This window comes from Theropithecus gelada, chromosome 2 (assembly GCF_003255815.1).
Source record: "Theropithecus gelada isolate Dixy chromosome 2, Tgel_1.0, whole genome shotgun sequence".
Lineage (NCBI taxonomy): Eukaryota > Metazoa > Chordata > Mammalia > Primates > Cercopithecidae > Theropithecus > Theropithecus gelada.
This window is the reverse complement of record NC_037669.1, coordinates 123110167-123398524: the sequence shown is the minus strand read 5'-3', so window position 1 is coordinate 123398524 and position 288358 is coordinate 123110167. Positions and strand designations below refer to the sequence as shown.

The 288358-nt window shown below is 36.3% G+C and overlaps 3 protein-coding genes across 7 annotated transcripts in view; 1 reads left to right on the top strand and 2 right to left on the bottom strand.

Annotated features, from left to right (window-relative positions):
* Positions 1–33189, bottom strand: part of WDR49 (WD repeat domain 49) — a 186375-nt gene extending 153186 nt beyond the window's left edge. The window contains exons 1-3 of the mRNA XM_025376536.1: positions 33040–33189; positions 32471–32708; positions 5972–6412 (exon numbers count right to left, since the gene is read on the bottom strand). Of these exons, the coding sequence (XP_025232321.1) occupies positions 5972–6412; positions 32471–32635 (606 nt within the window). The 5' untranslated portion in view covers positions 32636–32708; positions 33040–33189. The remainder of the gene's footprint in view (positions 1–5971; positions 6413–32470; positions 32709–33039) is intronic.
* Positions 33190–63318: 30129 nt separating this feature from the next.
* On the bottom strand, positions 63319–115214 carry PDCD10 (programmed cell death 10). Of its 4 annotated transcripts, none has more exons than XM_025377426.1 (9): positions 111029–111676; positions 105754–105826; positions 100183–100392; positions 85024–85077; positions 76655–76772; positions 75256–75382; positions 66725–66803; positions 66343–66425; positions 63319–63804 (listed from the first exon to the last, which is right to left on the bottom strand). In XM_025377426.1, the coding sequence occupies exons 3-9, from the start codon at positions 100276–100278 to the stop codon at positions 63723–63725; spliced, it is 639 nt and encodes a 212-aa protein (XP_025233211.1). In that variant the 5' UTR covers positions 100279–100392; positions 105754–105826; positions 111029–111676; the 3' UTR covers positions 63319–63722. The 4 variants fall into 4 exon arrangements, with proteins under 4 accessions (XP_025233211.1, XP_025233214.1, XP_025233212.1 ...); XM_025377425.1 differs by lacking the exon at positions 111029–111676 and adding an exon at positions 115089–115214 and having other exon boundaries at positions 63321–63804; XM_025377429.1 differs by lacking the exons at positions 105754–105826; positions 111029–111676 and adding an exon at positions 115089–115213.
* A 698-nt stretch (positions 115215–115912) lies between these two features.
* On the top strand, positions 115913–204388 carry SERPINI1 (serpin family I member 1). 2 transcript variants are annotated; one of them, XM_025377742.1, is made up of 9 exons: positions 115913–116092; positions 167614–167881; positions 168875–169105; positions 171098–171292; positions 173375–173579; positions 186312–186409; positions 201730–201816; positions 203221–203310; positions 204066–204388. In XM_025377742.1, exons 2-9 carry the CDS (start codon positions 167632–167634, stop codon positions 204140–204142), a joined length of 1233 nt encoding a protein of 410 aa, XP_025233527.1. In that variant the 5' UTR covers positions 115913–116092; positions 167614–167631; the 3' UTR covers positions 204143–204388. The 2 variants fall into 2 exon arrangements, with proteins under 2 accessions (XP_025233527.1, XP_025233528.1); XM_025377743.1 differs by having other exon boundaries at positions 115992–116405.
* Positions 204389–288358: the final 83970 nt, after the last annotated feature.

Sequence of the window (288358 nt, the reverse complement as noted above, 5' to 3'; positions counted from 1 at the left end):
TGGATTAAGAAAATGTGGCATATATACACCATGGAATACTATGCAGCCATAAAAAAGGATGAGTTTGTGTCCTTTGTAGGGACATGGATGCAGCTGGAATCCATCATTCTTAGCAAACTATCACAAGAACAGAAAACCAAACACCGCATGTTCTCACTCATAGGTGGGAACTGAACAATGAGATCACTTGGACTCAGGAAGGGGAACATCACACACCGGGGCCTATCATGGGGAGGGGGGGCGGGGGGAGGGATTGCATTGGGAGTTATACCTGATGTAAATGACGAGTTGATGGGTGCAGCACACCAACAAGGCACAAGTATACATATGTAACAAACCTGCACGTTATGCACATGTACCCTACAACTTACAGTATAATAATAATAAATAAATTTAAAAAAAAAAAAAAAAAAAAAAAAAGAAGTAAAGGAAAGTATGTGGCTGGGTGTGATGGCTCATGTCTGTAATCTCACCACTTTGAGAGGCCAACACAGGAGGATTGCTTGAGGCTAGGAGTTCAAGAACAGCCTGGGCAACATAGCGAGACTCCCATCTTTAAAAAAGAAAGAAAGAAAGAAGAAAGAAAGAAGGAAAGAAAGAGAGAGAGAGAGAGGGAAATAAACGAGAATGATGTCTCATCAAATAGAGAATTTTAAGAAACATGCATAAATTATTAAAATCACCATTCTGCCAATCTTTGCCCTTTAATTGGAGTGGTTAGTCCATTGATATAATTACTGAAAAGGTAAGATTTACATCTGCCATTTTTCTAACAGTATAGCCCCATAACACATGAAGCGAAAATTAAAATTATTGAAGACAGAGTAGGCATTTCAACAATAACAGTTGGAGATTTCAATACTCTACTTTCAATAACAGATAGAACAACTGAACTGAATTTCGGTAAGAAAATGAAGACTTGACAAACACTATAAACCAACTAGATCTCAGGTATGTCTAAAGAACACTCCATTCCAACCTCAGCAGGATGCATTTCTTCTCAAGTGCACATGGCACATTCTCCAGGGTAAACCATATATTAGGTGATAAAGCAAATCTCAATAAATTTAAAAGATTAGAAATTATATAAATTATATTCTCCAAACACAATGGAATGAAATTAGAAGTATCATTCAACCAAACAAAATTTGGGAAATTCACAGCTACATGGAAATAAAACAACACACTTCTAAGTAACCAATGGGTCAAAGAAGAAATCACAAAAGACATGAAAAAAAATACACTCAGATGAATGAAAACAAAAACACAACATACAAAAAACTTATGGAATAGAGTAAAAGCAATGTCTACAGTAAAATTTATATTTGCAAACATCAATCTAAAAAAAATCTGAAATCAATAACCTAACTTTCCATCTTAAGAAACCAGAAAAAGAAGAGCAACCTAAATCTAAAGCCAGCAGAAGGAAGAAAAAACTAAAATTAGTACAGAAATAAAGCAAATAGAGAATGAAAAAGCAATAGAGAAAAACAACGAAATCAAATTAGTTCTTTGAAAAGATAAACAAAATTGGCAAAACTTTAGCTAGACTAACCAAGAAAAAAAGAGATGATAGGCCAGGCGCGATGACTCACGCCTGTAATCTCAGCACTTTGGGAGGCCGAGACGGGTGGATCACGAGGTCAGGAGATCGAGACCATCCTGGCTAAGACGGTGAAACCCCATCTCTACTAAAAACACAAAAAATTAGCCAGGCATGGTGGCGGGTGCCTGTAGTCCCAGATGCTCAGGAGGTTGAGGCAGGAGAATGACGTGACTCTGGGAGGCAGAGCTTGCAGTGAGCCGAGATGGTGCCACTGCACTCCAGCCTGGGAGATAGCGTAAGACTCCGTCTCAAAAAACAAAAAAAAAAAAAAAAAAAAGAAAGAAAAAAAGAGATGATATAAATTATTAAAATCAGAAATAAAAGAGTGGACAGTACCATCGGCGTTGCAGAAATAAAAAAGTATTAGTAAGATAATAAAATTATTATATACCAAGAAATTAATTAACATTTATGAAATACATAAATTTCAGGAAACAAAAACTATGTAAACCAACTCAATAAGACAGAAAATATCAACAGAACTATGATGAATGAAAGATTAAATTAATAGTCAAAAAAGTGTCACAAAGAAAATCCTCAACTAGATGGCTTCACTGATAAATTCTATCAAACGTTTCAAGGAAAATAATACCAATACTTCTTAAACTCTTCCAAAAAATTACAGCGAAGGTAACACCTCCCAAATCATTTTATCAGGCCAGGATTACCCTAATACTGAAACCAGAGAAAGACATCACAAGAATAGAAAACTGCAGATCTGTACCTCTTAATATAAATGTAAAATGTATACTGAACTAAATACTAGCAAAGAGAATTTAGCAACATACAAAAAAGTTTACACATCATAGCAAAGTAATATTTATCCCAGGAAAACAAGGTTTGTTTAACATACAAAAATCAATCAGTGTAATACATCATATTAATAGAATAAAAGACAAAAGCTATATGGTAATCTCAGTAGATGCAAACAATGCATTTGACAAAATCCAACACATTTTCATGATAAAAACACTCAATAAACCAGGAATAGAAGAGAATTTCTTCAACCTCATAAACAGCATATACAACAACAACAACAACAAAAATCCTACAGCTGACATCACACATATTGGTGAAAAAATACATATATTCCCCATAAGATCAGAAACAAGACAAGGATGTTCACTCTCACCACTTCTATTTAATATGGTATGGAGTTTTTAGCCAGATAAATTAAGCAAGAAAATGAAATTTTAAAATATCAATTTTAAAAATTGATCAGGAGGAAGTTAAACTAGATCTCTATATCTATTTGGAGATAACATGATATTATATATAGGAAATTTTAGAAATGCTCAAAAACACTACAGAACTAACACATGCCTTCAGAAAGATGCAGAATATATTATCATTTTTGAAAAATCTATTGTATTTCTATACAATGAACAATCTAAAAATGAAATTACCAAAGGCAATGTTAAGAGAATGTAAAAACTGAGATGCAGGTTTTGCAAAGTATCCATCTGATAAATCTATCTACCCAGAATATATAAAAACTCTCAAAACTCAATAATAAGTTAACAACCTTAATAAAAAATTGGAAAAGATTTGGATAGACATTTTACAAAAGAAGATGTACAGGTAGCAAACCAGCATGTGAAAATATGCTTAACATCATTAGTCACTAGGTAAATATGAATTAAAGCCATAATAAGATCTAAATGCAGGCCTTTTAAAATGGCTAAAATTGAGAGAGAAAATAACTGATCATACCAAATGTTTGTGAGGCCGTATCCACAAAATGGAATGCTGCAGAGCAATAAAAACTAGTAGTATACCTCAAAACATGGATAATTCTCAAAATAGTTATGCCATGTTAAAAAAAAAAAAAAAGAAGAAAGAAAAAGAAAAAAAGGAGTACACACAGTATGGTGCCAATTATACAACACTCTAGAAAATCCAAATTAATCTATAGTGACCGAAAGCAGATCAGTGCTTGCTTAACAAAAAAGGGATGGGGGAAGTTACAAAACACTGCAAGGAAATTTCTGAGGGTGATTAATATGTTCATTGTCTTCTTCATACTGTTGATTTTTTCACAGGTCATGTATGTGTTAAAATCTATCAACTTGGGACACTTTCATATGTGCAGTGTATTTTGTATAATTATATTTCAATAAATCTGTTTCAAAAAGAATAAAAGCAACATTCTTTAAGATTCTATATTGAGTAAGCACAAAAGAAAGACTAAGATTTTAGTTCAGTGCTGAAAAGAAGATACAGTGCAACAGAAATATCATATAATAATAACAGCACACTGCACACAGATATAAAAAAATCATCTGGACTATATCTTTTAATTCATACAAGTTAAATATTAGCACTAGATACTTAGCAAAAAGGAATTGGATCTCATGTCAGCAGCCACTATGGAGGCAGCAAAGACTGAAGCCCAGGTCTAAAGTTGGCCTGCCTCAGTTTACAAGTCTTGGCAACCCTGATTACATCCTTTGTGACTGAGGGTAAATTATACAACTTCTCTTTGCTCAGTCTCTCATTTGTGAAGTGGGAATAATAACTACTCCATGGTGATTTTGAGAGGATGAATAGATAAGGGCATAGGAAGCCACTGAGGATGAGAATGATTTATGGTTCCAAACAATAGAGCATACATTTTCCCACTAAAAATAACTTGCCTTTTTGGAGAAATGCTGATTTTAGGTCTGGCATAGGAAATATACAAGATGATTCTAGAACATTTTGTCATACCAGGAAACAAAGAAGCTTTCAAGTGCTGTCAGGATTATAAAAAGACTCAGAAGCCAACCTGCATTGTTCCCACTCTCTAAAGAGGGTGCAATTTCTGGTATGGGAAAACAACTCAGTAGATTGAAACAAATCAAAAATGTTAAACCCATGATTTTTCAATTATACTGATAATAATAATAATAGTACTCATTGTTTATTTTTAGACAATATTAGAAAACCAGCTCATTATTTTGAAAACTGGCAAAAAACGTGAAAAATTAGGCATTTATTCTGCCTTTAATTTGTACCACATGATGACTAAACAATTAATGGGATTATTTCTTTTTTATAAGGTATTCTAGCTTAAAGGAAAAGGAAATTGTGAAATTAGAATATCATCTTCTGACTCCTAAAAAAATTCATGGATTTAGGAATAGTCAGCAATAACTGCTAACATCTCAAGAAGAGCAAGAACCAGGTATTTAATACCTACTGGCTGAAGAACACATAGCCATCTGTTCTAAACAAACTAACCACTCCAAAACTACACAAGGCTTTACACTTGACTACCAATTCACTAGAAAAATCACGGAATGGCTGGACATATTAAACAACACCATGTAGACACAATCTGTGAAATCCAGACTGTGGAAAATTCTAAAGGACAAACCTTGGTTTCTTTAACAAAAACATCAACAGCAACAGCCAAAATTTGCAAAAAAAAAAAAAAAAAAAAAAAAAGCGGGAAAAAAGAAAAGTATGTGTATCAAAAGAGACATATTAACCATTCACAATATTTGGACCTTATTCAGATCTTCGTTGAAACAAACTATTAATAAGACAATCAGGAAAATATGTACATGACTGGATATTTCATGATATTAAGAAAATATTGCTATGGATATTAAGTGTGATAGCGGTATTTTGGCTATGCTAAAATAGAGACATCTTTTAGAAATACAGAAATATTTACAGATGAAATAATATGATGTTTTGGATCTTAAGGGGGAGGTATAGATGAAACAAGATTAGCTGTGAATTGAAAATTATTGAGTGAATACTGAGTACATCAGGTTTCTAATACTACTCTCTCTGCTTGTGCATGCACTTGAAAATTTTCATAGTAAAATCTACCTTCTGCTTAATATAAAATATTAACGTGGATTCTTCAAGATCCAACCTTCCATGTCAAAATTATTTTACTCACAGTATGTTATCTTTCTGAGAAGTATAGGTATATGAAGATGTTTAGACCCAGTAGGCCCTATCTATTAGAATGAAGACACTGACTAGTACAGTGATCAGAATTAGATAAGCAGTTCTCCTTAATTGCACTGAATCCTGCCATGCACAGTAATAGCCTCTCAGTTCTACATATAGATCCATGATCCTGCTGTAAACTATACAGGAGTAAAGTTCTTATAAGCTAATAATGAAGCATGGCCTCATTGAAGACAGAGCCAGGAATCTGAGCCATCAGCCACAGTGTCATTACAAGGCACCCAAGAGAACAGCTTGGGAAATCATGTAGTTCTGTTGGCACTACCTGTTCTCCCTCCAGGTCAGGAGAAAGCTACCAAGAGTAATATAGCTTTCTGTTACTGCTAGCTAGGAGTCCCACCCCATAAGTTTTTCCTCTTTTACAAAAAGTAATTTTTTTTTATAAAGAGTCTGTACCTTGTTTACATTTTCCAGAGAAACCAGGCTTGTCACCCACAGGTGTTTGAGCTTGGTGGCATCTGAAGTGATGGGGAATGTTTCTTGCAGCTTTAAATTCTCTCCCCAGATTGCTAATAAACCTTCTTTACTAATCGTCAGATAATGACTTGAACTTTTTAAGAAAATTACTTTTTGAATGTTGTCCTTGTGTTTTACTGGGAGGAATTCCAGGTCCTTCCACTGGGGCACCACAGTTGCCTTTGCTCGTTCATCTTGCTTGTTAAGCTCTAGCAGTATAAAGGAAGTCAGCTTGTCCCAATTAATGAAGCCGTCTTGGGCCACATCCACTTTGTCAAAGAGCTCCCCGTATTCTTCCTTCGTGCCCCAACCAACAATCTCTGTCATCTTCTGTGTAAAGTCTTCTCTGGACATACAAATGATTTTCCTTGGCTCTGGGGACTAGAAACGGGAATCCAAAAACAATAATGAGACAACAGTGAAAGCATCGTATGCACAAGAGCACTGTGCTACCCACAAAGGTGAATTTAATCAGCAATTCTGCCAACATGAAAAGAAAAATGTCTTTTGCTTGATAACAGTAATATACTCAAGTGAACTTAAGCTGGGGACCAAGTAACTGACAGGACTAGAAGCTGACATTCTCAGTCACAAAAAGTCAATCATGAAAGTCCTTATATTGGGAAGAGTAAGGCAGGAGAAGATGTGATGATGGAAGCATGGAGTGATGTGAGGCTGTGAGCCAAAGAATTCAGGTTACCTCTATTTAAGCTAGAAAAGGCAAGGAAAGGTTTCTCCCCTAGAGTCTGCAGAAGAAAGGCAATCCTGACAACTTGATTTTATCCCTGTAAAATCCCTTTGAGGTTTCTGAACCCCAGAACTGTATATTAATATATTTGTGTGTTTTAAGTCATGGTTTTTGGTAATTAGTTACAGCAGCAACAGGAAATTAATACAGACATATCCCCTTTTGTTGCACTTCGCTTTATTGTACTTTGCTGATACTGTGATTTTTACAAATTGAAGGTTTGTGGCAACCTTGCAAGTCTATCAGTGCCATTTTTTTTCAATAGCATGCCTACTATCCCTGTGTCACATTTTGGTAATTCTTATAATATTTAAAATTTTATTAGTAGTAGTATTATATCTGTTACGGTGATCTGTGATCCGTAATCTTTGATGTTACTACTGTAACTGTTTTGCAGCAGCATGAAGCACGCCCATACAAGACAGCAAACTTAATTCGTAAGTGTTGTGTGTGTTCTGATTGCTGCACCAACCAGTCATTTCGCTTTCCCTTTCCCTTTCCTTGGGCCTTCCTATTTTTTCAGACACAAAAATACTGAAATTAAGCCAATTAATAACCCTATAAGAGCCTTGAAATGTTTAAGTAAAGTCAGAGTTTTACATCTCTCACTTTAAATCAAAAGCTAAAAATGATTAGGCTTAATGGGGAATGCATGCCAAAAGATGAGCGAGGTTGAAAACTAGGCCTCTTGCACGAAACAGCCAAGTTGTGAATGTAAAGGAAAAGTTCTTGAAGGAAAAGTGCTATTCCTTTGAACACGAGAATGATAAAAAAGTTAAACAGCCTTATTGCTGCTTTGAAGAAAGTTTTAGTGGTCTGGATAGAAGATCAAACCAGGCACAACATTCCTTTAAGCCAAAACCTAATACAGAGCAAGGCCCTAACTTTCCTTAATTCTATGAAGGCAGAGAGAGGTAAGGAAGTTGCAGATGAAAAGGTGAAAGCTAGCAGAGGTTGATTCATGAGGTTTGAAGGAAAGAAGTCATCTCCACAACATAAAAGTCAACATGAAGCAGAAACTGCTGATGTGGAAGCTGCAGCAAGTTATTCAGAATCTCTAGCTAAGGTAACTGATGAAGGTGGCTACACTAAACAATACATTTTCAATGTAAATGAAACAGCCTTATTCGGAAGAAGATGCCATTTAGGACTTTTCATAGCTAGAGCCATGCTTGGCTTCAAAGCTTCAAATGACAGAATGACTCTCTTGTTAGGGGTTGATGTAACTGGTGAGTTTAAGCTGAAACCAATGCTCATTTTTATTCCCCAAAACCTCTAAGGCCTTAAGATTTATGCTAAATCTGACTGGGCACAGTGACTCATGCCTATAATCCCAGAATTTTGGGAGACTGAAGGGGAGGATTGCTTGAGCCCAGGAGTTTGAGAAAAGACTGAGCAACATAGTGAGACTCCATCTCTACAAAAAATAAAAAAATGAGTTGGGCATGGTGACATGAGCCTATAGTCTTAGTTACTTGGGAGACTGAGGTAGGGGTATCACTCAAGCCTGGGAAGTAGAGGCTGCAGTGAGCCATGATTGCGCCACTGCACTCCAGCCTGGCCAACAGAGAAAGACCCTGTTTCTGTGCTCTATAAGTGAAACAACAAAGCGTGCATTATAGCACACTGTTTACAGCATGGTTTATTGAATATACATGGTTTACTGAATATACAGCACGGTTCACTGAAGCCCACTGCTAAGACATACTGCTTTGAAAAAATATTCCTTTTAAAAAGGTACTGCTCCACCATGTCCCTGGTGGCTCGAGAGCTCCAACAGAGATATACAAGGGGTTTAATATTGTTTTCATGCCTGCTAACACAATGTACATTCTGCAGCCCATAGATTAAGAAATAACTTCAACTTTCAATTCTGATGTTTTGTAGGGTATAGCTGCCATAGACAGTGATTCCTCTGGTGGATGTGAGCAAAATAAATTAAAAACCTTTTGGAAAGGATTCACTAGAAGGGCATCATTTTAGATGCCATTAAGAATATTCATAATTCATGAGAGGAGGTCAAAATGTCAAAATTAACAGGAGTTTGGAAAAAAGTTGATTCCAACTCTCATGGAAGGCTTTGAGGGGTTCAAAACTTAGATGAAGAAAGTTAACTGCGGATGTGGTAGAAATGACAAGAGAACTCCAATTAGAAGTGGAACCTGACGATGTGACTGAATTGCTGCAATCTCATGATCAGACTCGAATGGATGTGGAGTTGCTTCTTATAGATGAGCAAAGAAAGTTGTTTCTTGAGATGGAATCTATTCCTGGTGAAGATTCCATAAACATTGTTGAATGACAACAAAGATGTAGACTATTAAATAAACTTAGTTGATAAAGCAGTGACAAGTTTTGAGAGTATTGACTTCAATTTTGAAGGAAATTCTATTGTGAGTAAAACACTGTGAAATAGCATCTCATGCTACAGAGAAATCTTTCATGAGAGGAAGAATCCATCGATGTGGCAAATGTCACTGTTATCTTCCTTACAAAATTGCCATAGCCATCTCAGCCTTCAGTAACCACCACCCTGATCAGTCAGCAGACATCAACATTGAGGCCCTCCACTAACAAGAACATTACCTCTCGCCAAAGGCTCCGATGATTGTTAATTTTTTTAGCAATAAAGTATTTTTTAATTAAGATATGTACAGTTTTTTAGATATAGGCTATTGGACATTTAATACCCCACAGTATAGCTTAAATATATCTTTTATTGCTCTAGGAAACAAAGAAATGTGTGTGACTCACTGTATCCTGATACCCACTTTATTGCAGTGGTCTGGAACCAAATCTGCACTATCTCCAAGGCGTGCCTGTCAAGTGGTTGATGAAAATTGGGTGAATCCCTGAAGAATGCTTAGTGAAGCCAGCAAAATTACCCCATGGTGAAACTTTAATGAAAGGGCAATAAGTTAACTTCTATACACATGCCATTATAAAGAACAGTGAAGCCACGTGCAATTGATTCTTGCTGTTCGTAGCTATATTCTATAAAGTCTCTGAGAACACTAAATTAGTAGATTCTGAACCACTGCTCCTAGGGGAAACACAGGGTTAAGTTTCTGCAAGCCTCTGCACAACTGCTCACTACATAATTTTGTTTATGTGTGTTTCTGTTGAAAGACATGTTATTTAATATATTGTTAATTAATCACAATTAAATTCATAGCCAACAGCATCATAACTTGTGCCTGAATGAAGCTAACACATATATTTTCTCGGTGAGACGTATCTCAGCCTTCTCGTGCTTAGGAACACTAGCCAGCACTCCACCACCATACTTGGGGGCCATTTTAAAGTGTGAAATCCCCAACAATAAGCACAACATGTGAAAAACGTGGCACTAAAGAGGTGTTGAAAACAATGAGATCACTTGGACACAGGGTGAGGAACATCACATACTGGGGCCTGTCAGGGGGTGGGGGACTAGGGGAGGGATAGCATTAGGAGAAATACCTAATGTAAATGATGAGTTGATGGGTGCAGCAAACCAACATGGCACACGTATACCTACATATCAAACCTGCACAAGGTGTACATGTACCCTAGAACTTAAAGTATAATAAATAAAGAAAAAAAAGAAAAAAAATTGCCGTATGGTAAAAAAAAAAAAAAAAAAAGAGAGAGAGAGAGAGCGAGAGAGAGGTTAAAAAGGATGCTTGCTTACAACATGAGGGCTGAACAAGAAAGCAGACTGTTGCCTTGTTTGATCTCCGCTTGGAATGTACACATTGGGAGACTCATATTTTTTGCCACTCTGCACATGTCCGGGAAAGACCATTAAAGTGCCACGAGTATTGATTTGGGGATTAATCAATTTTAGGAAGTAGGCAAATTTTCAAGTATAAAATTCACAAATAATGAAGATTAACTGTATTTCAAACAAGTATGTAGCTTAACATTGATGGGCTGTTTAGTTCAGTGAGATTCATTATGAGAGAATAAACTTCTCCCACCATGTCAGAGCCAGAGTCAGGCCTGGAAGAAGCACGAGAGGCAGCATACTGTGGAGCAGGTCAAACCAATGTAGGTTTAAGCCTGGTTCCACCAGAGATTGTGAGAACTACTGGCAAGGTACTTCACTGCTAATTTCCCATCTGTAAAGTAGGTAAAGCAGTATCAGTTGTAAGAAAATTGTTATGAAGATTAGCTGAGATAATAGAGGTTAGTTTAATGGAGGTTAGTCTAGGCACTTAACTAATTAAAATAACTTTCTGAGAAATAATTGATATCAAGCCCTTTGAACCAGCCAGGAGTTAATTATTCGTATCTTTTTTCAGTTATTTTTAGTCCAAAATGTTTAGATAGCTGGACATTTTTGAGGGACCCAGATTTTAAGGGTAGAGAAAGAAACCTGGTCCTAAAAGTGCTCCATCTGTGTCAAAACTGCAAACTATTTCTGAAAACTAAGGCAATGTTGATTTTTATTTTAAACTATTACATAATGGCATCAATCAGTCTCTTAGATTGTCTCATCAATAAAACAACATTTAAAAGCAGAATATCAGTGTATTTTCTTCCTATAAGCTGGTAGTTTACTTTTTATTTCTGAGAATAAGAAACTACTCTGACAAATATCAAAACAATTTCTTCTTTACATTTAAGAATGTAGAATTAGAAACAAATTGTAAATGACAAATTTTCTTTCCCAAAGTAATATAAGCAATCAACTACATACTTTTCTGCACATTGATAATGCCAATATCCACTGGGGAAAGAGACAAGAAATATGGCTAGGTTATGAAATTTGGCTCAAAAAGTACAATTGTATGATATCCCTGGCAGTTCTGTTATCCATTGTTCACCCATTAGCTTGCTAAGTTTGAAAATGAAACCATGTTTTAGCCCTACCTTCAGTTAAAATCTAGTAGTTTATTTTTACTAAAAAATCCTAACTTTTTTGAAGAAGCATGATGCTTTGATTAATATGTTGTTTATTAATTCTATCATATGCCAACTTGAATAAATTAGTTAAATGTACAATTAAGGTAATTGATCTTTTATACAAGCTTAAAAGCACAAATGCATTAACTTTTACCACATAATTAATTCTTGTTTTATCAGTGACTCCCACCCTCTGGGACTAGAATTAATTCATTCATGTCTTCATACTATATATATCATACACTGTGGTTGGGAAATCGTGTGGTTGTGAAGAAGGTGGAGCTCTAAGTCTTAGCCCCAATTATGGCACCTCCAAGTAGGAATAATAATAATGAATTCCTAGTGCTGTTATGAAGATCTATTCATAATTTAATGTACATATAGCACATGGGATAATTTAATGTATGTATAGCACATTTATATTCAATAAATGTTAATGCCCTGCTAAAGGGTTTGGGGAATAGAAAAATTACAAATTGAGTCGTCATGTCAGCAATGATGGTTTTCTGAGAATTTAGTCAAACTCGTGTGTGTGTGTGTGTGTGTGTAAGGCTTTGGAGACGTTCATAATTACTAATATTAGTGATCTCTACCAGGGTGGCTAGTTACTAACTAGATAGTTCTTAAAGATTTGTTAGGGGCCCAGAGAATAGGTGCAGGAGACTGTACCAGCAGAATGGTCTGAAACTCTCTGCTTCTATGACTATTATCATCATAGCAGCAGATCTAATTTTTGTCTTAAAAAGAAACAACCATACACACTGTTTCAGTTGCTCTTCTTTAAAGGCACAAATATAAAACTGTCCTAAGTGAGCCTGGTGAAAGTAAAGTTTACCTGTTCCCAGGACCATGGCTCTTTCACATATACAAGAGCGACATTTCATCCATGTGAGCAATCCCAGCTTCTGTCTTGTCTTTAGCCACTCATAGTGCTGCTCTGTGAGCCAAATATCCCCATCCTGGACTTACTGGCGGAAAGTAATTCCACAGAAAGAAAGCAAAGATAACCTTTCAATCTAAAAAGGAACTTGCATAGAGCATCATTTAGTTGCTACAAACTCTTAGTTTGCATTGGATTCAATACTGAGTGGCGAAATAATTTACCATTGAGCTGTCTTTAGGGATATACATACACATGCATATACAGACATACATCTTCAAATTAGAGCTAATTTAGTTAAAGTCTGGGCTTTATGCCTGGATTTGACACATAACATTTGTATGCCCTTAAGCCAGTCATGACCTCTCTCAGGGTTTGCATGAAGTACCAAAAAGATAATCTGTATGAAGGCCATCTTCTTTACATTAGACAACTCTATTCAAGCATCAATTATTGCTGACGCATCTACAACAGGATGAATTCACAAGTATACACTTAATATAGATAGGGAAATATTAGGACTTCAGGAAATTTTACTTCATTATAAAACATAGAGCGTAAAATAATTCTCATTTCCTTCAATGAAAAGTTTAATTACTATGGCTTTAATAAAATCTTTATTATTCCAATAAACAATGTGCTCCCATTCAAATGTAGGCTTTCAAATAAAAACTACTTAATAGTGTTTTAAAGATATGTCCTTTGATTTTTATTAATCTATGTTATCTATATGGTCTTTTTGAGGTAATAATTAGTGCTCATGCCTCTGTTAGAACTCCTCTTCTAATAAAGGTGAAAAGTATATGAGCCATTAGAAAACATAATCTCATTCAGCTCTTCCTAGTACAATGTTTGTACATTTATTTTGCTATATCTATTTAACTACTAAGAAAATAACCAGTTATTAAATTGTCTACACTTGTTGTGGCAAGAGCCAGAAAGCTAATATACTCAGAATGTCCAGCTGATTATATCACCAGACACAACTTTAGACCTTTTGAAAATGTTCCTGTCTTCCTGAATTCTTTTCAAAGAATATTCTGAAAATCATTTCCTTTTGCCTAAAAAGCATGTTTTGCAGTTACAGTCAGTTCTAGTGAGCTGCCTGTCTATTTAGAAAAAGCATAAACTCTAAAATTTCCTTCAGCTCTGAGCTTTATAAGATTTGGATTTAACCATAATTTATATGAAAAGTGAGCTCTAACCATAAGTGCAAAACTTTAAAAAAAAAAACCTTGACACTCGACAGGCATTTTTGCCATTAAGAAGAGATCATGTGCCATTGGCAACTTGAGTGTGCCAACATACTTTTACAAATGTTTATTTTTTGCACAAAAGAGTCCACGTGTATTATAGAAAATGAAGATAATTTAAAAATTAAAATCATTTATAATGCCATCAGCCTTTCAGATTTATTTCTAGGCAGAAACAGAAATGACCACTTATTATTTACAAAATAGCATCATGATATACATACATATCTTTCTATGTTGCTTTTTCCACTTATATCATACCATAAAGCTATGCCTCTTACAATATACATTGGTCTTTATTACTATTTTTAATGACTGCACAATATTTTATAGTGAAGACATACAATTATTTATAATCCCATTATTAAAAATTTCAATCGTTCCCAATGCTTTACAATTTTATATAAACAACCCAGCAACATATATATATTCCTACATACACATCATTGCTAAGCTGTCCAATTATTTCCTAAGGGAAATTCTCTAGAAGCATAATTACTGAATCAAAGAATTTACATGTCCTGAAAGTTTTTTAAATATATTTTGCCAAATCCTCTTCTAAAAGGTTGAATACATTTACATTCCCATCAACAAAGTAGGAGGTTGCCTGTACTCAAGACCCTCATAAAGGTGTGGTATTATTCTTCTTAAGACTTATCGATTGGTTGCTAAAGTATAGTTCTATTAAATAAGCCTAAATATTACTTACTTTCTGGAGGAAAAATATATTTCTAAAGCGGACATTTTATCTTTCAAAATCTGCCAACCCTTAGAAATGTTGTTTATATTTTCGTCCCCTCTTTCCAATAGCATATTTCATAATGAAATGAGGAAAGAAATACTTTCTTTTCTCCTACTCTGCAAATAAGAACTTGGCCAAGACAAAAGTCCCAGTTCAACACTATTGAGAAAGCACAATCCAACTTGGTCTGGGTATTTTCTCTTCTGTCAACGGTTGTCAGTGGGTTAGCATTTCACTGACCCCAGGTTTACTGCCCTTAAGTCATTGGTGAGAATTTGTTTCCAGAAACTGAAAATAAATGTCAAATGATAAGTTGTAAGCCACTGGGAGAAATACATCCATCCATCCTTCCACCTATTGATCTATTCATTAATAAATGTATATTAAAGATGTATACCATATAAAGCAGCACAGCATAGGTATACTTATTTGTTCAGTTAACAAATGTTTATTAAGTGTCGGTTCCATGCCAAACATTATTGTAAGTACTCACCACTAAATTTTTAAAAATTTTTTTATTTCCATAGGTTTTTGGGAAAGAGGTGGTATTTAGTTACATGAGTAAGTTTTTTAGTGGTGATCTGTGAGATTTTGGTGCACCCATCACCCGAGCAAAATACACTGAACCCAATTTATAGTCTTATTCCTCAACCCCTTCCCACTCTTTTTCCCTGAGTCCCCCAAGTCCATTGTATCATTCTTATGCCTTTGCATCCTCATAGCTTAACTTCCACTTGTGAGTGAGAAATACGATGTTTGATTTTCTATTCCTGAGTTACTTCTCTTAGAATAATAGTCTCCAGTTAAATTCAGGTTGCTGCAAATATCATTAATTCATTCCTTTTTATGGTTCAGTAGTATTCTATTGTGTGTATGTGTGTGTATATATATATATGTATATCACACACACACACACATATATATGTATATCACAGTTTCTTTATCCACTTGTTGATTGCATATATATATATGTATATCACAGTTTCTTTATCCATTTGTTGATTGCATATATATATATATGTATATCACAGTGTCTTTATCCACTTGTTGATTGATGGGCGTTTGGGTGGCTTCCACATTTTCACAATTTCAAATTGTGCTGCTGTAAACATGCTTGGGCAATATCTTTTTGGTAAAACAACTTCTTTTCCTCTGGGTAGATACCCAGTAGTGAGATTGCTGGATCAAATGCTAGTTCTACTTTTAGTTCTTTAAAGAATCTCCACACTGTTTTTCATAGTGGTTGTACTAGTTTGCATTCCTATCAGCAATGTAGAAGTGTCCCCTCTTCACTACATCCATGCCAACATGTATTAGTTTTTGATTTTTTATTATGGTCATACTTGCAGGAGTAAGGTGGTATCACATTGTGGTTTTGATTTGCATTTCCCTGATCATTAGTAACGCTGAGCACTTTTTCATATGTTTGTTGGCCATTTGTATATCTTCTTTTGAGAATTGTCTATTCATGTCCTTAGCCCACTTTTTGATGGGATTGTTTCTTTTTTTCTTGCTAATTTGTTTGAGTTCATTGTAGATTCTAGACATTAGCCCTTTGTCAGGTGTATAGAGTGTGAAGATTTTCTCCCACCCTGTGAGTTGTCTGTTTACTCTGCTGACTGTTCCTTTTGTTGTGCAAAAGTTCTTTAGTTTAATTATGTCCCAACTATTTATCTTTGTTTTTATTGCATTTGCTTTTGGGTTCTTGGTCATGAAATTCTTGCCTAAACCAACATCTAGAATGGTTTTTCCAATGTTATGTTCTAGAATTTTTATAGTTTCAGGTATTAGATCCATCTTGAGTTGATTTTTGTATAAGATGAGACATGAGAATCCAGTTTCATTCTCCTACATGTGACTTGCCAATTACCCTAGCACCATTTGTTGAATAGGGTGTTCTTTCCCCACTTTATGTTTTTGTTTGCTTAGTTGAAAATCAGTTGGCTGTAAGTATTTGGCTTTATTTCTGGGTTCTCTATTCTGTTCTGTTGGTCTATGTGCCTATTTTTATACCAGTACCATGCTGTTTTGGTGACTATGGCCATAAAGTATAGTTTGAAATCAGGTAATATGATGCCTCCAGGTTTGTTCTTTTTGCTCAGTCTTACTTTGGCCATGTGGGCTCTTTTTTGGTTCCATATTAATTTTAGGATTGTTTTTCCTAGTTTTGTGAAGAATGATGGTGGCATTTTGATAGGAATTGCTTCAAATTTGCAGATTTCTTTTGGTAGTATGGTCATTTTCACAATGTTACTTCTACCCATCCATGAGCATGGGATGTGTTTCTATTTGTTTGTGTCATCTATGATTTATTTCACCAGAGTTTTGTAATTTTCCTTGTAGAAGTCTTTCACCTCACCTCCTTGGTTAGATATATTCCTAAGTATTTTTTTTTTTTTTTTTTTTTTTTTTTTTGCAGCTATTGTAAAAGGAGTTAAGCTCGTGATTTGATTCTCAGCTTGGTTGCTGTTGGTATATAGGAGAGCTACTGATGCGTGTACATTAATTTTGTATCTGGAAACTTTGCTGAATTATTTTATCAGTACCAGGAGCTTTTTGGAGTAGTCTTTAGTGTTTTCTGGGTACAGAGTCATATCATCAGCAAACAGCAACAGTTTGACTTACTCTTTACCAATTACTTTGAACAAGACGACAAGATCAATGCTCTTTGAATACACACACTTCAATGTAGAGACTAGGTGTGCTGGTTACTAATAACACATGTTTTTAGGTTACCAAAAGTAATAAGATTACAAGCATCACATTAACTATTGCTTTTCCTAATTTTAAATGGCATGTAGCCTTTAAGCATGCTGAAACATTCCATTAAAACATATTTTGTATGGACTAGATACCTTTCCATAATTTTGAAGTTGTCTGATTTTATTTCAGATCATTAGAATGCTGCAATGCTTTTTTTATCTACACGAAAAATTGCTCATAATAGGATCTCAAAATTTTATTTTCTTCATAAGCTGCTAGTTTTATCAACACTTCACCAAAATTAATATTTCTTTTGTCAGACATTTGGCATGATTTTTCTTTAATGTTCCATGACAGCTGAATGAGTATACGCTATCAATATGCAGCCTTTTCCCCTATAACTATAATTACATTTAAAATTAACATGCTGGTTTCTCATGCTTCATTCTGTTGTACTTGCCTCAATTTCCCTTGGTTACAAAGCATATTGGTTATGAATATGTATTAGGGTTTGCTGTCAAATTCTGTGAACGTCTCCTGGAGCAGAAGATTAGATATGTTATTGCAAAACAGATGCATCAGTTTATATCATCCCCTGCAATTTTTACCTACTAATGAACATTTATGAGAAAATGAACAACAGAACAGGGGAAATTAGTCTGCTAGTCAAGGTCCATAGCACTCTTTTTTTCTTGCTTCAATAGATTTTAGTAGAATTTAATTTTCATTTTTACTATACTATCAATTATTCAAGAGCCCATCAGTTTGAATAAAGTTAAAGTTTCGTAACTAACAAAGACACAAACCTTGACTGAATTTAAGGTTTGGAACCAAACTCTCACAAGTCAATAATTCAACATTTCGATTTCCTATCTAGCTGGTGAATTAGAAGTGAATCAAAGCTGAAGCAGGAAAAACTCAATAAATCTTTCTCTTTTAAATGAAGATGATCATCACCCCTGAGAAATATAATTGTTCTTAATAATTTTCTCTAAGTCTGTGAAATTATTCAATATCTGCTATGGATCTAAAGTGTAGTTTATCACTATCATCTTTTGCGCCTAGGGTAGAAACTTGGGGGAATAAGAGTGACCAGTGAAATGGTGCAGCCAACAGAGAGCTGAGCTACATTGATTTTCATTTGGAAATCTCACTGTAGCAATACAAAGATATATTTTTTTAAATTGCTATTCCTTTGTTGGAGACCATGATTATGGCAAAGAAGTTTATGCATCCATAGGATCATAGATTCATACCATGTTGGAGCTAGAAGAAAGTTTAGAGAATCTACACCAAACCCTTCCTTTAAAGGGAAGAAACCGATGTTCAGGCTTATTAAGAAAAGATTTCTCTGAGGTCACATAGTTCACTATTGGCAGAAACAGACCTAGAACCAAGAATTTCCAATTCTTAACCACTTTTATCACACTTCAAATACACTGGCTTCAACAAAATCTGATTTTCTTTAGGATAACACAGTCATGAACAAACCAGAAAAATATGAGGTTTGAATGTATACTCCCAAATAATCTCATACTATTTTGATAAAAGCTATCTATTTAGAAGCCTAAAGCTTTATAATGATATACTTACATTTCACATATAAACTTTGAATCGATAAGATAAGCATAAAAAGTCAGAAAGATTCTAATCCACGTTCTGAGGGGAATCTTTTCACCAAACTATCGGCTCTTTCTTACTGTCACATCCTTCTCAAACCAAAGATCACACTTCAACCAATCTCTGGTAATTATCTTCGTTCTTTGGTTCTGCCATCCTTTCACCCCAGATATCTGGCAAAACACAGCACTGGAAAAGTATCCTCTCTGTGCCTATACCCAGGCTGCTGAACACTAATGGATAGGGCAGAATGATGTCACCACAACAAAATAATGATCTCCAACCTCAAATGTCCCTCTATAATACTAGGAATGCTTCCACGTTTTCTTGCTGAACTCTCACTCTTATTCTCTACTTCTTTTAAACTCCTACTTTATCATTTCCCTTCTCTTCCTAATAAAGAAATTTGACTCCTAACCCACAAGGAAAAGGAGCGAAAGATAGAGAATGAAAAGGGGGAGAAAGAAATGGAGGAATCAATTAGGTCAAAATATCCTTAATGTTTTTACACCCAAATATATAATGACCTGTATCTGCAGCTATCTCCTTCTCCCCTGTGACAGCAGAACTTCTGTGTTCTGGATACATCCTTCTCCCACCACCTAGAGAATCTCTTCTATTGTTATTCTCTCTTGTTCTCTATTGACTCCTTTTCATCAGCATTTAAACATGATCAAGTCATTCGATTAACCATCTTCCCTTGACATTGCCATCTGCTTTTTGCTACTGTCTCATCCTTCTTTCACCCAACTTGAAATAATCATGTTCTCACATTGTCTCAATTTCTTCACCTCCAGCTTACTCAACCTATTGCAATCTAGCAGCTCCACTGAAGCTGCTCTTAACAAGAAGACCAAAAATCCTGTGGCTAAACATTTCAATACATTTTTTTTCTGGTTCTCATCTGATAAAAGTGAAAATGTACCAAGTTAATGTTTAGTGCCAAAATATCTTTGTTTGGGAAAATAACTTGAGGTTCCCATTTAGTTGGAAAATGAAACCTGAGTTAAGTACAAGACCCCAATCAAGAAAGAACAGGGATCAAGCTGCTGTAAAAAAAGAGGAAACTAATTTAGTGTTTGTTTTTCTTGATTTTTTTATTCGATTAGACAGAGGGAGAGAGAAGGAAACGGTGGCTGAAATGGGAGGTGGAAAGGATGGGAGACTCCAAGATGGCAGAGGGTTGCATAGTAATAAAGTGCCATTGAGAAAACCCCACAGGCAATATGGCTAAAATTATTTTAATAATGGGAGTATCTGTGTGTTTCTGACATATTTCCCACTCCAACCCACACACCTGCTTCCCAAAAACCTTCAGTTGCATCTACTTGACTTGTAAATGCTTTCTGAGTGGAAAGTCTTGAATAACTACATAAGGAGCTGAGTCTCAGGCATGTGTCAGTCTGATAGAGAAGAGAGATGGCAGCTGCAACGGAGGGCAGGCAGAGGTGATTTTACATTTGCAGAAATTTGGAAAGGGCTTTGGATTTCCAATATTATGGCATAAGGGTTCGAGCCAATGATTCCAGCTCTCTAAGTTTGGAAGACTCTCACCCATGAGTTATGTGTTTTTAATATGTATCTCTGCAGAATTTGCCTCTGTTGACTCTTCCCTACTTCTAAGAACATTTGCTTTCCTTGGTTTACATTACACTGTGTTTCTCAGCAACACTTCTGATCACTCCTTCTCAGTATCTCTTGTAAGTACCACTTTTTCTGTGGTACTTACAGAAAGATAAAACAAAGATAAGACAGGATGAGGTATTAGCTTTTGGCCCTATGACCTGTTCCCTTCTCCCATCATATACCCTAGCTGATTTATATGACACAATTTCTTAGGCTTCAAACATGGTCTAATTGCTGAGAATGCCCAAAGAAATATCTTTATCTAGACCTCTCTTCTGAGCACTAAATCTTTATATCCCATTTCCCTTCTGGATATATTAACTTGGAAGTCCTGTATAGATAATTCAAATCAACATGTCTAAATAACAATTCATTTTCCCTCAGAAATAATCTGTTTTTCCTCTTTTCTTTAGATTTAAATATTTTCAGAATTAAACACTGGGGGAAAACACAGCCTACAGGTCCATGAATATGACAGAGGTTGAATGAACCAAACTACATTTAACAAAACAGTATAATACAGCTGTTAAACAAATGAAAATACTCTCTATCAACTTATATGGAGATACATTGTTAATCAAATACAATTAAAATGCCACAGAGAATAAATGTATGCTATGTTTTATGTGAGAGAGAAGGTAAAAAAAAAATGCACATAGAGAAACATGTATTTAAAACAACAGAACCACAGAAAAAATTTTCAGAAGTTAATGAAAATTATTATCAATGCAGAATGAGAGGATGGGAAGAAAAGGATAGGAAAGATAATAACATTTTTCTAAATATGCATTTTTATACTGTTTTGTCTTGAGAACCATAAAAATGTTTCATATAGCCAACAAAATAAAATCAAAACAAAGAACTTTTAAATTCTAAAATTTACTATGTATATATACTCACCTAACCATGTAACAAGCTTATACAACCACACAATAAGATAAAATAATTTTAGTATCATCTATAAGCCCAGTTCTCTAACCCATGTGCCCTTAATGCAATATAATGCAAAAAAAGAAACCTGCAAATAAGTCTTGAATTTTACTTTCATCTTTAGAGTAGTATTGATGTAATAGTTCCAATACTATTTCATGTACATTATAGAATAAAGCATATGAATAAACATTTTAATGCTGCTAGAACAAAGGTTCAAAATGTGAGAGCATGGAAATACAAATGATACAAGTATGGAGTGACAGAGGGAGGGGAAGAACCCTGTGGTATTTGAATTGAATTGGAAGTATTAGTATACGTTCATTAGTTTTAAAAATATGTATAGATCAATAAATATAAAGATTGATTTAGATAGGTATACATATATCCTAGCTATGTCAACTGAAAGGACCTGGAAGCAATGACACCCCTAATAGCAATGAACACAGTACTACCCAGATCCTGTTACTCTAAATGCCATTCTCCAATAAATGGAACTGGGGATCCTTTGAGAAATAGCTGGTTCCAGGTCTTGGGCAGTGACATCATCTTGTGCCGGAAAGCAAAGCAGTAATAAGAGATTGAAGAAAATATGTCAAAAGGATATAAGAGATGGTTTGAAGGGGTCTCACACTAGCCAAATTTGGGGCATTTTGAGTATCATAAAATAATGACCATAATAGAAAACAGCACATTGAATAGAATAAACGAATCCATAAATCTGTGGTCAGACTCAAGGCAGAGAGAGAGAATGAGAGCGTGAAAGAGAAGAAGGACAGAAGACTTTCTCTTACAGAAAGAAAAATGCCACACTGAAAATGAGGAAGAATCAATAGCATTTAAAAATCACCATTTTTCAACCTTCGGTACAGTCATTGTTTCCAGCAAAGATAATCAATCAGTAGTGAAACCAATGGATGAAATATTGTTGAAGAATACTCACAATATACTATAAAAGTATCAGCCTACAAGTTCCTTTACAATGGATACCTCTGGTGGATCCACTTTAATCAAGGGATCCAACTTATAACATCACCAGTAATGGGAAAAAGTGACATAATGGGACTCTCCATGCCATACAAGAAGTGGAGATAACTACGCAATATTCTCTCCAAAAATGATGAAGGTGAATCTAACAGTAAAGAATCAATAAGAAAATCCAGATTATGGGATGTTCTAAACAACTGGCATGAATTCTTCAAAAATGTTTATGTCATGAAAGACAAGAAAAAGTAGGGGACTCCTCAAGATTAAAGGAAACTACAGAGATGTGTCAACTAAAGCAAATGTATAATTCTGGATTGGATCTGTGATTTTAAAAAGAACTATATAAAAGACATTACTGGGACAACAAGGGACATTTTAATATCAACTTTTGCATTATGTAATGTATAAAGTTGAATTTCCTGAGTATAAAAATGGCATTATGGTTATCCAGAAGAATGCCTTTGTTCCTAGGGAAGTTTACTTAAAATATAGCCCTCCACAAAGGAAGGCCTGGGTCCAAGCAGCTTTTAACTGCCACAGGGTAGACATTCAATGAATATCTGTTGTAAGAATGAATAAATGATAAATATATTGTAAACATTCTTTTCTATATTGAGAAAGAGATATTCATCTGTTTTACTGATAATAGCAAGTTTGGGGAGGGGGTCATAATAGTGAATGATGGCCAAGATCATAGAATAATAAGGCATAAAATAACTTTGGGAAATTATAAACAAGTTAAAATAGAATTAAATTGTTCACTAGAGAAAAGAAACAAAAACTGGCTACCAGACCATGTTGGACAATGTTCTGGCTCTGCAAATCACCCAATAGAAAAGGAGAAATCCCACTCCTACCACCTTTGTTTGTTTGTTTTGGATTTCTGTTCATCATCCGTAAAATAAAGACAGCATAGTCGTGGTTCTCTATGTTCTCTCTCTTAATGCTAAAAGTCAATGGAAGGAAGTTAATGCTCTGAGTAGAAGGACATAGTATCTATAAAAGGCACTACTTTTAAATTCAGTACTCTTCATTTCAGCATTGCTAGACATACATTTAGAAATAGTACCACGGAGTCTTTAGGTTATGAAGATATACCAGCATTTTAAGAATGTTTATGTTTGCATTGAATTATGGTATGGATAAGGTGCCCACAAACCCATTTGCTATAACTTACCCCACTACAATCACAGTTCTCTTTTTCTATAACCTCTACACCACACAAATGTGTACTTTTTTATTTTAGAACATGATTATGCACTATTAAGTGATTTTCTTGTTTTCACTCAACATCAAATCTTGGCAATCTTATGTAAGTCTCCCTTGTTCTTTTTAATAGCTGAGTAATAGGAGTATACCATAATTTATCTATTCATCCAATTGATGAATATTTGGATTGTAAATACTCTAGTTTATAAGTGATATTACAATCATACTTTTGCATGTATTTTCTTCTGTACTTCAGAATGTATTTGGGGTAGCTGGGAGGATTAGAATTGCTGATTAAAAAGTATACATGTGGTACATTTTATATTTGATATATAATGGCAAATTGCCTTCCAGAAAAGTTTTGTCAATTTACAATCTTAGTAAGAGTGCCTATTCCCCTGGTTCTTTGCCATCGGTGAATGTTATTGATCTTTTTAATATTTGCCAATCTGATGATTGTAAAAAGAATGTCTTCTTTCTTGATTAGAGTATCAAATCAAATTCTTAATGGGTTTGGGTACCTTTTCACATGATTAGCTGCTATTTGTATAGCACTGTTTCTTGAATATATAAAATATGATAATGTATGTAAATATATTCTACATAAAACAAAGCTACATGTGATATGTATATGTGTATATATTTGTAAAAATGCATTTAAAATATATCAGAAATTATTAAAAGTAGTTACCCAGGGGAGTATAATGACAGAGGGTGGGCCATGCTAAGGGGGAAATTTCATGTTTAACTTGGATTTTTTACCATGAGAATAATGTGTTACTTATATTTATTTTATTTTATTTTATTTATGTATTTAATTTAGTTATTTTTATTTTTATTTTTAGTTTTGAGATTGAGTCTCGCTCAGTCACCCAGGCTGGAGTGCAATGGCGCAATCTCTGCTCACTGCAACCTTCGCTTTCCAGGGTCAAGCGATTCTCCCGCCTCAGCCTCCCAAGTAATTGGGATTACAGACACCTGCCATCATACCTGGCTAGTTTTCATATTTTTGTAGAGATGAAGTTTTACCATGCTGGCCAAGGTGGTCTTGGCCTCTTAAAGTTCTGCGATTACAGACATGAGCCACCATGCCCAGCTTTATTTATTTTAATAATACAAGGATTGCTAAATAGGAATCATAAAAATAAATGAAATTTTATATGGCTAACTATACCCTCCTTTTTTGTTTGTTTACTTCTTCTCCTTCTACTTCTGGAAAATAACTCAGCTGCTTTATTTCTTGTATCAATCAACTCCAGCTATTTCTCCACAGCCTTGAAGAATTTTGTCAAGTCCAGTCTTAAACAGTCTGTTCTCTTCTCCAGATATCTCATCTCATGGTTTCTCTCCTCCAGAATCTATGTTGCGATTTTCTCACACTCAATTGTCTCTCATAGCCTGCCTGGGACTTCTATTTGACTTTAAACAAATAATGGCATTGCACTAATCAGAGCATCTAAGATGAAAGCAACCAAAGGAACATATAGGAAGTTATAAGAAGAGAAAACAGGGTCAAAGTAGGGTGCTAATCTTGCCTTCATGGTAAGAGAAGGCTTTCCTAAGGCAGTGGTATTTACAAGCATGTGAGTAGGAGTTAGCCAGGAAATTGTTGGGGATGGGAGAGAAATATTCCAGACTGAGGCACCAGCATCTGGTAGGCCCTAAAACAAACGTAAGTAAAATACGATCAGCATGACTGAAACGCTTTGGGTAATGGTCCAGGTCAGATAATTTTGTGGTGGACTTGTTGGAACCATAAATCCAGACTAAACACCTGTGTGTGTGTTGGGAGTTGAGAGGAGGGGAGTTGCACCAGAAGGAAGAAGGAAAGATTCCCCTGAAAGGAATAGATCTTCCCATTCTTTACAGTCCTACGAAGGGAACATGGAAAAACAGGTCTTAGACTAGAGTGAAGAAAATATTTTCTGCTACCTCTGGGACAAAGAATCAGTTTGTTCTCTGGGTTCTAAGACATGGGCAGTCTGATGTGTTTACAGGGGGCTTGAGGAGCTGAGAGCAGCTCCGTGGTCACAAATATATGTCCAGAAGTGAGGAAGCAGAACAAGTTAGTACGAAGTCATGAGAAAGGGTTGGAAGTAGCATTGTCCAGTGGAACTTTCTGCAATGATGAAAATGTTCTATATTCTTTGCAGTCCAGTATAGTAGCCACTAGCCACATGTGGCTACTGAGTACCTGAAATGGCTGGTGCTTGTGAGGAACTGAAATTTATTTTATGAAATTCTTATTTTATTTAAATAACCAAGTGTAGCACATATTGAAGAGTACACATCTGTAGCAAAACTAGTGTGATAATTTAGCCTTGGGTGTATTGAGAAGATTAGAGAAAGGTGTATGCATGCACACATGGAAAGTGAAGCAGTAGAGGAAAATAATGTCTTTGGTAATGCCTCGACAGAGATGTCGGTGCCTAGAGAACCAGGATTTCATAATAGTCACATCCATAGAATGTTGGTGAGACATGATGAAGGGAGAAAAGACCCCAAGGGACTTTTTCCTGCACAAGTATGAGGCAGAGCCTTGGGAAAAGGTCAGAAATCACTAAAGGACAGTTTAGAGACTTCCTATTTCTAGCAGTAGAGCTGGGGGTGTCTTGTGTCATCATTAATATGTTATACTTGGCAAAATATGATAAAAACGATGCCAAAATGCCACAAATAATGGTTCTTTCATTCTTTTATTCATTTTCCTTGTTTAACTCTCGGGAAAATTTCAAAAGTAGCAGTGCCCTTAGTTCACAGGTCTGGCTAAGCTGATGCACTACACATGAACAACAATAGACATCTTTGCTTTCTTTCTCCCTCCCTCCTGTGTAATAAGTTTTTCTTGGTTGTCCTCACTTCTTCAGTTTTGGCCAAAACTCAAGGTTAAAACACTTGTTTACTAAAAGCACTCTTCATTACACACTGATCCAGATTAATTTTTATAAGTGCCTGTTATAAAAGTACACAGAGAGGGTTGAAAAGGCAGGAAACTTAGAACTTGTCACAAAATTCAGCACAAAGGCAGCAGGATTCGGAAAGGCAAATTTTTTGTTTGTAGTGAGATACAACTTCACTTCCTTGGGTTTTGGTGATGACGCCATTTGCTATCATTTTTCGTGAATTTTAAGAAATCAGATAAAACCACCACAGAATTCCTCTGCCATTTTTAACTGTGCCAACTGCAGTGGTATTGGATTTGTCTTCATGCTATCACCTTAATGTTTTCTGCTGCCATTAAAAATAGGTATTTTGATTACACTAAAAGCGATGGGTGAGAAATGCTATGACCTGCTGTCTTTGTTGAACAGATGATGAATTGACTGAGGCAGCAAAATGCACTATTTACTATATACAGGTGAGACTAAGCTTCACCTGTTTACCTTCTCACAAGTCTCCATTGAGATGCCTTTAGAAAGAAAAAAAGTATTTTTTAAAAAAGGAATTGGTTATTATTTTCTTTTCATTCTTCCACCCTTTCTCTACATTGATTTCATTGTAGCTGTTGTTGAGTATTTGCTGATTATACATTAGCTCCAAGTTAGCAAAGCACAGGGCCTGTGCACTATTAATTTAACATGCATTTTGTTTAGGAAATCTTTATCCTATTGGATTCATGCTCCTTAGAGCAACGTGCCAAAGGAAGGTTACCTTGTGGCCAGTGGAAGTCATGCCATATATGGACTCCAAAGTTGACAATCTGCCTCTGAGTTCTGGCTCTGCCCATGGGGGAATTCAGTTGAATATTTTTAGTCCCTCATCTCCTTATTTGTAAATGGGAAGTAAAAATGTATGCCATGCCTATATTTCAGCCTGGTAAAGGAACAAATAACATGATGCCAACATAAGTGCTTTATAAAATCTTACTATACTTGAAAGGTATTAAATTTTTATTCATCATTTTTACCTACACTGATTTTCAGAAAGAATTTTAGTTCAGTTACAACAGAAGATACATAGGCAATAGGACTGACTATTAAAGATAAAAGAACAAGAATCATATAATAAAAATAGCAGATAATTGTCCCAGAAAACCTAAGTTAAGCATGGTTGTAACAGTTGAACACTAAATTTAGCTTTGAACTTCCTGACAGCTAAGACAGAACACAAAATACAGTTAGACACAAAAGTCTCCATAATTTACAAACTGAAGCATGCTGGTTCATTAGGAGAGAAGAAAGTTTTCCTTCCACAAAATTCTAAGAGGATCACGGGTGAGATCATTATGTGGGCACACAGCTGTCCCTATTTGCCATACAACTTGAAGTAACTTGAAGTTACATGTAGACATATGACTGAGTGCTAGCCAATGGGATGTGAGATGGACCGCAAAAATTCCCCAGTGCTCCCCACTGCTACCAGCTGATGCATGGCTTGTGTAGAAGGCAGAAGGTGGGAACAACCTGAGACCTGAATCCCTGCTTGCAATTGCTTGCCCATTAGAAATAGCTGCTTTTTACTTTATGTGAACAGGAAATAATACCTCTGTCATGTTGCAGATGTTATATATTTTACACAGTTTGCATACACTATAAAAAAGATTTTCTAATTCTCAACATTGTTGGATAGTATAATATCCAGCTTTACACCTTAACAGTTTTATCTAAGAAAAAATTTTAAATGAACTTTGTGAACCATCTCATTTTGTCAGAGACAAGAACATCTAAAGGTTCTGGGGAAAGGGAATGAAACAAAAATGGGTAATTTTATTTATGTGTTTGGGATGGTGGTGCCTGGGTGGAAAGGAAAGAAGCAAGAGATGAGGATAGTTTTGGAGTATGAGACACGTCTAGGAAGACCTGTTCATTTGGGTACCTTAGTAGTGAAGGTACAATGGACAATGTGAAGGCCTAGAGAAGGACGAGTCCTCCATAAATTTGGAGGAAGCTTGACAGTTCAGAAAGAAGGACAAGTAAAAGAAGATAAGAAAGGGCCCGATCTGACTTTCTATATTCCTATAGAGCCTCACTTTCCTGGCAGGACATCAACATTCTCAGCTTTGTCTTGAAGCAAACAAGCACAGTTCATAGACCCTGCTGTAGAATGCTTTCTAAAATTCCCAACATACTGTTCAGGTGTTTTGGGAATTTTATAAAGATAATCAAGGATGAGAATATCAAAATTCTTTAAATGTAATTGTATTACCCATTAAGCACAATTCTAGAACTTGCAGAATTGACTACTGAACTTCTCTGGTCTTTTGAGATTCAGTTTGAATAAGTGCATTGTGTTTAGATCTCATTCACCTCCAAAACACATTTGTTTTAAGAATTCTCACCGAATAGTCTCTGGGGCATTCTTTCTAGGATTTTTACTATGCCTTTCTTACACTAAACTATTTGGCCCTTCCTACTTTAAGGATAAATACCTCACATTTTACGTGTGGCTCAGGAGGTTTCACTTCTAGCTATAGTTAAAGCTAAAGATTTAGCAGGACTTGGCCAAATGATAGCACGGAGCTGACAGGGTAGGGCCAGCCCCCAGCTCTCAGCTTACAATCAGGCCAGAACACATATGCCAGGAGAAGATATAGACACAGTTGCTGATAAAGGCAGTTCAGGACCTAACCCAGAGAGCCCAGGAGCACAGGGCAAACAGGAACAATTAATCTAGGATCAAGGCCTAATGTTAAACCATTGTTAATATACAGAGATCAACAATGGAAAATGTAAAAAAAAGAAATACTCAGATACCTACATAGCCAGACTCTCTTTACTCTCAGTAAATATTAGGACCCATGGCTTTCCCAAAATTCCATTTTCCTTAGACCAAAATTTCTACTTCTCCCCACTCCTACAAAATCAGCAAACCACAACTACTCTTCCTCAAATAATAGTTGGCTTTTGTAGTTTCAAAGAAAATGTAAGATACGGTTGACATCAAAATCACATGAGCATCCAGAGACCATGTCATTTCTCTAAGTATTGTAAGTGCTACGGGAAAGTTTGAGTAACAACCATTTTACGATTCCATGAATAATGCAAGTTTCTCTCCCTTCAGGCTGATATATGTCTTTTTTGACACCATCACTTAAAGGAAAATGAAATCCACAAGTTACTTTTCTGTCCTTCTACCTGGGTAACTTATTTGTTCCAAAGAAAAGAATCAAGACATCAATTAGACTTTTTGCCTGCTAAGAAAATATGAAATGAGAGATAGAACAATTACGTTTTTTACTCTTCTATGTGAATTTATGTCTTTGCAACTCTTACTACTTCTTTCCACCACTAATAGGAATGAAGACACATAGCAGCAAGTGTCACTTGAAGTTTAATTTCCTTTAAGAAATGTATGAATTAGAATCAACGTACTGTCAGAGGTCATATGGTTTAACTTCTACTTACTAAATAAGTAGTATCTAATGTTAATTGAGCACTTAATCTCTGTGGCATGCACTTTTTAAAGTGCTTTCCATATAGTACCTCTTTTAATCCTCATGAAAACTCTGTTATCCTCATGTTAGAAATAAAAGAAACTGAGGCCCAGAGAGATTAAGTATTTGCACAGAGTCACATTGTAAGTGTCAAAGCTGGGATTTAAGCTCAGGAAATCTGACTCCCGGATCTGAAACACTGCATGATTCTGATCCATTTATACCATTGCACAATGAACATGAGCACTACTTGCTTTATTCCTAAATGTTACTATTACAATTCATATGGTACGTGATATTTTATTTGGAAAGATATGTAAAACATTTACTGCGTAATTCAAAGGCCCAGCTTCCTGTTTTTTCACTTAAGAATTGCCACTGCTATTTAAGGAGATGGACTTCACCTAATATCTAACAACTCTTCAACCCCAAACAAGCAGTCTGTGTAAGACAAAAAAAATGAAGATAAAGGGAATCTGGTGCCAGAATCTTGACATTTCTGAGAGCATGTCCTTAGTAATTGGACCACAAATAACTGCCTTTAGAGTTTGAAGTTGCAGGAATGCTGTTGAGGGCATTTTATCCTTTTACAAAAATCTATACCTGTGGCCTCTGGGCCTAAAACTCATGACAGATGGACTGAATACCATTAAAACTGTCTAGTGCATCGTTCTTATTTAGGTGTCCATGCTGTGTTTGGAAATCATGTTGGCTCAAAGGTCTAACTTTTAGTACTGGCTGCACATTTGCCATGGGATTATTCCATTCACTGGCTGTTGAGTCTGCTAAAATGGATGAACTTGAGTTGTTTTTTTTTTTTTGAAGGTACACCTGCAAAGCTCAATTTCTTTTTTTCAAAAAACTGTCTATGTTCATACAAGCTCTGAATTACCTTCTCTTCTCTCCTTGGGTCCATTAGTTTCTGCTTTTCCAACTGGTAATGAAAAAATAAGTGGTCTGGCCTTTGAAATGTTTAACATAAAATAAAATTAAATTAAAACTTGAGGTTGAATTTTCCAGTTTCACTTGGGTTCACTCAAGACTAATCTTTAGTTTGGAAAGAACACCCACCTCTAACCTTCTGTAGCAGTTTCACTAACACATCAACTTTATAATGTAGACTCTCCTAATAGGCCCTAACATTCAAATTCTTTATGTTCTTAGCACCAGAACAAAACTGCCACATTTCTGTTCACTACAGAGTCAAAGCTGTCATAATCTGCTGTTACATTTTACTGAATGTCCTCAAGCTGTCAAAATGTTTGCTATGTCTATCAAAATATGCCAAATTTACTTGGGGCACTGGGCATGAGCAGCAGCAGTGAAATCTTTCAGATAAATGAGGTTGGGTGAATAGCAAATATATGAAGGTTAAAATGAGAAAAGTGTAGGACAGAGCATGTCTTGCTACTAAATATGATAAGTTCTATTATAAAGAAATAATTGACACTATTGGGACATTAATTTATCAATACAGGTGGAACCCAACTTGTTATATTCTTTCGTGGATATCTAAAGATAAAAATGTGTGCCTATTACAGGCCAATATATTGTGAGCTTTTATTATGTTTTATTAATTCCCAGGTGGTATTCCAAAATATTTTCTATTTCAAATTAATATGGATACTCCTAGCAACCACAGACAATCTTAAGAAGCCCCTAGATCATATTTTAGCAAACATAATATAGTAGAAACGTTGGAGGCTCATGACTACCTAAATTCTACATCATGGAAGAGCACTTCTTTCTATCCATATTTGAAACTAAAAATCACTTTGATGTATGCTGTTCATTATGCGTAGCTGCAGAATTCAAAATTAATTGACTAACAGAGAAAGAAGAAAATTATTCATGTTAGTTAAATTCCTACGGTTTATTTTTTATGTAGAGTTAAAATGAAAAATTCTAATTTTGTTTTTATTGGCATTGTTCCAGGATTTACAAAATGAGTGGGAGACTCATCCCTCATAAGGGATCTTGAGACAACAAAGCGCCGAAATCAGCTTAGAAAAGGAGCTGTGCCACTTAGGGTGAGTGAGACAGGAGGAAATTTTTGCAAACTGTGTATGCGTATTTGCATTTGCTGAGTTCTATGTCCGTATTAAATGCAAGAACAATTATTCCTGGAGGTCACCTTAGAGATCTAGCTTTCCTCACTTACAACCGTAATTTTTTGTTTCCCCAAAATATGTTGAACTCTGAGAAAAAATTTTTTTCCAGGAGTAGATAGTTCTTTCTTGATAGTAATGAAATTCAGTGAAGCAATTTCAAACTAAAGAATATTATTTGGCCCAAAGAACTGGGATGCAAAGTTACCAAGCATGTTGTGTTAAATCTAGGTCTAACCAATTATGTTTAATTCTGTGCTATAACCATTAAGTATATTTTTTTAATGCTGAAAGAAAAATATCTCTGTGTTTCATTCTAGGCTCCTTCATGAACAACTCAAACTATCTGGTCAATAAGCTTCACACTTACCTCAAAGGCCTTCTGTATTTTTACAAAGTCACACACGCGGAGTTGGTTTTCAAGCAGGCCTGTGCCATAGTCTTCAAATGCAGTTACATCTTCTGTTCTCTCAGGGCTCTTTGGCCCAGGCTGTGACCCTGTGTTTAACTCAAGTGCAGCTTTCTGGCAACTCATAATGGCTTCACGTTTTCTCAGCTGCCTTCAACTATTTCTAGATGGTTGGATCTTTTTTCCCTTCAACAGGTGCCTTTGAAAAGAAACTCAACTTAGCAATAAAATTCCAAAATGAAAGTACAAACCTTTCAAGGCGTACGATTAGGAGACAAGCTGAGCTGGGAAATGAAAGCCCTCAACCCCCTCACTTATTTGATTCCAGAGTTTATTTTTTTTTCAAAATTTACAGTTGAATGGTTTTAAAATGGCATTTTTTACCCCTTCGTTATACTCTGTTTAACCTTGCTTGATTAAAAATGTGTAAAGCTTTCCCCACATTTATAGTAACTGACACAGAAAACAATTTCCAATCTTCATTTTAAATGCATTAGAAAATCACCTTCCCAAAAATCTCTTTGGCTAACCTTGCTGCCATTAACATGTTGTAGTTTTCAACTCCACTTTCTTGTCTGGCAGAGTTAGATGACAAAGCTGCGAAGTTTCCCTACCAATGAAGTACTCGCCTCTGAAGGCCACATTCCCAGCAATGTGGAGTTGTTTGTTTCATCTGTTCTGATCCCTTTGTATGTTTCCTGGCAACCAACACAAAGCCAACTAAAACTTTCCCTTTCACTTCCCCCTCTCCAGCTAATGACTGAACTGAAAGTTTGAATATATAATGTAAATGTTGAAATTTTTTTTAATAAAAGGACAGTTCATTTCACTCATTTTTTATTAATTTTTTGTATTTAATTTATTTGTATTATTTAAGGACTTTTAACATTATATAGGACATATTTTATGAAACAATATGATTAGTCAAAGAAAAAAGCATGACATCCGGGAATTTTATGTTTTATACACAGAAAATGTTTTATTCTTATATAATAGGAATCTGTTTCTTATATTCTTTTTGTTTTAGTTTCTATGTACATAAAATAGAGATAGTTCAAAAAAGCTCCCAACTTGTTGAAAATGTTATAAAAAACACAGCATAACATAATATGATAAATCTAATGATAAAATTGCTTGCAGTGTCATTACTGGTTCAGCTAATAATAATGAAAAGGAGGAGAAAAAGAAGAAACATTAACATTTTTTGAGTATTCACCATGTGCCAGGCACTAAAACTTTACGTTCATTGTCTTGTTTAAGCTTCACAACAATCTTACAAGGCAGATATGATCATTATCCCCATTTTACTGATAAAGAAGCAAAAAGCCGGGCACAGGGGCTCACGCCTGTAATCCCTGCACTTTGGGAGGCTGAGGCAGGTGGATGGCTTCAGTTCAGGAGTTTGAGACCAGCCTGGGCAACATGATGAGACACTGTGTCTTAGTAAAAATACAAAAATAATCAGCCCAGCATGGTGGTGCACACCTGTGATCCCAGCTACTCAGGAGGCTGAGGTAGGAGGATCCCTTGAACCTGGGAGGCAGAGGTTGCAGTAAGCTAAGATTGTGCCACTGCACTCCAGGCTGGGCAACAGAATAAGACCCTGTCTCAAAAAAGGAAAAAAAAAAGAAAAAAAGAAAAGCAAAGAAAATGCCAAAGCTCACACAATTAGTAACACATGGAAGAGAACAGAATGGCTCCCAAACTTCAAAGACTGCATGTATTAGTCTGTTCTCTCACTGCTAATGAAGACATACCTGAGACTGGCTAATTTTTAAAGGAAAGAAGTTTAATTGACTCATAGTTTCACTTGGCTGGGGAGGCCTCAAAATCATGACAGAAAGCAAATGAGGGCAAAGTCACATCTTACATGGCAGAAGGCAAGATAGCATGTGCAGGGTAACTCCCATTTATAAAACCATCAGATTCATGAGACTTACTGACTACCAGGAGAACAGTATGGGGAAACTGCCCCACGAGTCAATTATCTCCACCTGGCCACGCCCTTGACACATGGGGATTATTACAATTTAAGGTGAGATTTGGGTGGGGACACTGACAAACCGTATCACTGTACTTTAGATGGATGTGCCTGTCACACTTTATTTTTATTTCTGTAAATTAAAAAGTTGGCATTACATCTTCTCTAGGGTCTCTTCCAGCTCTAACATTCTCCGAGCTGGTATTCACTAGAGGCATCATACAGAACAGAGAGAAGAGCATCCTGTGGGAGTTCCTGTACCCATTATGGAAAAGTTCATTTATGCTTTCATTTATTCATCCATCTATCTATCATTATTCTTTCAAAAACCCATTTATTAATAGCCTAATAGGGAGGGCATGGTGGCTCACGCCTGTAATGCCACACTTCGGGAGGCTGAGATGGGCAGATCACTTGAGGTCAGTAGTTCAAGACCAGCCTGGCCAACATGGAGGAACCCCATCTCTACTAAAAATATAAAAATTAGCTGGATGTGGTCGGGTGCCTGTAATCCCAACTACTGGGGCGGCTGAGGCAGGAGAATCGCTTGAACTTGGGAGGTGGAGGTTGCAGTGAGCCGAGATCTCACCACTGCACTCCAGCCTGGGTGACAGAGATAGACACTGTCTCTCTCTCTCTCTCTCTCTCTCCCTCTCTTTCTCCATATATATGTGTGTGTGTGTGTGTGTGTGTATACACCTAATATATGTCAAGTTCTGAATTGTGACCTGTTGCCTGCCGTGAGGGCTTTATAGTCTCGTCAGAGCAATTATCCATCTAGCTCATCTTTAATGCCAATTCCAACTTCTTGCTCTTTATAGTGCTATGTTCAGAGGATTCTGAAGCCATAGTTAGGCTCGAAGGAAAAGAGTGGAATTAGATAGATAGATAGATAGATAGATAGATAGATAGATAGATAGATAGATAGATAGATAGATAGATAGATAGATATAGATATAGATATAGATATGTATCACACACACAGAACAGAGGGTATATTTACCAGATTTGCTTTTCTTAGATAAGCCCTTCTTATAAGTTAGGAAAACAGTTTTAACCCCAATATTATGAGTTCCCCTAAGTTATCTTACATGGGAACACAATTTGTCTACCTACCACCCTAGTTAGTAAGTTAATAATAGTTTAAATCTGTTGGATCAGCCCCATAAATGTTTGTAAAATGTTTTATAGTGATATTCTAGAGAGTTGGGCTTAGTTCAGTAACAGACACTAATGAGGGAAGGAAGAGGAAATACGAAAAACATTCTGTAAAGATGCACCATGAGAGGTAGGTATCCCACTGGCCGACAATGCAAAATTCTCTAATTATTCTAAGACAGACAAGCTGCCTGGCCTACTTAGCTGCCATAAAGTTGCAGCTCTAAATGTTTTCATTAGTCAAAACAGGAAAGTATAATGAGCAGCTAACAAATTACAGTAGAAGTTAATCAATTGACACAGTTTTCTTGCTATAAAATTATAGCATTAGAAATAATTCTTCATCATAAAGTCTTAAGAGGCTCTAACCTTCTCTGTAACTGTGTGGTTAATTTTCAGCTTAATTTCTGCAGCACTGTAAAATCCATAACTAGTCTCTTGACTGATGAAATTTACCCTCTTGCTTGCCATGCATCTATTATGATATTGTGAAAATCAAGATGGTGACAGTTTAATCACCTTTAGAAGGCCAAAAAGCAGATTGACACTTGCTCCCTTCTCCTATAGGGATCAGCCAACGCCTGCCAGCATAGTGGAACCCTAAGTACCAAGAGGGCAGAGTAAGCTAATACATCCACTGGTCTTCGACACTTTGGGACTGAATAATTCTCCCCACTAAATAGACACACCAATCTGTGTCTTTATCACAATTCACAGTCCACACCCAGATCCCTGCTCTCTCCTTCCCCCACAATTTATTGCCACCAACATAAATATAGACCTCCCTTTTATATTATTTAAGGACAATTTTTTACTATTATATTTTCTACAAAGTAGGATACATATTATGAAACAATATGATTAGCCAAAGAAAAGAGCATGAAATTCTGGAATTGTATGTTTTACACACAGAAAATGTTTTATTCTTATAGGATAGGAATCAATTCCTTATATTCTTTTTGTCTTAGTTTCTATGTATATAAAACAGAGATGGTCCAAAAAAGCTTCCAACTCATTGAAAATGTGAGAAAAACACAGTATACCATAATATAATAAATCTAATGATAAAACTGCTTGCAGTGTCATTACTGGTTCAGCTAATAATAATAAAAAGGGCAAGAAAAAGAAGAAAAATTAACTTTTTTTGAGTAGTCGCCATGTGCTAGGCACTAAAACTTTACATTCATTGTCTTGTTTAAGCTTCAAAACAACCCTACAAGGCAGTTATGATCATTATCCCCATTCTCCTTCCCCCCTACAATTTATCCCCACCAACATATAGATCTCCCTTTTCCTTTTCTTCTAACTCCTCTTTCTTTCTTTGCCCACCGTTCACACTGAAGCCTGTTCTTACTCATTAATCTTTGCCTAAATTCTCCCTCCACCTCCTCACTTCAATTGAAATCAGTTTTACTTTACCAACCTCATTTCCATCCAAGCCTTCTCAAGTCCTCACTGCTCCTTGTTCGAGCCCTCATCTCTCCAGGAAGAGAAAGAGAGGATGTTTCTCCCATCAGCTTCTTGCCTCTTGACCTCATGCCTTCTCAGGATAGCCCCAAACACCCGCTGGCTCTGTGTAAAGGGAACTTCCTCTCAAAGCCTCGGGAAAGCTCTGGCCCTGCCCTTGGCACCTTTTAAGCTCTCAATAGATATTAGTTTCTTTCCTTCTTTGTTCCTCATCCTCTCAGTTAGAATTAATTATTCCTTTCACTCTGCAACCACAGCATTTTTTTCAGACTTTAACCACAGCACTTTTTCTTCCTTCTTTGTAATGTAATTAGTTGTCTGTGTATCTCTCTCTCCCACTAGATTAACTCCTAAGAACAGGGATGATACCTCACTAATGCTGTAGCCTTACATTTCCCAACACAGCGTGTTGCATAAATTTCTTGACACTACAGTAATGTATGCTCATTTGTAAACAGGATGGGTAAAGGAGATATTCACCTATAACCTTGAGTTACCAAGCAAGGGTCCTGGGAATAGGTGGCATTGAATCAGAAAGAGCAGCAGAATTCTGGGGAAAAAGAAAATCATATGACTCAAAGTTCATTAAGAAAAAGAGAGAAAGAAAATTGTGACAGAAATAAAATTTGAGACAGTATCTTGAAGCCACTTAACAAAATTATCAAGTGCTTTTTGAAAAAAATCATTTTTTTTCCATACAATTTCTATGTAATGTGCAAATATGTTCTGAGGCTTTACTCTGTCCCAGGTACTGCTTCTAAACAGTGGAAAAGCAAAGATAAATGAGATAGGTCTCTGTGCCCATCATTGCTCAGAAACACATATCACAGTAAATGTTGGCTTTGAATTCATCCTATCTTTTGAGAAAGCAGTTTCCATTGTTAATCTTGAGCAACATAACGTTAGCCTTTTCTTTTTTTTGATATGCTGAACAATATTCAAAGTAACAACACTGTAATTTTTTTATTATTTTCTTTCTTTCCTTTTTTTTTTTTTTTTTTTTTTGAGACAGAGTTTTGCCTTGTCACCCAGGCTGGCATGCAGTGCTGTGATCACAGCTCACTTCACCGTCAACTTCACAGGCCCTTCCACCTCAGCCTCCCAAGTAGCTGGGACTACAGGAATGTGCCACCATGCCTGGCTAATTTTAAAACTTTTGTGCAGAAACAGGATCTTCCTATATTGCCCAGGCTAATCTCGAATTACTGGGCTTAAACCATCCCCCGCCTCAGCCTACCAAAGTGCTGGATTATAGGAATAAGCCACTGTACCCAGACAAAACTGGATTTTCATAACAGCATTTCTCAAACTTTTCAAGTATTTGAACACAGAATTATTAAAATAATGATATCCTAAAACAACTAAATATATAATTTTGTAGTAAATTACACATCATAAAGAAGCAAGCAGCGGTAGCCAAATTTAAAAATAGATGTGGAAGTAGCTTAGAAAATTTAGAAAATTTTTCACTTAAATGTTCTAACTTACTTGAAAAAAGTGCACTAAGACTTTATCAGTAGACACTTAGAATCCGCCAAATTTAATATTGAGATCAGTACTTAAAAGTATTCATGGCTGGGCACAGTGACTCACACCTGTAATCCTAGCACTTTGGGAGGCCGAGGCAGGAGGATCATTTGAGGTCAGGAGTTCAAGACCAGCCTGGCCATCATGGTGAAACCCCATCTCTACAAAAATACAAAAAACAGCTGTGTGTTGTGGCACATGCCTATAATCCCAGCTACTCAGGAGGCTGAGGCAGGAGAATTGATTGAACCCGGGAGGCGGAAGTTGCAGTGAGCCAAGATTGCACCACTGCACTCCAGTCTGGCAACAGAGTGAGACTGTCTCAAAAAAAAAAAAAAAAAAGTATTCAGAAGGTCAGTCTATTTATGCAAATTCTGATGAGTGTTTCCAACAACAAATCACTTTTGTCCCTCTTTGCTTTAACGTATCTTCCCTTTGAAATCCAGCATCCTTGTTTTCAGTCATATGTGGGTCTCTCAGACACCACTGGAGCTTTCATAAGGGAGCCACTTACTTGGCAATTGCTCTGAACTACCTAACTACATTTCTTTACATTGCCTCTCTGAGAGAACTGTCTGCTATTCTACTTGGGGCTTTAGAACAGTTTGTCAAAGTCAGATAAATATCGAACACTTGCAACCATGTTTAGAGCCACTAGAAAACAGTCATAAAATCATTGCATGAAAGAAGTCACTCATAATCCAATAAGCATTTACTGATTGTCTCCTTGAAGAAAGACAGAAAACAGGTGGGAAATGAACAATTATTGAGTTCCTAGTATATGCCAAACATTGTGTTAAGCACTTTTACAAATGTTATTTTATTTAATCCTTGTGATATCTCTGCAAGGTACCTAATGTTTCCTCTTTTTTTTTTTTGACAGATGAGGAAACTAAAACAAAAAATATCTCATCCAACTACTTACAACTTGCAAATTGTATAATGTAGCAATGGCCAATAGAATGACGCTATGCACTTTAAGAACATTACATACATTAGTTCCTTTAATTTTCCTAAAATCCGATGATATGGGTGCTATTATTGTCACCATTTTTAGATGAAGAAACTGAGGCTTAGGCAGGGCAAATGACGTGTTAGGATCATCCAGCAAGAAGTAGAAAAGCTGGGGTTCAAACCCCAAGTTTCTCCATAGTATAAAGCCCTGTGCAGGGTAGACTGCTAACCACCACAATAAATTCTAACCCAGTTCAGGAGCTAAAATGTGCAAAAAGTAAAGAAATAAGAAAGCTCATACTAGGAAATAAAGTCAAATGGGCTTAAAATGTGGAGTCAAAATACCAGGTTCAAGTCTTGTTTCTCTCATTTTCAGCCCTATCATCTCGGGCAGGTTGAGTCATTTCTCAAAATGAGATAGCAGAATTGTTTATCTCATAGAATAGTCTTAAGGTTAAAAAGAGAAAATACAGTGAAAACTCTATGTAAATTTTAAAACATTATGCACATGAATTAACATTAATATTATTACACAGTTGGAAGAAGGTATATTTCGTGCAACCTTGGAAAAATAAGGTAGGAGTTCACAGAGAGATGGGAATATTAGAATTGTAAAACAGAATGAAGCAAAATTATCTATATCATGACATTTCACATTAAAGCTGAGATTCTGTAATCATTTTCATTGTGTTTAGGAAGGTCTTATGTCTAAATCTATCCCAGAGAGCAATGCTATATCAATATTTCAATGTTAGTTATTAAATGCAATGATTGTGTGTGCACACACATTTGTATGAGTTAGTAGATGTGTGGTTTTATCATTTTGAAAAAATACTTCCTTCCTTATGATTAGTCAGAGTTAATGTCAACTATAGACATTGTCCCTAAGAGGGCTTGGTCTGTTCGGCACTGTCTGAATCTGTTTTTAACAACAACAGAAATGATATTCAAAGCAGTGTAACTACTGTCTACCATAATGCGACCCTCTTAGACTGTCTGAGTGCCCGAATCCCCAGAATCAGACGTTTTTTTCTTCCTAAAACATTAAACGCTCTATTCTAGAAAGAAAGTCGATTTTAATTTAGCCTCACTGAATGACTTAACCCCAAAGGAAGAGATATATACATATAAACACATGCGTGCACCCGGAGACGGGGACACAGAGGAGACAGAGAGAAGAAGAGAGATAGAGAGAAGGGGAGACATGTCACGGTATAAGACTGGAAGTTTCTTAGATAAGTTGCCTCATAAGGGGAAACTGTGGGCAGTTACAGTACTTTGGGTACACTGACCACTAACTGGGGTGGCAGAAGTATAACATAGCGATAAGAGTATCTCTGAAGGGAATAAAATACAATGAAACAGTAATTCTAAATTTAGAGTCAGGAGACCTGGATTTTGGTGCAGCCTCCACCATGTCCATATGACTCGAAAATTTACACTCATTGGGTGTCAGTTTCCACAGTCCTAAGTGACAATAATGATTCCTACATGCACAGTGCAAATAATTACTTTGAGACTCAAATGAAATCATGTATAGAAAAACATTTTCTAGCCAGAAATAGCTATGTAAATATTTATTTTTTGGTTGGATCATTCATTCATTTTTTATGTTTATGTGACTTAACGTGTGTAGAGCATTACCCTAGTGATACCCAATAGCTATCAGTTATGAGTCTTAATAATAAGGAGCACAAAGTCCAGAAAATGACATAAGCCATCTATGTGAATCAGATAGGTAAAAAAGGGTATAGATGAAATGGTACGGATGTTAAGGAAAACATTGCTTAATTATATATGGTTGAGGAGGCATGGTAGATTGAGTAAAAATGGCTTTGGAATTGGTGACATTTGAATGGGTGTTATGGCTTGAACTGTGTGCCCCAGAATTAATATGTTGAAGTCTCAACTGGAGCTACCCAAGTACCACAGAATGTGACCTTATTTGGAATAGGGTCATTGGAGATGTAATTAGTTAAGATTAGGTTATACCAGAGTAGTGTGGGCTCCAATCCAATATGACTAGTGTCCTTATAAAAATAGAAAATTGTCTATAAACACACACACATACGCAAACACACAGGGAAAGCCATGTGAAGACTGGAGTTTGCTGTCACAAGACAAGGAACTATCAGAAGCTGTAAGTCAAGCCTGGAATAGATCCTTTCCTAGTGCCTTCATAGGGAATATGGCCCTGCCAATGCCTTTATGTCAACTTCTTGTCTCTAGAAACAAGACAGTAAATTTCTGTAATTTAAGCCACTGAGTTAGTGGTATTTTGTTATGGAAGCCCTTGGAAACGAATACATTTGGTTATATGGGAACACAGCAAAGCAAGTTTATGGGTAGAAATGTATGTTGTTGAAGTTTGTTATTATTAGACTAATATAAGGTACAAATAAATAGAATCATTATATTATAATAATATACCTACAATATTAAGCACCCAGCACAGTGCTTGACACATAGTAGGCACCAAATAAATATTGAATGAATGTTTTAACCAACAAAAAGGAGATCACAGAAGGAGGAATGGACTGGCATCAAATATATGTTTTAATCTGTTTCATCCTCTTTTTTTTTTTTTTTTTTTCTGGGCAAAGCCTCTACTTACCACAAAAAAATCAGAAACATCCACATTTCTATGAAAAATGCTACCACTTCACCTTTGTTTACTTTAAGAAATTATGTCTAGGAAAACAAATAAAAGGGAAAAAGGGCAATAGAAAGGAATTTTACACTTGTAAAAATCAAAGTTCTGAAACAAAATGCACTTTGAAAGATTGAAAGCTATAGTCCCAAGAGAGAATACTGGCACAATAAATTTTTCTCACAAAACATAGTGTACCTCCTGAGCATGGTGCCTTTGACTGAAAGCTATGAAGACCAAAGGCCTCTATTTCTCCACAGCGGGAGCAGCAATCATCAAATTAATATCAGAAGTGCACTCCTAAATCAAGTTGTTGCAAGTGTACTCATAAAGAAGACATCTTACAAAAATGCAGATGGAGCTTTTGCAATCATTGCCTAGGCCAAATGCTGTCAGAGAAAATGGATCTCAATTTACTCAACACATTTTGGTTTTGCAATTTTCAAGATTAACTCTTGCCATTGTCTGAACAATATGAGGTTCTTAGGAGAACTTTAAAAACGTATTCTTGTATGTTCAGAGCAAATGGTACAAGTGATAATTGTTGTGTTCAAGTCCACTACACGGGGGGGTTGGGTGGTGATTAGCTCAGGAAACAGAGCTCATGTACCTATTGGGAAAATACAGTGGAGGAAATCATGGGGCTTACAACTTTACCAAGTGGGACATTAATTTAGGGAAATGAGTTAAGTTTTCAATTAGGAGGAAAATGATACAGATATATGACGATAAACAGCTGCATGACCTTGGGTAAGTTACTTAACTTCTCTGGTTTCAGAATCTTCACCTGTAAAATTAAAAGATTAAATTACATTTTCTTTAAAGTCTCTTCTGGTACTTAATTTAAGAAGGACGGGGAAGGGAAAGTACAAGAATACTGACAGCTCTACAGAAAAATAAAAGACACTATGTCCCAGGTAATATTATTGCATTTATACTGGAATCACTCAGAACATGACTGTGGACATTGTAAATACTTTTTTGATAATTATAAATGAAATCATCATATGGATAAATAAGTCTACCTGTCAGTCAAGCATCTGTACAACCTGTCACACACTTAGCCCTGCACTACCTGTTTCTCTTATTGGATTACCAGTGAGGATTTTGGAACTTGGTTATGGCAAGTGGGTTCTATCAAAAGAATGCAATTTATTTATTTGTTTATCCACACAGCTATTTATTTCCCCACTCGTTCATTGAGCAGCCACGATGGCCAAGCATGGTGATAGGCACTGATGATGACAGAGACAGGCTGGCCCTTCTCCCATGAAGTTTGTAATCTAGTAGGGTGAAATAAGCAAAAAGCAGAAGGTTACTACACATTTTTATTAAAAGAGTAATAAGGGGGTCCAAGGAAGAACATACGCAGGCTCCTAAACCAGATATGGAAGATCAGGTAAGAAAGATGTGTGTGATTAAAATAAGTCATATCTATGATGGCACCCAAATGATTAGATATTAGCTAGATAAAGAATAGGAAAAAGAGGGTTTAAGCAGAAGATACAGTGTGTGCTAAGGTCTGGAGGTGGCCAGGCCCTTGGTATCCCCTTGGATACCTGGGAATAAAAGTAGTTTACTCTGGATGGCTCTTATAGCATAGGTAAGGAAGGTTAGGGAGAAGGGGCACAAGTCTGACTGGAGAAGTAAGCCTAGATCATGGAGCCATAGGGAGGAGTTAGGTGTTCATGCTGAGGACACTGGAAAGCTATCGCAATTTTAGGCTGGGAATGTAATATAATGACATGTTCATTGATGAAAGATCATTGAATTGCCCAGTGGTTTTCATCTAGGTAGTTTCATAAATGATCTAGGCAGTTTTTGTTTATTGGTTTGGTTTTTAAATCCAATAACAGCCCCCTACAGAAGAATTACTTGAAATCCCTGGAGGTGGAATCTAGGCACCAATATATTTTAAAATTCCTTAAAATATTTTATTGTGCAGCCCAGGTTCAAATCACTGGATTGAAAGGGGACAAAACCAGCTAGGAGGCAACAGAGATAATCAAGTTGACAGGTGATGATGGCTTATTTACACCCTAGAAAAAGATCAGAAATACAAGAAAGAGTATTCAGTGAGTATAGAGGAGAAGAATCAAGAATGGATCAGCATAATTCTGAAATATCTTTTTGCAAAGTTTTGAATTCAGAAAATGTGTAAATATTTTAAACATTAAAAAATAAAAATAAGTCAACAAAAGTGGGGAACAAACTAAAATTGAATGCAAATAGAAACAAATGAACCTAACCAAGTGCATGACATAACCACAAGGGGTGGAGGGAAATCCAAAGGAACTTTAGAGCATGTGCAAAGAAATTTTGACCTCTAACAGATTTCTAGATTGTGGTGGCATGAGAGTAGCAATTTTGTGACTATTATAGAATTGTACAAATAAGTAAACATTGTTTTATTTTAGGAATCAGGGTTTCCATTATAGCAGAAGAGAGATACAAATATGGAAAGGAGAAAGGCAAGGAAGAACTCTGTGCTATTGGATGGGAATGAGTAATATCAGTATAAATTTACACACACACAAACACATTTATTTCCTAGCACTGACTGTTGAGACATCTCAGTTACAAAGTGACACCTGCAGTCCAAGTCTTCATTTCTAAATACGATTCTACTTGTAGAAATGAATGATTCTTGGGTTAGTGTAAGAAATCTGGAATGTTTTCTTGCCTAGGAAGTAATAAAGTGCTTTTAAAATAAGAAAATAAGAGAAACCAAAAAGGAGCTCCCACTGACCAAATCAGGATCATTAAAAAAATACATTTTTCAACTTTTAAATTTTTAAAAAATTTTTATGGGTACATAGTAGGTGCATATATTTATGGGGTACATGAGATATTTTGATACAGGCATGCAATGTAAAATAAGCACATCATGGAGAATGGGGTATCCATCCCCACAAGCATTTATCCTTTGAGTTACAAACAACCCAATTACCTTTCAGTTATTTAAAAATATACATTATCGTTGACTACAGTCACCCTATTATGATATCAAAAAGTAGATCTTATTAATTCTATTTTTATTTGTTTTTACCCACTAACCATCCCTACCTCCTTCCAAACCCCCTCTACACTACCCAGCCTCTGGTAACCATCCTTTTACTCTCTAGTTCACGAGTTCAATTGATTTGACTTTTAGATCCCACAAATAAGTGAAAACATGCAATGTTTGTCTTTCTGTGCCTGGCTTATTTCACTTAACATAATAATCTCCAGTTCCATTCATGTTGTTGCAAATGACTGGATCTCATTCTTTTTACGGCTGGCTGAGTAGTACTCCATTGTGTATAAATACCACATTTTGTTTATACATTCATCTGTTGATGGGCACTAAGGTTGTTTCCATATCTTAGCTTAGTAAACTGTGCTGTTACAAAATCTTAGCTTAGTAAACAGTGCTACAAGAAACATAAGAGTGCAGATATCTCTTCGATATACTGATTTTTTTTCCGGTGGGAGATGGGGGTATCTATCCAGCACTGGGATTACTGGATCATATGGAAGCTCAATTTTAGCTTTTAGAGGAATGTCCAAACTGTTCTCCATAGTGGTTGTGCCAATTTACGTTCCCACCAACAGTGTACAAGAGTTCCTTTTTCTCCACATCCTTGCCAGTCTTTGCTATTTCCTGTTGTTTGGGTAAAAGCCATTTGAATTAGAGTGAGACAATCATCTCATTATAGTCTTGATTTGCATTTCTCTGATGATCAGTGATGTTGAGTACCTTTTCAAATCCTTGTTTCCCATTTGTATGTCTTCTTTTGAGAAATGTCTATTTAAATCTCTTACCCATGTTTTGATCTGATTACTAGAATTTTTTCCTATACAGTTGTTTCAGCTCCTTATATATTCTACTGATTAATCCGTTGTCAGAGGGGTAGCTTGGAAATATTTTCTCCCATTTTGTGGGTTGTCTCTTCACTTAGTTTATTGCATCTTTTGCTCTGTGGAATCATTTTAACTTGATGTAGTCCCATTTGTCCATTTTTGCTTTGGTTGCCTGTGCTTCTGGGGTATTGCTCAAGAAGTCTTTGCCCAGACCAATGTCCTGGGGATTTTCCCCAATGTTTCCTTGTAGCAGTTTTGTAGGGAGGGAGGGAGAGAGGGAAGGAAGGAAGGAAGGCAGGGAGGGAGGGAGGAATGGGAGAGGGAGGGAGGTAGGGAGGGAGGGAAGGAGAGAGTGAGGGAGGGAGGGAGGGAGAGAGGGAAGGAAGAAAGGAAGGAAGGAAGGAAGGAAGGGAGGAAGGAAGGAAGGAAGGAAGGAAGGAAGGAAGGAAGGAAGGAAGGAAGGAAGGAAGGAAGGAAGGAAGGAAGGGGAGAGGGAAGGAGGGAGGGAGGGGAGAGGGAGGAAGGGAGGGAAGCAAGCGAAGAAGGAGGGGAAGAAGGAAGGGAGTAAAGAAATTTTGATAGAGATAGAAATTCATTATTTTACAACAAACTTTAATAATAATTGATTCAGGAAAGGATTATCTATAGATGAAAGTTTCTTAGGAAATAAAATATGTATACAATTTCAAAGCATCTTCTCCATAGATTACTTACAATTACAAAAAGAAAGGGGGTACTCTGGAGCAAGTTACGGAAGTTAACATCACCAATAATGGGACAGACATCATGTGTATGCTGGTAAGATCCACTAAGAGGAACCTACCATAACTTCTGCAATATCCTTGCCAAAATTCATAACTAAATATAATCATAAGTCAATAATCTGACAAACCCAAATTGATGGAATTCTATAAAATGACCAGCTGCTCTCTTAAAAAAAAGTCAATGTTACGAAAAGACAAAGAAAAATTGAAACTGAAGATAGATGGTAACTGAATGCATGTCATAATCCTAGATTGGCTCCTGAATTGGGGTTCCGGGAGGGTGGGGAGCGAACAGTATTGGAAGGATAGACAAAATTGAAATATGACACTATATTAGATAACAGTATTAAATCAATATCAGATTTTCTGAATTTGATTATTGCCCTAAGTTATGTAAAAATATATACCTGTTCTTAAGAGATATATGGTCAAATATTTAGGACAAGGTCATCATGTCTGCAACATTTAAAACGGGTTCAACAATGATGATAATATATATTATATAACAATGATACATACATACATATAGACATATTATTGTACAATTCTTGCAATTCTTCTGTAGCTTTAAATTTTTTTCAAGCTAAAAGAAAAGTGCGAATTTCAGGATTTAGGCTTGAGCTGTTGTAGCACCAACAGATGGCTAGTTGAGTATGAGGACAACCTTACCCAGGTAAGTCCCTGGTTCTGGGCTATGCCCAGGTGTCCATGACTAGTGTTCATTCTCCAGTGCTGTCTGTCTGCATCTCATTCATCTCAAGGTTCAAAAATTTCAAGAGAACTTTATTTCTTATAAAGTGTTGCAGCCTGTAGGGAAGTATAGATAGCCTCCAGCAGAGGCCAAAAACAGTCACTTTGGAGGAAAGGTGAGACAGGAATTTATGCTAAGCAGGTTAGCTAGGTATATATATTCAACAGGTTATAGGAGGAACTATGAATATTGACAAAGTGGGGGACATCTGCATGTGTATTAAGCAAACGTGCATGCATGCACCTTTGGCATAGAGACTTAACATTTAAACGTATTTAGGCCCAATATGTCAAAAGGTGAAGCTCAATATGTCAAAAGGTGAAGCAGCAGAGGCAAAGGCACTCAGTGTGCAGCCTCTGTAAACTGGCCAGAACAAGTCCATGGCCAGTAGTCTCTCATCGGCCGAAAGTTACTGAAATCAGTCTCTTGTCAAATCGAAGCTGTACTTATGGCTTGTGGAATAGGGGTGGGAGAGTATCAGTCAGCATCTGGCAGTCAGTGAGCTACAAATGTTTTAATATTGCTTATCTCAAGGCATGGCCTTAGGGGGCTTGTTTATAATTTGGTGTCATAGTGTCACAGAGTCCATTCCATCAGTATTATCATCTCTATTATAACATCTATTACTTGCTAATAGAAACTCCTTTTCCCGCAGAAGAACATGGTGCCCAACACCAGTTATTACCCAGTACTTTCCGAGATTCCCTAATAAGCAGAAATGACCATGTGACACAATTCTTAACAATGAAAGCATACATGGAAGACTGTTGGGGACCCTGGAAAGACTTTCACTTTATCTAGTAAGACAAGAGAATCCCTCTTCCCTTTACCCTGCCTGAAATGTGGACATGAATGAGCAACTGAGGAAAAGCCTATGAAAGTCTCCCAAAGTCTATATTTAAGACACTATCAATATCTGCAACTGCATTTTTCTAAATTTCTTTCTACGTTAAAAAAATTATTTAAACATTACTTAGTTTTGTTGCACATAACCTAATACATTCCTAACAAATACAGCAATTAGGAACATGATAGTAGTATTAGGCTTCTGAGAACCAGCTCAATGGGATGTCCAATCAAAAACTGGCTATGTGTGTCAGAGTGTGTTTTCTTAGGTGTTTTGTATTTTGGGAGGATGGAGGGAGGAGGGAGTAGAAGGGAGGACAATGTAAGATCAGTATTAAACATTTCAGTTTAAACATTTCGGTACATTTAGTAAGTAATTTTTTTTAGAATTGTCATCCAGGACATTTTCCTTCTCCCAATTTCTTCTTTTTATAAAGTGCAGATGAGCATTTTGCTCACTATTCACTGCAGTTATACCTGAAATCATTTGCCTATATTTCTCTGTTTTGTTTTGTTTTGTTTTATTGTATTTTGAACACACAAGAAGGCAAAGGAACAGGTAAGTAAGGAATTATGGAACAGCCAAGTTTGATTCTGTTTGGAACTGGGAGGTCATTCTGGAAACAAACCAGGACTGGGGATTGAATTATTTTATCTCAACAGCAGCCAGGTGAACTTTCATCTCCTTGTAACTTAAACAACTCTCCAGCTGTTTCTCTCTTCTATACTCTGCTCTTTCTCTATCAACAGACAACTTAACATTTGATCAATTCTCTCCTCATTCTTACTCATGCTTTCTGCTTTCTCCGAACATTGGCTCTTGTGTGCTTCCTTCTGCTATAAGCCTCTTCGTATCCTTTCAGCTTCCTTTCTCACTGCCAACCAGTACTTCTTAGAATTACCTGGTTTAGAATCTGGAGCAAGAATGTGAAGTGACCCAGCTCATCATGGTTGAGGAAAGCTATCTCCAAGGCCAGAAGTCAGCATTCTTTTTCATTTGGATAAGGATTCTGCTGCTGGTCTAGTTAATCACTGTACCTGGGAACGGTCACATAGGAATAGGCCAGATCTCTTTCTGCATAGGTGAGGCAGCTTCCTTCAGAAGGAGACTTTAGAGAAAACTAAGGTAACTAACTCATTTAGCACTTGTATCATCAAAAAACCAAAAAGCTGGCTGGGCGCAGTGGCTCATGCTTGTAATCCCAGCATTTTGGGAGCCTGAGGCGGGTGGATTGCTTGAGTTCAGGAGTTCAAGACCAGCCTGACCAACATGGTGAAACCCCGTTTCTACTAAAAATAAAAAAAAATTAGCCAGGTGTGGTGGCCTGGGCCTGTAATCCCAGCTACTCAGGAGGCTGAGGCAGGAGTCACTTGAACCCAGGAGGCAGAGGTTGCAGTGAGCTGAGATTATGCCACTGCACTCCAATCCAGCCTGGGGGACACAGTGAGACTCTGTCTTAAAAACAAAAGAAAGAGCTAAGAAATAGTGAGTATACTGGCATGCACAGAATAGCTTCCTATGCGCACTTGAAAAACCAGGTATGTAGGATAATTGTAGAATAAAATGAGATAATAAATAGGTGTATGAATAGCTGGTTTGATTTAGAAAGATGACTCCTATTTCCCTGCTGTTGTATCAAATGACTGGGTTTATTTTCTCTAAGACCTTAGTAACACACGCCTGAAAAAGCTTATCACTTTTGCTTGGAATATAAACACTGAACTGTCAAAATCATAAAAACTCTATAAAACAATTTTTGGAGAAGCCTAATAGAAAATAGAAATGTATAAATATGATAAAGAGGTCAAATACAAATGCTAATCAAGAAAGTAGGTGAAATAGACCAGTATTCAGCAATTTTCTCTCATAGTAATCTTAATTTCATTTGGAATTTAATCCACAAAATTTCTTCTTTTCCATATCCCATTTAGAATAATATCTGCTGATAATTTTCAGCTTTTTAGGCAATGTGCCTGGATGAAGAGACATCTTCTCTGAAGTACTGTTTGCCCTCTTATTTAGCATCTTTACAAAACAATAACAAATATCTCAATTATTTCATGCTGAGTTAACATTTCAGTACATTTATAAGGTAATGTTATTTAGAATAGTTGTTCAGGACATTTTCCTTCTTCTCCTAACTTCTTTTTATAAATCTTATAGCTGAAAGGCATGGTAAACAAATTCACTTTTGCATTCTTGTGTGGTTTCCTACCCCCACCCAGCCCGCCCTGCTCTGCGCCATGGGCCTCCTCTCCTTTCTTTAGTATTAATTTTAGCAAGAGGGACCATCTATCTTAGGTTTCCCTTAAGATGTCTGAAGGTTCATTAGTTTTTATAGCATTCTCTTCCCTGATTATTCTTTTGTTTCTCTATAATAAAAAACTCTGTTTTAACACCTTTAATCTCTTAACTTTATCTTTCCTACAGATTTTCTGTAAGTAATACATACTTGATATTATTGAAGCAAAAGAAGTCTAAAGGGTCATTCCTTCAATATTTATAAAGTACCTACTAAGTGTTAAGCACTGTGCTGGATGCTCGGCTAGATAATATACTGTCCTTCTTCTGGTCTCTGTATTCTTTTGTGTGTATGTTTTAGGAAGATGACATTCTTCAATATTGAAAGGTCAGTAATCTGACAATTTAGTAGTATTGGGGCTCAGAAAATGACACCCCAAACATGCTGAGTGCTTTGAACAAAGGAGATTAAAATGCTCCAGAAAGAACCAATGTTTTTCTCTGACCTTCTGCTCCTCCCACAACTTCTCTTCTGAAGTGCAGGGAGGGCCTTTCTCTGAAGTTCCCTTATCTGACTGAGTGAAGGAAGTTCTTCCAAAAGGAACAGAATGGTCTGGAATCCTTTTCCTAGGAAACTCATCAAGCAACCAGGAAAGATTAATCACCACAGAGGAGATTACTTCATCACTGCAGGCAGACAGGCTATCACCTATTCTTTCAGATGCAGCTCTAAAACAACTTTTATCTGAATAATAAGACAGCCTTTGCTCATCATTTGGTTCCTCCCCTTTCCCTCCTCTAACTTGTTGCTACCTCCCTCCCCAATGTATCAAGCTCCTATTCCTTTATGCTATTTATGTTTCAGCTATGTGGCCCTTCTCAGAGTCTCACATTTTATTCAGCTTGTGTGCATATTAATAAATCTGTATGCCTTTTCTCCAATTAATCTGTTCATTATCAGTTTATTTCAACAGCCTCAATTGACTTTTCAGGTAAACTTTTGTAGGCTATTTTCCCCTTAAAATGAACTATATTTCCTCTTTCTTTAGGCCTACTTGTTGGTAAGCTATAGAACAAGCTTGTCCAACTTGTGGCTCATGGACCACATGTAGCCCAAGATGGTTTTGAATGGGGCCCAACACAAATTTGTGAACTTTCTTAAAATATTATTTTTTTGCAATATATATATATATATTTAAAGCTCATCTGCTATTGTCATGGCCCAAGAAAATTCTTCTTCCAATGAGGCCCAGGGAAGCCAAAAGACTGGACTCTGCTGCTATAAAGTTTGGCTTTCATGGAGGTAGTGGGGGAGGTGGTCCCAAAATAGACCATTGATTTGCCAATTTTAAAAATTAAGGATTTTCATATTCAGAACCAAAATTACTGTAAAGACTGGCCTCACTGGTGATGTCACAATCCATTTCAAAAACAATAGAATATTTCCTGTGATTTAAATTCTAAATCAAAATTATTTATAATTTTGATTCTAGGTTGTTTTGCTGTTTCCTTTCCCTCTACGGCAAGTCTTGCCAACAGGACGAGACTCCCTTCTTGTCAACTATGACAATTGATTTTACATGCCAATTTGATTAGGCCACAGAGTGCCAAGATACTTAGTCAAACATTATTCTGGGTATTTCTGTGAAAGTGTTTTAAGGTGAGATTAACATTTAAATCAGCGGCATGGATAGACAGGATTGTTTCCATCATGTGGGTGGGCCTCATTCAGTCAGTTCAAGGCTTGATTAGAACAAAAGGGCTGACCTTCCCTTGACTAAGAGAAAATTCTTTTTACCTTCAAACTGAGACATTGCTTTTTTCTTGCCTTCAGACTTGAACTGAAACATTGGCTCTTCCTGGGTCTTGAGCCTACTGGCCTTTGAACTGGAGTTGCAACATTGGCTCTCCTGGTTCTCAGACCTTTGGACTCAGACTGCAACTAAACCATCAGCTTTCTTGGGTCTCCAGCTTGCCAGCTTACCTTGAAGCAGATCTTGGAACTTTATCAGCTTCTGTAATCACGAGCTAATTTCACACATATATTTATATCCTAGTCTCTGGAGAACCCTCATACACAGTTCTACTGCCTATTCTCTATCCCATCTTCTACTAGGAGAATGCAGAGAGGGAACCAAACACAAAATATAATGAGGATAGTCTCCTTGAAAGAAAGCAAATATTGAGTGGGCTAATATTTTGGGAAGAAAGTCTCATGTGTCCCAAAATTTTATGTGAGGAAATTAAAGCTCAGAAAGTTACGATTTATATAAGAGCACACAGCTAATAAGAATCTGATTAGCTATCCCACCCACAGACAGGTTTTAGGGAAATAAAATTTACAACATAATTTCCATTTATGTATAGCCCTCTGGAAAAGTAGAACATCCCAAAAAGAAGAACTTTCTATGTCTTTATATCTGAGTTGCTGTTTTATCTTCTGGGGTCTTTTCAGGAATATCTAATATATTAATATATGATCTTCATTTCTCACTGATTTCTTTTGCGTTATCCCTGCTATGTTGCAGTTCATTAATAAGCATTCACCATTTCTTTTGGCTGCCATCTCTCGTGTTCTTTCTCAATTCTTTGTGGAACTCATCTCCATTTGATTACGATACTTAGCTAACACTATCAACAATACACTTATTTCTGTTCTTTTCAAGAATACTATTCTTTTCAACCACCAGTGTCAGACTTTCCTTGCCCTGCTAGAATTCTGAATTCTATACTCCAAGCAGGTACTATCTTGAGGGGCGCTATGGACTGAATTGCATTCCCCCAAAATTCATATGTTGAAACCCTAACTCCATATGTGATGGTATTCGAAGATGGGACTTTTGGGAGATACTTAGGTTTAGATGAGATCTTAAGGGTGGGGCCTTCATAACAGGATTGATACCCTTATAAAAGATATCAGAGAGCTAGCTTTCTCTCCGTCCCTCTCTCTGCCATATGAGGGCACAGTGAGAAAGCTGTGTGGAAGTCAGAACCCTCACCAGAACTCAACCATACTGGCACCTTGATCTCAGAGAGAAGGAAAAAGGAAAAACTGAGAAGAGCCAATAACTTTCTGCTGAATCTGTCCTCCCAAGAGACAGCACAGGATAGTTTATCTCTAAGGGTCAGTCTTCTAATCCATAGATTTCAGGAATAATAAATTTCACAAACAAAATTACTTTAAAAACTGGAAAAGAATCTTATAGCTCCAAAGAACAATGGTAGCTATGAATGTTCCCCATATCCTACTAAATGAAATGATATATTAACAAAGAGAATAAATTAAACCTTAGATGACCTATGCATTCAGAAAATACTGCAGCCTTCAAGTCACCTCTAAGCAGAGAAGAAAAATTCCAACAGAGAGCTCCTACTGCTCCCCTGATGCTGTAAGCCTCTAAGTGTGAAGAGTAGGCAAGGGGAGTCTTAAGGGATTCTGTGAAAAGGAGTACAGGGGACAGAAGACTTAGACAAAGCAAAGGAAAACTTCTGCCTAGAAAGGGAAAGTGCAATATTAAAGTCTAAAATTCCGAACACAGGTAAGTACTTGATAGTTTACAACACTACTTACATATTAAGAAGCAAGACTGGAAGTGGAAGCTTTAGTGAAGCACTGCTTCCAGAGGATAATGAGGCAGTAAAAGGGAAGAATAAAATAAGAAGGAAAGATTAAATCTCTGATGGTATAAAAAGAGCAAGGTATGCTGACGTCCTTCTTTTCTCAACATCAACACAATTCACTTCTGCTGATGAAAATCTCCCTTTATCTAAAAGAAATTAAACAAAAACAAAAATACAAGCCAATGAAAACTGCACCAGCACATTCCAACTAAATATTCTCAAGCATATTTAAAAAACTGGACTGAATCAGAAGTACAAGCATTAAAAACACAGAACAGAATGCACAAAAATAACAAGAAATAAAATGAGTTGATTAAATGCAAGAAAGAAATAGAAAAATATATGTAACAAAAATACAAATTAAATTAAAAGGTGCTCAGAGAAGATATTTGGATACAAAAGTAATAGAGTCTTAAAGAAAAGTAGAAAAACAACTGTGAACTGTGATCACAAAAATGAGGTAGGCAAGGAGTAAAAGTGGCCAGAGATAAAGTGGTTGAAATGGATGACAGGCAAAGAGGGTCCAACATATATTTAATTGATGACCCAGAAAGACAAAAACAATGGGAAAAAACTAATATTTTAAACTATTAATTTAACAAAACTTTCCAGAAATAAAAGAAGACCTTGGGCCAGGTGCATTGGCTCATGCCTGTAATCTCAGTACCTGGGAGGCTGAGGTAGGCAGATTGCTTGAGCTCAGTTCAAGATCACCCTGGGAAACATGGCAAAACCCTGTCTCTACAACAAATTCAAAAATTAGCCAGGCAGGGGGGCATGCGCCTGTTGTCCCAGCTACTTGGAGGACTGAGGCAGGAGGACTGCTTGAGCCTGGGAGGTCAAGGCTGCAGTAGGCCATGTTTGTGCCACTGCACTGCAGCTTGGACAATAAAGACTCTGTCTCAAAAAAAAAAAAAAAAAAAAAAAGGAGGAGGAGCAAAAAGAAGAGAAAGAAGGAGGAGGAGAAGGAGGAAGAGAAAGGGAAGAAGAAAGGAGAAGAAGAAAAAAGAAAGAAGACAGAAGACAGAAGAAAGTAGGCCACCTCTATTTACACACACAAAATGTCCATCAAGTAGAGGGAAAAGTGACCTGCATTAATCCACAGTGATACATATCTTAACTACTAGACTCTGAAATTAAAGAAAAAGTCTGAATGGCTTCTAGGCAAAAGATGAAACAATTTACAAGCAAGAGAATTAGACTGACAGCAGACTTACCAAATAACATACAAAGCAGGAAACAGCAGAGCCATGTTTTCAAGAAACTTAAGGAAAGAAGATGTGAACCAAGGATATTATAAACAACCGCAGTATTCTTTAAGTATCAAGACCATAGGAAAATAATGTTGAACACAAAATAACTCAAAGAATACTATATAGATGTGCCTTTCCTGAGGAATCTGCTAAAAGATGAACTTCATCTAACTAATAAATGACTAAGAAAACTTTGGCAAAAGCACTGACAGTGAGCACTGCATATATTTAATTGAAAAGTTTAGACTGAAATAACGATGGGAACACGGGTAAAATAGTAATATATAACATTCGATGTTCTGATGAAGTAGAAAAATGCAATTTAAAATGTAAAGAAAAAGGAGAGAAAAAGAGAAAAGTATGAATGAGAACACTGACTATCACTTAGGTAACAGGTGAGAGTTAAAGGATATGTTCTAAAGACAACATATCTGATAGTAAAAGTTGAAGTAAAAAACAAAGACTATAAAAATATTAACGTAAAGACTATAAAATATTAATACATTTAAAAGACTATAAAATATTAATACCAAGCAACCACTGGAACAAAAATGTAAATCTTCCTGTAAAAAAGCAGAAACATACCAAATCTTGAAAGACACAGTAAGTATGGCGTAATACACATGAAAATTATTTAAAAAAAAAAAAAAATAGAATTAAGCCTAAACATGACAGACATATCAATAAATGTGAATGGGTTTAACTCAAGGTCAAAAGACACATTTCAAAAGTCATTAAATAAAACAAAGAAGGACACTTTTATAATTTTAAAATCCACATTTCACATTTAGGATGTAACACGTATCTAGACAACAATACAGCAACACCTACCTAAAACAGAAACTACAACAGATGCAAAAAGACAAACATACTACTAAAAGGAGACTTTAACACACAGTACAAGAAGACTGGTCAAGCAAACAAAAAACAAAGATACATAAGAACTAAGTAACAATCAACAAGGTAGATGTTTAAATATATACTGAATACTACATCCTAATAATAAGAGAATATACAATCTATACATACATTCACATGTATATTTAAAAGTTTTGAACATATATTAGGGCACAAAGAAAATATCAGCAGGTAGTAGAAGGTAAAATTATTACAAACAATACCAATGATCACAGTGCAATAAAAATACAAATTAAAAATGAAACCAAAAAGGCCCTTCTACTTGTAAATTAAAGATATTCTGTTAAACTTAGTGCTTGGACAAAATAGGAAATACAAACAAAAATTACAAAATTTCTGAAAAATAATGGTAATAAACATATCTATGAGATACATTCTAAGCAGTAATCAGAAAAAAAAAATCATAGCCCTAAATACCTGTATCAATAAGAGCTAAATTCTTAACTTGAAAGAACTAGAACAAAGTAAAATACAAAAAAGTCCAAAGAAGAAAATATTATTAGAACAGAAATTGAGATAGAAAATAGAAAAGCAGGATATCAAATTAATGAGTAAAGTCCTGAAAAAAAAAAATAAATAAATAAAACAAATGACTTGCTAGTTTAATTTTTTTTAAAAGGGAGAAATTGCAGATAGAAGAAAAAATAACAAGGGAGAAATAACTATTGATATAGGGAATTTTTTAAAAAGACATAAAAGATTACTTCAGTGGAAATACATTTGAAAACTAAGAGGAAATGGATAATTTCTTAAAAATATACAGTTTAGCAAACTGACCGCTTTAAGCCAAAAAATGTAAAGAAATCAATTTAAATATAAGAAATAAAGTTATCAAGAAACTAATTCCCAAAAAACACCAAACTCAGATGGTTTCACAGGAGAGTTAATCAATTTGACTACCAAAACATAAATCAAAAGTTTGCATGGCAAAGTAACACCATAAACACAGTCACACAATCACAAACTAGAAAAATAGTCCTTGAAGATGTTAACTTCATTTGTAATATGCAAATTAAAGCTATAATGAGATATTACTTTCCACTTAGCAGATTGGCAGAACTTCAAAAGCTTTACAGCATATCATTATTAGTGAAGTTGTGGGAAAACAGTCTCACGCATTGCTGGTAGAATCTGAAATGCCACACCCTTTATGGAAAGGCAATATCCGACAAAACTACACATGCATATATCCTTTGACTTAGTATTCAATGAATGTAGCCTGAAGAAATACCTTAAACAGAAATACACATGTAAGGCGATTCATTGTAGCATTATTTGTATTTTGGTAAAATATTAAAAACTACCTAAATGCCCATAGATAGCAGACTGATTAGAAAAAACTTTGGCATCTATATGTCACGGAATACTACAAAAGAGAAAGTGAGAGAGCGAGAGATCTCTGAATTTACATGGAGTGATTTATGGAAACAGTAAGTGAAAAATGGAATATGTATAAGAGCATGTATGTGAAACAGCTAATAAGCACACACAAAAAAGTTCAGTTATTAGGAAAATGCAAATTAAAACTACAGTGACACACCACTTCACACCTACAAGAATGTCTATAATTTTTAAAAGTCATTAACAAATAGTAAGGATGTGGAGAAACAGGAAACCCTAATCCATTGTTGATGTGGATGTAAAACGATACAGACATGTAGGAAACAGTTTGGTCGTTTCTTAAATAAATATAAATTTACCACACAACCCAGCAACTACAATCCTACATATCTACTCCTAAATGAAAAGCCACTTTCAGAGACTTGCACTTTTATGTTCATAGCAGCATTATGCATCACTGCAAAAAAAAAAAAAAAAAAAAAAAAAGGAAGCAGTCCAAAGGTCCATCAACATGTAAATGGATAAAATATGGTATATAATAAAATACCATTCAGCAATGACAGAAATGCCTATATATGCTATGACATGGATGAACCTCAAAAACAACATATTATGCAAATGAAGCCAGATTCAAAAGGTATTACTAGATGATTCTGTTTATACGAAATGTCCCGGTAAGAAAAATCTATAGGGACTGAAACTAGATAGAAGTTCCCTGGAGTTGGAAGAGGAAACAAGGATGAACTGTAACTGAGCATATTTTGTAGCAATGATGTCAATCTAGTAAGACCATGGTCAAGTTATACAACTCCGTAAATTTGTCAAGTATCACTAAATAGCACAGTCTTAAAATGAGTAAATTTTATGGCATTAAATTATACCTCAATATTTAAAGGGACATATATGTGAATTTTATGGTATGCAAATTATGCATCAACAAAACTGTTTTAACAAAGAATGTGTATGTAAGGTGACCTGCCATCCGTTTGCCTGACTGTCCCAGTTTTAGCACTAAAAGTTCTTTGTCCCAAGAAACCTCTCAGTACTAGGCAAACTAAGATGGCTGGTCTCCCTTTAGGTATGCTACCTTTTGTATAAGAAAGAATGGAAAGAAAATATACATTTTTTTGTTTTCCTCCATAAAAAAGAAGCCTCAAAAACCAAAACCAATGAAGCTGGATACTTACAACAGATGGGAATGGGTCAGAACAGATAGAAGAGAAAGTTACGCTTCTGGGTATATGTTTTGGTAAGGTTCTAACTTCTAGAAGCGTGTTATGGCTCCATAAAATTTATTATTATTATATTATTATTTTTGAGACGGAGTCTCGCTCTGTCGCCCAGGCTGGAGTGCAGTGGCCGGATCTCAGCTTACTGCAAGCTCCGCCTCCCGGGTTTACGCCATTCTCCCGCCTCAGCCTCCCGAATAGCTGGGACTACAGGCGCCCGCCACCTCGCCCGGGTAGTTTTTTATATATTTTTTTTAGTACAGACGGGGTTTCACCATGTTAGCCAGGATAGTCTCGATTTCCTGACCTCGTGATCTGCCCGTCTCGGCCTTCCAAAGTGCTGGGATTACAGGCTTGAGCCACTGTGCCCGGCCCATAAAATTTTTAAATAAAATTAGATCAACAAGAATGGGAGGAGTTTGGGAGAAAAATTTCAAACCTGAAGGCAAATGTGTTATCTTTCAAATAACGTAACTACAGTGAAGGAGAAAAAAAAAATACAACTAATTTATAAATGCACAATGTAGCCATTATCCTTAACCTTGAGCAGGATATAGGTAAAGAACTGAAAATAAATCTTGTTTTTACAGTGATATAGGCAAAAGCAATTCTAAAATTATTTCAGATATATTATAGAGTGAATAATTGATTTTTGGGGGAATCCAGGACTTCTGAGGAAGGAGTGACATAGAAATATGGAATAGTGACGGTGAGAAAGAATCCTGCGATAATGGATTGAAATTGGAGGCACTAGTATAAATTCATTTCGGAAATCAAACATAACATGTATATAAGCACATGTAAATGCTATCTGGACATGCACATCTGAGTGTTAATGTAGTCATGTCTTGATATCTATGGGGGATTGGCTCTAGGAACCCCGAGGATACCAAAATCTGAGGATGCTCGTGGCCCTTAAAATGGCATAGTATGTGCATATAACCTACACACATTCTCCCATATCCTTTAAATCACCTCTAGATTACTTATACCTGATACAAGGTAAATGTTATGTAAGAGCTGTTATAACATATTTTTAAAATTATCATTGTATTATCTTCTATTTTGTGGAATATTTTCGATTCCCATTTGGTTGAATCCAGGGATGTGGAATCCATATAGGCACAACTCATGGATACAGAGGGTCAACTGTACATACACGACTTTTCTAGTTCTGTCTGCTGAATAGCCTAGAAACAGACACCCAGTAGCAATGAGTACATCCAGCATCCAGATCTAGGTATCTAATATTCCCTAGGGTTCTATGGAGAAATTGCTGACTCTAAATCCTGGAATTTCTTTTATATAACCTATGAAGTCCTTTAAACAAACGACGGGATATCCCAAGGACATGGGAGCCAGCTCAATAGTTTCTCCTGGCCAAATCTGAGGCAACTTGAGCATCAAAGTTGTATGGTAAAACATACAAAGTAAGTATGGTAAAATTAATTTAAAAGCACTGGAAAAACATTAAAAAGCATGAGTTTATAACAATAACAGATGTAAAAATGAGACGGATATAGATGGATGAATGAATGAATGGATCAGGGGAGAAAGGAGGGCTCCTGCTTACAATAAAATATTAATTGCCAACTAGTACATGTGGAAAGAATGCTGAAGTTGGAGACTGAATATCAAGAATCATCAATGCATGCTAAACCCTGGATAAAAACAGCATGGAATTAAAGCATGGAATTAAAAGAGTCTCCCACAGGTTATTAATTGCAAGGTAAAACACAGTAACTATACATTGGAGAAACTGAACACTACCTTGATCAGGTGATCAAAATTAGCATCACCAATAAGATGGACATTGTGTGCCCCCAATATCATACCATGATGACACAGTACCATCAACAGAGTATTCTCACCAAGAATGCATAACTTAAATCTGATTCAATGCTATAAAAGACCAAGGTGGCCATGGAAATGATCCAGAGTAAAGGAAACTTAAGGGAGGATAAATGAACAAGCAAACAATAAAATGAAGAGCGTAAATTCTGAACAATAGTTGAGTCTGGGTAAAGGACATATGGATGTTCCTTGCACTATTTTTATGCTTGCCAATTTTCTGTAAATTTGAAATTATTTCCATATAAAACGTTTAAATCAATTAAGACAGCTCAATAATGAGATGTCAATCTGTTTTGCCTAATAAGGTTTTTAAAAGTCATTTTTAAAAAAATTTACTGTATCTTTTTTTTTAAAGTGTGGACAGTATTTCAAACATCAAAAACAGCAATAATCTCCATGATCCTTTAAAATGAGTACAGTTAGATCTATGAAAAAACAATCACATTGCTCTATTTTTTCTCATTTTCCTGCGGACCAGGGAGAGGTTTCTCAAAATGGTGTTTGGGAACTAATACCCTAAACAAGACTTATTTTCAGTAATAGAGGGAGTACAGTTCAGTGGAAAGAACATGGAATCTGGACACAAATTTAAACTCTGGCCCTAGCAGTTACCAGCTGTGTACCCTAAGCTCTGTTTCCTCAATTGTAAAACAGCTAAATCATAGGACTGTTAAGAGAATTATGTAAATGTAACTAGTGCTTGACACAGAGAAGGTGCTCAACAAATTTGTGTTTTCCTCCTCTTCCTTTCCTCTGAAGCCACTTTTCTGTTCTCTGGAAATGAATCTAACTGGGGCCACCCTGGCCTCCTTTTAACGCAAACTCAGCCCTGTTGGAAGGATCACGTAAGAAACTAAAGTACTCTAAGAATAAGCCTCCCTTGTGGAGGAATATTTCATGAAAGCAGAAGCCAGATGTAATGGACAGTGGAATGAAAATATGGAAAGCTTATAAAAACAGGTGATTTGAGGCATGTCTGAACTGGTTATTTTAAGGAGGGTAAAGACAGCAGAAGGAACGATGTTAGATGATGTTAGAAATGATGTTTAAAAAGTCTGCTGCAAATAAAACAGTGTCTTTTTTCTTCACATATACACAAGTCTATTCAGCAAATGATCACCCATCCACTTCAAAGAGTGAATGACAGTTTATGTCAGAAACAAATAAAGATCAACATTCTATTTGTTTTACTGGCTACATATCTTTGAAGAAAAAAAATCAAGTCAGTAAAATGTTCATTAATTAAGAGATTTCATCCAATTGCCTCTTTTTTTTTTTTTGCTCCTTTCAATATATTTTCCATTTACATTTAACAGGATATTTTACTTTTATGGTGCCAATGATAATAATTCTTTAAAAATCTGTTTTTGGCCAGGTGCGGTGGCTCAAGCCTGTAATCCCAGCACTTTGGGAGGCTGAGACGGGCGGATCACGAGGTCAGGCGATCAAGACCATCCTGGCTAACACGGTGAAACCCCGTCTCTACTTAAAAAAAAACCCAAAAAACTAGCCGGGCGTGGTGGCGGGCGCCTGTAGTCCCAGCTACTGGGGAGGCTGAGGCGGGAGAATGGCGTAAACCCGGGAGGCGGAGCTTGCAGTGAGCTGAGATCCGGCCACTGCACTCCAGCCTGGGCGACAGAGCGAGCCTCCATCTCAAAAAAAAAAAAAATCTGTTTTTTAAAATGGAGAAAAAATAAAATAACTGAGTTGCATAACAGCAAAAAAATATACTGCCCACAGAAACTTAGTTTAACATCTAAAATCTTTATAAAAGATAAGGAAATTCTGATTTTTCCCTTTATTTTATAATTGAAAAATGAAACCACTTAACATGAACACTTGATACATTATTTCCTTAAAACTTCTCTATGGTGAAATAAAACTGTACCTAGTTGAAGAGTGTATAGAATGTTAACATTCATGACAATTTCAATCCAACCATTGATATAGCTTCAAATTACTATTAATTGTGGCTATTTTTTGGGGGGAAAAATGTGCAAAGCTTATGAGGGCCCAGTATACGAAAGGCTTAATTTTTAAGAGTCAAATCTACATTTGTAACAAGAGTTCAAAAAGTGGCATTATAGTGCAGAAACACTAGAAAATGCCATCTCTTACACATAAGTCTTTTAAAACAGGTTGGAAATCATATAAAAATACTCAGTACCTTGTAAGTAATAATTAACAAAAATATTTCCATTGACTACTCTGTGTCCAAAGTGATTAAGGACAAAAATAGAAATTCTTGTTTCTTTATTATTTGATAAACTGCTGATAAGCTCCCGTTAGAAGTTTTTTAGACATTACACCAAGTTGTCTTGGTCTTCTGATCATATATATATATACACACACACATATATATATATATGTACACACACATATATATATGCATTTTTTTCAAGTAAAGAAATGTTTAACAGATGTAAACTATTTATTGAATATTTGCCACCAAATATTGTTAAATACATTATCTTGCAGCATATCGCTTTCAAGTTAAAATGTCAGAAACAAACACCAATATTTACAATTCTTTTAAGGAATGTTATATAATGACACATTAAGGCGTAAATTCTTTTGGCTTATAATTCTTAAAAGAATGATAATAGCAAAAGTGATGCAAAATCTTCAGTGTGAGATTATGATTAAGCTACATTTTACAAAAATATGGTGTAAGATGGCAATAATCCCATTCAACATCCTGGATTAGATCCCTTCAGGAGGGACTGATAATTTATACAGTCAAACTTTAAAATTTACAGATAAAGGCAGTTCAATACTGCCACTGAGAAGTACATCTCTTAACATATACAACTTTCAGGCCACAGTTTTGAAGGTCTGAAGTATTAAGTTGGTTTGATGAATTAGTCGGTTGGCACTTATGAACACATTTATTGCCCTGTTTAAAAAGAAAAGAATAAGCATTAATTTCATCCAAAAAATTCACCCTTTTAAGATTTATACTATTAACAGTAGCAATGAAATCAATTTAAGAAAAAAAAAAAAGACAAGTTAGTATTGAGTATTAAAACTTTTATTCCAATTTAGGATTTAATAGTCTTGCATCATTTTAAACTATCTAGTAATTACTGCCCCCTGGTGGTTCTGACTGGCAATAAAATGTTGGAGGACTGGTAATGATAGGTGGTGCCTCAACAACCCAGTTCATTTATAGGTGGAACAAGTTAACTGGCCAAAAGGAGGATTCAGATGTGGTCTCCAGCTGTGGTTTCATAGAAGTTAACAAGTAAAATCTAGCAAAGTATCATAATCTCAAAATCTGTAATTAATGGGCGTAATTAATTAATGGGCATAATACTCAAGAAAAAGTTAGTTACTTCTAATCTGATTCATCCCACTTATCTCCTTAAAAAAGAGGCAGAAATTCTAAACGACAAACTACTACAAACTACTTTTACTATAAACATATTTTTACAACAAAATAATCATCCAGTTTCAAAATCTGGGAGCTGACAACATATAAAAATATATTCTTTAAAATTGGCTTTGAGCTCCATCCCATTCTCCTAATGGCTCATCTTCATGTGGCTGGAACACAGAGCTGACGCCCTAGTCCCATTGTGTGGCCTTAATAGTTTCCTAGTATCATATCTAGCATGTACCTGCATCCTAGACATTTCTCAAAAGAGAATGTCCAGGGACTGGACCCGGTGGCTCACACCTGTAATCCCACCACTTTGGGAGGCCAAGGTGGGTGGATCATGAGGTATCTCAGAGTTTGAGACCAGCCTGGCAAACATGGTGAAACTCTGTCTCTACTAAAAATACAAAAATTAGCCGGGCAGAGTGGCATGTGTCTATAATCCCAGCTCGGGAGGCTGAGGCAGGAGAATTGCTTGAATCTGGGAGTCGGAAGTTGCAGTGAGGCCAGATCGTGCCACTGCACTCCAGTCTGGGCAACAGAGCAAGACTCTGTCTCAAAAAAAAAAAAAAAAAAAGAGAGAAGGGCCAGAAAGAAATGGATGCAAATTCATTTCTGCAAATCCATCCCCCTACTGAAAGATGGCCTAAAGATCAGGCTCTATCAATAATTTTCTGTTTTGAGGAAACAGGTATAAAACTCACAGCACATTACTGATACACAAATAACTGGAATTTTAAAAAGCTGCTGAATGGAGAGAAAGTAGTAGCAAGGAGACTGAATCCATATGCAGAGTGAATAATTTCAATTAATTAATGAAAATTAGGCTTTAAATTAATGTCTACCTTTCATTGTGCTTATTCCGTAACAGTAATTTAAAATCAGAAACAATAATCCCATCATGTAAATTATTATTTTAATGTGTTTTTGGTTATTTGAGCTTAGCATAAATCAAGAAAAAAACAAGTTTATTTTCAAAACACAAATGCCAGCTTATTAAACTAAGTCATCAAGGAGCATTTCCCTTAGACAACCTGTGTACGGAACACCACCACAAAACAAGTAATAAAATTTAGCTCAGTAATCTCTAATTTGTAATATAAATGTAAATACTTCAACCTGGGTGAACGGTTAAAAATGACTCTGAAAATTAACAGAATTCTATCTAATGTATTTTTATCATTTTAAATATTACTACAATAATACTGTAACGATGTGACATGAATATAGAGATCTTAAAACCTGTATAGTAGGATGGGATGATTGAGGTCTCTATTTAGATTACTTTTCTGACTTTAAGCACTGTTAAAAAAGAATCTTGTTGAAAAAATTCTCACATTTGACATGAAGTGCAAAAAACTACCTATATGGCCAGACTTTGCATCAGCTTATACATTATACGTATGCATGTATGTATGTTAAAATATATAAAATCTCTTGGTTTTCTATAGTGCATTACAACCAATTATATGTAAATTAAAAACTAATGTATAATTTACATTTTAGTATATTTCCTATTTTATAGAATGATGCTGTGAAAGCCTCTTTCCAGGACAGTGGGTCAAAACCCTTACAGCGCTTTAAAAACATCTGGGGCACTTTTACAAAACATCTAAACCCTGGCTCCACTCCCAGTAACTGAATCAGAATCTCTGCAGGTGGGGCCTAGGCTATGGGAATTTTTAAAAAACTGTCCTCAAGTGACTCTATTGCACAGAAAGGATTGACAACATTGCTTTAACTTTAGTGCAGTAGTTCTCAATAGACCTGTAATGTCAGTATTATCTGAAAATTTCTAAGAAATGCAAATACCTGCTCCATCCTAGACCTGCGAAATCAGAAATTCTAGAAGTGGGACTCTCGAGCAATCTGCAATTTGAGCTGTAACACGTCCTCCAGATGACTCTGATGCTACTAATGTTTGAGAACCACTGTTTCAGGAGTGTATAAAGTAGGCCAATGAACTAAAATTGCTTTTACATTTTTAAATGGTAAAAAAAAAAAAAAAAAAAAATCAAAAGAAGAATATATGACAGGATAAATTACAGTACTTACTTGCCATCTTTAAAATACGTTTTCAGAGTATCACTGAAACTTTTGGAGTACTTTACAAATTCTTTCTTTTGGTGTTCAAGTGCCTACAGCCACAAAATACAGTAAGAAAAAAAAGTACTAAATAAGAGAAATAATCACAACAGCCAAAGGCAAGGACAGGAGATTACACAGGATATGGGATGCACTTTATATGAATATTACTAATAAGCAATTGTGGAATATTTACTTTTAAATAAAAAGGCATATTTAAATCCAAGAATAAACTCAATGGTTAATGACACAAAACTATTTCCAACAATCAATCCTATTTTCAAGTCAATAAAACAACTAGGCATAAACCAACATCTAGGGTGTCAGCTAGCAAGGCTTCTACTAAACGTACCCTGCGGTTCTGGTATTGATATTTCTTGAAGACGTTATTCACTGTATCAAGAAGTTCTTTTATTGCACTAGCTATATCCCTGTTGGGAAAAGAATAAAGAGTATCAGCTGCATTTGAAAGAAATTTGTGAGAGAAAACATCAGCTACATTTGAAAGAAATTAAGTACACTCTTAATCTAATCACAGTACACTCTTAATTATGGTAAGTGCACTCACTTCATGAATAGCCAGCCTTTTTGGCTAGCTGGTTGGAGTTGGGGTTTTAGCCTGTACCCCTCTGTAATCCTGATTCTCTTGCACTGCTGACCAAAGGTTGCCAACCAAAACCAACTTTCTCAAATCAATCACATTTCATTAAGCATTCCTTACTCAAATTTAGAAAAGGATAAACATTACCTATGTCTGTCTTTCCCCATTTTAAATTTTTTCTCTGCTCTAATGTAGCTAAATTCAAGCTACCACGTTCTCCACTTTTGTTATTTGAACAATGAACAATTTTATGATATTCTGCATGACATATAACTCAATTCTGTATTTAACAACGCTGTATGCTAGATACCTATTAGTTTTGATGTTTAACATAAAATATTTCCTCCTCAGAAAATACTCCTCTCCCCTGAGGAAATACTCCTCCTCCTTTACTCTTTTATAGACACTTTTAGCTTCTATCTAGCAACCAAATATCCTCCTCTTTCAAACACTTGCTGTCAGCCACTATTCCCTTTGGAAAATATAATATTTAAATTACTGGGGGAGACATCACCACAATATTCTTCCACTTTAAGCTTTCTGGCAATCATCCTTTGACTATATATGCATCATCACCTCCCTCCCCTTTCAAAAGAAACAAAAGGAAGAAATCAATAATTCTCATTTGAGTGTTCTTCCTATCCACGCACCATTTTTTTCTGAATTTGTTTTATTTTTGCCTTTCTGTCTAGCCCCTTTTGATTTCCACATTTTAACCTCATAGCAATTTTTTTCTATCAAATTGAACTTTATGTAATTCTGCATTCTCAAACAGTCTCATTCTCTACGACAAACCTTTTTCAAAACCATTCTCTTAGCTGTTAGTCACAACAAAAACTTCAAATGCAATGCAACTGTGAAGAAATGAATAAGATAGAAATCTGCACCATCCTAAACATAACATTTTATTACTAATACTAATTATAAATGCCAGATTTCAGTTATTTCCTATCTAAAACATTTCAACATTCCTATTTCAAGGGGAAAAATTCCTCAGTGTCCAGGTTTCTGTGTGCATGTGGGTGTTTCCCAGCATGTTTTTCAGTAAATAAGCATGTAGAAATTTTAAGAATTAAAAGCATACAGAATTTTGATATTTAAAAAAAAGTATTTTAGAGTACTCCGAAGTAGTAATTACATTTTCATTAATTATTTCAATAATACTTTACTTATTACCTCTCTCAGGTCAAACACTGGTATTAGGCTGAAACACTGAAATATTACATATTCAAGTAGGACAATAAGTCTTACATAAATGCTATCTAATTTTTTTTTTTGCCTCTGGTTTAGTAATAGCAGTTTTTAATTAGATAACTATTCCTTTCATTTATGGCTTAAGCAAGTTGAATCTTTGTATACTGGTGTGATGGACATAAACCCACCATTGTTTAATAAAATGCTGTCATAGCACTATTCTGTGAGAAAAATTACAATTTCAATAAACAAAAAATGTCAAATCTCCAAATATGCAAGCTTCTCCAAATCCACGATGGAGTTACTTAAAATGGAATATAATGGAGCAAATTACATAGTGATCAGACAGAAGTTTATACAGTCTCACTTTGTAGTGTATTTCAATATTCCACTGAAGAGGAATAAAACATGTTTCCAGGGCTAGTCATCAAGATGAACATAAGTTTGATATGCAACGACAATGCCTGGATTCTACAAGTCAAAAGAGTGGGTCTGAAAAATGCTGCCTCATGCACCTAGGGAGACAGAAAGACGAGAGGAGAAGGGAGGGTTTTGCTGGACAAAAAAAGACAGACATGCTGATAAATACTGGAAATCTCTACTTTAAAAGGGGGTGTGAGGAGGCGCAACTCCTCAGGTGACTGCTGATGAGGCAGGTTTGAAAACTTGCAGCTAAGGTTTAATGCCTTATTGGAACACAGCTCTCTGTCAGCCAAGGCTGTTTATTCCTAAGCCTGGCCTTCTGTTTGGACATGAGGCAAGACTGTTAAATGCCTACCAAATTGTAGAAAAAATGTTCTCTAGAAACAATCTGCAGAATGTATGTCAAATATTATGTTATCCATATGTACACAGAAAACTGTTTTCATTTATGGCACCAAGGTGTGCACATAAGGAAGCTAAATTATCTTAGTAATTACCAGAGAGTTTGTTTCCTATAAGAGAAAATACTGTCACAAAAAAACCACTACAGACAATTAACCAGATAAAGAACTGAGAAAAAACTTGAGGGTAAAATAAATATCACATAACTAATGAATGCGGCTTGGTGCAGATGAATTCTGTGATAAGAGGCAGATAGTATGAGCAGGAGGAACTTAGCACCAACCTAATAGTTAGGGCAGCTGTGCAAAACATACACTGAAAGACAAAGCCTTCAGATGAAACGTAAACAGACATCTTATCAAAAAACTGCATGGAAAAGTAGTTTCTAATCATGCCATCCAAATGTGCATGATACGTGTTTATGCAAATCCGCTAATGAAAGGGAATCCCTGTGCTTTGAGTTGAGTTTGGTTTAGACTGGAAAACTCTGAAAAAATCTATTCTGGACCCTTCATGAAAATCCTAACTTAAAACAAATAAACCTTACTGAATTTTCACCTAAGAATACGCAAATGTAGATTACAAACAGTAAATAAATGCCTGGCTTTTTTATTTTGGTCTGTTAAATTACGAGTCTCCACTAGTTTTCCATTAGTTCAGATGTACTGGATTTCAAATTAATTTAACAAAACATTTGCATAGCTCAAATGTACTCAGGCACACACATTCACTGATCAAAAGGCCTTTTAAAATCCCAGCACTTTGGGAGGCCGAGATGGGCAGATCATGAGGTCAGGAGATCGAGACTATCCTGGCTAACACGGTGAAACCCCGTCTCTACTAAAAAATACAAAAAACTAGCCGGGCGAGGTGGCGGGCGCCTGTAGTCCCAGCTACTCAGGAGGCTGAGGCAGGAGAATGGCGTAAACCCGGGAGGCGGAGCTTGCAGTGAGCTGAGATCTGGCCACTGCACTCCAGCCTGGGCGACAGAGCAAGACTCCGTCTCAAAACAAACAAACAAAAAAAAAGGCCTTTTAAAATATTTGCTGGATCATTTTTCCTAATCAACTCCGTTGAGAAAAGGGAGGAAAATTCTCATTTCACAACGCTATTATAGCATGTACTGTTGAATGTATGCTAGGTTCTGTGCTAGGCACTTCATGTACATCATTTCTTTCAATTCTCACAAGTCATTACCCTTACTTTCAGAGGCACAAACTAAAATGACAGAAGTTAAGCAACTTATATCCAAGGTTACATAGCTAAATGTTGGAATGGAGATTCAAATCTAGGTCTGCTAATATATTCAAAACTGCCTGAATATTTATTAGGTGTCAGGAATCTTTTTTACTTGTACTTTGATACAATCTACAGCATCACCTATAGTACTTGGTGTAATATGTGTATGACATATGCTTACTGAAAAATGTTGCTAAAGTGAATAAAGGGGATAACTACCTTAGATACAAGAAAGTAAAATATTTGAGAAATGCCTGAAGGAGAAATAATTTTCTTTCTTTTTTTTTTTTTTTGAGACGGAGTCTCGCTCTGTGGCCCAGGCTGGAGTGCAGTGGCCAGATCTCAGCTCACTGCAAGCTCCGCCTCCCGGGTTTACGCCATTCTCCTGCCTCAGCCTCCCAAGTAGCTGGGACTACAGGCGCCTGCCAACTCACCCGGCTAGTTTTTTGTATTTTTTAGTAGAGACAGGGTTTCACCGTGTTAGCCAGGATGGTCTCGATCTCCTGACCTCGTGATCCACCCGTCTCGGCCTCCCAAAGTGCTGGGATTACAGGCTTGAGCCACCGCGCCCGGCCGGAGAAATATTTTTCTATTTTGGTGCAATTTTATCCACTAATTTGTCAATTAATAGTGGTAAGAACATATATGAAAATGTACCAATATATGACAGTATACAAATAATTATACCTTAGCCTATCTATGCTATTCATATGTGGTTGAATTTTAGTCTCAGAAATAACATACATATCAACAAACTTGCCAGGGTAAATTATCCCTCCTCAAATGGTTAGGAAGTAAATTTTCATTGCCACCATTACCCTTAATTCAATCATGCTAAATGAGTACACTCTAGACAACAGAACTGAAGTATTATTACTCCCTCATAAATGAAACAACATCCTAAAGAAAGTCTCTGTCAATGATTATGGACAAGACTCTTAAGCTCAATTTCCTTATGACTAAAATGTGCTGTTAATAATGTGGTTTTCAAACGGCAGCTCCCTAGAGTCACAGACAGTTTAGCAGAGATGTCTCAGGGACTCTGTAGGGGGAAAGAGGATGTCAAAGTGACAGGATGAGGGCTCTGGGCCTACATTTCTATCTCAGCTTCAACCACAACACCGTTATCTCTTTCATGTACTGGCATCCTATGTTAAAATATCCTTTATCACATTTCTTTCAAATGGCAGAAACTTTATTTTTCAATCTCCAAATTAGATCAACATTGTAAATCGATGATTGGGAAACAGCAGTGAACCTGGCGTTAGGTTGCCTGGGTTCAAATCCAGCTCTACCACTTAATAGGTAAGGTCTGTGGCCTTACCTAATTTTCTGTGCCTGCTTCAATTTCCTCACTTGTTACTGGGTTGTTGTGATAAGTAAATATATGTAAAGTGATTAAAATAGTGCTTAGCATATAATAAGTACTATATAAGTGATTGCTATTAAGATAACATTGATTATATAAATGTACTTTGATGATGTGAAGCAAAATCTGCTGCAAATATTATTTTAAATGTCAAATCTTCATAGAAATGTATCATGGCTCATCAACAAGTCCATGATTATCAAAGCAAATGAAAACTTACCAAATTATTTGAAAACTTTAGAAATAAATAGTCTAAACAATCAACTTTGGGATCATTGACTTTATCCTTTTACAGGCCAAACATATTTACTTTATACAGAGCGAGTACCCCTTAAATGAAATGCTTGAGACCAGAAGTCTTTAGACTTGGGGATGAGGCCCAAGTATAAACATGAAATTCATTATGTTTTATAAAGTGCATCCATATATGCATATATGTTGTGCATAAAATAAAGTTTTGATTGTGTTTTGCCTACAATCCATCCATCACATGAGGTCAGACGTGGAATTTTCCACTTATGGTGTCATGTCACGGTGCTCAGAAAGTTTCGGATTTTGGAGCATTTAGAATTTCTGATATTCAAATTAAGGATGCTCAACTTGTACCAGATTAAAAATAAAACTCCATAAACAGTGGATTACCTTCCCCCTTCACATATTAAAAGTAGAAAAGGAAGCTGGGGCTTTCCTATAGGAAAGGTAGAATACAAAAAAACACCATAGGCTGGGTGCGGTGGTTCATGCCTGTAATCCCAGCACTTTAGGAGGCCGAGGTGGGTGGCTCACAAAGTCAGGAGATTGAGACCATCCTGGCTAACACGGTGAAACCCCGTCTCTACTAAAAATACAAAATATTAGCCGAGCATGGTGGCGGGCACCTGTAGTCCCAGCTACTTGGGAGGCTGAAGTAGGAGAATGGTGTGAACCTAGCAGGTGGAGCTTGCAGTGAACCAAGATAGCGCCACTGCACTCCAGCCTGGGCGACAGAGCAAGACTCGGTCTCGAAAAAACAAAAACAAAAACAAAAACCCAACAAACAAATAAAAAAACCCTTAGGGTTTGTCCCTTGTGACACAGATTTTGGCTACTCAATTAAAAGCCTTTTTCACATTCCTGGTCCTTAATTATTGTCAAAGAGTAGGGTCATTCCTTGATAGCTGGGTGGCATACCTATCACACACCATTATTTTCTAGGGGACATATTCCTCTCTTTATGTGACTCAAAAGATAGTATCCAAACTAGCTAGGTATCCAAACAAGCTAAAATAGCATTTCTCAATGTGAACGACAAAGAATACTATTTTCAAAAGATGAATGTTTTCTTTTTCTTTCATAATTGAGATTTTATCTGTTGTGTTGAGGATCAGTACACAGACATTTCAACTTGTACACAATTCTGAACATACGTACTACAAAATCTAAAAAGCCACGTATCCTTATTATTCTTTAAAGTTATTCCAGTGACTTTCTAGCTTACAACTGAGGCAAAATTTCCTTCAGAGGCTATCAAGTACCAGTACCTTCAAATGTTGATAAGCTGTCACATACATCCCACCAATTCACAATTGAATAGCATATACACTATATACTTTAATCTTTCACAGCGCATTAACAAAATTATTAGAAAAACAGGACTACCATGACCAAAGATGTTACAGAGTGCACACAATTCTGAAAGGGAGAGCCCGGCTCAAGGAGTGGTTTGCCCAAGGAAATAATTCCACTAAAAAACAACAGGAAGAAGTAATTTAAGGTCAGGTGTTGTGGCTCACTCCTGTAATCCCAACACTTTAGGAGGCCAAGGCAGGAGGATCACTTGAGCTTTGAGGCTAGAGACCAGCTAGGGAAATGTAGGGAGACGTGGTATCTATTAAATATCAAAAAAAAAAAAAAAAAATAGCCTAGTGTGGTGGTGTACACTAGTAGTCCTAGCTACTCAGGAGGCTGAGGTGGAAGGATTGCTTGAGCCCAGGAGGTTGAGGGTGCAGTAGGTTATGATCACGCCACTGCAGTTCAGCCTGGGTGGCAGAGTGAATAATTAAAAATGTTCAAGACATTAAACGCAGCACTGCGACTCCACTTTGCCATTTAGTATGCTTTGTATTATGGGATATAAAAACTAACCACCCATTTATGGAATGTTAAGCTGACACCCATAACAATCAAGGCTTCCCATAATTCAATATCCAACATTATTTTCTCATTGTACCAAAAAATAACCACAAATTACATTATTTCACCTCTTAAAAAAAAAAGCATTTACACCGAAAAAATGGGATGAGGTGGAATTTACTCCTTAAATGTTTCTAGAGTTACTAAAAAACTTGCATTTACAACATAGTTGATAAAAATATTCCTCTGGATTATGTAAGAAGAGAGACGGGGAACCACTGATAAGACATGGTATGCGATATTAATCAGACTGGGCTTCTTTGTCTCCTGCTTCAGAGGCTGGACTCTCTTCAGTTTTAGTTTTTCTGTTTTCCGCAGGTAAATATTCTTGGTTAGCCACTTTGGCCTGTTTTCACTTTGCTATTCTTTTCTTTTGTTTGCGCTTTTTTACCTGAAGATTTATCCTATCCTGCTACCCTTTGGGGATTCATTTCCACTACTGAAAGAGCAGGTTTAGCTGACAACCATATCCATCTCCTTTTGGGCTTTTCCTTCACTGTCCTGTCAGCTGAGCTGATAGTCCTCTTGGGCATCCTGGAAGTGGGGAAGGCACATATCGGATGCATGTGGGCCAAGGCATGCTGAGGGCCTTCATGAAGCTGGGGTGCCTGGCTGCTGCCACTCCTCCCACTGCCCAATCTCCAAAAGATGAATGTTACTATTTATTCCAAATGAGTCACCTTAGGTTCTTCAAAGTTACCAAATATGTCAGAGCCTCTTCCAGAAAAAGACCTGTGCTAAATCTCTTCTTCCCAGTAATATCCACCTATGGTTTCACCAAAACCATGCATTGATAGTGACACTGCAAGTATTTCCAGCTTTGTTTTCTATTCACTGAGGCTGAAGAAAATTATCATACTCTCTAGTTTAAAGATACTTATGTAGGGATTATGTTTTCACTCAATCCCCTACCCTCTCACCCCTCACTGTACTCCAGAAGAGTGTCCCTGGTCTGAGAACTACTTCTCTAGGATGACCCTTCTGGCTGCTGCTCACCAGCCAGCCTCCTGGCCCCATGCATATTCTTGGTCTTATTTAACCTATATCCCCCAAAGGCAAGGATTTAGAGGCTACTTGGTCAGTCTTAGAAAATGCTACTCATGCCTAAGAGTACATTACTTACGTTAATGACTGCTGCCATTTCTGAAATAAAAACAATTTTGGTATCTCTTACTACCAACCTCTAGGATATATCCAGTTTCTCTATTCATTTATCTGACATTTATATTTTCCCATCATTTATGTAGTTCAAACTACATTCCAGTTTACGCACATTTCATTATTGTTTTAAAATTAAACACTCTAAAAAATGTTGTACTCTGAAACCAAATGCCATAAAGTTAATAAAATGCAGTATTTAACAATTCGAGATTTTATTTCAAATTAGCATTTCAAGTTAATGTCATACCAAAATTAAAAAATGTAGATGAATAGTTCCTTGGAAGTACTTTTAAGAAAAGAAACAAAACAAAAAATTGCTTACTTGATTGTCTGCAGAAACCTCACTCTGTCATTGATCTCATCTGGGATCTTACTGAGAATTTGTTTAAGTGCTCGTGCCTTTTCGTTTAGGTCTTGGAATTCTGGCTCTGGTCGCTCAATCATATACTCTGATAAAATAAATACATAATAAAAAACATCCTGCGACTCTGCCAAATTCACTTCTAAGAATTCCCAATGTTGGTCAAAGGCAGGTGGGGGAGGTGAAAGGCCAGATAAATAGGAAAGACAAGGTTGCAAAGTAGAATTCATTAACATTCGACTTAGTCCAGTAATAACAGCAGGGCTCCCTTCAAGTAAAGTATCAGAAAAAGAAAATATTTTCAATTTGGGATAAAAGGAAATCCCATGAAATCTTAAAAAAAAAAAAAAAGCAAACAAACAAACAAAAAAACAGATTGAAAAGGCAGGCTTTACATTTCCCAAGGAAACCTTAAATTAAATAATGAGTGTCATAACTAGCGCAAAGGTAATATCTACTTTCCAATTAGAAAGATTAAAAATTTTAAACCCCTATATTGAATATACATTGCTTCATTATATTAAAACCCCAAATAATCTAATAAAATCTTCTACATTTTCTTGAAATCTCACTTAAAAACAAAAACATTAGCACAAATCCAACACACGGGCTGGGATCACAGTACAGCAATTTTGGAAAGGAGGTTCAATCAGACTTTACCAGATTCATTGCAGACTTGGAAGCATTACAAATCTACCAATTCATCAATATATAATGGCCTAATGGGCTGCAAATGCTCAACTCTAAATAATGATAAGGGCTTTTTTATAATCATGGAATCAGTTAAAATACCTGCTTTTTGTTCTCCCTTAATAATTATGGGAAATCGTGTGTCCACGTTTTTCTAAATTAGTGGGAAAACTTCTACTAAAGTAAAACCAATGTCTAAATAATTTGAAGTAAAAAAATAAGAAAAGCATGGTTATATTGTTCCCTTAAATCTGTGCTTAAAAAAAGATGCTGTACTAAAGCTAAAAAAAACAAGCAAACAAAAACCTCATTACTTCCAAACTGTTGTTTGCTTAAAGTCAACACATTCCAAATAGCTTACCTTTTAGTAAAACTGAAACTCACCAAACATAAAGGGGGGAAAAATTAAAGAATGCGGTATAAACAAAGTTCAAGTAATTAAATCTCACAAATATAAAAAGCAAGAAAAACAATTTTTCTATTTTATCTAGATTAGCTTCTACTATTACCACCACCACCACCACCACCAGCATCATCATAAGTAAAGGCAGGCGGGGGGTCGGCGGGGGGGAACAGTAGGGAAGGAAGTTCCTTTAGTCAAATAATAATGATTTAGAGGAAGTGCTATTCAACAATTGTATAATTTAAGCAAGGTTCTTCTTTCTGATACCTTCTACATCATCAGCTGCCATACGAAGAAGGGATTCCGTGAAGTTAACTTCTACACTTTTTTTCTCTAAAATTTTCATAATGATGTCTTGTGTGAGACCTGGATTTTCCTTTTCAGCCTATAATAAAGAGAAAACTAGTTTTGAAATACAGATAAGGAACCAACATTTTAAAGCCAAAGTTTAACTGTTTAGAATCTTTTGGGAACGTCTTACACTGATAAGTTTTAAGGGCAGAAATCTTTGTAAAGCAGGTGTCATGATGGCATTCACTAAGGCTTTGTTAGAGCTTGTGCACTCGACTCTTTATTATGACTGAGGTTCCATTTTCCATTTGAATAGAAAGAACTTAGTATTTTCTATACATTCTTTACACTCTCTTGCAATTGAATTAATAAAGATATATGGATTAGATATGTTTTAGTAATCTATCAATTACTATTCTCATTACTTTAAATATCTTGAGAATTTTTTAAGCTTTTTTTTTTTTTTTGAGACGGAGTCTCGCTCTGTCGCCCAGGCTGGAGTGCAGTGGCCAGATCTCAGCTCACGGCAAGCTCCGCCTCCCGGGTTTACACCATTCTCCTGCCTCAGCCACCCGAGTAGCTGGGACTACAGGCGCCCGCCACCTCGCCCAGCTAGTTTTTTGTATTTTTTAGTAGAGATGGGGTTTCACCGTGTCAGCCAGGATGGTCTTGATCTCCTGACCTCGTGGTCCGCCCGTCTTGGCCTAATGCACTAATATTGCAATTCAAGGATCAAGCAATAACCCATCTGACTAGCATTTTGCATATTCTTTTCATTTATATTAAGAGAATGCCAGGAAAAACAAAAAAGGATTTACTTCAAAGGTTTTACTGAACCTATATAATAATATCTTAACTATTTTCCCACACAATGATTTTCATTTCCTAGTTTATTTTTGTAGCAAGAATATTTCCTTCACTGGTTTCTAGAACATCATCAAACTTTTACTACCTTTTGAGCTTGTTTCATTGAGTTTGCATTGGTTCTATGTTACTTAGACTTAGACTCCCCAGGACACTAAAATTTTGTAGCCATTTCAAGACTCTGCATAGAGTTCTCAGTTTACCAAAGCCAGAGTTAATTTTCAGATTTCAGTTTTTCCCAGTAAATTCTGTAATCACATTTGATGTTTGTTTCCTTTAGGAAGCCTGCCAATTTTAATCATTATGCTGATGAATTTCCTTTTTGCCCTAATATTAAACAACAAAATAGAAACACAATTTACGATTTTAATCAGATGACAATCTTTTTGTTTCCTTATGTGTCAAGCACACTTAACCTCTGCCTCTTCAATTCCACTGATTATCACTGCAGATACAGTTTTCTTCTCTTCCTACTGCTCTTTCCATTATAACATCTTGCTTCTCATTAGATCTCAAGTATCAAAAACTGAAGGGTCGTGGGATGAAATGAGAAAAGACAATACAAGCATTCATCTCAATCTCAATCCTGGGATCATTTTAAATGCTGTCAAATACTATTCAGGAAAATCATTTTGATTTTGATAAATGATTAATAACAATAAACTGTGTCTGACTGAACCCTGTTTCTTTTATAGCCTATGATGACTTTTCCTTCCACGTATATTTCAAAAAGAATCTATTTTTTAGCCAGGCATGGTGGGGTGTGGCTGTGGTCCCAGCTACTTGGGAGGTTTAGCCCACGAGTTCGTGGCTCCAGCGAGCTATGATCATGCCACTGCACTCCAGCCTGTGATACAAAAAAAGACCTGGTCTTAAAAAAAACCAAAAACCAAAAAACAAACAAACAAAAACAATGTTTTTTTTTAAAAAAGGAGTTTCCTTTACAAGATGTCCAAATATGGCTTAAGATGTGTTGTTATAGCATTAATGTGGTGAACTGCCACAAAATTACATCTAATGTAGCATTTGGTAACAATACTTTATCTTATCTAGCAATAAATCTACCTACATAATGAATTACCTTGGGGAGAGGAGGACCATTCTCTATGTGCTTGTAGAACGAAAAAAGAAAAGCATTATTTCTGATTAAGTTATAATGAAGTACTGAAAGGTTTAAATGCTGAAAGTCTGAGAATAAAGTTTTCAATACCAAGTTGCTTTGGAACCCCAAAATGCTAAAGCTAGATCATTACCAAAGTCTCGCAGAGGTCCCTAACTTTCTCAGTTTTCAGCAGCCTTAGCGCCAAAAGATATACCTCACAGTGCTGTTTATTAAATACTTAGCTCCAAATAACTTAATAAGTATAATGTCCTAACTACTTGGCCTTTAAAAAAAAAATACACATGAATTGAAAAAAAACTTTTTACTTCGTTCTTAAATAACTACCACCACTTATTATTGGGATGTGTGTGCCTACTGGGCACTTCACAATTTCTCAAACACTGGTCTTAGATCGGACCTTGCCACTCTCATTTCCTCTTGCAGATGTATTTTTTTTTTCTGGTACTTCTGTTAGATCACAGCACAGGCCAAAAAAACTCCAGCTTCTCAACGATCTAACACCAATGAAAGCAGGGTAGGACAATCCAATATGCTGAACTGCAAACTATCTCAAGCTAGGAGTCCATACAATGTCAAACAGATGTTGAATACCACCGCACCCCTTTAAAATTTTAAAATACTTCATGGCACCCCTCTGAATTTGCTATGGGCCACCAGGTACCTCAGTACATAGTTTGGAAGGAGTAGTCTTAATACCTCCTGGCTAAAAACCTGGTTAAGCTAATTCTTATTTTAAAAGCTTGAATTTACCAAATGCCTCTGATTGACAAAATGAGTAAATATGCTCTCATATCAGAGAGACAATCTATGCCTCTAGGTTTTCCCTCAGAATACAATATGAACCCTGTAGGGTGTCTAATCTTTGTAAAGAATCCAGCTGTAACAAAAAAATAAACCGTAGGGCAGTAACATACACTCTTTTGGATCAGTGATTCTCAACCTGGAAGATGGACAACCTATCGGAACCTCTCAGAGAGGATAAGGGGGAGAGGAAATCAAGTAGAATATAGCTGACCCTTGAAGAACTGGTTTTAACTGCTCAGGTCCACTTACATGCAGATACTTTTCAATAAATATACAGGAAAAATTTTTGGAGATCAGCAACAATTTGAAAAAACTTACAAACTGAGTAGCCTATAGTGAAAAAAATAATAAAAACATGTTATGAATGTATAAAATATAGGTATGTACTAGTCTGAGTGTTTACTATCATAAAATAGATACAAATTATTAAAAAGTTAAAACTCATATGCAAACCCAGACTATATGGTGTTATTTGCAGTTAAAAGAAATATAAATATACAGACAAAATATTAAATCATAACTGCACAAAATTAACTGTAGTACATATGTATATGTAGTAATTTAGAAGCTACTTCCTGTTGCTATTGCAGTGAGTTCAAGTATTAGTAAGTATATGATTAAAACGCTGTGTGACTCTAATCATCTCCATGTGAACAGTTGATCTCTTCAGCAAACTGCACATCCCAGTACAAAGTAATACTTCCCAGGCCTCACAAATTTTTTTCATCGTGTTTGCTGCAATACTCTAAACATGGAATAATACCATGGGACCCAACAAAGTGCCAGTAGTGATGCTGGAAGTGTGCTCAAGAAACAAAGTCACGACATAACAAGAAGGTGAAATGCGTAATACTGAATTGCTTGAATCCAGCCTAAGACTCACTGTAAGAAAAAAAAAAAAAAAAGGAAATTCATGAAACAAAGTCATTGCTGCAGCTTCATCAGCAGGTTCAAAAACCTTGCATGTTTTGTGAAATATCTTTTTGTCTCCTGTTGAAAATGCAGCTTTTATGTGGGTGCAGGATATCTATAAGAAAGGCATACCTATAGACCTTAATATGACTCAAGAAAAAGCAAACTCATTCTATGACAACTTAAAGCAAAAGTAAAGTCTAAAGCTGAAAAATTTAATGCCAGCCAAGGATAGTTTGATAATTTTAGAAAGAGGTTTTGCTTAAAAAATGTCAAGATAACAGGACACACAGATTCTGCTGACCAAGAGGCAGAAAGTAAGTGGCCACACACCAGTAAGAACATCTTTGAGGAAAAAAAATACCTGCCTGAAAAGGTTTTTAATACAGATCAAAGCACCCCATTCTGAAGGAAAAGACAGCCACAAAGAATATTTATTAGTAAAGCAGAGAAGTGAGCACCAGAATTTAAGGCAGGATGGGACAGGACAACGCTACTGTTCTGTGCAAATGAAGTTCAGTTTATGATCAGGACTGCCCTTATTTATAATGCTGCTAGACCCTCGAGCCTTGAAGGGAAAAGAAAAACACCAGCTTGCAGTCTTGTGGCCGTACAAGAAGACCTAGACAAAGAGAACTCTTGTTCTAGGCTGGTGCCATCAATGCTTTGTTCCTGAAGGTAGAAAGCATTTTGGCAGTAAGGGATGGTCTTTTAAAGTTCTTCTGATTGTGTATATATATCTATAGGGATACCTATATATCTCTAGATAGATTGATATCAGATATATATTAGAGCTATCATATAGCTATCAGAGATATCTACATATACTTACACATATATATGTATATGTATATGCATATATATATGAATATGTATATTTAATTAGAGACAAGGTCTTTCTATGTTGCCTAGGCTGGTCTTGAACTTCTGGCCTCTAACCTCACACTTTGGCCTACCAAAGTGCTAGGATTACAATGCACGGGCCTCGCGCCTAACCTTTCTTTTACTATTATTGTTGTTTAAAAAATTTCTTGGCCGGGCGCGGTGGCTCAAGCCTGTAATCCCAGCACTTTGGGAGGCCGAGACGGGCGGATCACGAGGTCAGGAGATCGAGACCATGCTGGCTAACACGGTGAAACCCCGTCTCTACTAAAAAATACAAAAAATTAGCCGGGCGAGGTGGCGGGCGCCTGTGGTCCCAGCTACTCGGGAGGCTGAGGCGGGAGAATGGCGTAAACCCAGGAGGCGGAGCTTGCAGTGAGCTGAGATCCGGCCACTGCACTCCAGCCTGGGCGACAGAGCGAGACTCCGTCTCAAAAAAAAAAAAAAAAAAAATTTCTTCTGATACTGGATGATGTCCCTTGCCTCGCGGAACCCCATGAGTTCAACACTGAAAGGTGTCAAAGTGGCCTACTTGTCCCAAAACACCACACCTCTAAATCAGCCTCTACATCAGGGGATCAAGAACCTTTAAGGCTCATTATACATGGAACCATAAGGCCTCTATGGAGAGGGCTGTCAACAATCCTTGGTAGAAAGAACACCATGAAAGTCTGGAAGAATTACACCATTGATGCTATTGCTGTTATAGAAAAACCCATCGAGCCTAAAACAATAAATTTCTGCTGGAGAAAACTGTGTCCACACGTTCTGCACGACTCCATAGGGCTTACAACAGGGACATGGAAATCATGAAAGAGATTGTAGATATGGTAAAAATGGTAGAGGATGAAGGGTTTCAAGATACGGATATCAGAGAAATTTAAGAACTAACAGACGATGAGGAAGAAGACAAAGAAGGAGTGCCAGAAAACGAATGGACATTAGACAATCCAGCAGAAAAGTTCTATTTATTCAAGGCTGCTTTATGACATGGACCATTCTATGATATGAGCACTGAAACCAAAGCAAATGTTGGAAGATTGGTACTGTACAGAAACATTTTTAGAGAAATGACATAGCATATAAGTTAGAAATTAAACATATTTCTGTAAAGTTACACTAAGCTTGCCTGCCTCTCTTGCCTCCCCATCCACCTTCTCTACTTCTGCCATCCCTGAACTAGCAAGACCAACCCCTTCTCTTCTTCCTCCTCCTCAGCCTATTCAATGCGAAAATGACAAGGATGCAGACTTTATGATGATCCACTTCGCTTATAAATAATAAACATATTTTCTCTTCCTTACGATTTTCTTAATAACATTTTCTTTTCTGTAGCTTAAGAATACAGTATGTAATATATAGGATACACAAAATATATGTTAACTGTTTTTGCTACCAGTAAGATGTTCTGGTCAACAGTAGGCTTTTAGTAGTTAAGATTTTTGGAAGTCAAAACTTATACTCAAATCTTCAACTCTGCAGAGGGTGGGCACCTCTAACCTCCACGTTGTTCAAAGGTTAACTGTATATATATTAAAATATTTAACAGTCTTATCTTGGGGAAAAAAACTATTTTAATCCTCTTTTTCCTCCAAATAACAAAAAGTATGATGAAAATTATTGTTGTTGTGGACCAAAAATTGGAAGTATGAATATAATAGATTTCATGACTGGTGAAGTTTCTTTCATCTTTTTCAAAAGTTGTAATTTAAAAAATACAAACATCTTTACATTTTTAACACATGTCCTCCTTCAATTTCACTTGAAATGTAATAAACTAAATGTGATAATTAAAAACACATCAGTGCTAAATTAGTTAATTTGTTTTCTTCCAAAATAAATAATCTATGCCACGGACAATAAACTTTATCCATGGATCAAACCACATCTATCATGGTCACATAATTGTACTTAAGTGTTAAATCATTAGCTTGTATGTTAGGATGTTACAAGAAAAACTCTCATGAAATTTATTATTTTATGAATGTCACTGAAGATACTATCTACTCCTTCAAACAGGGTCTTCTTCTCTCTATTCTTGGTATTAGAAAAGCTGAAATACTGACTTTTGTCTTAGCAACACTACTGTACAGATTACTTTTCCTTCTTCTTTTGGCCACAAAGATGCTTAAGATAGCATCATGCCCCCCTAATGATCAAATATGCCATTCCAAAGTCAAACTGAAACTCAAAGAAGAAAACAACAACAATTTAAAAAAAAGAAAATGATTATGGCGTTGCTTCATTTACCCAATGATTTGGCAGGATGCAATTTAATGAAGCTACTAAATATATATGTACTCACCTTGAATCACAGGGTATAGAATCAAAAAAGCTCTATTGTAACATAAGTAATATAGATTATTGTGGTAATATAAGATTCCTAGTGACATGAGCTGTGCTATCAGAAAAGAATGTTATCAATAAACTTGTGTGACATAAAATAAATCAAGCTGAATGGACTTATAGTTTCAATTCCAATTAAAATATAAACGTATTCCACATTTAAACATTAAAATACCTAAAACACAGGTTATTTAAGCTACTGATGGGAAGAAATACGAAAATAAAAATTAAAGTTTTGGGCACCATGATATATATTTGGGATGGAGGACCAGATGAAAGTTTTATGTTAAAGAATGCATTCAACATGTATAGTAAGTCTCTAGAGTCGGGCTTTACAACAGAAATGTAATTATCAGCAACAACGATGAGCTACCTATGTAATATTAAGCAGCCACATTTAAAAAAAAGTAAAAAGACACAAGTAAAATTATTTTAATAGTACATCCAAATATTATCATTTCAACAAGTATTATAAAATACTTATTACTAAGCTAGTTTACTTTCTTTTTCTTACATGAAGTCTTCAAAATCTGTGTGTATTTTAACTTGGAACATATCTTGACCTGACCTAGTCTTATTTTAAATGGTCAAAAGCAACATGTGGCTAGTGATAACCCACTGAACAGCTCAGGTCCAAAGACAAGGAAATAATTTATTTTGAGTGACTTAACTGTATATCCTCAAAGTATATTTAATTCACCATATTTGAAGGTACACATTTTTTAGACTCATGTTCTATAATTAAACAATAGAAAGAATACCTTTTCAAGTTAACACTTTTACAAATACTTTTAAATTTTTACTTTATTTTGAGACAGGGTCTTGCTGTGTTACCCAGGCTGGATCACAGTGGCACGATCATGGCTCACTGTAACCTCAAACTCCTGGGTTCTAGCAATCCTCCGGCCTCAGCCTCCTGAGTAGCAAGAACGACAGGCATGCGCCACTATGCCTGGCTAATATTTTTATTTTCTGTAGATAGATACAGGGTCTCGCTATACTGCCCAGGCTGGTCTTGCTCCAGGTCTCAAGTGATCCTCCCACCTCGACCTCTCAAAGTGTTGGGATGACAAGCATGAGTCACCACGCCCAGCCATGTAAGTTTTCAAAAGGTCAAATAATAGGAAAAAAAAAAAAAAAACCCTCAAAAAATATAATCTACAGCTGAGAAGAAAATGCTCTGAAAAAGTCAGTTTCAAAAGCACAAAGTGATGAAAAGATGCATGTTAACGAAATAACATTTGTTCTAGTTTATCTTTTGGAAGTGTTTTAAGCTTTATGGAATATAGTAAAACAGGCAAAAGATGGCTAAAAAGGCTTTCACTAAAAGAAAATAAACTGGCAACCATCACATGTACTTATATTTACAAAGAACATACACTTTAATAATCATAATAAATTATTTGCACTTCACCTTAATGAAAGCGGCTCTCAGTGTCTGGGCTGCAGACAGATTTACTCGTTCTAGCTGCAATAAAAATTTAAAATTATTAAGAATATCAACTGTCTTGGAAAAAGCACAATTCTGAGATTCCATTCTGTAGCAATCACATGAACACATTAAACATTTAATCAACATTCTTGTTAATAATTGCACATCACCATAATTATTCAATTAGGCTATCAAAATTTTTAATGAAAAAATACATGTCCTTAAGTTTTTATAAAAAACTAAAAGCAACCCATATGCTTTTAATTTTTATATCAAATATGTGAGGTTTATAATTTCAAAAGATTAACATCCTTACTAAACACATTAATTCAATTTTCAGCAAACCACAGGCACAGAATTTCATAATTTCATAAAAATAATTCCATTTGTAACCAGTTAACTGCCAGGCTCAAAAAACCTAGCTTCTGTTAAATTCTGATTTTTTCAATCCTTAAGGATTGAGTTAGTTAACTCAATAAAACTCAATTGTATATATTTTTTACTTGGGACAATATTAAATTGGAAACTAACCTATATAGATTTTTACAAAGTAGAGTATTTCTACACAAACCTTATAAACATGTATCACATTATGCAATAAAGTCTTCCCTTGAGGCAACAAAAGTGTAAGTTTTGCTTCAGAAATCTCCTGTATGGGATCTCGAACACGTTAAGTCAATTTATTTTCTAAACAAGACAGTTACAAATGCCAAGAACCTTATCTCCCTACAAATTATTCACCTTAAGCACAAAGCAAAAGCAACAGAATCTGACAAGGTAATTTATCCACCAAAAAACAATGAATCATTTAGCTTAACATTTAACATGACTACTAACAAATCTTGTAAAATCTAATATTGCCTCAGTGGATAAAAAAGAAGGCATAAAGAGCCCAGTAAACAAATGTAGAAAGAAATAACTATATAAGTAGTTTATAATTAACAAAGACATGTTTCCAAAAAATGAAAAAAGTTTCCTACTTCCAAGTAATTAATATAATTATATAGTGACTATTACTAAGATTAAAGTAACAATATAGCTCATTAGATCTCAAGTTCTTGTTATGCAAGAGAGGCAGGGACAGACAAAGAAATGAATGTTTCTGTTTTGATAGGAACCCATTTCCTTTGTTAGGTTTACACCACACTCTGACCTCTTTTAAAAAGGTCTGAGTCAGCTGTGTGCCTTCAAGTATCAGTGTTATTAGTTCATTCTGCATAGCGCTGAATGGTATGTGAAAGGATCCAGAGAAGTAAAAGTGCCCAGAAAAGTTCATCAAGAGATAACAGGATTACCTGAGATAGATATCAGCATCTCTAGATTTCTAGACTCATTTTACTTATGTGAACCTTACAAAAAAGTAAGTCACAGGAAGGCCAGACATATACTAAATCAAAAATGTGTGAGCTGAGAAGCACTTCAACAAAATTCTGCTGAAGTCACTTGGAGATACACTGCAGTCATGCATCACTTAATGATGGGGATGGATAGGTTTTGAGAAACATGTCATTAGGTGATTTCATCATTATGTGGACATCACAGATTGTACTGACATAAACCTATAGGGATAGCCTACCACACACCTAGGCTATATGATGTAGCCTACTGTGTCTAGGCTACAAATCTGATATTTACTAAACTGACTACTATAGGCAACTGTAATACAATGTATTTGTGTACGTAAAAATGAAAGAGGTAATGTATTGCGCTACAATGAACAATGGCTTTAACATCACTTGGTGAGAGTAATTTTTCTGCTCAATTATAATCTTATGGGACAACCACCATATATGCCATCCATCTACCACTGACTGAAATGTTGTTATGTGCCACGTGACTGCATATACCCATAGGCCTTACAATAAAGTCAAAAGGCTTTCTTACTCATATGGCATTGATATATCCACGGTGTCCAGGACAGTACCAGGCATATCTATTGTTTGAACTGAATTTAATCTCTCATCCATAAATTTATCTAACTGTTCTTAAATCTATTTATAATTTCAGCCTGTACTAGTTAGGTAGAAAGATATGTTATCTTCTTCTCCATTTTACAAAGGAAGAAACTCAGTTTGACTCTGAATCCTGTATACAAGCCACTAACGCTACCCTGACTCCCCCTGTACTCACTCTTCCAGACTGGAGTCCACCCTGTCATTGAATCTCTTCAACCTGTTTCTTTAAGGACCAACACATTCTTGAATTCCTACCATGTACTTGAGTTCCTACATGTACAACATGAAGCAGCTATATGAAAAGTGGAGTAACTGCTATCAGTTGAAGCAGAAAGAAGTCTTTATAAATATGGGATTTGAACTGATCTTTTAAAAGTGTGTTCTTGGCCTCTTAAAATCATCCTCCTGGTGAGTTCTCCCACTTAGAAGTTTCTTCAGGGTTGGTAACACATGGAATGTAATGACTTCATGTAAATTTAGAAAAGAAAAGAATTTCCATTTTGTTCAGTCACTTCAGAGTCCAGCACTTTCTGAGCTTTAGGGATAATGTCTTTGACTAGGATACCTTTAAAGAATAAACACAATAACCTTCTCAGTAACTGATAGTTCATACACTGTATTTTGGGTCCACTGAAGGAGGAATATATGACTGCACCTTGCATTAATGGATACTGGGACAGAGAGAGGCACTACTTGGCTCTCAGTTACACAGTATGTCCATGTAACCAGTAAATGAGAGAGAAAATAAGAGAATCAGAGTGAGAGAAAAGGTATGTAACACACTTCACCTCTCCTAAAAGAGAAGGAAAAGTGCCTCCTGAAGCACATTTGGAAACAATGCATAGGCTGGGTGAGCCTAACAGGAGGTCTTACCTCAACCCCCATTCTGCCTACTCTGTTTTGTGAGATCCTTCTGTAACTTATTGTTGATAGCCTTTAAGAACACTTACACTTACTATCAACCACAAACCAGGCAAATTTACTCTGGTCCACTTATAAAAATACTTTAAAAGCTTCCACAGAATTCTGATTCCATGCAGAGGACATTTGTTGTTTTGCTCTCTCCAAAAGTATCAGTTTTTTCCACACTTTTCTAGCACCAAGTTTCCTAAAACCATAATTAAAAAAAAAAAAAAAAAAAAAAAGAGAGTCATTTAGCCCTTCAGTTACTCAAGTCTTAAAATACTTTCTTTCACACTTTTGTGAAAGCTGTGTGTTTTGTTGCTGTTGTTTGTTTTAAAGGTCAAAATAATTAGGTTAACTGGTTCTGAATTGTGCACAAATCTACTTGCTTCCTCAAAATCAGGCAAGATTTGATTTTTCCATGTTCACACCCCTCTCCCTACCCACAGTGAACAAAGACTGTTGATCTTATTTCTTAAAAAGAACTAAACTGGGCCAACTTACAAGAATAAAAACTTCAAATACATCTCCTGTGATTCAGATAAAAATGAGGTGAGTCAGGTAAAAGTAAATAAGCATGCTAGAAAGAAGTAATGGAATCAAGAGGTCACTTATTAGTTTTTGAACTATCATAGAGAAAGAAAATGCAATCAGCTGTATTTTGTACATGTGAAGTTCAACACATGCTTCTAAAAGAATCAGTGGGCTGCCAAGCTGTCTGGCAAAAAAGGTAAGCAGAACCAACTATTGTAAAAATATTCCATTAAAACACTGCCTATAAATATACACAACTGTGAAATATATGTGAAAGATTCCTTAACAACAATAACTAACACTATATAACTAGTACTATTTTAAACACTAAGTCAACTTATTTATTTCACAGAGTTGTTGAGATGATGAAGTACACCACTGCTTATCCCCATTTTACAAATAAGGAAACAGATAAGATTAAATACTCTACTAAGAAAAAGAGCAGTAATTCAAACCCAAAATGCTAATTATGATCACTTCCAGACAGTAGGATTGTAGATAAAATCCCTACCTGCATTGTGAAGAATGTTTACAATGCTCAAAGTTTGAGGTCTGGTTTATTTTATCTTAACAGGGAAAAAAAAAAAAAAAAAAAGAGGGGAGGCAAAGCAAGATGGCCGAATCAAAGCCTCCACTGATGGTCCACTCTGCAGGAATACCAATTTTACCAACTACACACAAAAAAGCACTGCCAAAGAACCAAAAATCATAGTGAACAATCATAGCACCTGGTTTTAATTTCATATTGCTGACAGAGGCAATAAAGAGGGTGGGAAAGACTATCTTGAATCGCTGATGCCACCCCTCCCCCATCCCACAGTAGCAGCTGTGCGGCACAGACAAAGAATATGTGCACTTGGGTGGAGAGAGCACAGCAAATGGGAGACTTTGCATTAAACTCAGTGCTGACCAGTCATGGTGGAGAGCAAAAGTGTGCTGGGTTCAGCTAGCAGCCACCCACAAAAGGGAGCATTTGGATGTGACATGGTCAGAATGGTCAGAGGAGAATCGCCCATCCAAGAGGTTGGAAATTGAGTAAGCCCTGCCACCAAGGGTTAAAGGTCTCTAGAGTCTCAGGTAAACTTGAAAAGGCAGTCTAGGACACAAGGACTACAATTCCTGGGCACATCTTAGTGTTGTGCTTAGAGCCAGTGGACTAGGGCAGCACACAACCAAGTGACCCACCAGATAGGGCGACCAAGGGAGCGAATGTGTCACTCCTCCCCCAGTCCCAGGCAGCAGAGCTCATAGCAGTAAGTGACTCCTTCCTTCTCCTTCAGGATAGGAAGGCAACAAGTAAAGGCAACAGGAGCGTGTCTTTTATCTTGTATACCAGCTCAGTCACAATAGGATAAGGCAACAGGCAGAGTCCTGAGACCTCATTCCAGGCCCTACCTCCTGGACGACATTTCTAGACATACCCAGGGCCAAAAGGGAGCCCACTGGCCTGAAGGGAAGGATCCAATCCGGGCAGGATTCATTGTCTGCTGACTAAAGAGCACTCGGGCCCTGAATAACCAACAGCGATACCCAGGTAGTACGCTGTAGGCCTTGGTTGAGACTCAGACATACTGATTTCAGGTGAAACCCAGCAAATTCCTGGCTCACTGTGGTGACTATGATGAGAGACTCCTGCTTGAGAAAAGCAAAAGGAAACATAAAAGGGATGTTGTCTTATATCTTAGGTACCAGTTTGGATCTTGAGGTCCCCAAGTCCAGGACTAGGCTTTTGGACAACATTTCTAGACCTGTCCTGGCCCAGAGAGGAGCCCATTGCCCTGAAGAGAGAAGCTCAGGCTCGGCAGCAATCACCACAGGCTGACTGAAGAGCCCTTGGGTTTTAAGTGAACATCAACAGTGGCCTAGCAGAACTCCCCATGTGCCAGTGACCACAGAGAGAGGCTTCTCTGCCTGTAGAAAGGAGAGAGAAGAGTGGGAAGGACTTTGTCTTGTGCCTTCAGTGCCAGCTTAGCCACAGTAGGAAAGAACACCAGGTAGATTTCTAAGGTTTTTGACTCTTAATTCCTGGCCCCCAGACCGCATCTCCAGACCATCTGGGGCCTGGGGAACTCACCACACTGAATGGAAGGACATAAATCTGGCTGGCTTCACTACCTGCTGATTGTAGAGCCACAGGACCTTGAGTGAACACAGGCGTTAGCCAGGCTGCGGTTACAGCAGGCCTTGGGTCATACCCAGTGCTGTGTTAGCTTTAGGTCTGACCCAGTGCAATTCCAGAGGTGGTGGCAACACGGATGTAACCCCTCCCCCCAGCTTCAGGAAGTTCAGCAAAGAGAGACCGAAAGAAACTGCATTTGTTCAGGAGAAAGTAAGGAAAGAGAACAAGACCCTCTGCCTGGAAATCCAGAGAATTCTTCTGGATCTTAGTCAACCCCACCAAGGCGGTGGTATCTCTACGATACTGGAAGAACCACAGCATTATTGAGCTTGGGGCCCAAGTCCCTTCGAACGCTTAGAAAGTCTTCCCAAGAAAGATGGGCAAAAACAAGCCCAGACAGCAACGACTACAATAAATACCTAACTCTTCAATGACCAGACACCAACAAACATCCAGAAGCATCAAGACCATCCAGAAAAACATGACCTCACCAAACAGACTAAATAAGGCACCAGGGACCAATCATGGAGAAATACAGATATGTGACTTTTCAGACAGAGAATTCAAAATGACTGTGCTGAGGAAACACAATGAAATTCAAGATAACACAGAGAAAGAATTCAGAATACTATCAAATTTAACAAAGAGACTGAAATTATTTTGTAAAATCAAGCAGAAATTCTAGAACTGGAAAATGCAACTGACATACTGAAGAATGCATCAGCCTCTTAATAGCAGAATGTATCAAGTGAAAGAAACAATTAGTGAGCTTGAAGACAGGCTATTGAAAATGCACAGAGGAGACAAAAGTAAAAATAAGAAACACTCCTACAAGATCTAGAAAACAGTCTCAAAATGGTGAACTTAAGAGTTACTGGCATTAAAGAGAAGGTAGAAAAAGAGATAAGGGTAGAAAGTTTATTCAAAGTGATAATAACAGAGAACTTCCCAAACCTAGAGAAAGATATCAATATCTAAGTACAAGAAGGTTACAGAACACCAAGAAGATTTAACTTAAAGAACACTGTGTCAAGGGATTTAATAATCAAACCTCCAAAGGTCAAGGATAAAGGATCCGAAAAGCAGCAAGAGAAAATAAACAAATAACATACGATGGAGCTCCAATTTGTCTGGCGGAATACTTTTCAGTGGAAACCCTACAGGCCATGAGCGAGTAGTATGATATATTTAAAATGCTGAAGGAAAAAATTTTTATCCTAGAATACTCAACAAAAATATCCTTCAAACATGAAGAAGAAATAAAGACTTTCCCAAACAAATGAAAGCTGAAAGATTTCATCAACACCAGCCTGTCCTAGAAGAAATAACAAAGGGAGTTCTTCGATCTGAAAGAAAAGGACATTCATGAGCAATAAAAAATCTTCTGAAAGTACAAAACTCACTGGTAACAGTAAGCACACAAACACAGAATACTATAATACTGTAATTGTGGTATGCATACTACTCTTAAGTAGAAAGACTAGTGATGAACCAATCAAAAATAATAACTATAACAACTGTTCAAGACAAACAGTAAAATAAGACATAAAGAGAAACAAAAGTTAAAAAACGAGAGGGATGATGTATAGAGATTTTATTAGTTTTCTTTTTATTTTTGTGATCAGTGATAAGCTGACATCAGTTTGAAATAATAGGTAATAAGACAGTGTTTGCAAGCCTTATGATAACCTCAAAAAAAATACAATGTATACACCAAAAATAAAAAGCAAAAAATTAAAACATACCACCAGAGAAAACCACCTTCACTAAAAGAAAGACAGAAAGGAAGGAAAGAAGGAAGAGAAGACCACAAAACAACCAGAAAACAAATAACAAAATGGCAGGGGTAAGTCCTTACTTATCAATAATAGCATTGAATGTGAATGCACTAAACTAATCAAAAGAAAAAGATTGGTAAATGGATTAAAAAATAGGAACAACCTGGTTGCCTACGAGAAACACATTCCACATATAAAAACACCTGAACTAAAAATAAAGAGACGAAAAAAGATATTCCATGCAAATGGAAACAAAAAGAAGAGTAGGAGGAGCTGTATTTGTATCAGACAAAACAGATTTCAAGACAAATATAAGGAGACAAGGTCATTATATAATGATAAAGGAGTCAATTCAGTTAAGAGGATACGATAATTGTAAATATATATGCACCCAATGCTGGTGTACCCATAAATATAAGGCAAATATAATTAGAGCTAAATGGAGAGACTGAGCAAAATACAATAACAACTGGAGACGTCACCATGCAACTTTCAGCATTGGACAGATCTTTCAGACAGAAAATCAACAAAGAAACATCAGACTGAATCTGCACTATAGAACAAATGAACCTAATCAGAATATTCCATATAATAGCTGTAGAATACACATTCTTTTCCCCAGCATAAGGATCATTCTCAAGGACAGACCATATGTTAGGTCACAATACAAGTCTTAAAACATTCGACTAATATCAAACATCTTCTCTAAACGCAATCAAATAAAACTAGAAACCAATAACAAGAGAAAATTTTGAAACTATACAAACACAAGGAAATCAAACAATAGGCTTCTGAATTAACCGTGGATAAATAAAAAACTTAAGAAAGAAAACGAAAAATTTCTTGAAACAAATAACAGAAACACAACATACCGAAACCTATGGGATACAGTGAACGCAGTACTAAGAGGGAAGTTTATAGCTGTAAGTGCCTACATCGAAAAAGAACAAACACTTCAAATAACATGCATCTTAAACAACTAGAAAAGAGCAAACCAAACCCAAAATTAGTAGAGGAAAAGAAACAATAAAGATCAGAGATAAATGAAATTGAAACAAAGAAAATACAAAGTATCAATGAAACAAAAACTTGGTTTTTTGAAAAGATAATCAAAATTGACACAACTTTAAACCAACTAAGAAAAAAAGAAGACCCAAATAAATAAAATCAGAGATGAAAAGGCAGACATTACAACTGATACCACAGAAACTCAAAGGATCATCAGTGGCTACTATGAGCCACAGTATGGCAATAAATTGAAAAATTTAGAGGAAATGGATAAATTCCCAGACATATACCACCTATCAAGACTGAACCAGGAAGAAATCCATAACCTAAACAGGCCAATAACCAGAAACAAAATCAAAGCTGTAATAAAAACATCACCCAGAAAAGAAAAGCCCAGGATTCAATGGCTTCACTGCTGAATTCTGCCAAACACTTGAGGAACCAATACCAATCCTACTCAAACTATTCCAAAAAAACAGAGGAGGAGGGAATACTTCCAAACTCATTTTACAAAGCCAGTATTACCCTGATACCAAATCCAGGCAAAGACACATCGAAAAAGGAAAACTACAGGCCAATATCTCTGATAAATAAATCCTCAACAAAATACTAACAAACCAAATTCAACAATACATTAGAAAGATAATTAATCATAACCAAGGAGATTTATTCCAGGATGCAAGGATGGTTCAATATATGCAAATCAATCAGTGTGATACATCTTATCAATAGAATGAAGGATAAAAATCATATGATCATTTCAGCTGATGCTGAAAAAGCATATGATACAATTCAACATCCTTCATGATAAAAACTCTCAAAAAAGCCTTTCCTCTAAGATCTGGTAAACGACAAGGATGCCTACTGTCACCATTGTTATTCAACACAGTACTGGAAGTCCCAGCTAGAGCAGCTGTACAAGATAAAGAAATAAAGGGTATCCAAATTGGAAAGGGAAGAAGTCAAATTATCCTTGTTTGTAGATGATATGATCTTATATTTGGAGAAACCTAAAGACTCACCAGGAAATTATTAGAACTGATAAATTAAGTAAAGTTGCAGAATACAAAATCAACATATAAAAACCAGCAGCATTTCTATATGCCAACAGTGAACAATCTGAAAAAGAAATTTAAAAAAGTAATCCCATTTACATTAGCCACAAATAAAATTAAATACCAAGGAATTAACTTAACCAAGGAACTAAAAGACCTTTACAATGAAAACAATAAAACATTGATGAAGGCAATTGGATACAAAAGCTATGTTAATGGATTGGAAGAATCAATATTGTTAAAATGCCCATAGTACTCAAAGCAATCTACAGATTCAGTGTAATCCTTAGCAAAATACCAATGACATTCTTCACAGAAATAGAAAAAACAATCCTAAAATTTATATAGAACCACAAGAGACCCAGAATAGCCAAAAAGAATGAAACTGGAAGAGTCACATTACCTGACTTCAAATTATACTACAGAGCTATAGTAGCCAAAACACCATCTACTGGCAAAAAAAAAAAAACAGACCAATGGAACAGAATAGTGAACCCGGACACAAATGCACATGCCTACAATGAACTCAGTAACAACAAAGGTTCCAAGAACATACACTGGAGAAAAGAGTCTCTTTAATAAACGGTGCACAGAAAACTGGATATTCCTATGTAGAAGAACGAAAAGTAGATCCTCATCTCTTGCCATATATAAAAATCAAATCAAAATGGATTAAAGATTCAAAACTAAATCATCGAACTATGAAACAACTGCAAGAAAACATTCACAAAACTCTCCAGAACAACAGTGTTGGTAAAAATTTCTTACATAATACCCCACATGCACAGGCAACCAAAGGAAACATGGACAAACAGGACCACATCAAGTTAAAAAGCTCTGCAGAGCAAAGGAAACAATCAGCAAAGCGAAGAGACAACCCACAGAATGGGAGAAAATTGCAAACTGTCATTCTAACAAGGGATTAATAACCTCCATCTATAAAGAACTCAAACAACTGTAGAGGAAAAAAAAAATCTAATAACGCAATTTTAAAAATGGGTTAAAGATCTGAATAGACATTCCTCAAAAGAAGACATACAAATGACAAACATGCATATGAAAAGGTGCTCAAGATCACAGACCATCAGAGAAATGAAAAATCAAACCTATAATGAGATATCACCTCATCCCAATTAAAATGGCTTCTTTAACCAAAAGACAAGGAATAACAAATTGCTGGTAAGGATGTGGAGAAAGGAAAATCCTGTTATAGTGTTGGCTGGAATGTAAATTAGTATAACCACTATGGAGGACAGCTTGGAGATTCCTCAAAAAACTAAAAACAGAGGTACCATATGATCCTCTGGTACCAGCAATCCCAATGCTGGGGATTTTCCGTCTTTCCAAAAGAAGGAAAATCAGTATGTAGAAGAGATTTATACACTTCCATGTTTGCTGCAGCACTGTTCACAGCAGCAAAGATTTTGAAACAACCTAAGTGTCCATAGAGATAAAATGTGGTACACATACACAATGGAGAACTAACTATTCAGCCATAGAAAAGAATGAGATCCTGTCATCTGTAACAACATGGATGGAACCAAGGTCCTTTTGTCAAGTGAAATAAGCCAGGCACAGAAAGACAAACTTCACAGGTTCTCATTTACTTGTGGAAGCTAAAAAATAAAATAATTAAACTCATGGAGAGAGAGAGATGGATGGTTACCAGTGGCTGAAGAGGATAGTGGGGGTGGAGCGGAAGTGAGGATGGTTAATAGGCACTAAAAAATAGGAATAATGAATAAGATCTACTACTGACAGCACAACAGGGTTACAATAGTCAACACTAACTTAATTGTACATTGTAAAATAACTAAAAGAGTATAATTGGATGGCTTGTTATATAAAAAATAAATACTTGAGGGGATGGATAACCCATTTACCATCATGTGATTATTACGCATTGTATGCCTGTTTCAAAGTATCTCACGTACTCCATAAATACATACACCTACTATGTACCCACAAAAATGTTAAAAATTTTAAAAATAATAAAAATAAAATTTTATCTTCTAAAAAAAAGTAGGTAGGTAAGGTTGGAGAGGTATTCCCAGGTTTTACTTGATAACTAGGAAAAATTAAGAGTTCCATATCTGCCAAGAAATGGCAGAAATAGCTGATTCAGATGCTTCTGAATGGAAACATATTACTTACACAGAAGCATACTTTTGTGTAATTTATTAGTAAACAAACATATAAACCTTTGGTGACCTAAAGTTCATATTTAGTTGCAAAATTGTTTATTTTTTAAAACATAACATATATTGCTTGAGAAAACAATTCCTCTAAATGGTCTTAGGAAAAGAAAACACAAGCCTTATTTTTTCGTGGAATCAAAAACTGAACCACCATTCTCTCCTTCCCGATATATAAAGAATCACTACAAAACAACAGTTACATGAGAACCTGATATGACATGAAATGAGGTTTCCAGAAATCCATTATTCCATAATGCAATCAGGGGACCTATTTCACAGTATATTTACAACACATGCAATAAACTTGGACTCTGAACTCCGCAGCAGCTGATTAAACAAGAAGCCTACTTCTTTTCAGCTGTCCTGGCATAGCTTTATTAAGTCTAACAAACATCAAGCTTCCAGAATGCCATAAATAACTCTGGCTTACAAGCTGTAGTAACAGTACTAAAATTTCCCCAGGTGTAAACATGTCCTACTGGCTAGAAATCCTTTAAAAGATGACTTCTAGACTACCATTGTAGCTATCATGGACCTAAAGTTAAGGTGAGAAGGAGTAATCATTTTAACTCTTATAATACACTGTAGACAAGATTTAGTGAATCATTTAGCTTCAGAGTAAAACAGTCATCCTTACTATGGTACAATTTTGCAGATTAATTTGACAACTACTTTCACTTTTAAATCTGCACAGCACAGAAAAAGCCAAACTAAAATATAATTTCCCTATTAAATATATAGAGAAATTCATGGGTAAACTACAGTTAAACACTAATGTTTAACTGATTAGGTATCTTATTTATATGTTAACAAACTAAAACACCAAATAATAATGCCAGTATTTCATTCTTTTTTAACCAACACTTCATATTTGAAGGAACAATAAATATTTTACTCCACTCCCAATTCAAGCCCTAGTTTTCATCTCTATATCAAAGAGGAAACCCTAATAAGTACCATCCGTATTTCTAAAACCCTGTATTTCTGAACATGCTTTTGAATACGACATAAATAATTTTTTTAAAAGCTTGACACCATGATGTCAATGTTAGGTCAGTAAATTCAATTTGAGAATTATGCAGGAAAAATACCACTCAAATTGTTAGAACAAAAAGTTTTTCTAATTTATCTTCATTCACTAGAGGATTAAACTGAAGATATGCAACGTAAATTTCCCTCCATTCAAGCAAAGTCTCAAAATACCAGATAAATACAGAAAATTCTTCCACACAACTTTGCCCAATAACTTATCAACTCAGACACACAGACATGAAAACAGAGTATCTCTGAGTGGAACTGTGATAATGGTTCCTGGAATAACTGAGAAGGTCAAATTAAAGTGTTACCAAGATAGGTTACTCGCCAGCTTATAGGATCTGTCTCCTTATCAAATTTCTAGAGCAAGAATAATTTAAAAATTTACTTGCTTAAATATCTGTGTTTCCAAATAGATTCTTGAGAACATGCACGCAGCCTTTTTCACACCTCTAGACCCTAACAGAAGTATTCAGCAAACAAATGGCTGGCATTCAGTAAGTATTTACTAAACAGAACTAAAGCCACTTGCTTCTAACAATAGCTCCTTGAAATGAATGGGTAAGTATCATAACAAAAATGGTGAAATTAATTACTGGTGTTGGCTACAGCTGCCAAAGATGGAGATAACCACACCTAAAAAGTCTCCAATGCTACCATGGTGGCAGTATAACAGGAGGTTTTTCAAAAGATGCTTTTTTTTTTTTTTTTTTTTTTCTGAGATGGAGTTTAGCTTTTGTTGCCTAGGCTGGAGTGCAATGGCGCGATCTCGGCTCACAACAACCTCCACCGCCCAAGTTCGAGCGATTCGATTCTTCTGCCTCAGCCTCCCGAGTAGCTGGGATTACAGGCATGCACTACCACACCCGGCTAATTTTGTATTTTTGGTAGAGACGGGGTTTCTCCATGTTGAAGCTGGTCTCAAACTCCTGAGCTCAGGTGATCCACACGCCTCAGCCTCCCAAAGTGCTGGGATTACAGGCATGAGCCACTGTGCCAGGCCTAAAAGATGTTTCTTCCTTGATAACAACACTCCTAAATTTCTCAACCCCTTTGTGGCTAGGTTTGGCCATTAGACTTAAGTTCTTGACAAAAAAATTAAGTGGAAGTCTTGTGTAGGCTTTTCAAACGGCTACTTGAAGGAAGCAAACTCAGTTAAAAGCAGGGCCCCACTCTCTGCCCCACTTTTTCCCCTTCCAGGCAACAACTTAGGATGTGATGGGTGGCTCTTCAGCAGCTATCTTGTATGCTGAGGTGACCTTGATTGACAATGGAAGCCAAACACTAGGATGGTAGAGCAGAAGATAAGAACTTGAGTTTCTTATACTGAGTCATAATAATACTAGCCCTGGACCACTTGCTTTCAGAATCTTTTATGTGACAGAAATAAATTTTTACTCAAGTCACCATTTTGTCCATTTTTCTATGGTTGTCAAACCTAACATTACTTGAGAGACCGTGTTTAAAAATTTAAAATGTTGACTGAATTGGCAACTAAGTCTGTGGCTTTCATGGCAACGAATGTAAATGGATCACTCTCTACTGCCCCTAAGACTTAAGATTATAGAATACAACAACTGTAATCAAATCCAATAATGTGGAAAAAAATGGTTTTGAAATGCAGAATCTTACTATAATGAAAGTATTTTACAAAGAGAGATGAAAATTCATTGGAAATGGGTGAGAGCATATAGACTATAACAGTAACAATAAGCTTAATGGTACTAAAGGCAAATTAGATTAATAAAATAGCAAAAAATTATTAAAATTTTAAAAGGCTGAAGCCACTGAATTTGAAGTCTGGAAATATTGATTTCAGTTACAGGTAATTTTAGGAAAATAATTTCATATATCAAGGCCTTAGTTCCCCATTATAGAAAAGGAATTAAATAATCTCTAAGAAAATTTCAGTTCCAGAATTCTCTACATACCTTAGCATGTTAATATTAATTTAAAAGAAAACACCAAAATACATCGATATTAAGTCTAAGACAATTCTTCAAATTAAAAAGCAACTACATCTTTTCCAGATACAAAGCAATGATATCTTCCAAATACTGGTTTAAAAAGTTTTGTCACCACTGACAATATCTTATTCAGATCTTTGTGCCTGCTATTCTGGCTACCTAGAACGGACTTACCTCCAACTCTTCAACTAACTACATTTATCTCTTTTAGATATCTTTCAGATCTTAGGATATATGTTTCTTCTTGAGTGAGGCCTGTCCTGACCCCTAGAGTAGGTCCCATCTATTTTCTTTCTTAACATACTCTGCTTTTAAACTTCATAGTACTTCATCACCACTGTTCATTCATATAATTATTTGTGTTCTTTTATTAAATGTTTCTTTCCCATTATAGCATAATATCCAGAGGGAAGAGGCATTTCTGTTTGGCTTTGTTTTCACTACTTTTTTGCCCTGATACAATGCCTAACACACAGATAAGAGTTAATTCATGCTAGTATTTCTTATACAAAAGAACAAGCAAATGAATAAATAAAGCGGGCATTAAAGAATTGCAGAGTTCATGCAAGAAAATGTTTACCCAACTCACCTCATTAAACACAGGATACATGACTGCATAGAGGGGCATAGAAACCATGGATGTGGTCTCAGCTTCATTCTTCATCTCTTCCATTGTCATCCTCATTCAAAAGCCAACTACAGTTGAAAAAGCAGTGCTAAAATGCAGAGGAATCTTCATTCACTGCAATATTTCTTCTCTTTTTTGGTGATAAAAGAATTGGACACAAAACACACTGATCTGGTGAAAGGGAAGAAAGAACAGAGATTTACTATATTAAGGGGAAACAACAAATATCAACAATTTTCCTTTCCAAATTACGGAGTTCCTTCCTACCTTACGAAAAGCTATTTTTTAATACATTCTACTTGTGAAAGCAAACCTAGTTGGCAAGAAATTTATCTTTTCCTCCAAAGACTCAATAACTGCCCTTTCCTAGTGATTTAAGACACTGCTTAACTTGAACTCAAGAGAGTTCTCTATGAAGCGCCATGGAATAATTATGCATGTCATGCCACCATATACAATCTAAGAGACCATATCAATAAGATACATATTTATAACATTTATACACAATATAAAATTATAATTAGGAAATGCATGATGTGTAAGTGTGTGCAGAAAAACAAATTAAAGAATCAATAAAGAAGAAAGAACTAGGGTGTTTTAACATTTGTATTAAAACCTTTTTGCTATTTGTTTATTGATTCTGTCACCTGAAAATAACACAAATATAACAAGCATCAAATATTTCAGACAAACATAAAATTGAAAAAAATTTTACCAAATGTGATCCACTTGGTAAAATACCTACTACTTAACTGTGCCAGTGATACCTTTTGGTATTTAGAAGAACTATGGAAATTGCTGTCCAAATCTGGCACGAAAACTGAGAAAGAAGAAAAACCCGGAGAGGTTGGTAGTTTGGGATTAAAATCAAGAATTCAACAATAAAAGATATTTTGCCTTGAGATGTTAAGGAAATATGTTAGTTTTTAAAGAGAATACAACTATTTATTTCCTTTGCTATGGTTAAAAAAAAAAAAAAAACAGATCCTAATCGTAAAGTGAATGAGTGACAGCAGTGACACACCTATATTAAACAAAAAGCAATTTTTTTGTTTAATTTCTACTACTTGTAAAGCATTTTCACAGCACAAAACATTTTGCACATATATTTAGTCCTATAATAACCTGCTTTAAAAAAGACTGCAATTCTAATTTTACAAGTGTAAAAGCAGGCTCAAAGATAATAAATAACTTGCCCAAGATCACACAAGTAGAGACCCAAGACTTGATCCCAGGACTCTGAATATAGATCTGATACTGTCATATACCAAAACCAAATTTGAAGTGGAAATAAAGAACCCCACGTCATCTATTCAAGAAAAGTACCCAGAAGTTATAATTCACTAAACATATTTAGAGTATGTTTAGCACCACTAGGTATGAAATGTAGTTCCTAATCATTAAAAATTGATCTGTGCCAGAATGTGTAAGACCTAACGAGACTGAAAGATACAATCAAAGGCCTGCAGTGACGCTTCAAAAAGCTCCAATAACCTGTTCCATTTGAAAGCTGCTTAGTATTCTACCATATCACTACCAGTGAAACGGAACTCAACACCTACGGAAACTGTTTAGTCCCGTTTCTGACAGTTTTCTAAACATCAAAGTTTTCCTGTTTCTCACCTGAAACCTACTCCATGATTTCACAGAACAAAAAGAGCAAAAGGCGAATTCCTAAATTTCATTCTATGAAAGAGAATACCATTACCTGATTATATAACTCATTTAAGTAGATGGCTTTGGTCATAGCAAGACGAAGAGAATGGAGGAAGAATAACAACAAGGAAAATTAAGAGACTTAGTGTACCTATGTCAGAAATAAACAAGACCAAAATCATAAGCAAAAAGAAGTAGATAAATACCAATTGTGGCCCTACTGTTCCTATTTAACTACTTAATGTCACTTGGTAATCTGCTCCACTTCAAAATAAATTGGGAAAACTTCATAATAAAAAAAACCTGGAGAAAAGGAGGACGGCTAAAATGCAGTGATATCAGTCAAAATGAAAAGGACAGAATGAATGCAGAATATAGACAGCAGCAAAGGCATGGTATCATCAATGAAAAACGAAGAAATGGCAAAACAAAACCAAGAACAGACCTTGAGGAGCTCTCTCATTGTGTGACAGAAAAAAAAATTATTTATTTAATAAATATTTCATTGGTTACAGAGGTATGATATCAAATATAGAGCAGTGAACAAGACAAGACAGTCTCTGGCCCCATAAAACATGTTTTATAAAAGGCAAGTCAGAAAACATACAATTGTGATGCACACACAAGGGAGAAGTCAAGCTGCTATATCGCTATGAGAGAACTGGAGAAAACCAGCATCACAAAAAAAGTTTCAAGGAGAAGAAGGTAGCCAAAAGTTTTAAATGCTACTGAGTACGGAAAAAAGCATTTGATTTCTTGATGAGGTTAAAGAGATAACCTTCAAAGAGCAGAGTACTTATATACTGGGGTGAGAACTCCCTGCAGGGGCTAAGAGAGTGAGCTGGTAAGAAAGGAGTCTAAGCTTTCAAGAATCTCGGTATAAAGGAGGTGAAATACTTATAAGAAAAGTAAGCACAATGGAATTACTTTTGTGTTTTACTCTTTTGAACACATACGCATATAACTGCAGATGTAGAGGCTGCCAGAGGTAAAGGGATAAGGTAAGTGGCTAGAGTCACTTTCAGAATTACTGCTGACATCTCTACCTACCTATCCCCAATAAACCTACTCAAATACTTAATTTTTACCTTTTGTAAATACTGGCATTTAATTTTTTTTTTTTTTTTTTTGGAGACGGAGTCTCCCTTTGTCGCCCAGGCTGGAGTGCAGTGGCCGGATCTCAGCTCACTGCAAGCTCCTCCTCCCGAGTTTACGCCATTCTCCTGTCTCAGCCTCCCAAGTAGCTGGGACTACAGGTGCCCGCTACCTCGCCCAGCTAGTTTTTTGTATTTTTTAGTAGAGAAGGGGTTTCACCGTGTTAGCCAGGATGGTCTCGATCTCCTGATCTCGTGATCCGCCCGTCTAATATTTTTAAAACTCGTGTTTAATAATTAGTCTCTTCTCTAAAACTAACTTTACATTACTAGCAGTGCTTATTTGTCAACAAAAGGAACAGTATTTTGGCAACATCATGGGCTACATAAGTGGCTGGCCTACGGCATACATGCCATCTTTTAATACTGTTCTTATGAAAAATGCTCCAAAGTACCAATTTAAAACTCAACTTTTCAGAACACACATTAACAATGGGGGCTACTCACAGTTTCAGTAGCATTTACATGAGATTAAAAATCATCAATTCCAATACGACTTTTTAAATATTGAATTACTGTCAATTTCAACTTCAAGTTAAAATATGCCTTTGTCATTCCTTCCACATGCTTCTTCATTTGAAATAGTTCAAAGGACAACGTGCAATTACTCCACGCAACAAAGAGCCTGCTATGGAAACAGCAAAGGTCAGCTGAGCTGAGTGAGGTCTGAGGCCCCCTTTGACAAGGTGCCTTCCCTTTAGTATGAGTGTGAGCACGTCCCAGCAGCTGGGTAGCACATTAACAGAATTTCAGCCCTCTAAGGTATATTATTTTCTGAAGTAGGTGCTGTTTATGCACATACAGAAAACTGAAGATCACTGACTACAAATCCCACATCTGAAAACGCCTTAAAAAGTTATTTCATCCATTCCACTATCTACAGTAGAAACCAAAGTCCAAAAAGGGTGTAGTGACTTGCTCCTGGTCACAACTTCTAGCTCATAATTAAATAAATAATAAAAATTTAATGTTGGTATGATAGCATCATAGCAAGAACTTTATGACTGACATTTCAAATGTACTGCTTTGAGGGGAAATTTCAGTTCAAAGTAAGCTTTGTGTACTGTTAGCATCCACAGAATAAAAACCAAGAACCAGAAATGTTGATAAGAACTTAGACAAAAGGCATACTTTAAAACACATTTTTCTTCAAAAACACCCATTGTGATATCGGGATATCAACATAGAGTATAAGCAATCTTCTCATTTATAATTTCCCACTCATTTTCTTAAATATTCAAACTAGCACTGATAGTTTTCAACAGAAGATAATCAGCTTTAAATATCTTCCTGAGCTAAAGATAATTATCACTTGCTTAGAGTAAGAAGCCCAAAAACATAGGTATTCGCCATTCCACTGCCAAACTCTTAAATTTCTGGTGTTTCTGCCCTCCCTAACCAACTCGAGTCTGCTCATTTAAAGAGCTACACACGGGTGTATCTCAGGGCTCAGAATCAGTATTTCCTGAAACTGCCTTACTTTACTCCATCTGGGACTTGAGATAAGTCTAGAGCCAAAGCTATTTACTACCAAATGAAAGGAGTGGACCAACAGAAGCTCTTGGTACTGGTATAGGCACTTCTTGGTTAGAAAAACAGCTTTTTAAGTAATTCTACACTTAAAATGTTTGTAGGCAGGCAGGTCTTATTGTCTTGTTTTTCTCTCTAGTAAAATCCAGTACTCAGTCCTCTCAGTTGGCCCTAAATTCTTACAATTCCTGTAATTTCTCTCTCTAAAAAGGGAAAGATTGATTGACATGTATGCTGGATCTCCAACAAAATGTGCATGAACATTCAGTTAAGAGAAGTGTGTTCATTCTAGCAGTGAGCAGAATCCTGTGTTTATGTTCTCAAAGTGTGTTTCTTCTTCCCAATAGAGACATTACAGTCAGCAAAGCAGGCACATAACAGACACTTAATGTTTGCTGAGTGACCAAATTCATGAGTTAAGAGATGGACAATTTATAAATTGAATCAGTCTTGCTAATACTTTTCAAATAGCATGCCTAGCAAAATAAAAACAAACACAAAAATCAAATTAATTCTATTAACAAAGCTTGGACCCAGCCACATTATCACTGGACCCAAAATTCAGTGATAATAAGATTTCATTGTTGTTATCAGCTATACTTTCCAAAGTAATTTCATGGGAATTTTTTTAAGACAAATTTTTTTTAAGCATCAGATCATTAAAAATTATTTACAAATTCTAGTAAGGAAGTCCTCCCCAAGAGTTGGTTGACCCAGGGTTTCAAATAACTGACAATTCCTTGCTTTCTTTCAGTAACTTAACATACATACTCATCAGCTGGGCATGGTGACTCATGCCTGTAACCCTAGTACTTTGGGATGCCAAGGCGGGTGAATCACCTGAGGTCAGGAGTTCAAGACCAGCCTGGCCAATATGGTGAAACCCCATCTCCACTAAAAATACAGAAATTAGCTGGGCTTGTTGGTGGGCTTCTGTAGTCCCAGCTATTCGGGAGGCTGAGGCAAGGGAATTGCTTGAACCTGGGAGGCAGAGGTTGCAGTTAGTCGAGATTATGCCACTGCACTCCAGCCTAGGCAACAGAGCAAGATGCCGTCCCAAAACAAACAAACAAAAGTAACATACTCATCAAGCTCTTACAGAAAATGGAAATATACAAAGACTGTATAGATCACAGGCTGGCCATTTAACACAGTTGGGCGGGGTTAACATTTGCTGACACAGTTCACATACCTTTTTAGGATTTTCTCATGCCAAAACGCTGTTAGTCACTTCCAAACAAGAGACCAAGATTTAGAGGAGAAAGCTAGGAAAAAGGGAGGCAGAGGAATAGGGTAAGTCAGTGATCCTACTATAGAGTAAAATGAGCTTGATATCTTAAGGATATACCTACATTTCTCTTCTTGACCTGCAAATTACATCTTCTATAATTCAATGTCTTCCATTTCCAGTTTTCTTAATAAAGTTAAGTGGAACTTAACCTCCTTGAACATACACTACTGTCAGTTTAGTAATTATATAATTTTACACTTAGGGACATCTAGAAGCAATCTCTTGTTAATGATAAGTGTATATAGCACTTTACCACTGTATTGTTTATATATATGCTTTAAAAATATCAAATGGACAATTTATGCAGAAAGATACAAGGAAAAAGCATAAGCATTTAAAGACTCAAAGCATGGACTCAAATTCTGGTCCTGTCATTTATAAACTATCTTTGTCTCTGAACAATTCATTTCACCTCTCTATGCTTTAGTTTCTTCTTTAATATGTTTGACAGCTCTAGGGTACTTAGCAGCACAAGCTTGTGGATCTTCAACTTGGTGCTGCTGAGACTTCTAACTCAAAAAGTTAACTTTAAAAGTTAACTGCATCATGTCAAGTGTATGCACTTACATATTTTGTAGAATACTGTTTCTTTTTTTTGGGGGGGGGGGGACAGAGTTTCACTCTGTCGCCCAGGCTGTAGTGAAGTGGTGTACCTCCACCCACGTTCAAGCGATTCTCCTTCCTCAGCCTCCCGAGTAGTTGGGTAAATTATAGGCACCTGTCACCATGCCTGGCTATTTTGTATTTTTAGTAGAGACGTGGGTTTCACCATGTTGGTCAGTTTGGTTTCAAATTCCTGACCTCAGGTGATCCACCCACCTCAGTCTCCCAAAGTGCTGGGATTACAGGCATGAGCTACCGTGCCTGGCCAGAGTACTGTTTAATACAGAAATTTATAAAATGGGTAAGAAGTAACTTTTTCTACACATAGACAGTATACAGCAGGAGATAGTGCTCAGATTGGAAGAAAAAAACCTCAGTTTGAATTTTTGCTCAGCTGGATGCTATCATTTCAGTTTCATAAATCTTTATTTCTAAACTAGTGAGAATCAGAAATATTGAAGTACTCACTTCCCCAGGTTAAGAGTAATAAATGCATATTAGACACTTAATACAGTAGCTAACACACAATAACCATTCTATTCATATTGTTATTAATATTTTAGCCAAAATTATAGGGACCTGACATGGAATCGACTGCAACTAGGGTGAGGCAAACCAGATGCCTAGAACACAAAATTTTGCTCTGATTTGCACGACTTGGAGAGTTACTGCTTCTTCAAAGTTTGTACCCTAGGCACATTTCTTGCCTCACCCTAGTCCTCTCCCTGCATAACATACACAGTAAGACTCAAACACTAATATCACAATGTCATAAAGGCCACCTACATAGCATATTTTCAAAATCATTTTTCTCCCATTTGCCAAAATGGGTGCATAAATAAACTTAGTTTTGGCTTACATAAACTAATTTGGTCATCGGGGCATTTTAAAACTATTTGCCAAGTCAATGTTAAAATTACTTTTTCTAAATGTACATAGGTAAACTTAACAAAGGAAACCATGGTCCAGAAGCAGGTTGGGTAGCAGGCTGGGTTGCAGACTGAAATCAAGATTTGATCAAAGCCCTTGAGATAATTCATAAAAGGTGATAATCTATACAAGATAATCAAAAGTTGACAACAAAATCAAAGAGCTCATTACCTCTGAATTAGCTGATGGGAAATGGAAACAGTAACAAAATAGTAACAACTGGCTCCTTACAATACTTCAAAGCAACTTGTTCAGAAGGAAAAATATACATCTCTTTAGTTTTGACAATCCTCATTTTTTTTCCCTATGTCTAAATTTTTGGTAAATTCTGATCTGAGTAAAATTTAAATGAAAATACTTGTTGGGAGACAGGAAACAAATTTGTCGCCTTGAATATGTTTATCTTTTGCCCATAAAGTTCTCAATCTAGTGGTTCATGAATGATGATGCCTAGTTGAATAGTTGTTCGGTGTTTAATTGAGGTACATGTCTATTTTCCTTTCTGCTAATATTATTCCTTGTCTTAATTTCTCCAATATGATGTTAATTAAAGCTTTCCTTTAAAATCCCTTAGAAATCAAACTAAACTTAAATCCTCAGACTGTTCTTATGCCCTCTCTGCTTAAAGGTACAATTAAAGGAATCTGTACCACCCTGGGTCAGAGCTACTTGCTTTGTATCACTTATAATCTTAGATACCTAGAATTTAACTTAATGACTCCTAATGGCTTAAGATCTTCTGAAACATGCAACAGGTACTTTCATTACCTTTGCACCAAAAACATTGCTACAGGACACTCAAATGTTGATAAAAAGTATTAGCCCCAGACAATAAATAGCCTCTGCCTTATTTAACATTAGGTGCTAATGAGGCCAAGATTCTACCTTGATGATGCCATTTAACTTTACCTTTAGCTCCCAATTGATCTCAAATATAAATACTATTGCTTACAAGAAGAAATTAGGGTCAGAATAGTATCTGTTTTTACTGCATTTACAGTTCCTCCTGTAACCTTCACTTTGCAAAAGTGTGATTTATTTTTTAAGGAAGCATACCAAAAATAAGGTAGAACCTTGGAAATCTCTCAAATTTTGACAGTATTGCATAAATGCCAATTTTAATATGGATAAAGACAAAGAGAAAGATGTGCATTTCTCAAGTAAAAAAAAAAAAAAAAAAAAAAAACCAAAGGATTCCAAACGCTTTGGAATTAAATGGAAAAAAAAAAAAACAACAACAAAAAACCTTGCAACAATCTAAACTCGTATAGGGAGCAGTTGCTGTCTAGAGGCCAGGTCTGATTCATTTAACATTCCCAACAGGCTTTTGTTGTAGTAACCTTATATAAGTCTGAGGAGGCAGCCAGTGTGTAACATCTTAGGGTTTTGTCATTCCATAACTTCAATCTCAGTTGAATTCCAGTCTATCTTGAAGTAAGAGAGAATGACTGAATAAGACAGGGAGACCCATTTCAGTGCCAGGGACCAGATGGCAGTTAGACACACTATCATTTATTTTTCTATCAGCTGTAATCTAAAATTATAAAATGAACTGAGGCACATGGAAGTACTTACTATGTTAGAAAGACTAAATGTCCATACAATGGTCTTTCAACCCTTTCCCCTTGTATCTACTAAAGTATAAACTCCCTAAAGAGAAATTGTATCCATTTCTCTATTTCCTAGTATCCAACACACTATTCTGCATAGTCAGTCTAAGTCAGCAACAGTGTTAGTTGGAGATATGGTGATGAAAAGCTGAATAGCACATACCCTTGAGGGTATGGAGTTTTGCAGGGAAGACAGACAGTAAAGAAACACAGTGACATGTCACACTGCCACTTGGCTTTAACACTCCAGGGAGCATACCCGCTTCACACGATACTCCTACCCTATGCAAGTTCAACAGACATGGTGAACATTTGTTTGAAGAAAACAAACAAAAAATAACTTTATTAAAAATAACTACTGGAGTATATGGTAATTCCATTCCATATGCAAAAGTCCCAGAATGAGAGAGATAAGAAACATGGATCTGCCTCTCCCCCTACCAGACTGAGAGCCACAGTGAGCTCTCACGAAGAGCAGCTTGCCACACTGATTGTGACTCTTGTACTATAATATATGTATTTCTTTTTTCAATATGGTCTCTGAATAACAAGTCAAACACTTCACCTGGTACTCAAAAGAAATCTACTCCAATGCTAGAAAAAAACTGGCTGTGTTGAAGTTGTGTGCTACAACGTGTACTTCCTAATAGGTTTTTCAAAAGTTTGAATATTAAGTAATTTCTGCCTGCCACGCTGACCTTAGCATTTAAGACATAACTTCTCTGTAACTACAACTCTTAATGCTAATTTCTCTCCAACGCAGTTCAATCACTAACATCATTTTTACTTTAATGATGAAAAACATGGTCTCTTGAGTCAGCCAGCCTGGATTCAAATCCGAATTCCAAGCAATTTTTCCTGCAACCTTAAGCAAGTTCCTTAACCTCTCTGTACTTAACTTCCTCATTTAAAAATTGGAGGTAATAGTGCCTCTACCTCCAAGGGTTGTTGTAAGGATTATAAGAGATCCTGCAAAATGCTTAGCATGAGACCTGACAGTTACTTACTACTCAATAAAAGCTAGCTATTATACTAGGTTCCAGCTCATTCCAAAGAAGGTTTAAGGCAATTTCACAGGTAATATGCATTCAATAAGTAAATGAATCAAAAAGTCATTATTTAGACTAACCTCTGCTAAACTTATTCCCAAGGGACTGGCCTGACTATGTTAGTGACTACCACTTAACATGTTCCACTGCTGTTACCCAATAGTTCATAGCTTGTTAATAAAATTCTTTTCTTTTTCTTTTAACCCTATAGGCAACCTTGATTCTGTCAACTGTATAAGAATGAAACTGAATAGTGTAAAATCACCTCTGGGTGATTTTAAAAATGGTTATACATAGCCAAAAACGTAAGGGTGAGCTTGAAAAATAAGTGTAATGTAATACATTTAAGACACATTTAAATTTTGTAGCTTAAATGACAAAATTGAAATTTCCATCTTCATACAGACAAAAATGAACCACCAAACCACAATGTTTATCTTTCAGCACATAAATTATTTCTAATTGCTATAATAAATGTGCTTTAATTTTTGCATTGTGTTTGTGTGTGTGTGTCCCTAAAGCATAACCCTCTAACACCGCAGCTTACTAAAATATTTCAAATGCAATAACATAAATAACAATGACATTTAACTTCTAAACCACTTTTATAGTTTATATTATGGAAAAAAATTATTTATCGTGTAAGTGGCTTAAAATTCTTAGTAACCCCTACGATAATGACCTTAATTGTCCAACAACATATAAAAAGCAGTACTTCAGCTTCATCCTCCACATACTGGTTATGCTAGGTAAATATGAATATTTCATCCAAGATTCAAGTAACATCAACACTGACTTTCTAAAAAGTTTCGGATTTAGCAAAGACTTGTTTTTAATAATAAAATGGATAGTATTACTAAATTTTAAAGCCAAATATCAGCAATCTCTTTTTGACAATATCTTGTGGAAAAGTAAACTGGTAAATCCATGAAGGCATATAAGGCTACAATAACTCAGGACTATTGACCTTACTCTATGCCACACTGTGGTACAACAAATGACTGCGGAATTTGTTTTCAAGACCAAAACCTAACACGATTTATCACTAAAACTCAGTTTGCATGTTTTAAAAAATGATCTTTTTATGCTTAAGTCTCCAGGTTTAAAGCAAATAAGACTCACTTAAGTATTAGAAAAATTTTTAGGAATCCCAAAATATAAGTTCCTTTGAAACAAAAACTACTCAATTTTACAAAGCCACCTTGTCTAAATTAAGTGATATTAAAGGTATAATTCATAGGAAGATAGCAAAGTTAAAAAGCAAGAAACAAAACAAAAAAGCAAAGAAAAAGGAAGAATTATGGATTTTAGAATATGGAGACAGATCTGGATTCTAACCATGGTTCCAGTACCTACATTTTGGAAACTCTAGCAATTTAAACTTTTTTTAGTTTAATAAGTAAATTTACTTATTTTCTTGATGTCTACAGCTATAAAACAGCGTTAATAATACTACCTAGAGGAAATAAAGGTTTTTAGGGCAAAATGAGGTAACATTAGGGAAGAAGAGTCCATTAGAAGTTTCTTCCATGTCTGTATTTTGTCATAATGAACATCGCTTGCAAAAAGCAGGACAGTGATCTCTAAAATGCTGTGTTACACAGCAATTTTGCTGTAAATGAAAGTGATTCCTTTGTCATTTCCATCTAGAAAATCAAACCTGATTTCAGAGACCTCCAAAAAGAACAAACATTTTTCTACAATTTATATTAAAATTCTGTCAATGACTCCTTTTCATATAACCTAAATTGCCTAAGCATTATGGCTCATTTGAAAGTTCTTATATACTTCAATCCAGAAAGCATATCTGCTTTATTCATTTCTCTATTTCTGTCCCCAGAGAAGTGCCGGAAGCATTGTGCATGAATACACTCCTTCATTCATTCAGCAAATATTTACTGAACCCTTATATTGTGCCAGGTACTATGTAAGTAGTGGGGTAGGGTAACACATGACAAATGAGAGGGCCCTGCTCAGGAAGCTCATAGTCCAGTGAGGAGACAATATTTGTCAAATAAATACAGAAATAATTAAGTTTCTATTATCATAATGCCACAAAGGAGTACAGAGTATGGTGAATACATGGCGGGAACCTATTCTGGTTTTGGGAAGGAGGGCAAGGCTCCCCCGAGAAAGAATATTTAAATTGAGATATGAAAACTGACTATCAGGTAGCCACATTTAGGTAGGCCAAGGAGTGAGATGGAATATGCAATGGCCACCAAGTCAGGAAGGAGCTTATGTATGTAGTAACCAAAAGGCATGGTAAATGAGAAAGGCTGGGGATAAGGACCGAGAGTTGGATAGGAGAAGAGATAAATTTTTAGTGTTAAACAGAGTAAGAAAGTAATAGTATTTGAATATTTAAGTCACATTGTCTTTTTCTCATGTAAATCTAAGGGAACTAAGTCTTTACTCCACAATATTAAAGATCTGTAGTTAGAAGATCTCGATTTTTATCTTACTCCCACCAGTTACAAGTCACTTAACCAACCTGAGCTTCTTCATTCTCTTCGTAAATATTACCTTACCTACTGAGACTACAATAATAAACAGCCCCTATTCTTACAGACCTTACATCCTTAAGAGAAAGAGACAGATGTATAATATATGGAAGACATCCCAAGTCCTATAAGAAATTACGTCCAAAAGCTGATATAAGGCTCCTGCAAAGCCCAGCATGAGAAGAAATGAAGACACTGGTGAGCTGCAAACTACATGTGTACACATAACTCCGTGAACTCTTAACTATCCAACGTGCAGAGATCTAAAGTGACAACAATACTGCAGCATGTGATTGAAAGATGATTAAAAACAATACAAACATTAATCCACCATCCCAATAGAAGAAATATCAAAACTATAATTGGCGTCAGACATAGAGTAGTGGCAGAAATGAACCAAGAACAAAATCTAAAATACACTGAACAAATGCCTTATATTATTTCCAAAATTTCCTCATAGTTCAAAACCTTCTTCCATAATGACAGAGTTATGTGCCAAAGGTTAGAATTTATTTCATACCTCCTTCAACAAAAGGCAAATACTTACATTGTCATCTAGAAAATACATTAATATTCTTCCTTTACCATCACTGACTCATGTTCAGTTTATGGTCTATTTACACCACCGCACCCTTCTTAATTCAGCACAAAGTCAGTTATCCTCACATAATTTTCCATTTATTTAACTGGGTCTTCCTTGTCTGTGTACTACATTACTCATGGTACATTATTCCTGATTTTACTTCATTCTATAGTAGCATACTTTTTCTATTTTAAAAATCGTATTAATTTCCAGACCATCTTAATTTCAACCATCAGGTAAGAGAATACCTCTATTCCAAAAAAATATTTTTGCATTAAAAAGTTACTATATTGTTGATAATATAGTAACTGCAGAGTACATTCAAAATTCAGCATAGTCTGATGATCAACTTATACATAATACACTAAGCTATGATTTATTACATGTTAAGAGTAAGCCATGATTTATTACATGCTAACCTTTATGGATATAAAGTTATCACAAAGAAATTCTGGCATCAATGAACATACTCTTACAATTCTATTAAAAACCTATCCAATAATAATAGTCATGAGCTATAACTGGTCATAATAGACGGTAACATTTGCATAAGGGCACTATTTTCTGCAAGAGATAAAATGTAAGTGTACTGTTTTTTCATTCTTTAATGTAAAGTAAGAATGAATTGAAAGTCACAGATGATGCTAAGAAAAATAAAAATATGTAACAGCCTAATTCTATTATTTGCAGACACACACACAAATACAGCCTAAAGTCAAGAAAATGGGGGAGAAGTAAAATCTCAAACAAAAAAGACGATGTTACCTCCAAGAAATGCAAAGTACTTTCTTTTCTAGTAATGGGCACACTAAACTCTCCTAACATTATTTGAAAAAAGTTTAAAGTTTTGTGAAAGAATTCCAATCCAACTAGTATCAGTTTTACAACATGAGAGTAAAAACAGTCCTAAAGTAGAAAAAGAAAAGAATGTTCTTCTAAGGATGGATATTAACTGTTGTTCTCCCATCCTATTACCTACCCTTAAAAATGAACTGTGAGAGTAGAGTCTATCATTTAATACATCCCTAAAAAAGAGGGGGAAATCTGTAAAAGTTAAAACTGACCCTTTTTTTCCCAAAAAGTTCTTTCCTTTATTGAGGAATTTCACTCCAGTTCAAGAAACAACTTTTCACCTCACAATGGCTTCTTAGATGTACTACATAAAATACATTTACTTTGCAACTTCCTCCACTCTTTTCAAAAAGCACAACCAACGTCCCTACTCCAGAAGCTGGACTCGAACAGGACTAGATTCAGAAAGTCTGTCCCTACGTGTGTGACCTTGGGCACGTCATATAATCCCTCGGTTTCCTCATCAGCATCCCAAAATGAAAGCGCTCTGAAAGCAGTAAAGGAGTAAAAACATACTTAGGTATGACACCTACGAGGGTCAAGCCTTTCTGTTTAAGGCAAAATTACCTCCTTAGAGGGCCACATCATTAAACTGGAACTGAATCCGTAGACCTCAACATTTGTCTCTTCCTTCTTGCAGTGCTCCCCTTCCCTCAAAGGGCATAACCCGAGTCACCCCCGAGAGCAGACTGCCCAGCACCCTTTCCTTCCTCCTCCCTTTCTCTTATTTACAAAGCAGGGGGAAAAGAGCAGCCTCACCTCTCCGTGCGAAGTACACCTTCAAAGGACCCCACCCCAGGCACATCCGCCCTCTCCCCTCTCCCGGGGCACCAGGGGCCAACCTCGCCCTTCCCCTCCCGCCCCCACCTAGAGGAGACTTCCTGGAGGCGTTCGGGCCCAAGCCGGCAGGCGGCATTTACAAACCCGCTTTACGCCACTCGCGTAGGGTAACCTCGCTTACGCCCGTAGGGCCCCGCTCTCAGCCCCGTCCGCTCCGCCTGCCAGAATCAAGCCCGAGTGCCTCAGCCATGGCCCCTGCGTGACCCTAGACCTCTTCTGCTCGGTGCAGAGCTACGGGGACTGGGACAGAACAGCTACACCTTACCAGCAACTGAGGCACTGACTTCACTTCCCACCTTTGCAGCCCTCTTCAACTCCCGGATCAATTCACTCCGGCGACGCCGGAAGGACCCGAGAGGAACCAGGCGTTGTCCGGAATCCTGCCCAGCCGGAGTCGCGCAGAGGCCTATGGGGACTCGTAGTCCCGCTCGCCAACGTTGTCCGGAATTCCTGCACTCGGAAGACTACACTTCCCGGCAGGCCGTGCGGGAGATCCTGAGGCGATGGGTGGGGACACTTCTAGCCAATACTAGGAGAGTTCCCTGCCTTTGCGGGAGGAGGTGAGATGAAGAGAGATGGTGCACGGAAGGGAGAGGAAGGGCGGGGCAAGCCCTCACCTGCGCCAATCAGGGTGCCGGGTAGGCCCCGCAGGCGCCTCACCCATTGAGGGGGCGGGCTGACAGAGCAGAGGAAGGAAGGGGGTGAGGGGCCCGTGGTGGGGATCGTGGGGTTGTCGGGCTGAGTATGCCGTACGGGTGGAGAGGAAGCCTCTGGGAAATCACCCGGGTGAAGGGAGGGCTTGGTGTGGGGACTTGCACAGGGCGGAGGAGCAGCTAAGCCCCGGGCACATCGGGCAACCAGACCCACGGGTCGGGGAGGGATAGGCTGAGCCGGGGCTCCCAGCAGAGACGCCTGGGTGGGGCAGGAGACCGCTCCAGGTGTGAGCCACAGAGGAGGGGAGAGGGACCCCCAGGGGAGGGGAAGTGGCAGAGCAGCTGCAGAAGTGCGGGGAGCGGGAAGGTACACGGGCAGCTGCTTTCCGCTGCCTCCGGCCCGGGCAGCTGCAGAAACAGCAGGGGGAGGAGCAACAGCTGCCAAATTCGCCAACTAGAGGAGGGAGAGGCGGAGCTTGGGTCCCTGTAGAAGCCAGAGGCGCAGTCTGGACTGTAGTTTCCCGGGAGAGACGAAAGCAGGAACGAGAGCGGAGCGGAGCACAGTCCTCCGAGCACCAGCTCCAGCATCCCGTCAGGGGTTGCAGGTGTGTGGGAGGTAAGCGTGGGTCCTTCTTCGGGGCGTCTGCACTGCCCTGGAGAAAACGTGTTCCAATAGGAATTACATCAAGATACAGCTAAAAGAGTCCGCCTTGGGTTAGGAAACCGGTGTAAACCCTCTCGGGTGAAAGATTTACATTTTTGGACTATAAGGGCAAAAAAGCAAAAAGAAGCTTGACTCTGGGTATAAAGGGCGTGGTTAGTGTTTTTCGTTTGAGTTACACCAGTAAAACTGTTCTGGGGGGATCTCAAGATTGAGAAAAACCCTGCTAATTGAGGACGAGGTGGCTGTTATCTGGTGGATGTTATAGGTGCGTAGCAAAAAAGCAAAAATTTTGCTATTGATATAGAATGACTTCTGAACTATTTCACTAGGAAGATAACTTTGCGTTCTTCTTCAGTGTCTACCTTTATGTTGGTTTATCAGATTGTTCTGCTACCGACCTGTCATCCAGGGTGGTTATTCTGCAGTTTCATAGAATTGCAAGAAATCCGTATTAAAGAAGCAAATGCAGGCAGGAATAGTCAGGATAGGATGGGCTCTGACTTAATCTATCAAAAGTATAACTTTTGCCAGCAATAATGTAAAAATGAATTTTAATGAATGGATAGTTAGCTTTCTTTCCAGTGGCTCTGGAATATTGGAACAAAGACCTGGATTCAGCCTACAATGGGAACATATGGTGTACCTCACTGCTGCTCCTTATTCTCTCATTTGTGTCCGATAATATGTGTACATTTTAAAATCAAGAGTACATGGAAAGCTGTGTGGGAATCTTTTCTCTGGGTAGAAAGTATGTGCTGAAGGACTATCCTTAATATGTGTTATGATGGTGGGTTCAGATTTAAAACACATGTAGTGTCACAAAATAATAGTTTATTCTCGGTATTAAACCATATGTGTATTCAAAGCAACGTAATTGTAATACCTATGGATGGAAATATGTTGTAATGCTGGGTAAAGATGAAAGTCTCACCTACCTTTGTGTAATTATGACAAAATTACAGCCTTTTATTTTTAGAGAAGTAGTAAGAAGCTATTTTCCTAGTTCATTTTCATTTTGTTACAGAGGTTCCCAGATTACATGGCTTTTAATCATAGTAGCATATTGCAGCAAATTTTGCTCTGAAATGCTTTCATTGTGACAGTTGTATATTTCAGAGTCTGTCTCGATACTTTAATCTATGTTTTTTTAATAACCAGGGTCAATAAAATGGAGTAATTGCCTTGTTTTCTCCTATTGCTGTGCTCTCCTGAGTTCTCGGGATTTTAAATTTTATTTTTGTAATGCATCCCAGATTTCTCTTTGAAAAGAAATGGCTCAAATGAATTCTCTTCCCAGCTTAAAGTTCAGTCCTACTGCGTGCTACTACCGGTAAGTCTAAGTGACTTATCAGTGTATATACTCTTCCCTCCCACATTCTCACATACCATAGAAATATATAGACAGATAGCTCTTAGAAAAACAGCTGCTTTTTGATTATCCCTAAGCAGATCAGCTAAGTATCAAAAACAGCAAAGAGCTTAGAAGAAAGAAAAAGCAACAGTAGCTGCTAAACTTAACCACTGTAAGGATCAGATTTTATCTTTGCTACAGCACTGGAGAATCTATTAATTCACATAGCTGATATGGCCCTGTGAAAATGATGTTGGGGTTAAAAAAAAAAAGTGGGTATTAGGGTGACACCTGGAAAAGATTGTTTGCCCTTGTTATTTGTGATTAAGTGAATTGTCTTGAATCAGTCTTAGATCCTTTCTCAGACTCTACTACTAATTCGTTTTGTAAAACTGAATAATTGCTGTCTCTGGGTTATTTCCCCCATGTAATAATTATAATACTAGCAATGAAATTCTTTCCGAGCCTTTATTAAAATATCTGTTTGAAAGAGTTTTATTGGGAAACAGGTAATAAGCAAGCAAATGGTTAGAAGATAAATATCTAAACAGTTGAAATTAAGATGTACTTTGAATCTCAGCTTTTGATAGGTCTTCTGCTCTGAGGCATGGTAAAGGCTAGAATCTCATTAGGAATGAATGAGTTTGTAGTATTAAAGTACTGGTTTTTTTCACCTATTTCCAAGATTTGGATCCTTTTTACTGTGTCAGTAAAAGAGATTGGGTTTCAATATCATTTGAAAAAAGACCATATTTTTACATGAGAGAATATCATTGGCGGTATATGGCATTTATTTTTTACTTTGAACTCTTGATTCATGTTAGTTAATATTCACATTCAATCTCAGGTAATCTGAAGATTTTTCTTGATTGGTGTTGAAAACGTTCGTTTTATGGCAGTTTATAATTCTGTGTAAAATGCTACCTATGTTATAAGCATATTACTTATTCTGCTCTCTAATTTTACTATTGGTATATGGCTATCAGTGAATATATATGATGAGAAAGGAAGAGCAACAGAGTGCAGAATGTCTCTCTTGAATGGAAATTGCTCAGGGGATGATTGTTCTTTAGCCAAAAACCTTGGTTAATTTCCAATTACCATATCCTTTGGTCCTTTCTTTAGAATTCTGATTCTAAGCCTTTTGAGTAAAAATAAGTTAGTATGGATTTCTCTTTAACAGGAGGATTCACTGATGCATGCAGCACAAAAGAGCAAGACTTAAAGGTCCAAGATCAAATGGTTTTGGTAAAGAAGGAGACAGGGGAATAGATATAAAGAAAACACTTGAGAAACGCACCTTTAGCAAAAGAGAAAACAAATTTATATTTTTTGTTAAGTTCCCATAATCCATGATTCCATGGCCTTTTCTCCCCCAGTCATTCATTAATTTGTACAGGCCTGTATTCATACTGGAATACATTACTTTTCTAAGTAAAATTAAATATTCAAAATCTAATGAATACCAGTCTGATTCCAGTTAAAATGGCAGTTTTTACTGGAATACATTTTGGATGATTAACCTTCCTTTTTTATGCTTTTATAACCCAGGAATATTCAAAATCTAATTAATACCAGTCTGATTCCAGTCAATGGCCATTTTAACTGGAATCAAACTCTGGTATTCATTAGATTTTGAATATTCCTGGGTTATTAAAGCATAAAAATCCTCCCTGTATACACTCACTTCTAAGTGAAACATTATTTGGACAAAATATCAAGAAGTAAATACCTAAAATGATGTTTTGCCCCGTTAAAATAATAAAGGTACTTGAACCAGACACTAAGATGAGCAAGATACCATTTATTTAATTAAGCAAATTCCAAAGGTTAAACACTGCTTTTGGGATCAGAATTAACATACACAAATAAGGGAGAGTTTTTTTGTTGTTTCTTTTTTTTTTTTAAATCTTCTAAGAATTTAGTCTTTAAAATTTGGAAAGTGTGTTTTAAGTAACTACATTATTAACTCTTAGAGACCATGTACTTCTTTTCTATCTCCTTTTAGTCCTGAGCACCTTATGTCATATTCAGCGTAAAGAAACTGAGTAACCAATTACTGAATTAGAATCACTGGACATTGGACAATACTTCTATAATGCTCACATTAAGACAATTTGCCCTTTGATAGATAGAGTCAGCTGACCTCACAGAATGATTGCTTATACATTAGTCCTTCTGAGAATGTCTTTATGCTAGTTTGCCTTTGCGAAAGTGTTGATTGAGGACAATTGGATTCACACTGTGTGGGCTGCAAATACGTTACAAATTTAGGCGCCAGCATTTCTAAATTCATCTCAGAAATAGGATATATAGGCAAGGGTAAAGGAATCTCCAACTGGTGGCACTTAAGGTCTGAATTTCACAGACAGGAAAATCCAGGGCACACCACCATTTAACCTCAAGGCCCTGGAGTTATACCTTTGTTGAAGCTTATCTGTAGAAACCATATTTCATTCTATAAAAACTTAATTTGCTCTTCTGTTTTTCTAATTATTTCTTCCAAAAAAAGAAAGAAGTAGACTGATTTTGTTTAAGCATATGTAGAGTTGGTCATTAATTGTTTTTTGCATTTGACCTTCTCGAAACAAATTAATCTGATTGGTGTTAGAATTAAGAATCTAATGTAATTTTTCCTAAATTTTAAGACCTATACAATTCTCGTTAATTGTATATAGTTTTTTTAGTAGTAAAATTAATTATAGCAAATATTTAACTACCTTCTGTTTACTTTTACCTTCATGTTGATGGATATAAATTGGCTTGCTTAGAACTGATAATTAACCTGCCTTTCTTTTTCTTTTCTTTTTTTTTTTTGCCGCCTTCTTTTTTTTTTTTTTTTTTTTTTGAGACACGGTCTGACTCTGTCGCCCAGGCTGGAATGCAGTGTCCTGGTCTTAGTTCACTGTAACCTTGAACTCCTGGGCTCAAGCTCTCCTCACACCTCAGACTCTCCAGTAGCTAGAACTATAGGCAAGAACTACCATGCTCAGCTAATTTTAACTTTTTATAGAGATGAGGGTCTCACTGTGTTGCCCAGGTTGGTCTCAAACTCCTGACCTCAAACAATTCTCTTACCTTGGTCTCCCAAAGAATTGGGATTACAGGTGTGAACCACCATGCCCTGCTGATATTATTCTTAATGATTAGCACTGTGCCTTGTGTAGAGTAAACTTAGTTCATACCATCTTTCTCACCAGATACTTAGTATCTTTAGAGCTAACACCGAGTTTCATTGACCTTTGTATTCATTTTGAGAATTCTTTTACATAGTTCATACTTGGTAAGTAGTAACAATTTGGATAACTATTTGGCAATCTATAATGAAACATCATTTTGCAAACAAATACAACTAGTGAAATAAATTTTTCTTAGATATCTGTGTTAGTCCTAAATTCAGCCCTCTGCCAACCATGGTTGCTTATATTACAGCTAAATATAAATATTGCTATCTTTTGTTGGATTTCTAAATGAGTAGAACAAATTTTGTTATTAACTGCAACCTTGTGTGTGTGTGTGTTTGCACGCATGGGCGCATGCTTCAGACATCAATTTATTCATTAGATGCTGTTTGGGGTTTGTGTGGTCCTTTTCTCTCCTTGCCTCTAGAACTCTGCTGATTTAAAGATGTGCTTTTCCTTACATAAAGGTATTTTATGTAATACCTCCCCTCCACTACACATGATTTCCATTACTTTTTTTCTTAACAAATAGAGAAAAATAAATAGATGAATGTAGTATGAGGCCTCATCTTAACTAAAGTTTAACTGGTCATAAATGTTCTATTTTCAGTGAAAAGGTTGCATTGGGAGGCCTTAGTAAAGCTTATATTGTACCTGAATTATATAGGTATTTGTCATATCTGAGCCATCATTGGAAACGAATGAGTTTTGAGACGTGGCATTGTCAGTGCTCAGTGTCGGCCTTCTGTATATAGCTTGGTGGTGAAAACTTACAGGGTGCCTTCAGTTTCAGCCACTGCTTGGAGGCCCCCTTCTGATTCTGCCTAGGAAGGGAGACTTCGGAGCTCCTCGCAGCTCTTACTTAATGTGGGAAGGAAAACAGATGAAATGTTTTTCATTTAATAACCTTATTTTGTCAAACTATATTGTTTTTCCCAGGTGTATCTCACACCAGCGTTCCCAGTAAGAGTAGCTCAAATGTCACAGTGCTTTCTATAGCACAGCCAGGCAATTCAGTGAGTACCTATCAACTTGTAGTCCACTCCTAGCATCTTTGCTTTTCTTGAACAGACCCCAAAGAGGCCACCGAAACATTTCTGATATTTTACCCACATTGGATTGCTTCTGTCATTTTCTTGATAAACTAAATTTTGTTGCTTTGAGGTCATTTAACCAGATCTAACTTGAAGAGCTAATTTTATTGTTTTTATACCTGTTAGTAGTATGCTAGAGATACCATATTGTGATGTATAATTTTTGCCTTTACTTGAATTAAATCAGTTATTGGAGCATTTAATTGTTGTGTACTTCACGAAGCAATTTAGAATCATTGAAGCAATTAGTGTTTTTGAGATATATTCATCCTTCCAGTTAAGAAACCTGTACCTAGTCTCCTAAATTGCTTACAGATGTTAAATCCCTTATTCGATGTCTGTGGCAGGTTAAATAGTATCTTACATCTTATGTCCTTTGACATACAATACCAGATGAAAGTATATAATACCAATAATGTCATAGCTATATAAAAATAGAATAATTTTTGGCTTTGGTAAATTAGGAAACTTTTTTAAAAATTATGAGATTTTGAGCACAAGGTATATTAACTAAATCTAAGGCAACAAAGTTTTTGTATTTCAAAGTTTCTGAAATATTCTTTTAAAAATGCAAATAACTAGTTATCTAGATAAGAAGAAAAAGTCTTAAAATTTAAAAAATAAATAAGGAATAAAAATGAAAAATGCTAATAACTTTAAAGGTTTAAATAATAGCTATTTGTTAATATAATAGCAGATTTAATTAATAATTAGTAATATAAAATTGAACATTTTGAAAGGGAGAGAAAGAAATCTTATCCAGGATTATCTTAAAAGCAAATTTTTCCTCACATTGCGTGCCCCAAAAGTGATTGACAATTTAAAAAATAATTGTAAAGTACCGATCAACTAGAAATGCGTTTAGCTGCAAGTTTTATGCGCAATGAGATAAAACAATAGGGATTTATTTTTCCAGAACAAGAAGTCTGAAGAGAGTCGTTGTTTGCTTTTTGTTTACAGGCTCGATGTTGTCAGGGTTTTGTCTTTGTGATTTCTCTTGTGCTTGCTGTAAGACAGATGCCTCTGTTGATCCAGATATCACACTCTCTTTCAAAGAAGGAAGAATGAGGAACAGTTGTTCCTGTTGAGTCTTTCTCTTTTAATCAGGAAATAAAAGCTTTCCCAAAGATCCCCAGCAAATGTCCACTGTGCACTAACTGTCTCATGTCATATGGCTGTCCTAGCTTTAATGGAAGTTGAGATATCAAAGACTTTTGGCTTCTGTGGGAGATGGAGCAGGGGAACAAAGGTTTGAGAATGACTTTTGGGTAACTGTCAGTAATTTCAGCCATAGTCTGATGACTAAAACCATGTTTATTTTAAATTTTATTTCTTCTCATTCTTATCAATTTTGTGTGTGTGTATGTGCGTGTGTGTGTGTGTAGTAGTTTAGCAACTCTCACCTTCCCACACCAAGTGTTCACTTCAGTGATTTCCAAATTTTAAGTCCCTGAGCAAAGGCATTCCTCAGAAACTGATGGTCTCTCCAGTTAAAAGGACATCTAGCTACTATTGCATCTAATATTTTTCCTATACTTTGCATTACAAACACTTTTTGTAAAACTTGATAGTTCTATAATAAATCTGCTTTAAATCTAAAAGTATTCAGCAATCTCTCCATATAGACCGCATTAAAAGATATGGGTATAATGCAAATAAAAGAAAAATTGAGTATTAGGATTTCTTTTATGAAGATTTTCTTAGCTGCTTGAAAAAGCAAAATAAGTCATTATTCCCTAGAGGAGAGCCTACTCTAAAATTTTGTTACCCTAGAAAATGATGTTATTATCCATTTCAAAGATGTGAAAAATATGAACATCTATAGAGTGATTATTTCCTAAATTATGTCTCTTTCATACAGTGACACTTTGATACTCATGGTTTTGGTGAATTATGATTCCTTGAGGTAGGAAAGTGTAAGAAGAAAATTGAAATTGAGAAAATGTAAATAAGTACATTAATTTTTTTCTCTGCCTATAAAACTCTCATAATCTACTCTCATATTGACTATAGAACCTTGGCAAAATTGTAGTTGTCTTTACATTTCTGTATCAACATTTTTACTGCCTGATTTTTACATTTCTATCATGTTACCCTAGGTGAATGGCTTTATTGGGATAAAGCTTTCCAGATTACAGTCACATGTAAATTTCTAAACTTTTCTACAGACAATCTCTAGTGTTAGTTTGGATGCTATAGGGGGATAAAACAAATTACTGTTTGGCATAATCTTTTGTCAATATAGTTACTAAAAGAAGGCATTGGAAGACACATTTACATTACAACAAGGATATATGACTTAAGGATATGATATTACAACAGTTACTATGGTAGAAAGCCAGAAGGAGAAGAAATTGATCTGTGTGGTAATCAGGAAAGGCTTTGAGGAAGAATTAGGGCAGCTGGTATGTTGCTTAATTGCAGGGGATGGCAAGCTAGGGCCTGCAATCACAGTACCTTGTTTTACAAATAAAGTTTTATTGGAACACAGCCATGCCCATTCATTTACATCTTGTTAAGGCTACTTTCTTGGTACAACAGCAGAGTTGAGTCATTGCAATGAAGACGTGACCCACAAGACTAAAATATTTCCTATCTGGCCCTTTTAAAAAAGTTTGTCAACCACTGGTTAAGAATGTCAGCTCTACAGTCAGAAAAAACTGGGTTCAAATTTTTGTTCCATAGTCATTAGCTATATGATATTCAGTATGTTATTTAATCTCTCTAAACCTTAGTTTTGTGATATATAACTTTACTCAAAGGTTGTTTATGTTGATATAATGAGATTTTACATAGAGTGCATTGCACAGTACGTGGCATGTAGGAAATGCTCATTAAATGTTATTTTTTCAAATGTTAGGTTTTATTTTATTATAATTTATGTTGTAAGTTAACTATAACTTTTTTTACTCAAATAAGGATTTGAAGCTCTCATTTTAACTCCCCTTCAACCCCTAAAATAATGTTCAGGACACCAAGAAGGGTATCGTCTAATTGTGAGAAATTTAGAAGAGTTGCACAGAATATTGTACTAGGACAGTAAGATTAATGTAAGAGCCAAACAACCTAAGTGTATGGAAAAAGTAATGCTATACTTTAAAATATAGTTAATTAAGACTGAATAGCTTATTGAGTATTGAAGGATGCCAAACCAGTCAGTTTTTTATAAGTTAAGATACTTTCTCAGAATTTAGACGAAAGTAATATTTAAAGGTGAATATAATAAAGAGGAGCCATCACTACCAATCTTACAGAAATAAAAGTATTATTGGGGAACACTATGAACAATTATATGGCAAAAGATTAGATAACCTAGATGAAATGAACAAATTGCTAGAAAGACACAAACTACTGAGACCAACTTAAAAAATAGAAAATTCAAATACAGACTCAAAAATGCTCAACAAAATACTAGCAACCCAGTCTGGCAACAAAAGCATTAAATACCACGATCCAGTAGGATTTATTCTAAGAATAAAAGTTGGTTTAACATGAAAATCAATTAGCGTAATACACTATATTAATGAAATAAAAGACTTGTAATTATCTCAACTGAAGAAGAAAAATATTTGACAAAAAACAACACACTTTCATGATAAAAACATTTTACAAACTAGGAATAAAAGAATTTCTTCAATGGGGTAAGTACGTCTACAAAAAAACATAATTTTAAAAAAAGAAAAACATAGCTAACATATTTAATAGTGAAAGTCTGAATATTTTCCTTTAAGATCAGGAATAAGTCAAGGATGTCAGCTCTCACACTTATTCAACACTGTACTGGAGGTTCTAGCCAGGGCAATTAGGCAAGAAAAAGAAATAAAAAGCTCCCATATTGGAAAGGAAGAAATAAGTTTCTTTTCACATATGAAATAGTCTTGTATATAGAAAATCTTAAGAAATCCACATGAAAAACTATTAGAACTAATAAACAGTTCAGCAAGGTTGCAGGATACAAGATTGATATAAATAAATTAATTGTATTTTTATACACTAACTGCGAACATCCAAAATCAAAATTTTAAGATTCACTTAAAACAGCATAAAAAAGAAATAAAATACTAAGGAATAAGTTTAAGAAAAGTGCAAGAATTTTACAACAAAAACACCAAATGATGTACAAAACATCACTGAAAGAAATTAAAGAAGACCTAAATAAATTGAAAAGTATCTCATGTTCATGAGTTGAAAGACTTAATATTATTGAGATGGCAGTATTCTCCAAATATGCAGATTTAATTAATCAAAATGTCAGCCACCTTTTTTGCAGCAATTGACAAGTTGATCTTAGGACTCAACATGGAAATGCAAGGAACCCAGACATATATGTGGCAGTAGAACAGAATTCAGAGTCAAAAAATAATTCTTTACTTTCAGTCAATTGATTTTCAACAGAGTGCTGAGACAATTTAATGGGGAAGGATACTCCTGAACACATGATACCGAGACAATTGTATATCCACATGGAAAAAAATAAAATTGGACTCTACCTCAAACCATAGACAGAAATGTTACTTAAAATAGATTACAGGCCTAAATGTAAGAGCTGTAACTATAAAACTCTTAAAACATAGGAGTAAATTATTACCATAAATGACACAGTAGTTTCTTAGATATGGCACCAAAAGCACAAGAGACGTAATAAAAACAAATTGGACTTCCTCAAACTTAAAACTTTTGTGTTTCAAAGGACACAAGAATTGAAAACATAAGCCATATAATGGGAGAAAATATTTGCAAATCAGATATTTGAGAAGAACCTTATATGCAAAGCTCATAAATAACTTATAATTCAACAATAAAAAGACAACCCCAATTAAAAGTAGGCAAAGGATATGAGTAGACATTTCTTCCTCCAAAGAAGATATAAAAATCCAGTAAGCACATGAAAAAAAAATACAAAGCATTATTAGATACTAGGGAAATGCAAATCAGAACCACAGTGAAATACTACTTCACACAAACTAGGATGGCTACAGTCAAAGAGACAGACACCTGTAACACTACAAAGTAGTGGTAAGGACGTGGGGATATTTGAACCCTCATAAGGTTTTGGTGCGATTGTAAAATTATGCTGCCACTTTGGAAAACAGTTTGGCCATTCTTCAAAATATCAGCCACAGGGTTAGCCTATCACCCAGCAATTCCACTGTAAGTGTATGCCGAAAAGAGTTAAAAAAATATTTTATCTACACAAAAACATCTACAGGCGTTTATACCAGCATTATTCATAAAAGTGGAAACAACCCAGTGTTCATAGTTGATGAATGGATGAACATAATGTTGTATAGCCATACAGTGGAATAGTATTTGACCATTAAAAGGAATGAGGTACTGATACTACAACATGAATGACCCTTGAAAGCATGCTAAGCAAAAACACCACAGAGGCCACATTTTATATGAAAGATAATCTAGAATAGGCAAATCCATGAAGACACAAAGTAGATTACTAGTAAGGGACAAAGGGGAACAGGAAGTGACTGCAGATAGTTGAGGGGTTTCTGGGGTGACAAAATGGTCTAAAATTAGATCATGTGATGGCTGTACAGCTTGATGAACCTATTAAAAACCACTAGATTATACACTTTAAAAGGGTAAATTTTATGGTATGTGAACTATATTTCAATAAACCTGTTTTTTAAGTGAATATATAAAAAATTTTTAAACATAGGGAAGAGTTACAGAAGATTGAATTATGAGGAGCCCAGACTAGCAGATAGAAAGTAATGTAGAACAAGAATTCATTTTACGTCACTTGGCCTCAGAACACCATGAAAAATTAGCGAAGAGAAACTAAGACCTAGCCACACTTTGTTAAAGTTTTTTTGTGTTTTGCTGTTTTTTTTTTTTTTTTAATTTCAAAAGGCAAAGAAAAAGCATAAGCATCTTTAAGCAGATAGAAATAAAGGAGGTGGAAATATCAGCTTATTGTAAGACTTCTTTTTATTTTATTTTTCGTTCATAGAAAATGTAGGAACAAAAAAATGTGATCAAAACAAAAAGAAAAACTAGAACTTTAGAATGACAAATACTAAAAAAATACATTACAATTATCAACAGCTTTAGTTCATTAATGAAACACAAAATCCATCATACTAGATAGAAAAAAAGTCAAACTATTTAATATTTAAAAGAGACAAAGTTAAGCAAAATAATACTAGTTTAAAGTAAAAGGATAATGTAGCAATAATAGACAAAAATAAGTTTTAAAATGTAAGCCAGCTGTATTTGTATAAGACAAAACAGAATTCGAGGCAAAAGCCTTTAAGGTCAAGGAGGGTAATTTATGTTGATAAAGGTGTAATGCATAGTGAAGACTGAATAGCCATGAGCCTATTTGTGTCCGTCACATAGAACTAACATAGATAAACCAGTCTGAAAAAGAACTGTAAACATGGCCCTTGGTGCCAGATCTTGATTCAAGAGGGAAAAAGTAAGTAGTCATACAACATTAAGAATCATGAAGGGATAAAAATGGACTTTGGAAGAAGTGGAGATGACAGTGTCTCAGAGGTAGTAGCACTGATGATGCAGATTTGAGGGAATTTGAGTACAAGATCAACTAGTTTTGTCCCTGAATTAGCTCAGGGATTACAAAATAGGTCAGCAGTCAGCTCACAGGTAAGAGAGTGTGTGTGTGTGTGTCTGTGTGTGTTTACTGTATCTGAATACCTATTCTCTACAATGACTACCATGCTCTCTTGTCTTACAGTGAACTCTTTTTGGTCATTTTCCCAGCCTCACTGGTCTCTGTAGGCATTTGGTTTGTTACTACTAGTTTGGGATAACAGAGAAACTCATAAAGAGGACTAAGAAAGTTTTGAGTCCAGGCCGGGCACGGTGGCTCACGCCTGTAATCCCAGCACTTTGGGAGGCCAAGCGGGTGGATCACGAGGTCGGGAGATCGAGACCATCCTGGCTAACATGGTGAAACCCCGTCTCTACTAAAAATAAAAAAAAAAGTAGCCAGGCGTGGTGGCGGACGCCTGTAGTCCCAGCTGCTGGAGAGGTTGAGGCAGAAGAATGGCGTGAACCCGGGAGGCGGAGCTTGCAGTGAGCCCAGATCCCACAACTGCACTCCAGCCTGGGCGACGGTGCGAGACTCCGTCTCAGAAAAAAAAGAAAAAAACAGTTTTGAGTGGAGCAGCAAGAAAAGAAAGAATAATTGTAGTAATTCAAAAAGAAACCATTTTAAATCAGCTGAAAACATAAAGCATTTAAATCTTTACAAGGATTGTATTTATCTACATTCAGTTTGCTTCATGTTATTAAAAATGACTCACTGAGATACTGATATATCACTATTTTGAAATTATTCCCTTGCTTTTATGATTAAGGAAGTCAACTTTCATTAAAATACTGAATATCATTTCGTCTCTTCTGTGTCTTAAATTTCTGTTTGTTTTTGTTGCTCTAATTTACTCTCATACAATGTTCCTTTTATGCCTTACCTTAGCCTAATGGGAACATTTTATTTTTTGGTTTGACTCCTTCTCAACATCCACAAAACATATTAAGGCACCTATGCTTTTTACCATCATAAAAACATAATGTTCAGCTAGCTACCTGGCATGAATAAAACATCACTGAAGACCATTAACCATACATGACAAGCTACAGTACAGTAATTGCTATCTTTATACAGGACAATTGTGACTATAAGGCTGATGACTTAAAACCATAAACCCAGTCTCACTTTAATAGTGCACCAACTGATATTTTAAGTAGTGTTTTCTTTTCTTCTTTTTAGAATGACTTATAAATGAAAAACTTTAACAGGAAGATCTCATTTATTAAATGGATCCAGAATTTCCATTGTAACACACCTTAGAATGCAGGAAATAAGCTTACAAACCCAGCCAAATTCCTTGCTGTGAAATTCACCTTTATTCATTAACTTACTCATTCATTAACCTTTATGCAGAATCTGTTTACTGTTAATAAACTGTTTAATTTACTATTGAATGCTATTTATATGTTTAGACAAATTAACAATGACTCAGTATAAACAAAAGATGAGAGAGAAAAAAAGCTAAGAAACTAAGAAAGCATAGTTGCCTGAAGGGTTCATGTCTTGACCTCAGAGAAGTGCAGAGACGTAAGCTGTGGGACGGTATGCGATGCTCAGTAGATACTGGCGGGGTGAATGAAGGACAGAGCCCGTAAGTTTTAAAAAATGATCTTAAGGCATAAGAAAGAGGATTAATTGTTACATTTCCACTTTTCTGGAAAAGCTAAGTGAATTATACATTTTCTTAAAGTTGCATGCAAATGGGTAAAATAAAAATAAATTTTGGTGCTTAAAAAGTAAATTCACAGCTATTGGTAAGACACCCACCCAGGATGACTTATTTTCAGAGAAATTAAAGAAACCAAAGCTTTGCTTTTTTTCTGGATGTCACTACATGTATATGTTACCCAAATATCTAAAATGACAGCATTGAAATGTCTGTTTTAGAAATGTCCATATGAAATGATTAATTACACATTACGTAACATATCTTCTTTCCAGGTTGAATTTAGCAAGCTCTGCGAGAAATATTTTTCAGCCATGCAGTGTAGCATGGGAAAGTAAGAACAAGATAACTGCACGCAGAAATTAATGAAATAGAAAAGGCAACATGGAGCAACGGGTTTATCGTCATGTGTTCATGATACTTATTTGTGTATCATGTGAAGACTATTATTAGTATGTGAAGAGAAAGTGAAAGGTTTACGGGAGGCAGTGGGTGTTGTCTAGAAGGAAGTGCAGACCTACCTCACTGTTTTTGAGACTGAACTTTTTACTGTGACCTAAGCACTAATATCTTTACATCCATACATTATCACCCTTAGTTTTTATGACAATCCTATGAGACAAGTACTGTCATAATTCTCATTTCATAGATGAGGAAAGTGAGGCATAGAAAATTATATGGGTTATTTCAGGTATCACCACACAGTAGCTAGTTTGCATTTGTTTTCAGCCAAAACATAGTTCTGCAATATAATTATGACCTCAGAAGTAACCAGAATGCTTTGTATATTTCTATGGAATTGTCCATAGTTGCTTCACAGTATTTGTATACTGTACCTTGCATTCTGCAACTATGAATTCTCTTGTGTTCTTAAAAAATTAGACAGTTGCAATTATATATCTAAACCCTATAGAAATAATAAAGTCAGTATGTAAAAACTCTAATTTCAGACAAAAACTAGAGAATGTTTCATTATAATGTAAAGAAAAAGAATAGAAAATCCACTGCAAGCTTACTTTAAATTAGGCATTTCAAACTGGCAGCTTGACATACTGAAATCTTTCTGTCTCACCTCCTGCCAACGAAATTATGTCTTGCAAAGTTTATTATATTAGGAAAAAAAAGATTTTCTTTGGGTGAGGAATATCCTCTTCAGTTGTCACAGACTCCACTATTCTCCATTATACTGGACCAATTCACATATATTATATTATCTGCTAAGAAACTGCAGGCTTCTGAGTTTGTCAGAATTTTCAATCATGAGCCCCTTGGTAAATTTAAAATATGCTATTGAATTATTAACATAATTTTTAGAATATGTCTACTTGATAAAATGAGGTAGACCTATAATTACATGAAGTAAGTCAAACTGTATCAGAATAGTTTTTCAAAGCTTAGTCTCTACAAGCAAAGATTAAATTATTAAGCAGTCAACCATATCTGTTAACTTCTTTAAACGTTTTCTCCACATGGAAAGGAATAGGAAATAAGATATTTTTCTTAAGCCAGATGAAAAATTTGAGATGTGTTAAATTGCAAGATGTGTTAAATTACTCTGCTAAATATATAGATCTATCAGAATAGTGTTGAGGTTATCGACAGAACATGGTGATGGGTTGTCAATGGCATTTTCAGGCTGTCAACTGTCAGGATGAAACTAATTGGTACATTGTATGCAGCATTCTTATATATGATTTGTTCTAATCTCTTTTCTAGTACAATATCTAATATCTTTTCCATGTACGGTAATAAAGCCTCCAGTATTAGTGATTCTCCTTCATGTGTGAAATGACATTTTAAAACTGTATATTGTCCCACAATATAAATGGATTTTGTTTCAAATTGTGTTGTATGAAGTTGAACTTTGTGAAATTGCCAATATTTGACTATTTTTGACCTACCAAAAAAAGGTAATTTATATGGTTCAACCTAATACAATAGTTATGCCAACCTAGATAGTATTATGCCAAACTGGGAAAATGTTTTTCAACAGAAACTGAAATACAGGTTTGTTTTGAGATTAGTAATAAACATGCATTGTGTCTCTGCTTCCTGCCAGACCCTGAGCTCTCAAGGAAGGTCATTTTCTCTCTTCATCCTCCTAAGTCTTGCATATATTTGGGTTTCCCAGAGCTTGGCCATAGGGCGCCTCTTCTCCACACTCCCCAAAAAATCTCATGCAAATGTGCTCATAGATCCTAAATGTATCTCTAACCCAGACCTACACTCTGAACTCTGACCTCATTTATTTAACTACTTTCTTAACTCTCGAAGTGGATGTCTCATGGGCACCTCAGATTTACCTATCCAAAGCAAAGTTCATGATCCCCTATTTCACCCCTCTCTGCTTTTGTTCCATCCTTCTCCATCTTAATGAAGGACAGCTCCACCTACCCAGCTGGTTGAGTTTAAACCTGGGAGTAATCCCAACTCACCCTTCCTTTCTGTTACCTCTGTCTTGTCCAATTTTTTTTTTAAATAAGTCTATCCATAATCTACCCCTTTTCTATCTCCATTGCAACCCCCATAGTCAACTATCTTCTCTCACCTGTTACAATAACCACCCAATTTCTTCTTGAGCTTCTACTTTAGACTCCCCATAGTCTCTCCTGTATAACTTTATAAATTATACTGTGTTTAGGAGAAAATGCAATATCCTTGCTGCTTACAAGGGCCTAGATAACCTAGCCCCTACCTCGTAAGCCAGCCTCTTCTTTGTATTATTTCGTTCATTGTATTATTTCAGTTCTTTAATTACAGAGCTCTTTTCTGCCATCAGGCTATCATTTTATTCCCTCTCTGGAATACTGCTTTCCTCCTTAACTCTTACTTATCCTCAACTCTCAAATAACACTTTCTTAGAGAGGCCTTCCCTGATTCTGTCCTTAATCTAAAATAGGTCCCACTTATTCTTTTATATGACATACTATTGCTTTTTCTTCGTTGCACTTAACACAGTTTTCAACTAGGTACTTTAATGCATGTGTGTTTGTTTAATGTAAGCTCTGTAAAGGTAGAGCTCTTGTCTGCTGCTTTCACCTCCATGTCCAGGGCCCAGTCCACAGTGGATGCTATCTGCTTGAAATGAAAAGTATAGTCTATATTGGATGTTGATACTTGAGGAAAGCCAGATGTTCAGAGGAGGATGTGAGGGGCTTTTGGAAATGTGGTATGGTTTCAAATCCCATCTTTGTTTTGGGTGACTTTTCTGAGCCCCTAGATTGTAAGTTTTCTCAAAACAGTTACTTTGTCTATTTTGTGTAGAGGGCACTGCTCTATTCCCAGTGCCCAGAAAAGTGCTTGATAATTAGGGATGTTCAATAAATATTTGTTGAGTAAATGAACTGTTTCCTCTTTCACAAAGTTCCTTTCTCATGAAACTATGAGGGTGGTAAATAAAGAAAATATAGGAAGCATCTAATATATAGCAGGTACTCAATAATGCCAGAAACCCTAGTGGGTTTTTCAAAACATAATTCCCACATTTTTTACAAGAGTGATTCTCAGAGGCCTTAAAACCCCATGAAGATTGGGGGTGGGGAGCAGTGAGGTGAGTATCTTAAATTTACCCCTGTGACCTTTTTCAGACTACCTAAACTTATACTTCATGTCCAGTGCCTACTACAGACTTGCTATTTTTGATGAAGAATATATCATGTTCTTCAGGTGTGCTAAGGCAAAGATTAAGAAAAATATGTCTAAATCTTGCCTAGAACCAATGTCACAAGAATAATAGCTAATAAAGGAGAACTGTAGATCAGAAGACTATCAGTGTTGTTAGGCTAAAGTATGTCTGTTAAAAAAGGAACTGTGAAATAATTATATAGTGATGCTACTGTCTCTCTTCTGGTAAGAAATATCAGAATGTGTGCTTGATAGAGTGTATCTCTGGGTATATTACCTTGGATTCAATTTTAAAGGCATTTGCTAGCCCTTAATGTTTTTTAAAAGGGAGAGAGGAATAGATTTCTTGTTCTCCAAAATCATGTATTAACCTTACTTCAAGTTTCTTTTTCAAGGGAAATATTTATACTCCCAGTGACTGGTTGGAAGAGATGCAGTTATGCCACATTTACCTTTATTTTATCCAGTTTAAGAATTTGTGAGCTCTGTATTCATTTTTATACTGGTTAATTAGGCATGAAATCCAGGAGGGATAAAGGAATGAAGGTTAGAGTCACCACAGGCTGTCACAAATCCCAGAAATAGGGGAAGTGAAAATTCACCAACCAATTGAACCACACATTACATACAGCCAGACCCTGGGCTACAGAGATGCATCTTCAGCAGTTGGAGTAGATGAAAGTATCTCTTAAAGCCCTCTATTGATCTATAATTGTAAAATGTTTACAAGCATTTTGATTGTGTATACAACAAAAATAAGCAACTTTAAGTGCCCTACTTCTGTGGCACATACATTTTCATAAGTTACAGATTCTGTTATCTGTGCTTTCTTTAGTATATGGACACTGTTCAAATTTGAATATTCTAAATGTCAACAAAGAATAACAATGTTTATGACTTGACCATAAGGAAATCCACAGTGCAAAATCTGAATTTTCACATCCTTGGAACATACTGGAAGTGTCACTAATCAGATAAATCCATTAGAAGGAAACCTTCTGGTAGAGGTATAATCCAGAAGGGAAGTTGATTGAACACAACTGCATTATTTGGTTATAGCTGAACTGCCTCACTGTATTCAGATTCATCCAGGTAAATCCTTTCATTTTCTTCCACTTCAGGAGTTCCCAGTCTTTGCTGGTCTGCATGTCCACCATGGAGTTCAGGTTCAAACTATTTTTGTCCATGTCCTTACCCAACCCTGAGTAGGTGCTTGCTTCTTGGATCCCTGCTAGCACTTTTTCATTCCCTATTAACTAACCACCTAGTTGGCCTCCTCTTGCTTCTTTCTTTCTTTCCTGCTATTCACAGATATTTTTGATAGCTCCTTCCTGCAGCCTCAGGCAGCTCAATGAGCTGTTTTGCTGTCTGATCAAAACATTCGTTCAACAGATCCCATTCCTTCTTGACTTTTATTCCAGTCTTTCAACAATCCTACCAGGTTACTGGGTCATAGCTCTCATTGTAAGCATTAACATATAACTCCACAACTACATTTTTTTAAGTTTAGCTGTATGGAAAAGAATCATGCATATTAATCCATGACCTATTTCAGTATGGTAGTTTGGAAGCACTTCCTAATTAAGAAACTCTTAAAGAAAGCACATGGCATTATCATGATCACTCCAAATGGACCTCCTTTTAAAGTCATTTCAGATTTCACCAGCAGTACACATTCACTCCTGATTTGGAGTAGGCAAGTGACCAAGGATACTGGTATATTCAATATTTTAAAACAAACTTACTGGTAAAAATCAGTTCTTGTTTCAAGGAAATAGATGATGGTCTTATAGTACTTCAAAAGGGCCCATTATGATACAGCTATGCTTTGTAAAAAGATTTGTTATTTTAGGTTAAGCAATTTGGAGAGAGGAAACCATAAGAAGGCTGTGGTTGGAACTGGAACCTTATAAAATGCAGATCAAAATCACTGACTGTTCATACTTGAAATTATAATAAATGTAAATTGTGACCTTGGTATTATGGCATAGTCTTTTAAAAATATCTTTGTTTTCATTTGTTTTTCACTTTCTTCTCTGTAATCTCTCATATTCTAGTACTACTGAAATAGTTTAGCTTTGTAAACCTTAAGCCTATGTTATTAGCTATTAAAACAAGTAGGTGTTGCTGGGTTTTTTTTGTTTTGTTTTGTTTTGTTTTGTTTTTTGGCTGGGTTCCATCCTGCAGACCCCAGCTGCATGATGGATGAATAACGTACTCAGGCACTGATACTCAGTGAAAGAGTGGGCTACAGGACCAGGCCACTGACTGAAAGAGATATAGCACCTGTGGCCCTGACTAGCTGACTCCTCTGACATTTGTTCAGCACACATTAAATGACAAAGGCTTTGAGTCAGCACCACTAGAGGCTAATTAACCTGGTCACCCTCCCTGCCCCGTGCCCCCAACCCCAGAGAGCCATCCTGCCCGCGAATGATCAAAGGTTAGTTTTAGGACCACATGAGTAAACAAGTTATTTAGATAAACTCCTCTACATTCCTAGGTATCCACGCCCTATGCTTTTAAGATAGTTCAGCTGCTTTCAGCCAAGCATTTTACTGAGCTATGTAAACCCCCAGGCCTTCCAAGAAGGTTTGTGTTTATTTCCTATAATTTTATAATTTCTCCCACCATCCTGACCCAACTCCCACATTTTTTGAGACAATGTCTCACTCTGGTTGCCCAGGCTAGAGTACAGTGGTGTGATCTCAGCTCATTGCAGCCTTGACCTCCTAAGCTCAGGTCATCCTCCCACCTCAGCCTCCCAAGTAGCTGGGACTACAGTCATGCACCACCACACTCGTCTAGTATATTATTGTTTTTGTTTTTTAGTAGAGATAGGGTTTCCCCATGTTACTCAGGCTCGTCTTGAACTCCTCTACTCAAGTGATCGACCCGTCTCAGCCTCCCAAAGTGCTGGAATTACAGGCATAAGCTGCCATGCCCAGCCCTAAAATTGCTTTTGTAATTAAACTTCCAAATAAACATGTCTGGCCATTAGTCAAAAGATAAGTCATCTTTATTTTTAAAAAAAAAAATATATATATAAGCATATGCCCCTTGTAATGACTATGGCAGTCATGCCATAAAAGCAATTTCTAGTCCACCACTGCAGTTATTTAGATTAGTTATTTGATTTCCATTAATCCAAAGAAGACCAGAACATCTAAGTATCTACAATATGCAACCAACTTTCTGCTTCAGACTTTATAAATAATGTATTCTGAGTCTCAGCTGACTCTTCGTTATGTCATAAGTCTAAGCCACCATGTAAAAAATAGACTTAGTGACTCTATGTAAATAAGATTTTCTGCCTGTAGGGAATCAGTTCTGTGAAATTCAGTGAGTATTAAAACAGCTACAAAGGATTTATTAAGGAGAGAAAAGTGCATCTATTACTGATTAGGATATTTTTAGAGAAAGGCACGTTGAACAGCAACCTTTAAGTAATCAAGTTAGTTAATCACAGTATCAAATGACTTTAGTGCTGGAAGGAATCTGAAAGATCAAAGACCAACCCTCCTGTTTTACTGATGAAGCCTAGAGCTTTTTCTAAGACCAGCTTTTGAAAGGACCTCACACTAAACTGCAAGGTCACTGAAGGCAGTGTATAATGGTTGCTTATATACAAGGTGTTTGTGCAGTGCTTGAGATGTATTAAGCATAGAAAATATGAATTTACATGATGAATTAATAAATGATTTTAAAAATAAACATGAGTAAATGAATTAATATGATCTCCTTAGTGTTACATAGGAATTTCTGTTATGCAAATCATAATGAAGGTTAATGTTACCTGTTTTCAAAAAGTACTGTCATTTTTAAAGGAGTCTCAATTAGTGAAATCTCTCTCTCTCTCTTTCACACACACACACTAAATATATTACACTATTAGATATAGTCATTGAACTTGTAATCATACTCTTTTCATCCTCTGTATATTCAAATGAACCAGGGATATAAATGTTCCTAAATGTGGCTGAGTGTGGTGGCTCATGCCTATAATCCTAGCACTTTGAGAGGTCGAGGCAGGCAGATCACTTGAGTTCAGGGGTTTGAGACCAGCCTGACTGACATGGTAAAATCCCGTCTCTACTAAAAATACAAAAATTAGCTGGGCTTGGTGGCATGCGCCTGTAATCCCAGCTACTCAGGAGGCTGAGGCAGAAGAATCACTTGAACCCAGGAGGCAGAGGTTGCAGTGAGCTGAGATTGTGGCCTGCACTCCACCTGGGGCAACAAAGTGAGACTCCATCTCAAAAAACAAAAAAATAAATAAATGTTCCTAAATGTTCTTCTTGTCAATTGTCAGAAAACCAAATCTCCAGACAGAGTATAAATGTCAGGGGTATTCAGCATTCTGATTTATGTAACACAAATCCCTATGCAACAGACAGGAAGTAATATTAATTCCTTTACATGGATTCATATTTTGAATGTCTCCTGTATCTTTATAAGTCTTTTGTCTTCATTCTGGACCTACAGGTGTGTGGATCTGGTGCTCTGTGTCCCCTGATACCCCACACATGTTTTCTTGTCTAAGCTTACATTTTAATCAAGCTACATTTTTAAACAGGCATTTCTTTGGATGGATTGATTTTTAACAAGACATTGATCTATGTGAGTTGGACCATCTAAAAAGTCCATAACAAATCTGGGGCAATTTGAAAAATAAGTAATGATAGCAATGTAATATAGCCTTTAGAATAAAATAAATACCTATAAGTCTCTACTGACACAAAAATAATTTCAATACATAAGTAAATGGGAGTAAAGGGACAGCTATTTCTTATAGCAGAATTCCAATTGATGAATGTAGAAAAAATAATGGAAATAGAAAAATGACAGTGTGTCAAATACAGCATTAATCGTTGCAGATAATCATTAACATTAAAATTAGCGTTCAAAGGTATGATGAGAAACAGGATATTTGTATAGCCTTAAAGTATCCAACCACATGACACTTTTTCACAGATTGGAGGAGACTAAGGACACGTGACAACTCAATGCAATATGGGATCCTAGATAAAATCCAGGGTCAGAAAAAGATCATTGTTGAAAAAATTTAAACAAGGTGTATAGATTACTCAATAACATTGTATCAGTGTTAATTTCCTGGTTTTGATGATTATGCATTAGTTATAAGTGAGATATTAACATTTGGAGAAACTGGATTAAGGATATATGGGAACTCTACTTTTTTCAACTTCTTTGTAAGTCTAAAATTATTTCAAAATTAAAATTTAAAATGTTTTAAAAATAAATACAAAGGTTATAACACTCTTATATTTGAGTGGCTCTTTATAAAAGAAGCTTAAGAGATAGAGATGTTTTTATGATCTACACTTGACATGGGAAGTAGATTCCAGTCGTTTCAGTGACTTGCCCAAGGCCACCCATTATAGAGCCAGGTGTTCTGTTAGATTCTATTTTCCTCTCTATAGAAACTACTGGGCTTGACTATTTCATTCTCATAACTACTTTACAAAGACAGAGAAGGCATATTGTTCCCATTTTGTAATCTTTGAGTTCCAGAGATTTCTCAAAGACCTAAAAATAGAACTATCATTTTACCCACAATCTGACTACAGATTTTTTTTACTACCCAAAGGAAAAGAAATCATTTTATCAAAAACACACCTGTACTCATATGTTTATTACAGCACTATTCATAATAGCAAAGTCATGGAATGAACCTAAGTGTGCATCAACATTGGATAAAGAAAATGTGGTGTGTATATATATGCCATGCAATACTATGCAGCCATAAAAAAGAATGAAATCATATACTTTGCAGCAACATGGATGGAGCCAGAGGCCTAATATTATCCTAAGTAAAATAACTCAAAAAATTAGATACTAAATATTCTCACTTATAAGTCGGAGCTAAACACTGGGCGCACATGGACATAAAGATGGAAATAATAGACACTGGGGACTCCAAAACTGGGGAGGGTGAAAGGGGGTGAGTGTTGAAAAGCTACCTGTTGGATACAATGTTCACTATTTGGGTGATATTTTCACTAGAAGCCAAAAACTCAGCATCACACAATATATCCATGTAACCCTCCACATGTACTCCCTGAATCTAAAATAAAAATAAATGAAGTAATGAATGAGACTGAGTTCCAGCAAAAGTAAAAAAAATGCCATAAATAACACAGATTAGTGAGTAGATAGTTGGAAGTTAAGTCCAAGTTTTCTCACTGTTAACCCAGTTTTGTTTTTATTCATATTCCGACAGGTATTTCTGTAGAATTCCAAGAGACAGACATTTCTGTAGTCAAGACACTGCACTGGGCACTAGATATGTGTGTGTGTGTGTGTGTGTGTGTGTGTGTGTGTGTGTATATGCCACGTGTCCTTAGTGTCCTCCAATCTTTGAAAAAGTGTCATGTGGTTGGATACTTTAAGGTTATACAAATATCCCGTTTCTCATCATACCTTTGAACACATGTATATATATATATGCAAATGGATATGACTTGTTGGGGGTCATACTCAATTAGATGAGCTTTGAAAGAGGATTAGAAGTTGGCCAGGTGAAAGGAATTAGGAATATCATTCTAAGTAGGAATGGTGCTCAAAATTCTGCTTCTGGCAAGCTTAAATTAGTTATGCTGTCTCATCAGTTCCTCTGGGTTATCAACTAGATCTTACCATAGTTGCAATGGTTCTGGTAAAAGAAGTGCCTGCTGCCAGCTGTATAACTAATTTCAAATTTTATATATATATCTGGCTGGCTTGGGAACTGTGAGATCACATGCTGCTCTGGCACGAGGGCAGCAGCATAAAGCATCTGGTCAGAGAATACATATAACCTCCAATCCTCTGATACTATGTCTCTGGGTTGGACATGCTGCCTCAGCTTTAATTGGTGAGTTGGTGACAAGAGTTTCCTCAATTCTGGAAGCCCGGCTCCAAATTGTGGGGTGTGTGTTTGTGTGTGTGTGTGTGTGTGTCTTAACTGTGTTACAACACTTAATCTGTTTAAACACCATGGGTTGTTTAAGTGGAACGTCTCTCTGGATTTATCTAATCTGGCCAAGGTTGCACAATTCAGATTATCTGAATTTGTCCTTTCCTTCACTGGTTTCAAACATGTTCAGATTAGCCTACAAAGAGGGTAAGTTCAACAAGGGAGATGTAAGGAATTAACATTTAAGCTCAATTCATCACCACAATTCTGCAAATAACAGTGTAAGGCAAGTTCAGGCAGAGTAAAACCAAATGATTATTTTCTGCAGGGTGGATAGTTTCAGATCTTGAGCTTGTGCCATTGTTTTGGTGGCATGCAGAATTTATGCATCTATATTTGAACAAGATTTAACACTAGTACAACAGCTGTTCCTTAGAACAAATGAACTCTTTGCTTGTATAAGAACCTTTAACCTAACCTAGAGAGGGAGAAAACAGTGCCTCATAGTTTACTCACATGTGATCTTTTGCCCCAAGCCTGCCTTCAGACTTTCAGACAATAGACTTACACATTTGGGATTGCAGATGTTTTTATAAGTGTATCCATTGCAAGACTAGCCACTGGGTTGCAACAGCTTTGAAGCTTGAAAAGCCCAAATAAAAAGATGAAAAGTTTGGTGATAGAAATTTTAGTTTGTTAAACTATCCATTGTCCCCAGGTTAAAAAATTTATGAGCCTTTATTTAATGGCTGATGCCTTTGCCGAGAATCTCTGTTAATAAAACTAAAGTCCCAATTGTAACAATTTCTAATTTGCATCATCAAATGTAGTAGCATAAAAACTTTAAGCCATGTTAGCCTTAAAGATTTGATTGATGTGGTGGGGTAGAGGACTAGCTAGTAATACCTTTATTATCTGACATATGTAGGCTCATTTTACCTTAACCCTCCAACCATTGTATAGTCTACTGATGTCCTAATTTCATAAGACATTAGAGTAATTTCTGTTGCATAAATGATAGCTTTAATTGCTTATAAAATGTGCTTCAACACACTCAATAATGTCTTCTTCAAACTTATATTGCATTGATTACATCTGGCAGCCCCATATGGTAAAATGTAGTTATGACCCTTCTAATTAAATTATAGTTGGAAACTCACTTCTGGGGTGCAGCTCAGCAATCTACCAAATTTCTCAGTGACATTCAGAACATAAAATAACTTGGGGAGACTAAATTTGCAATACAAATGGGAACAGAGAAGGTTTTCAATCTCTATTAATTTATTTTTCAAAATTCATTACTTGTACAATTTATTTCCCAAGCTAATTCTAAGCAAAGATGAGTAATACTACCTTGCCAGGAGTCTGTGCTTAAGATATTTCCATATGTTTAAGCAGAAATACCTAGTACAGTACTTTCCCTGTAAGTAGAATGCCGTGAAAAATGTTCTTAAGACAGGTTCTCCAGCACCTCCTTCCACCCTTGGTCTCGATAAAGGACCTCATGTCCTATTTCACAGAGAAAAGAGAAACCTTCAGAAAATGTCCACGCTCACTACCACGTGTTTCCACCCAAAAACATACGTACTCATGTACATTACCTTTTCTCCTGTTTCTATAGATGCATTGTCGGTGCTTCTGTATAAGGTCAATTCCTCTACTTGTGTTCTAGACTTCATTCCCTCTCCTCTCCTCATGAAACCACTCCTGCAGTGCCCTTCTCCTCCAAATGATCAACTTCCCCCTCCCCTAGATCATTACCCCCAGGAAACAAATGTGCTGTTTTTTCTTCTATCTTAAACAAACTAGGAAACGAAGAAAATTCTTTCTTGTCTACTCCCTTCTCCACCCAGCTACTGTTCTTCAAGAGTTTTCTTTGCTCAGTTTCTACATTTTTGTTCCCCATTCTTCCTTAACTCAGTCTAATTAGGCTTTCAGTTTCACTCTCCACCTCAGCCTCCCCATTCCACCTGTATTGGCTTCTTGCTGATCTCTGGATTAACCAGACATACTCATTCCTCAGCATTTGCACTTGCTAATCCCTGGCCTCTGACCCTAGATATCCAGAGTTTAGCTTCTTCACCTTCCTCCTTGAAACCTTTGTTCAAAAATCACCTATTCAGTGAAGCTTCCTAATCTTTTTATTTAAAATTGAGATACTCCCTCTCACCTCCTTACTTTGTTATCCCCTTTCACTGATATTTTTTTTCCAGGATATTTATCACATTCTAATATTCTACGTGACTTATTTTCTAAATAAAATTCCTTGCAGAGGTTTTTGAAGGCTTGAATGTTTAACAGACAAAATAGATAGAAGTCTCCTTTTCAAACAAATTGAATACCCGGTGACATTCAATTTAAGGAGGGGATGTTGAGAGGGAAGGGGTCTGGACTTTGGAGCCAGACTTGATTGATTCTCTGCTCACTATTTTTCAGCTGTGCCATTTTAGGTAATCTGCCCAATGTCTCCAGGTTTCAGCTGGCTCATGTGTAAGTAGGGATAATATACCTAAATCATTCATTCAGCAAACATTGAGTGCAGACTTGGGCCAAGCAGTGGGCTAGGTCCAGGTAGTCCTAAGTGGGTCAGATGTGGTTTCTGTTCCTCGTAGAGCTTGCAGTCTAGGGAGCAAATTAATATTAGGCAATAATGCAAAAAAAAAAAAAAAAAGTAAAAATAGCAGCTAGTAGATTGCAAAGGAATAAGTGATCTGGCTTATAATTAGTGCTTAGTACTCAATTATTTCCTCCTTTCCCGTTCCTCTCATGCCACCACTGTCATATTTCAACCACAGTTTGTGTGTGTGTGTGTGTGTGTGTGTGTGTGTGTGTGTGTGTGTTGAGACAGGATCTTACTCTGTCACCCAGGCTGGAGTGTAGTGGTGTGATCTTGGCTCACTGCAACCACTACCTCCTAGGCTCAAGCAATCCCCTCACCTCAGCCTCCCAAGTAGCTGGAAACACAGGTGTGCTCTACCACGCCCAGCTAATTTATTTTGTATTTTTGGTAGACGCAGTTTCAACATGTTGCTCAGGCTGGTATACCACAATTTTACTGACAGGCATATCCTAGTTGGTATTCTACCAGCTCGTTTTCCACACTTGAGGGTGTCTAACAATCACCTGAAATATGCATTAAAAATACAGGCAACTGGGTCAATGTGTAGAATTTCTTTTTCAAGAGTTTGGTGATGTAGCCCCCAAACTGGATTTTAACCATCTCCTAGGAAATTCTGATATAGAAATCATAAGACCACACACTCAGAAGTGCCAGGTTTGAGAAATAGTTGTATTGTCTCTCTTTTTAATAATAGGTTATGAAAACACTTTAAAGTTATGTCATTCTCAATAAATTATATTCTCCCAGAAGCTATTTAATCTAGAACTTTTGCCTCACATTAATAATATTAATGATCTTTAGAGAGCACACACTATTGAATTATACTAGGATCTAAATCTCAACGTAACTCACCCCCCGCCCGAGGACATGTTTTGTTTCCTGGTATCTTTATTGCAAAAAACACTTAAATAATTTTAAAAATGCATCAATTATAATGGCTAAAAAGTAAGGAACAGCAAGAGAGCCACAGCCAAAAAGAAAACTGACCACAGAGAGCCTTCCTGCCACAGGCACTGAAGACAGCAATCAACAGATGGTGCTGACTGCTGTGATTATCAAGCCAAGCACATTTGTATCAGTTTGTTTTCATGCTGCTGATCAATTTATACCCAAATTTATACAGGAAAAGGGTTTAATGGACTTACAGTTCCACATGGCTGGGGAGCACAATCATGGTGGAAGGTAAGGAGGAGCAAGTCATATCTTACATGGATGGCAGCAGGCAGAGAGAGAGCTTGTGCAGGGGAACTCCTGTTTTTAAAACCATCAGATCTCATGACACATTCATGAGAACAGCATTGGAAAGACTTGCCACCATGGTTCAATTACCTCCTACCGGGTCCCTCCCACAACACATGGGAATTCAAGATGAAATTTAGATAGGGACACAGCCATACCATGTTATTCCACTTCTGGCTCCTCCCAAATCTGACATCCTAACATTTCAAAACTAATCGTGTCTTCCCAACAGTCCTTCAAAGTCTTAACTCATTTCAGCATTAACTCAAAAGTCCACAATCCAAAGTCTCATCTGAGACAAGGCAAGTCCCTTCTACCTATGAGCTTGTAAAATCAAAAGCAGGTAAGTTAATTCCTAGATACAGTGGGGGTAGAGGCATTTGGTAAATACAGCCGTTGCAAATAGAAGAGATTGGCCAAAACAAAGGGGCTACAGGAACCATGCAAGTCTGAAATCCAGCAGGGCAGTCAAATCTTAAAGCTCCAAAATGATCTCCTTTGATTTCATGTCTCACATCCAGGTCACACTGATACAAGAGGTAGGTTCTCATAGTCTTGGGCAGCTCCACCCCTGTGGCTTTGCAGGGTACAGCCTCCCTCCTAGCTGCCTTCACAGGCTAACTTTGATTGTCTGTGGCTTTTCCAGGCACATGGTACAAGCTATCAGAGCATCTATCATTCTGGGGTCTGGTGGACAGTGGCCCTCTCCTCACATATCTACTAGACAATGCTCCAGTAGGGACTCTGTGTGGGGGCTCCCTTCCACATTACCCTAGCAGAGGTGCTGCATGAGAGTCCACCCCTGCAGCAAACTTCTGCCTGGGCAATCAGGCATTTGCGTACATCTACTGAAATCTAGGTGGAGGTTCCCAAGTCTCAATTACTGACTTCTGTGCACTCACAGTCTCAACACCACATGGTAGTTACCAAGGCTTGAAGCTTGCACCCTCTGAAGCCACAGCCCAAGCTCTACATTGGCCCCTTTCAGCCACAGCTGGAGCAACTGGGACGCAGGGCACCAAGACCCTAGGCTGCACACAGCATGGGGTCCTGGGCCCAGCCCATGAAACCACTTTTTCCTCCTAGGCCTCTGGGCCTGTAATGGGAGGGGCTGCCACAAAAGTCTCTGACATGTCCTGGAGACATTTTCCTTATTGTCTGTGGGATAACATTCAGCTCCTTGTTACTTATGCATATTTCTTCAGCTAGCTTTAATTTCTTCTCAGAAAATGATTTTCTTTTCTATAGCATTGTCAGGCTGCAAATTTTCTGAACTTTTATGCTCTGCTTCTCTTATAAAACTGAATGCCTTTAACAGCACCCAAGTCAATTTTTGAATGCTTTGCTGCTTAGAAATTTCCTCTGTCAGATACCCTAAATCATATCTCTCAAGTTCAAAGTTCCACAGATCTCTAGGGCAGGGGCAAAATGCCACCAGTCTCTTTGCTAAAACATAATAAGAGTCACTTTTGCTCCAGTTCCCAATAAGCTCCTCATCTCCATCTGAGACCACGTCAGCCTGGATCTTATTGTTCACATCACTATCAGCATTTTTGTCAAAGCCATTCAACAAGTCTCTAGGAAGTTCCAAACTTTCCCACGCTTTCCTGTCTTCTTTTGAGCCCTCCAAACTCTTCCAACTTCTGCCTGTTACCCAGTTGCAAAGTTGCTTCCACATTTTTGGGTATCTTTTCAGCAATGCCCCACTCTACTGGTACCAATTTACTGTATTAGTTCGTTTTCATGCTGCTGGTAAATACATACCCAAGACTGGGCACTTTACAAAAAAAAAAAAAAAAGATTTAATGGACTTACAGTCCTACATGACTGGAGAGGCTTCACAATCATGGCAGAAGACAAGGCGAGGAAGTCGCATCTTATGTGGATGGCAGCAGGCAAAGAGAGAGAGAGCTTGTGCAGGGGAACGCCCATTTTTAAAATCATCAGATCACTTGTGATTTATTCACTATCATGAGAACAGCATCAGAAAGACCCACCCCCATGATTCAATTATCTCCCACTGGGTCTCTCCCACAGCATGTAGGAATTACAGGAGCTTGAGATTTGGGTGGGGACACAGAGCCAAACCATATCAGTGAGGAAGGCATGTTAAAAGCTGAGATAGGGCAAAAGCTAGGCCTCCTGTGCCAAGGAGCAAGCCAAGTTGTGAATGCAAAGAAAAAATCCTGAAGTCAACTAAAAATGCCACTCCAGTGAACACAGTGAACACATGGATGATAAGAAGGTTAAACAGGCCTATTGCTGATATGGAGAAAGTTTTAGTGGTCTAGATAGATCAAGCAAGCCATAAAATTCCTTTAAATCAAAGCCTAATCCAGAGCAATAGCCTAACTCCTAAATTCTATGAAGGCTGAGAGAAGTGAAGAGGTTTCAGAAGAAAAGACTGAAGCTAGCAGAGGTTGGTTCATGAGGTTTAAGAAAGGAAGCCATCTCTATAACGTAAAAGTGTATGAAGAAGCAGCAAGTGCTGATGGAGAAGCTGCAGCAAGTTATCCAGAAGATTTAGCTAAGATGACTGATGAAGGTGGCTACACTAAACAACATATTTTCACTGTCAATGAAACACCCTTATACTGTAAGACAATGCCATCTAGGACTTTCATAGCTGGAGAGATAAAGTCAATGTCTGGCTTTAAAGCTTCAAAGGACAGGCTGACTCTCTCATGGGCTAAATGCAGCTGGTGACTTTAAGTTGGAGCCAATGCTCATTTACCATTTGGAGAATCTTAGGGCACTTAAGAATTATGCTAAATCTACTCTGCCTATGCTCTATAAATGGAACAACACAACCTGAATGACAGCACATCTGTTTTGCAGCATGACTTAGTGATTATTTTAAGCTCACTGTTGAGACCTACTGCTTGGAAAAAGAAGTTCCTTTCAAAATATTACTGCTTGTTGACAATGTACCTGATCACCCAAGAGCTCTGATGGGAATGTACATGGAGATTAATGTTGTCTTCATGCCTACTAACCTGGCATCCACTCTGCAAACCATGGATCAAGCAGTAATTTTGATTTTCAATTCTTATTGTTTAAGAATATATTTTGTAAGGTTATAGCTGCCATAGATGGTGATTCCTCTCTTAGATCTGGGCAAAGAAAATTGAAATTTTTCTGGAAAGGATTCACTAGAATGGCATCATTTAGTGATGCCATTTAAAAAAAAAAAGTTATCGTTTTTGTAAAGAAGATTTGTGATTCATGGGAGAAAGTTAAAGTGTCAACATTAATGAGAGTTTGGAATAAATTGATTGCAACCCTCATGGATGAATTTGAGGGGTTCATTGAAGCCTTCAGTGGAGGAAGTAACTGTGGATATTAAAGAAATAACAAGAGAACTTGAACTGGAGCCTGAAGATATAACTGAATTTCTGCAATCTGATGATCAAATTTGAATGGATGAGGCATTGCTTCTTATGGGTGAGCAAAGGAAGTGGTTTTTTGGAGGTGGAATCTACTCCTGGTGAAGATGCTGTGAACAATGTTGAACAATGTTTACAATGCTATAAGCAAGAATTTAGACTATTACAAAAACTCAGTTGATAAAGCAATGGTAGGGTTTGAGAGGACTGACTCCAATTTTGAAAGAAGTTCTACTGTGGGTAAAATGCTATCAAACAGCATTGCATGAAGTATTTTGTGAGAGTCCATAGGTGTGGCAAACTTCACTGTTGTCCTATTTTAAGAAATTGCCAAAACCACCCAAACCTTCAGCAACCACCAGCCTTATCAGTGAGCAGCCATCAACATCAAGGTAAGACCCTCCACCAACACAAAGCTTATGACTTGCTGGTGGCTCAAATGATCATTAGCATTTTTCAGCAATAAAATATTTTTACATTAAGGTATGTGCCTTTTTTTGGTTTTAGACATAATGCTATTGCACACTTAATGTACTACAGTGGAGTGTAAGCATAGCTTTTATATGCACTGGAAAACCAAAAAGTTCACATAACTCACTTTATTGTGTTAGTAACTTTATTGTGGCGACCTGGATCCAAACCAGCAATATCTCTGGGGTATTGCTGTTCTCAATTCAAAATTGATGAAGGCTGAAAAATCTGACTTGTGGGTTAAAAACAAAAGCACATCAGTGATCATGCATTTATTTGTCTTTTACACTATAGTAATATCATAGCTACAGCCACAAAGAAATTTGTTTCTCTGTGTATTTGAGTTTTCTGGAAAACTGAAATGTATCCTGTTGAATATTTCCAATTTTGTGTTTCAGATGGCTTATGGAATTTAACACATATTATGCACATCCCTGAATATCCTACTGAATAGAATAGGTTACTCTTTTTGAGATGGTTGAAGGGCATCATCATGAGTATCCAGGACTGGCTGCTGCAGTAATACAATGATCCATGTAGGAAATATGCTTATGGTAAAAATCCTAGACTTTTAAGGCTTATTTGAGGTCTGCTGAGCTTTTCACTTGCTGCAGACCAGCTTTTTTTATGGCTTCTTCCTAAAGGCAGTATGCCTGATTCCAGGAGCCCCTCCCTCTAATTTTGTTCTTTTGTTTGTTTGTTTTGAGATGGAGTGTGGCTCTGTCACCAGGCTGGAGTGTAGTGGCGTGATCTCGTATCACTGCAACCTCTCCCTCCCAGATTCAAGCAATTCTCCTGCCTCAGCCTCTGGAGTAGCTGGGACTACGCCACCACGCTCAGCTAATTTTTGTATTTTTAGTAGAGACAGGGTTTCACCATGTTGGACAGGATGGTCTCGATCTCTTGACCTTGTGATCTGCCCACCTTGACCTCTGAAAGTGCTGGGATTACAGTCATGAGCCACAGTGCCTGGCCCTAATTTTGTTCTTTTCATTGCCAAAGATAGGAAACCAAAACAAAATGTTCATGTATATTAAGATCATACATAAAATAAAATTAAACATTCTAGGGTAGGGATTACATACTCCTGCCCCTTTGAGTTAACTATACAGACTTTGATACAAAATATGTATCTTTCTGGATTTTTAGTTTTGTCTATTTAAATATCTTAAAGTTTTTGCTTATTCTAGTTTATCAGTTGCATTCTGGATAAGAGAAATCATCTAATATTGTGACCTTTGTATAAGTGAGACAGAACCAAAAACCCCAACCCTAAAGATTGTAGACATATTCTACAACTTTTAAGAGGTGACAGCTTTTCTGTCCCAGTTCATTTTTTTATAAGTCATGCCTTAGAATCATTCTCTAATATTAAGAGTGTGACCCTTAATATTATTATCAGTCTATTAAGTGACTAATGGTACCTCAGTGTAGTTTATTTTAATTAATAATTATTGAAAAGTTTGACCATGTTTTCACATGCCTAAACGCCATTTGTAATATCTTTTTGATGAAGTATTTATTCATATCCTTTGCCCATTTTTCCACAGAATTTTTGTTGATTTTTTTTATTTTCTAAAAGTTCTTTGGAGACTAGGGAAATTATTCTTTTGTCTGTGATTTAAGATTTTTTAGTTTTTCATTTGTCTCTTGACTGTAGTTATATGGTTTTTTTTTTTTTTGAGACAGAGTCTCGCTCTGTTGCCCAGGCTGGAGTGCAGTGGCCGGATCTCAGCTCACTGCAAGCTCCGCCTCCCGGGTTCACGCCATTCTCCTGCCTCAGCCTCCCGAGTAGCTGGGACTACAGGCGCTCGCCACCTCGCCCAGCTAGTTTTTTGTATTTTTTTAGAGACGGGGTTTCACCGTGTTAGCCAGGATGGTCTTGATCTCCTGACCTCGTGATCCGCCCGTCTCGGCCTCCCAAAGTGCTGGGATTACAGGCTTGAGCCACCGCGCCCGGCCAGTTATATGGTTTTTTTTGGCTGTGGATTATTTTTATTTTAACATAGGCATGTTTACTTTCTCTTTTTAATGGTGCCTAGGTCTTTGTCACACTTAGGCCTTCTCTAATTCAACATTATGTATTTAGATAAAACATATGCATATATATGCACACATATATGTATGTTTGTGTAGATATGGAAAAGATATGTACAAATATGTGTATGTGTATATTTACATATGAATATATGTTTTAAAAGTATATGTTTAAAAAAGGTTCATGACTTTTTCCTGGAACTTTTAAGTTTCATTGTTTACTTTTACAGTCGGATCTCTCTGGAATTTATTTTGATTTGAAGTACAAAGTAATCTTCTTTATTGATTTAACACAAAAATATCCTGTTCTCCCAACACCAGTTATTATTTACTGAATAATCTCTTTTAACACTGATTTAAAGTGCCAAGTCTTATCGTATAGTAAGTTATATTTTGAACCACCCTATTTTAATTATTGTAGCTTTTTAATGCATTTTAGTATCTTATCACTGTTTTTATTCCTCAAAATTTTCTTTGGTATTCTTAATTTTTTCTACATAAACTTTAAAATTAACTAGTCTAATTTTTTAAAAGCTGCTATTTTTACTGAAATTTTGTTAAATGTATAGTATAATATAGGGAGAACCAACATCTTTTAAATATTGCATATTCCTATTGAAGAATAAGGTATCGATTTCCACTTATTCTAGTCTTTTCCCTCAATTGTCTCATAATTACTATAAATGACTTTTACAATTTTTTTCAACTGTAAAATAAAGCCCAGGCATTGTAATTTGTTGATGTGCATCTCAAATCTCTTAAGCCATCTGTCTCCCTGTTTCTCCAGCTCTCACTGACCTTTATTTCTATATTATGTTTGTTGAAACTGATCAACTGTCCTGTACATTTTCTCACCATCTGGACGTTGCTGATGTACCCTCATTGTGTTGTTTAACATATTAATCTATCCTTGTTTTGCTAAGAATACTATTTAAAAGATGAAGGATTCTAGTATTTTTCGTGTTTATTCCTCAAAAGCATTTTATCTGTTCTTTTGTATAGATCCTTCTTATTTCTGTTTGAGTATATTTTTAGGGTTTTAAATAATATAACCTCTGTAGAGGGCAATTTGACAGTATTTATTAAAGTTTTAAGTACTTGTATTTTTTTTTTTTTTTTTTTTTTTTTGAGACGGAGTCTCGCTCTGTCACCCAGGCTGGAGTGCAGTGGCCGGATCTCAGCTCACTGCAAGCTCCGCCTCCCGGGTTCACGCCATTCTCCTGCCTCAGCCTCCTGAGTAGCTGGGACTACAGGCGCCCGCCACCTCGCCCGGCTAGTTTTTTGTATTTTTTAGTAGAGACGGGGTTTCACCGTGTTAGCCAGGATGGTCTCGATCTCCTGACCTCGTGATCCGCCCGTCTCAGCCTCCCAAAGTGCTGGGATTACAGGCTTGAGCCACCGCGCCCGGCTGAGTACTTGTATTTTTTGACCCAACAATTTAACTTCTCAGAATTTATCCTGTGGACATAATTGCCCACCTGCGAAATGCTATATATCTGAAATTACTTGTTGTGGCATTATTTATTATAGTAAGATTGCAATAATCTAAATTCCCATTGGTAGAAGACTAATTAAATAAATACAGTGAAATGTTATAAAGCTGATTTTTTAAAATGAGAAAATTCTTTATGTAATGCTAGGAAATAGTATCCAGCATATGCTGTTAAATGAAAAGTAAAAATGTAAGTGTATATGAATGTACATTATGTTATTATTTCTGTAAGAAAAGGGGCAATACATATACTGTATATACATAAGATATCTCTGGAAGATAACTTTGGTTGGTTCCACTGAGGGAAACTGGCTAAGGGACAAGGGAGTGTGGGGAAGAGAATCTTCACTATGTACCTTTTTATAACTTTTGCATTTGTGCTCTGTGAATGTTTCACCTGTTTAACTTTTTTTTAGTTAAAAACATTTAAGTGCTGTAATGAAATAAATGGTGGATTAACCTCCCAATAAATGTATTTTATGTTTGAGACCTGTTGTAGAATTGTTTGGCACAAGTAGAACCGATATGTTAAATGTCATCCACACTTAAGGAATACCTTGCCAGCAAGTAAGCCAGTTTAAAACTAGATGGACAGCTGTGTGTGTGTGTTTGTGTGTGTGTGTGTGTGTGTGCACATGCACACATGCAATTTAGCAGAGTCGGTCTTTTACAGTGAATTCCTGCATTACATTAACAGAAGTGAACCTGATGACCTCTAAATGCCATCCAACATGGGCAGCATGGCATAATGAAATAGTACGAGACTTGAAGCCTTCAGATGAAAGTTCAGATCCCCTCTTCACTCTTTAATAAACTGTGTGAACATGATAAAGTATCTTCAACTTAATAGGTTTCAGTTTCTTAATCTACAAATGGGGTTGCCTCCATTACCTATAGGCTTGTTATGAGGATTAGCAATAATTTATATTATGTCTAGATATTTGGTTCATTATATTATTATTCCATCTCCACAGATCTATGAATCAATGATCTTTGGGGAGAAAATTGAGGTCAAAGGATATACTTTAGGGGAGGAATTTCTCTTTTCATTTTGAAACTTAGACATTTCTATCATATTCCTGAATGTTATTAACAATTCTCTAGATCTTTTACCTGCCAGTCACTCACCTATAAAATTCTACAAGCAATACTAGAAGTGAAGAAATATGACAGTATATCCCATCTTATTTGGGTAGCCTGTCTTGCACTTATCTCAAGTTGAGCTTTGCCTCGTATTGCTTTTCTTATTGGGATTTTAAAACTGTGTATTCAAATATAGCTATATAGATCTGTTGCAGAGTAAAATCTATGATGCTCATGGCAACGCGATGTCCATCATGTAGTCATTCTCTGCAGAGCTAATTGTCTGAATTTTTAAAAAGTTAAGTAAAGAGAATTGTTTTATTTTATTCTAATTCATTTATGGACACATCTTATCTCCATGACAGTCTCTGACACGTACCTTGCAGTTAGGAAAATATTCTCTGAAATTCAAGTGCAGTGGAGTGTACCTATTGTATCAGCTGCTCAGGAAGATGAGGCAGGAAAAGTGCTTGAATAGCCATTGTATTCCAGCCTGGGCAGCATCTTGAGACTCTCTCTCTCTCTCTCTCTCTCTCTCTCTCTCTCTCATTCTCTCTCTCTCTCTTTATATATATATATATTTCTCTGAAGTTTATCTGACACAACTAACTTTAACTTTTGGTAGTGGTTAAGACAAGAAGCAAATCAAAAGTTAAAAAACAAGAAGACTCCAACATATTTGCCTGCATTTATTTCATCATGACTGTTCTTAGAACTTTCAGTGGTTACCTAAGGAGAGGGAACATCCTAACTGTACCAGGGCAGTGAATGCCATTGCTCACAATGTAAGATCCATTAATTACCCTTCCCATTCTACCTGTCCAATGATGGGAAAAACTTTAAGCTGCTATGTAAGGAGCTTGATAAGAGACAGTTTCTTGTTAGTGAGGACTGTTAAACCTGGATTTGATTCAGAAAAATAAATTAAATCCATTTCTCTGGAGATGTCTGAAAATAAGAGTGGTCAATTTACTATTTTAAGTGCCTTGTGAAGAAGTACAATATTCCCGCTACGTTTTTTTTCACCTACACCAACATTAACATTGGCTGATTTCCTTGAACATCTTTCTACATGCTTCCTAAAGATGTTACTATATTATAAATGTTCCAAAAATTACAAGCAAATGAAACTAGAATAATTTGATAGAGCCTTTTAAAAATCTACTTATGTTTTAGTTGTTTGCCCACACTCTGCAATAAAAATTACAAGTTGTCTTTTCAGTCATTCACACTGATGAACAGGAACAGGAAACCAAAGTTTCTTTTAGAAACACCCCTATTACAATGTGTGTGGCAGGTTTATAAATAGAATTAACAGGCAGGTATTTTCAGATAGCATTAGCACAGTGTTAGTCAATGTCAGGAAAATTTTTTTAAGTTTATGGGAGTTTTAAAAAACAAAACAGTAAAATTAGTTTTGATACATTCTTTGTTACTTTGACTTTCACCACAGTCTATAGTCCTGAAAAAGACTGTTTATAAAGTAAGGTATGTAACTTAATTTCCCCAGGGTAAAATAAGTGTGAGCCACAGGTATTTTTGTCATTAAGAAAGAGCCACTTACCTTAGGTTGGTGTTGCATATCAGTTAGATATTTCTTCTGTCAATTTTTACCACAAGTTTTTTTTTTTAAAGTTCTTAGAGGAAATAATAAAGATTTTTTCCAGATATCTAAATTAGTATACATTTTTTAAAACATGATAACTCTATGAAATATAAAGTAGCAAAACAACATATGAAAGTTCTCATCTTCAGCTTGGCACACAGTTAATGCTCAGTAACTAGCAGATTGAGGCATATAAGGTTGCCAATATTTGACTACTTTGACTTATAAAAATGACAATTTCCTGAGATTCAAGTTAATAGTAGTATTCTTACTTGTTTGCATTGGTGTCAGAATCCCATTAGCCTAATTCACCTTACTAAAAGGGCCCTCAGATCTCGAGAAAATTATGGTTATTAGCCAAGATAAAAGTATATCTGCATGACTTCAGTAGCTACTGCAGCAAAGTGAACCTATACATTTCACGTCAAGAGAGTTTAGGGATGTTCTGAAACCTCATACCTGATCTTATAAAGCGGAGGTCCTCAATCCCTGGGCCATGGACCTGTACTGGTCAGTGACCTGTTAGGAACCAGGCTGCACAGCAGGAGGTGAATGGTGGGCGAGTGAGCATTACCACCTGAGTTCCACCCCCTGTCAGATCAGCAGCAGCATTGGATTCTCATAGGAACCTGAACCCTATTGTCGACTGTGCATGTGAGGGATATAGGTTGTGCACTCCTTATGAGAATCTAACTAATGCCTGATGATCTGAGGTGGAGCAGTTTCATCCCCAAACCATCCCCTCACCCCTGTCCATTGAAAAATTATCTTCCACAAAACCTGTGCCTTGTGCCCAAAAGGTTGGGGGCCACTGTTATAAAATACAGCAAGAGGTTAAAGCTAAAGAAATAAAGTAACAGTTGTGAGGCTGACATGGTAGTGGAGAGAGACACAGAATCCAAAAAAGCAAAAAAGGACAAAAACAATCTACAAATGCAACACAAATACCATTTGATATGGGAGGCTTTGATGTGTACATATGACTAAAAGCCCTATATCCTGCTGTCCTCTATCAGGATATCATTATATTATAATAACATATTTCCAGTTCTGACTGTTCATTATCAAGATAAGTTTAAAACTATCTTTGAATGCTCTAAAAGTCTGTGTGAATTTTAAGTGTGTGTTCTAAATAAGTTCTCTGAAACTTTTACCTGATTTCTCAGCCCTTCAGGGTACAGTGAAGTGTCACTTTAGTATTATTATTATTATTATTATTATTTTGAGACGGAGTCTTGCTCTGTTGCTCAGCCTGCAGTGCAGTGGCGCAGTCTCAGCTCACTACAACCTCCACCTCCTGAGTTCAAACAATTCTCTTGCCTCAGCCTCCAGAGTACCTGGGATTACAGACACCTGCCATCACACTCAGCTAATTTGTGTATTTTTAGTAGAGATGGGTTTCACCCGAAGTGTCACTTTAACACATGAATGATTAGAGGATGAGTCATTCTACAGCTCTCTTTATTAGCAAAACAATTGGGAAGCAACTTTATATCTGGGTATTTTTAGACTTTCAGGGACACAGCCAACTTTTAAAATTTTATTACACAAAAACATTTTAATAATAAAAAATTAGAAAATGTAATTTTTAAAAAATTCTGCATGAAAAGCTGAATATCTCCTTGAACAATGTAGACCTAGTAGATGAAGAAAAATACCACAAAGGTGGGTTGCTTTTTTCATCCTGTTTTTTCTGTATCCCTAGCACTTAGCTCAGAGGCTGGCACATAGCTGTCAAGAATGCATATTTATTGAATGAATGAAGGAATGGAGTGAATGCAATTCTGAGTATTGCATTAATATGTAAGTCTTTCACTCATTAAACATCCTTTTTGTACAAGAAATTGTTCAGTAAAAATACTCTTTTCTCACCTACAAAATGGGGGGAGGCCTTACAAGGTGTTTCCAGCATGAATATTCCACAGTCTTGTAAACAGGCAAGCCCACTGTCTAGGGAAGAGATCAAACAGTAGGGATTTCTTAAAGCATTAATGGGTAAGTTAAGACCATTAATGCCTGGCTTGGTTCCACAATGGCCTTGGGCCACATACAACCTTGATTAATGATGACTTTTTACCCATCTCTCTGAAACTACTTGCTGAGTTTTGTCTTAGGGCTTGTGTGTCACTTGTTTAGCTCTCCTGACATTAATCCAAAGGAAGTCATTCGTTGGCAAGTACAAATTCTCTCCAATTATGCCAAAGAGAATTATCTATTACATTTTATGGAAAGCTCAAATCATATTTCCAGGAGGGCTGGGGACCTGCCAGCTCACTGGGTTTTGTTGGCATTGATTGATTTTGCTTTCCCCAGGCTTTTAACCAAAAGCCTTTGGAATTCCAAATGGAGCCTTTTTTATCATTTGAGATCTCCTGAAGAGAGGGAATTTGTTTTTAAACACTACGGACACATGTTTTGTGGGAATAATGCTACTAATTTTTCTCCGCTTTTGTTTTAAACACTGGAATTATGGGCTCTTTGGTCAAGAGCCAATGTTAGGAAAAGTTTATCTTTTTAGCCTACTTCTAGCTATGTCTGTACTGTTTAATGCAGTAGGCACTAGCCACATGTGGCTATTTGATTAATCAAATTAAAAGATAAGTTCCTTGATTTCACTAGTCAAATTGCAAGAACTCAATAGCCAAAAGTGGCTGCTGGCTGTCTCACTGGAGAAGCACACATATGTATTATTTCTGTGAGCACAGAAAGTTCTATTAGACAACACTAGCAAAGACTATCTCCTTGACTGAACTTGAGTCAGACTCCTCTGAACTCTCTTCTCAACTAGGCCCTGACCTCAGACTCTGTCCTTGTCCTGTTTGGTCCAGTTTTAGTAAGAATCCTAGTGAGTCAGTATAGCAAGAATCCCCAAGTCCTGATATGTGATAAAATTCTTCATCTTGCCCATCCTACCCCCATCATCCTCCATGTCTTATCACTCTGGCCTACCTTCACCAAGAATCCTGTCAGGTCAGTTTAGGTAGGGTCCCCCTTATTCCTGATCTTTCCTCTTAGTAATTTTCCATCCACTGACATCCACTCTGCTCGTTGGCTATAAATTCCCACTTGTCTTGGTATTTGGAGTTAAACCTGATCTCTCTCTACTGCTGCAAAACCCCCACTGCAGTAGTCCCTCTTGAACAGTCCTCCTTATCATCTTTGACAATTTCATGAATATTTTTTTCTTTATTGACATTATCTTAACTTCTAAAAGGACACAAAATATTCAAGTATTTTAGCTTTTAATTTAAAAAATTTCTTATGACCTAAGATGGGAAAAGAATTGACCAGAGACTTATTTATTCAACATTTATTTACTAAGTCGAAACAATTTCACAAGAGGTTATTGTGGTTGTGAAATATTCTTGGAGGTTTACAGCCTCTGTCTCCCACTACACAGGTGATGTTGTGGTCCAGAGAAGCTCCTGGGGAAAGCCCAAAAGCTTTTTGGAAGTCTCAGGCCCTGCTAAAGAAAGGGAGTCTTCTCTTCTGAGTCACAGTTCATCTTCATTTCAACTACCCTTCTCTTGATGCTGAGGAATTCAAATGTAACATATTAAATACGTAAGAAAGTACTTTAGAAATTCTAGGGAGTGTTGGCACTGCATATTCTCTTAGTTGTTTCCAAACATTTCTAGGACTAGATTGTTTTACAGTTTGAATGTGCCCTCCAAAAGCGTATGTGTTGGAAACTTGATTGTCACTGTAACAATGTTAAGAGATGGGGCTTTGGAGGTGATTGGGCTATGAGAGCTCTGTCCTTATGAATGGATTGATGCTGTTATCATGCGAGTGGGCTGATTATTGCAGGAGTTTGGTCTCCTTTTCCTCTTCATAGTGCCCTCTCTCGTCTTCTCTTGCCTTTTTACCTTTCAGCCTTCTACAATGGGATGACCCTCATCCAATGCTGGTGCTATGCTCTTGGACTTCCCAGCATTCAGAATCATTTGCCAAATAAACTTCTTTATATATTACCCAGTCTGTGGTAATTCTATTATAGCAACAGAAAACAGACTAAGACAACTTACTAGTCCCCAAATGAGCAAGTCATCAGGCCCAACTGTACTCTTGGATGCATGTAAAATAACCAAGAATTTTAGACCTGTGTTACAGCCCAACGGGTTCTTCTTGCCTGCTGCACAGATAAAGCCAATACACTAAGACAACACTGTTGCAGCAGAGAAAGAATTTTAATTATCACAAGGCAGCTGAGCAGTAGAACAGGAGATATTTCTCAAATTTGCCTTCCTGAGATCTCAAAGGCTATGGTTTGTAAGGATAATTTGGTGGGCAGGGAGCTAGGGGTTTTGCTGATTGGTTGGGGATGAAATCATAGGAGATTCAAACTGTCTCTGGAAGCTGAGTCAGTCTCTGGGTGGGGATCACAGGACCAATTGAGTCAGTTCCTTTATGTGAGTCACTGATCTGGGTGGCATCAGTTGGTCCACCTGAATTCAAAACTCTGAAAAATATCTCAAAGATAAATCTTAGATTTTGATAATAGCGATGTGATTTATAGGAGCAATTAGGAAAGTTCCAAATCTTGTGACCTCTGGTTACATGATTCCTGAACAGTAAACAAGCTAGAGAACAATGGCTGATTATCAGTTAACTATGCTTACAGGTTGGCAGAATTCAGGCCCTTACCATAATTCTAACCTTGTGGCCTTTCATTAGTTTTATGAAGTCAGTTTCAGTTCCCAAACAAGAAAGGAGTTAGTTTGGGGAAGAGACTATTATCATCATTGCTTTAAAGTTAAACCATAAGCTAAATTCCTCTCATAGTTTGGTTGGCCTATGCCCAGGAATGAGCAAGGACAGTTAGCTTGTGATGTTAGAAGCAAGATGATGTGAGCTGTGTTAGATTTATCCTGCTACTATAATCTCTGCAAAGGCAATTTCACCTGTAGCACAGCCAGGTCAGTGCTAGTTGCTATGTGATGAGTAATTCCAAGCTACAGAGTTCTACCAAATCATTTTGGGCTATCACTGATACAGTATAAATTCAAGCAATGATTAAGGAATGTTTAGTGATTAAGAAAAGGCTAATATTCCAGTACTTTCCTACTCTAATTATTGGATCATTCTATGAAAATACATATTTTTAAAAGAAAAATTTCTAGCTTAAAAATTTTTTTAAACCAATTAAACAATAATTATTTTTAAGGTTATAATCTTGACTGTCATACAAATGCAAAACAAACACATGTCAAAGATTTTGTTAGCTCAATAATTAATGAGATAACCAGTAAGCTATTAGAACCAATTCAGGAAAGGATCCAAAAAGCAAATGAATATATAAGCCTATCAGAAATACCAAAATACATTTGCTTAATAGATGCAAACTGGCCAATATCCACAGGGCAATAATCAATTGCATTCCACTATACATGTATGCTGTGCATTATTATGGACCAGGATCATTTGCCTCATGACTAGTTTTCTACAACATAAAGAGTTGTAAAATTGTTCAAAGAAAACTTCAAAACACATAGAGTGAGACAACCTAGAAATGTATGTTTTCAATAATACCTAATAATTGAAGACATTCCGTAATCATCTTGGCCCATTCCCAAGTATTTCATAATTTTTTTTCTGTTAAATTAACTCTTCATATATTACTCTTTCCATGGTTATGCCCTTTTGATGTACCTGGCCATTTTCTCAAGTTCACCTTATTTGAGAGATATCTGAGGAGCTTTCCCTTTTGTTTGATTCAATAGCACAGAAAAAAAGAACATGTCTCCTACTACAAACTCCAAGTTAAGAGTGTATGGAAAAGGTCACAGTAAGCTGGGTACCTGGAGGGAGAGGCAAAAGAAAGAGAAAAAGGAGAAAGAATTAAATCATTTATATCATAATTTCATGGATAATACTACAGAATTAAACCTCTTTGTAGTCCCTTATTTCATGGGTTCTGGCTTATTGGCTTTAAGAGACATCTCAATTTAGTAATGGTTTTTTGGAGGAGAAAGAAAATTTGAAAAGGATAAAATACTTCTTTAGAAAATGTAGTTATATTCATACCATGGCATATTATTCCCTCAGTAAACAACAGTTTAAACCCTTTTAACATTCTTCTGAATCACTTTGTCCATCACTTATCATGCATATGACCTGATACTTTCATAGTGCATTTCCTGATTGAAACCTTTTTAGCAGCTTTGTGATTGAAAATGTAATCTTAAAGCATTTCAAAGAATACTGGGATATTTTCTTCATAATCCACCCCATACTCCTACTCTTTCTACACACACTCCAATGTAATTATATACCTGAGGTTATACAGCTACTTTTGAAAATTATAAGGAAGGTTTTGATAGCTTACCACCTAAGCAGTTGTCCTCAGCATAGCATTCATGGGTTATTCACTTTTCCTAGCTTGGAAAATGCTGTCATCTATTCTGAAAGACTGACAAATCCTTCTGCCTTTAACTGTGCTGGTTGGCATCCAACAGACAGTCCTTTTGAATAACCCAAGGCCAAAAGATTTATTAACTTGCACAGATTTATCTATTTGCATGTGTTTTCTATTCTTGGGTCCTCTGTAAAACATTTAATTGTTATTTTACAAGAGAATCACTTGGTTCATTTCTTGAGTGATGAATATTTGCATCACTTACAGTAAATTTACATCCTCTGGTGCTCTTCATTCTCTTCTGCATACACAGACTTTTTCTGTTCAGTTCTGCCATCACAGTACAGTCCTATTGAGGACAAGTCTACATCCAAGTTTAAGGAAAACTGTACGGTGAGAGGCAGGGCCAATGGAAACAATTCAACTGAGGGAACAAGGATAAACAAATAGCCTAAAGTACACACTTGTCCAGGCTATGGCACATGCACAGGAAATGACAGCTCTCACACATAATTGTCTGTATGATGATCAGCTGATTTCTTTGGACATTGATTATAAGATTTATTAGAATTGGGAAAGGGAAGGAACACTATACATGAGGAATTTGTGAAATTACAGATTTCTAAAATACAGATTGTTTCACAAAGTGTGATCCCCCCTTTTTTTTTTTGAAAAGGTTTTTTGACAAAGTTCCTAGCTTCATTGCTGCTGATCTAATTGTGCCTTTCTCTTAGCAAATCAGGAAACAAAGGCCTGGAAACTTTAACTTATTCCAAATTTCACCAAGGTAGCTAGTGTTAACCAAAGTTAAAGCAGTGATTTCCAAACTCCCAGTTGTCCAAACACCCATAATAAAGTTTTCACCAATCTGTGGCAACATGAAAAAAAAACAGTAGTGAATTTTTATGAATTCAGAAATATCCACTTCAAGGGATTGTTTTATTTTCATGTTGAAATATTCATTTTTTATGTGATTGATGTATTCATTCTTTTGTATGATTATAAGAGGCGTCATTTTTGTAAATTTTTTTGTTGCCACCCCAATATATTAGTAGAACAAAAATTTAGCAGTCCTATGTAGGTTCTTTTGATTAAAGGAATTACTAGTCCTTTGCATACAAAAGTCTGAGAATTAATAGGCAGGGGAACTTCCAGTACAGTGTTCTTTTTGTTAGGCATTTCTCCCTAGTTACTTCTTGTGGCTTTTTTCTTTTTTCTATTTTTGTTGGAGAAAGGTCCTCCCTCAAGCATTTTTCTCAGCTACCAAAGGGCACCTCTCTCTTTTTCTCAACTCACAATTATGAAACCATTTTTTATTATTTTAAAATAATTGGGTTATAAAAAAGCAACAAGATGCATTTATGAATAATCGCCTTATAAATTAGATGAACTACCAGGGAAGTTAAAAAACACTATCTTTTTTTATAATGTTGACTTTCAGTTTTGTGATTCATCATACCTCAATTACAAGAAGTTCCCTTGTTTTAATGAAGTGTTTTCTAAAGTAGTATACACATATGCACTTATATGCAACTTAATCTACCACTGGCGACAAAGCAGAGAAATGCAAGAAATAAGGGTAATTTATTCATAGCTAACCTACTTCTACCTTTTCTACTACCATAGCACTATCTACTACTATTCTGGTACTGCAGCCCCTTGTTTTTATGTAAAGGCATTTTACAGAGTAGCTAGAAAAATAATAAATCTCCAAAGTAATTATCTATGTGAAAGTAACTCATCTGAGAATGTATTGATTATTATGATTAATAGTAGGTCTCTGGCATTTTGTAGACTAATGTTAATATTGTAATGTTTTGGTACCACCTTCTGCGATTGTTCGAGGTAGTGTACTTGTTATTATATTACGTGTCCAGTCATTGGTGATGATACCACTTTGTCGGGCTGGAAAGATGGAAACACTTTTTCAAAGAGAAGAAAAAATTGAGCTACTACCACTGGGCTGAAAGTAAATTAGGCTCAATAATTTAGAAGTGACAATTACTCTTGCTGTCTTGCTGTTCCTTCTGATACAGCATTATAGGCCTTTACATGTCACACTATATTGATTTAATAAATATTTATTTGGCACCTACTATGTGTAATTCATTAGGTGCTCATTCTGATTATCCTAAGATATGGAAAGATGAATATCCTTCCATTTGTGCCCTCAAAAAGCTTAGGACAAGAGATGATCCATGTATGAAATTACCTGTAACAGAAGGAAGCAGTGGTATGTGCTATTGGAGAGGTAGAGATAGAAATTTGTCAGGATTTCAGAGGAGGGAGGAAGTTGCTGTTTTAATTGAAGAACCAAGCAGGTATTCATGAAGTAGATGAAAATAGAACAGAACCTGGAGAAGTGCTTTGGATCTGAACATATGGAACTTGGGCTAGGTTAGTTTCGGAAACAGAACTATATAAGCCAGTAACAGGAGAGGAAAATTCTGGTGTATCTGATGCAAAAGGGAGTCTGGCTAGAGTTACAGGATACATGAAGGAGTAGTAAGTAGAAAGTTATGCTGGGTCACAGTACAAATTCTGTGTTATATTCAGGACTAAAGATTTTGGGCTTTGGTCTACAGGGATGAGAGAACTCCTGAGGTTTATAAACATAGGAATAAGCTGGTCATAAGGAGTATGAAGACAATTGATTTGGAGGCTCAGCATATGTTGGATTGCAGGGGCAATAGCAGTTCAGAGAGTGGCTGGGAACCAGAACCATTGGTATAGTCCTTGAGATGCATTGAGAGGAAGAACTGCCATCGTGGCCATGGGAATGGCCATGGGATGATCAACAGGAGAGGTGCCAGGGTGCAACATGGAACAAGTGTTTGACAATGAATTGAACATGAGGGAAAAGAGATGGAGGGGAGTCAAATGCTTTTACGCTGAAAGAAAAAAGAGTAGGTTTGAAAAGATAAGGAGGCCTGTTTGGGCCTCCTTGAATTCAAACTGCTGGCAGGCGTCAATGAATAAATATCCCAAGAACAATTACCAATGCATATCAGAAATTAAGATAAAAATGAAGCCAGAGCTATAATTTTACTTATTTGGGAATAATCTTAATAGATATAATAGTTGAAGTATCTTTGTTTTGAGAGTTCACCAGTGGGCGTGAGAAGTGTTCTACCAAGAAAAGAGAAGGGCCAGGACTAGATCTGTGGAGAATATCAACACTTAAAATGTAGAACAAGGAAACCACTCCCTCCAGCCCCCACCCAGCCAAAAACCTAGAAACTAAAAATAACCACCCAACACTCAGGAGAAGTCAGAGGCAGCAGAGGCAGAGGAGGGAGCCAGCAACCAGCAACCAGCAGCAGAGAGGCTAGAGCAGGCTAGCAGAAGTAATTTTGCTTGCAAGCTGGACATCTTGCCTTCAAAAGGAAGAAAGATCACTTAACTGTGGATAGACACGTGTGTTTCCAGAGCAGAGTTACTTCAACTCTCTGAAAGAGTTCCCTGACAGGATCTGCTCCCACAATTCACAGCCACATGGTCCAAATTTCTTGGCAGAATGTGTCATCAGTGGCCTGCAGCCCACTGCCCTGGCAGACCTCTCTCCCACAAACACAATGGGAGCTCTTTCCAGGAGTCTAGAAGCCCAAAGATACATCTGTGGTTTTGACATCCCGTTTTCCCCAGTAAGAAAAACCAGCAGAGTTGCAGGTCCATATAACATTGCTTTTTTTTTTTTTTTCCATCTGACCATCTGCTGTCCACCAGAGGTTTTTAACCCGAGGTCACTGAATATTCTGGCCAGTGGATATAATTTTCTGCTATCCACGTGCATGTATTTTCCTGCAGGGATCATTTATTCTTCTCCTCATTCTTAAAAAGATATATTTTCTTAAAGAGCCACCGTAGGCCAGGCACGGTGGCTCACGCCTGTAATCCCAGCACTTTGGGAGGTCAAGGCGGTTAGATCACTTGAGGTCAGGAGTTCGAGACCAGTCTGGCAAACATGGTGAAACCCCGTCTCTACTAAAAATACAAAAATTAGCCAGTACCATGCCTGTAATCCCAGCTACTCGGGAGGCTGAGGCAGGAGAATCGCTTAAACCTAGGAGGCGGAAGTTGCAGCGAGCCAAGGTTGCACCATTGTACTCCAGCCCGGGTGACAAGAGTGAAACTCCATCTCAAAAAAAAAAAAAAAAAAAAAGACTTGGAGAAAATAAAATATGATGTACCTGTAAAGGACACTTGGAGCTTGCACAGGTAGAAGTTTTCTGAGTAAATCAGTGAATGAGTGTTCCGTGAATGTGATGCCTAGAACATTACTGTATGTTAACCATAGAATTTATAAACACTGTATACTTTGGCTATACTAAATTTATTAAAAATGCCTTTCTTTCTTCAATAATAAATTAACCTTCACTTACTGTAACTTTTATACTTTATAAAGTTTTAGATGTTTAAAAAACTTTCTGACTGTTTTGTAAAGCCACTGCGTCTAGCTCCGGTAGTGTACAGCAATGTCCTAGGCATCACATTCACTTACCTCTGACTCACTCACTTACCCAAAGAACTTCTACCCATGCAAGCTGCGTTCAGTAAGTGTGTAAGTGTGTAACGACACTTAGCTTAAAACACAGACACATTGTACAGCTGTACAAAAGCATTTTCTTTCTTTGTATCCTTATTCTATAAGCTTTTTTCTAATTTTCTACTTTTTATTTTTATATTTTTACTTTTAAACATTTTTGTTAAAAGCTAAGACACAAATACACATATTTGCCGAGGCCTGCACATGATCAGGATAATCAACATCACTGTCTTCCACCTCTACATCTTATCCCACTAGATGGTCTTCAGGGGCAATAACACCCATGGAGCTGTCATCTCCTGTGATAACAGTGCCTTCTTCTGGAATACCTCCTGAAGGATCTGCCTGAGGCTGTTTCACAGTTATGTTTTTTTTTTAATGATAAGAAGTATGGTATAGTAAATACGTAAACCAGAAAAATACTCATTTATTATCATTATCAAGTATTGTGTATTGTATGTAATTGTATTATACTTTTATACAAGTTGCAGTACAATAGGTTTGTTTAAACCTACCGCATGCATCACCACGACTAAAGCTTCTGCCTTTTCCTGGAGTTCTCTGGAGTACAAAAGGAAGTAAGAATGCCAAAGTGGTGGCAGCCCCCCAAAGGTAGCTGAAATCAGTAGACTAGCAAGGCTGCTGTGCTCTTGGCACCTGGCTTTATCCCAGTGCTGCATGAGTGACAGAGCCTGCCCTGCAGCAGTGCACTCCGTCTCCCATTAGCCGTCATCCCCCGTCTCCCATTAGCCGTCATCCCATTAGCAACGGAGGTGATGAGAGTTCATATTTACAAAGAGGGTGAGACTTACCTTCCTAAACAAGCAATAACTATTTAAACTTGCATACAAATGCAGGAGGGTGAAGGGGTGAGGGCAGAGGACTTTGGAACTTTTCAGATGAAAAAACTGATGCTTCTAACATTAAAATGTGAAGGACTTACAAAGTCACCAGGCAGTTCTCTGAAATTGGAGTTACACATAAATGTTACAGGACTGATTAGGATCTTCTGATTCATAAGCCTGTTGGAATCACTCTGCTCTTCAGTTAAATGTGTATGTACTCTGTTAATTGAGTAATGGAGACTATTAATGCTCGACCATAATTAAAATACAGTTTTCCAAATGCTTTTGCTCAATATCACTTTACATGTTGTTTCAGTGATTTTATTAAATGATTAAGAACAAGTAAGTTACTTAATTGTATGAATAAACAGTTTAGCTTTCCAAACGCCTGCAGTGACAGAATGGGAGAATACAAAGGAAAGAGGAAATCGTGTCGCCAGTGTGCGCAAGTCAGGCTGTTTGTGGGAAGACAGGGCTTCTGGAACACTGGCACGCCAAGAAGCAGAGATATTATTCAGAGATATCTGGGCTCTGATGGTGCTTTTTTTCTCCAAGAGAAAATGTGGCGTTGATGCCCTTCAATTTGGTTCAAGAACCTGATGAGCCTGATCATTAGAAATATTAATTTAAATAGAAATAACAGTTTGTTTGGTGTAAGCTGAAATGGTAACATAAGTCTGAACATAAATGGAGTGTGTCGTAGCAAGAATTCAGTTTCATTCTCAACTTTGGTAGGGGGCTCCTCCTCCCTGCCCAAAGATTGTCACGGAGAGCAGCAGCCTCATAGGAACCAATATGTGAGAAGCAATCATACAAGGATGTGCTGAGTCTGCTCCTTCTCTGGGTTACCACTTCCTGTGGGCTCTGCAACCTGGAATGAATAAACTGGGATTTGAGGCAGGTATATGTCTGATCTCTGCTCACCAGTTGGTAACCCAGCTGCAAGGTGCATTTATTTTATAAATGGGTGAAGTGACATTTTCAAATGCCTAGCTGTGCTAGTTCATCTTAAGCCCTGTAAATATCTTTTGGTTTTCATTGTACTTGTCCTAGACCTATGTAGTTTAGTGGAATCTAGTGTAAGTCCATTCAAAGTCATGATCAAACCGTATTTGGTAAGGCTATGAAAAACTGATAAATTAGTTTCACTAAACATGACTTGTAATTACTTGTTGTACAAGTAACTATACATACTCTTAACCCCATGAGGGTGGGGACCATGGTGCCTCATTCCTGGGAGAATCCTCAGAACTTAGCTGTCTTATTTGTTCATTTGACTATTAGTTGACTTTTTAAAAGTAGAACCTCCCAACATATCCTTCCATGAGACTTCTGTTATAGAGATAACTAATAATTAATATGTAAATTATTGTTTTTTAGACTTGAAACTATTACAAGATGGCTCTCCTTGGACTCTTCTCTTTGCTGGCTCTGCAAAGTATGACTGTAGGGGCCACTTTCCCTGAGGAAGCCATTGCTGACTTGTCAGTGAATATGTATAATCGTCTTAGAGCCACTGGTGAAGATGAAAATATTATCTTCTCTCCATTGAGTATTGCTCTTGCAATGGGAATGATGGAACTTGGGGCCCAAGGGTCTACCCAGAAAGAAATCCGCCACTCAATGGGATATGACAGCCTGAAAAATGGTAAGAATGATCAGGTTTGATTTCTCAAGACATTTGAATTTGACTTTAACTCAGTTATGTTGTCTTCTTATTCCAGATGCAGCAATATTTACACAGGGTAAAAAATAATCTCATTGAAATGGTACGCCTAGAAGGATTAGGAAACCCAAGAAATGTGTTAATTCCTGGTTCCATTTCTGGCTGAATGAATCTCAGGAAATTACATCTTTTAAAAATTATTATGATTTACATAAACTCATTGTGATTTAAAAAAGCAAGCATTATTCTGGAGTTTTCAGTCTAGAAGGAGAGGCACCTATTTATCACACAAATAAATGAAAAATTACAAATATGATGAGTACTACAAAGAAAGGCAGCATAGTTTGCTAAAAATATCATAAATTTTTGCGTAAAATCAGCAGTATCCTTTTGTTTAAATAGCATCCAAGATTTTTTTTGAAGTGTTAGCTTATTATAAAAATTCTATGTGTTGGGGGAAATTTCTAGCCTAATGGTATTTTGTAATCACTTTGACATGATGTTTGATTTCTGTTTTAATGCTCTGATATACATGTGAATTAGCACATTAAAAAGTTAAAAATTAACACAATTTCTAATGGCTTTTCTAGTTTTAAAATTAAAAGGTTTACTGAGTAAAATGTAAAGGATGATCTTGAATTATAAACTAGATATTTGTTTCTAATAGTATAAAGGAAGTCTAATTTAATCAAAGTAACCTAGTAATTTGAAAGAAAACAATCTCTGTAGATTGTAGCAAAATAACAATGAAATAAAAAATAATATCAGTAGATGATATTAACTTGCAACAAGTTAATTTGAACATCTAGAAATAGTACAAGTATTGGACCATATTAATGTGGGGGAAAGCCTGGCACTTTTCCCCTGGGTGCCTGTTCGGTTAATCTCCCTTGCTGTGCTTTAATGCTCCTCCACTCTCCTTGACCTTTCACCATGTTTTTTCTGCAAATAAACTTATCCTTTCTCATCTTTCAGGTGAAGAATTTTCTTTCTTGAAGGAGTTTTCTAACATGGTAACTGCTAAAGAGAGCCAGTATGTGATGAAAATTGCCAATTCCTTGTTTGTGCAAAATGGATTTCATATCAATGAGGAGTTTTTGCAAATGATGAAAAAATATTTTAATGCGGAAGTAAATCATGTGGACTTCAGTCAAAATGTAGCCGTGGCCAACTACATCAATAAGTGGGTGGAGAATAACACAAACAGTATGTCACTTGGATCCTTTCTTCCTCTAGTAGCTTCGTTTTAACTGTCTTTAACTTCTGAAAGTATTTCCCCCTTGCTCATTTTGCATTTTGAATGTTTGGGGCATTTAGTTGGGTATCTAATAATAATTTTGTATAGATTATGGTCTATTTGAGAAACATTGTTATGAATGAACGTTTGAGAAAGAAGTTAAATCTTTTGGCATATATAGAATTTGGCAGTGATCATCTGAAATCTGTACTCTGATTAATGGGTTTCCTCTGTAATCTTAACCACTTTATGGAATTTTGCTTGTCCTATTTAATAAATTAGTTACTAGATAGAATGGCAGTTGGCTCTCATAACAATATGATTAAAATAGAGTAAGAAAGAGTTAAAAATCAGAGTTTATAGATGTTTGTTGGCTTTGGAACCAAAGAACTTCATTAGTAATTTAAAACATTTGTGTATGATTCATTTTCAAAAGGGCAACTTATTTTAAGCCCCCCAAAATGGAGAGTAATTAGAATGAGATGCATTCATTCTAAATTTTATTACTATTTTATATTTTTTAAATGTATTTAGGGTTTCCAAATGTTTCACAGTTTAGCATTTTATTTTCCAGTTTTACTAGCAAAATAATTGAAATCACAGTCCAAAAATTGAGACTAAATTAAAAGTAAATGTTTATAGCTGTTCATTAAATGAAGCCATGTTTTCAAAGCTACTCAAATCATGTTAATCTTCAACTTTACATTGGAACAACAACAAAAATAACCCTGAGCAGATACTCAATATCTCTTAATCTCCAAGATGCAGGCACCTTTTACCTTAAGAAGTGCCATGATTAATACAATGAGAGAATACAGAGCAAATTTTTGTCTTATGTTTTTTATCTATGAGATTAAAAAAGATTACAATAAAAGAAACTTTAATTTAGTCTTTTAATATTCAAAGAATAAATCAAGGGTGATAATCCATATGAAGTAGATTCTACTATTAAAACCAATTTGTTTTCACACTCCTTTAGACACTTTTAGCAAACAGCAAAGACCCAATATCTTTTAAAATAGATTTGAAAAGGAGTAGTTCAGATGATAAACACTAATGCATCATGATTTAAACTGACTTTCACTCATCTGTTTTCTCCTACCCAAAAGCAATTGGTATATTGGCAGAATGATGTCCAGTATACACAGGGAAGAATTTGAAATTGATAACATTTAATCATGTACATTGTTCAAGAATAAACTTAGGACTGGGCGTGGAGGCTCATGCCTGCAATCCCAGCACTCTGAGAGGCCAAGTGGAGTGGATCACTTGAGGCTGGGAGTTCGTGGCCAGCCTGGCTGACATGGTGAGACCCCATCTCTTCCAAAAATACAGAAATTAGCCAGGTGTGATGGCTACTCTGTAATCCCTGTAATCCCAGCTATTCAGGAGACTGAGGCATGAGAATCACTTGAACCCAGGAGACAGAGTTTGCAGTGAGCAGAGATCATACCACTGCACTCCAACCTAGGTGACACAGCGAGACTGTTTGTAAAAAAAAAAAAAAAAAAAAAAAAAAAAAAAAAAAAAAAAAAAAAAACAAAATCAGAATAAACTTTGAGGCATTTATTGAGTGGTTACTCTGTGTTAAGTTTTACATGCATCGTTGCAACTAGAAAGTGATGAAGTCTAAGCTTATATTGTATGTTGTTCTGTAGTTTGTGTATCAAGATGCTGCTAGTATTATTTCAGGTGATATGGGTGTTTTGAATCCCATTAATTGCACATATATATGTGTGTGTGTGTGTGTATATGTGTGTGTGTGTGTATGTGTGTGTGTGTGTAGTTTGTGTGTATATAACTCTTTTCCCTTTGAAAGTAAGATACTTTTTATTTTCATTGTAAAGTTGGTATACAGTTTCTCTGGACCACTCTATCAGATGGTGGTTTGAAAATCTTCTGGTGCCCCTTTGTCTTCCAGTTTAATGTGAATTTTTATCTATTCATTTTTTCCTAAATAGATCTGGTGAAAGATTTGGTATCCCCAAGGGATTTTGATGCTGCCACTTACCTGGCCCTCATTAATGCTGTCTATTTCAAGGGGAACTGGAAGTCACAGTTTAGGCCTGAAAATACTAGAACCTTTTCTTTCACTAAAGATGATGAAAGTGAAGTCCAAATTCCGATGATGTATCAACAAGGAGAATTTTATTATGGTAAGACATTTTTTACTTTTATTTCTGTCTTCTTGCAGTATATCAACACATTTCTAAGAAAAACATGAAGTATTCATTACTCAAACTCTTTGTCAATCTAATTTGGGCTACAATTCAATTTTTCTGGCTCCATTTTTAAAACCCTGTAATTCGCTTCTGAGTAAATATTATATTCATTATGGTTTCCAATGTATTTTCAAATTTATAAGTCAACCATGCCTGCAGAGTAGCTTTATTCATCTGAAAATACCTGACATTGTGTGAGAATGTTCTGATTTACTCCAAAAACTCATCTGGTTTAGGATGGGTTTTAGTGGACCATATGTTCCATGAAGCACTTGATTTGGGCTCTGCACCACTTTTAAATTACAAACATTGTTCTCATACAGGGACTTAAAAAAAAAATTGATTTTAAACATGTGTATATATGGCTAAACATAATTGTTTGTTTATACTTTATTGAGAGCCTATAATTTTTAATATAATTCAATATCTTTGGCATTATTTTCAAAGATGTTTTATTGGACTCTTCAGAAGTTTAGGGTATTAGTCCTTCTTGTCTACTATATTGACTTGTAATAATTTGTTAAGTCATAATCAGAAAGTTAATTTTTAGCCAAGGAGAACTAGTAGTTTTATTCTATTTAAAAGCACGGTACAGGCCAGCTGCTGTGACTCATGCCTGTAATCCCAGTGCTTTGAGAGACAGAGGCAGGAGGATTCCTTGAAGCCGGGAGTTCGGTCTAGTTTGGGCAATACAGTAAGACCCTGTCTCTACAAAAATATATATATATTAAATTATATAATATATATAATTAAATTAGCTAGGCATAATGGTACACACCTATAGCCCTAGCTACTCGTGAGGCTGACGAATGAAGATCTCTTGAGTCCAGGAGTTTGAGGCTGCAGTGAACTATGATCACACCACTGCACTCCAGCCTAGGTGGCAGAGCAAGACCCTGTCTCTAAAATTATATACATATAGGTTTTATATGTAGATAAAACGTTTTGGCCATATACATGTGTGTGTGTGTAATTTGGCTAAGTTCATAGAGCACAAAGCCAATTACCTCATTTACCTAATTACCTAATTTGGAGATACCAATTTTCACAAATATAATAGCTAAATATTATACAATGCTTAGATTTCATTTTGACTCTGAAAACTTTGCTTTAAAACTTGTAGTTTTCGTGATAATAAAGTGCCAGGTATTAAATGGTCAAATTTTCCCTTCTTAAAAATCAGGTGTGGCCGGGCGCGGTGGCTCAAGCCTGTAATCCCAGCACTTTGGGAGGCCGAGACGGGTGGATCACGAGGTCAGAAGATCGAGACCATCCTGGCGAACACGGTGAAACCCCGTCTCTACTAAAAAATACAAAAAACTAGCCGGGCGAGGTGGCGGGCGCCTGTAGTCCCAGTTACTTGGGAGGCTGAGGCAGGAGAATGGCGTAAACCCGGGAGGCGGAGCTTGCAGTGAGCTGAGATCCGGCCAGCCCGGGCGACAGAGCGAGACTCCGTCTCAAAAAAAAAAAAAAAAAAAAAAAAAAAAAAAATCAGGTGAATATTGATCAATGTGCTTTACATTCAACTTGGAGCCAGGGCTTTATTTTCCTAACCAGGACTTTTCGTTGTTTCTAATGCCACACTTTAGATATATTGAATTATCTCATTTAAAAATAAAAAGCAAGTCTTGAATATGTGTTATTACAAATGTGAAATAATTCTGTGGATTCTGTGGAAATAAAATAATTTATACAGGGCTGTGAATCTACTTGAATTTTAGGGCCTATTTTCATATAAACCTGCTTTTTATCAGGTGCATGAATTTCTTTATATCCTATATACTATTTGGGAAGAAACGTATATAACAAATTTAAACCTTTTTATTTTTTTTAGATTATATTTCAGTAGTTTTGGGAAACAGGTGGTTTTTAGTTACATGGAAACATTTTTTAGTGGTGATTTGTGAGATTCTGTTGCACCCGTACCTGAGCAGTGTACACTGTCTTTCATCCCTCACTGCCAGCTTTTTTAAAAACTTTGATATGTGTCTTGCATGGCCTTTCTTTTCTTTTTAGGGGAGTTTAGTGATGGCTCCAATGAAGCTGGTGGTATCTACCAAGTCCTAGAAATACCATATGAAGGAGATGAAATAAGCATGATGCTGGTACTGTCCAGACAGGAAGTTCCTCTTGCTACTCTGGAGCCATTAGTCAAAGCACAGCTGGTTGAAGAATGGGCAAACTCTGTGAAGAAGCAAAAAGTAGAAGTATACTTGCCCAGGTGAGAGGTTCCTGTGTCACCCTTCCCACAACATGGACAATGGGCTATCAATGATAATCTGACCTAGAAAAACTCTTGGAACTGCTTTCGAATCATAATTCTTGTGCTACTCTCTTCTTGTTCTTGTTCTTCTCCTTCTCTTCCTTCTCCTTCTCTTTCTCCTTCTCCTTCTTCTTTGATTTTCTTCTTTTTAGTATTCTTTCACAGTCATTTCTTTCATACTCGTGTGGTCCTTCCCATAGACACATGCTCACTTATTGGTTCATTCAGTGCTATTCATCAAGACCTACTTTCAGATATAATTCAATGTTCTGGCTTGGTTTTAGCAAATTCATCTATCTATTTTCTCTGAATATCATTTGCATTGACAGTCTTCTGTATTTTATTAATACTTAAGGTTGATTATAACTGGAGAAGAAACAATCTCTGACTCTAGAACTGCAAGCAAGTCACTGTGCTAGGTGCTGAGATGCAACCATGAATTAGCAGGAAGATGCAACTCTGCTCAATATTCTCCCTGTGGCTAAAAGAATAAGATGCACACAATGCCTTTAATGTCCTGAATGCCTTCCCCTTCTCAACCCCATTTCTGGCCACTTGCCACATCAAGCATGTTGTAGCATGTTCTGTCCATGTACTTGTGATTATACCATATACATCATGCTATTTTCATGTCTCTGAGTCTCCATTTATGTTCTTGCATTGGCCTAAAATGTCCTCCTCATATTTCTTTCCCAAGATAGTGTTGCGTAGCCTTCAGGGTACACCTCTAGAGCCATTTCTTCCCTGAAGTGTCCCATGAACTACCTGGATCAAGTGACCCTCACTTTTGCTTCACTTATACACCTTTCTGTTATTACTTGTTACCGTCCCATAATAACATTATATTTTGTAGGGATAGTTTTCTTTCTGTAAGTTCTTCTAGGGTAGAGCCAGTTTTCTTTCATATAAAAAGAACACAATAAGTGTTTGCAAAATGAAATTGAACTGAAAATGTTTATTCTATCCCTGAATACCTTAAAACCTAGTAGGAGAGCTAGGCCAGTAATCACATAGAACATGTTTATTAATGTACTATGTAAATTTTAGTCTAGAAAACAAGACATATCAATAAAAACAGATTAAATATATATGTATGTGTGTATGTGAAAGTACAGTTAAAACTCATTCCATATTAAGAAAATTGTTCATGGCCATACTGCCCAAGGTTATTTATAGATTCAATGCCATCCCCATCAAGCTACCAATGAGTTTCTTCACAGAATTGGAAAAAACTGCTTTAAAGTTCATATGGAACCAAAAAAGAGCCCGCATCTCCAAGACAATCCTAAGTCAAAAGAACAAAGCTGGAGGCATCACGCTACCTGACTTCAAACTATACTACAAGGCTACAGTAACCAAAACAGCATGGTACTGGTACCAAAACAGAGATATAGACCAATAGAACAGAACAGAGTCCTCAGAAATAATACCACACATCTACAGCCATCTGATCTTTGACAAACCTGAGAGAAACAAGAAATGGGGAAAGGATTCCCTATTTAATAAATGGTGCTGGGAAAATTGGCTAGCCATAAGTAGAAAGCTGAAACTGGATCCTTTCCTTACTCCTTATACGAAAATTAATTCAAGATGGATTAGAGACTTAAATGTTAGACCTGAAACCATAAAAATCCTAGAGGAAAACCTAGGTAGTACCATTCAGGACATAGGCATGGGCAAAGACTTCATGTCTAAAACACCAAAAGCAACGGCAGCAAAAGCCAAAATTGACAAATGGGATCTCATTAAACTAAAGAGCTTCTGCACAGCAAAAGATACTACCATCAGAGTGAACAGGCAACCTACAGAATGGGAGAAAATTTTTGCAATCTACTCATCTGACAAAGGGCTAATATCCAGAACCTACAAAGAACTCAAACAAATTTACAAGAAAAAAACAAACAACCCCATCAAAAAGTGGGCAAAGGATATGAACAGACATTTCTCAAAAGAAGACATTCATACAGCCAACAGACACATGAAAAAATGCTCATCATCACTGGCCATCAGAGAAATGCAAATCAAAACCACAATCAGATACCATCTCACACCAGTTAGAATGGCGATCATTAAAAAGTCAGGAAACAACAGGTGCTGGAGAGGATGTGGAGAAATAGGAACACTTTTACACTGTTGGTGGGATTGTAAACTAGTTCAACCATTATGGAAAACAGTATGGCGATTCCTCAAGGATCTAGAACTAGATGTACCATATGACCCAGCCATCCCATTACTGGGTATATACCCAAAGGATTATAAATTATGCTGCTATAAAGACACATGCACACGAATGTTTATTGCGGCACTATTCACAATAGCAAAGACTTGGAATCAACCCAAATATCCATCAGTGACAGACTGGATTAAGAAAATGTGGCACATATACACCATGGAATACTATGCAGCCATAAAAAAGGAGGAGTTTGTGTCCTTTGTAGGGACATGGATGCAGCTGGAAACCATCATTCTTAGCAAACTATCACAAGAACAGAAAACCAAACACCGCATGTTCTCACTCATAGGTGGGAACTGAACAATGAGATCACTTGGACTCGGGAAGGGGAACATCACACACTGGGGCCTATCATGGGGAGGGGGGAGGGGGGAGGGGGGAGGGATTGCATTGGGAGTTATACCTGATGTAAATGACGAGTTGATGGGTGCTGACGAGTTGATGGGTGCAGCACAGCAACATGGCACAAGTATACATTTGTAACAAACCTGCACGTTATGCACATGTACCCTAGAACTTAAAGTATAATAATAATAATAATAATAAAAAGAAAATTGTTCAAGTATGATTAATTACTATGAGCATTCAGATAAATAAGATATTAGTATTAAAGATGAATTATTAATAACTGATTAACTCATTCATATTTATTCTAATGTTAGGAATTATCATTTAAGAATTACATTTTATGTAAATATCAATGTTTCTAAAAACTTAGCTGATAGTTTGTTATGTAGGTGAAGGAGATCTATTTGGAACTATAGAGTTTTTGCCAGGAAAATTATGTTTTATAATATAGTCATAATAAGTAATATTATGTTATGTCATAATTTATGATATACCATGTCATGTTATATATTCATAATATATAACTATAAATAATATGTAGCCATATATTTTCTATTTTTTATATTTTATTTTATTTTATTTTAAGTTCTGGCATATATGTGCAGAATGTACAGGTTTGTTACATAGGTAAACGTGTGCCATGGTGGTTTACTGCAGCTATCAACTCATCACCTAGGTATTAAGCCCAGCATGCATTAGCTATTTATCCTGATGCTCTCCCTCCCCCCAACCCCCTGACAGGCCCCAGTGTGTGTTGTTACCCTCCCTGTGTCCATGTGTTCTCATTGTTCAGCTCCCACTTATAAGTGAGAACATGCACTGTTTGGTTTTCTGTTCCTGTGTCAGTTTGCAGAAGATAATAGCTCCCAGCTCCATCCATGTCCCTGCAAAGGGCATGATCTCATTCCTTTTTATGGCTGCATAGTATTCTATGATGTATATGTACAACATTTTTTTTTTAATCTGGTCTGTTCTTGATGGGCATTTGGGTTGATTCCATGTCTTTGCTATTGTGAATAGTGCTGCAAGGAACCTATGTGTGCATGTATCTTTATAATAGAATGATTTATATTCCTTTGGGTATATACCCAGTAAGGGGATTACTGGGTCAAATGGTATTTCTGCCTCTAGATCTTTGAAGAGTCACCACACTGTCTTCCACAATGGTTGAACTAATTTACATTTCCACCAACAGTATAAAAATGTTCGTTTTTCTCCACAGCCTTGCCAGCATCTGTTGTTTCTTGACTTTTTAATAATCGCCATTCTGACTGGCGTGAGATGGTATCTCACTGTGGTTTTGATTTGAATTTCTCTAATGATCAGTGATGTTGAGCTGTTTTTCATGTTTGTTGGCTGCATAAATGTCTTCTTTTGAGACGTGTCTGTTCGTGCCATTTGCCTACTTTTTAATGCGATTGTTTACTCCTTGTAGATTTGTTTAAGTTCCTTGTAGATTCTGGATATTAGACCTTTGTCAGATGGATAGATTGGAAAAATTTCCTCCCTTTCTGTAGGTTTTCTGTTCACTCTGATGATAGTTTCTTTTGCTGTGCAGAAGCTCTTTAATTTAATTAAATCCCATTTGTTAAGTTTTGCTTTTGTTGCAGTTGCTTTTGATGTTTTTGTCATGAAATCTTTGCCTGTGTCTATGTCCTGAATGGTATTGCCTCAGTTTTCTTCTAGGGTTTTTATAGTTTTCGGTTTTACATTTAAGTCTTTAATACATCTTGAGTTAACTTTTGTATAAGGTGTAATGAAGGGGTCCAGTTTCAATTTTCTGCATATGGCTATATATGGCCACATATTTTCTTGTCTACATACAAAAGTCAAGGTAATCATAACCCAAATCTTTTTGGCTAAGATATTTAGCATGCATAACTTTCTATGACAATACATATATGTAGAGATTTTCCATTATAAGTCTATTCTTAAGGAGAGGTAATTGATGAATACTTAGCAAGAGTTTTTTTTAATGTAAGATAATTGACATTTATATACTAAATATGTAAACAATATACCTTAATTCCAAAGAACAATTTACTTTTGAACATTAATAATTAAATTTAAATTACTATATAAATCAGGTCTAAACTTATAAAACATTTAGTCCATGTTAACCCTCATCTAGTGACCTTTCACAATTAATTTTGTATTTTTTCTTGCATTTTATGAAGAATTCCTTTTGATAAAATGAGAAATTCAGTACAGTGTTAATGCTTCTCTTATTAAATCCATAAATTAAGTGCAATGCTTCCAAATGCTCCAATTCTGTGAGGATGCAAAGTTATTTAGGAGTATTTTAACAGAATTCTAAATGAATGCTTACTGATATTATACATTCTAATTCAATCATATTCACTAGAAAATGTGGCCTCCAGGTTCTGTCCACTGAGAAATTGAATGTGGCAGCAGAAGAAAATTAAATTTTCATTTTCTAAGAGATACTCTTCAATTATGAAATAGTTTGGCTGTCTTGCTCATATTAATGCCTGTACTAAATTAGGCACAGGTAATTATCATGTATCAATTTTTCCAGGAGTTCCATAAATTATCCCTGTACATGGCTACTGCATAGATAGGGAGGCTAAATAGCAAAATAAATAACTCTGGATTCCCCTTTTAACAGAATGGCTGTTTTCAAATACTTACATATATCATAATAATCAATGTGAAACTCTCCACCTTCTCCATTTTACAGCATTAGGATCCACTAAATGTTTGATAATAGTAATGATTTATGTGACCCATGTTTAGCAAAGGTAAAAATGTTTTTAGTAGCTATACTCTATGTTTACTCGTGTCAGTTTTAATGGTTTGCGTAGTTTTATCCATAAAGAGATATTACTCTGAAAATGCAACTTGTATTTCTGTAATTTGACCACATTCTTGTCCTGTTTGACAGGTGCTTTTACTTTCTGTTTTGCTAGAATTTATACAAACAGCTTTAAAACACTGCCCTTGAAAACCAAATACTGCATTTTCTCACTTACAAGTGGGAGCTAAACATTGGGTACTCATGGACATAAAGATGGCAATGACAGACACTGAGGATGACTAGAGGAGGGAGGAAGGAAAGTGGGCAAGGGTCGAAAACTATTGGGTGCTATGCTCACTATCTGGGTGACAGGATCATTTGTATCCTAAACCTCAGCAATATGCAATATACTCATGTAACAAACCTACACATGTATCCCTTGAATCTAAAATAAAAGGGTTTTTTTAGCTTTTTATTTTTTTCATATTAAAATGCCTTTATATTTTTGAACTTTCTCTTTTTTTATTATACTTCAAGTTCTGGGATACATGTGCAGAATGTGCAGGTTTGTTACATAGGTATACGCGTGCCATGGTGGTTTGCTGCACCCATCAACCCATCATCTACATTAGGTATTTCTCCTGATGCTATCCCTCCCCAAGCCCCCCACCCCCCAACAGGCCCCGGTGTGTGATGTTTCCTTCCCTGTGTCCATGAGTTCTTATTGTTCAACTCCCACTTATGAGTGACAACATGCAGTGTTTGGTTTTCTGTTCCTGTGTTAGTTTGCTGAAGATAATGGTTTCCAGCTTCATCTATGTCCCTGCAAAGGACATGAACTCATCCTTTTTTATGGCTGCATAGTATTCCATGGTGTATATGTGCTGCATTTTCTTTATCCAGTCTATCACTGATCACTGATAGACATTTGGGTTTTTTCTAAGTCTTTGCTATTGTGAATAGAGCTGCAATAAACATATGTGTCCTTGTGTCTTTATAGTAGAATGATTTATATTCCTTTGGGTATATACCCAGTAATGGGATTGTTGGGTCAAATGGTATTTCTGGTTCTAGATCCTTGAGGAATTGCCACACTGTCTTCTACGATAGTTGAACTAATTCACACTCCCACCAACAGTGTAAAAGCATTCCTATTTCTCCACATCCTCTCCAGCATCTGTTGTTTCCTGACTTTTTAATGATCTCCATTCTAACTGGCATGAGATGGTGGTATCTCACTGTGCTTTTGATTTGCATTTCTCTAATGACCACTGATGATGAGCTTTTTTTTTCATATGTTTGTCAGCCGCATAAATGTCTTCTTTTGAGAAGTGTCTGTTCATATCCTTTGCCCACTTTTTGATGGGGTTGTTTTTTTCTTGTAAATTTGTTTAAGTTTCCTGTAGATTATTATTAAAATAATGCAAATATATAAAATGCTATCTTTAAGATGTAAAGGAAGGGTATTTGCAGGGGAGGGTCATGTAGAAGAAGAAATTGCTTTTGTATTTTAGCAATTTTTCCACCTTAACAGTAAGTTCTACAGAAGTTAGATGCTGAATTGAAATTGTATTTTTATCCAAAATGTAAGAATCTATTCAAGAAAAGGTAAAATTGGTATACCCATTACCAAATCCAATTAAATACAAGATTTATATACATAGTTGCACATCTCTAAGATTTAAATAAGATTGCCAGATGCTTCCATTTATCCATGGTAGCAAAAATAGTTTGTTTCATATATCAAATATTTATGTAAAACACCCAAAAAGCACTTAAGTATAAAACCTGCTACAGAGTAAGCATTATGTAATTATTACTTATAATTAATATTATTGTTATTTGTTTAGTGTACATGTTAAGTCCTGGTATTTACACTGTGTTAATCTTATAGGCAGCTTTGTAGCTTTATATATGCCTCTCTCTAAATTGAATTTTTTAAACTTGATTCTTTTGAATTTTATCCTATTCAGTGTATATGCTTCCTTTTCAGTTTTTACTGATATAGCTTAGATATAAAAAGATTTTTTCTAAAGTCAGCATCAAATACTTTAATACTTGGAAGCAGATGTACCTTGCTGTATGTAGTATCAGTCTACTCTAGCTTTGTAGGCTCAGATTTGTCATTTGTGACCAGAGTGTTGGACATCAAAGTATGTGAAGTGGTTCTCTGTTTTGTAATCAGAAACTATCCTGATATCTTGAAATAATTGCCATTAATAAAGCATTTTAGTTTCATGTTTGTAAAGAAAACTACTTAAGTCGTCTGTTTTTTTGTTGTTGTTTTGTTTTGTTTTTCTTTTAGACAGAATCTCATTCTGTCACCGAGGCTGGAATGCAATGGCACGATCTTGGCCCACTGCAACCTCCACCTCCCACGTTCAAAAGCCATTCTCCTGCCTCAGCCTCCCAAGTGGCTGGGATTACAGGCACGTGCCACCATGCCCAGCTAATTTTTGTGTTTTTAGTAGAGATGGGTTTTCACCATATTGGCCAGGCTGGTCTCAAATTCCTGACCTCAGGTGATCCACCTGCCTCAGCCTCCCAAAGTGCTGGGATTATAGGCGTGGCCTACCACATCCGGCCCTAATTTTGTTTTTTAATGTGAGTACTTTTCATTAGATTTTTCTATAAAGGGTATGACTGGGTTTTTATTCCTTATGTGTGTTGTAGTCTCCTACCTAGGATGTATTTGTGATTTTCTAACACTTGTTCTGCAGGTCTTCAAACCTCTACCCTCCATATGCCTCTTCAATTTATTCAGGTAGAAAGTTGCAAATGCATAAATTACATTGTATGCCTTTATTAAAACAGGCTTGCCCCTTGGCTTTATAAAAGCAGTGTCATGGCTTTTAATTTTTGTATTTCATGAAATGTAAAATATATTTCTAATGTTGTTTTCTTTTTAAAAGTTGTTGTTGGAATTATAGTGATTAGTGATGCGGGGACTTTAATGTCAGAAAGACCTCCGTTCATATCCTCATTCTACCACCTATTATCTGTGTGGTTAGAGAAAGTTGCTTGTTGGCTTAGCTCTTTTAAGCTTCAGTTTAGCCTTCTGCAGCCAGGAGATAATGACACTTACCTCATAGGGTTGTTCGAGAGCATCATAGAAATTATTAAATAATATATTATTCATAAGAGGATTTGCATAGTGCCTGAAACATAGTAAGCACTCAATATATAGGAGATGATAATGATTATTTATATTAATATTAGTTTATATTAAGAGTAAAGAAATAATAATCACTATTTTTCAATAGTTTGATTTTTTGAGAAGTCAAAGAATGGAAAACTGAAGATTATTTACTCCGTATCTTCAGCTTTGAACAAAGTCTTACAAACACCTAGATTTTATTTCATTTGCAATCTATGTGGTTTGTCTTGTGCTAGATATTACAAATATTAGAATAAATAAGACAATAGATTTGGCTAATTTACAGTTAAGGTGGCAGGGATTAATATAGCTATTTAATCAAATTACACCAATTACTACTAGAATGCAAACATACAATACCCTAACATCTATAATAATGTGACATGTTATACATAACTACAATATAATAAATGGTGTTAATGGTATCTACTCCTCATTGCATGCCTCCTGCATGCTAGCACCATCCTAAGATCTAACCTTATTTAATCCTTCCAACAATACTATGAAATAGGTATTATTATTGCCATTTTCCTGTGCCAAAACTGAGCCTCAGAAATTAAGAAACTTGCCGAAGTTCGCCTGGATCAGTCACTCATCATCACCTGACTAGCTAGTGTTTCATCACTAAAGTGTGAAACAAACTAAGCTGCTTTTAAAAAGTAAAAAGAATCCCCTACTAATATCTTCCTTCTCTTTCTTATTTTACGTGGATCAGGACAACTATAATACCACCTGGATCCATAGCCCTGCTCTGCCACTTATTAACTGTATGACCTTGGTTATACAGGTTATTTCATCTTTCTGTTACTCAATGTTTTCTATTACCCAAGAATAACAAAAATACCTGCTTCAAGGGTTATGGTGATATTTAAATTAATATCTGTTTTATACTCTTGCAAGTTTCTGGCATATACTAAGCTCCACATAAGTGTTCAAAAATAAATAATAACAATAAGCAAATGCATACACACATAAGCATTTTAAGCCATTGAATGTATTGTCTGAGACATTCTGTGCTTTCTTACTCATTCCCTTTTTTGAGATGGATACCACAGGACAATTCTACTTCACAATCAATACCTGCTTTTGGTAGAAAACAAAATAAATGATATTAAGTCAAAGTGCAAAATTTAGATAAAATTTAGCACTAGGTTTAGTTTGTTTGAGATGCATGTACTCATCTGTTGATCATATTTTTCCATAACTGTGAAGCTGCTAAAACTATTTACCACTAACCATTCCTTTTGTTTACTGCCATCATTTCCTTCTCATTTTCCTTAAAACCAGACATCAGAAATGATGCTAATGAAACTTTTTGTTGACTATCACGGACTTATCTCTGTTAAGAGAACAACCTATTGCCTACAATTTTATATTTATAATCTGTATCAATTAGGAGGCAACATCTTAGAAAAAGTGAAGCATTTGGTTCTAACCAGTTGTTTTTACTTTTAAAATAAAAGTAATAAATGCCTTTGCTTGTTTAAAAATGTATTTGTTCAGTCATGGTGTTTTATGTATGTAGTCCTACCTACTCAGGAGGCCGAGGCAGGAAGATCGCTTTAGACCAGAATTTCGAGATCAACCTCAGCAACAAAGCGAGACCCACATCTATACAAACAAATTAAAAATAAAAATAAAAGCCAGTGCTGTGGTGTGCACCTGTAGTCCTAGCTACTTGGGAGGCTGAGGCAGGAGAATTGATTGAGCCTGGGGCTTCGAGGCTGCAGTGAGGCGTGATCATGCCACTGCACTCTAGCCTGGGTGACAGAGTGAAACCCTGTCTCACATACACAGAAATGTGTTACTTGATGCAGGCATGCTTGGTCCGTGTCTTTCCCAAGAAAGTTTGGTGATACAATTCATTAGTTTGGGGAAGAGTCCATATTAAGACCAATCTGGCTTGCTGTGGAAACTATTTTTTAAGTTAATAGTCTGTTTATGATCACTATAATTATTTTCATTTTGTTTTAAAATAATGTTTTATGTTTTCAAAATTGATACACATTTATATATAATAATTCATAAGGTCAATTAAAACAAAAATAAAGACCCATGATTCTTTTGTTTAAAAAAAACTCTTAAGTGTACTAATTTACACTCCCACCAACAGTGTAAAAAACTTTCCTATTTCTCCACAGCCTCACCAGCATCTGTTGTTTCCTGACATTTTAGTAATCACCATTCTGACTGACGTGAGATGGTATCTCATTGTGGTTTTTGTTTTCATTTCTCTAACGACCAGTGATGATGAGCTTTTTTTCATTTTTTTTTTATGTTTGTTGGCTGCATAAATGTCTTCTTTTGAGAAGTGTCTGTTCATATCCTTTGCCCACTTTTCGATGGGGTTGATTGTTTTATCTTGTAAATTTGTTTAAGCTCCTTGTAGATTCTGAATATTAGACCTTGTCAGATGGATGGATTGCAAAAGTTTCTCCCATTCTGTAGGTTGCTTGTTCACTCTGGTGACAGTTTCTTTTGCTGTGCAGAAGCTCTTTAGTTTAATTAGATCCCATTTGTCAATTTAGGCTTTTGTTGCAATTGTTTTTGGTGTTTTAGTCATGAAGTCTTTGCTCATGCCTATGTCCTGAATGGTACTGCCCAGGTTTTCGTCTAGGATTTTTATGATTTTAGGTTTTATATTTAAGTCTTTAACCCATCTTGAGTTAATTTTTGTATAAGGTGTAAGGAAGGGGTCTAGTTTCTATTTGCTGCATATGGCTAGTCAGTTTTACCAGCACCATTTATTAAATAGGGAATCCTTTCCCCATTGCTTGTTTTTGTCAGGTTTGTGAAAGATCAGATGGTTGTAGATGTGTGGTGTTATTTCTGAGGTCTCTGTTCTATTCCATTGGTCTATATATCTGTTTTGGAGTACCATGCTGTTTTCTAAAACCAGAAATACCATTTGACCCAGCAATCCCATTACTAGGTATATACCCAAAGGATTACAAATCATTATATTTTAAAGACACATTCACATGTATGTATATTGAAGCACCATTTACAATAACAAAGACTTGGAACCAACCCATATGTCCATCATAGACTGGATAAAGAAAATGTGGCATATATATGCCATGGAATACTATGAAGCCATAAAAAAGGATGAGTTCATGTCCTTTGCAGGAACTTGGATGAAGCTGGAACCCATCATCCTCAGCAAATCCAGGAACAGAAAACTAAGCACCAGATGTTCTCACTCATAAGTGGGAGTTGAACAATGAGAACACATGGACTTATGGAGGGGAACATCACACACTGAGGCCTGTCTGAGGGGGTGGGGAGCAAGGGGAGGGAGAGCATTAGGACAAATACCTAATGCATGCGGGGCTTAAAACCTAGATGATAGGTTGATAGGTACAGCAAACCACCATGGCACATGTATACCTATGTAACAAACCTGTATGTTTTGCACATGTATCTCAGAACTTAAAGTAAAAAAAAAAAAATTATTCAATGTAAAAGCACATAGTTTTTAAGATACAATATTTAACTCACTCTCCATTGATTAATAGTTTTTTTGTGATGGTATCATGAGAACAGGCTTATGTTTTAGAGATCACTATAACCATAAAGATACATTTTTTAATGTAGTGCATTTTATTTTTGCTTTCTCTGAGTTGTAGGGAGCTGAAATGCTAAATGTATTTATTGTAAAACAGAATTTGGCTCTAATTTAACCTTGTCCATAACATTGATGTGGGTGGGAATTGCAGAGTGTGGCAGAGGGTAAGGAACGTAAATTGACCAGGATACTAAGAAGAGAATGAAATAACCGAGGTAAATGTATGATTAGTCATCTCCAGCTTAAAAAAAATCAAATATATTACTACTAGGTCAAAGGATTTTGAAAGCTACTCATTTACAAGTTTTACTCACTACTATGATACTAAGTAATCATATGGTGATGATACTTGATCTCAAAACTCATTTATTGTACCATATATTATGGTTTTGTGTCTATATCATATATTTTCCTACTTACATGTTTAAATTCTGTTTTGTTATGTAAATCTCTTTGATGCCTATTTTTCCATGTTCAATCAAATGCTAATTGCAGTCCAAAGCCAGTTTTAGCATAATTTACTCTCTGTAAAGCAGACTTTAAATATCCACATATCTAACACTTTGTTCTTGTCCCAGGTAACAATATGCTGTAACTAAATATTTTTATTCCTATGTGTTCTCCAGGTTCACAGTGGAACAGGAAATTGATTTAAAAGATGTTTTGAAGGCTCTTGGAATAACTGAAATTTTCATCAAAGATGCAAATTTGACAGCCCTCTCTGGTAAGAAATAAACACAAATTTTTAAAAATGTTATTCCATAAGAGCTTTATTAAATGATGATGTTAAATCCTCTATTTACTATGGAGTTCTGGAGTAAAATATAGTTACCACTTGCCAAATAAATCTAGCATGAAACATATTTAACCTCTACAAGCAAAACTATAAATACAGTCATAACATTAAGTTTATATTATCTGGTTCTTATCTTATCTTTGACAATAGATTATATTCTCCGGAAGACCTGTCTTAAACATCTTTGGATTCCCCATCCCATCTGACATAATGCCTTGTAGAATAGATAATCAATAAATGTGTTGATTGACTATCTCAATACGTCCCATTGTAGTAAATCATGTAAGAAAGAAAGAAGGGAGGATAAATGAGTGTCTGCTGTGAGAGCTAGACCAAAGATCCTTTTTAAAAGAGTAAAGAATACCCAGTGAGATGGTATAAACGTGTTCTAATTCTTTAATTAAAAACAAAAACAAAAAACAAAAAAAAAACCAGTAGGCTGGGTATGGTGGCTTATGCCTGTAATCCCAGTACTTTGGGAGGCCGAGGGGGGTGCATCACCTGAGGTCAGGAGTTCGAGACTAACTTGGCCATCTACTAAAAATACAAAAAAATAGCCACACATGGTGATGGGCGCCTGTAATCCTAGCTACTCAGGAGGCTGAGGCAGGAGAATTGCTTGAACCCGGGAGGCATAGGTGGCAGTGAGCCGAGATTGCACCGTTGTACTCCAGCCTGGTCAACAACAGTGAAACTCTGTCTCTAATAATAATAATAAATAAACAAACTAGTTTTAAAGAAGTAACTTCAAAGTATACCTGGCACATTGGGGTGTCTAGTAATTTATTTTAAATATCCCAAGAAAAAAATCCAGTTGAATTATTTGATTCAAATACCCTAATTTTTTCCAAATAAAAAAAAATCACGAAATATTAGCAATGTTAAAGTGTTTATAATTTGTAAAATACTCTTGGAAGTATTTTTAAGTAGCTAACCCCAAGAAATTTGCCATCAAAAAAAGGCAACAATGAACTTAAGACTGAGTAAATAAGTTATATAATGATTATTTTTATCATTTCCTTAGAAGAGAGAAAATAAAATACAATCTGTTTTCTGATGAGATAAAGATAGATATATATTAAGATTAAAGAAACCCAACATGTAAAGCCTCTTTATATGCAAATTATTTAACCCAAATTTCTAAATAGCACTGAGATGATAGATTCCTTAGCAGTTCTTGTGTTAAAGGAGAGAATTTAGTTTTCTTAGCCTGAAGCAGCAGCCCATAGAGAATCAAACTGACTGAACCACAGCTTCTAAACCTGGAGTGTGAGGGCCCATAGATTGAATTCAGAGAACTGATGCCCTCCAACCCTAAAAATTGCATATAAATGTGTGCACACAATGCATGTGCACATATACATGAAGGTGTGTGTGAGAGAGAAACAGTTTGGGGGGGTCATATTAATAGCTTTCGAGAAATTCTCAATATGTGTCTGTGATCAAAAAAGCCTTTGTCCTCCCAGATTTAGGATTGAGCATGTTGTTTTCTAAACAGCACTCAGCTTCTAGCAATGAGTTGATATTAATGCATTTGGTACAACTTCTACCCCTCGTTCAGAGAGCTTACAGCCCTAAACACTAATATAGCTTTTCTAAATGTCTACTATATAAATGTTCCTGTCCACATAAGAGAAATGAGCTTTCCTGAGTAAATGTTTTCATGGCTTATATCCAAACTCCTAGGACTCCGAACCCTTCAGTGAGGTTATCAACAATGTAGGACTGGTAGAGATTCAAAAAATATTGTGGTATCTGTACCTGAGTCAGAAATAAATTCATGGCTGAAGTTTAGCATAATTTAACATTGTCATTTTCTCTTCCTTAGGAATTGAGAGAATCTGTCTTACCATACTAGCCAAATTCCAACTGGATAATTACATTCTGCTTTCTTAACATGGTTCTACTTTCAGTTTGAATAGTGATTCCTCACTGTCTCACCCAAACATCTAGGAAGTTATTTCAAACAAATAAAATATCTACTGCCTCTCAATCCTGACAGAGTAGCACTGCAGTGGCAAATCAATTATTGTGGTCAGTGTAGCTTATAATTTCTAACATATCTGGAAAGTTTATAAGGTAATATTTAATTGCCTTTACAGAGACAGAGACAATAGACCATAAACATGCATTATGAATACAGATGGTTTAGAGATTGGAAATAACACTAGAATCTTCCAGAGAATTAATACATTCTATATGCAGAGTATATAGAATATATATAAAGTTTACATTCTATGTAATGTATATAAATGTATAGAGAGCTTTTGTTTGATCGAAACTTCCATGAGAACTGAATCCTGCTCTGTGTCCTACTCACAGTTGTATTCCTGGTGCCTTGTAAAGAATTGACATACAGTTGACACACAGTAAATGTTCACTGAAGGGTAAAAAGGATGAGGGAAAGAAGACAAGAGGTTTACTTGGCCCCACATTACATATGATCTAAGGACTATTTACCCCCTTAAACATAAGTAAAAAATCCCGGATTTGCTGTTCTCAAATACCACCCCATTCAGGTTTTCAGGATCACCTGATAAAAGATCTAAAGCAAACTTCCCAGTCTTTCAGTGGGAATTCGTTGATTATTACATTATTAATTTCCAGAGTGTAAGCAGCTCCAGTATGCCATCCACCCTAACCAATATATCCTTACATTCCCCATGGCATGCACACACACGTTAATTTATAAATCATTCATTCAAAAATTATTGTTTTAATTATAAAACTTGCCTCTTTGTTTCCTCTAAATTCAGTAGCATTTATCTCTTCATCATTTATTTGAGCACCATATGCTCTGCTTTGTAAGGTTGGTATCATTTTCATATGTCTAGTTTTTTTCTCTCCAAATAACATCATAACCTTGATGATTAATGTCTATAACTCTTCATAACCCCCATAAATACCTAGGAAAATTACTTGCATGCATTTTGTTTCTACTTTAATGAGAATCTCATGGTGTTTAGGATATATAAAGGCTTACCTCAGTATATTACAGGTTTGGCTCCAGACCACTGCACTAAAGTGAATATTCCAATAAAATGAGTCACATGAATTTTTTGTTTCCCAGTGCATATAAAAGTTATGTTTACACTATACCGTAGTCTGTAAAAGGTACAAAGACATTATGTCTGAAAAAGTAAGGCACATACCTTAATGTAAAAATACTTTATTGCTGAAAAATGCTAATGATCATCTGAGCCATCAGTGAATCATAAGCTTTTTGTTAGTGGAGAATCTTGCCTTGATATTGATGGTTTCTAATAGACCAGGGTGGTGGTTGTTGAAGAATGGAGTGACTGTGGCAATTTCTTAAAATAAGACAACAATGAAGTTTGCTGCATCCCTGTACTCTTTTTTTCATGAACAATTTCTCTGTATCATGCAATGCTATTTGATAACATTTTACCCACAGTACAACTTCTTTCAAAATTGGAGTCAGTCCTCTCAAATCCTACCACTGCTTTATCAACTAAGTTTCTGTAATAGTTTAAGAACTTCGTTGTCATTTCAACAATGTTCAGAGCATCTTCACCAGGATTAGATCTCATATCAAGAAACTACTTTCTTTGTTCGTCCCTACGAAGCAACTCCTCATCCATTTAAATTTGATCATGAGATAGCAGCAATCTAGTCACATCTTCAGGGTTCACTTCTAATTCAAGTTCTCTTGCTGTTTCTACCACATCCACAGTTAGTTCCTTCAATGAAATTTTGAAACTATCAGTCATAAAAGTCAGAATCAACTTCTTCCAGATCCCTGTTAATGTTGATATTTTGATCTCCTTACATGAAACATCAGTGTTTTTATTGGCATCTAGAATGCTGAATTCTTTCCAGAAGATTTTTCTTTGCCCAGATTTTGGATCTGGGCAAAGAGGCCAGGGATTCTTCCTAACATCTGCAATGCCCAGGAGAGCTCCTCCACAACAAAGGATTATCCAGCCAAAAATGCCAATTGTGAAAAGGCTGAGAAATCCTGTATTGGAGAAAGCATATGGAAACAGAAAAGAAAAAAAAATTAAAAGGCAGAATGGGAACATATTGGTCAAAAGACAGGGGAGTCAAGCACATGATATGACTAAAAAATCAAAAGAAAAGAAAAATAAGAGAAATGAAAAGATAGAGAACAATATATGTACGTATATAGGCTTTTAAATGGCTAGAAAATTTTTGAACAATATCTTAGAAAGTGATAACAGCAATTGCCTCTGGAATATGGGACAGAGACTTTAGATGAAAGAGGGGTTTTCATTTCATATACCGCTCTGTAGTGTTTGGAGTTTTACCTTGTATACGTATTGCTTTTTTAATTAAAAATCTTGTTTAAAAATTAGAAAAAACTTTAAAAATATATCATTAATAGGTCAGGCGCAGTAGCTCATGCCTGTAATTCCAACACTTTGAGAGGCTTAGGCAGGACAGTCCAGGAATTCAAAACCAGCCTGGGCAACATAATGAGACCTCGTTTCTTATTTTTTAAAAAAAGTCATTAATAATAGAATTAATTAGTAAATTTGAAATCACCCAGAGAATAATTCAGTACTATTGTTATACTGTCACTTTCTTAAATTATGTGATAAAATTGTATCTTTCTTCAAAAATAGCATACGTGATTTAGCAGTGGGGAAAAATAAAACCTGCTTTGCTGGCTCTTGCTTCTGGAAAAACGGAGTGACTTGAGATCTTTTGCTAAGACCTCTCAAGTCCACTCTTTCATTTTTTATTCCATGGCATCCGCTCTTATTTCCGACTTTCATTACTGCTGCCGTAGACTATTTCAATAGCCTTCTAAACAGTTTCCCATCTCCCTCCAATCTAATCTATTTTATCTACCACTGCCAAGATGAATCGCCTTAAAAACTTACTCTTGGATCACTCCAGTTCCAGTTCCTGTTCAAAGCTGGCCTTCAGTAGGCTGTGCCCCATCCGCTGCTCAGCAGGGCATTGAGACCAGGCTTCACTTTGGCTGATTCCATATACACAACTCCTGCCCCAGCCAAACTAAATACTCACTCTGTGTCTCACCTGTCCCCAGCTCTCTGCCTTTGTGAAGTCTCTTCCACAAGAAAAATCTCCTGAACTGAACCTCAGCTTCAACATCCCCAATTTCATCAACGCATCATGACTACAGCAACCAGAAGTAATCATTCCTTCTTAAATTCATGATACCTTGTGCCTTTCTTTATGGCACATATCTCATTTTATCTCATATTATTATTTATATGTCTAATATCCCCTGCCAGAATTTAAACCCTCCAAGATTGATTCTTACACGTGTTTCCTATAGTGCCCAGCACTGTGCTTTCTGCTTAGCGCCTACTGAATGAAGAAATGAAAAAAATTAGATACTCAATATTTATTATATTTTTTTATCTCAATTTGATATCCATTGCTTTTGTTGGTAAATTCTATTAACATAAAACACAGTAAAGGCTCATACAATAAACATGGATTATAGAAAGTGCTGAGAATCATTTTCTCAGGCTCTATTTAAAATGCTCATCTATTTGCAGCAAGGATCCTGTTATAGGGAAGGACTATTTTTGTAATGGAAATGAATGACTGTCAGCATTTGGATTAATAGATAATCCTCTTGGAAGGTGTAAGGGGAAGGAGAAAGAGAGTACTAAATCCTTCAGCATCAAGTACAAGCTTTAATAAAGGAGCCAATAAAATAAAGGAATTAAGAAGACACACCAAAAGCCATATTCAGGGCAGACTCAAGTGCTGTTGATTTATGCTGGACCTGCTCTTACGCCCTGCCCTTGTTTGTTCTCTTTCTCCTTGCACCTATAAACTACAAGGCTCCATTTCTCTCTCATTGCCATAATTCCAATTCTTCTACTTTCTTGCCTGGATTATTGCAACAGCTAACAAAGTTCATCTTCCTGCCCCCAGCTGTTTGCTTATCTGATTCACCCTTCACAGCAGCTGCCACAGCTCTCTTCTAGAATCAAAGCTTGTGTCCTATTACTTCTGCACAAATCCAGGCTCTCTAGCATCATCATCAAAATTCTTAAAATTATGTCCTCTGCTACTCCCTAACCTCCTCATAGCTCAGGCTCCAACTGGACCTTCAAGAGATCCCCACTGGGGATGTAAAGTTTCTCTCACTTTACAAATAGAATCTTCTTGCCTTCTCTGACTTTTCCCTCTTACTAATCATTTAAGAGCAAGCTGAAATGTTGACACATCAGAGAAGCTTGCCCTGACATTCCTCTTCCTTCTTAAATGATTTACTTTTCCTTATCTGGAATCTGGCAGCATTTTGCACACACCTCTGTTAGCACATGTTTCCTTTTCTCCTAGACTGTTTGTTTACATACTTGTCTCTGAGCTCAGAGCTATTCAAAAGCATACACATCTTTCTGTCCCCAGAACACAGAAGAGAGTTTGGGGGGTGGGGAACAGGATAGATACTGAGTGGGTGAATGTTGTGAGTAAATGTCACTGTATCCCACCTGGCTACAAGCATGGGGACTTCTCTCATACTTCCTGCCCTCCCCACTCTACACTGCAGCCACACAGCCCCTTCTTTGGTTCTTTAAACATGCCCAGTTTGTATCAGGGTCTGCACTAGCTTTTCCCTCCATCTGAAATACTCTCCCTTTATTTCTTCCAGTGGTTGGCTCCTTTGTATTCTTTCAGTCTCAGCTAAGATTTGCCCTCTCAGACCCACCTTCCTGAATAACCTGTGTCAAGTAGCTTCTCTTCGCTGCCCCAATCACTAACCAACATATCACCTTATCTTGTTAGCTTAGTTATACTTACTATACAATAAATTGTAGTCTTTTATTGATTTGCTTTTTTATTGTTCTTTTATTTGATGTCTGCTTTCCTCTCATTAGGAAGGAACTGTTTAGTTCATCATAGTATACCTGGTGCATCTGACTCATAGTAGGTGCTCAGTACATGAATGAATGAATGAATGAATGAATGAACCAATAAATGAATATTTGCTGGTTTTGTAACAAAATCTATCCAGAAAAGCAAACAAAGAAACATTATTCCTATCTTAAGGGAACTCAAATTCTAGGAACTTTTATAAATTTCATGGGTGGGGCTGAAGCTAAAAATATTTTGGCAACTAAAGCACAGAGACACTTTTGGTATGCTAGGGTTCTGTTATAATACTCTCGTCATTTTGTTATTTTAAGCATGCCCTTGATGACGCAGAAATCTATTTAAATTGGCTGAATTTAGGAACAGTGCCACAGAGGAAGTAGTGGCCTACACTTGCATGATGGCCATCCTGCAAGCATGATGTTAATCTCAGGTACTTAGAGCCTTTGGTGCCCTACACAATACCTCATATGTAGTGGGTACTGAATAAATATTTACTAAGTGACTGAATGAATGCCTTTGTAGTCTTGCCCTGCTTTTTTCAGAAGAGCTTGAATTATTGCCCAGTTTTTCTCTGGGGAACCTAGGGTTTACTGGCCCTGTTCCCATCTCATCCATTGTAAAAATCCTGGCCTCATGCTGCCTGGAGGAAAATAGGACCAGTCATTTGGCAGCACTGTCTGCTGTGGCCAGAAGGAGAAGGCTACTTGGTGCCAGCAGATTTAAAAACAAAAAACAAAAAGCTATTTGCCTTTGCTTGATTGATTGAGAGAATAGCTAACTTTTCTCTAACCAACAAGACAACTTCATCAGTGTAAATCTCCGTAATACCCCTTTGCATTCTGATTCAATTTATCAAATATCTGAGTGCATATGTGGTACCTGGCAGTGTGCACAGTGTTGTGGATGAGATAAGTAGAACAGGCAAAGTCCGGGCCTTGAAGAGTGTATGGTTGAGCAGGAAAGATGGTCTTGATTGTCTACTGAATGACATTGCCTGTTTCTCTGCATGACCTGATCTACTTCTAAGATTTTGTGGCTGCAGACACATGCTTGCTTAGACCACTTTCTGCTTATATTTTGTTTTAATGAGACTGCTTGAAGTTTGTCTCAAGAAAAAAGCCTTCATTTTATTTTTTCCCCTGAGTTCCTGTGACGTGATTTTTTTTTATTTATTATTTTTTGTGTGTGTGAGACGGAGTCACTCAGGCTGGAGTGCAGTGGCGCAATCTTGGCTCACTGCAACCTCTGCCTCCTGGGTTCAAGCAATTATCTGACCTCAGCCTCCTGAGTAGCTGCTATTGCAGGCGCACGCCACCACACCAGGCTAATTCTTATAGTTTTAGTAGAGACAGGGTTTTGCCATGTGGGCCAGGCTGCTCTTGAACTCCTAACCTCAAGTGATCCACCTGCCTCGGTCACACCTGGGATTACAGGTGTGAGCCACTATTCCTGGCCTTATTATTTGTCACATTTTCTTCTACTTATATATCCAATGGGATGGTGTTTTTCTGAAGGTAATTGTCCTAAGGTCTCATTTACATGTATAGACATTTGCTATCCTTCATGTAGCAGTTAATCATGATATGGGAATCCAAAAGTTGCATTCAATCTTTGTTTTGCTGTCTTTGAAATAAGTACAATAGCACTAGTCTGCTGGATCCTGTTCCCCTTACTCTTTTACTCAATCAGATTTTTAAGTCTTTTAGCATGTTTGTGGTCTTTGCACTTTTTCCCTCTCTGCTGCTGTTGTCAATTTTCTTGGAACATCTACTTTAAATTGTTGTCTTATGTTTTATTTATTACAAGAATAAACTTGAAAAGAATTTTTTTTAAGACAGGGTCTCACTCTGTGTCCAGGCTGGAGTGCGGTGGTGCGATCTTGGCTCACTGCAACCTCAACCTTCTCGGGCTCAGGTGATCCTCCCACCTCAGCCTCCTGAGTAGCTGGGACTACCACGCCCAGCTAGTTTTTGTAATTTTTTGTAGAGATGAGGTTTTGCCATGTTGCGCAAGCTGGTGTCCAACTCCTGGGCTCAAGCCATCAGCCTCAAGCAATCGGCCTGCCTTGGCCTCCCATAGTGCTGGGGCTACAGGCATAAGCCACCATGCCTGGCCTATTATAAGACTAAACTTCATACCCATAATTATGAACACAGTTGTGGTTATAGTGCACATCAAATGACACTAAAAGACTTTATATACCCAAAGTCTTATGATATGAAATAGTTAACCACTTTCATTCAACAATTACTGAAATCCTGTCTATGACAATATACTGGGTTAAAGACTGAAGAATTGAACATTACCAGGAAACTCCCTCTACTAGGGTTAGTTCATTCTTTAGGCCCTACTATATGCCAGAAAACAAGGTTACTACGAAAAATGACACAATCTTTGCCTTAAGGAAGTAGACTGTCCAGGAAGAGGGAAGCGTCAATGCAAATATAACATATTAGAAAAGCTTCAATAGAATTAGTTTCTGGGTTCAATAGGGGAGTGATCAGTTCTACTTTAGTGATTTAGGAATTAGAGGAGAGCAGAAAAAGCCTCACAGAGCTAGATGCTGAGCTTTTAAACTAGAGTGGGTGTCTTATTGTACAACAAAAGTTGAGGGAGGTTCTAGGGAAACAAAGATACAGAAATAACAAAGTGTGCTATGTTGAGGCTATTTCAGTTTATATAATTTGAAGCACAGCATATGGGGCAAAGAATACTAATTGAAGGAAGCAAAGGCAGCCTGATAGAGGTCCTTATCATTTATGCAGAGCAGGTATGCAGGTTTGTAATATACTGAAGGTGAGGTCAGAGGGAGAGCAAGCAGGACAGAGGATAAAGTGTTTTAAGTGGGGTAGTGGCATAATTGGATTTGTATTTTGATAAGATCATCCTGGAGGAAGCTTTAAGGTGAACTAGAGGCAGTCAGGAGAGCGGTTCTCTACTGCTGAGTCATGATACACTGTAACATCCATTGAAACTCATTCAAAAAGATGATTTTTATGTGTTGCTGAGTTTAATTTTCTGATTTTTAAAGAACTGTTATCTTCATGCCAATAGGTGAGCTTGGTCTATGATTTTCTTTCTTATATTGCCTTTTTTTTCAATTTTTACAGCAAAGTAAAATATCCGCAGATGAGTTAGATAGCTTTTGTTCTCTTCCTAATTCTCTTTCTAATTTTACAACAGGTAATTCTATCTGTTCCTTGAAGATTTGGTTAAAATCACCTAGAAAACCGTCTAGGCTTGGAGTCTTTAATTTCGAGGGTGGAGAAAGTTTTTGTATACTGATTCAATTACTTTAATGGTTACTGGATTATTCAAATATTCTATTTTTTTCCTTGACTCAATTTTATAATTTATACATTTCTATAAAATAGTGTAGCTCATAGCAAATCTCTTCATTTTCAAAATTATTTGCATAAAGAAGAACAAATACTTTTTTAGGGTAGATGGAAATATTTTAGTTTTGTTTGTTTGTTTTTGAGACAGAGTTTTACTCTTGTCACCCAGACTGGAGTGCAATGGCACGTTCTTGGCTCGCCGCAACCTCCGTCTCTTGGGTTCAAGCGATTCTCCTGCCTCAGCCTCCCTAGCAGCTGGGATCACAGGCACCTGCCATCACGCCTGGCTAATTTTTTTGTATTTTTAGTAGAGATGGGGTTTCACCATGTTGGCCAGGCTGGTCTCGAACTCCTGACAGGTTATCTGCTCGCCTCAGCCTCCCAAAGTGCTGGGATTACAGGTGTGAGCCTCCACAACCAGCCAACTATTTTGTATTTTATTTGTGGAGGAAGGTTCACAGATATTTGTATATCTATCAAAATTTATCATGTATAATGAATATTCATTTTAAATAACTTATAATCTCATAAAGTTAATTAACATTTATCTACAGAAAATTATACATAGTATTTTTTGTGATTAAAAATTTATTTTCTGTATTCTTGGGTAGGTTCTTTTTTTGTTCTTAATATTGTTTATTTGGACAATCTCTTTTTTTAAATGAATTTTGTTTAAAACTTTGTCCATTTCATTGTCTTTTAAATAACTAGCTCTCTGAGAAGAATCCTTAGCATCTTTGTTTTCTTTCTCTTTCTGCCATAAGTACCTTGCAATATCCCTGCCACAACTACCACCACCGTCATTTTGGTGGGGCAAGTGGGAACAGGCGAGAAGATAGGTGACTAAAGGATATTACAATATTTGGGGCAGAGGCCAGAAATAAAGGGATGATTTTTTTCTTATTTCAAAGTGCCTATTGTAGCCAGCCGATCAAGCCTTGTAGCTATTGGAGACCATTTCCTATGTGCAAATTGATGTAGTTGGAATATTATGTTGTGTCTTTGAGGAGAACTCCTTTTACAATTCTTCAGAAGGGCTTAGCTGACAATGTGGAAACTCATTACCCTGTAGGAACTGGGTTCTAGCACCTTTGTATTCAAGGTCATAATATTGGCTCTTGTTGCTTAACTCACAGACCGATGAAAATGGGCCACAGAACCTGAAAATAATACAGCATCAAATAACTGCTAAATAGTTAATATGTTTTACTGTCTTAAAATTTATTTTTTAAATGTTTTCTTTTTTATTATTACTATTTTAAAATTTAAATTAATGTTATTTTACATAGAAATGAAGTCTCACTATATAGTCTAAGCTGGTCTTAAGCTCCTGGGCTCAAGTGATCCTCCTGCCTCAGCCTCCCAAAGTGCTAGGATTACAGGCATGAGCCGCTGTGCCCAGCTACTGTCTTGAAATTTATGTGTTTATTTTACCAGTATATATTTAGTTACTTAACAAAACTTAAATTTTTCTTAAAAAAACACTACTCTTTTGGATTTGAGGGCGCTAATTATACTTTATTACTAAATGTGAAAACTTGATTGCTTTTTAATTTTTCTTCTAGTCAACAAATACATTCTACAATAAAACATCATAACATGTGAAATGGACTATTTAATAATGTAGTGCTTATATATTAGTACCAAATAAGATCTGAGGAAGTAATAGTCCCATTAAAAGTATATTCAGAGATGCCATTGTTAGCTGTCTTGGGGCTTATTCAAAGTAATCAGGTCCTCTGTAACAGATGTACCAAAAATATTGAACATCATTCCCTATACGTATTAGATAATTTTGTGCTTTTGAAAGCTTGAAGGTAAATGTATTTTGTGGGTAGGACTTGATACTTACAAAGTCTAACTAAGCAACCTAATGGGAAATCAATAGTGCTTTTAATGGTGCCGGACATCAGCAATAAAGTTATTTATCTGAAATTTGAATTAGATCTCCTGGAATTGAAAGGGGGGTCATAAATTTGAGTAATTCTTTTTCTTACTTTCTTGTGCTCTTTCAAAAAATGCATTTGAGGCATCTTTTGTTTGTTTTGTTTCATTCTTAGGGAAAAGTTGAAAACCCAAGATTGGAAGACATTTTATGGTTTGCTAGGGCTGCTGTAAGTAACATAGACTGAGTGGCTTAAAAAGAACAGAAATTTATTTTCTCACAGCTCTAGAGGCTGTAAGTCTGAAATAAAAGTGTCAGCGAGTTGGTTTCTTCTGAGGCTTCCCTTCTTGGTGTGTAGATGGCCGTCTGTCCCCTCTATCTGCACGTGGTATATTAGTCATATTTACGTGATGGCAGCAGTAGCCTGTCTGGAGTGGCCGCTGCCATGACTTCGGCTGCAACAAGGGATGGAGGAGCAGCCAGGACTTCATGCTCCACTGAGCCAGTAGGAGCTGGGAACAGGCAGAAGCCCTCCCCCTTCTGAGTTGGAGAGGTGGGAGCCCCGTTGACCGGGCACAGCCGCTGTGGACCTGGGCATCTCTGCACTCTCCAGGCCCAGGAAGCCCCCTTCTACTGCAGGCTCAGAAGTGCCTGCTCCTACTGCCTGGCCTCTCCCTGATCCCGGAGACCACTCTGATTTCAGAGCAAAGTTGTGGCCGAGCCCAGATGCTGTCATGAGCTGGCCGGGTGCGCACATGCCCGGGGCAGTGCTGACACATCAACCCCCTGCCAACTCAGCCCCCTCCAGACTTTGGGCACTGATGAGCAGGGAGGCCAAGAGGGGGTTAAAGGCAGCTCAGTACAAGCCTGCAGGCACCCCTCAGCACAGACAGCCTGGATGCCATGGGTACTGTGGAGGGCATGCCAATGGTAGCAGGAGGCAGACAGGCTCCTGGGTGGAAAGGGAGGGTCCCCAGTGAAACCCCACCTTTAGGCCAGGGATGACCTGAGGCTTGGAGTCCAGGCTGCCAGTTCTGTGGACCAGAGTGAGAACTTACAGTGCTTTTTCTGGGCCACCCGTGGCCACCCATGTACCAATCAGCACATACTTCCTCCCCTCTGAAGCCCATAAAAACCCCCAAACTCAGTCAGACTCAAGCAGATGACAGGATGACCTGCCTGCAGAGAGGAGGCTCCTACTGTGGGACTCCTCTCTGCTAAGAGTTGGACACTTGTTGGGACAACCTGCCTGCAGAGAGGAGCTACCCACTGCAGTTCTCCTCTGAGCTGTTCTGTCCCTCAGTAAAGCACCTCTTTGCCTTGCTCACCCTCCACTTGTCTGCATACCTCATTCTTCCTGGACATGGGACAAGAAATCGGGACCCACCAAATGTCAGGAGTGAAACAGCTGTAACACAAATAGGACTGAAACATGCCCCTTGCTCGCCATGTTGTAGGCAACAAGAAGGAGAGAAGAAAGGAGAGAAGTGCCGTGGCTCTTCAGGAAGCCCAGACCTAGTAGCTCCCAAGCCAGGGCTGTAACACCCTCTTTGAAGCTCTGCGGTTCCTGGTGTCTCCAAGCTTCCAAATGCCACTACATTTCCTGGTGCCAGCAGTGGAAGCTGTTTGTGGTACTTCTGGTCCAGTTGCAGCCTAGCAGCGAGCCAGCACCCATGCCAGTGCCTGGAGCTGCCTTCTCTGCTGTAACCAGAGTGCCTGACTGTGTGCAGCAGACGGACCCCATGCTCACTCACTCACATGCCTCTCACCACTCCACACCTGGCTTGCCCTTGGCAGGTGTGGAGTCCGGGCTGGTAGCACAAGCCAAGTGCAGCCTGCCAGGCCGAGTGGGCACAATGAACCCAGCAGGCCTAAGCAAAACTCAGGCAAAGGCACCACTGGCAGCAGAGGTTTCTGGCTGGTGAAGCGACACCCCAAGGATCCTGTAACATATGTATGTGTATATATACAAACATATATATAATTATCATTATATACATATTTATGAAGACAGAAAAATTTTAAGGAATTGGCTCATGATTATGGAGGCTTTAGAAGCTCAAAATCTTCAGGTGGAGACCTGGAAAAAAATTGCAGCCCAAAGGCAGCCTGCTAGCAGAATTCCTCCTTGCTTGGGAAGGGCCAATCTTTGTTTTATTAAAGCCTTCAGCTGCTTGGATGAGGCCTACCCACATTGTGAGGGTACTCAGCTTTACTCAAAGTCTACCAATGTCAATCTCATCTAAAAACACTGTCATAGAAACATCCAGACAATGTTTGACTACATATCTGAGCACCATGGCTCAGCCATGCTGACACATGCAGTTAATTAACCATTACACAGGGCCTTCCCTCTGTACCTGTCTGTGTCCGTATTTCCTCTCCTTATAAGGACACTAGTCATATTGGATTAGGACCCACCCTAATGACCTCATTTAAATTTAAAATTCTGTCTCCAAATATAGCCACTCTCTGAAGTACTGGGGATTATTACTTCAACATATAAATTTGTGTAGAACATAATATAGCCTATAACAGCCTTTACCTTAAAACAGGCATAAATAGGAAGGGAAAAATAGTCTTCCTAATGCTAAAAATGTGTTATTTCCTGTTACCTTAGGATAAAGCATGTTTGTGAATCCTCAGATAAACCAATTAATTGTAATAATGGAAAGTAACTTTTTCATAAATTTACATTATGAATCTAGAAGTCAGCTTCAGTTTTCTTTGCCAAGGATATTTACATTATCATAGTAATTAAATATTAGGTTAAAAAAACTTTTTTATCCTGGCTATATCTGAATTTTTACCTGTTTTCATTTCATGCTTTTATATTTAAAATTAAAGAGCAATGTGTGAGATATTTTAATCTTGACTTATGAAATAATTTGAAGTCACTATTTTAAAAAGTTTCCACTTTTTCTGAAAATATAAGACATACAAATGGGAAAACTACCAATAAAAATGGAAAAGAATTAGCAAGAGAATATAAAATGAGGACAATTAAAAACCACATCTTCAATGGTTATCTCATAAATGAAATCTTGTAACATTATCTCCTAGGTTTTCTTCAGTATCCTAGTCTCTTCTATCTCTAAAATCCATTTAACAAAAGGGCAAAATATTTTCCTATCTCTGAATGAAAAAAAACAATGTTTCTGATTCTCTTTTTGCAGATAACAAGGAGATTTTTCTTTCCAAAGCAATTCACAAGTCCTTCTTAGAGGTTAATGAAGAAGGCTCAGAAGCTGCTGCTGTCTCAGGTACTGTTTGCTAAAATCTTCTCCCCTCTTCTAAAAGATTTGTATTTTTAGAGCAATCTTGGTTGGGGAGTGGGGTCTTTTTCAAAATGAAGCCAAAAAAGTCACTCTGCTTTAACTTAGAAGTCAACCAAATGCTGAACCAGCTGGAATTTTCTAAATAGAATGTGAAATGTGAACTCACTCCAGTGCCCCTTTACAGATAACTCTCATCTTCATTTTCTCTCTAATGAGAGACAGGAGGACATTGGCAGTTCTGTGAAAATAGATTTTTCTGCTGTGCTGCCGGTTTAAATATTTTAAATATTTTCCTGCTACCCATTTAAACATTTTTCTTCTTACTAAATTACTTGCTGAAGTTGATTCTTAATTTTGTCAGCAAAAAGTTCTTATTTTTTATTTTCGTGGCTACATAGCAAGTGTATATATTTATGGAGAATATGGGATATTTTTAATATAGGCATACAATGCATAATAATCACATCAAGATAAATGGGGTATTCATCACCTCAAGCATTTATCATTTCTTTTTATTACAAACATTTCAATTATACTTGTCTAGTTATTTTTAAATGTACAACAAATTATTGTTGACTTATAATCACTTCGATGTGCTATTAAATACTAGATCTTCATTCTATTTAACTGTATTTTCGTACCCACTAACTATCCCGACATACCCCCCCATCACTGCCACTGTTAGGATAGTGTTTTCAGAAGGAAATAAGAGCACAGTAGCCTCAGGCATCAAGACAGCTTGAAACCTTACATGTAATCTGGACTTTCTTTTGACAATTAACTATACTGCAGCAAGTATATAACAATCTTACAGTGAGGATCTCAGGGGAATTTAGTAGCCCGGTCATAGGATACCTCGTTGCATCTCTCACTGTTATATTTCCCCTTTAATCACCACCATCCTGACCACTTACTAGAAACCTGGTGACTTGCTGTGTAAAAATACCCACTTCAGACAAAAGAAATAATGATTTGAAAATATAGAGAAACTCTCTTCAGTTTTTGTTTGGGGATTTTTTTCTTTATTCTCCCCCTTCCTTTTACTCAAAAGTTATTTTAGTAAAGACACACATATTTATGTGAGACTGAGAATAAACATTTCTTAACAAGCAGAATAAATTGTCCTATTATTTTTAGTGGAGTAGAGGGAAGAAATTGTTTGGTTGGTTGGTTTGTAGTATGTATTTGTTTTGTTTCATTTTGTTTTTTAAAAAGATCAAGTAGAAATTTTAACACCTTTATAATTTTTCTCCAGTTAAGTCTTTAAAATCTTGTTTCCTGTAAATTGTTGTCTTTGCATTAGGTGGATAGGCCTAGATGGTTTTGAGGAATTACTCATTAGTCTCTGCACATCCACAGATATATAATTACTTTTTCTCTGCACTGTAGGAATGATTGCAATTAGTAGGATGGCTGTGCTGTATCCTCAAGTTATTGTTGACCATCCGTTTTTCTTTCTTATCAGAAACAGGAGAACTGGTAAGTTTATTATGAAAACAAAATTTTGTTTAATAGGCCATAAAGAGCCTCTTTTTTAAATGGAGATTTTTTTCTCAATACTCATCATACAATTTATTTTCACAATTTCATTTATTCTTTTTCCAGAGATTGACCAACTGAATTATCAGATAATTTATAATGTTGAAGTGAATTTTTTTTAATGAAAATAATAAGGCTGGTGAGGTGGCTCAGACTGTAATCTCAGCACTTTGGGAGTTCCAGGCAGGGAGGATCACTTGAGGCCAGGAATTCGAGCCTAGCCTGGGTAACATAGTGAGACTCCATTTCTACATAAATAAAAATTTAAAAAAATTAGCCAGGCATGTTGTCACATATCTGTTATCCTAGCTACTAGAGGTGTTGGGGGTGGGAGGAATGCTTGAGCTCAGGAGTTCAGGGTTACAGTAAGCTCAGATAGAGCCACTGCTCTCTAGCCTGGACATCAGAGCAAGAGTCTTTCTCTAGAAGGAAAGAGGGAAGGGAAGAGAAGGAAAGGGAAAAGGGAGAAGGGAGAAGGGAGAAGGGAGGAAGGGAGGAAGGAAGGGAGGGAGGGAGGAAGGAAGGGAGGGAGGGAGGAAGGAAGGAAGGGAGGGAGGGAGGGAGGAAGGGAAGGAGGGAGGGAGGAAGGAAGGAAAAAGAAAATAACATATTTTCATTAATTGTAAGCAAGAAGGAAGGTAAATATTTTATTATTTTGTTCACCCTCTCTTTTGTTTACTTCCAAACCAATACAGGTACAATTCTATTCATGGGACGAGTCATGCATCCTGAAACAATGAACACAAGTGGACATGATTTTGAAGAACTTTAAGCTACTTTATTTGAATAACAAGGAAAACAGTAACTAAGCACATTATGTTTGCAACTAGTATATATTTAGGATTTGTGTTTTACAGTATATATTAAGATAATATTTAAAATAGCTCCAGATGAAAACAATATATGTAAATTATAAGTAACTCGTCAAGGAATGTTATCAGTATTAAGGTGATGGTCCTGTTGTGTCATTGTGTTTGTGTGCTGTTGTTTAAAATAAAAGTACCTATTGAACATGTGACTAGATCTATTTTTTTTATTTTGGAAGTTGTAGTATAAAGATATCTCTAGGTGAACTTTGGAAACAATGTTTCTGTACATCTTAAATCTCTTATAATTATGCAGGATCAAAACAGTAAAGTAAAATAGCATTACATACTTATGCATAACAAGCAATAACAAGTGAGTTGAAGACAGGTACTCCACAAAAATTCTCACGGTCATCTCTTGGAAATAAGTGTATAATGTAGGCAAAAGAATGCAAACGGGACATCGTCCATATTGCTTCATGACAAGACCTGTTAGAAAAAAATAAAAGAGCTATGCAAATCTCAGATACCTATAGCTTATTTTCCCAAATCATTGAAAATTCATTTGGCTTCACATGCCTAAAGGAGTTTACAAGTCTGGTATATCACTATGTTTTGTTGCTGTAAGTAAAATTCAAACTACAATTTCCCAAAAGCCCCAAAATAAACCACATGAGCAAACTAACAATAAAAATACGCACTTTGGCTCACAGGAGAGTTAATTAGAAAAACCGTGCTAGCACGTATACTGGAAAATGGCAACTCACAGGACTGAACGCTGCCCACAGAAGTGTTCTTGTTTGCTCTGCATGGGGCTTTTACATTCTGAATGTCTGTAACTGGGGTAGCATGTTCCTTGTTTCTCCCGTTAATTACCTGAGTGGCTACTGGGCGCATTTGTGTTTGAGATCTGGAGAGAGTTGTAAGTAGCTCTCTGCAGGATGCATTGGTCTTTATTTTCTAATATAATAAATACTTGATTCCAAAGGGGACAGTGTCAACTTCAAGGTCTCCAGTAAATTACTTTATCTTTTAATATTTCTTGGAAAAAAATATTTCATAAGATCTCATGAATGGAACTATTTCTGTTTAATGCCAAATTTTTAATTCTATGATGAACAGTTTCAGAAAAAGTTTGACACATTTCAGAATAACAGAAACAGTTTGCATGTTACTTTCTTGTGTATTAGGTATTGTGCTGATTTGGAGCTGTTTACAAGAATTCTTATTATCTTATCATTAACTTTAATTCAATACATGGGAGTTTGGGAAAACCAGGCCTGATCTTAGACCTACTAAATTCAAAAACTTGAAAATCCACTTTTTCCCCCAAGCTTTCTTGGTGATTCTATTACATGCTAAATCTTGAATGCTGCTAAAGTAAAGGGTACATATGGAATACTCACTTATAACCAGTTTTTTAGATATGGTTAATTTATAGAAACTTACATCAATCGATGAGTATATTAAATCAATGCTTCTCAAACTTTATTGTGTAATGGAACCACCTGGGGATCTTATTAAAAAATCAGTTTATCATTCAGTAGGTTTAGGGTGTGGTCTGAATAGCCTGGAGTGTGTTTCTAACAAACTTCCAAGTAAAGCCTTTCATGTTTGTCAATAGACTTTGCTGTTTCTTACTTTGTTAGAAAAACTCTACTTAATATTTGCATGTTTGATATTTTTATAAATGGAATAGAATGTCTGTATAATTTTTACAGAGTTTGGAGGGATTTGAGGGAGTAGGGTGACAGTATGCATGAAAAAATGCAATATACTTGTCCAAAATGGGGAAAAATAGTTTTACTCTAAAGTTTTTTTTTCTATTACATGCTATGAACAAATGAAAAATTCTTCTGCATATTAGAACACTTGAAATGTATTCTTTAAAAATATGAAGACATTTATAGGCATTATTCATAAAAGAATTTATGGATGCCAAAGAACATAGTACCTAGCACAATCTTTTACAGCTTATATTTTCAGAAGACTTACAGTTTATTCATAGGTTATTATAGAAAAGTGCTCTTGTTTTCATGTATAATGTATACAGGTTGGATTAACTGATGTTGTTTCAGTATTGGTATTATGAGTTTGTGATATTCTTCATTACCATATCACTACTTGTTAAACATTATTTCTATATTTATATGGTCATCGGTCAATGAAATGATTTACCTATAAAGAAGAGTAAATGTCATTAGGCAATCACGTGGATTTTTTTTTTGGAGACGGAGTTTCACTCTTGTCACCCAGGCTGGAGTGCAATGGCGCGATATTGGCTCACTGCAACCACCGACTCCTGAGTTCAAGCGATTCTCCTGCCTCAGCCTCCTGAGTGGCTGGAATTACAGGCGCCTGCCACCATGCCCAGCTGATTTTTGTATTGAGACAGCATTTCACTATGTTGGCCAGGCTGGTCTCAAACCTCTGACCTCAAGCGATCCACCTGCCTCAGCCTCCCAAAGTGCTGGGATTACAGGCGTGACCACTGCACCCAGTCAATCATGTGGATTTTATAAAGCCTAAAATGCAACTTTTATTAGCTGATATAATATTGAATTCTACTATTCAGAAGGTTTACCTTAAAATATTTCAATACCATTGAGATATCCTTTAAATAAGAAAAGATTCTCCTGTGTTGTTAGTATGCTTGTGGAATGCTTAGGAATAGAGTACTTGATAAACCAAGTTTTTCATTTTGTTTGACTTGGTTTATAATATCTTCAGTATTTTTGTTTGTTTTGAAAAAGTAGCATAGTCAAGTTCGATTTCCTTTAAACGAATAAAGTAATACACACACAGTATACAGTTTGCCAAAACTTTTTGCTTTTGAACCTTTTTCTTAGAGAAAATCAACATAAGTATGTAGATTTTGCTTTTATTTTAAATCTTGATTTTACTTTGTGTGTATTCAATAGGCTAGACTGAATAGTTATAGACAATATAATCCTATAAATTTTGACATCATCATAGTAACCAAATAATTGTTAAAATCAGTCTTAAATAGAAATGTTTATTTGAACACCAGAAAAAGTTGGGGTTTTATAAAAGTAATTAGAATAAAGAAAATATGGTGAAAACATATTTTATTCTTATTAAGTGTGTGTATATTATACATAGTATAATTCACTACCTTTGGTATATTATCAGCTTCTTGATTTATAATGATGGACATTTTTCTTATCTAAAAAAATATCCTTTTTTTGTTAACCAAAATGGCTTGGGGCATTTTAGTTATTGGCCAAAAGTAACTTGAAATGCATCTTTGTTAGGTATAGGTCTTTGTTGCAATGTTGAGAAGATAAGATGAATATTTGTAATACAAAAAAAATGGCTGCTAAAAAAGCAATAACCTTGCCATATTCTCAGAGGCTCACTACAACACTATCTGTTACAGAGAGGATTCATTTAGAGAAGCATGCCTTAGACAGAGGACAAGTTTCTTTAGTTAAACAGCTTCATTATAAGACTACCCCAAGGTATAGGCTCAATAAAAAATACTCTAACACGGCTTGCATGTAGCTGTTTCCTTTCAGGAAAGCTAGACTGCCTGTTAATATTTTAACACATTTTAAAATATATATTGGACTAAACTAAAAACAAATCTCCAGCTTGACTAAAGTGCATCATTAAAAAGAAATCCCAGACCCATATGAGCAGGGACCCAAAATACATTGTTTTAATTCAGTTATTGTTCTCCAAAAAAATGCTGGAATCATTAGGGATGATGTATTGGGACAGGGAAAAGGAATGTATAAAGGAGTGCAGTCATGTGGGTAAATCTAAAACCAACATCCCACAAGTTTTCACCATTATCAAATGGTGGAACACACATACCAGCAACTTCTGGCCCACTTCCAGATCATATATTATTTAGAAAAACTTAGTTTGTATATTTTTCTGCCTGAAAACTGAATCAGAAAACCACACCGTTCCATTCCATTTTAGGTTCTCTCTCTCTCACACACACTCTCTGTGCGTGTGTGTGTGTGTGCATGGACACGCTTGTGTCTGCATTTTTTCTTTTTTTTCTTTTTTTTTTTTAATGTTTATTTGGATGGCTTACTCTCTGCACTGAAGATTTTTATCCTCAGCCTGACAATAGATGAGAGAAGTCCTTCCACATCCATCATTATTTACTGGGAAGCATCTACCCTCCCCGAAGGATGCTTGATGTCATACCCCACGCCCCCTCCAAAACTTGAGGAAGCCCCTTTAGAGAAAAAGAAGAAGAAATTTGATTACAACATGAAACTCATTCACATAGAGACTCTCTGCTCTGTAAAGTGCTTTCCTGTTGAATTTTCCATTCAAATTCCACAATCTTTAAGATAGAGCAAAAAATATTATTGCCATTTTAAAAATGTGTAAACTGAGGTCTAGATAAATTAAATGACTAGCCAAAAATGATATGCAATTAGATAACTGAAAAGAGACTAATAGTTTATTAAATTATATTACTCTATTTGACACACATATTGTATTTATCAACCTTTTACCTACCAAATGTCCAGTTTATATGTGAGTGAATGAATGCAATGATTCCTTTGCCAGTAAAAATGTATTTTTTAAATGGCTTTTCCATTAAGCCAGACTTGCTAACAAGATTCCTACCAGGCTGGCTGGGTAGCTCATGCCTGATATCCCAACACTTTGGGAGGCCAACACGGGTGGACTCCTTGAGCTCAGGAGTTTGAGACTTGCCTGGGGAACGTGATGAAACCCTGTCTCTACAAAAAATACCATGCTGGGTGTGGTGGCGAATACCTGTAGTCCCAGCTACTTGAGGGGCTAAGCTGAGAGGATCACTTGAGCCTGGGAGGTTGAGGCTACAGTGAGCTGTGATCATGCTGCAGCACCCCGGTCTGGAAGACAGAGCATGACCCTGTCTCAGCAACAACCACAAAAAAAAAAAAAAGATTCATACCAGGTGCTTCTATCTGTATTAAGACCATAAAAGGAAATAACCTTCAAAAGAAGTCCCAGTAGACCCTAAGCCAATTACAGTATCTAAAATGTTCATTTTTCCCAGCTCAGTACTATTTAACAAAGATTACATTTTGTATTATGTGTACATAGTATGACCCAGGAAAGAAACTCTGAAACAGGCAAACTTGTAAACTTGTACTTTAAGGAAAATGATTAGACTCTTGCACCAGCCTTTGTAACATTGGGAGTTCTTTCATATTGGTAGTTCTGCAGTTTTTCTATTTTTAAGTAAGGATGCATAATGACACTAAGTTCCTAATCGAAATTTTACGCCTCTAAAGTACCTTAAATTACTATGATTTTAAAAATTTACGTACACCAAAATTCACTATTCTTACTGCACTGTTCTATGCGTTTTAAAACGTGTAGATTGATATAACCTTCACCACAAACAAAATACCGAACACTTCCCTCCCAGCATAAACTCTTTTGTTCTGTCTTTTTTTAGTCACAGCCTCTCCCTACCTGCCACCTGTAGCCCCCACTGATCTGTTCTCCCTTTTTGTGATTTTGTCTTTTTCAGAATATCATATAAACAGAATGATACAGTATGTAAACTTTCAGGACATTGTTTTGTTGAGCAATAATGGTTTTGCAATTCATCCAAGTTATGTATATCAGTAGTTCAATTTGTTTATCCACTCACCCATTAAAGATATTTGGGTTATTTCTAATTGCTGGTGATTATAAATAATGCTGCTTTATAAACATTTATATACAGGTTTTTGTATGAATTTGTGTGAAACATTTTTGTTTTCATTTCTGTATGATAAAAACCCAAGATTGAGATTGCTGCATTATATAACAACTGTATGTTTAACTTCACAGGAAGCTGCCTAAATGTCCAAAATGACTGTGTACCATTTTGCATTCCAAGTAGCAATATATGAGCCAAATGAAATAATTCCAAAAATCCTTAGTAGTACTTGCTAGTATCAGGTTGTGTGTGTGTGTGCATGTTTTAGCCATTCTAATATATGTGTAGTGGTATCTAATTATGCTTTAAATTTGTATATTCCTAATGATTTGATTTGAATTCCTTAAGGTTGGGAATATTTTCATGTGCTTATTTTTCATATGTATATCTTCTTTGGTAATGTATCTGTTAAAATCTTTGGCCCATTTTTTATTAGGTTATTTGTTTCCTTGTCTTTGAGATTTGGGAGTTCTTTCATATTCTAGATATGAGTTCTTTGTCAAATATGTGACTTGCAAATATATTCTTTCAGTAGATAGCTTGTCTTTTCATTCTCTTAACAGTGTCTTTTACAGACACTGAAAGATACTAAAACATTTTTAACTTCAAAAGTGAAATAATTTTTTTAATATTGTGCTGTCAGTATTGTATCAAAGAACTGTACCTAATGTAAAGTCATGAGGAATATGTCTTGTTTTTTCTCTTATTAGTTTGATGGCTTTTAATTAAGTATATGATTCATTTTGAGTTAATTTTTGTGTAAGGTATGGAATATAGCTTGTTTTTTGACATACAGATGTTCAGCTTTTCATTGAAGAGACTGTTCTTTCTCAATTTGTCTTTGCTACTTCATAAAAAGAATTAGTTTTTTACTGTAAAAAAACTGGTTTTTATAGGATAGGAAAAATACTCTTTTACAGTAAAAACCATTTTTAATAGAAAAAAGTTAATTTTTACCATATTGTGTAGATGTATTTCTGGTCTCTCCATTCTGTTCTATTAATCTATGTGTCTGTCCTTTCTCCAATATCACACTGTCTTGATTGCTGTAGTGTACTAATAAACCTTAAAATTAGGTAATCCGAGTGTTCAATTAGGTCAAGGAAGTTGATTATATTGTTCAGGTCATCTATATTTTTGTATTTTCTGGCTACTTGTCCTACCAATTACTGAGACATGAGTGTTAAGTCTCCAATTGTAATTGCATGATTTTCTATTTCTCCTTTCAGTTATATCAGTTTTTGCATCATGTGATCATTTAAAATAATATTTAAAATGTGTTTCTTGTAGACAGCATTTAGTTTAGTCTTGTCCTTTTTATCAAATTAGACTATCCTTACTTGGTATATTTGGATCATTTACATATAGTGTAATTACTGATATGGTTGAATTTAGACCTACCATTTTATTACTGGTTTCCATTTCTACTTTGTTTTTATTCCTCTGCTTCCACTTTTTTGTCTTCTTTGAGAATACTTGAATTTTTTCCTACTATACCATTTCAATTTACCTATTGGCTTTTCACTATTTTTCTTTGGATAATTTTTAGTGATTGCTCTAGGGATTATAACTTAAATATTTATTCCACTTAGTATTACTATTTAACTACTTCATGCAGAATGTAGAAACCTTATACCCATGTAATTCCCTTACCCCGTCCCTTTATCTTGTTGTTCTGTGCATTATATGTATATGTAATGGAGAAATCCCATCAGACGGTAATTATATTTTTGCTTTTAATTGTCATACATATTTTAATGAACTTCAAAGAAGAAACATAGTCTATTATATTTACATAAATATTGACCATTTTGGTTCCTCTTCCTTTGTTTGTGAAGTTTGGAGTTTTTCTGCTGTTATCATTTCCCTTCTCCCTAGAGAACTTTCTTTAGCATTTCTCTTGGAATGAGAATAAGAGAATATAAGTAAGAATATATTTTAGTCTTTTTAAAAATCTTAGAATGTATTTCTTTCACTTTTATTCCTGAAAGGTATTTTCAGTGAATATAGAATTCTGAGTTGATAGTTCTTTAACTTCAGCACTTTAAAAAAGTTGTTTCATTGTCTCCTAGCCTGCATGAATTTTGGTGAGAATTCCACAGTCATTTGCATTAGTGTGCCGTGTATGTAATATGTCATGTGTATCTTTATTCTCTGAAGATTTTCTCTTTGATTTTCAACAGTTTCTTTATGGTATATCTGGGTAAGGTTTTCTTTGAGTTGATCCTAAAAAATAAAGTCATCAGAGTTCCATACTCAAAGTCTTTGGTCTCCTGTTTAAAGTCAGTTACACACATAGCAGTTAAGGGATTGTCTGACACTCTATACTCAACTTTTGGGATGTGTTGATTTATTTGCAATGGATTTTTTAAAGTTTTCTAAACCAGTGATTCTCAAGTTTTAGTGTGTACAAGAATAAGGTGGAAATCTTGGTAAAATTTAAATTTTGATTAAATAGGTCCGGGGTCAATATTGGGATTCTGTATCTCTATGTGGCATACTCTGAGTAGAAAAACTCTAAGTTACTGGTATAAACCTGAATAATATGTCTCACCCATTTTTTCTTAACATAGTTAAAGAAAGTATAATGTCAATATTTCTTGGTTTTTATTTAGTATCATCAGGAATTTATCTGATTCCAAAAAGTAAATATTTCAGGTGTCAGTCTCCCTTTAAGTTTAAAATGCCTCACTTTGACCATTTTTTATGAAAAGCTTCCCAAAATTTCTTATATTCATTATCAAGTATTTTTAATATTCTGAACTTAAAAACCTTTCCAGTAATTCCATGTCATAATTACGAGCATCTGTTATTGCACCTACTGTCATATAAATGTGCACGCATGATTACTGAGATGTTCGATGCTGTTTGTTCAAAATGGTGAAAGATTGTTTGCTTGTTGAGTTTTATGCTTGCTATGTATGTATGCAAGCATTTTATTTCCTTTTTTTGGGTCTATTTCTTCTTAATTGTCTCTTCTTTTTATGGAATGTATTTCCCTGCACATTTAAATATGTTTCTTTATATTTGTGGGCCAGAAGCTCATAACACTATGTTAGAATTGGAAATAAGTAAAAGCAATTAAGGCAAAACGCTTTGCCTTTTTTTATGGAAAGAACATGTCATGTAATGCTCAGATTTTATGACCGATTATTTGTTAATTCAACTTTCTACTTTTACCTTAATGTTAAGATGGTTTTGATTGCACTAGATACATTCTATGTTGTTGTAGATTCCATCATAAAATTTCTCCCTAGGAAGAATTAAGGAAAATATTAGTCTTCTGCCCTTTCATTTAGTACAGTATTTGCACTATAAAATAGGAAAATAAGATGCAAGGATTTCTAAAACTAAGTTCTCAAAATCCCCAGTTTGGACTAATTATTTGTTTGCTTTTCAACTATATAGCCGTTTCTAACATTGTTGTATAAAAACGTTTTTTACAAGAAATGTAAGTTTTAGATTATCTATGCCTATTTCAAACTGTACACAAATTTTGAAATTTTTTTAAATTTGTGCAAACATAGAGAACATAATGTTTAGCCCAGCCACTTTGTTTTATGTCTGCCAGCAATGCTATTCTTGAGGGAACACAGAAGCCTCCATATGCACATAAAAATAGCTTATAAAAATCTGTCTTATAAAGAAAAAGAGAGAGATTTCCACAGAAGAATTAGTTTAATTTTTTTATTAACTGCTTTGGTTCAAATTATAGAAGATAATTTAACTTTAGTAAGCTAAGAACTTAAAATTGGATCATAGTCATGTTGATTTCTGATTTTGGGGAGACAAAGATTTGTGCAAAGTACATTTAATTAATAGACAAAACTGACCCAAACCAAAAACATACTGCTCTCGGTCCAAATTCACTTTATTTTATTTTATTTTTTATTTTCGTAGGCAAGGTCTCAATCTGTCAACCAAGCTGGAGTGCAGTGGTGTGATTTTGGCTCTTCCAAGGGCCAAATTACTTCCTGGGATCAAGCGATCCTTCCATCTCGGCTTTCCTAGTAGCTGGTAGCTGGGACCACAGGTGTGCGCCACCATGCCCTGCTAATCTTTTCGTTTCTTTTTTTTTTTTTTTTTTTGTAGACATGGGGTTTTGCCATATTGCCCATGGTGATCTCCAACCAACTCCTGGGCTCCAGCGATCTGCCCGCCTCGGCCTCCTAAAGTGCTGGGATTACAGGCATGAGCCACTGTGCCTGGCCCAAATTCACTCTTAATTATATATATTAAATATAGATGTATTCTCTTCTCTTTGAAAATTGCACAATTTTTGTTTCCTTGAGGAAAAGTAAAGTGGTTATTTGTGACATATGGTATGTTCCAGAAAATGTTTCTTCAGCAGTAATCACGGCTTCTAGCTGATGCAGCAGTTTTTTCCCCTGCTCGAATAGAAGACAATGTTTCATCTCTCTTTTCTGGAAGTTTTTTCATAATTCACGCATATATAAAGCTGACATTTGTTCACGCAATTGCTCTTTGCCCTGTTATTCAAGGAAAATTGCTGATGGAGAGATTATCCTTTTATATATGATTGAGTGACGCTCTCTCCTGGTATTTTTGCTTAACTATTTTTAACCAGATGCCTATGGAAAAAAATATTGGTTTGGGAATGAGATAAAATTGCGTTTAAACCCCAGATTTGCCACTTGCCAGATGTCTGTCCTTGGAGCAAGTTGTTTATTTCCACCTACATATTCAAATAATAGCATCTACTTCATAGAATTATACTAAGGTTTAAATGATATAATGCATATGAGGAATATAAGTACAGCAGTCACTCAGGAAAGGCTACCTATTATCATTAATGCTACCAGATATCAGCTCTTTTCAGGCAAATCATTGTTCACACTTTAACATTTATGAAAATGGAAAGGCAAATTGTGTTTACGATCAGTGGTGGTCAGGTAGCAGTCATGTGGTCAGCTGCCCTCACCTGTGCGTGTTGTAATCTTGTTGCATGACCATTTCTAACTGTAATCTCTTGCATGTCAGTCTACAAACTACTTGAGGAAGAATCCTAATGACCATTTGAGGAAGAATTGTAAATCTTAGTCATTGCAAAAAGACCTTCCATTGATTTTTCTGTAAGATAAAGTGCCAGTTTCAAAATGTTCAGAATGTGTGTCAATAGCTTGAAAGGAAGTCCCTGAGACAAAAATTGGGGCTCTCTTTGGGCACAGCTGAATCACCAATGTCCTTACTAGCACAGAGGGCAATGGAGTGGGCAAAACCAGAGAGCAGTCACTGCATGGAGAGTGACTTGGAGCTGGACTCTGTGTTTCAGAAATGCTATATTTTGTTTATATTTTTATTTTAAAATATGCATAAGCATTATATAAAATAAATTTATGTAAGTAAGTCTAAAAGACATGTAATGCATTTTGAATGAGTTAAAATAATCATTCTAGTCAATTTGTCACCATTTAGCTGACAGTGATTTTCTTCTTTCTTTCTTGGTAGCACATAAAACAAAGGAGTATCTAACAATTGATGTCTCGTATCAGATGAAATAGTATATTATTCACAGTAAGCCTTATGAGGAATCATATTTATCAAAGAACATAGCAAGAAGAAACATTATCACCTATAATTTCAAAAAAGGATTGCTTTTGTTGGCCATGAGAAGGGTCATTTTAAAGTTCAAAATCAAAAGGAGAGGGAGTGGGTGGGAGAGTTAGTGAAGGGAAGAAGGAAGGAGAAAAGATCCCTGCAAATGGTAATGATTTTGAGCAGAATGACTCTGTGTTACCTGAACAAGACTCAAATTGGTCATCCCTAAATCATGATTTGGAAGTAAATATTAATGACCAAAATGTGTGTTTGCAGAGTGGGAGGATGGAAGTATTACTTCTAGTCTACTGTGTCTTTAAAAAAATTATGTATTTTATTATAGCTTAATGGAGTCTCACTTTATACACTACAATTGCTAATTAGAGGTAGTCCTTGAAGAGGCTAATGATTATCAGACTTAAATGGCAGAAGTTTGATTTTGTTATAGAAAATATTTTTCTTTCAATAAAAATATTTCCTCAAGATTATTTTAATTAACTGAATTATAACAATTCTTAGAAGTTATGACATAACACTTTCTTAGCAGAAAACTTTTAATTTTTAATTTCATTGTCTTTACATGGATTAAATTGTAACAAATTTCCAGGTCATTTCCTATGTTATAATGAGGCTGATACATGAAAATTTAGAATAAATGGTAGATTTAAAAAATCTATTTTCTAATTTAAATTATTTGGAAATATTTATTTGAACCAAATACAGTAGAATGGATTTTGTTCATTTGGCTTCTACTTTAATCAGTAGTCAGATTTTTTTTTTTTGGTTAATGTGTATTATATTAATAAAGCCAAAATTATTTGGCAAGAACTGACACGTTCAACGTTTACCTGGTCAGGAATTTTAAAAGGGAAAATTATATGCCACAAGATGTCACTGTAATCTTTAAAAACTTATAAGGGTGGTAACCACTTTTATTTCAACATTTTAAGAAGTGGGGTGGAAAAAAATCCTCACAATAGGCACAAAAGTGGTTGGTAATATTAGTCTATCCAGATGTACACAAGCTATAAAAAATGCTCCTTAGAATGAACCTCTTGCATTCAGTGGCAACTTTTAGAGAGCAGAATATGAATCTTTTACTTTTCTGATGTAAATAATCTTTGTTTTTGTGACACAGTGCTATCTGGCCTATTTCTGATTAAGATTCGAAGTGGAATAATAATTTTGACTCATTGGAAATAAAACTCAAGATTAAAGAACCAGTTTTTTGTAAACATTCTATAATGTCTTTGATGAACACGAAAGTTTCCATTGCCAGCCAGAAGGGAGATAAAATTGTGAGAAAACACACACACACACACACACACACACACACACACACACACACACAGCTTGGGCTATCAAATAACAACAAAAAGAGGAAGAAGAAGGAAAAAATTATCTCTTGGTAATATACTCTGTGACATGTATCGTAAACAGGCTGTGTCTTTTTGTTGTTGTTGTTTTGTTCTTTTTTTGAGACGGAGTCTTGCTCTGTCACCCAGGGTGGAGTGCAGTGACACAATCTCAGCTCACTGCAACCTCCGCCTCCCGGGTTCAAGGGATTCTCCTGCCTCAGCTTCCCGAGTAGCTGGGATAACTAACGCCTGCCACCACGCCTAGCTAATTTTTGTGTTTTTTAGTAGAGGCGGGATTTCACCGTGTTGGCCAGGCTGGTCTTCAACTCCTGACCTCAAGTGATCCTCCTGTCTTTGCCTCCCAAAGTGCTGGGATTACAGGCGTGAGTCACTGCACCGTGCCCAGATTAAGTGTTCTTGTTAAGGACCATGTTGAAAGTCTTCTGATTCACATCTTATAGTCAAAGCACACAGATTAAAGGAGAATCTATAATCCTCTGTTTTGACTACAGTGATAAACTGGTGGGAAAGTGAGTTTATTTGGTTCTTCCGAGATCACTTGTACCACTATTAGAAGAGATAATAGCATACCATTTATTAAAGCTCTTCTATGTCTTTGAACATGTAAAATAATGTTATATTCACAATGTTCCTGGGTTTTAGTTACAAGGGGCTAGGTGGTTGGCACACATGGATTTGGAGGAAACTTACTTTTTTTAAGTTTTGTCTCATTTTTCAAATAGTAAGGGCTTAATGAAACATTTCCAAAAGCAAATCTTTTCGACTATGTACATGACAGCCTTTGCCACTAGTAACTTTAATGATCACTTTTCCTTTTACTGGACTTTTCCCCAAGCTTACTTAACTCTTACTCATTTGTCATGCATCGAAATACATGGATTAGATACAGATCTACCTACTTCTTGGAGTTCTTAGAATCTAGCTGAAGGAGGCAACTGTATTAGCAGGTAACATTAGGAGAGAAGCTAGAATTGGGTGTAGCCAGGACATTGAAATAGTGAATAACTCAGGAGGCTGGTTAAGGATGTCCAATTCTATACAAATCCCAAATAAGAGACAACAAAAATCTTCAGGCGATTGTGTTTTTTTATTTGTTATGCTCATTTATTTCCGTCTTTATTGGAGGAAAACCCGTCAAAACACACGATTTCAGTTTTCTTTTCAGTCTGACAAATTTACTTAATAAGACTAACCATTTCTAATTTGTACAACATTGCTAAAAAGAAAGAAATGTAAGAAATTGCTTACTTGAAGATAAAAACATTTCTAAAGAGATGTTTTCTAAAGTAATACTCATGTGGCTGCATAATTATATTGAATTCCACACTTGTTTGCTTCTGCACATAGCTATTTGCAAAAAGAAGCTTATCTATTGATCTACTAGTCTGTAACAAAGGAAAAGGTTTAATCAAAATTACTTTAATGGACAATAAAGATGCAGCAAAGCCTGTGAGCTTATCTTAGAGGCTAGAAGTTCTCTCCACATTAGTAGAGCATTGTGATATCCCCAAAACCTGGTCTCTGAAGTTAGGAAAATGATTTCTCACCTCTGGTGAGTCCTATCTCTACCTGCCTGTGGGAAATCCCAGTGTAAGCATAAATGGTAGACTCCTTGGCCCTGACTTTCAGGCCTGGGTAAAGGCAATTTCTCCAGGTCTGGGACAGAAAAAGATTTTTAAGGTTGAACATGGATATTACTCCAGCATGACAGAGTTCCTGAGCAGTAGATTTATACCATGCACAGATGTATACACTGTTTTCGAGTACTGACATGGCTAGAGATAGGAACAAGCTTACAGGCCTTAGGCCCCCCTAACCTCAGGGAGACCTCACTCCATGAATGCTACCATGCCAGTAACCTTGGCAACCCCTATAAGAAAGGCAAGGGAGTCCTGCATCCACCCACCCACATCAGGTCTCATTTATGCCCTTTGCACTGCTTCTTTGCTGTTTGGGAAATAAACGCAAGTACTGGCACCCTAAATCATGTCCAAATCACTTCCACGCTTACCCTGCAACTCTGACCGGCTTCTTTACTCTGGCTTTGCACCTGCTATAGCTTTCTCTTAAAGTAAAAATTCCAGACTGCTCAAACAACATATTTTCTTCAGATAACTTTATTTCTTTAATTTAAAAATAATTAGTTTTTAAATAAAAAGGAACTTGACCGTTTATAGAATGGGGAAAAATAAGACTGGACCTTTGGCAAAAAAAAAAAAAAAAAAAAAAAGCTAAAATTTCACCAGCAGATTCCTTTTCTCCTGGGCACACAGTGGCTACATGTCCTAGCTTGCCTTGCTGTTGGATGCAGCCAAGGAACCAAAGTCTAGCCAAAGTTATGTGAGCAGACATATATATGTCACTTCTCTGTCCTCCAGCTCTTTCTCTCCCATCACCTGCTGGCTGGGTGCAGCATGTCCAGAGAGACGCCTGGGCCCTAGGATTTGGAAGAACCCCAAGAGGGAAGGAGTCTGACTCCGAGTGGCCACTTGCAGGAGAAATGCCCAGCAGAGCCATGGAACCAGGAATAGCTAGTTGGCCTGTGCATTAGCAAAACCTACAGCTTGTACAGTTAAGCCACTAAATTTGAGTCTGTTTATTATGTCAGTTAGCCTATTTTGACCTTTCCAAGCCTGCATATAACTAATTTATTCTCAGAAACATGGTTTATACCTTTTCACTGTTTTCTATCTTTCTTTTCCTTTACCTTTTACCAAATAGTATATGATGTAATACACTTTCCCAAGATAACAATGTGGTCTCCAATCAGTAATAAATATTTATTTTATTTATTTATTTATTTATTTTTGAGATAAGGTCTCACTTTGTTGCCCAGGCTGGAATACAGTCGTGTGATCATGGATCACTGCAGCCTCCACCTCTTGGGCTCAAGGGATCCTCCCACCTCAACCTTCTGAGTATCTCGGTCCACAGGCACATGCCACCACACTCAGCTAATAATTTTTTAGTAGAGACAGGGTCCCACTACATTGCCCAGGCTGGTCTCAAACTTCTAGGCTCAAGCCATCCTCCCACCTCGACCTTCCAAAGTTTTAGAATTACAGGTATGAGCCACTGCACCTGGCCCAAATTTACTTTAAATTAATGCTTGATCTTTATGAGGTTGCTCTCATTAAACATTGTTGAACAATGGGGAGTAAGTTCTAAAAAGGATTTTCAAGCCCTGGCATCTCAAGTAGCCCCTTGCATAGCCCCCATAGGTCAACTGGCAGGTATTGATTAGGTTTTTACCACCTCTCTGTTTCTGACTCTGAAAACCAAATACTTGAAACAACCTTTTGTTTCCTGGAGAAGTCTTCCCCATGATTTTGCATCCTTTGCCTAATTGCCTCTCTTTGAGGAGCTCTGAACTGCAGTGAAGAAGAGACCTGACTGACTGCCCTCCAACACCCTCAGGCTGAGGCTGCTAAAGATATTGAGGACATATAACCTTATCATCTCGTCCCAGGTCTGAGCTACTAAGAAAAGTAGCTAGGCTTATAATAGGATAGACTGTCAATGAATGTATACTTATTCATTAATTCATTCACCATTTATTGAGTACCCAACAGGATCTGTGAAGGCATAGGAAAGCAACTGAGCCTAAGTCTCTACCTTGAGAGAATTTATACTCTAGTGGAAGGGAATGGGAGGGAGAGACAGATGTGTCTGTAGGCAGTTAGGATCTTAATGCAAGTTGTGTGATGGAGGGATGCTAAAGGCAGGTATTTGACAAAATTAATTGAGCTGTGCAAATTGAGGGTTTCTGCATCTTATTGTATGCAATATAATACATTTTTACAGTTCTGTTTAAAAAGAAACTCATTAAACTTATTTTTTTTAAAATAGCATTTATTAGCCAGGTGCAGTGAGTGGTGTGTGCCTATAGTCCCAGCTATTTGGAAGACTTAAGTGATAGATCACTTGAGCCCAGGAGTTCAAGTTCAATCTGGGCAACATAGCGAGACCCTTTCTCTGAAAAAAAAAATGGCATTTTGTTAATAGCCTTCCTCTTCTTCTGTCACAGGAAACACTTTTCCTTTTCATAGTGCATTTATTTAAATATTTGTACCTGTTATTTCTGATTTTTAGTTTAGACCTCTATTTTCTTTTGGAAAGTCAAGATGTTTACAGATCCTTTACAAACTAACCTACTTTTAGGGTATTTTTGGCATTCTTATTTCACAAACATAACACAAATTAAAATAGCGCTAAAATACTTTGAAAATATAAACCACCATGGAAGTTCTAAATTATATCAGTGCAGGTGAGGGATTAAAGTTAACAGTTTTGTGTACATTTTTCCTTCTGGCAGACAAACTGAGTTCAAGTTATTTATTATAAGAACTTAGTTCTGAAAATAAGTTTCAAAATCAAACAGAACAGATAAAACTCCAAGACCCAAAATGTCAAAGAAAACCAAAGAAAAAAAAACAATAGTCTAAAACAAAAACTACCTACCCCAAATACTATAATGGCAATGATGAAAACAGAACAATTTTAAATAAAAGTATAGAAAAATGACAAGCCATCAAATGTGATCCTTGAAATAAACATTTGGAAGTGGTTTTCAAAAAGAAGTAGTTCTAATTTTTAAGTATCAAAATTCTGACACACTCAGTAAATACTTAATATGATTTGGCTGTGTTGTGACTCAAAATCTCATCTTGAATTGTAATCCACATTACCCATAATCCCCATGTGTCAAGGGCAGGACCAGGTGGAGGTAATTGGATCATAATCCCCACGTGTCAAGGGCAGGACCAGGTGGAGGTAATTGGATCATAATCCCCACGTGTCAAGAGTGGGAGCAGGTGGAGGTAATTGGATCATAATCCCCATGTGTCAAGGGTGGGAGCAGGTGGAGGTGATTGGATCATAGGGCAGTTTCCCCCATGCTATTCTCGTGATAGTGCATGTCTCACAGGATCTGATGGTTTCATAAGTGTCTGGCATTTCCCCTGCTTGCAATCACTCCTTCCTGCCACCCTGTAAAATAGATGCCTTGCTTCCCCTTTGCCTTCTCCCATGATTATAAGTTTCCTGAGGCCTCCTCAGCCATGCTGAAATGCGAGTCAATTAAGACTTTTTCCTTTATAAATTACCCAGTCTTGAGTACTTCTTTATAGCAGCATGAGAACAGACTAATACAATTCTATGAGTAACATATGCAGTAGTAATTTATCTGGTGTTATGACTGTCTATAAGACATTCCTTAATAGTTTTAAAAGTGGGAAGAAATATAATCAATGATTCCTTCAGCAGTGACTGTTCAGCTTCAGCCCTGACCAAGATAACATTTTATTGACTATGTTAAAGAAAGAATGGCTGAATAATCACTGTTAGTAATTGGCATAAGTCCCAGGTATGGCAATATAAATGCTACAGAAGCTTAACCTGTGTACATCTCAGCAACAGAATAGCTATCTCAGTGCACAGTATTTATACTTCTGACTAGCCCTTAGAGACCTCCTGTCTAATTTATTCTAAGGCAATACAGGTACAATTGCTTTCTGCTAGAGGTCTCTCCTTATTCCACAAATAATCATTTGTTTGCCCTTAATGAGAACCTAGTTCAACCTTCTATTTTATAATTGAGGAAACTGAGACCCAAAGAGATGTAGCTCTGGCCCAACTAACCATTGTCTCCATTTAAAAATGAGGAAACTGAAGCTCAAAGCAGTTGTATGTTGTGCTCAGGGTCACACAGTTAAAATTTAAGTCCTGGCCCTTCTTGAGAGCCAGTGTTCTTAATCACTACACTAAACTGCATGTTAGTTGTGGTGCCATAGAACACAGAGCTCAGTACTACCATGCATTGTCAGCACAGTTATTACTCAGTAATATCAGCACAATACTTTTAATGACAAAACCCGCAGTTACTTTTGCACCAAACTATTACAATTAATTTGTCATATTTTAGGCACTCAAAAATATTGCTGAGCAAATCACTGAATGAAAACTAAATGCATGGAACATAATCCTTACAAATTGATCTGCAAACAATTTTCACCACCACATTTAAAAGAATGGCTCCCACCATACAGTAGTTAGACCTCAGTTTCACTTCCTTTCCAAATGACCTCACTATATAAATCACTTTTTTAACAGGAAATAAAATATGACAGTTATGAGGAGAAATGTACATTACCTACAAAAAGGTCGTAACTTGAAAACAGAACTTGGCTGAATTACATATGTGTGTATATTGAAAAAAATCAGAATAAGTATGAACAGAAAATAACCAGTGATGAACAAAAACTATAACATTTTAAAAGAATCAATATATAACAATCAATATATATCAACTTTTTGAAATTTCTAGTAAAAGGATGATATATATGATCTGTATATACACATATGTTGTATATATATTTCCCTAAATGAGGGTTGATTTATAAGCCATTATATTGCTATCTGGTACTTCTTTATTAAGGTCTTAATGTCATCTAGCAGGTATTGAGTAAAGGGGTCAGCAAGGCAGACAAGAATCTATTGTAATTTACCAAAACCAAGTCTCAGATTTTCTAGGATAATACCCATTTAAAGAATGTATTCTGCACAAAATTTTCATCATAAAACACTCTGAAATTTCATTATGAAACATTCTGAAATGTCCACATTTGACACCAATATGCCCTCTCCCAGACTTTCTCTCAAAGCCAAAAATCAATACATTCAACATCAATTTATTCAACAAATATTTACTGGCTGTTTATTATTTGCTGGACCCCTGGGATAGAGGGATGAGCATGAGTCCCAACTTTGGGTTCAAGAAGATAAGTAACTTTATGTCAACTTAATGGTGAATTGCACATTAATATTCAGTTGACCTTTAAACAAAGCTAAAACTGTCTCTTTTTGCTGGATATGTGATCACCTAGGAAACTTCCATTACAAACAGGTCAAACTAGGTTTTTGTTTTTTCTTTTAAATTCTTTTTAGTCTTTTATACAGTAAAGGGTTTTTAAAAATGAGAGAGTAAAGAATTTTAAGTTACAAGTTATAAACAGAGTTTATGTCTATATGAAAAGAACTTATCCACAAATATTTGCATTTTAATGGCAAAGTCAGGTAATTCTTATATGCTACTGTAGTCAAATATATTATTTGAATCCCATCATTTAATATTTTTCATCACCAACCCAATAATGTTTGTAATTTTTTAAAAGTAATATTGACTCACTGTATAAAATATGAACTAAACGTCCATCAAAACAGAGATGAATGAATAAATTATCACAGATTTGCACAACAGAACACTGTATTAGTTAAAAAGAATAAATTAAAGTTTCAGGGATTAATGTGAATAAAATCTCAAAAATAGTACTGTGCAAAAAATAAAAAAAAATATGTATATACATAGGTTTTAAAAATACTTTTACTATTTATACATTATTTCTATCTTAGTTGTTGCTGCCATAACAAAGTACCATAGATTAGGTGGTGTGTGTATATCTATCTATCTATCTATCTATCTATCTATCTTAGTGTGTGTGATATCATTTTAATAAAAGTACTTTTATGGACTGTTTGTGTTCCTCTGCCCACTCCTATGTTTAAATCTTAACTCTGAGTGTGATGATATTAAAAGGTGAGGCCTTTGGGAGGTGATTAGATCATGAAGAGGAAACCCTCATTAATAGGATTAATGTCCTTATAAAAGGAGCCCCAGCGAGCTTCCTTTCTTTCTACCACATGAAGATACAACAAGAATATGGAAGTCTGCGACCTGGAAAGAGGGCCCTCACCAGAAGCAACTATTCTCATCTTGGACTTCTATCCTCCAAAACTGTGAGAAATAAATTCTTGCTGTTTATAAGCCACCTAATCTATGGTGCTTTGTTGACTAAGAAAGAAATAATGTGTAAATAGTAGAAGTATTTTTAAAACTGTGTGGATTGATTTAAAAAAAATACAGGAGAGTGAAGATGGAGAAAAAAGACTAGACATGGAATCAAGAAAGGGTATTCAAGGGAGGAAGATGTCAAATGTGTCTGTCTTGCAATCCAACTATTATCTCCAGGCAGAAAATAGAGGTGATTCTAGTATTCACCTGCTTTGTTTGTCTTTTCCAAAGAATCACAGTGCTAACTATCTTAGTCCAATGTCAGAAAATGATTGTTTCCTAAAATTTAACATTTTTTAAGTTAAGGTAAGAAAGAAATGAGTGATTCTCTTCCTTATGAAGTGCAAATCTTACTGTACTCTTTCAATTTTGAAAAATAACCAATAAAAAAGGAAAAAGAAAAATCTTGAAATTAACATGGTAAATATTGTTGATATTGGGCGCTGTTGAAGTTTTCCGTTCTGGGATATTTCTCATATTATACTTCATATGTTTCTATATTTTTGAATTATTTCACAATTTTAAAAGTACATTTTTAAAAGTAGAAATGAGAAAAAAATTCAAAATTCTGAAAAGCCAAAAGGAGAAAAAATTATCATTATTTTGCTACTCAGAAATAACAACTATTTTTTTGTGTGTATTTTACAGTTATATGGGGGAAAATGAGATACTTCCTCTTACCATATTTAAAAATTGTACTCTAAAAATATTTTCATAATATTAACCATTTATCTTCACATATTTCCCAAATGAAATTTCATTGTACATCTGTAACATGTTTTATTCAATCAATACTTCTTTCCTAGAATTTCTTGAAATATAGTCTATAAAGTAAACTTTCTGGGTCAAAAACTTTATATAGTTTTTTAGGTTTAAAGTATGTTTTGAAATTGCCAAATTTCAAATAACATAATCCAAAAAGATTATATTAAATTCTACCAGCAGAATATGGGAGACTCCATGCTTCAGAGTAGCATCTATTATTTTAAAAAAAAAACCTTGCTAGTTATATGAAATAGATTTTACTCGTTTCATTTTTGGAAATTTCTCTTTCATGCCTTCCCCTGTATCTTAACTAGCTCTTTATCTTTTTTCCTATAGTTCTTTAAGATTTTTATATTAAGTATATTAGCCTTTTCTTATGCGTTGTGAAAATTTCTTCTGGGTTCTGGTTTGCCTTTAAATTTAGTTTAGGATGTTTTTAATGTCCTGAATTTAAAAAAAAAATTAAATCTATCAATATTTTTCTTTATGTTTTCTGCTTATATGTATAATCACTTATACATTCTTTAGCATTTCTGTTTCATTTTGCATTTGGATATTCAGCCCATATGGAGTTTATTTTAGTATATTTGGACATATGGTTCTAGAAATCTAATTCCATTTTTACTATGAATTATTACAAATAGTTGATCAGCTGTTTCAAAGGCATTTATTGAATAATCCAGAGAGCCTATTACATTAATTTTTTTTCAATATTTAACTTTAAAAATATTTAAGAGTGACACATGATAATTGTATATATTTACAGAGTATAACATGTTTTGGTACATGTATTCATTGTGTAATAATCAAAACAGGGTAATTAACATACCTATCATCTTAAACATTTATTATTTCTTTGTCATGAGAATATTATAAAACCTCTCTTCTAGACTGGGCACGGTGGCTCATGCCTGTAACTCCAGCACTTTGGGAGGTCAAGGCAGAGTCACTTGAGGACAGGAGTTCAAGACCAGCAGGCAAGGAGTTTGAGACCAGTCTGGTCAACAAAGTAAGACCTTGTCTCTAAAAAAAAAAAAGTCTGGGCATGGTGGCACATGCCTGTAGTCCCTGTTACTGCTACTCCAGAGGTGGAGGCAGGAGGACTGCTAGAGCCCAGGAGTTCGAGGTTGCAGTGAGCTATGATCACACCACTGCACTCCAGTCTGGACAACAGAGCGAGATGCTGTCTCCCAAAAAACAGACAAACAAACAAGCAAAACAAACATACAAAAACAAAACTTCTTGTAACTATTTTGAAATATACAATATGTTATTATTAACTATAAGTCATTCTACTATTCAATAAATAAAACAGAACTTATTTTGATCTGACTGAGGCTTCAAACCCTTTGACCAGTTTTTCACCATCTCCCCTCTCCTAACCCTCCACATCCTCTGGTAACCACTATTCTACTCTCTACTTTTATGAGAACAACTTTTTATCTTCCACTTGTGAATGTGATCATAGGGTATTTGCTTGGCTTATTTTACTTTACTTAATATCCTCCAGGTTTATTCACTTTGTCACAAATGACAGGATTTCTTTCTTTTTTTGTAGCTGAATAGCATTCCATTTTGTATTATGCCACCTTTTCTTTCTTCATCTGTTGATAAATGTTTAGGTTGATTCCCTATCTTGGCTATTGTGAATAGTGCTGCAATAAACAGAGGCAGACATCCCTTGAATATACATCCCCACCCACCCCCGCTTTGGATATATACCCAAAGGAATGCTGGGATAGCCGGATCACATGGTTGTACTAGTTTTAATTTTTAAAAGAAAACATCATACTGTTCTTTTTCTTTTTTCTTTTTCTTTTTTTTTTTTTTTTTTTTTTTTTTTAATACTGAGCCTCAGCTCTGTTCCCCAGGCTGGAGTGCAGTGGCGCCATTTCGGCTCACTGCAAGCTCCGCCTCCCGGGTTCACGCCATTCTCCTGCCTCAGCCTCCCAAGTAGCTGGGAGTACAGGCGCCCGCCACCACGCTCAGCTAATTTTTTGTTTTTGGTGTTTTTAGTAGAGACGGGGTTTCACCGTGTTAGCCAAGATGGTCTCGATTTACTGACCTCGTGATCCGCCTTCCTCAGCCTCCCAAAGTGCTGGGACCACAGGCGTGAGCCGCCATGCCTGGCTCATACTGTTTTTTCATGATGGATGTACTAATTTACATTCCCACCAGCAGTGTGTTCTCTTTCTTCCAGAACCTAATCAACACTCGTTATCATTTGAGTTTTTGATAGTAACCATTCTGACTGGAGTGAGGTGGTATCTCATTGTAATTTTGATTTGAATTTTCCTGATGATTAGTGATGTCGAGCATTTTTTCATAGATCTCTTGGTCATTTGTCTGTCTTCTTTTAAGAAATGTGCATTCAGGTCTTTCGCGCATTTTTTAATTGGGTTGTTTTTTGTTGTTATACAGTAGTTTTAGTTTCTTATATATATTGGATATTGTTTATAAATGTTCTATTCTCTTTCCAAATTCAAATAAAAGAATTTATTTTTCCACAAAAATATATTTCTAGTACATTTTAAACAGATTTTAAGAATAAGTTTTGCTAGCATTTACGTTGTATTAAAAATTTCAATGCAATCTAATATGAGCTGTTGATTTTTCTTATTTTTACTGCTCTTAAAATCCTAATCTACTTAAGCCTAGTGAAGAAAAGCATACTGGGACATGATATATTAATTCCTGTCATTTAAAATTATTTTACTCACAATTCCAGGAATTTGAATTTATAAGCAAAATAATTACATGATACCATGCACAAGGACTTAGCCAATTCTCACTCTTCACTGGCTAAAATCTTAATAGGAAACCATGAGGCTGGAATGTATTATTTTTGACTTAAACTTCTGCATGTTATCATCCAAGTTATTAAAATGTCAGTTTTATGTCTACATGTCTTGTTCCTCCTTGAGTCAGTGAAAATGAATAAAAATTCAACATGATCATAACTTATTCTTATCTTCTTGCTCACCTATGTACAATGAGTACTTGCATTTCTTATATTTCCCCTTCTCAAATTACATGAAAAAAACAGTTACTGCCATAGGAGAAAGAATGTATATAAGGTATACTTTATTAGATAAGCCTCCTTGAGTCTTAAGATTTTCATCTGTTGTATTATTTAATTAATTGAGCTGTAAATACATACAATGTGAAGCTGATAGAAATTTATGGGTGATTTCATTTGATTTTCCCCAAAGAACATGTTTCAGCCCCTATCTTTTTAAGTCTCTAGAAAGTTCAACAGCAACTTCACATTATAGGAATTTCAATATGCACAAACATAGAGAGAATAGTAGTAATGAACTACCATGTGTCCATTACTAAATTTCACTTAACAATAACTATCCACATTTTACTGCTTTTGTCTCAGTAGCCTTTGATATGGTGGTATCTCTGTCCTTTTCTTCTGCTAACACATTCCCCTTCCTATTTTACTTACTACCCTCTGTCTGCTTCTTCATGAGCTCCTTCTTTTGTCTTTAAATTGTCGTTTTCCCCTTGAACTCAACCACTGCCATGGCTTTTTCTATCATCTTTGGCCAATTCCTAATTCTCGTGTACTGCTCAGATAGCTTTTCTGAGGAATATCAATACGACCAAACAAGAATACATTATTTTTCATATTCTCTTCAACCCAACTCTGCTTTCAGTATATCAAGAAATGGTCTATCATTCAATTTTTTATGGAGAATTAGACATATGGTCCTTGATGGTCCTGTATTTCACAATAAATCATCAAGTTAGTCAATTTAGTCTTAGTGTCCTTAACCCTTTTATAATGTGCCTATGTCCTTCCATCTGTATTGTCAAACTCTAGATCAGCATTGTCCAATAAATATAATGCAATCTATACATGAGAGTAGCACATATAATCTTAAAGTTTCCAAAAATTACATTTTAAAAAGTAAAAAAAGGTAAAATCAAATTTAATAAGGTATCTTATTAAGATATCAGTATATCCAAAATATTGTCATTTTAACATGTCATCAATTGAAAAAGTTAGTAATTAGATATTTTACTTTTTTCTTACTAAATCTTTGGAATCTGGTACGTATTTTATACTTAAAGCACAACTTTATTTGGACAGGACACATTTTAAGGACTCAATAGCCACAGGTAGCTTGTGTCTACCATGTTGGACAGAGCAGCTCTAGTCCAAGTTGCAACCACTTCTTGTCGTTGTGTCTGTTAATGGGTTTCACACATCCCCACCTGGTCCAGTTTCAATTCATTCTTCCCAAGCAGCTAGAGTAATTTTTTTTCAATCCCAATGTGCTCTAATGACTACCAGCTAAAATCTTTCAGTGATTTTTCACTTTTCTCTTTGACTAAAGTCTGTACATAACCTGTAACACCTTTTGTGATCTGATTGCACTTTCTCTCTCCAATTTGCATAATACCCAAGGCTTATTCTCATCTCACAACTTTTGTACAAGCTTAAAATATTTTTGTTCCTATCCATCTTTATTCTTAGCTTAAGTACCACTTAAATGTTTCCTTGAGATCCATTTCCACTCTTCTATCCCAGAGCGGGTCACGATTCCAGCTACTTAGTATTACTGCATAGACTGCTTTTTCTTCATAGGAGAAATTATTTGAGTTATTAATTATTTAATGTGGGCCTACCATTCCAGGCTATTAGTCACTCTTGTTCATCGACACAAAGAACCGTGTTTGATACTAAATATTTACTGAATGTATGAATTTGATCCTCTCAACATTATTCACATGAGAAAAAGCCAAGGTTACCAAGATAGGCATAGACCAATCGTGAGTCATGGGCCTGGGCTAGGCAAGGGACTCTATCTTTGAGCACAAAGCTACCTCATTCTTCCACAAAATTAATGTTGTGTTAGCAAGAAACACAGGGAAGAGGTGGCTATTGTGTAGGCCACTAACACTGTCTACCAGAATTTCCAATTTATCATTGTGATAGACTGCTTATCTACTTTGACTTACATCAACCCCAAGAAAAGCAAGGCAGAGCCATCTGGAGATACTCTTGTGGATGAAGGAGTTTTGTTTTTAACTATAAAAGTAAAGGAGAGGAAACATTATTAACCAGGATTCACAAACACTCCTGTATCAACTCATCTGGCTCTCCCGACAATTCTGACAACCTCACTATGTTGGTGTTACTATCATCAGCCATAATTGACAAATGAGAAATCACGAATCAGAAAGGTTAAGTGATTTTGTCCAAAGGCAATTGTATGTTAGGATTTGCAAAAGGACATATGTGTTCTGATTTCCAAATCTAAACTCTTTTCCCTTCACGAGTGGTACGTAAGAGTATCGGCATCACCTGGGAGCTTGTTAGAGAAAAGCAAATTCTCAGGGGCCACCTCAGACTTAATAAATTAGACTCTCTGGGAGTTTGTCCGGTAACCTGTGTTTAACAAGCCCTCTAGGTGATTCTTTTGCACACTAAAGATTGAGAACTGCTGCATTACACACTACTACCCACACTCCTTTCTGCTAAATTGATCACATTTTTTTTTTTTTTTTCTGGTTGTTACATGGTTCAGCAGAAAAAGCAAAATACTGCATTTTGCTGAAGTTCAACTCAGGAGTCCCTTTTGGCCGTTCGGGAGCATCATAAAAGGTCAAAGTTGTCTTTCCCTTACTTCCAGATTCAAAGGACCCTTGAATTTTGGGATCCAGGCATTGGGCCCCATTTTCAAGGTTACATTCTTGAATCAAATGAGCCAGTTATTCCTATATACAGCCTGAGTACACAAAGGGAGATAGGGTGAATCTGCAACTCATAGAATTTATTTTTATATACTTAATAATGAGTCAAACTGTACTCTCTCCTCTGCCAAAATGAGAGCCCTTTGCTCTCTATTTCTCGTACACTTCTGTGATCCAAACGTTTTACCACAAAACCTTCAGTATTTTCTCCTTTCTGAAAAAATAAACAAACAATTTCAGTGACTAATAAACATCTCTGACAAAGATGCTCTAATTTTAGCATATAATCTATTTGTCTTCTTTCAAATTTGATTCTGTCATTTACTATGTTTTCAGTATTACAGTAATTCTAACCCATAAATAATGGGTCTATAGCTGCATACTGTCTATTTTCCACATTTCTGCCCTCTTTGTGAGAGTGAAAGGATTAATAGACCCAGGGTTCATTTCAGGCCCAATTTCAGGCTAATACATCAGCAAAGTCTGTCTCTCCCAGTTTTGGGAACCTGGCATTCGCAGTCAGTAACCACCTGGATAACTACAGATTTTTGCTGCTTCTTGGTTTTCTCAGGGTTCTATAGTCACACTTTATTGTTGTCCCCCAGGAGCAAATCTTACATTGGACATATTCTTTCCTATTAAAATTTGCTTGCACACAAGGAGAAAGCATTGTGCTGACTTTGAAGTCAGTCCAAACTCTATGGCTGATGACCTGAGCAAGCTGCTTACTTCTCTGTTCAGTTCCCCATCTATAAAATAATTCAGTGATTCTCAAAATCTGGGGTACATTAGCATTATTACCTGGAGGTCATGTAAAGAGAGAAAGCAGGCCAAGTACAGTGGCTCATGCCTGTAATCCCAGCACTTTGGGAGGCTGAGGTGGGCAGATCACAAGGTCAGGAGTTTGAGACCAGCCTGGACAATATGGTGAAACCCCGTCTCTACTAAAACTACAAAAATTAGCTGGGCATGGTGGCAGGTGCCTGTAATTCCAGCTACCTGGGAGGCTGAGGTAGGAGAATCGCTTGAACCTGGGAGGCGGTGGTTGCAGTGAGCCAAGATCATGCCGCTACACTCCAGCCTGGGTGACAGAGCAAGACTCTGTCTCAATAAATAAATAAATAGCCGGGCGCGGTGGCTCAAGCCTGTAATCCCAGCACTTTGGGAGGCCGAGGCGGGTGGATCACGAGGTCAGGAGATCGAGACCATCCTGGCTAACATGGTGAAACCCCGTCTCTACTAAAAATACAAAAAACTAGCCGGGCGTGGTGGCGGGCGCCTGTAGTCCCAGCTACTCGGAGGCTGAGGCGGGAGAATGGCGTGAACCCGGGAGGCGGAGCTTGCAGTGAGCCGAGATCGCGCCACTGCACTCCAGCCTGGGCGACACAGCGAGACTCCGTCTCAAAAAAAAAAAAAATAAAATAAATAAATAAATAAATAAATAAATAAATAAATAAATAAAAGCAGACTGCTGGGCCCTCCACAGAATTTCTGATTCAATGGGTCTATGACATAGCCCAATAATTTGCATTTCTAAAAAGGTCTCAGGTGATGGCAGATGCTGCTTGTTTAGAGATCACACATTGAGACACACTGGCATAATGTTATTAGGATTAGAAACACTACCTGCAACGTTCCCAATTCAAAGTATCCACCTAATAAATATTAGTCCTCTGCTTTCCCTTCTATTCCACGTCTCCTCAAAGGAAAGGAAATACATGACAAAAATAAGTTGATGACATTGGATTTAAATGTAACTAAGCTAAATGTAATTATTGTTGGACAAGCCTTTCTGGAAGTAAACCAAAAAAATTTTCTGAAGCAGTAAATGAAAGGAAATATTTTAGATAAATGAACATTTAGAAGCTAATGATTGGTACTAGTAAAGGCATCAGGCAAAGGGAAGGCCAATATACTGTTAGTAGAAAAATAAACATATACATAATTTTGGAGAGCAATTTGGTAGTAACCACCAAAATGTGACCCAGCAATTTCACTTCTAGAACTATATTTTTGAGAAATAAACACAAATAAACAGGGATATAGTGCAACATATTTGCATAGCAGCTCCTAAACTCAAGAATGCAAGAAATGTAATATTTTTTTCATAAGCCAGCTTGATTTATATTTCAAGCCCATTGCACCAGGTGGTAAAAATAAATCTCATTTATTTCAGGATTCATTCCCTGATATTTTTCTGCAGTTGCATGTGAAAACCAGGAGGCACATACAGAGCAAAGGGGTGTGTGTGCGTCTGTAGAGTATTTGGCCTTATGTCTAATCCATTCATGCTGTCATCTGCTGACTTGGCCATCATTTGGTTGGTACTTGATAGATTTTATATGCAGATTGCTGCCGCCTCATTGCATGATTTTCTCCTCACAGTCCCATCCTGTCTGCTTCATCCTCATCACCTGCTGCTTCTATTGCCCCCACACTATCGTGGGCTGCCAGATACTACGGGAGACTGAGACTCTGATTCCTTTGATACTTTCACATGCTTAGGATGATTCTGCTGTTTCCATGTCTTGTAAATTCTGAGGTTGTGTGGAACTCTAATCAACTACGTATTTATTTATTTTAGTCCTACGAATAGAGCAGATCAATAAAGTTCAACTACTAGTTTTGAAAGTGTCACAGATTTCCATTTGGAACATTGTGTTACTTTAGTTTTTATCTGATACTGAAGAAAAGAAAATAACCATTTTGATGGCAAAAAAAAATCTTGTTTTCAAGACAAGTCCCAGATGTAAGTTACTTCTTAATCAGTGACTCAGTGATTATAACTTAGCAACATGCAAGTCTGTGTTAGCTATATATAGCGCTATTTTTGTATGCATTAAAATGAGCCTCTGATGGTCAAAATAGTTTTTTTAATTTTCAAAATGATAGCAGCTGTTTATCCTTAATTTTGAGAATAATTTGGGGAGCTGTGTACTTTCCTTTTTGCCCAAAAAACAGAAATGACTTCATTGTTTAGATACAGGAAGAAATATGTTAAATCATCTAACCAATGCTGCTTGGAATAGGCTTCTTTAAAACATATTTTGATTGTGTAACTGTTCTGAACTAAACTTGGCTTGCTAAGTCTCTGGATGTTATATAACCTCAGAGAAAATACAAAAATAAGAAATAAAGACAGAATTAAACAAACGACAATGAAGTTGAGGCATTTCAGTGTTCATTTCTTAAGAACCCATAATGTACCAGGTGTTGTGAATACAAAGGTAGATGGAGCACAGCTCCTGTTGTTGAGATCTCCAGCTAGGTAGGGAGATAATCAAATAATAGTGGCAACAGTAAACACAAAGTGCAGAGCCAGAGAGCATTTATTCTACCCGAAGAAAGGCTTCATGGTGGAGGTAACATTTAATCTGTGGTGAAAGAAGAAAAGAAGCATATTCAAGATTAAAGGACAGAATTTATCAAGAGATCCTGTTCATTAGACTATAAGCTTGGTGATAGGAGGAAGAATGTCTGATTGACCTTCTATGCACTTAATGCCTAGAAGAATGCCTGATATATAAGATGTAATAAATATGTATTTGCTGAATGAGTGGAAGCATGATTTCAGGCAAAAGTGAGTGGTTCAAGGTTATTGTATCTGATGAAACACAGAGAGTGGGATTAACAGACGAGAAAAGCTAGAAAGGTATGCAAGGACCAAATGCCATGACTATTACCTTCTGAGAAGTTAGGATTTTGTTTTGCAGGCAATGGCATGCCATTAACAGCATTTGAGTAGGGCAGACACCCAGGTGAGGATTTAGTAAAATGTTGAGTGGATCTTTCCAAGTGCTTGGAACTAGGGTTTATAGGTAAGGACCAATGATAAGTACCTCATATTATAAAGAAAACACTCAATTATCAGGTCACAGGCTTTATCTTCACTTCCTCTGGACTTCCCCTGCCGCCCCCAACACACACACACGCGCGCGCGCACACACACACACAAGAAACTCTGTGGAAGTATGGCATTCTTGGTGAGGTGAAATGTTCCTCCTTTAGCCAGGATGCCTGAACAACCCTGCAGCCTCTGCTCCCTAGTCTCAATACCCCTTCACAGGGAGCCATGGGAGTCAAAGTGGTCCTCTTCTTTTTTCCCTGAGGGCCACAGAACTTGGTGTGATGATCCCTCCCCCTCCTTTGGCTTTTATTCACAGGCAAATTACTGAACAGACCCTTTTGCTAGGCAAACTGTTATAGCAAACCACCTGCCTTCATACATCGCTAGACTAGAAGAAAGGACCAGTCTCCAAGTTCCAGTTCAATAGCCACCTACAAGGTACACCATCAAGCATTCCCAGTGATTCACTCATCACACTTTCCACTGCAATTTCATGCAGTGTGGTCCCCAGATTTTGCAGCTGATCAAGCATTCAGCCAGGGATGGAACAAAAATATATAGCTTCACCTCTTGCAGGAATCCTCAAGCTCTTGTTCCTGATCCCTAACCTTCAGGCCTCATCACTGGGAATGGTGGTGGATAGAATGTGAACACAGACAGGTGAGCAGGAAAGCCTCCCTCCACAAACATTGTCCAGAAAAGTTATTGTTTTGTTGAATTTGGGATTGTAGATGGTATAGCTCCTTACCTCTTAGTTTACAGTTGGTAACCAAATCGCTGGCTGCTCTCATTGGAATGTGGAGCCAATGAGCACTTCTTGTCCTCATCTAGAGATCTGAGAAGCCAACTTTAGGGCAACAGGAAAAATTTCTCTCAACATTCAATATTGGTTTCCAATAGAAATAGAATGTGAGCCATATTATGCAATTCCGGTTCTTTTAGTAGCCACATTAAATAAGGTAAAATGAAACATGTAGGATTAATTTTAAAATATGCTTCAACCCAAGGTAGCCAACTACATTTTAATTAGTGATCAACATAAACATTATAAATGAGATAATTGCATTCTCTTCTGACACTAAGTCTTCAAAATCTAGTGTATATTCTATACTTACAGCACATCTCAATTTGGACTAGCCTCATTTTAAGTGACTAATAGATTTTTTTTTGGATAATACAGATGTAGATTAACTTGTGACCAAAGCTAGCAATCGTTCCTTATTGATCACAGGGTAAGTTCAAATTCTTATTACAAATATATTTGTTTTTAGGGAGTTGTCTTCAAGAGTAGTGGGGAGGTCGCCTGATGCAGGTCTCTTCTCACCATAGAAGACCACCCTATTCAACAGTCTTAATTTCTAATAGATTATTTAGAAACTTAATTTTTTTAAAACTCTGAAAGGAATATTTTTTCCTGACTCAGGTCACTGCCTTAATTAAAAACAGCTGAACTTCTAGAATAACTTTTCTTTGAACTTTGCATCACAGCTTTTAAAAACTGATGAATTTTTTCCTCTTAAAGCACAAATTAAACTTTCCTTCCACAAAGGCAATTCAGTACAGCACTTTGCAGATGGATGGGTCTACTTCGATGGCCTGGTAACTGAACACAGGCTGGATGTGCCCCATCAGCTCTGTCTCAGATTTATTCCTTCAGACTGAGCAAGAAAGAATCAAGATAGAAAAGATAGAGTAAAATAGTGGTCATTATTTTTTAAATTTTATTTTTTATTTTTTTGGTTTGGCAAGTTGCCTCATTCCACACAGACTTTATGAGGTGCTTATGTCTTATTTTTTTAAGGTGAGAACTGTGATCTAATCTGTATTCTATAGGTTACTTAGCACATTGAGAATGCCCAATAAATATTAAACAGGAAGAGTTTATTGAACCACTAAACACCATACACTTCCTGGTTCATCTATTGTACCAACTTCCGGTGCAGAACCATCATGAATAGATGAGTGGCTGGAAGATTAATGAGTGAATTTATTTGATAGTACACTGACAAAGTATTGGTACTTATAATTAAATAATATTTCCTGGTCTTCTCCTATGAATCCAAGGAAAATAGTCTCACATTAGTAACAATTCTAAGTTTAAACAAATACATAGTAGCCCTTTGTCTCTGGAAGTTTAAAGCAGAGGTTAAAGTCCAGTAGCCCCTATTATCATCAATCCATAAAAGTAGAACCCCTAAAATAACCTGCTAGCACCTCAAAATCAAAAAACTTTAATAATACCAGAATATACAATAGTTAAAATATTAACTCTGAATTATTCAAAATTGAATTATATTCAATATTATTTTAGTGCTAACTAGGTTTTATTTCTTCAAAGCTATTCATTAATCAGATCAATCATTTAAAAAGCAACTGAGTATAGCACAGAGCACCTACTATGTTCCAGGCATGGTTCTAGGCTCTGGAAAACCGAAAAATTCCAGCTTTAATGGAGCCTACATTCTATTGGAGTATTTATTTCAATAGCTACTCAATCAAAATATTTAAAACATTTAATTTAATCAAATATTTTACTTTAATTCAAGCATTTATTGCTTTTAATTCCATTTCTTTTTGATAGAAAATCCACAAGGTAGGTGTCAGAACTATGGCACCAATCAAGGTCTTTTGATTATGAAATTTATATTCTTTTCATAGCAGTGTGGCTAGTATTTGTCTTTCAATTCAATTTGTTCAGCATTGGTTTAGGAGAGCCACAAGATCCCTTCTAGCTCTAAGACTTTCTTTTTTCTGATTTTGTAATAAAATGTTCTAATCCGAAGATAACCTCCAGAAAATTGAGTCTCAATTATGAAATGAAGATAATAAGGCTAAAGATAGTACTGACAATGTAACTCTTTCCTAAAGAGTTCTACAAGGAAGGTTTATGAAAACCTTCAGAATAAAAATGCAGAATAATCATATCCTTATAGATTGTATTAAGATGACAGAAATTGTATGGTGAATTGGAACTCTTCTATTTTATATTCAAATATATTAACTGCCATTCTTTCAGACTTGCTCTGAAATGTGTTTCTCAGGGATAATTAAGAGCTGCTTGTTAGAGGGTAGAACAGTGGTTATCAGTGGCTGAGGGTGGGTGTTGAGGATATATTGGTTGAAGGAGAACAAATTTCAGTTAGATAGGAAGAATAGGCATGGAGATTATAGTCAATAAGAATGTGTTGTAGTTTTGAAAATTTCTGAGAGTGGATTTTAAATGTTCTTACCACAAAAAAGAGAAGTATGTAAAGTAATGCCTATGTTAACGAGCTCTATTTAGCCATTCCACAATGTATACCTATTTCAAAACAACATGTGCATGATAAATACATGCATTTTTTGTCAATTAAAATAAATAAAAAATAAACTTAAAAAGTAGCTGCTTGTTTTCTTATAAGTTACATACTATATATCTATATTATAAAAGCATTCTAACCTCATCAAATAATGTGGTCTTCTCCTTTCCCCTGGAAGCCTCTCACAGCTAAATTGCTTCATATGTCTCTTGAATGCATACTACTAATATATTTACTTTTTAAAATGTTGACTAAAAGCATGGTAAAGAGGGCAGGTAATGTGGGAGACAGGAAAGGGTCTGGGCGAGACAATCCCTTGAATAATCAGAAGCCATCCATTATTTAGAAAATTACTTGTTTTAAAATTCTAAAAGAAATTCTATTGTTCCAGCTCCCTGCCCCATTTAAATAAAGGCTAGCTTCTAGAATTAATTTATCTTTGAAATTTGCATCACAACTTTTTAAAAATTAATTAAATCTATTATCTCTTAAATCACCAATCAAGTTAGCTGTCTACTGAGGCAAGTCAAGTCAGCCCACTTGTAGATGAAAGTGAATATTCTCCACAACACAACATTCAGAGCTCCTAGACCATCTTCTCATTTGCACTCTACCTTTATAATTGCTTCCTAAATGCTGGCTTTTTCAGGAAGCTGCTGGTGCCTCAGAATCAAAATGATACCTACCAGTTCCCTTTCTGAACTTTCTTTGTCTCTTGATTACATACATTTCAACAACATTTATTAAATAATTTCATGTGCCAGGTGGCTGGGTGCGGTGGCTCATGCCTGTAATCCCAGCACTTGAGGTTGGGAGTTTGAGACCAGCCTGGCCTACATGGCAAAACCCCATCTCTCCTAGAAATACAAAAATTAGCTGGGAGTGTTGGCAGGTGCCTGTAATCCCAGCCACTCGGGAGGCTGAGGCACGAGAATCGCTTGAACCTGGGAGGCAGAGATTTCAGTGAGCCAAGATCGTCCCACTGCACTCCAGCCTGGGCGACAGAGGGAGACTCAGTCTCCAAAACAAAAAACAAAAATTATGTTCTTGGTGCTATTTCCCAGAAATGTAAAAATGAGTGTTATTGCCTGCTCTATATTTACTCACAGTATATAGCAAAGAAGAGAGATACAATAAAGAATGGGGTTGTTTACTGTGACAGAGTCATGCATAGAGTCTAACAAAAGCATCCTAAAAGGCTCTCTAACCCAGATTGGGAACTCAGAGGTTTCATGGTGAACATGGTGCCCAAGAGAATTCAAAAGAGAAATTGGGATTCCTCAGAGAGGATACAATGTGAAGGCAAATTGTCTCCGTCTTTTTCTGGAATTCATACCTATCATGAAGCTCATCGTTAGTATACTGTATCCCATATACTTCCTGCCTCCCATTCTAGACAGTGAGTTCTATGAGTCGAGGCCCATATTTGATACAAATTTCTCTCTTGCACAGGATCTAGAAACTCTGAGTCAAGCAGGCTCATTTTGCAACACACAGGTGACGGGATTAAGAGACCTACGAGTCTAGCATAAAGGTTTCTTCTAATTACACCAGAAATACATCATGCAAGAGCTGAAATTTTTCTCATATTGAAGCAGATAAAGACATTCGAAACCTTTTAAGGAAAAACTGAAAATCTCTCAACTTTTATTTGCTTACTAAAGCAAAGGCCATGAACAGCTCAAAGGGAATCATTTCCATTTTGTTCATCATGTGCATTTGTCAAACCTCACAAAGAACAGTGTAGATAACACAAGTGAAAACTGAATGGTGCTAAAGAGGATAACTTTTCATACTATACATCAAAGTGATAGCATTGAAAACTGATGCAAGACAAAGCAATTTCAAGAGACTAAACGGACTGAATTGTAGCTTCCTTTATCCGTCTCCTCCCACCTCCAAAGTTAGTTTTTTGTTTTTTTGTTTCTTTTTTTTTTTTTTTGACATGGAGTCTCGCTCTGTTGCCCAGGCTGGAGTGCAGTGGTGTGATCTCGGCTCACTGCAGACTCCGCCTCCCAGGTTCACGCCATTCTCCTGCCTCAGCCTCCCGAGTAGCTGGGAGGACACGCGCCCACCACGACTCCCGGCTAATTTTTTGTATTTTTAGTAGAGATGGGCTTTCACCATATTAGCCAGGATGGTCTCGATCTCCTGACCTCGTGATCCGCCCACCTCAGCCTCCCAAAGTGCAGGGATTACAGGCCTGAGCCACCACATCTGGTCCCAAAGTTAGTTTTAAGGGTTCACAGCAGTAGTTTAAAAATATTGATAATACTCAGGGCTGGTAAGTATGTAAAAATATGTACTCTTAAATACAGCTTGTAGAGGTGTAAATTGATGTATTTTTTAATAACAACATGAATATTGTATATAACCCTAAAAATGCATTTCCTTAATTCTACTTCTAAAAATCTATATAAATATTAAAATTTTTATCATACAAATCTATAGTACTGGTATTTTTTTGAAAAAAAACTGGTATATATTTTTGAAAACCTGGGTTACACAGAGGGTATATCATATGATTCTATTTTTAGTAATTAATAAATGCACCAAAAATTCTGATAAAATGTGGTCCTAAATGCTTACAGCAATTACGTCTGATAAGCAATATTAGAATAAAATTGCTTCTTTATTACTTTTCTAAAAGTCCTCACGTAATAATCCTACTTCCACACTCTCAAAAATTACCCAACTCTCCATACTACTTTCAAATATTTTGGAATAAATATGCATGACATTGATAATCAGAAGATCTATTATACTATTAAAGTTCTAATTCTAGCCTTTTTCATGCTGTGTGTATGTGATGTGTGTCCTGGTGTGTCCTGCAAGTTTCTCTCTGCTCCCATTTGTCACATGCAGGGCATCCTCGTGACAAATTTAAGCTATAAAAGAAAGAGGATATTTGAAATTAGAATTGCTGGGAAAGGCATCTTGTAGTTTATTTGCACACAAGTACTGGCTGATTTTTTTTTATTACCACACCCACATTCCTTGAAAAGGCTGACTTATGTGGAAATTTCTAAGCCACACATTTTGCATGCAGGCTTTCCAGCCTCCTACACCAAGCAATAGCTTCTCCTTTCTTTGACCTTGAAGTTAGGCGTTACAACCAAAACATAATATACCATTTTCTCTGGTTTGTAGATGTTACTTTAGACTGTAAACTCTTTAAGAGAGAGCTTTTCTTTTCCTTTGTGTACCCCCGCAGAGATCAAACTGAAGCTGGTTAAGCAAAATGCCCCATTTACTTCCTCAGTTATATGGTAAGACAGAAAGCTGAGTAACCTGGGGAATTTGAAAATACGGTATTTTAAAAGATACATTTTGAGTTCTTTTAAAAAATGGTCTAACAAAGCATGTATATACAATAGGCATTTGGAAATCTTCATCATGATGAATGGAGTATTTGTCAATCTATACTTCATTATAAACAAAATGGTGATTAAGTGTTTGCTGTTCATGTTGAAATCATGCCATAGAAACATAATAGACTATGTCTAAAACACAGAAATGTAAGAAAAGAAACAAAAATGCCCTTTCCTGAGCAGTTAATTTCAGCATTTTTGGTAAATCTTGGCTTGATTACAAAGAATTGTTTCCTTTGGAAGAAGTGAGAGGAACACATTGTTTATCTGACAGGTCATTCTCTTGCAGGAAACAGAGCTACTGTAAGGCGGTGTTTCCTAATGAATTTAAAATATGATGCCATGACATTTTGTAAGATGGGAGCTAATTAGTTCAGGGTTCTGAAAAGAATAAACTAATCAGGAGCAAGTCCTCACTTGCTTTCCAACTGAGTGGCATTCACGTTACATTCTTCAAACAGCAGAGCCCCCCAAAGAACCTTGAGAACGAAGAAGTTACAATCAGATTCCAGGCTCCAGGCATGCATGAAACAAACCAAGTATCTCCACAACAATTCTCAGTCCTGTACACAGATGAAATGTTAAAAGACTCTTCACTTTTCTGGGAACTTAAACCTAAGGAAAAGGCAAAGACTGGTAAAACCACACACCACTCAATGATTTCAGCTTTAACACACTTTTCTACCCTCTCATGGCCTAATTCTGACTGGGGCAGAGAGAAAATGGTCTGGTAGGGCAGTGCTTCTCAACTTTGAGTGTGCACACCCATTGCCTGGGGGTCTTGTCTCCCAGGGGATGCTGCCATTGCTGGTTTTAGGACTGATTAGCAAGTTTCAGGAGTACCATAGGGCACCACGTTGTGTATTGAATCTGTAGCAGGAATGTCCAATCTTTTGACTTCCCTGGGCTACACTGGAAGAAGAAGAATTGTCTCGGGCCACACTTAAAATACACTAACACTAATAATAACTGTTGACCTAAAAATAAAATCACAAAAAAAATCTCATAATATTTTAAGAAAGCTTATCAGTTTGTGTTGGGACACATTAAAAGCCATCCCGGTCTCCCAGCGATCCACAAGCCACAGGTTAGACAAGCTTGCATAGGGCTTCAAAGTATTGGGAAATCCCTGTGCTTCTTCAAAGTCAACTTTTTAAATCAATGGAGGATGAACAGGGTGTGAGCAGCCCTTGAGGTAGAGGGAAGTGAAAGGAGGTTTCAGGCCTACATTAGGGCTCCATCCTGTTTTTGGGTACCTGGCACATGCTTAGGCCACATTTGATACAAGCCATGCTCAAAAAGAGGGCAGCTCTATCCCTTCTGTGGCTGGAGGCCAAGGGTTCTCAGAGATGCAGCTCAGATGGTGGAGCTTGGATTCACACCTTCCTGGCACAGCATCATGACCTATAAAGACTGTGTTCTTGCTTCAGGGAGAGCAAGGGGGAGAACAGGAGGGAGTGTTAACACCTTGCTTTTGTGGTTTCCTAGCATCTAACTCTCTAGAAGACATATGTTCCTTCTATTCCCACCTTCATGTGGAAAGACATATCAGACCCCCAGCCATTGCCTCAGCTCATCATTGCATCATCTGGATGGCTTCCCTAAGCTCCCACCTGGGCCCAGAAAGGAAATGGCTTACGACCCACAGTCTTTGACTATCCCCATCCCCATTCTATTTATGGCCCTGCTGCACCTCTGTGCAAATTGGGAGAAGGTGACCCTTTTATGGGGATGAAGGAGAAGGACAAACCAGGCTGTGATCTGGCCAGTAAAGTGGGACTGGACTGGCTCCTGGTGGGCTTTGGCAAGGTGTAACCTACACCTTGGTCGTTACTGCCCAAAATGAGAGCCATCAGCTTGCTGAGAATCACTGGGCCTGGAACTCCACTCTTGGGTGAAGATGCTTTTTCAGATCCCTTCCTACCCACCTGCAAGGCTTGCAGGAAGCCTTGAGAAGAACCAAGAAGGAGGCTGATGCTCCTAGTTGTTCATGAGCAGCCAATGTGGTAGACTGATGCCTAATAGTTTCTACCTTCTTCTGCATTCCTGACTGAGAATCTACCCATGAGCCCCACAGAGCAAGAGCTGCCTGATTAATGCTCCTGTCTATGACATGGAAATTGTCAAAAATAAACCTGAATCCTTGCCAGGCCTCCCCATGATTTCTGTGTAGTGTGACCTTAAATATACTAGATAAGTCAGAAGCCTAAAATAGCTCAGCTCTTAGAATAATAGAATTTGGTCCCCTCCTGCTTCTGTAAGTTGAATTCTTAATTGCTAAATTTCAGGCTTTTTTTGGTGTTTATGTAAGAATTTCAAGGCCACAACTCCATATTTGAAGTAAAGTGCTCATAAAATTAATTGCAAGGTAATTTGCCATTAATAGTTATCTGATTTCTACTTTGATCTAGTGGTTGTTAAGAAGAGTGGTTTTGGTTTTTTTATTCATGATTTTGTTGTTGATTCCTACTTTTATATGCTGTACTGGAGAAAATGATTTCTGTGGGCCTCTGAGGTACAGCACATGATTCTCAAGTGTATATAGTCTGATAATATGAGAAAATAACATATTCTCTGTTAGTGGAATACTAATACTTAAAAATATACGTGTTTAAATATTTGAAAAGGGGTCTGCTGATTCCATTACTAATGCATTGCATCCTCACTTGGTTACATTACTTTTGTTTCCAGAGGATTTCTTATATATGTATATTTGATGCATGTTCCTGGTGAGTTATCAACTCCTTGAACTACAGCTTTTATCATGCATATTTTATAAATTTGTATTCATTTTATATATATTGATATTGTCAGTCCTCCTTACTTTTTAAAATTTGGATTTGACTTTATGATTCTGCACATTCTTTACTTTTCAACATTTGCCTTCATTTTTCAAGTGTGTTTCTTATAGACAGCACATGCTTGTATTTTTTAAAAATCTAATTTGATATTCCTTGTTTCATAACAGGAAAATTTGGTCATTTGAATTCAGTGTGAAGATTAATATTTTGGTGTTTTTCTCATTTTATTTGCTATTTACTATTTATTCCTTTTTTGATTTTTACCTCTCTTTATATTCTTGCTAATAATATTAAGCTTTTTGCTAGTCCTGTTATTTCTCTTTTATCCCCTCATCCTGGTTTTTGAATTAATGTTATTTTACGATTCCCTATAGCCCTAACTATAAATTTATTCTAACAATATAAACTATTCTAAGAATCATACATAATTTATGGGTCTTTATTAACACATAAAAACTAATAAGTAAGTCTAACCACTCAAGTATTTTATTTGCCATTCCTCCCACCCCTTTAAGAAGGAGACATTTCCACTGGCCCCTGGTCCTCCATCCTGAGCAAACTCCCCATCTCCACAGTACCCAACACTGGGGTTTACAGCAATGGTTTCAGATTTTCAGTGTTTCATATCCTGGCTAACATTTTTGAGATAATGATTTCTTCTGTTTAGCAATAAGTTCTTAAAATTTAAATCTATTCCATTCATATCATTTTAGTAATTCATTTTTTTCTCTATATCTTAAAATCTGTGGCATCTCGTGGTTCAACATTAGGAAATCCATCACTATGATTCAGTAAGTAAACAAATTCAAGGTGGCACATCATATTGGCTTTTTACGCTTTTGATTTTAGTAATATCCTTTCACATTCACAATCCAGATAGAGAGATAAGCAAGATTGTATCCACCAAGTCTCCCCTTTACTGATCTTCCAAACTGAAAAACATAGCTGCCATTTTAGTCAGCAGTTAAACTTTATTATAGAATAGTTTTATAACTGTCCTGCTAAAGTTCCCTGCAACTCACATGATGATGCTCAAATCCCATTTGGTGTTGCAGGAAGTCAGGGACCCCGAACGGAGGGACCAGCTAAAGCTGTGGCAGAAGAACATAAATTGTGAAGATTTCATGGACATTTATTAGTTCCCCAAATTAATACTTTTATAATTTCTTATGCCTGTCTTTACTGCAATATCTGAACATAAATTGTGAAGATTTCATGGACACTCATCACTTCCCCAATCAATACCCTTGTGATTTCCTATGCCTGTCTTTACTTTAATCTCTTAATCCCGTCATCTTCGTAAGCTGAGGAGGATGTATGTTGCCTCAGGACCTTGTGATGATTGCATTAACTGCTCAAATTGTTTGTAGAGCATGTGTGCTTGAACAATATGAAATCTGGGCACCTTGAAAAAGGAACAGGATAACAGCAATGTTCAGGGAACAAGGGAGATGGCCTTGGACTTTGACTGCCGGTGAGCCGGATGGAACAGAGCCATATTTCTCTTCTTTCAAAAGCAAATAGGAGAACTATCATTGAATTCTTTTTCTCAGCAAGGAACATCCCTGAGAAAGAGAATGTGCCCCTGAGGGTAGGCTATGAACGGTCCCCTTGGAGGCGGCTGTCTTTTACGGTCGAAGCCAAAGGGATGAAATAAGTCCCAGTCCCCTGTAGTGCTCCCAGGCTTATTGGGACAAGGAAATTCCCGCCTCATAAATTTTAGTCAGACAGGTTGTCTGCTCTCAAACCCTTTCTCCTGATAAGATGTTATCAATGACAATGCATGCCCGAAACTTCATTAGCAATTTTAATTTCGCCCCAGCCTGTGGTCCTGTGATCTCGCCCTGCCTTCATTTGCTTTGTGATACTTTATTACCTTGTGAAGTATGTGATCTCTGTGACCCACACCCTATTCGTGCACTCCCTCCCCTTTTGAAAATCACTAATAAAAACTTGCTGGTTTTATGGCTCGAGGAGCATCACGGAACCTGCCGAGATGCAATGTCTTCCCTGGACACCCAGCTTTAAAATTTCTCTCTCTTGTACTCTTTCCCTTTATTTCTCAGACCAGCCGAGACACTTAGGGAAATAGAAAAGAACCCACGTTGAATATCGGGTGTGGGGTCCCCCAATAATTTGGGAATTTGGTGAACTTGCAGAATGAAATTCTAAGAGACTTGGGCTTGTTGATGTGTCAACGTTTTTCATGGGAACTGATATTAAATATTTCACAAATACCATAACTTCCAGGAATTCACATTTTCTTTATTCAATGTAGAATTGTGAAATATTTAAGAAATAACTGAATCATTATTTCTTGACTGTTTCCTGCCTGTGAAAGCAGAACTATGAAATAGCTCAAAGGAATCAGTGAGAGATTTGTATCCATTATATCCAATAGCCTGCATGTGTCCAAATCACAGATGAAAGAATGTGGGCAAATATAAATTAAAATTGAATGTTGCAGAAATGGTTGAGGAACTTCACCAGGATATATTAATGTACAAACTGAAAACTGATGAAAGGCAAGAGTTTGGTCCTATGTAGTCTGAAGGACAGGAGCAGTTTTGTAGACATTTCTTCATTCTTCTCTTTCTGCTTTTCCAGACTTCTAGAGAGAAATTTGCTAGGAGAAATAAAAAGATGTATAAATTTCAGTGATGCTGAAAGTATGTGCAAACAAAGTCTCCTCATTAATAGTAAAGGTAGAAATTGGTGTGGATTTTCTGGAAGACAATTTAAAGGTACACACTTGGTTTCTAAAAAGTACAAACACTTTTAAAAATCTATCTATCTTTTTAATCCCAATTTATTTACAATTTATTATAAGAAAGCATTTAGGTAATTATTGCAAATTAGGTAAAGTAAGTTCACTAATTATTCTCAATACAAAAAAAAGGATGAAATTCCATAAACATCTCTTAAGAAAGATCTGGTTAAATAATTTATTGTACCTCCATATGTTTAGTCATTAAAAATAGTCACCTAAATCTCTAGGGTATTGACATCAAATATTGTCAACAATAAATTCAAAAAGCCTAAACATATAGAAAAATATCCCTATGTCTATATAAAGAATGTCTACATACCCACTTATGAATACATGGAAACATATCTGCAAGGATATGTAGTCTAAAACCTCATCAGTGGTGTTTCTTCTCAGTAGTGTGAAAGTCACACATTAGAGACATTTAACTCCTTCCAGTAATGGGAAGGAGAGGAAGAGCTCACAGAAACAGAAAGCAAATATTTTTGACATTTTGATATTTTGAATGTAATCTCTTTTCTTCATTTTTCTGGCTACATATATTGATTCAACACATTAATAAGCAGGATGTAATATTCAATAAAAACTTCTGTAATTGTCTACATTAGTTCCAATTTATTCATATAGAAACTATTTATTTTACATCTCTTTCTATTAAACTAATATTTAGCATGTAAGGCACAGTTTTATTTTTGAAATTATTAATACATTAAAATATTAGTGACAAACATAAACTCTTGAGCTTTACCCTAGGTTAATGATAAAGAAGACAGACAATATTAGATGGAGAAATGCTTCATAAAACCCACAGGAAAATTGTTAGGAGTTTAATAAATGATAGATCCTTAATATTTTGCTGCACAAAAACCAAAAATGAAACTTCTTTTAAATGCATATTCTCAGCATGCATTTCAAATTGCATTTTTGAAGCTTATAAATTTATGATTACATAGGGGAAGAAAAAATTCTGTGTTTCTCCACCCATCTTAGATCTATTGGCCGGAGCTCTGCAATTTAGTCTGATAAAAGATGGATTAAACAAGAGAAAAACAAACAGAAGTGTATTAACATAGGCATAATACATAAGAATGGGAACTGTTACTAATGTATAACTCAAATGAGTGGTTAGACCTTAGGGTTATATAACAATCTGAACAAAGAATAATAAATACGTTGAGAAACGTCAGGACAAAGGAAAGGAACTTTGGGCTTCTAGGGGCAGCAAATTGTGGGAGGGTAAGTTTTTGGGAAAAGTATAATGGAAGATGCTGAGCGCGGTGTCTCATGCCTGTAATCCCAGCACTTGGAGAGGCCGAGGCGGATGGATCACCTGAGGTCAGCAGTTTAAGACCACTCCAGCCAACATGGTGAAACCGTGTCTCTACTAAAAGCACAAAATATTAGCTGGGCATGGTGGGGTATGCCTGTATACCAGCTACTCTGGAGGATGAGGTGGGAGAATTGCTTGAATCTGGAAGGCAGAAGTTGCAGTGAGCCAAGATCATGCCACCGTACCCCAGTCTGGGTAACAGAGTGAGACTCTGTTGAAAGAAAGAAAGAAAAAGAAAGAAAGAGAAAGAGAGAAAGAAAGAAGAAAAATGGAAGATGAAGTCTAGTTAGTAGGTTTGTTATATATGTTATATAGATTCCTCTGGTGCCTTTCTTGGGCTGGTAGACTTTATAGCTGTTTCTAGTGACATAGAATCATCCTGCTCTTCCTGATAGAGGGGGCGGGATACAGAGAGTTTTTCTCGTGTCTTCTTGTTTTGTTTTGTTTAATTGCCTTTGACTCAAATAATCCTTAGGCCAGAGTGGCATATTTTTGGGTGACATCCTCTGAACCTTTTCAAATATAAGGTCTGCCTCCTTCTTTCTACTTCATAACATGAAGTCTTCTTTCTCTTCCATGAATATTACAATTCCTGCCTGAGTCCTACAGTGCCCTCTTCTTCCCTGTGGGTCAGGACACAATTGGTCCTTTGAATTGAGGTGTGGTAGTAGCCAAGCTTTGGGGAGTGAGGTTTCCACCTTTCATTTTGTTTCCAAAAGTAAATATTTAGTAAACAATAAAGCTGTGTTTTTAGTTTTAAGTCTATGGTGATTGTATAGAACAGAATGATTCTAATGTATTATTTTAGCAATGAAGACAAGTAGATTTGATGCAGAAATCTTTGTCATAAGGAGCCAAAATATTTATGTTGCCTTTAGGGGATAGATATTGAACATATCTACCCATATTAAACTTTTTTTTTAAGAGATGGAGTTTTGCTGTGTTGCCCAGGCTGTGCTTGAACTCCTGGGTTCCTCAAGCAATCCTCCTGCCTCGGCCTCCAGAGTGGTTGGGATTACAGGTACATGTCACTATGCCCAGCTTACCCAAATTAAGCTTTAACAAATCTCAATAATGTTTTCCTAAATTATTCTTGAATACAGTCATGTAGAACATATAACACTCAATTATGAAGTTTTAAAAATTTATAGTTTAGGAAATTTTGAATTAATAAAAACAAAGAACACCTTTTTTTTTTATTTTTGAGACAGAGTCTCATTCTGTCACCCAGGCTGGAGTGCAGTGGCATGATCTCCGGTTCAAGGGATTCTCCTGCCTCAGCCTCCGAAGTAACTGGGATTACAGGTGCTTGCCAGGAAATAAAGGCAATAAAAAGTCATTGCTAATTACCTACTCTAGGTTTAAAAAGCTCATCTAAACTTTTCAAGTATCTTTTTTCCCTGAAGCCTACATTTTGTTATTACTTTAGTTGGAAAACGACTCCCGTCAATGACTTCTCAAGTTCTCTCACCATTCTGGCATTCATTCCAGCATCCCTTTGCCATTATTTCAGCAAAGATAGATATAATATACTATGGAAGAAAAAGAGTAGCAACCTTAAGAGTTGAGTTCCTATTGTAAAATGAACACATTACTGAGACTGGGTTCCAAACAAATATATTTTTAAGCTCCACTCCTGTGGTTTTGTTTTGTTTTGTTTTTGTCTTGGTCTCTTTGTTGATCCTGTCAGCCAATGGTTTCTCACTTGCCTGTCAGAGCTGAAGAGTCCATTCCTTGTCAGTTCAGATGCAGAGTATAATACATCATCAGTTTTGAAGTGGAACAAACATCCTTTAGTAACAAAACCAATCCAAAATGAAAAAAGGATATGCTACTGCTCTCTGCGGTCATTGTCAATAAAGATGTTTTCATAGCAACAAAACACACACACAAAAATTCAAAACACAATGAACATCTGTAATAGTCTTTTACCCAAATGACAAATACCTTTCCTACTAAATCATGTATTTACAAAATTAGAGGGCTCTATTTTAAACCTTGAATTACTTGACATTGAAGGTAATGCTAATTACAATAAAAATCTCCCAATTACATAATTATTAATTCAAATTTGCAGCTTTTTTCCTGAATTTTACCTGCTTAGAAATCCTTATGTTGCTAATGATGAACATAATGATTAAGAATTTTGTTGCTGAAATCTCTCTATGCCTCAGTTTAATCATGTTAAAAATTGATAAGATAATACTTAATTTATAGAAATTGTGATAATAAAATAATACCACAAATGTGATTACAACAGAACATGGCAAAATAAATGCTAGCAAAATTTTTAAATCATAGTTTAAAGATACAATTTGTGTTTCTTTAATTAAACAATTGATAAATAGTTTTCTATTTATTGACATTAACCTTGGGTACTCATATTTCTGCAAGTAGGAGAGGAAGGATATGATGCCTTTCCCCACTCATCATAAGGGTCATGGCCAACACTCCTATAACAAAGGATAGGCTAACAAGAAAAAAGCATGACGAATGTATTTAATCATACTTTTATGTGACAGAGAAGCCTTCCAAAGGAAGGCTCAAAGAAGCAGGGAAAACTACCCATCTTTATGCTTAGATTCAATGGTGTGGACAGTTGTGTAGAAATGTGATTGGACAAAGGAGGAATTATCTAATAGAAATGGACTTCGTGTGGAAACCCACTAAGAACTGTCTGTTCTGATTCCTCTTGGCCTCTTTGTGTGGCATTTCTTCCTCCTGGGTATGGGGCAAGACTCCTTCTAGAATTAGGGTTTGATGACCTACTGTCAAATAAGGGGAGGTCAGAGAATTTCTTTATGGCTAGGTCCTAGATAGAAAGGCAGGACACGGTTATAGTAATAATTCCAGCTTTTATTTTTGGCTTTGAGGAAGAGCAGATACGGTTTGTATGACCCACCTTAGGGAAGAGGAATTCTAGTTTCTATGGTTGCCTGGAGGGAGAATGAGGGCAAGAGACATCTGAATCCTTCACTTCGGGGTATCATTTTCTGAGGCTCAATATGGACAAGTATTTATAACTAGATGCTTAATACGGCCTTTTGAGATATGCAGTTCCTATGCTGCAATCTCACAGGCAATGAATGGTCTTTATAAAAGTGTGTTAAAGTTGAAAAAAAAAAAAACAACAAAACAAACAAAAGCCTGAAGAAATATTCCTCATTGAAGGTCCAGCTTACATTAAAAAGAAAACTATAATAATTTATTCTCTTGAGAAGGGTCATATAGCAAAGGAAAATTCTTGAATGTCCCCTCTGCTTGCTCCATGCATCAATTCTATTGATATTAAAATAAGCCTAGCAAATGTACTTCCATTTTCACTGACTCAGTCTTTATAATTCACCACCAATTCTGAAAAATAATTAGAAATTATTTCAGTAAACAGCTCTTATAAGTGCTACATGCATAACAATATTTCAATATCAGAGACTTCTATCCCATGAGAAGATATTTTCAACCTAAAATTTATTATAAATGACCTAATAAAGAACTATTTTTTCAGTAATTGGCTATTATGGTCCAATCTGTTATACTCACTGTACACTAGAAACTATCCTATATTTTCTTGTTGCCTACATGAAAGTGGGCATGAAAAGGTTAAACAGTAAACTTCTTGACTCCTGCCAGCCAAGGGAAGACTACTGGTGTTACCTATGAAGTGTCATGGCATTCCCATTTCTGTTTAATGAGGGAAATCTGCTTTCAATACAAACTCCCATAAGAAATCCACTCTTCCACACAAATTAAGCTAAATAATCCATCATGGCAGCCGAGAAGGCAATGTGTAAAATCTCTGTGGAGACCAGTGAAAGAAAGGCAGAGATGGACTGTAAGAGCTGCAGCATGATGCAAATACTGAGAAAAGACATACTCTGTTAATACAGCTCTTAATTCTAGGCATTTTTACAGAACGTATTGGGAGTGAAGCAAAGCTTCCTTAGCAGTACTCTGATGCCATCTCAGCAGGATAATGTAGGGCAATTCACAGTGAAGGCAAGGGGTTAGGAAAGTCACAGCCCTAAAAATCAATGGGATGCTCACGGGGAAGAAGGTGCAACAGATCTTGGAGAGCACAGAAAAGAAGAGATGAGCAGCCTGTATTGAACAGAAACCAATATATTAATTAGATATATCTAGCAGGGTCGTTCCACAAGTTCATTAGTGAGTAGGCACCAAAAGCCAACTGTAAATCCTATATACTTGTATATATGCATGCTTACATTACTTATATTTTAAACAGTCATATTCTCAAGCTACATTATGAGTTCAGTTATTCTAAAAAGATGCTTCCATTGTCTTCTTGGCACTTACTCAGAATCTTCAGTTACCTTATTTATACTGTGTGCTTACTGGTTGTCTTACAGATGAAGGCAGGGACCCTGTCTTATTCACCTTCATATCCCTAGGATATAGAATAGTGCTTGGCACACAGCAGGAACCCAATAAATACTCATACTATTTTGAGTCCCTTAATCCTCATATCAACTACAGGATCTAAGCTCTATTGTTATCTCCATTTTACAGATGAGGACAGTGAGGAACAGAGAAGTTAAGTAATTTGCCCAAGCTATGCATGAATGAGTGGCAGTCAGGATTTGAAGCCAGGCAGTCAATCCCTAGCATTCACATTCCAACAACTACTGCCTCTAGTGGTTATGTATGTATGTATACACGTATATATTTGCAGAAATAATTGAAACTTATTTCTGCCTAGGTGCATGATATATTAAAGCATCACTAAATCCTTCTGAACATAATTCAAACTTCTTCCTGCCACAGACAAAGTAATGGCCCATAATGGACATAATGATTATCCCATCATACACCTTGTACTGTATTAGTTTTCTTTGCAATCTCAATTACACTTGCTTTTTTATTATCATGGTTTTATAAAACTTTATGACTGGAAAGTACCATATTCATAAAGAGTTGTGCCTCATATATGCTAGACATTTATGCATTTTTATTAGTAATTATAAGTTTTTATGCAGCCACATAGCCCCAGGTTTATGATTCTACATCTTTTGTGTTATATCATCGTTTGTAGCTAGTTGATATTGTAATGTTTGCTGACTTCAGTCAGTTATTAATTTCTATAAACTAGAATTTAGGGGACATTTCAATGGACTATGGAGAGAAAATAACTGAAAATTGGAAATTGAGATCATGTGAGAAAATCCAAGTTGTTTGTATATCCTGGACATAAATCTCTGGAAGACTAACATATTTTCCTTCCTTGTCAAGTCATACAACCAAAGCTATCACTGAAACTGGTCTAACATTTAAACATTCAGACAATCAGCTTAGTCAATGCTTCATTAAGTTTACTGAACTACCAGTTTCTTACCAACTAGTTACAGAACAGTCACAGTTGAAAATAATCTATACATTGTATTATAAATGGGATTAATTATGCTGCCAGACAACCCCAGGTGTGCCAAATAACCCAACCCCCTTCCTCCAAGACAGTCATTGAGAAACTAGACAGCGTCTGAGTATTGTAGGAACAAACACTAAAGTAAATGGATTCTAAATCCCTTAGAGTTCTAAAATGCTATAGAGATCTGAGAAGCCCACAAACTTAAAACAGCAGGCAACATAGATAATGCTTAAAAAGCAACATACTTTCAATTGATTGATAAACCCCTTTTGTTGTTCATTTAATGCAAATAGGTTTTAGAGCTCAATTCACACTTTGGTGAATAAACTTTGGCACACATTGAAAATATTTGATTCAATGGTTATATTTCTGTCTGACACGAGGAAATTATAGAATCTATTAACCATAACAATTTAATTAGCATGTCCCAGACGTAATCACTCACTAGATGGGTAGAATTGGCCCAATTAGTTAACCACTCTAAACCACAGTTTCCTCATCTGTAAAATGGGATGGAAAATAATAACAACTCATAGGGTTGTTAAGAGGAGTAAATAAATTATGCATGTGCCCTATCTGGCACACAATATGTGCTTATTAAATGAACCAGTAGTAGAACTGTATTGAGAACCAGTAGTGGTAGCTTCCATATTTAGAGAGCCATCAGTTCTGTTTTCCAATAACTCCTTTAGTGAGGATTGTGCTGTGTGTTCCCCCCAACTCGCCCCCGCCAATTGCATTGCTATATACAAGGATGTAACTTCTGTCTCTAAAACGTTTCAAATAGTGAGCTGGAGGAAAACAAACTTAAGTCAAAAGAGTTTGACTAAACTGGCTGAGAACATTTAAGGTGGATAAAAATAGATGTATTTTGTTTGTATAAATAGATTTTGGTCATGAGAAAGAAATAAAGACGTTCCTCTCAAAAGAAAGCCTGGGTTAGCAGTCAGCAAACATTGGGAAGAGTCAGCAATTAGCTTCCCCATTGTGTGGAAGAAACTGCCAGAAGCCCATCCAGAATTAGGTGTGTGGGAGGGAAGAACAGAGGAGAGGCAAACAAGAAGCTGTCACTCTTCACCACTTCCACCCTGAATAACCTTTAATTGGAAAATAAAGTTGCCAAAACAAGGAGAAAAAGAAAAACTACTATTTTATTCCCTCCTTGAGATTGAATTAGAGGGAAACATAGACTACAGTAATCCCAAGGTTGGACTCACATGATGGCAAATGTCACTTAGTTCTAAAGCTCTAATTAGAAATAGGGCTGAAGTTTTAACCAGCTCTTGCTACTAGAAAGAAAACATGAGGCAACAACAACCCAAGCTCTGGACACTCCCGGACAGTGAACTCTAAGGTGCTTTCTGAGTGGGTTCAGTATAAAGCTGACAGAGCCTAGAGAATTCATACTTGAGCAAATGTTGGGAAATAATAAACTGGGTTGGTTACCACCTGTTTCTAGATTTTGTTTTATTCTAGACTTCAACTAAGGTTGTCTTTCATATTAATAAGAAGAATGATGAACATAATCTATTTCATCCAACTTCTACATTCTAACTTCAGTCACTTTATTACATTTTATCTTCTATGATATTCACAATGTTGTTGGGTAGATTAGTCAACTTGCCCAAGTTCATACAACTGGTGACTGGCAGAAATGGGATTTGAACTTATTTGATGCCAGGTGAGGTGTATCCTTTAATATTTTAGAATAACTTATTTATTTCTTATATTTTATGACCCTTGGAATATGTTTATTTAAAAAAAAAAAAGCAGAAAATACAGATAGGCAAAATAAAATGTGTCTTTACATTAAAGGATTTAATTTGCAAAAGAACAATTGTTATTTTAAAATCCTACCCAGCAGCTTTTCATATTTTTCTTCCTATGGAGGGTTAATCTCATGAGGACTTTCTCTTTTCCATTCACTGTTTGTAGGACACTTCTTTGCACATAATGGGCACTCAAATGTATGTGGATCATATTAGTCCAAGAAAAAGCTGCTTGTTGGGGCTACCAAGCCAGCGTGGTAACACCTCACAATCACCCTTTCTACCTGCAGTCACATTGTTCCCAGAGTGGGGTGGTAGGGTGGTGATACTCGCCAGCTAGCGCAAGTTTCTGGATATAGACCTTCACAAGTACCCTTACAAAATTCAGTTAAGACAACATGGACATGCTTGTTCCATTTTTTTCCACTCTCAAAATATCCTTTGAGCAGTAACTTAATCATAGACAAGAAAAACTTTTTCTCTTCAGTTTTTTCTTTACTTTTTGAATATTCTTTGATTTTAACAGAAATAGGCACTGTAAAAGAATAAAGAACATAATAGACAAAGAACAAAATTTATCAAACTTAGAAAGTTCATGTTAGAGTACTGTATTCTTTAGGTAGATCCTTATTCAAAGAATAATTAGAAAGAGGAAAGAAAATAAAAGATGAAAGTGTACAAATGAGATTCCGGTTCAGTTTTTTATTTTGACTGATAAACTTTTAAAATATGTTTGAATTACAATATTTATATATGAGGAATATGAAAATTTTAATCATAAAAATTACATAACATTTCTTCCAACATTTTCATCTTGTCCTTTTCTTGTTCTTCATATCTATAGTGGAGAATCATCCCTTTGTAGGCGAGAAGATGTCTTTATTCTCTTCAGAAGCTGTTCCTCTTGCACTCCAAAATATAGTTCTGATGAAAGCTGTCAATCACATTATCCCATTCCCAGAAGAGGCATGGTGCCAGACTGGGGTCAATCATATACCCCACCTTCTTTGTCATGGAAAACAGCCTAGGGATACTTGTATGACTCAGGACAGTTGGAGTAGTTTCATGGAATTTTTTAAACCAGAGCTGGCAGGAAGTAGCTCTGTTCCTTGTTAGTTGCAAATGCTGCAAGCATATGACCCCAGAGTTATCTGTTACCGGTTGTTTCCTCATGGAGATCATAAGCTTAAGATGATGAAGGCAGCAATCAGCAATAAGCAGAGGTGTCCGTGTGTGTGTGTGTGTGTGTGTGTGTGTGTGTGTGTGTGTCAGAACAAGAGAGAGAGAGAAAAATTACAGCTTCTGAAATCAAATCCATTTCCAAGGTGTGGTTTTAGAAGAAATAAATTGCCAATTTCAGGGCTGATTCAAGTTGAATTTTTGTCATGTAACCAAAAGAGACTAATAGCCAAAACTCAGGCTGTTAAGTAAACATAATCTGTAAGAATCCATTTTCCAGCCTCCATTCCCCTTGACATCTTCCTGAAAGAAGATTTGTATAGGAAATGCTGACGTCTCTTTGGCAAATGCATAACAATTATTGTATTCAACAAATTTATTATATGTCTCTTCGGGGCCAGGCAGCTTGCTTGGCACTGTAAATGCTAGGGAGATTGGGGCAAGAAAATACCTCATCTCCATGGTGGAGGCATACATAAAAGCCAATTGCTACACAACTGTGCAAGAAGTGCTTTAATCAAAGCCTGAAGAAAGTGTTGTGGAAACTCAGAGCACACAAAATGCTTCACATGAAGGCTCGACATTTGAGTCAAAGAATCACAGGGTTTTCCTAGTAGAAAAGAAAGGAGAGGACATCATGGGCAGAAGAAATAGTATGGTGCAAAGGCATGGTATGGAAAAAAAAATACACGACGAATTTGTGGAATAACAGAACTTTTGATGTGATCACAGCATAATGTGGAGTTGGGTAACAGTGAGGGATTAGGCTAACCAGCTTGGCAGAATCCTGACTAAAAATTCTTAAATGCTGTGCTGAGTTGTTAGGACTTTATCTTACAGGTTTTGAGAAGCCATCTGCAGCTCACAACCAGATGAGTGACACAATCAGCTTGTGTATGCAGGTAGGTAATGAACATCCATGTAACCATCACCCTGAGTCAATAGCTATCCTTTCATGGGTGAAGTTGGGCAACTTTTCATATGGTTAACAACAATTGGCCGGGTGCGGTGGCTCACACCTGTAATCCTAACACTTTGGGAGGCCGAGGCGCGTGGATCACTTGAGGTCAGGATTTCAAAACCAGCCTTGCCAACATGGGGAAACCCTGTCTCTACTAAAACTACAAAAACAAAAATCAGCTGGGCGTGGTAGTGGATGCCTTTAATCCCAGCTACTCAGGAGGCTGAGGCAGGAGAACTGCTTGCACCCGGGAGGAGGCAGAGGTTGCAGTGAGCGGAGACTGCAGCACTGCCCTCCAGCCTGGGTGACAGAGCAAGACTCCATCTCAAAAAAAAAAAAAAAAATCCTTTTTTTAAATTATCATCAATGTTCTGCAGATCAGTCCATTCTACTGTAGAGTTCCTGGCATTTTTCTTCTCAATCTTTAAAACTTTTTACGTTTTATGAATATCTTTATATTATTAGTATAACTTTTCTGGTATAGTTTGCAAGATATTTGTTCCCATACTATGATTTGTATTTATTACTTTGCTTATGTTATATTTTTACCATGAAAAATTTTAAAAATCATATAATAAAATATATGTTATTTCTCTTGTTTTTTCTAGATTTTGAGTCATATTAAGGAATGTTTCCCCATTTTCAGATTATAGAAGAATTCATAACTGCTTTTTAAAAATACATGCACAGTTCCTTTTTAAAGCCTTGATTTAAATATCTGATCCATTGGGAATTTATCCTGGATTATGGTGTAAGAAATGGATCCAATTTTATCTTTCTCCATATGGCTATCCAGTTATCTCAGCAATGTTTATTTAACCGTCCATCTTCTACCCAGCAATTTGAGATGAGACCTATAAAGCATACTAAATGTTCACATATGATTGTATCTATTTCTGGACTTTCTATCTTTTCATTAGTTTGTCTGCCTATTCACGTGCTAATATCAAACTGCTTAAATTATAAAGTTTTTGTAGTACTTTCTAAAGACATCTGATATAGTTTTTCCTTCCAGCTCTTGTCCTGAACATTGCTTTTCTTTTTTAGAGTTTATCTAGTTATTCTTACTCGTTTTTAAATTCCTAATGAACTTTATAATCAACTTGTTTAACTCTAGAAAAAAGCCTAGAGACATTGAACTAAGATCAAATTAAATGTATTAAGTAAGTAAGAGGAACTAACGTCTTTACGATATTTCCTTCTCTCTCTCCCAGATGATGGTATTTCTTTTCATTTATTTGTGACTAGTTCTTTCAAAAGCACATTATAGTTTTGCTCTTATAAATATTAGACACTTCTGATTAAGTTGATGCCAAGGTGCTTTCTTCTCTTTTCTCCATTTTCTATCACAAATGAGATCTATTATTCATTTATATATTCTCACTGTTTTTATTTATATATATATGTATACATATATACTTATGTATGCTATTGATTTTTATATGCCATTTTATAACATGTTATTTTATCGAATTCTCTTATTGTTTATTATATTTCCCCATGGATTCTTTTGAGCTTTCCAGATATATAATCACATGTTCTCTTAAATAGTTTTACCTCTGTTTCCCAATCTTATACCAGTAATTGCTTTTTCATGCCTGATGATTACATTGGTTAGTGTACCAATGTACACAAACACTTAATGTTTGTGTCCTACTGAAATTTATATATTAAAGCCCTAACCCTCAGAGTTGCTCTATTTGGAGTAAGAAAGCAATTAAGATTAAATGAAGTCATAAGAGTTGAGCCCAAATCCAATAAAATTAGTGTCTTTATGAGAAGAGATACCAGGGAAATATACTATCTAGCATCCCCCTTCACTCCCCTAACAAACACACACAAACGAACACACACACTGCTCTCTCCCCTCATGCACACAAAGATGAGGTCATGGGAACACACAGTGAGATGGTAGCCACCTGCAACCCAAGGGGAGAGCCTTTACCAGACACCCACCCTGCTGGCACTTTGATCTTCCAGTATCCTGAACTGTGAGAAAATAAATTTGATTGCTTAAGCACTCAGTTTAAGGTATTTTGTTATGGCAACCCTTGTATACCAATACAGTTAGTATCTGCAATATGCTCAATGTTGTGGATATAGTAGATATCTTTGTTTTGTTCCTGCCTTTCAAGAAGAAATATTATAATGTTAAAATATTAAACATTAAAGTTTCAGGGATGATGTAAATATATTGTAATATGCTAAGAAAATTTACTGATTATTTTTAACATAAATGGGCATTACATTTTGTCTAATGCATCTACCGCATTAATGGAGATAATCAAATAATTTTTCTCTTTAGCTCGTTAATTTAATGACTTATAATAATGGATTTCCTAATATTAGGACATCTTTGAATAACTTAATAATTTAAATAGATATGATTTGATCATGTCTTTTGTTTCAAAATTGGGCTGTTAGAGTATTTTGGATAGTATTTTAAGATTTAGATTTGATTTTAAAGAGAAAATTCTGGCAATTTTTGACAGATACGGTAGAAAGAAGAGAGAATGAAAAATAATGTTAACAATCTAGGTGAGGAATTGCTGAGGAGACAAATTAAGGTAAGAGTTATTTGCAATTTCTCTGTTTTGTGTTGGCCTTCTTCTCAGTCGTCTATAAATCCAGGAAGAACAGGGCCTCCTTGCCTTCTTCATTAGCATGTCTACAGATCCCATTACAGTTGACAATATACTCACTCAATTAATGAATGGATTTAAACAATCTTAACGAATAGGAATCAACTGAAGAAAATAAGCTTAGGTGATACTTACCTGGTAGAGTCAACAGAATGTAAGGACTAAACAAATATGAGAGATTAGAGAGACAAAACTACATACTATTGTTGCCACTAACTTGAGCAGGGAATTTAGGAAAGAGAACTGATTTGGGGATAGGTAAGCAAGGTATGGATTCAAGAGATTTGGATAGGTTGTCTTCAGGTTTTTATAAGACATCTGAGTGGAGACATCCAGTAAGCCTGGCTCTATTTTCTAAGAAGGAGCCCTACATGGAATAATGTATTAGGTTTTCATGTTTTGCCAGATACTGTGGTAAATGCATTATGAAATTTGCTTTGTTCTAACCTAACAAGATAGCAGGACTATTAACATTCTCAAATAACAGGAAAGTAAACTAAGACAATGAAGTTAAGCAATTTATCAAGATCACCTGATGATTAAATGGTAGAACTAGCGTTCAAACCCAGGTAATCTAATGCCAGAGCCCAACTCTAGCCATATGAACTCCTAGGATTTGAAGAGAGACGAGGGTATTCACTGTAGATGAAAGAATTAAATTATCCTTCAAGAGTGCATACAGCAATAGCGAAGTGTGTGAGAAGCAAAAGAGCTGAAAGCAAAAGAATTTAAGAAACAGGCAGAAAAGGACCTCAAGGAACAGACTGAGAAGGAGCAGGTAGAGAGATGAAACGAAAACCAAGGAGGGAGCATGTCATGGCATGTGTCTCGGGACTGATGGAGAGTTCAGGAAGGAAATTGGGTTTATTTTCTGACCCCGATTCTTTATTCTTAAGTTCATTTCCTCATGCCAATAAATTCCCATTCTTTTAATTTTTACCCATCTTCCCCCACAAAAAGTTATAGGGTATGAAATATTGCAGGATATCAACAGCTACTTTAATAAAATAAAATTTTCACAAAATTATCAAACAGCAAGAATGCCCTTAATTATTATGAGGCAAGATCAGCATGCTTGTAATCCCAGATACTTGAGAGGCTGAGGAGGGAAGATTGCTTGAACTCAGGAGTTGGAGGCTGCAGTGAGTTGTGCTCATGCCACTGCATTGCAGCCTGGGTGACAGAGTGAGACCCTGTCTTTAAAAAAAAAAGAAGAAGAAAGATCAATGTTTCTTGTTCTTTAGGGTATTCATAAACTTAAAACTATTCCCATTTTACAAGCTGATGTTGCTTACATATTGCTGTATAAGGAGTAAGTAACCAACATTGTGATCAAATGAACAAACAATATTTCAACATTTTAAAAATGTAGTATAACTAGTACAACACAGAAGTAAATACATTAGTTTTGTTTTTTGATCTGTATGTCATTTCCTTCCTTGTAAGATATAAGATGCAACATCAGTGGGGTTATCCATTTGGTCTTGGTTGAAGACATTTCAGTACAACACTGCCATTCATCTTCATAGTCATTTAAATGCAATTTGTTATCCAGTTTTGTGATTCTACTTTATATTTTATGGAGTTGGTAAGACTCCAGAATTACTTTCAGAATCATCCATCTTATATATATGAGAAAGTTTTAATCCTTCCATCTCTAAGCAAGGAAAACTGTCATAGAAACCTGGTCCCAAAATGAATTCTTCAAGAGCAGGAAGTATGGAGAGGATGAATCAATCAAATTTTTTTTTTCTCTGCAACTTGTTATTCTAAATGAGCTTATAAACAGTTTTCTGTAAGGAAAGTGTTTCTTGAATATGGTAACATCTGCCATCTAGTGGCTGATTTGAGCTACTACACAATTAAACTAGAAAATTTTATTTTTATGTAAATAATAACATGGAGGTGGGCAAATCATTGTACTTCTCTCTCTATATATATATACACACACACACATATATACATATATACTTCATGTTGCAAACAAAGTAGGAAAATATAGATTTTTCTTTGACGAACTATTTTTAGCGACAGATTTGTTCTAATAATTCAATCATTTTAGTGTAGGCATTTTCAAAGTAAAGGAGAAAAATAAAAACAGAAAGAAAAGAAGAAAAAGAGAAAGAAAAATAAAATAGTATGTTGCACATATACTTTACTATCTAAGCTGATAGAATTAGCTTAATTAGATAGTCGCCATGCCAAAAACAATGATCAATTTTGAGTCCTCATCTCACTCCACTCTCACCAGCATTTGACACAGTTGACAGACCTTCTCCCCCATCTGGAAAGCACTTTCTTCACTTTCAGGACACCATACAGTTCTTGTAGGTCATAGTTTGTGGGGCCGGGCACAGGATGAGAATGTGGGGCTCCCTTGTGCAAAAAGTCAGAAGAAAATGTCCTTAAGGTACATATAACTTATGTGAGTTACACAATTAATATTTTGTAGCTCATACTTGCGTATGTACTTCATTCTTCCCAGAAGAGTGGAAATATTGCCCGAAACTAACTCAACTATTTTATTTCACTTCTTGATACAATAAATACTGTGGATGGAACGAAGAAAGGAAGAAAGAGGATTGGATGGAAGAATCTCCATTTCTCAGTAATTTGTTTATTTATTTTATTAGTTTACTTCCATGTGATTGGCATCTAGATTATTAAAGTTAGATGACTTTTGCTAACATCCTTGTGTTTAAATTTTTAAAAATACGTCTTGTTATTTTTCTAATGTGGTTGAAAATTACTTTTATTGCAGGTGAGTAGGATTAGGACTTAAATTGCAAAGTTTTTTTCTTGTTGCTCTTTTACTTCTACCTTTGACTTACCTTACTAAAAAAGCACACAGACAAATATATTTAAGTCTCTATCTAGTCATAATAATTTCACAGACAAAAGTCAAAATGAGATTCGAATTATACTTTGTTGACAGGTAACTGATTGCCCTATAAATATCTCAAGGACATTTCATTGCCTTTTTTGATAAATAAGACATCATACTTTTGGCTATGATGCATGAAATTTAATAAAATCTAATTATTATAACTTTTGAAAAATAAGCATTTAGTAGATCTCTTTAAGTGCAATAAAGCAATATTACATCTCAATAAAACTTACCCTGTACTAACAGATGCCCAGGAAATAAGTAGTAAGTAAATTTGAATTTGCAAGTCTTTTTCACTTATAATTCTGAATATACAGATTTAATGAAATAGCTCTCTTATTACAAATAAACTCAAAAAGATGGAAAGGAAATATAAGAACTAAAGGTAGATGAGTTAGTTGGTAGATATAGTTAAATGGGTGTAGTTATAATAAAATTTGTTTTTACTTTTTTTTTTTTTAATGTTAGAGCAATCTCTTTCTGAACTACCACTTCACATTGAATCATTGACCTTCAGGAATAGTTGCCTCCTTTTGGGTTAATTCAATAAACATTTATTAAACGGCTTACATCTATGGCAAGTCCTGTGCTAAGACTTGGGAATATAATCATGAACGTTTTTTGTCTTCTGAGGCCCACAGCCTATTGGGAAAAGTAACAAATAAATTATTATTTCAACACCTACAATACAGGGATACAATGAAGATAAGCACAAAACAATAAGGGAACGATGTGGTCTAATTATCTTGAAGGACCAAAAGGACTGAGTGAGGTAAAGAGTTAAAGTGTGGAAAGAGTTACAGAAAGGGGAAACAGAATGAGACAAGACACACATGTTTTGGAAATTGCGTTCTGGCTTCTGCATTAATGTCATTACATTTGCTCTTACAAGATCACTAGAGGCAGTCACCTCGTAGTAATGCCACCTGAAGCTTTTTCTTTTTTTTTTTTTTCTCCCAGAGAAAGAGTCTTGCTTTGTTGGCCAGGCTGGAGTGCAGTGGCCCCATCTCTGCTCACTGCAAGCTCCGCCTCCCGGGTTCACGCCATTTCTCCTGCCTCAGCTTCCCGGACTACAGGCGCCCGCCACCACGCCTGGCTGATTTTTTGTATTTTTGGTAGAGATGGGGTTTCACCGTGTTAGCCAGGGTGGTCTCGATCTCCTGACCTTGTGATCCGCCCACCTCAGCCTCCCAAAGTGCTGGGATTACAGGCTTGAGCCACCGCGCCTGGCTCTTCTGCAGCTTTTGATGCTTTCCTGTAACACCCTTCATCTGGTATCTGAGGAATCTCACACCGTCTACTTTGTTTCTATCTCTCATGTCATTCACAGTCTTGTTTATGGCTCTCTTTTTACTCTCTTATCCGTTAAAAGTTAGTGTTCCTCACAATTTGGTACTGACCTCTCTTCTTTCCTTACTCTTCACATTTTCTACAAACAGTCTGATCCAGTCCCATGGTTTCAATTTTCAAAAATCTTTTCAAACCTCCAAAACATCTGTCTCTAACTTCTCTCTCTCTCTTCTGGGTTCCGAATACATAATACGGTACAATGGCCTGATAGTTCTATCTGGTGTTCTTGAGGGTCCTCAAACGCAACACGTTCTAAAGTAAAGGTTTTCCTGCCCCATCGCAGTCCATGGTACTACCATTTTCCTACTTGTCAACGTCAGAAATCTGAAATGACATCTTTGATTTTTCCTCCCCCTTAAATCTGCATGTCCAATTAGTTATGCCAGTAATAATTTCTAAAGAGTCTCTCAAATTCCCCTATGCTGTATCCTCTTGGTATAATTATTAGACTTTTGCAAGACTCTCCTAAGTTACCTCCAGCCTCCAGTTCTCCTCCCTTCAATCCATTTTCTACAATGCAGTCAGGTGATCTTGGTAAAGCACAACTTTGATCATATCATTCATTCTCATTATTAAAACCCCCAATAGTTCTCATTTATATAAAAATCAAGTTAAACTTCTTCATAAAGTGAGCACGTATCTCCATTTGCCTGAGACAATTAAGTTTATGATTTTAGCTCCAGGATTTTCTGTTAGTGCCCCCTTAACTCTCAAAAGGGTCTTGGTTCAGATAACTTATATTGTCACCCTACATAAAAAATCTTCACAGATTTGTGTTTGTGTCTTCAGCCTCATCTCTGTTATTCTCTTCTTCATTCTAAGCCCTAGCCACCCTGAACTATCAAAGATACTCAAACAGCAATGCTCTCTCTCACCTCCAGCCTTTGCCTTTTGCCTGTATTGTCCTTTCTCCTGTTTCCCTTTCTTTGCCTCTCTCACTCCTACTTAACCTGCAGGTGTCAGACCGGATGACAGTTCTTCTAGAAAGCCTTCTCTGATTTTCTTCCACCTCAGCTGATCAAGTGTCCCTTCTAAGGACTTTTATCCCGTTCTAGTTACTTTTATTGTAACACTTTTCATGCTAATTAATACTTTCCTACTGTTTCTTTCACCTTCACCATATTTCTTCCTTGAATAAATCTGACACTATTGCATTTCTACCACTTAGCACAGTGCCTAGCACACATAGTAGAAGCTAAAATGCTAAAAGGCCTATGAATGGTGATAGAATTTTTAATCAACCTGAACATAGTTTTATTTAGATTGAGATGAAAGTTCTTTATAAAAATTGATGTATCTTATAGTTTAATAAGCAATGACCATTTGGTATTTTGGCCTCATTTGTCATATTTATGTTGTCAAATTTTGCCAATGGAAAATAGAGTGAACAATGAATCTTGTAATTCATTGAAGAAAATAATAATAAATGGTTTAAAATAAAATGTTGGGGTTTTGTTTAGTATTTATCATAATAATCTTTTTTATTCATTTCTCTCAGAGCTGCCAGGTAGTTTCAGGTAATTAAAATGATTTCAGATTCAGTGAAATTACTTGTTTGCCTTTAGATTGATTTCTATCAGCCTAGATAGCTCACATTGAAACACAAAGCAGGTAGGTAATCTGAAGAACAACCAACACAATAAAGTCACAAATGGAGTCTCATTGTTAGGGATTATCAATAAACACTTAGCAGTGATTTTTCTGGTAATGACAGGTTAACTGACTTCAAAAAGGAAAGTAACAAAAACATGATAAGCTTCTAGGAATAAATGTTTTATGAAGGTTGATGTGATACAGGCCAACATCAGTATTATTGACTAGAATTTGGAGATTCAAACGAGAGTGCAATAAAAGAAGTATAGAGTAGGCTGGGCACAATGGCTCACGCCTGTAATCCCAGCACTTTGGGAGGCTGAGGTGGGAGGATCACAAGGTCAAGAGATTGAGACCAGCCTGGCCAACATGGTGAAACCCAGTCTCTACTAAAAATACAAAAAGATAGCTGGGCATGGTGGCACGTATCTGTAGTCCCAGCTACTCAGGAGACTGAGGCAGGAAAATCGCTTGAACCCAGGAGGCGGAGGTTACAGTGAGCCAAGATCGTGCCACTGCACTCCAGCGTGGCAACAGAGAGAGAGTCTGTCTGAAAAAACAGAAAAAGAAAAAAAAAAGAGAGAGAGAGAAAAGTATAGAGGATAGAGCAGTTTCATTACGTGTTGAACATTTATTAAGCTCCCTTCCTGTAAAGAAGGCTGGGAAGCATCAGAGATTTAAACAGCCTTTGGCAAAACAAAGTGGAATCCTTAGCACATATTGCATCATATTTTTTGCAAATAAAAAATGTAAAAAGTGAGTTTTGTTGACATTTGGCTAGATGCCATTTCCACTGTAGACAGCAAAATCTTTAGAATTTATCAATTAGCTTGCGTTAGGCTAAACAAGATTATATCCATATATGAAAAATTTTAATATTCCAAGAATCAGCAGTGCTGTAACATCAGATTTGGGCAACCCTAAAAATCCTTTAGTTTATTCTCCAGCACCTTTTAACAAAACCATTCTGTATTCACATTTTAAATCTCCACAGTGGACCTGTTGTTAATTTATGCCATTACTCATCTGAAAGCAAGAAAACTGTTTTTCCTATCTCACATAAATCCCTTGTGTACGCATGATGTTATCATACCACAACACGAGTTACGTTAGTATGATGTGCCTTTTTGCCCTCTGTGGGTTTCAAGGATGATAAATCTGCTAAATAAATAGAATGTTCCTACTTCAGCAGCCTGTTCCTTTTCTAGAATGGACTCCAGAGCTGTGACTCCCAAAGCCCCAAAGGCTGGTCCACAAGTTAGCATTGGCAAAACCAAGCGAAAACAAGGAACACAAAGAAAACATAGTCGAGTTTCATAATGAGATATAATGTTACTTTAAACGATTAGCCTTTATTTTAAGATAGTGGGTATTTTTTTTGTATTTGGATTAACTAATGTATCTTTTCATTTTAGAAGTGGATGATGGATGATGAAATATATAATAATTCTATTGTTTTAGTTACCTTATTTGGAAAATAAGAAATTATAAATTTGATGTCAATTAGTTTTCTAAAATTTTGCATATTTATAAAATACTCAAATTGGAAACTACTGATTTTCTACAGTGAATTTGTAATAAGTTAATTGAGTTAAATCTTGAAAAATCTGTGACTATATTTTATACATACACATATACACATACACATGCAAATACATGTATATATAATCATTTATGTTAGAAAATTTCATATAAAGAAAGGATATTAAAAAAATATAAAATGGCAAACACTTGGTCCATCTCATACTTTCCATCAGTTGTTATAACCCAGTATCAATTACCTAGTAACAAACAATGTATCTTTACCTAACAATTTCTTCCAGTTTGAGTTTTGATTTCTTTTAGCCTGCTTTTTTTTTTTAGTTGTGTAGCCCTTTATTAGCAAATAAAATAGAAGGTATCTGTTGTACAACACAGGTAGTAATTGACTATAACTGGAGATCTATTATATTCTAATACAGATCATTTATAAATGCAATTTATTAAAACTCTTCCACCTTTTTTGTTTGTGTACAATTTGCAAAACTATTCTGAAAGCGGAATATATGTGCAAAGTTTGCAAAGAGTGCAAATTTAGGATATGGTAAGTGCTTTACCAGTTACTTTCCAAAAACTGTCTGCTGCAACTGAACCTTTACACTGTCATCATTTTTGATCAAAATATTTTGATGCCAGCCTTCCTTCTACTGCCTAAACTATAAAGCATTTTTAATGAGTTGAAGGTTCTGCTACAGTTACTATGATGAATACCAAGGAGAGATTTATAGATCCATTGAACATCTAGATAAAATGGTTATGAGTATTATAGAACAGTTAGACCCTGTATCTTTTAGCAATTACATGAAGAAATACCTTAATACTATATGTGGAATACATCCCATTCAGGTGATATTAAATGCTATCACAGAGCTCCAGAAGAATGGAATGAATATGAGCTTTTCCTTTTTGAATTATGCCCAGTCAAGCCGGTGTAGAAACTGGCAAGACAGTTCAGTGAGGTATGCAGCTGGAGCACTCATGGTCCATTGAAGCTCTGAATCCTCAGGGATGCCACCTGCACATTCTCATACTCTGTCCAGGGCCCCAGTCTAGCCTTTACCACGATACTGGTCCTGGTTTGGGGGGATTTGAAACCTCAAACTAACAGAACTTTCTTTTCTTTTTTTCTAGTAGCTGTAGTCCTTCCTTAGCCTGCTTTTTAATGAGTGCCGCTAAAACCCTTAGCCTGCCTGTTTACCCTTGGAGGTAAGATCTTCTTCTCCCCTGATTAGAAAAGTCAGTCTCCCCAAGCATTTCTGCCTCATTGGTTTCACTCCACCACTGAATGGCTACTATGTGCCAGGCCTTGGGCCAGGTACTCAACACTCTGTTAGACCAAGAACGTAACTATTCATACCCTGGGGGAATAAAAGGGAAAAACTTTATCTGCAATTTAATCTTCCAAGAAGAAAATAAAAGCTTTTTCCTTGATTATTTTCTCCCCGAAGACTGGAATATAAGGCAGGATCCATACATCTACGTTACGAATGTACCATGGAATTTTTCTGTTTGTGTCTTGTTTCCCAACCAGTTATTCTTCATACAGTTACAGGAAAATCTCACTTCTTCTGAAGCTGCCGGGTCAAGGGGGAACTGAAATAAATTTCCACTGAAAAAAACCTCTTGAAATGTTTTCCATAAGCAACTCACACGTAAACACACAAACATTTCCCAATAGTTAACTCAGTGAAGTGTGCTGCAGCTTAAGAATCATTTCTCTGGCCGGGCGTGGTGGCTCACGCCTGTAATCCCAGCACTTTGGGAGGCCGAGGCAGGTGGACCACCTGAGGTTGGAAGTTCGAGACTGGCCTAACCAACATGGAGAAACCCCGTCTCTATTAAAAAATACAAAATTAGCCAGGCATGGTGATGCATGCCTTTAATCCCAGCTACTCACGAGGCTGAGGCAGGAGAATCACTTGAACCCCCGGGAGGCAGAGGTTGCTATGAGCCGAGATCGTGCCGTTACACTCCAGCCTGGGCAACAAGAGTGAAACTCCATCTCAGAAAAAGAAAAAAGAATCATTTCTCAGCTGTGAACTGTTTCCATCTTCCATGTCAGCAGGATGACTTTAGATATTTGTACTTCCATGCACTTATTTAACTAATACTTCATTTATACTTATGACATACCAGACCCTGTGTTTGGCATGAGAGATACCAAGTGGTGAACAATATAGATAGGGAACCTACCGTGGCTGTTAGTTACTTGGTAGTAGGTAAAGACCAATATGAAGAAAGAGTAGAAGAAAATGAATGAACTAGTCATGTGTTTGGAGAAGCCATTTCTTAAACTTCTAAATTAGATTAGGCCCTTTTCCTACAACAAGCTCTTAAATAAATACCCAGTATGCCTATATCATAATATATATAACAGCTTTCATCAATTAGTTGTGAATTTGATGTAAGTTAGCATTAGATGCCTGATCGGTACATAGCGCCAGGAAAATAGAGGTTGCTTCCATGCGTTCTCCACTCTGTTCTCAAGACCCAACACGATGCCTGGTACCTGGTACTCAGTAAATGTATATTGAGTTGATGGTAAAATCTTAGTCCCAGGAACAATAATATTTGATTTCTTGTATAGCACCTTCACTACCTTCTGTCCAGTCAGGATAAGTAAGAATCATTTTACTACTATCAGGGTCTCTAAACAGACTGAGTCTTGGAATTGGGAGAAACATGAAGTTGAACATTTCAGAGCACCTGGCACCCCCAAACCCAAGCTGTTGTCTAATTAATCTGGTTAGCATAAAACTAGGTTTGCCACTGCTCTGTAAAACTATTTCATTTCAAATAGATTACAAAAGCAGCAGGTAGTGATCACAGAAAAGTTGGAAAGTTTAGAAAATTATATATCATATGTGTTTAAGATTTTGGTAGAGGTATTTAAGGCCACCCCTATAGCCTTACTTTGTAAGTACTCATTTTTGAGCACCATCTCATAGCCTCTTTATGCAAGCTTCACTTTCCCAGTGCCCCTTGCTTCACGCCACCCCATTTTACAAATCAATCTGCCCTTTCTTGATACCATGTTCTGAATCTTCCCTTCCCCCACCCTCAACCCTTGCTTTCCATTTCCATGGGAATTACTAACGACTAACAGGCTTTTGTCAATCTAACTCTTATGCAGAAGCCCATTTACAAAGCTCATAAAAGCATAACTCTGTCTGAAGTGTTGAGAGAGTCCGGGGGCTCAGATGGAAGGCATTTTCTTGCCTTTTCCAGCTTCTAGAGGTTGCCTGCATTCCTTGGCTCATGGCCTCCTTCCCTCTTAAAGTTAGCAATGACCAATTGAGTCTTCCTCCATTACATCACTCTGACATTGAGTCTTCTTTCTCCCTTTTACATATTTAAGGACACTTGTGATTACATTGGGCCCACCTGGATAATTCAGGAAACTCCCTATTTTAAAGTCAGCTGGTTAGCAACTCTAATTCCATTGGCTACCTTACTTCTCATTTACTGTGTAAGGTAACACAGTCACAGTTTCCAGGTATTAAGATGTAGACATCTTTGGGGAGCCATTATCCTGCCTAACACAGGGGGGTTTGTGAGTCCTCTAATTTAGTTTATTCTACTTTGCCTTACAAGAGCTTAAGATTTTCCTTTCTCTTCTTTTCCTCTTCACCTCTGCATTAGACAGGGTTCTCCAGAGACAGAATCAGTCGGATATGTACATATACACAAGCAGATATAGATACCTAAGAGGTGATGTGTTAGGGGAATTGATTTAAGAAATTATGGAAGCTAAGAAGTCCCACAACTAGCCGCCAGCAAGCTGGAGACACTAGGCTGGAGGTAGCCTGGCTCAGTCCAAGTCTAAAAGCCTCAGAATCAGGCAGGCCAATAGTGAAACTGTCAGTTCCAGGCCAAAGACCTGAAAACCCAGGGAACCACTGGTGTAAGTCCTGGAATCCAAAGTGGAGTTCTGATGTCCAAGGGCAGGAGAAGATCTGGGACCCCAGCTGGTTAGATGGTGCCCATCACATTGAGGGTGGATCTTCCCCACTTAGTCTACCAACTCACATGACATTCTTCTCAGGAAACACCTTTACAGACACACCCAGAAGTAAGGCATTACCAGTTCTCGAAGTATTCCTTAATCCAGTCAAGTTGACACCTAAAATTAACCATCAAAACCTCCCAGTTGCCAAAGGACATGTCTCACTATTTTTTTTTTTCCTTTGTTCTCTCCCAAAAGCTGTGTTTCAAAAAAGGCCCTCTTATATCAAGCCTGTGCTTTCACATCTTGCATACTTTGAAGACTCTTCCCTGTGGCTCATGCTCTGATTTGCCTGAACACTTTCATGGTACTTTCTGATAGTTTTAGGTCGACTTTAGGCCTCTTTCCTTTCCTGTCCTCCCCACAGTTTTCCTTGGTTTGCCCTAGTCTTACTGTGGGATAAGGCTGAAGCTGGTGCATGCGAGACATACCAAACTTTTAAATCCATGATTATTTTGAAGTTTTAGTAGTCTCTGTTCTCAAGATCTACTCAGTGCTTGGTTTTTCTGTAGATATATTTTTCCTTTCTTTTTTGTTTTGTATCATTTTTGAAGGAAGTATAATATTAGGAGACTGCTAGGTAGGCCACGTCCACAGGTTCTAGATTTTGATTTGATTTCACAATATTAAGAACATACTCTGCAAGAGGTATTTGTAAATGGTGGCCTTTTTTTAAACAGTTCATGTTCCAGATTCCTTATTTTAACAGATCCTAAGACCTAAGAGAAACAAAAAAAAGTATTTTTAATTGTCTAACAACATGTACCAACTGTTTAGCTTTTCTTAACTGATATTAGTCAACTCGGAAGTTGTGCAAGAACTTTAGTCAATTTAAACCTTGATTGTTTTGTGGTTGTTTCAAAATTAGCTTACAATTTTGAAATAGATTTTTTTCCTTTTTTAATCAGACACATTGGTGCTTTGTAGTCCATTGTACGGATACTGTTCTTTATTTGTGTGATAGGGTACCATTGATGTATTTTAATCAGAAGAGTCACTTGCATTTAACAGAATCCCTGTGAGTGCTATGTTGGAGTACAGACTGTAGGGAGGTATGCCTGAAGCAGAAGACCAGTAAAGCAGCAGCTGTAATGATACTAATAAATGTAGGGGTGTCACAACAGGCCATGAAAGGAAGGCAGGTGATCAGATTCTGAATACATTTTGAAGGTAGAGCTCATAGGATTTCAGGAGGGATTGGACATGGGATTTGAAAGAAAGAGAGTAGTTGAGGATAATTCCAAGGTTTTTAGGCTTGAATAGACAGAAGATATGAAAGCAGCTGATTTGGACAGGAGGTTTAAAGATATATTTCTGGAAGATTAAGATTGAGATGCATCTAAGACATGTAAGAGGAATTTCAAGTAGGCAGGTGAATATATGAGTCTGAGATTCAAGACGGAGAGAAATCTAGGATGGAGTTATAAATTTTGGAGTCATTAGCATATAGATGGTTTTTAAGTCCATGAGACTGCATAAGATCATTATCCAGATAAGACTGAGTTGAGAGAGAAAGAGGTTTAGAGGCTGAGCCCTGGGCATACTACAGTTAGGAGATGGTGGGGGATGAGTAGGGAACAGCAAAAGGGACTATGAAGTAAAAAGATAGCTGGTGAGGTATAGAGTCCTAGAAGCCAAATGAAGAGAGTGCTGAAAGGAGAGAGTAACTGTACTTTTCAAGTAAAGGAAATAAGGACTAGGAATTGACCATTGAATTTAGTAACCTGAAAATCATTAATGACCTTGCCAACTGTAATTTCAGTGGAGCAATGAACTGAAGATATTCGAGTGAGTTCAAGAGAGACTCAGAAGAGAAGAATTGGAGGCAGCAAACATAGACAGCACTTTTAATGCTTTTCTCATATGCTATAAGACATGTAAAACAATCTATTGGGATGGAAGTGGAAAGGAGAAGCAGGACAAGAGAGGGTATCTTTTGTTTTTGTTTTCAATGGGAAAATTACAGCAGGCTTATATGCTGTGGGAATGATGCAGTAAAGAAGAGATACTAATGATGGAGAAGGAAGACACTTTCTGGTTTAATGACTTTGAGTAGAGATGAAGTGGCAGACTCCAGTCCACAAATGAAGATGGAAGTGCTGATAAGGCCTACTTGTTAGAGGGGAAAGTAAAATAAGTGGGTAGGTAGATTGAGTAGGTGGATACATGAATGATGATAGTACCCTGTGGAAATCCTTTTCTGATTGTTTAGGTGAGAGTAGGATGGAAGCAGAAATAAGGGAAACTAGAACAAAAGGAAGAGCAACTGAAAATCATCTACTAGACTAGGTGGGACGAGGGCAAGTTGGAGAATGGTTGTGGGAATTTAGTGTGACTGCCAGACAACACCGTGAGTGGTTATACATTTTAGAGTGAGGCCAGTCAGCATCATGGTGCATTTTTCTTTTTCTTTTCTTTCTTTTTTTTTTTTTTTTAAAAAAAAAAACAGAGTCTTGCTCTGTCACCAGGCTGGAATGCAGTAGCACCATCTCGGCTCACTGCAATCACTGACTCCCTGGTTCAGGCAATTCTCCTGCCTCAGCCTCCCGAGCAGCTGGGGCTACAGGTGCCCGCCACCACGCTGGGCTAATTTTTGTATTTTTAGTAGGGATGGGGTTTCACCATGTTGGCCAGGATGGTCTCGATCTCCTGACCTCAAGAGATCTGCCCACCTTGGCCTTCCAAAGTGCTGGGATTGCAGGTATGAGTCACCGCGCCCAGCCTAATGGTGTGTTTTTCTTCAACCACATTTTGCTCCACAAAAGTGGGTACAGGTAAGTGAGGAGTTGAGAATGTATAATAGGAACACTTTAAAATATGAATGCCTGGGTCCCACCCACCTTCAGATATTATTTGTTTAGTTGAGGAAGGGCCTGGACACTGAATTTTTTTAAAGCACCCAAGATAATTCTAAGCAAAGTCAGAGTTGAGTCGCTGGACTATTACATAGCTTTTGCCTATAGCAGTTAGGAATGTGGATCAATAGTTGTGGGCTATAAAGCTAAAAAGGTAAGTTTAGTTGTGTTTTATTCATTTTTGGATAATCCTGCTCTAGAATTTTTGGACTTGGGAAAGTTCCCAGGATTCTTAAAAAAGATGAGAGTAAAGAAAATGTCTGACATTGGTTCTGTGGTTTACAGGTGCACACACACAAAGAGAGAGAGAGGAAAAGAAAGGAAAATGTCATCTCTGCCCCATCATGGGAAAAGTATCCAGAAAGTTTAGATGTAATATTTTAGGCATTTGAAAATTTTTAAAAATTATACTAACTTAGGCCAGGCATGGTGGCTCACTCCTATAATCCCAGCACTTTGGGAGGCTGAGGCAGGTGGATTACATGAGGTCAGGAGTTTGAGACCAGCCTGGCCAACACGGTAAAAAGCCGTCTCTACTAAAAATACAAAAAAATTAGCCAGGTGTGGTGGTGGGCACTTGTAATCCCAGCTACTCAGGAGGCTAAGGCAGGAAAATTGCTTGAACCCGGGAGGCAGAGGTTGCAGTGAGCAGAGATTGCACCATTGCACTCCAGCCTGGGCAACACGAATGAAACTCCATTTAAAAAGAAATTGTACTAACGTGGATAGAAACAAATCAATGTATAAATCTTTAGCAAATATGTTACATTATATTTTTTGGCATAGAAGATTTTTCTGCTAAGTTTTAGCCTGAAGCATTTTGTGTGTAAAATTTAATTCCTGACAGAAACAAAGTAGAGGAGAACGTATTTTCAGTTTTGGATATGAAACACATTAATAAGGTTACTGAAACATTTTTAGTCTATAGATGGATTACTACTATAGACTAAAAATAATATACTATACTACTATTATATTATAAAAATAATATACTATACTACTAATAATATACTACTAAAGAAACATAATGCTTTTTCCAAGATATGCAAATTATCTTTTTTTGAAACTAGATTTTGAATAAAATGGTTTCCTAAATATCTTTTTCTCTGAAGCAGTAAAGACTATGGGAGAGTTTACTATGATTTTGGCAGACAACAATTTCTTAGTACACAGAAACACAGCTACATTCTTCTATTTTTGGGAAAGGAGACATACAACTTTCAAGTTTAGAGAACATTCATTTTATCAGCTCATGAAGTTAAAAATTCACAGTGCTATCTATGTACATAGCAGACACTCAGAGTAGGATAGTTGGATCAATAAGCGAGTATGCATATACTCCTTTTTTTCCCTGAAAAGTTGTAAAAAATTTGCTTTGAAATAAATAACTATTATTTATTTCTTTTTATGAACAAGGCCGAATTCCCAGTCTTCAAATCACAGGAGTTTTATTTGAGCAAACTTCAAGCAAGAATTAGATATCTTCCATTTTGCTTCTTTTCCTACAGAAGAGAAGCAGGAAATCAAATACTGGGGGATATACTGCACAAGTATAACTTCAAGAAACCCAAGTCAGTGCAAACAATTCAAAAAACAATGGAACCGAAGACAGCGAACCTTCCAGGGATGCTATGGACATTTATCCCCTCTGCTGACATTTATGTTTCTGTAGTTGAGGTTCAGTTATATCACAGTTTAGACAACTCCCTAGAAACAATGATCGCTGTTAAAGCTGCTCCAGGAGCACAGGAATTCCTTTGATGAACTCTGAGAGACTGGTAACAATACCTCCTGAAGGGCCATGTTGCTAGGTAACAGCTTGTTTCCTTGGTCACAGTGAATCCATGGAAGACCCCCAAAAGAGGTTGCAGATTCTTGGTGGACAGCTCTCGTATCCCCTCCAGGGAACATGATGAAAAATGTCTTCAGAAAAATAGCTTTATGAAGGCAAGAGGACTTTTTGCACCTGCAAGACATGTCTGAAAGGTAGGAAAATTAAATTAAAAGTGACCTTCGTCATGAGTTGAGCGAGAGAAAAAAGCCAAACAAATGTAGATAGTGTTACCAGATTAAATTTCCTTTAGAGACATAAAGTCATGCAGCCTGCATTACTGATTATGGTTCCTTGAGAGAGAAGCAAACTCAGCTGCCACTGTCTCCCCTAATACCTGGTTACAAATGCAATGCAGTTTCTGTGATCATTGTTGTGATGGAGAGAGGTGGGCTTACTCCTTTAGTAATGGTATATCTAAGAGACATAGGACTCTTCAAGAAAGCATTTGTGATTTTCATGAGAAAAATAGGCAAGATAGCTGAAAGGAAGTATCTATCAGTGTTTCAGTTTAAATGAAATTACTATCATAAAAATATGACTTATACCAGCTCATTAAAGCCACAAATTAGATTAAATAGAGGTGAAAACCCAATATTTGTTTCCTCACTCTTAAATTTTATAGCTGTCTGTAAGTGTTTCTCAAACATGCTGATAATTAAATAATATACAATTGGGGATTTGCAGGTTTCTTGAATTTTTTTATATTAGTATATAACCTGGCTCTCACTTTTTAAAAACTGATATTTGCATCTTCAGTTTTCAAGATTAAGTACATCATGGTTTCATAAAAGTGTATAAAACTTAATTATAGCTTCCATTTACTACCTATAATTAAGAAATGAATTTTGTTTAGGTAAGGGATTAGAATATCAAAGTAGTGACAGAAGTTCTATTTGTTTAGCCAACTCTGGATATCTCAGTCTCAAGATCCTCGATTTTAATATTAAAAATTAAATGTGTATTAATTTGGAGAAATTAGCATACAAAACAATAGTTTAAAATGGATAGCAGTTCTGTGCAAAATTGTAAACTTCATTTTTTTCTCTACTTGCTAAAACTCTTTTAGTACACTATAACAAAAGCTTTATTTGTTCCATATAAAATAATCTTTACTATCAGCATTGTTATTTTTCAACTAGTAAATCTTTATAAAATGATATTAGAGACAGCCTAAAGAGTTATATCCAGGATATGACTTATTTTTATTTATTTATTTTATTTTATTTTTTATTTTTGGATACACAGTTTCACTCTATCACCCAGGCTGGAGTGCAGTGGTGCAATCTCGGCTCGCTGCAACCTCTGTCTCCCAGGTTCAAGAAATTCTCGTGCCTCAGCCTCCCGAGAAACTGGGACTGCAGGCCTACGCCACTGCACCTGGATAATTTTTGTATTTTTAGTAGAGACAGGTTTCACCATGTTGTCAGGCAGTTCTCGACCTTGTGAGTTCACATAATCCACCCACCTCAGCCTCCCAAAGTGCTGGGATTACAAGGGTGAGCCACCACACCCAGCCTACACCCAGGATACCACATAAACTTTAATCTTCAAATTGTGAAAGGCAAAAGGAGGAAGGAAGGAAGGAAGGAAGGAAGGAAGGAAGGAAGGAAGGAAGGAAGGAAGGAAGGAAGGAAGGAAGGGAGNGGAAGGAAGGAAGGAAGGAAGGAAGGAAGGAAGGAAGGAAGGAAGGAAGGAAGGGATGGAGGGAGGGAGGGAGGGAGGGAGGAAGAGGAAGGGAGGAAGAGGGAGGGAGGGGAGAGAGGAAGGGAGGGAAGGAGGGAGGAAGGAAGGAAGGGAGGAAGGGAGGAAGGAAGGAAGGAAGGAAGGAAGGAAGGAGGGAAAGAAGAAAGGAAAGGAGAGAGTAAGAGAGAGGGAAGGAGAAAAGTTTCCTTGATGCCAGTATTTCTTCAATCACATTTCTGCACATCATGAAACAAGAATCTTATTCATCCCACCTTCCTAAAACACTATCAATTTTATTTGGCATTTTATTGTTTTATTTCTGCTAGCAAGATCTACCTCAATCACATATTTTCTTTTAGTATCTATATTCTTCTAGCTCATAGTGCTGTATGGGATTAAATTTTCAAAGCTGTAACGACATAGGAAGTAGTAGATATTCCTCAAATATTGAAAATTTCACCACCTAAGCTGCAGCTATAAATGTTGTTACAATAAAGCTCTAAAAATTTCTAAATATAATTTCATAGAGGGAACATAGAGATAGTTCAGTCTATCTTCATTGGTTCTTTTATTTGAATATATCTTTTGCTTCTATAAATGTCAGTGTACCCACTAGTAGCTATTGAAGTTTACAAGTTTTACCTCTAGAAAAGTGTTATAGGTCTTTGTTCTTTTACTTTTGTTGTACCTTAGTTTGATGGCCTATAAATGTTTAAAGAATGTTTATGGGGCTAAAATAATAGGGACCTGCAAAATTTATAAGAATAAAAATCGGGTCACATAAAATCTGACTCATTCAGACTGAGGTAGAGAAAAAGCAATTGCAATTGTGAATTTTTCAATATTGAAATTTATTGTTGTATGCTTTTCGAATCAACAATCTAAATCATTTAGGACACATCAGTTGAAATCCTAGGCTTTGGGATAAGTGAAATATTTTTGGAATATCTCTAAAACACCTAGCTTTACAGAATAGTTCACAGATAAATAATTATTTACTCAATTTACATGTTTACTTCCAGAAACTTAATTTAAAACTATCAGTATATAGTAATAATCTTCAAATTTAAAAATCTAGCAAATTTGCCAGTTTAGAAATTAACAACTTATAATATCAGATTTCTTCCTGACTTTATGATAGCTCTGAGAGTACTTTCAGTTATCCCATTACCATGTCTGGCATGTAAAGAGTACAATCATGACCTATTTTACAAACAGAATACAAGCATAGAGAGGACAGAAATTCTGAGTTTTAAATAGAAAGATAAAATGGTCTAAGAAATCAGAGAGGCTGAATTCATATTTCCTTTCATCCAAATTTAATGCTATAGAGTTCATAGTAATTCTATTCTAGCCCATGCCTCAGAAGTACCTGGCTTTGGCGTGATTCCACTGAATTTGAGACTCTAGCTCAATATTTTTTGGAGGGAGAAGGAGGCTGAGAGATTGGAAAGTGTGTCCTTTGCTAATTGAAAAATAAAGTTGAACATGCTTTCCTTCCTTCCTTCCTAAATACAAAGCCCTCATGTTGAAGCAATGAATATAAATGGAACATTTAGAAACTGAGTCATATGCTATACTATTTCGACAACCCTACATGTCTTAAAGGAGCCCATGACCTGTGTATGATGTGTGCTCAACATATCTTTATGCAACTTAAGAGCTCAACTTCACCTTAGAAAGTGGGCCATCTGTCACTTCCTCCTTCACTCGCCTTACAAAGTTACATAATCACCAACCTGACATTTTAATTAAACAGATAGCAACCGTTGCTGCAGACAATTTATGAGGCTTATAAATTTGTGATTGTAAAGAACATTGCAATCTTCTGATGAAAGGGCTCATGAATTGATAAGTTATATTATCGTTGTTCATCCAGCAGTCTCAGCTCACTTGATCCTTTTTGTTAGCCATTCTACATCTTTTTTCAACCAAGACTAGATGGCCAATTCAGATAACGCCAGCTGTTTTAAAGACACTATAAATCATGGCTGGCAAATGCTGTACAGTTTCAGCCATGGCACCTTCTCCATGGCAGCTTTATATTGGAACATTAATAAAATTAATTCCTCTTTCATAAAGGTTTAGATTTGTAATTTATGATAACTGTTCACTGCAGGCAGAAAGATTAAAAATGAGTAAACCAATATACCAACTAAACTGCATTTGTCTGGTTTTATTTTCCTTTGGAGAGGGGAGGTGGGAGCATTGAAAAAACAGTTTGATGTTATCTGGAATGGCGTTCTCATAAGTTCTACTACTGAGGGCTTCACTTTTGTTTTCAGTAAATAATAACTGCTTGAATTTATATGTTCTATTAACTAGTACAATTATTTATATGTGTTTAAGTGAAGTAATTAAAATAAGAAAAATCAATATTAATGATTTTATCTGCATCTTGTATGAATTCTAGTGGTTAAGATCTCTGGTCATTTACTAATGTAACTCGAGCAAGTAACCCCGTCTCTCTGTGCCTAAATTTCCTCATCTTTAAAGTAATATAATGTTTCACTAGGTGATTGAAATGATTAAATGAGTTAAGTCATGTAAATATCTTAGTATAGTGACTACCACATAGCAAATGTCAATAAATGTAAACTGTAGAAGTATAATTTTAGTAATAGCAACACTTGTCATTATAGCAGTAATATTACAAAACAAAACACCCTATCCCTGAGACACAGTCCACATTATCTCTGAATATTAAAGATACAGAACTGAGGGTCAGAGATTATGCTAAGTGCCTTGACCAGGGTCATAGCAGTCACTGTTTTTCAAATTCCTAGGACTTGCCGGTCTTGCAGTTTTGACTTCAGTGATGTGCACATTAAGGCAGTTGTAGATGGAGAAGTTTGAGTTATATAACCTGGAAGGTACCCTATTTTTTATTTTATTTTTAAAACTAAATGATCAGAAATGATCTTGTTTTGCTGAGATTTCTCCAAAGGAGCAGACTGAAGAAAAATTCCATACGGAATTTATAATAGAAGTGACAGAACTAAGGTTCTGAGAATGTCCCAGAGGTTTTTAACACAAATTCCTCCCAGCACACTGCCCTTTATCACTGTAGCCTGGTGTGGTGCCTGGAGTAATATAACAATGTGAGGAAAGGATCCAGACTTTGGGGCCTACAAGCAGATTTCACACTCAAAGACAGTCAGACTAGTCGTCTATTGATTGGAATTTTCTTAGCTGAAACACAACCATTCTTCAATTCATTTTTCAGTCCATTCTGAAAAAAATGAAATGCATTGAGAGAGAGAGAAGATAGAGAGAGAGGGAGAGAGGGAAGGAAGGAGAGGGAGAGACAGAGAGAGAAACATGGTAAGGGTGTTAGCTGCCTACTTATTTGTATTACTAAAGTTTTAATTGCCTTCTATTATTAATAAATGCCTGGTCATTACCAGGATAATGCCAAAAAGAGTTTTAGTTTAAACCAGAAAGAAATCTAAGATGATGAAAGTAAACTAAGATAATGAGATAATTTTCACTTATACTTTTAAACTTAATTTCACCTTGAAGTTGTTAAGCTTAGTCTTGCAAAACTACACAAGAATGTACAATAAAACCCAATCAACTGGATCTTTCTTATCAAATCTTGTAATTATGTGAACTTTATTTTCCTTGTGTCCTACTTTAAGGAGATTATATAAGCAAGATAAAACCATGTCTCATACTTTAGAGGGAGACTTCCAGGTTATTCTATTAACCCAATCCCTCATTGTGTAACCATCATTGGAGTTTGTCATCACAAGACAAAAGTCACTGAAGAAAGATTTACCCACATTCATTGTCCTTATTTTTCATATTTTATTTTGGCAGAAAATGGTGAGCATATTTCAGTAAAGACAAATGAACCCAAAAGTCAGTTAAACTTTCACTCCTGTTAATCCTCTGATATATTATTCTATTTCCCCTCAATTTTCTCTCATAATTACTGGCTAAAACTCCAGTTTTAGATGGCAGGATTTATCTGCTTTAGGAATAATAAAATTCAGAAATTTTGAGTTTGTTTCTCTAATGTTTGTTAATTTGTTTTTATAACACAATGCTTTTTGATAATTTCAAGAAGCAATATCCAAACTGTTAAATAATTGCTCAAGCGAGAAAGAAATGAGATGCATATATGTTATGATTGTTTTACATAATTAAGACCAAATTATTGACTTTTGAATTTAGTGGCAGATACAGAAACAATTTTCTTCTTGATCATACGTCACTTAAGAAAATTTAATTGGGAGGCCGAGACAGGTGGATCACGAGGTCAGGAGATCGAGATCATCCTGGCTAAAATGGTGAAACCCCGTCTCTACTAAAATACAAAAAAAAAAAAAAAAAATTAGGAGGGCATGGTGCCAGGTGCCTGTAGTCCCAGCTACTCGGGAGGCTGAGGCAGGAGAATGGCATGAACCTGGGAGGCGGAGCTTGCAGTGAGCCGAGATCGCACCACTGCACTCCAGCCTGGGCAACAGAGCGAGACTCTGTCTCAAAAAAAAAAAAAAAAATTAATGGCACAGTAATGATATTTTTAGAATATGAAGCTTTTTAAAGAACGATGCTATTTTAGAACATAATCGCTGTGCTCTTCTACTATACTAGCTCAGTTAATAAGTGAAAAATGAAAGATGTTTCTACATTGTACTTCATGAAGGCAACCTTAATAAACAAGAGGTGTGTAGTTTCCTATCAGCGAAATTGCTATTAGAGTCATAATAAATGTGCTAAAAATATAGAATACTTTCTCTTAAGATTCTTGGAGACTGAAAATAGTCTACTAAGAGAAAAAAAGCCGTAACTATAGAAAGATGTGGTTTCTAGTTTTACTTCACACACACAAAATATTTAGATTAAAATATTTTAAAATTATTGGCTTAACATAATGTACGACATCAATTACAGAAAGAGAAACTTATCACTCTTTCTAAGGAGAAAGGGAAAAGTGTAAGAATAACAATGAATAATAAACCAGAGAATTAGTATAAAATATATTTTACATCTCAGTGGTATAAATATAGGAATACAAGGAGAATTGGACTGTTGTAACGTGAAAGGGTTGAGTGACATTCCAAAGTGAGTAAAATTGATTAAAGAATCCGACTTTTTCAGTCGTTTGCCACTAATCTGAGGAAATATAATAGGCTTGGAGAAAATCTCGGGAAAATTTAAGTTCCAGAGTCATGCAGAGATTTTAAGAATGGCTATACGTGCCAGATCTGCAGCTGTAGCTCTACTAGGAATGATGTTCCAACATCAACATGAGGGCTGTACTCCTTGGTATCTTATAAGCGTGTGTGTGTGTGTGTGTGTGTGTGTGTTTTCGTGTATACTATTAGATGCCTTTTTCTAAGACACACAGTCTATGTAGACATCCTTACCTTTGAGGGGAATTTGTCTTAAGAGACCATTAGCCATAAAAATTTGCTTAGAACTATGAAAAGAGGTAAAAATCCTTCTAAAATCTACGATATTATCTTTCTTGTAGGGGAAAACTTTATGCTTATAGTTTGTTGTTGGTTGTGTTTTTTTGTTTGTTTGTTTGTTTTCTGTTTCTTTGTTTGTTTTTTAGACGGAGTCTCTGTTGCCCAGGCTGGCGTGCAGTGGCACTATCTCGGCTCAATGCAACCTCTGCCTTTCAGGTTCAAGCAATTCTCCTGCCTCAGCCTCCCAAGTAGCTGTGATTACAGGCACACCCACCACCACACCCAGCAAATTTTTGTGTTTTTAGTAGAGACGGGGTTTCACCATGCTGGCCAGGCTAGTGTCAAACTTCCTACCTCCAGTGATCCCCACCCACCCCCCGCCTTGGCCTCCTACAGTGCTGGGATTACAGGTGTGAGCCACTGCACCTGGCCTGTTGTCATTTTAAACAAGGATATTTACATTAAAAAACTATAAAACAGATATATAAAACAGATATATATATCTGTCCATCTAATTCATCATACTACTCTGATCCAAGTGAGACCCACACTGGGTCAGCTCCATCAAGGAAAAGAACATTCCACCCACGTTTGGATTCTGGAATATCATCCTTGGTAAATATTTTTAATTAACTCTTTACCTGATGATAAGTTTATAGAACATATTTTATTTGATATTCAACATTTTAAAATAAGTGTATTAGCTGTTTACCCCTGCCCTTGTAATTGTGAGAGGAGAAATGAAAGGTTGACACTCTCAGTCCCAATTCAAAGAGTAAAAAAGAAAGAAGTTGGATTGGAGGAAGGAAGATCAAAAAGGAGGAGAAGATGAGTAGAAAAGATAATGACCATTAAAACCAAAATGGCCCTCCTTCCTTTCTTCTGCTGAGTGCAAATTCTGTCTCTAGTCTGAGATTTACTTTCCTTTCTTTCTGGAATTTCCTTTGTTCCTTTGTCTGCAAGATACATTTTTCTTTTCTCCCAAACTCACCACTTCTAAGACATTCTAAGCCATCTAACTGGAACCATACATGCCTCTTCCCCCTTCCCTTCATACATAATTATTCCAGGCATCCCACTGGCTTAAGGTGAGTTATTCAAATGTCTACCTACCAAATTACAGAGAATTAGTTTTTCAAGCACAATTATCATGTTTTATTCAATTTTGTATCCCCAGTGTTTAACGGAGTGCCTGACATATAATGTGGTAAAATATATATTTTTGAATAAAATGTGATGAAGCATGCTAGCATCAAAAAATATTTATTGAAGAATACATTAATCAATTGGCCCATCAGAATTTAAAAAAAGAAAAATTGCAGGGCAAGACACAAATATTCGTTCTTCCTTTAGGAAGGAACAACTGTCACACAGCTGCACCACTCTGACAACCTTACATAGCAATAAATAAAAACATGCAGCAGCTCATTTTCCTACAATGCCAGAAGTTCCAAAGTCAACCACTTAGCTCCTTAAAAATAAACAGGTTTTTGTACAAAAGTAGATGCCTGGTGAAAAATGAAAACTTTCCTCTCAAATACAACTTTAGCTTAGAACAATTTTTCTTTTCCCAGCACAAGCCTCATAAAATAGAACAGAGTCAATGGTTATGGCAGTCCTAGGGAACTTAACTTCCAAGAAATTTTTATTCTACGATAGAAGCAAGAAAAGAAAAATTCCAAATGCACATAAGGTGTTGGGAAAGAGGCTTCCATAACTACATAAGCCGAACAGCTAAGAGTAGAAAAGATAATAGAAAAGATAAGGAATAGTTAAACACGTGTACGAACAAACTCAGAATATTTAGTTTAAAAAATGTTAAGTATTTGGAACAAATACTCTGTTTTTAGAACAGAATTTGGCACAAATACTCAGTTTTTTAGAACAGAATTTGGCAAGTGCTGCCCCCAAATAAGTTGGGCTATATTCCTTAATCATCTAAAATGTTTTGTGTTTATTGTTTTCCGAAAAGAATAGTACAAAAGGATGAGTTCATTCCCTGAAAGCACGTTAGCAAATCCTCAGAGTATCTCCCAGAATTGCTCAAGCATAAGTTAACTTTTTAGTGTTACTGATAAGAAGGTAGACAGCTTTTGTTACTAGTTCTATTTTTAAAATGAAGATATTGGGATATTTGTTGGAGCAAGGCCAAGGTCTTTCAGTAAGTAAGTAATGCAGCTAAAACATTAAAGTTAAATTATTCTTAAAAAGCCAGCTCTTCTCAACTTATTTTGGGGCAGCACTTGCCAAATTCTGTTCTAAAGAACAGAGTATTTGTTCCAAATACTTAACATTTTTTAAACTAAATATTCTGAGTTTGTTTGTACACGTGTTTAACTTTGGCTAACAGAAGAATGAATCTATGGTGTAAATATTTAACATAATATTCTTTTCAAGTAATATGCCTTTTGTTTGTGTTAACCTTGAAATAATCACAAGTTATATAAAACACTGGAATTTTGATTGATTACAACCTCAATGTTAGTAAACAATTAAAATTGCCCCAAATATGATCTTGGTACATGTTCTAGTCAGTAACATACTGTCCAGAACAAGATGGCTATACCTGAAATATTTCATTCAGTTTGAACTACACATTTTGAGAGCAATGTCAATAAGTTGAAACTCTTTCTAAGAATAACCACCAAAACATTTACTAATTTATAGACGATTATCTATCAGTAATAATTGAATGACTTAGGAAGAGAATGACAACTATTATTAAACATTTAAAACAGTAATCATATGTGGAGGGATTCTCTGTGTAGCCTTAAAAAGACATAACTCGTACAATTGGAGCAACTTAGAGGGATTATATAGTAAACAGAGTCCATGTAATGAAGACATCTTAACAATTAGAACTATTATAAATGGAATGAGACTGCTCATGAGATATTCAAAAATATTCAAGAATGATTTATATAAATTGGGCTAAAGGGGATCATGAACTGGGTACATATATTTATTCACGCTGTCATTTACCATCAAATGTAAATCAGTTGCAGGTGTTGAGGATGCAAAATTGAATAAGAACACATAATTTAGATTCCATAAGATGATTTCCATGAGCACACCATTAGATATTTGGAGTTCAATTTGGCTAAGTGTTTGGCATGGATTTACACTACTTTTACACACGGAAGTAAATGAACTACATATTGCCAGATGATATAGTATTTCTCTTTTCTCTTGTTTTAAAGCTTCCATCAGATTCTTGTAAGTACCTCACTTGGAACAAGGCAGAACAACATGACATTCAAGGAAGTCAACTGCGTTGCCCAAGAGTAAGAGAAGGTAAAAGAATAAATGTGTACCTTTTTCGTGTACATCCTCTGAGTAGAATTTTTTGTGGATTAAAAGACATTACTTGAAGAAAAAAAAAGGACATCATTTGGAGGTAAAATTTTCCTTTTTCAAGACCATAGAATTGTTGATATGTGAAGCCACCTTTGAAAGCATATTCTTATAACTGATTATATAAATAACTAACATTCAGTATTAATATTGGAAAAAGATTGAAAGATAAAGAAGAACCTGTCACTGACTATCCAGAATAACCACTGTGACTTTTATTTCCATTTACTCTTTTATTGTAAAATATATACATACATACATATATGTATTTTTTTTATTTCTTCTTGTTTTTCTCACTTAACAGAATGATATTGTCAGCATTTCTTCCATGCCTTTAAACATTACCCAAAACATACTTTTTAAAGCTTGCATAACTTTCCATCATATCATTAAATGTATTTAACCAATAATCTTTGTTGGAAATTTAGTTTATTTACTACTTTTTATGATAATGAATAATACTGTCATTTCAATTGATGACTTTAAGTTGACTTAATTCTATATATTTTTTTCCAACAGCATCAAAATAGAATCTAAATGTGTTAGTCAGGGTTCTCCAGATAAATGGAACCAATAAAATACACCTCTCTCCGTCTCTCGATATTTACATCTCTCTCTATATATACATCTATATATCAAGATATATATATATATATATAAAGAGATAGATAGATAGATAGATAGATAGATAGATAGATAAGACTTATTATAGGAATCACATGATTATAGAGACTGAGAATTCCTACAATATGCCGTCTGTAAGCTGGAGAAACAGGGAGGCCAGTGGAATAATTTGGTCTGTATCTGAAGATCTGAAAATTGGGAGAGATGATAGTGTCACTCCATCAGGGTCTATCAGGGGCCTCAATGGGTTACATGATGCCTGCCCACATTGGTGAGGGCAAATCATTGCTCAGCCTGCTGATTCAAATGCTCATCTCTTCCAGAAATGTCCTCTCCGGCTGTGATGGATAATTTTAATTTAATGCAATGTTAAATTGATTGCATTAAGGGATAACTAGATAAACTGGTAAAGCATTATTTCTGGGGATGTCTGTAAGGGCATTTCTGGAAGAGATTAGCATTTGAATCAGTGGATTGAGTAAGAAAGATCTGCCCTCACCCAGTGTGGGTGGGCACTATCTAAGTGTTTGAGGACCTAGGGAGAGCAAAAATGCAGAGAAACAATGAATTTACTTCCTCTTTTGGAGTTGGGACACTGATCTTCTTCTGGCCTTGGACATAAGAACTCGAAGGTCTCTGGCTTTTGGACTCTAGGACTTGTATCAGCAGGCTGCCAGATTCTCAGGCATTCTCGGGTCTTCATCCTCAGACTGAGTGACACCATCAGCTCTCCGGGTT

Coding starts and splice junctions, on each gene's coding strand:
- PDCD10 (XM_025377425.1), bottom strand. CDS start 100,278: ATGAGGATGACAATGGAAGAGATGAAGAATGAAGCTGAGACCACATCC. Junction 85,078..100,182: donor TGTATCCTGTGTTTAATGAG/GTGAGTTGGGTA, acceptor TTTTTATTGCAG/CTAGAACGAGTAAATCTGTC. Junction 66,426..66,724: donor ATCAATACCAGAACCGCAGG/GTACGTTTAGTA, acceptor TTGTGGCTGTAG/GCACTTGAACACCAAAAGAA.
- SERPINI1 (XM_025377742.1), top strand. CDS start 167,632: ATGGCTCTCCTTGGACTCTTCTCTTTGCTGGCTCTGCAAAGTATGACT. Junction 169,106..171,097: donor GGTGGAGAATAACACAAACA/GTATGTCACTTG, acceptor TTTCCTAAATAG/ATCTGGTGAAAGATTTGGTA. Junction 201,817..203,220: donor AGAAGCTGCTGCTGTCTCAG/GTACTGTTTGCT, acceptor TCTGCACTGTAG/GAATGATTGCAATTAGTAGG.